At 45.3% G+C, this 223727-nt stretch overlaps 5 protein-coding genes across 5 annotated transcripts; 3 read left to right on the forward strand and 2 right to left on the reverse strand.

Annotated features, from left to right (window-relative positions):
* Positions 1-26843: 26843 nt before the first annotated feature.
* DLEC1 (DLEC1 cilia and flagella associated protein) lies at positions 26844-70832 on the forward strand (the record flags this gene model as incomplete). The annotated part of the gene is made up of 38 exons (XM_082479759.1): positions 26844-26876; positions 27359-27499; positions 29135-29291; positions 29832-29942; positions 31734-31927; positions 32193-32413; positions 33322-33403; positions 33794-33881; positions 34705-34878; positions 35658-35794; positions 37163-37259; positions 38453-38539; positions 39185-39347; positions 40664-40856; positions 42217-42275; positions 42818-42992; positions 44777-44873; positions 45108-45238; positions 45548-45706; positions 47584-47723; positions 47975-48128; positions 51182-51292; positions 52748-52878; positions 53868-54053; positions 54539-54606; positions 55798-55949; positions 57293-57396; positions 58323-58393; positions 59464-59681; positions 60694-60828; positions 62726-62848; positions 63636-63730; positions 63822-63906; positions 64433-64633; positions 65511-65672; positions 66611-66764; positions 67377-67497; positions 69638-70832. The coding sequence occupies 38 exons, from the start codon at positions 26844-26846 to the stop codon at positions 69759-69761; spliced, it is 5034 nt and encodes a 1677-aa protein (XP_082335885.1). The 3' UTR covers positions 69762-70832.
* A 153-nt stretch (positions 70833-70985) lies between these two features.
* On the reverse strand, positions 70986-82894 carry ACAA1 (acetyl-CoA acyltransferase 1; the record flags this gene model as incomplete). Its single annotated transcript, XM_082479493.1, has 12 exons — positions 70986-71942; positions 72950-73095; positions 73906-73961; positions 74510-74689; positions 74789-74979; positions 76867-76947; positions 77366-77464; positions 79654-79696; positions 80156-80235; positions 81077-81134; positions 81431-81524; positions 82682-82894. 12 exons carry the CDS (start codon positions 82892-82894, stop codon positions 71867-71869), a joined length of 1317 nt encoding a protein of 438 aa, XP_082335619.1. The 3' UTR covers positions 70986-71866.
* An 883-nt stretch (positions 82895-83777) lies between these two features.
* On the reverse strand, positions 83778-166222 carry LOC309668900 (mitogen-activated protein kinase kinase kinase 3-like). Its single transcript, XM_082479441.1, has 17 exons — positions 166140-166222; positions 143780-143859; positions 127663-127772; positions 117853-117896; positions 116745-116844; positions 110586-110699; positions 108945-109056; positions 101232-101365; positions 98422-98495; positions 96307-96374; positions 94283-94375; positions 93076-93270; positions 92046-92194; positions 91329-91460; positions 88462-88591; positions 87686-87863; positions 83778-86421 (listed from the first exon to the last, which is right to left on the reverse strand). The coding sequence occupies exons 2-17, from the start codon at positions 143781-143783 to the stop codon at positions 86193-86195; spliced, it is 1866 nt and encodes a 621-aa protein (XP_082335567.1). The 5' UTR covers positions 143784-143859; positions 166140-166222; the 3' UTR covers positions 83778-86192.
* Positions 166223-178949: 12727 nt separating this feature from the next.
* LOC309686392 (cryptochrome DASH-like) lies at positions 178950-200005 on the forward strand (the record flags this gene model as incomplete). Its single annotated transcript, XM_082499048.1, has 14 exons — positions 178950-179015; positions 179143-179315; positions 181156-181249; positions 182518-182648; positions 183533-183681; positions 184061-184149; positions 186207-186280; positions 188011-188100; positions 189834-189913; positions 191255-191314; positions 192385-192542; positions 196358-196477; positions 197472-197648; positions 199311-200005. The coding sequence occupies 14 exons, from the start codon at positions 178950-178952 to the stop codon at positions 199419-199421; spliced, it is 1572 nt and encodes a 523-aa protein (XP_082355174.1). The 3' UTR covers positions 199422-200005.
* A 1345-nt stretch (positions 200006-201350) lies between these two features.
* Positions 201351-213422, forward strand: MYD88 (MYD88 innate immune signal transduction adaptor; the record flags this gene model as incomplete). Its single annotated transcript, XM_082479099.1, has 5 exons — positions 201351-201696; positions 206392-206523; positions 208369-208549; positions 209695-209786; positions 211783-213422. The coding sequence occupies 5 exons, from the start codon at positions 201351-201353 to the stop codon at positions 211935-211937; spliced, it is 906 nt and encodes a 301-aa protein (XP_082335225.1). The 3' UTR covers positions 211938-213422.
* Positions 213423-223727: the final 10305 nt, after the last annotated feature.

A 223727-nucleotide genomic window follows, 5' to 3' on the forward strand; every position in this document is an offset into this window, starting at 1 on the left:
ATTTACCCTGCAATGTGGTACAGGGATAAGCCCCTATCAGTGGTTAAACAAGTCATTGATTACACAGAATCAGAGAATAATTCAGGTTGGAATGGACCTCTGGAGACCTCTAGTTCAACCACCCACTCAAAGTCAGGTCATCTTCAAAGGTAGAGCAGGTTGCTCAAGGCATTGTACATGTGACTTTTGAATATCTCTAAGGACAGAGACTCCAGAGCTAATCTAGATCCCTGTTCAAAAGCTTGGAAGTTCTCAAAGTGAAGAGTTTGTTCCTTATGACCAGTATAAATTTCCTTTGCTGAAAATCATGACCATTGCCCATTGTCCTGGCAATGGCTGAGACTAAAATCCACCTCTTCCCTTAGCCCTGACACCTCCTGCAGTGAAATACAGCAGCTGTACTTATTAAGCTGTTCCACCCTAGGTGAGTTTACAGACCTTGCTACAGACTAGGTTTTTTTGTCATTGCCTTTGCTAGCTGCTGCCCTGCCAGGTGAGTCAAGGGTGAAAATCCTGCAGGGAGTGGGAGTCAAGCTGGGGTGAATATCCCTTACTGCAGAACCAGTACGTGCCTGAGAAACTTGACAGAGAGCCACATGTCACCGTTTCTGCTGGACACCTAATCCAAGGCTCTCCCATCACCAGCCCCCCATCATATTCAACACAGGTTTTAGAAACTTCTTCTCTATTTCTGGTGTCTGGCGATCCAGCCATCTTACCCTTCTTTCTCCGCATTTTGAAGGAAGACCTACCAGCACTCACAGATACCAGCATACCAGCACAAAGGAGTAGGCTATTTGACCAGCACAAGGACAGGATCAGTCATTAATCGCTGCCATATGCCACGAGTAAGAAACTCCCTGGGGAAAAGGCAGAGCCATTGCTTGGCCTTGAACAGTAGTACAACTAATAACGCCTTATTTACCCATAGCCACTACGAATCATGGACAGCAAAGGTGAATAAAGACATTTTTTGGATGGGACGTTGTTGAACATGTTAGCCAGGCAGTAGTTAGGTGTTTGAGGAAACACCTCCAGCCTTTTCTGAGCCCCCTGCACATGCAGGGGCGCGATGTCGGAGCTGTAATCTCTGTAGCACTCCCCTGGGAACTGGGAGCTTTGCTTTTACCCTGGCTAGGAGAAGGGCACCATGATGTAATGGCTAGATGACATTTATTAGCTAACAGACTCTGAGCACTTCCCGTATGTCACATTGAACTAGAAAGGATTGATCTAATTAAAGGAGTGAGGAAAAGAGTGGTCTCCCATACTTGCCTTAGCAAAACAGTTTGCTTCTGTGTACCAGCTCTCCAGTCCAGCAGCAGCCAGAGTCCCATAGGGATCAATCTAGGAGCGCACAGAGCCCCTTTGCTTCATTTTCTCATTAATTCCTAATAAGCAGTGCCAGTGACAGCACTGCTCGGAGCTTTCCAAACCCTCAGAGAACTTTTTACTGTACTTATCCCTGAAGTTCACACACACACAAAGCATGGGATTGGCAGTCACCAAGTTTAGATACTTCTCCAGGACAGCAATGTGCGAGTTTTTCTGTTGTGAGGGCTTCAGGGATATAAGGCAGTTAAAATCAGTTTGCTTTTAAAACCAAGATGAGATCATCAGACCAGAAATGTCCTGCTTTGGGAAACAACAGATCGGGATATATTCTGGTCTTGAGGTCATTTAAAGACATTGTCATATCTCATAGACAAAGCCTGACAGGTAAATGTGACACTGTGGGTTACATGGCATTGCTTACTGATGTTACGTGATGCTGCATCATGCTCCGGTGCTGGAGGAAGTAATTCCTGCAAATGGCTTAGGAACAAATTCTCCAACCCTTGTTCACTGCAGGTAACACCTGACTGGGTCTGAAGCCTACAAACACTCAAGTATGCAATTTTACCCGTATGACCAATCCCACTGAAATCAATGACACTAGTCACATGAGTGAAGTTATTCAAGTCCCCGTGCCCAGGACTGGGGCTGTGCTAATCATCCTATCGATTCCAGCTGGATTAATCATGGAGCAAATGGTAAGTGATGTGAATGAGGATGTCAGAACATGGTCCTGAAGTCAGCAAAGTGCTTTAATAACCAGGAAACAGGCACTTGAGATAGAAAGGTTCTAGAGTTTGGTAGGAAACAGGCTATGTGAGAAAACTATTAATGCACAGACTGCTCTTCAGACAATTTCCCAAGATGAATTAATCTCCATTACATACTTATACAAAGGAGCTAAGGAAACACTATTACCACTTCACAGAGGAAGAAGCAGGTTGGTTTTGAGGTCTTTGGGGCTGGGCCTGTCCTCCCATCACCGCCACATTTGGGTAACACCAGAAGTGGTGGAACCCTAGTACTGATGATAGTCTCTTCACACCACACTGACACAAATGACATGACAGAAGTCAGCGGTTGCTTTGCCCAGACTTGTGATAATTTGGGACTGGAATGAAAATGCCTGTGCTGGTGATGACCTCACCACTTCCCCATTGTATCATGCACATGATGTAATTTACTCTATTATGGCTACTAATGCCTATGGCAGTTACAAAACACATAACACAGGTCATTTTAAGAGGAGATTTTCCCACTAAAGAGGCTAAAGGTTGTGCCTTGATCTGCATTTGTTACCAAGAAGAAAAAATGGGTTTATTTTTACATGATGCCATTCTTCCAAGAAACATTGTAATTTCACCTTCCCTCCCAGGCTCCCTCACAGTGAAATTCAATTGAGTTATTTTAATAAGAGTAATAGCACAATCAAAGTATCACTGCTCATTAATGAACTACAATGTCTGTCCCCACATATTCCTAGGCCTCAGCAAGCACGAGAGCGTGCAATCCAGGTGAACACAGAATCAATGACAGCTTGGAAAAGCTGTCGTTCAGCTGGTCTGTAGTAATGTGATAACCTACTATCACTTGTTAGGGTGACGAAGCACTTGAAAATTGAGGTTCCTGATGGTAAATAAAGTTTGAGGATTGCTTTTGCACACCTAGTACAAGGAGTAATTTCAGTGCAGCAGCTGCTTGGAAAGGAGTACAACCTACTGCAGTACTGGGCACCGGCTGCTGTTTGGAAAAGCAGAAAACCTGTCAAGTGACAAGGATTTAGTCGGTTTCCCCAGTGCTTTTGCAAATCACGGATGTTACTTGTGAAGTGCCTCTGCAGAATTCCCTTTTGTCATCTGCCATCACCCCATCCAACCTGGCTTTATACTAGCTCTTTAGCAGCTCTGTGCCTGGGATCAGTATGGTCCCAGCAATGGCAAGTTGTCTTCCTGTCAGAGGACATGACAGCAAGTGTCCTTCCACATCTGCAAGGTCCCACCCGCCATGCCTTTCCCTCTGGAGTTCATTCTTCATTCATACCCTTTCACATCCCACCCATAGACACTCCACTCTTCCCTCCTTCCTTGCTACCTCCAGGACACCACTCGCTGCTCTCAGTTTTATTCTCCCCAGTCACACCTCACATCCTCCAAGGACCAGGCCTTGCTGTTGGTGCAGCAGAGCTTGAGAACAGACAGTTTCTCACCACCAACAAAAAATGCCAGTGGGTCCTCTACACCAGCGCTCCCCTTTTTGCTCCCTCCGGTGGAGTAGGGACCATGGAGTGGGTGCTGAGACCATAAGCATTGGTGCATCTCAGGCCAAAGATGCTGCCGCTTGTTGACAGTGAGTACATCTTCGGTGCATGTGGTATGTACCAAGTTCCACCTTGTGGTGACACTGAGAATGGGCTTCTCCACAAAGCCCGTGGCAGCATCAGCAAACCTCCTTCTCTTCCTTACATGGGCTTTTCTTGCCCACTCTTGTTCCCTTCCAGGGTGCTTGAGAGGTCCTGCTGAGCCAGAGCAGGGTGCCTTCAAAGTCTCAAGTTGGAGGAGTTCTCCCCAAGCATTCTGTTGCAGCTGTTCAAATCACTGCCTAAAACCTTCCTCCACTGGCAAGAAGCCGTGTTATGGGCAAGTTTCTGGTACACCGAGATCAGCGCTGTCACTCTGCCTGAAATCTCTCAGCCTCACTGTCTCTTTGTATCCTTTGGATGCTTTGCCTTGTCTGCAAGGTCTCTGGGAGGAGAATGGTCCCTTCTCCAGCTCTGCTCTGATCACTCCATGCAGCCTAGCCATCTTTCCCCCAAAAAGGCTGGCTATATCCAGACTGCCTACTGGGAAGGACTGCAGACCCATGCCATCAACCAGATCATGCTATGTGTTAGCATGCTATGGATCAAGACCCTGCTGGGGAGCATACTGGCAGTTAAACGGTGCAGAGCCCTGGCCCTAGTTTGTATAGATGAAGCCAGGCTGCCTGCTCAGACATTTCACAGATGGTTCAAATTGTGACCTTCATTTGTGAAAAATCTTCATAAATCTTTCTGCCCGTCTGGGTCACTCAAAGGGCACTTGGATCCCATGCACAGCACTGGCTGTGACCCATCAAAAGCTACTACTGTCTCCCTGCACTCTTGATGAAATCCAGGTAAAATGCCTAACTAAAGTTCATTGCACTCAGGAACTCAAAACCAGACTGAAGGTTTGGTTCGGTCTTTCCACTGGTCCCTCCATCACGATGCACACAGAGATTTGGCTGCAGAGTCAGAGGCACTAAAATAAACACTGGTTTGCAGTAAATTACAGCTTTTCCAGTGGTTGGTGCGAAAAGAGCAGGAAGAAAGTAATTGAAAAGAAGGATATTAACTTGATGGATAGGACCAGTATCAACAGCCAGGAGCACTCACCCAGCTTGGTTGCCTAACTCATGTTTCTGGGCACATGTTGATGAAGATGTTCTCCTCATAAAAAAAAAGTCAATTGTAGGTGGGTCCCAGCTTCATTTTTTTAAGGCTTAACAGCTTTTCTCACATTTTCTTCAGGAGCTGAAATTTCTTCCACAGATGAAATGCAGATCATTCTGTAGCAGGGCAAAATTTGTGCAATAATTAAATTGCACAATTGAATTATGCAAAACTAGGGGAAAAAATAATCCTTTTTTTCCCCTCAGTGATTTATCTGGAATTTCAGCACTCTGTCACTTCAGGCAAAAACAGCCAACGAGGCTTGTGTGGTACCTCAACACAGGGCTTTAAAAGGTACCCATGTGAGGGGCAGCCCGAGGTGTGAGAATTTCCCCACGCACATTGTCTAAACTGGGTCATTTAAGGTGTGGAAGTATCTTGGTTTAGAAGAAACTGTGGCAAAATCTTCTCTACCTGCATAAAGAAAAAGAGAAACCTCTGTGTTTGACCAGGGTCTGCAGCCTTCCATTCTGGTGGGCTTGCGTGAGTAAGGACTGAGACCCTCCACCCGCGGTAAGGACGTAGGAGACGCATGGGCTGGGAGTTAGTCTCACAGTATTTAGGTATATACAGTGCACTGAACAAGGGGCCGGGAGAAGACAGGGTACAATTCACCTGTCTAGATCCCTATAAGGCTAAAATTTCTTGCACACAACTACATTTAACCAGCCGAATCGAACCCTGGATGATCTAATCACCAAATACTTGTCTGCAGGTTTCCTTCCTAAATACCTGCTTATATATTTTCATTTATCTGCAAGGGAAACTATACTTTGCTCCCAAATCATTGATACCTTTGGCTCCCTGAGCTGCCTATCTAGTCAGCTGAGCTTCCGGATCTTGCACAAAACATCTCTTCCCCACGCATTTCTCCCTCTTGTTTTTCCCTGTAGTTGGCTGTCTCCTTTCATCTCTGCCACCTGCAGCAGTTTTCCAAGTGACTACATTTCCTTCTTCTTTCTCTTTCATTTCCTCATTAAAATCTATTTTCCCCCAAGCGTCTTCTTGCCCGGACTTATCTGGTTTTGGGTGTGATGTTGGGGCTTTGCATGCCGGCAACAAACTCAAAACCAACTGCGGGCTTCAGTTTTGCTAAAGACATTGCTCAGGTTGGAAAATTAGCAGCTTTTGTGTCTAAATAAAGAGACCCCAAATGAATTTTACTTGTCCTGTCTGAAAAAAGGGACAAGTTGCATGTTTAATGCACTGCGAAGTACCAGTATTGCAAATTCTCCTGCAGTACTAGAAGTGCTATGGCTCAAAGAACTCCCACGTAACGCATCAGGCACAACCTGCATCAGGTGGGGTGTGCTCAGAGCATCTTGTTTGTAGGAATGGAGATCAAAGTCACCGGCTGCTTCAGAGCAGATCCCAGCTGATCCCAAGTAGCATTATCTCCACCCACAGAGGCTGGAGCCCAGAAGGAGACTCCTCAGTCCTCCCAGTTAAGAAGGTCAGGTGGAGATGATTCATTTGGAAATTTAAATCTAGAAGTTAATTATTGGGAGTAACTAACAGAAGAAACAAGGAAACGTCCTGTTTTGTAGGATTTTCCTTCCCTGCTGATTCTCATCCTGGGCTGTGGCAGAGGGCATTCCCATAACAGGGCTGTGGCATTCCCTGCACAATGTACACAGTGTCTTGGATGAAAAAGTCAGTGTATAAGAATAAGGCATAGTACAAATTAGCTATTCTATAATCTGTGCGAGTACAAGGGCTCCTGGTTCAGAAACAAACCAACTTAATGAGGCAAGAGAAAGATTATTAATAGCCCACAGAATCTAGCAGATTCATTGTGTACTAAATGTAGATGACTCTTTACAAAATAAGAAACAAGCTCATCCAGCTGAAACAAACACATTCAAAATAAAAGGCACAGACCACTAAATCACAGCAGCTATTCTGCAAACAAGGGAGCATGCTCAGTTTTCCTCCCTGAACTCAGATCTCCATCCAAACGCAGAGTAAACAAAACTCCACAAACTTTTCAGAAACTCTCATCTACAGTAACACCAGTTTCTGCTACCAGAAGATATCTCAGGTGTCTCCTACTGACTGTCAGGTATTTTACTGAGACTAAACCACATGTCTGGGGTTAATTCTGACAGTAAGTACAGGTGTTGTTCTATCTATGTTGGAAAAAAAAAAGACAAACTGAAAGAAAGAAACTGAGTTTCAACATATAGCCATAGACAAAACATATCTATAAACCATGGTACCTGAGAAATTTCTGACAAACTACATAGCACAAGCCTGATCCTGCTAACAAACCAACATGTGAGCAACTTTTCTTGTGTAAGTAGCCTGGCATTCAGAATGACTGTGGCACTTGCATGTGTTATGTGTTCAGGAATTTCAGTAAATACTTTTTTAAAAGCTTGGCTCGTTCAATACTTGTGTATTTTTCTGCCTGAGACAAGAAAATAGATTAGCAAACAGTCACTGAATTATTCTTGATTCCTAACCCCAGAAGACTAAATAATATTCACTGAAAAATGACCCACAGGCCTGAATAGGAAATATTTTAATAGTTCCAGATGTATTTCTTAGTTTTCTTTCCCCGGTGGTTGTACAATGAATGAGATAGCTACAAAAAGTATAACATTAACCTCTGTTTCACCTTCCTGTCAGTTTTCTAGTGTCTGGGGAAAAAAGGAGGGAAGATTTCTTGAGCCTGGAGAGATCTTTTCACATTTCTCCTGGTAATGCTAAACTGATTATGTTTATGGTCAATCACTTGTTTCCCTATTACTTTATTTTTTTATAGCTGATCTACATTAAGAAAGCACCTATCTCATGAAATAAAAATAAGCACTGTAGACTTTTCCCATTTCTGTGGGATCACAATATCCCATTTCAATCTGTAGCTATCACAGTCCTGAGTTGTTTCTGCTCATCAGAGTAGGTAAAAAACAACGAAGAGGTAACAAATCAATATATGAAAGTCAGACCAGGGAATAAGGGCTATTTCATTACCCTATTAATCAGACAAGCCTCCCAGCCTCAGTACCAATTGAATCTTCTTAAATCTCACTTGCTGGAAGGGAAGAGAGGATTTCTTCTTATTTAGAAACATTAGTTACTTCAAACTTAACATTTATAGAGTCTTGAGGGCAGAGGTGATTTATCCTGGCCCTGCTGTCTTCACCAGAGCCCAGAGAGTTTACTCAGTTGAGCATCCGTCCCGCTCTCAGTTTCACCATAAAGGGGAGGAGATTTGGATCAACTTTTCTGGACTTGCAGACACTTACGCAGCCAACACACCCTTCTTATCAACACAGCTAACCCTATTAACAGAGAAAAATCTGTCACCTCTTTCTATGACACCGATTCAATGCTGCATTACTTCCAAATGACAGACAGGGAGGCAGAGGAGGAGGGAGAAGAGAGGAGGAAAAATAAAACCCTCAGACAAGATAAGAGAGCTGAAATGCAAGGACATTTCTACTGACTTACTGTTGCAAGCGAGGAAAGTGCCATTCGATTCCATTGCTGCAAAACAAGCTGATGTGCAGCAGCAGAAAGAGCTCCAGGAAACAGCTGTGCCCAGATGTTAACGCTGGCCCGGGGTGGAAGCCAGACCCGCGAGGCTCTCCCTGCTCTCCGCTCCAGTAATCCCCAACGTCAGCTCCCTTCGGAGAGACCTGTTCCTTCCCCTTGGCTGGAAATATGTCTTCGCTATGACTCCTCATTTATTTCTCTCCCGCATCCGCACGCCACTGCCTGCCCAGCGCATTGACTGAGGCCAAGCGCCCCAGCGCCGCGCTGGCCCTGGCTCCTCCCCGCTGAAATCTGGCGTCTTCACCGCTGGCCCAGCCTCCTGCTTTTGCTACCGCAGCAGCTTGACAACGATGCCTCTTTTCCTGTTGCTGGCACATTATCACGCTCCGTTCCTTTCCGGCAAGGCTTCCAGAATACACCGAGTGCTGCAAATCTCTCCTTCATGGTCCTCAAATCAAGGGAAGGGCCTTAACCAGAAGTCAGGGATCAGAGTCTAGGTCTCAAGGGCTTTTAGACACTGGTAGGGGAATATTTCTTTTCACAGGGAAAAACAAACAAACAAAAAAAACAGGTCAGAAATTGCCCATGTAGAAATAGAAGCTGTAACCACAAACGCTCACAGAGGCATTAGCTTAAAGCAGAAGGAAAGTTACAAGCTTTGCATTTGAGACAGAAAGCAGAAAAACTGCACTGTCCTGAGGCTTTTCCTGAGTGGAACTGATTTCTTCCACTTTGTCCCCTGCTCTGGAATTAGATATTTTTTAAGGGTAGAAAGAGGATGCTGGGAAACAGGGAGGGGGGAAAGAAAGGGAATCCAGTGTAGGAAAATGAAGTTTCCCTCTACTTGAATGTTTGGGGGACGTTTTCAGTTATTGTTTTGTGGTTGTTTATTTCTGTTTCTGGTTATTTAGGTTATCTTAATGCAAACAATTGATGGAGTTGTTGGTAGATTCAAAGCCTTCACTCCTCAGCAGCTGTAAACCGAGCAGCTTCACCAACAGAAGGGAGAAGTCCCTCTCTGATGGTGACAGGTCTGGGAGGCACGTCATGAAAAATACTTTGGGACTAGGACTGTTTGTCCTTCCCTGACAGGAACTGGGCTGCTCCTTTGGGAACCCCCGCATTGCTCTCAGATAGTTTTGCAGTCCACAAATGTAAGGCTGCTGCCACCACCCAAGGAAAATTGCCCTAATATAGCAAAACTCCTCTGTGCTAGTACAAAACTAACAAAACCAAACAAGTGGAGGAAATAAAGAACAGAGATTTCACCCCATGACTCTTCAAAAGCCCACCCTGCTACCTCACGGCCACCAGCGTGGCATGGGGGGTCATCTCCCATTAGATACTTTCTGAAGCACCCAGGAAGGAGCATCCCTTTTTCAAACCCACAGACAAGAAGACATTGACTCGGACAAGGGGCAAACTGTTTGGCAGCAGAGTCAGTTGCTGGCAGGCAGGACAGCAGCTGGAGACACCCAAGAGATTCTTTCTACAGCCTTAAAAGCCTCAAGGCAGGGGGATTTCCGGAAGACATCACTAAAACCTGTTGCTCTTTCAGCTGATGGGAAAGAATGAAGGGAGTGTACAAGAGGCTGGTGGATGAGTCAGCCAGACTGGAAACTCCAGTAAAGCTGAGGTGATAAGAATATTATGGTTTTCACAAGGGAAGAAAAGTAGAGTAGGGCAGTTTGAAAGTGGTGACGGGAAATAGCATTATAGTAACTCCTTCACTCTTCTGTATATCATACCCCATTGCGTCCTCACATTGCCTAACACAAGCCCCTCACTTAGAGACGTACCAGCCAGCACCCCTATGCCCTCTGTGGCAAAAGGGGGAGATGTAAGAGAGCTATATTAGTCCCAGAAACAATGAGGACCATATTCTGGATGGAACCACTTCACAGCAGTGCAGGCTGTGGCACCAAGACATGACCATCGCTCCCCTGCACCACTGTGAACACCACCGTGATTTCACTGACTGCTGGACGCGGCATTACCAAACGAGAGATTCAGTTTCTCTGCCATCATCCCTTGAGATTTGAAGACGATCCCCTGCATTTACCCCTTTGTGATAGGCCATTGTATCTTTTTGTTCTTCCTTCTTGCCATGCTGCCTTCTCCCTGATGGTAACAGAACTGGTAGCAGAAATGATGCCTGTCAGGAGGATTCACAAAACTTTGCCCAAATTTTCACTCTTCCCCGTTACACTTCCTCTCCCTTCTTCTGTACATGTCCAGAACCATCACCATTTTGGCTGCTTTGAGCACTTTGGCACTTCTCTGCCACCCTAAGCTAAGTCATCACCATTCCTAAATCCGTGATGGGCTTTGCGTTGTACCTGTGCTTAGAGCAAGCCTGGCACTCCCAGACAGCCTTGCATTCCTTGCATTCATCAGAAAGTACAGCAGTCACCATCAGAGCCGCTGATGTCCTGCAGCAAACACCCAGAAGCCGCGATCACACAGCACAGGTCTCATCAGAGCCTTGTTTCAGAAGGCAACAGTCCTCTTAGCTGTGTTTCTGCATGCACACCATAAGCACTTGAATTCCCTTTCCTTTGAATTGCTGAAACCAGAATTACAATGAAACCAAAGTGACATGAGGAGCTACTGAGCTCCTGTGAGCTGCAGAAATCCTACTAGAAAACAATATCCTAAGAATAATATAGCAGTTTAAGAATGTCTTATGAATCAAGTCTCTGAACCCCATTTTGGATCACAGCAGTTATTGCATTCCTTCCTGCTTTGGATTTTAGCAGATCTAAAAGGTGCAGGTGCAAAGCAGGATTGCCCTCTGCCTAGTTAAACCAGCATCACAGCTGAGTGGCAAGTCTAAAACTGGTGACAGAACTGCAAAAAGTCAGCGTTCATCTGGAAGCCCTAAAAGATCAATTCATTTTGTAACAAAAATGTGTAGGTAAGATAGGCTGCAGCCAACTGTTGCTGTATCTTTGCTTAGTTTTTAAAAGCTGTCTGAATTTCTGACTGTTCCTTCCATGTTCCGAAAGCTGCTCCTAAGCTCTCTCCACCAATTTGCTCACAACCAGTTTTGTGGCTCTTGCTCTTCGAGCTCAAACCAGGATTTGAAGGGGAGAGTTCAGAATTATTAAAATTAAACAGCGCTCCTTTGTGCATGTTGCCTCTACTTATAGCGACAATACTGTTGCTAAGGTTCAAAGTTAAATACATACCATTTATTACAGGCAGATCGGGGCCGGCATACATAAAGTGGCATTTCAATACCTTTTTTAGGGACTGCAGGTTTGTCTTCTCTGCTTTAAAAATTAACTTTTACAGTGAGATAACAACAGGATGGTAAAATCTTTCATTTTATTGCAAGGCAACTGAGTGAGGTGATTGCATATTCTCTGCCCATGCTGACTTAGCTCTATTTATTCCTTGGTAAGATTGCCTCCTCCAGGATTTTACAGCAGGCGAGTTAACATGCACTGATTGTTTCACAGGAGGAACACGCCTACTTAGCAATGAAGACAAAACCTAACAGAAAAACCTGCTTTCCTGAATTCTAGAAATACATTATAGATTACAAGGAGGGCTGGATTTATTCCCTCTCGACTCCTATGGGCACCACCCACAAGCAGTGACTTCACCGCTGAGCCCAGCTTGGTGTCTCCCAGCTTTCCGCACGCTGCAGGTTATTATATTTAATGGCTCCCTGGGACTTAGGAAGCCGCTTTATTTCCCTGCCTTTGTTGTCATGGATTTTAATCCCCAAATCATCCTGTGGGCTGAAGAGGAATGGAAGGAATTCCCTGTGGCGTCTCAGCCATGTGTCTCTCCACCTTTCCGGTGTTCCTTGGAGTCAGGATCCTGGCTGCACACAGCTGTACCTGGACCTAAGCTCCTCCTCACTACCTTCCCCAAAGGAATGCAAGGTTGGGGTGAAAAAGTAGAATACCAATAAAAATTAAAATGATAGGATAAAGGCATGTAAATCAAGGAGGGAAGCAGGTAGTTGTTGTAGGGCTTCTTGGCCTTCATGCACAGGGTTTGTTCTCCTCGTTTGCATGAGTAGGAGCTATAGGATGGGGCCCACATGCAGAATAATGCATTAAAGGGAATATTTACAAATGCCAGTGCAGGAGGGAGAGGATAGGAAAGGACCCAAAGTCTACATCGCAAAATTTTCTCAGATGTGGGAAGAAACGTAGACATGACAATGACTCAAGAAATAAGCAACCTCTTATTTTTTTGTTCCTTTCTCCTCAGTCTTTCCCCTCCAAGGGAAATTCTCCTTTGAGGCTCTGGCACCCAGAAGGGAGGGAAAGCACAGCTCCACCATCCTGCTGCCAGCCCTCCCTTCCCTTCAGCTGCAGGAGAGAGCTCTCAGGGTTGGAGGAGGGACCAGGACTCCAATTTCTCAGTCACACTGGAGAGGGGTGGAGGGAGGATGCATTTCTTGAGCAGGAATCTCTGAACAGGAAGAGCCCAGAGGTACTGTGAGATCCTCTTTGGGGCTTCTCTCTGGATTATGAGCAGATGGATTTGCTGCACAAACACACCTGTGGCAGCGGGAGCTAAGGAGCTGCTGCTCCCAAGTCACTCTCAGGATGGAGAGATGAGGGTGCTGAGAGGTGGAGAGAGGAGGTGAGGACATATCGCAATACATGCATCATCCTCCCAGACCATCACGAAGGGCCTTTTCTCAGTCCTGAGCTTCAGGCTTATGCTAGTGACAACTCTGGTACCCCCAGATCCTGATTAAAGGAGGCACAAAGGCCTCACAAAGCCTATTTTACTCCACAGCCCCTTTAATTTGGCTCAGCCACAGACCAGACTCAGGCTCAGAGACCTCACAGCAAAGATGGCAAGAACTGAGCCACAGTCAGCTCTTTGCTGTGGCTGTTTAAGACAGGCCTTTTCATTGCACTGATTCACCTTCCAGCCAAAGAGACTCAATCACCAAAGCACACACCATCAGACAAAGGCGATTACATTTCAAATGGATAGAAAACCCTGCTTTGGGCACCCTGCTTCTTTCTTGTCCATACCATCATTTTCTGAGCCCATCAAGAAGCAGAGTCAGGGCATTTCTAGGGCTGGAGACAGGCTGTAGGATTGGCACAGCCTTCCTAAAGCAAAGCTGCCACTTTTCTAAAGAGTGCAAGGTGAGCACCATGATATTTTACCAAGGGACAAGTCCTAAAGCCAGGACACACCTTGATTAACCCACTTTCTCTCTAGCCATGTAAGTGAGCTTGAAAGGAGATAAGTGTCAGCCAGGCTGGGAGAGGATCCTGCCTGCCTTTGTAACTGACCCTCCAACACATGTACACAGCTCACCGAAATCATCAGCCGAACTGGAGTGGTGCAAAGTCAAGGAGAGCTTCCTTTTCTCACACACCTACACCCCTTTGCATTCTCCTCCTCTGTGCACGTACAGCCCAGCCCAGGCAGCAAAAAGCACTTGCAGTGTTCAAAGCCAAAAACTTTCACAGGCTCCAATAGCAAACCATACATCACAGCAAACCCAAAGCAAAGCCGTTTACCTCTCTCCACTCCGAAAGCATGACTCAAGTGTTGGTTTAATTGTACACAGTGGAAGGAGTAGCTTTTAATCTCAGAGGAATGCTACACCACCCGATCACCAAGTATTTTCTATGGAGATGCCTCTTGGCTCCCTCTGCCTTTCAGACTCTCACGCACACCCTCCTCATCACACAGCAATGTTCCCAACCGCCTCTCCCAAAGATAACAGCAAGGTGCCTTGTTTGCTTTGCGAAAAGGACTCAGGATTTCTGCCGCTGTGACACAGCAGGAGCATAAGAAGCATTTGGGGGTTATACGGTCAGCAGGGAGCTTTGGTAGCCACGTGTTTTGGTTTTTTGTTTGTTTTTTTTTTTTTTTGTCAGCAGGAGAATTACTGAAACCAGCACAAAAGAAAATGTCATATTAAATAGAGTTCATGTCAATGCAGAAGCCAGACTGGAATTTTTCAGATAATTCTGTTATGGTCTGGCTGTTCATTGAACTGTTTTGTCATGTCTTTTCCCAGTCTGTTTACTGTTTTACATGGGGTGTCCTACCATCCTCGGATCATTTCGTCTCTTTACATTGAACTGGCATGTAAATAAGTCAATAATAGATAGACAGCAAAATGTAAATGCCTTTTACAGTTTGGGAACTGCTCATCGCTTTTATTAAGTATTCTATATATCAATTTGGAAGGCCAGCTCCAGTGACCCCCATGACTCACCTTTTGTAAATGTATCATTACTCTTTTGTTATCCATACTGTCTTTCATTAGATGGACACGGTTCTTGTTGATAACAGGTTGCACTCCCTGCCTGTACAAGATCTGGGATTCAAAGGACTGATCCTGCCACTGAGTCTGCTCCACCCAACATTTACCTATCAGCGAATTTTCCCAACACTGCCAGGTTTCTGGCAGGTGCCGGTCATTCACTTGCAAGAAACAGGTTGCAGTGTGGGGAAGAGCAGCCTCACGGCTCAGCAGGAGCTGGCAGAGTTCAGTTCCTCTGGAAATCAGGTTCCTTTGGGAGATAAATTGGAAAAAGCTCAGGAGTGGGATTTATGACTTTGCAAGAACAGTGAGATTATTGGGTTTGTGGACAACTCACTGGACAAAGTAATTCACTGCAGTTTATAAACTAGGCTGGAATGGAATTAACATAACACAGTATCATGAAGTTCAGAGAACGGGTAGGGCAGCCAAATGCCTTGTTTATCAGCACAGACAGATGTGCCAAAATATCTTCAGACCAAATGATGTTGATGTATACATCTGCATTTAAACCATTTATTGCAACAGTTAGAGCAATCTGTGGCCACAGGAAAAAGAAGCAACAGATGCTGGGATGGATAAAGCTAAACCTGCTGCTGGCATAATCCCATCCAAGTCCCATTAAAATTAATGAGGTATTTCTGCTTGAGCAGAAGATAAATTTGACTTACTAAGCCAGAAATATGCCTACCTGACTGTACATATTAAGAATTTGGAGGGGGTTTCCCTCCACTTAGTGTAAGTAATCAAGAGCGGCTCTAACCACCAAATAAAGCAATAAAACAATCAAGAGAGTCATCTATTACTGTAGTGGTCACAATTAAAGACTTAAAGAGTTACCAGCTCAACAAATCTCACATTGATTTCAGACTGAAAAATTGTATGAAAAGAGAGGAAAAAAAAACAAGATTATGCATAAGATTTGGGAATAAAAGACCTAGGTTTCTCTAGTTGATCCAAAAAGCTCATTATAACTCCAAGAATTTCAGTATAAAGGAGACACTTAAATAATTTGACCTCTGTCCAACAGTACTAGATATGATTTAGACATCTCACTAATTTTGTCTTCAGATTAATTTTAATTTGTGCTGAAAGTTTTATTTCATATTTGTTTATCTAATTTCTGTCACTACAGGATAGATTTATGAGTGTCTGAGAGTCATTTTTGTGCATTTCTATGCTTTAACAAATTTAGGTTTAAGTGGGCCCTCTAATGTTGAATTCCCTGACTTTACATATTTTGATTCTGGGATAATGAAGATGTTTTTACCAGAGAGCTGTACAGAAAAGTACATTTAGTCTTAAAAACTTATTAGCAAGATTTTTTGGGGGGAGGGGACCTCAGAGACTTCTTTTAAAGCTATGAAAAGCTCACCTATTAACAATGAATGAGAAACTCAAAGACATGTCATATATACATTTCATCAACTTCTCAGTTCAGTGCATCAGTAAACAGCACAGATCAGCCACACAATACTAGACAACCACATATGATTTATAATTGTGTGAATAATTTAGTAAATCTCACTATTAATATGATGTTAACTTTGCGTCAATGAGAAACAATAACCTAATCGGGGAACTTAGTAACGTACTAGACTTTATGGTATGAAAATATTACTTGGAGTGATTATTACTGTTAGGAAAGAACAACAGTAGGAGACCGGTGCCAGGGTCCTGCCACTTTCATCCATTCATTGCTCCTTCTGATATATCCCAGATTACAACGGAGCTGAGACACCAAGCTTCACAAGCACTAACATCCAGGTTAGCAAACACATTTCTAACCTTAACAGACCACAGTCTTTAGGCCAAGTCATCTGCTGTTAGGAATGCTTGACACAGGTCTTCTTTCTTGCACCGTTGCCTCTTTACAGCCAATAGCACCGGGGTATACAAGTTAAGTATGGAGGAGGGTTGATGATTAATGTAATAATTGTTCCTTTTAATATACTTCATCTATCATCTTAATTCTCTGTAACTGTGATAATCACAATAATTAGATGCAATTGTTCATATCATTACCTAATTGCAGCTTTTTTTCAGTGTAGCCAATACACGTGAATTATAAATGCCCAGAAAATATGGAAAGTCTGAATTACACCTACATTTTAGAAAATCTTATCATGTATAAGATTGCCTGACAGGCTTAAACCACATATGAGGAACTTGTGATTCCAGAGTGGTAATCAGGTAATCAGTGATGTTACAAGTGAGGCATTTTTCTTTTTGATCCTAAAGAGTTAAAACTACAATTCACACAAGCTCAGTGACATCAGACTTCCCTCCACCCCCGTCTGAACAGTTCATGCAAAGTACGAAAATGTTCTTGAATTGTTAACATCTCCAGAGCAGATGCTTATGCAGAAAGTATGCAAGGAATTCCTGTGCCTCCCAGAGTCCTAATGAATGGCCAGCATTTTTCGTGTTAATTTATAATCAGCCATGCTCTTTGAAAAGCCAGACATGAGATGAAGAGAAAGATACATACTGAAATCATTTAAGACCAAAAAAAAAAAAAGATCAGACAAGGTGACAATTTATTACTAGATTAATTTTTATATTAACATATTTCCTAAATTAATAAAAGGATGAACTTGTAAAATTTCAGCAAATGTATTCAAAAAGAGTATTCATAACCTCTAATTTAGCTTCTTTTAGTGTCTAGTTTAATTTCATAAGATGAAAGTTACCTCAGTTCAATAAACTGTCACTGAAGAAAGGGGAGCCTTTGAAAAGAATGAAGAGGACCAAATTAAGATGCTGAAGTATCTCAAAATAGACAGAGTAAATACCCTTCAGAGAGGTAGTGTTTTAAGTCTGTGATCACATGCGCTATCTTTATTACAAAGGGAATAATGAATCTTTGCTTCAAGTGCAAAGTAGAACTCAAGTATATATATAAAGGTGCAACTGCTACTTCCGAAATCATGGATTTATACTCCTGATAGAATCAAGTGCAGCCCCATTCCTTTGGCCGGTGGTGTTATTTGGATTTTTGAAAAGAAAACACCAAGGGGATATCAGGGTGCAGAAAGAACCATAAACGTTGCCCAACAAGGAAATATTTTATTGTTTTTTGGTGCCTCCTCATCAGTTCTGCAAGACTGGTGCAGCCAAAGCAAAAAGGTTAAATGACTCATTTCCTTCCTGCTCCTGCTGTGGGGCACCTAAACCAACAAAACCTTTAAGCAGCCACGCACCCCCTCTGATTGTAGACCTGGTTTGTGCAACTGCTGCAGACGTGCCTGTGGGAACAATACCCGGAAACTAAAATACAGAGCTATCCGATTGCTATTAATACTTACTACTGGGATCCCAGCTACAATCTTGTGGGCCATATAAGAACCAGAGAAGTAAACCCTGAAGCTTCACTGTTTGAGTTTGTGGCATCCCAGGCACCTCTCTAAGCTCCTCAGGGCTTCCCTCATCTACCTGGTCCAAATTTTGCCATCAGCTACCACCATGCCCACCCTGTGATCCTTTGATCCTGACAACTTCACCCTCCCCTTTCATTCTGGGATTTGCTTGCTGGAGCAGTAGGTGAGAATCCCCACCAACATTTATTTTTCTGCAGAAATTGTGCTCGTAGCTGACACACTCCTGCTTTTATCAGTGGTGGACCTCCTTTAGATGAAAGGTAAAAAGGGCTGCTCTGTCAAAACAGAAGACAACCCAACAAACCAGCTTTGGCTGCTTATTGAACAGTTTCACTTAAAAGTGTTGCAACCATGTGGTGTCTCAGCATAAGAACACCCCAGTCGGACATGATGGGACACGTTCTCACTGTTTTATGCCTTATGTTCTCCAAGCCCAATGAGGATGAAGACCCGATGCTTCTAATTCCAAGGTGCCAGCTGCAGCCCAGGTTAAAATGAGCTTTTGAAGAGTTTTTCTCGCTTTCTAGTGCATCAGGGATAATTCCGGGCTGCACTTTGGAGATGCAAGGGTGTATGTTTTTAAGGCCAAGTGCAATTAAAAAAAGAATTCACCCTTTCTGTTGAATATAAAAAAATATGGTGAAGTCTCCAAAATGCAAGCATTTTTTCTTGCATTAGGAAAGTGGTTGTTTTCAGGTCAGAATTAACACTGTAATGGATTCCATGCTAAACTGTAGCCCTGAGGGTCAGGCCATACTTTGGTTGTTAATCTGTCACTGGTAGTCTCTGGGTGCTCCTGTGGGGTAAAAGTGCTGCTCCTTGAACTTAAGGACTTTAAAAACAGTATTTGGCTGCCTAAATACAGAAGTCTTCATGTCATTTCAAGTGCTGTGGGATGTCCCAGCTGGCCACCTGCTTCTGCTCCAGAAGGCTGTCAGTCCCCAGCAGATCCTGCATCAATGACTGCCAGTCCTTGGCAAATGTATTAGGTATCCTTGGGCATCTCACATGACAGGCACCTCAATGTAGGCAACTGCAGGCAACGCTGTCCTAAGAGCAAAACCTTCCCTTGGGAGACCCTTCCTTGCTCAGAACCCCAAGGAAGCTCCTATGTTAGAAAGAAGCCCCGAAATGTTAAAAGATCATGCAACTAGCCCCTAGAATACCCTGCCTGGAGATATAATACAAACACAAGTAACACGCTTAACAGAAGAGTTCTTAGGTGCAGTTTACAGCAGGGCATAACGGCGAAAAAACCAGTCATTCTGGGACCTCCCCACGAGGGCCCTTGTTTCAGTGCCTTAGGTGACGGTCAGTTAGACAGCAATAATGGAAGGTAACTGGAAACCACATATCCCCTGCTTCATGATTTCCTGGGCACAGTGAACTGTACTACTGAACATGTCCTGCTAGCCTGGGCAGAAAAGAAGATGCTGATTTTGTAGACAGGTACCAGTTTATCTGGCTGGTGAACCAAGCTGCCTCCTCTCTTTCTTTGATCCACTGCAGGGCTCACATGGAAAAGCATATGCAAGCCTGCTGGTTTGGCTGAGCCGGCCTTATCTTTCCTTACCAGCAAAAATGAAACAATACACTGGGAAAACAAGGTGTAATACAGCTGTACATTTTTCTGATGACAGACTCTGCATGCCCTCGGGACACCACCACCTCTCGCATTCTCCCATCCCAGTGGGACAGTTTTTCTTTCTTTCATACCGAGTTCCCCTGACCATACGCCTACACACACTATTTCTAGTGAGATTACTCCCAGTCTGCAGGAGCTGGGGCACAGTTTGGAGCTAACTTGGGCAGCAAGAATAGAAAATGAGGCCAAGCTGTCCTTAGGAAATCCAAGCCACTTCCTTTGCATTTCTGCTGCCAGGGCCAGCTTGCAAGCAGCCGTGACCCTCAGTTTCTCTGGAAGATGGCAGTCACAGGCACCTCTCCGACAGCACAGCCTACATCCTCTTCTTGCACTCCAACTCTTTGCAACAGATAGATTGTGTTGCCTGTGACAATTTACGTATGTGCCATCCTACCCTTGCAAGGGCTTTGGAGGTCTATCACTCCATATTCATGGTCGCAAAGTGAACAGTCTCTTTGACATGATCTTTCAGGACTAAAGCAAGGTGTTCTTGTTCAGCTGTGCAGCCTTAACTCAGCTGGACTTCTGGGTCATTTTTCTGTGCCCAAGTTCCTGAGGATAATGGGACAAAAATACATTTAAACCCACCCCATTCACCACCCTGAAACACCATCAGCAGCAAAGATACTGTTTGGAGCTTGGCCTAAATTAACAGTTTTCAAGGAGGTGAAAAAAGCCCAATGAAGGTAAAATTTAAAAAACATTTTTCCTGGCATTCGTCTTGGAAACTTCCTTCTCACCTGGCCTAACATCCCTAGAAGCTTCATCTCTCGCTCTCTCAAATGGTTGCTTCTGTCCCTCAGTGTGCTGACTGAGAGGGAACACTGGATTCAAAAATTCGCACTAAGTGTAAGCTGTCTGAATTTCATCCTCTCAGGCCCACCACCTGCTTCAAACACAATTTTGCTCATGCTCTTATTAAAGCACAACCACGAATCACAGAATCACAGAATGGTCAGGGTTGGAAGAGACCTCTGGAGATCATTCAGTCCAACCCCCCCACCAGAGCAAGGTCACCTACAGCAGTTGCACAGGACGGCGTACAGGTGGGTTTGGAATGTCTCCGGTGTGGGAGACTCCACAACCTCTCTGGGCAGCCTGTGCCAGTGCTGTGCCACCCTCAAAGCAAAGAAGTCCCTCCTCATGTTAAGATGGAACTTCCTATGTTCAAGTTTTTGCCCGTTACCTCTTGTCCTATCACTGGCCACCACTGAAAAAAGACTGTTCCCATCCCCCTGGCACCCTCCCTTGAAGTATTTGTAAGCATTGATAAGATCCCCCTTCAGTCTTCTCTTCTCCAGACTAAAAAGACCCAAGTCCCTCAGCCTTTACTCGTAAGAGAGATGTTCCAATCCCCTAATCATCTTTGTAGCCCTTAAGAGCTGGGGACAAATGAAAATGTAGGGGTGTTTGGGTTCCTTTTCCTTCTGAATTAGGTGGCAGTTCCTCATTGCACTGCACCATACAGATGAATTATGGTGGGTCTTTTCCATCTTCTAGTCCAAATATTCAGGCCTTGCCCCATACTCTACCAGGCAAGGGCCTTGCTCAGCACTTCTTCACATTACAGACATCGAGAGCACAGACAAACATGGAAGAATGATTTGCATTTTTCCCTTTAACTAATTCACCCAGTGCACAAACCAAGGGGCGAATATCTGCAGGGGAATATCTGCAGAACACATTGGGTCTGAAAGTTTGCTGACAGAAGGCTGAGATAAAGGTAAGAAACAAAGTGTTTCATTTCTTGTGCAAAAGATTTCAAGACAAGAAGGGAAAGCCTGGTGCAGTACTGAGAAACTGGGACAGCATGAGACAGGTCCAAGCCATGGTTTTCTGACAGCCATGGCTTGGCTGAATGAGCGCAGCCAGAGATGTCACAAAGGGATAAAAAGTAAGTAGTAGGGTGATCTCAGACGGGAGGTCCCAAGGGTAAGGAGAAAAGTAGAAGGAACAGACCCAAAGTTTCTCCTCTTCCCAGGTTTCTTTGCATTTATAGAAATCTTGGCTGCAGTGTAAGAAGAAGAATTTCCAAAAGAAACTGAAACGCAGAAGGTAATCAAGGGAAGAGAGAACTATATTTCCTACTAAAAAAAGTCAATCAGTGGATTATTTCCAGCAGCATAAATTAGCTATTGTGTTCTGCCATGCCATGCTGGATTGCTTCCAAGACAGAAGACGCTCACACAAAGCTAGTCCATGTGTATACAGCTAAGCAAACCTGGAATCTTCAGTGTAGGTATGGGGTAGAGGCATCCCCCCAGTAATGTCCCTGAGGGGTAGAACAACACTATTAAGCATCAGTTAAATCTTTTTGTTACTGCAAAGTCTTTAAGATCTGGAGAGATGAAGGCTGTGGTCCACCACCATGTAGGTGTTGTGCCAAGAAACAAATTCATTTACCAAAAATAGCACTGAGAAGAGCCTTTATGATCACAGAAAAAAAAAAAAATCTGGAGTCTGAAAATGCTAACCTTATTCTTTAATGTGGGGAACAAAAGCATATGCCTAGGCAGAAGCCAGATATTGGGTTGTGAATCTAGCCAGAGGCTGCTTTCTTTGTTAGCTTTCATAGACTCCCTACAAATAATCAGTGGACCCCCAGCCACTCACGGAGCACAGAATGAAAACCACTAATTTAAAAAAAAAAAAAAAAAACACCTTACTGGGTAAACAGGTTTGGGCTAAATGTAACAGCTTTTCACAACAGGAGGTCAGACTCTGTAGTCCAATAACCCTTTCTGACCCAGGGACCTGTGAACATGATGGTGAACATGGAGTATGAGCCCCTCTTTCTGCTCTGCTTGAGAGTCCCAGTGTCACACCAGCACTGCAGCCTCCGGCTGGATCTCTGTGTCGAGGTGTAGCCCATTTCCAGCTTAATTAGAGAGTGACGTATCTGCCCAGACACTGTCGGAAAGGAATGACTGGGTCCTTTGTGTATGCGTTTTCCACATGCTTCTCCTACATGTTGGGTGTGTCTAATTTGTAAGATCCCATGCGGCTCAAGTGAAATTACAGTGTAAGTATTTCAGCAGAAGTACAGAAGAATACCCACTGACATGTTTTAGTGAGGGACAGACTTGTAGATCAGGAGAGAGGTGTGGGAAACAAAAAAAAAGCTTAAAGTCAGGAAGTGTTATCCGGAAGCAAGTGAAAGGGTTGACTCACCTCAGGAGACAGCCACAAAATAACACCACACAAGATGTTAAGAGACAAAGTAATGAAGAATATCCAGGCGGAACTGCCAATCGTAGGTTATTTCAAACTGTCTCCAAGAGCATTGGAGATGATCTAAGTGCAGCCAGCAAGGCAAGATCTGTAAGAAATGGATAGCCTTTAAAATAACTAGGACATTTGAAGAAAAAAAAAAAAACACTTTTGCAGGACTAGGAAGCAGTGCAATGCGAGAAGCGAGCTTTCAGAAACTGAGCTGTTTGGCATTTTTCACCTGAAACTGAAAGGTTATTTCTCCATTTTCCATGCCTGCAAATTTTACTTGGGTTTTAAAGTCAGACTGTGGATGCCGTTTTTAGTTCATCTGCAAGACACAGATGGTACCGTGCAAAGGAGACCTGTGTTCCAATGATACCTGTTTGGCTGCATCTGCAATAATTATGGGATAATATATAGTTTTTCCAGTGTAGTGAATAAACACACTCGTAAGAGAATATACTAGATCGCGATGGAAGTATTTTTACCTGCTCAGTTGCCTGATAACAACAAAGATTTAATACAATGTTTGTTTCTAAAGACTTTTCTGAGTACATGGAAACCTTAATAAGACCACTAGAGGGCAGCAACGTCAAAGTGAATCATTCATCAGAGTAGTTTTGGGATTGTTTCAGAAAACCTAAAGCCGAGAAGACGCTCGCAAAGATATAGAAATAATTAGAAATAATTTTCTGCTACCCTGATGCAAATATGCAAAACAGTGCAATTCTTCCAGCGCAAAAGATAATACTGCAATATAATTTCCCTTACTTTCCCGTCTCTAAAGAACGCCACCTGAAGCCTGCATGGCTTGTCGTGTTTTCAGAAAAGCTTAGCTTTTTCTGAAACATCCAAAAATATTTGGAGTCTTGATGCATTCTGAGCCCTATGGATTTGTGTTATTTTAAAATCGATATATAACCCAAGACTATTTATATACATATATATAATTTGAATTATATTTACATTTGAGATATGCATAGATACACATTGCCAAATTAATCCATATTGTTCCATTAATATAATGGGGGTGACACGTGCAGCAGAATTTTTAACTTTGATTTTTATTTTTAAAAGTGTTCAAGGCCAGGCTGGACATGGCCTTGGGCAACCTGGTCTAGTGAGAGGTGTCCCTGTCTGTGGCAGGGGGGTTGGAACTCAATGATCTTCAAGGTCCTTTCCAACCTAAACCATTCTATGATTCTATGATTTCATAATTTCAAAGAAACCTTTCAAATATCAAGTCAGTGAAGTCAGTTTAGTGAGTCCTCTCTCTGTAAAGAAATCCACTGACATTAGTGAAGATTTTGAGGTCACCATGAAGAGAAATGTATGAACTTTTCTGCAGGCTGTTTTGATTTAGTGAAAGGAAACTAGAGTTAGTCCAGTTTTTACATATTTAAGGAATAGATGTTGACAATAATGTAGGACGCTAGTTAGTCAAACACAGGTGTCCATTGCTTTAAAATACATCAAGAAATATACTGACTGATTTACAGGCCCGGGTCATAACATCCATCTATACTTTTAGTAAAATATGGGCAAGGTAAATAAAAATGCTATAGATCTTGCTATTTTTGTAAAAAGTGTAAGATATAGTTCTACTCTGCAATGTATCTATGTACATATCGCCTCTTACTCAGTACTTGAGCTCCTTGATTGCATTCAAATCACATCTGGCCATTTTATATACAAATATTTTCTGGTACTGTCAGTTTTAGAAAGCTAACAAGCAGAAAGAGCGAGCTAGACTTGCCTTATCCATAGTGTCATTGGCCAACTGGATGCCTGAACAAACCACCCCCATGACTGTAAGGTGATTTTGTTATGTTACAACGAGAAGGAGCTTTTCTGAACATGTTACTACCAGAAGAAGGCATGGTTTGGGACAACAGTTGACCTTTTAAGAGTCCTCATGGGATAACAAGGGGTGTGTGGGAAGTGTGAAAAAAAATATAGAAAAGCAATACAATCCTGATGACTCAGAAACTACTTTTAAGAGTGGAATAATCCAGACTTTAGCAGAATTTATGATTCCTCTAAGGTCTGTGACTTAGGTTACATCCACCTCAGCAAGTTGCTTGGGGCACTAGGAGCAGAACTGCAGTGCAAAAAAGTCAGTCCGCAGGAGACAGTGTCCACTTTGTAGGTATTTGGGCATGTTTTACTTCAGATTAGCTTTTGACTGGTCCTGTAGACTGACAGCCCATTAGCTGACAGAGCATATGAGCTGAGCTCCTGGAGAGCTTAGCAGATTAGTTTCTTCTAAGAGAAATGGCATTGTGCTCCACACTGTACATGCAGGCATAGAGAGTGGGGCCCTCAGGAGTCTCTTCAGGTCCACACACCCAATCCAAATAAAAATGTCAGCATTAAATCCAACCTTACATGACACAGAGGGGAAATACAAGGTAAAATGTCTGATAGAAATCACAGATGTCAGTTAGAGAAAACGTCTAGCTTTGGACCAGTTATACCTATAAATGTAGGCTAAAGTTTCTGTTTGGGTGGGTTTCTTTACTGTTTCCTACATGCATGAGTCTCTCTTCAGCCTTTGGAAGTTAGGTATATTAGAATGGTGATAAAGAGGATGACATATGCAAATTATTATTAATTTTTATAGTATTTATATGGAAATGTGAATACATATGTGAACTGAACAGCTTTACCATTTTAACAGTGGCATTTATTTTTCAAGTTTATCTGAGTAAATGATGACAGCATAAAACCAGACATCTAATGAAATATATACCAATGTCATATGAGAAACAAATGTGTATAGCTCTGGACTCGTGTTTAAGCCCTTCCTTATGATCTTGCATTTGGCTACTGGGCAGGTGGATCTCACCTTCACTTCCAGATTTCCCCGTGGGTTTCCGGACTGCGGTTGGAAAAAAAAAATCCAACTTCTGAACTGAGAGGATCTGCTTGGCAAGTTACTGAAAGACAGTAAAAATGAAAGTACAGAAAGCTTTTTCTACAGGCAGTTTCCATGTACATCTATATACTATTTTAAACAAAAACATCTGCTTTACTGCCACTACTCTAAGGCTTTCTTAAACGCTGGGAAAGAATTCTTTAAAAAATGCTGGTTTTTATTAACATTCCAGTTAGCAAACAGATGTTATAATCAATTGTAATACCACATGATGAGAAAAATTGGAATTCTGATATGGAAATATGACAAAACGTGAATGCTCTAACCTACTTTTAAAGGCAAGGAGCCACCTATGTGCCTGCATAGAAACACATCTGCGAACCTCTTCTACGGTAAAACACCTTTTGCTTATCTGGTCGTGGAACAACACACGTTGGTGAATTAAAATTATTTTTGCAATGGTTATTTTGTGTGAAGTACCATCAGAGGGCAGTAACATTGCCCACAGCCACTTCCAGCCCCTCCAAACCCCCCTTTACAGGAGCCCCGATGGAGCCCAATGACCCTGATATAGCCATGGAAAAGGCGTGAGGCCCACTGTCTGGTTCCCTCACTCCGAGCAAGATGCAAGGGAGAGGGGTCTGAAAAAAAAAGAAAAAAAAAAAAAAAAAAAAGAAAAAAAGGAGGCAGGGCAAACAGAAAATGCTACGCCAGGACGGTTTCTAAGGAAAATATCACCCACTTCAGCAGGAGCAGGCGGCTGTTGTTAGCAACCGGCATACACAGGCAGGCCGCTGCGGCAGGCAGAGGGGGAAGATGGATGGTTTCTGGGGCTGATGATGAATTACCCCATCTTCCAGCCCTCCGGCAGGGACGAGCCCTGCCTCGCCGGGACGGTGTGTGGCAGCTGGGGAAGAGGGGGAGGATTTGTCTCCTTCCCTCAGCTGTCAAACTCACGTCCCCACACCGTCTGTCCCCCCCCCCGCCCCGGGCCGGCTCCCCCGCCCGCGGCCTGGCCCTTCCCGCCCTCACGGTCGCTAGGCAACGGCGGCGCGGCCAGGCCGCGGCGGGAGGCTGAGGGGAGCGGAAAGGCCGAGGGAGCGGCGGGAGGCTGAGGGGAGCGGGAAAGCCGCGACCACCCCAGCGCCGGGCTTGGCATGGCTGAGCAGAGCCTCCACCCCGGCATGCAGGTAAGGCGGCGGGGCTGGGCCGCACACACGGCCTCACACAGGTGGGCAGCCATGGGCACAGACACCAGCCTGCACGCCGGGACACACAGACACACACTCTGCACGAAGACTGTCGCACACACACTCCCTGTACAGTGCTTGCATCCCCCTCACACACCCCACTCACATCGCCCCATACACACACCCCCCTGCATAAACCGTGGCGCATGGAGAACCGCATCTGCTGCCATCAGCTACACGTACCGCCGGCACAGACACACCGCCTCTGTGCATGCACGGCCTTGTGTACACACACATATACTTACATACACACCTCAACACCACAGTGTTCATGTGTCTACTTTCAGGGTCCTTCCTGATACCTTTCCCAGCCATTTTCCCCCACTTGTCCTCCTTCGTTCCAGCCGTTTGCACGCACCCAGGGATCTCTTCCAATCCTGTCTCAGGCCCCAAGCACTAACATCCTCATTTTCTTTCCTCAGGACATCTCCCACTTGCTGGCTAGCACCTTTGATGACCTGTACACTGGAGATGTTATCGGGGTGGACATGGAGAGAAATTGGATCAAGTCCCGAGGAGGAGACAACGTTTATCATGAGAGTTTTACAGAGGAGCTACAGAAGGTACAAATCAAAACCAAGTCTGAATTTGGAACTCTGTTCAGCTTTCATTGGTACTTCCTAATTTCTAGATCTTCTGTAAAATAAAATAAAAAGGCAAGGTGTGATCCTAGAACTGACATTTTAATGGAATTTTACTTGAGCACTGTTTCCCACAGAACCTTTCATATAGATTAATATTCACCACATGCTTCTTCATGATACTCTCAGCTCTGGATGGCTTTTCAGACACAGAGGAAAACCAGCAGCCCTTTAAATGCCTATTGTACTGGCTGACAACTTCTGCCTGTAACTGCTGATCAGCGTAGTAGACTCCCTATCTTGCAATAAAGTATTCTCATGTGCTGCATTTTGAAACCAGATGCTGCAAGTATTATTCATATACACATACCTTAGTGATGCTCTATGACACGTAATCCATTAGTATTTACAATGCTGTTTGGGATTCTTGGATTAAATCAACAGTAGAAATGCAAAATAATTGTATTAATCATAGTTCTGATAGCTATTGTCAGTGTATAAAAGTAGAGGCTATTGCTGGAAGAGTTGAGCAACAGGTGTTTTTTTCCATTTTGTGTCCTCATACCCTCTTCAGATGTTATCAGATGTGAAAAATCTGAAGTTTTGTATTTCTTTCGAGTCATTTATGAATATATTGGTGGACACGGTATGTTCTGAGTAATAAATGAGAGTACTTCTGCTTGGATAAGGTTCATTTCAACTGACAGTACATGTCTGTAACATGTATGTTACAGCTGAACTGGTCACCCAAGGCTTTCTGTATCACCGGAAAAAGGAAAAAAAAAAACACCAAACCAGGCACTTTTAGGGCACAATCCATCTGATCCATTTTATGTAGCAACTTTGGCATGGAGTGGGATTGTATCCTGGATTCCAGTGACAGCGGAGGGATCTCAGAATGAGCAGCACAGGAGGAAGCATCTCATTTTAGCTGAGATGCATCCTATCCTTTCTATTTAAAAAATTAAATGGAATTATTTAATTCTATTAAATGAATTATTAAATTCTATTAAAAGAACCAAAAGATTAGACCTTGTTATATAAAAGTTCTACAGAAAGCTCAGTTGGGCTACAGACACTCTTGAGACCAGTGTCAGTTTCTCTTTGGTGTTGCTCTTCTATGTCTCTGTGCTTCTGCTATATTCTCTCTTTAACAGAGATTGATACGTCTTTAAGGCAGGAATTTTCCTTTTGAGTTGTGCTTGTAAAGGACTTATCACACAGGGCAGAGCGATCCAAAATATGTCAGAAGTGAAGTATCACTACTGGGATACTCCGGAGTTTTAGAAACCTTCCTAGTAACTAGGAGGCAGCATTCCCTTTTAAATTTAATCCTACACTTTTAGGCAAACTACAGTGCAGTTGCTACTGTCCCACAGAAGGCAAAAGGCAGACATTTCTCTTGTCCCGTGCTTCTTACCCAGCACAAATTAAATGATAGGAATGACGGTGTTTTAGCAGGCCAGTTTATGCTTGTAAAGTAATGATGTTTTACCAGTCTATCTCTATTTACATCTCAAAGGCAAATAGAAAACATTTATCTGCAAGAAGATCTTTAATAATTTGTGGCAGCTCAAATCAGACTCATTTTTCTACATTCACCCATGCCCATGACAGCTTCTTGCTGAATATAAGTGCCGATTGACAGAAGCTGACATAGTGGAAGAGAACATCATTCAAGCCCAAGATCGAGCAAAAGCTGAAGAAGAAAGGGCTCTAAACATGCTGAAGGCAGATGCGGGGGAAGATTTCCACAAAATGGGGTTGCCATCAGGTGAGGATTCTGGAAATACTGTCCCTCCCTGTACATGCTTCCTATGGTACCTGGAGACGAATGCAGCGTTTCTCTAGATCACGGGTAGGACTGACATTAGATTCAGTGAGCTTTTGGTTTGGCTTTACATCAATAGAGCAGCTTTGAAGGATTTTGTGCAGGGGTTCAAGTAGGTAACATCTCTTTAACACTGTAAGAAATTAAACAACCAGGTTATTTTCAAGGTATTAAATTTGCAATTAATGGCTTACCACCTAACTTTATTACAAGCATACATACCTTGATATATAGCAGCAACAAACAGAGGTTGTTTCTCCGAGGGCTGTATAGCTGGGTTAGAACTGCATTTAGGATTACGGAGATGCACGTCCAAGTCTTGGGATTAAAATACCAGACTGTTTCTCTATCCAAATATATTAGCTGACAGTGATAAGTTATAAAGACAACATTACTTTGGTTTGATGAGGATAGTATATCTTATGGGGCTAAGCTTTTGCGCTTTTTTTTGATTGTTCTTTTTTGTTTGTTTTACTGTTTCAGTGGGATCCTCTTTTAGGTGGATTGTGGATAATGAACTTCTCAGAAAAAATCATTTAACCTGCCCTGATGATTACATCACTGATAAATTACCTGTTACTAGAGCACCAAAAGGTAATTTTTAAAGCAGAGAATAATTTAGACTTTGTAGAATACTCCGTAAGAATTGAAGCATTGGAGGATGTAGCAGATTGGAATATATTTTTATAGTTTTCTGCTGAAGCAGAAGGGACTCTAGTATTCCAAGTATAATTCCACTAAAGGCACACTGTCAAAATAAAATTGATAACTTAAACATTATTGACTTTAAATCTGCTTATATATGAAATTTAATGGTGGTTGCACTTTTGTGTACAGTTCTTTCCATCTGACACACAAAAAATATATTAATTGTGACTACTCTGCCTTTATTCAATTTCATTAGCACAAAGATGCAACTACATCTTGTATACAGAGAAGGGAAGCAATTATATTAAAGTAAAAACTATTTTCAGTGAAATGAAGTTGTATTCTTTATTTTGGGTTTGAAATTTTCCAGTTCTGGAAATATATCAGTTTAACATGCAAATGAAGATCAGATGTTTTGGGCAATGTCAAGACTTCTTTACTTCTTTAACTCATGTGTGAGCCAAGGTGAAAGGTTTCGGAATCATTAAAATGAAATTTTTCAGTCAAGTCAAAACAAACGTTTCAGAGTAATCAATTTAGTCACAAATTGCAAGATTCAGGGTTTTTTTCCCCATTGTAATTCCAAATAAAGCCAAAAATTTAACACCTGAGTTTCCTCTGATGTGGCAATCTTGTTGTCTAACTATAGGAACATGGCACTAGACAGTACATCCTGTTTATGTCAATTTTCTGACTGTCGTAAGTCCATCATATAGATGTTTTTGTAAAGTGAACAGGACATTCTAAGTCCCATTCACTTGTGTCGTGGTTTAGGCCAAATCCACCACTGGGGACCCGAAGGACCCCAGACGGGACTGACAGATGCTCCCCTCTACCCCTCTACAAAGAGAGAGGCAGAGGAGGAAAAAGAGACTTACGAGTTTAGAAGAAACTAAACTACTTTAATGAAATATTAATAATAAAATAAAAAGAAATAATGAAAAATATATACAAAACCGTATCAAGCTCCCGAGATGACAATCACCTCACCGGCTGGCACTGGGGCAGTCCCAGGCTGGACTCAGTGACGGACAGGAACTGGATTCCGGATCTGGAGTCAGGATTGGGATCACAGGCAGAGAGAGTCCTCCTCAGACGTCGGCCATTGAAGGAAGAGCCCCCTGAACCTTTGATCCCTCAGCTTTTATACTGAGCATGAGCAGATGGGATGGAATACCCTGTTGGTCAGTTTTGGGTCACCTGTCCTGTCCGCTCCTCCCTGCAGGTGGGACCCCACTATGCTTTTCCGCTTCTGACCCTCCAACGTGGCAAATAACAAAGTTGGTTGGCCTTGGCTGTTATGGCAATAAGTGTAAGCAGGAGCCTCTCTGCACCCCATGCCTGGGCATCAGCTATAAACATTGGTCTTATCACTCTGAGAGAGTGAACATTTTCTGCACAATATGCAGTTAATTTCAGTTGTTAGAAGAGGCCCAGCTAAGAAGCGAAGTTACTGAACAAAATTGGTTCTGTTTTACCTCAAACCAGGACAACTTGGAACATTAACATAGCTTTCTTTGTATATAGCTTGTTTAATTAGTATTTCTAAAAGCTTTCTTATTAAAGCACTAAGCTTCATTTGTGCAAAATAAATTATCATGTAAAATAAGTTCTAGAGGATTTAAAGTGTATTTTTACCATCAACAAAACTAAAATAAATTCATACACCTATGCTTAGAATAGATGCTTATAATTCATGTTTTCTCTGATAGAATTATTTTTTTCTTTGAATTACAGGAAAATCAGAACCTGGCTACATCAGAGAGACGTTTAGTTTTAAACAGCATGTTTCTTCAGGCTTGCAGGACCAGATGCCTGCAGGGATTGCACACCTACAGAAAATATCTGGTAGTCTGACAAATGTGTCTTTATGCACATTAACTCTGCCTTCAAATCCTGAATCTAGCCACCAGACTAAAAAGACAAGTAAGGTACGTTTTACAGATTTATTGTTTCAGTCTGTCAGAACTGTAGGGCCTATTGCTGTTGCTATAACAAAGGATAAATATCAAAGCATTGTTGATTTGGCTCCAGTACTTTTTTTTTTTTTTTTTATCTGTTAAGGAAAGAGAAATACAATATTTCTATATGAATTTTCAATGCTATATAGCTTTAATTAGACATGTACAGATACCTTTTTCATCATCCTCAAAATTGCTATGTTTAATTTTGCACCGTGGTCTTTCTTTTTCAAAGAAAACTAATGCCTCACAGAAGCTTACATGGAAAGACAGTAAGTGCGAAGCAGAGGGAGAGAGAGAGCGGGCTTACCTTGCCAAACTTGAGAAAAGACAGAATTACTTGAAGAACCCCCGTTTTTTCCCACCAAATGCTCCTCATGGAGGCAAATCTCTTGTCATTTCTCAAGAAAAGGTGGAACAAACCATAGCCAGAAGAAAAGCCGAAGATAATAAAGGGTATGCAGTATACACAATTTCTTGATTCTAAGCTGAAGCACACAGATAGGTCCGCTATAGAATTGCTGTGGATTTGCATGTAGATATTTTGAGCTAGCTGTCTGTGTGGTCTCTTAGGAAACAAAGTATGTCTGTATGACATTTTGTTCTTGCTAAAGTATACATTTTGCATTTATCAGTATTTCAGGGGTTCTAATTGACAAGCGGCTGAATATGAGCCGGCAATGTGCCCCAGTGGCCAAGAAAGCCAGCGGCATCCTGGCTTGTATTAGAAATAGCGTGTCCAGCAGAAGCAGGGAGGTGATTGTGCCCCTGTACTCAGCACTGGTGAGGCCACACCTCGAGTATTGTGTCCAGTTTTGGGCACCTCAATACAAGAGAGATATCGAGGTGCTGGAGCGAGTGCAGAGGAGGGCAATGAAGCTGGTGAAGGGCTTAGCAAACAAATCATATGAAGAGCAGTTGAAGGAGCTGGGACTGTTTAGTTGGAGGAGGAGGAGGCTGAGAGGACACCTCATCACTGTCTACAACTATTTGAAAGGACACTAGAGAGGTTGGTGCTGATTTCTTCTCACAGGAAATTAATGACAGAACAAGAGGGAATGGCTTCAAGCTCCAACAGGGTAGATTTAGACTGAACATTAGGAAAGAATTTTTCACAGAAAGAGTAGTCGGACATTGGAATAGACTGCCCAGAGAGGTGGTTGAGTCACCATCCCTGGATGTGTTTAAGAGACGTTTAGATGTGGTGTTGGGGGATATGGTGTAGGGGAGAACTTTGTAGAGTAGGGTAGATGGTTGGACTCAATGATCCCAAGGGTCTCTTCCAACCTAGACAATTCTATGATTCTATGATTCTAAAGAACTAGGCAGTAAGGCAATGTCTCTTTTTTTTTTTTATCTTTCAGAGATACTTCATTTATTCCTGTGTTTCTTGCCAATCCACCTACTGTATTGTTTTCTGATTATGAAGTTGGACAGGTTTATGAGGTTAGAACTTGCTTCTTTGTAGAGGGTTAGTTCTACCACTGAGAAGCATCATGTCCTGCCATGATCAGGACTTCACTCACTTTTGGCTTTCTGCAGTTTAACAGAAGTCTGATTTTCTTCTTTATATTGAATTAATGACCATTTATCTTCTTTCAAGATACTCTTTCACATGTGCCACTGACACACTAACAAGTGAAAACTAAAAGGGGCCCTTTTCAATCTTGGCTTGGTTCTGGTAGTATCTGATTCAGACTTCATTGAATAAACTGAGATTTTTAGGCCAGTTGTGATGATAAATTAACTACCACTAGCAGACTACTAGCGAACTGCAAACATTATAATGAGTTACAATAAATACAATGGCGTATTTTATTTTCTTTTTAAATGAAGATGACTATAGAGCTGCAGAACATCACTTCAACATGTCATCATGTAAGACTTATTCCCCCCTCTACTTCAGCATTTGCCATTGGGCCAGGTAAGGGTTATTTTTTCTGCCTTTAAGATGTTTACACTTAAGAGATCCAATTTATCTGCTTGAACAAATATTTTTCAGAGATGTTATGTTTGGTTCTGCTATCCATAGTGCTCTGGGTAGGAGCTCAGTTCTTTGGAGACTGAAGGCTGTCTTATGTCTCTAGAACCATTCACATGCAACTCATAAGCAGATTCAAATAGTCTAATGAGGAATTTGAGAAGACTAACATTAAAATGTTTGAAGTTAGACTGAAATATATCCATGGAATACCTAGATTAAGCCTTATCCAAAATTTGTTTAGGAACAGACGTAGTGCCCATTGAAATCAGTAGGGGGACAGTGCAAGAAATAGCATACTTCAATTGCTGCAAGGAAGGTTAGGTTAGAGGAAAGGTAAGAAAAACATTTCTCCTATAATAGGATACCCAGGCACTGGCATAGATTGCTTAAGGAGACTGTGGTATCTCAGTCACAGCATTGGAGGAGTATTTAGAAGAAGTTAGGTTCCTCCATGTAAACCTTGTTGTCTTGTGGCAGAGGAAAACTGGGTAACATCTCTAGGTTTCTCCTCACTCTGTTTTCTACAGTTATGAGAAGCATATTTCAGAAAAAAAATATCTTTGAGTTCAGTGGAAGATATGCACATACACAGATTACACTGGCAGGCCTTTTGTGGTCATTTGTTTTTATCAGCTTGACTTAGGTGATACATGAGGAGAGCTTACAGGCACCTTTCCAGAGGGAGATGTGATCATAAATACATATGCCAACTTTGTGAGGTTTTAATTTTTTTAATTCCCTGCTTTTTTTTTTTTTTTCCAAGGAAAATTTCCAGGAAAGGGAGGAATGATTGCTCCTGGGATGACATGCCAGTATACAGTCCAATTTATTCCTGAATCTCTAGGAGATTATGAAGATTGTCTATTAGTGGAGACTCAAGTATCAGAACCTCTTCTGATCCCGATCCTAGCTAAAAGACCACCTCCAGTGTTAACATGTCAGTAATGTCCAATTCTTAAGTTTCTCTAAAGTTAAATGGACTTGGGGTATTTTTCATTTGACTGTCTCCGATTTTATGTCACAAAACAAATGTGGACAAACTTGTCAGTGCATTTTCTACATTTTTATATCTATCTAACTTTCACTGATAATAGATTTATTACTTACTAAAATGTGATCCTGTCAAATTCTTCCTGAATTATTTTTTCTTGCCACATCAAGCTAATTTTTTTCACTGTACTGGAGGATTGAGCAGGAGATGCTTTTCTAGGTTTGTCTTGTTGATTCCTGAACTACTAACTGTAATTACCAATCCTAAATATTAAGGAATTACAATTTAATTCTAAATATTTGATGCTATTAATTAATATTCATAGAATGTTATATTAATTATATATTGATATGACATCTGCAGGATTCACCTCTCTGATATCTAGCCTCAACTGTAACAACCAGGATTACTTTTGCAGAAACTTGCTTTGATTTTTTGTAAATTCACTTCTGTAGTACTGAGCTTTTTTAAAAATCATCTTATTTTTGTCATCATTCAAGGGAGTCTTTAAGTAGGAAGCACCATTACAATGTAAAATAAGTGTAGAAATATGCAGCTCACACTCTAACTTTTAAATGGAAAGAATTCAAGATTCTTTAGGATTGCAGCACCTAGCATATTCATATGCAGTAATGTGATCTTTAACGAGCTATTTAAGAACTGACGTTGCCAACTGCTAGCCTTCAATGTCTGTGTAGTCTGATTTTCTGTGTTGCTCATTGCAGTGCCTCACATTATAGACTGTGGTTCCTGCCTTGTTGGAGGAATAAAAGTAACGATGATTTTGTGCAGAAATGAGGGACTTAGCACTGGGAAGTTCTGTATAATGCCAAAGAAAGCCTGGCCACCTCCTAATTTTAGGGTGAGTGATTAGAAGGAAAATACTGGACATAGTATGGTATAGATGGCCTGACATGAAGGTGTTTAATCTAGTCATGGTATAGAATCATAGAATAGTTTGGGTTGGAAGGGACCTTTAAAGTCATCTAGTTCAACCTCCCCTGCAATGAGCAGGGACATCTTCAACTAGATCAGGGTGCCCAGAGCCCCATCCAACCTGACCTTGAATATTTCCAGGGATGGGGCATCTATCACCTCTCTGGGCAACCTATGCCAGTGTTTCACCACCCTCATTGTAAGAAATTTCTTCCTTATATCTAGTCTAAATCCACCCTCCTTTAGTTTAAAACCACTACCCCTTGTCCTATGGCAACAGGCCCTGCTAAAGAGTCTGTCCCCATCTTTCTTGTAAGCCCCTTTTAAGTACTGAAAGGCCATAATAAGGTCTCCCCAGAGCCTTCTCTTCTCCAGGCTGAATAACCCCAACTCTCTCAGTCTGTCCTCATAGGAGAGGTGTTCCAGCCCTCTGATCATTTTTGTGGCCCTCCTCTGGACTCCCTCCAACACATCCATGTCGTGTGTATTAGCACAGAAGTCATAAGGCCTTGCTGGGGACATCTGTATTGTCCCACTCCCTCAGGGATTCCCATTTATCCTCGAGACCAGTATCCCTGTATTTCTGTACCTCCTGCTTGTGCTCTGGCTTGCCTCTGGAAGAAGTTGTCTTGCTCGGTGGTGAGGTAAACTCAAGCATAGGCCAGGGAAAGGACAACTGGCTTGAACTTTAATCTTACCCTTACAGCAAATAGAAATGCAATCAGTTCTAGCATTCCTTAAGCTAATTTCCTCCCCTTCCACACCAAAGATATCACCTACTGACCTTGCTGCACCTGTAGACCCTAGCGGTCCACTCCAGTACTGCTCTGTGCTTAGCTTTCCATCACAAAACAGGGTCTAAGTGAAATGCACAAAGAAGATAAGGTGTGACTGGTAGAATGGCATTTTAAGTGCTAGAGAAAATGCTAATGGCATAGTTAATGTGCCGGGTTGTCCCTCCTGAAACACTTCACAGTTCCAACTCAAAGTGAGTCATAAGCATGAAGAAACAGACAGAGCTCCTATGCTTGGGCATGGCTATTCTTCTGTGAAAATGAATATTAGGGCTCCTGACACTATCATTTGTCTTTGGAGACAGCATCTTTCCTCCTGCTTTCACCAAATAATTATAAAGCATAGAGCATTTCTTATTAAGCTATATACTTAAGCCTCATACTATTGACACGTGTGAAAAAAAATTATGGTAAGCAGTAGAACAGTGATGTAGTAGTATACTGCTTATTTTAGGTAACCCTGATCAATTTCTTAATCTTTCTTTTTTTTAACACCCTAGTCTGTTGCCACTGTTGGTTTTGTGATACAAGATCCTTTTGGGATCCGTCCGGCTGTTTTTGAGCTAGTTCCAGGGCAGAGTACAACAGTAGAGGTTAGTACCAACTACTATAGAAAGTATTTGTACTTTACCAAATACATTAGCAAATAAGAATCATTTAGAAGATCTTGGCTGGACCTTACGAATTCAGGTGTGTGAGAGCAAAAATGCGCACATCCTTTTGTGCAATTATGCTGGAAGAGTTGCAATTGTGGGTCACTGGAGAGTCTTTCATTGCAACTTCCAAGCCTTGCTTACCCACTCAGAGACCAGTCAGATTTTCCCCACAGAAATATTCCTGTTAAAGAAAACAGGAATCTGAGAACACAGGAGTCCTTATTTCACTCCAGCTGGGGAGTCAAGTCCAAGAAACTTTTCCTTTCTGAGCTTCCTAGGAAAAAAAAAAGGACATTTTGGGAAAAAAAAATTCTTTCCTTGTAGAGCGGCAGCTACAAATCCTTCACTTATGCTGTGCTCTTTCCTGAAGAAGATCCTGCAGTAGGTGTGCATTACTGCTTTCTCTAACGTGGGCCACATTTTATTATAGCATCACCATGGGGAGAGGAAGAGTGATATGGAGAGTACGGCTAACCTCCAGCCCTTCCTTCCTCCAGTACCTCCTGGCTGTTGATAAGAGGAACGGCTCGGGCAAGTGTGGATAAAGGAGAAACGTTTCTCCTCCTTTCTGTCTCCCCAGGTGCATTGCTTCAGCAGGGCCAGGCACATGTGGGAGAGAAAGAGGAGACGGATTTAGCATAGGTTGGGTTTGCAGGCAGTAATGTATAAGAGGCAGAATAGCCATGGGGAACATTACACAGCCAAAGGTTTTGGCCCGTGACCCAGTTTTGTGGAGGTAGAGCTCAGGGAAGGCACACAGCAGCTGCTCTGCTGACACTGTTGTAGCTTGACAGGCAGCAGTGGCATTGCTCAGTAAGTGACTGAGGGCAGATGAGATTCTGAGGATGCAATTCATACAACTAACTCAGCAGACTGCTCACATCTCCAGTGAGTGCAAAGGCAGCTTCTGGTAACCATCCCGATACACACATGTAAGTTTAGTGAACCCGAAAACACCTATTTATTTCTGGTCTGTATTAAGGAAATGTGACACTTTCTGTTTCTTGCAAATGTAAGATTTTGTTACTAATCACTAGTACTGTCTTTTAGTGAATGTTTATGAATTGAAGTTTATTACTTCCTGGAGAGAAATCAGTTACAGATATTGCTATTTCATTTCTCTCTTTCAGATAGTGTTTTTCCCTTCTTTTCCAGAAGTCTCACAGCAAACATACACCATTGTTTGTGACAATTGCCAAGTCAATGATGTTACAGTCACAGGTTTGTTTCTAACACCTTTCAGAGATCATGTTTCTAACACTGTAGATACTCAAATAACGTCAGTGGTGGTTGATGGCTTGAAGTGATGGTAAGATTTTATGTCATTGGATTAAGCAAATACTTCAGGAGAGACAGGCAGTCTTTGGATTAGCTAATGAAACCAGTTAAAATTCTTGTAAATGTTAGTGCTTGTCCTGTAGTGTAATTGTGAGTGCTACAACATTAGGCTTGACTTGAAGTCTATTTAATCACTTTATTACAGGCATTTCCTTTGGAAATTTTTGAATACTTCATTTGCTGCTTACTTTTATTTTAATATACTGCTCAAAACATCTGGGAGCCATGTCATCAACCATTGCAAGCATTCTGCTCACCTCAGTGAAACGATGCTGATATAAGTGAGCTGAGGTTGTGGCCCTGAAATACAAATCTGTTAAATTCATGAAGAGAAGATCTCTATTGATATATGTTGATGAACAAAGAACATCAGGAAAATATTGTACAATTAACACATTGGAGTTCTGAAACTTGAGGAAACACCAAATGTAATCAGTAATGGCCATTTCTGGCATTTGCTGTTAATGAGTAATACGAACAATGTTAAAAGCCAGAGGGTAAACAGTAATACCTACTTATTTTTTCAAGGGGTTGGACAGCTGATAGCTCTGGAGCTTTTGTTCATCACGGGTGGAGAAAGCAAACCCGAACTTGGTGAAGTTACTGATGTAACAGCACAGCATCTCATACGATTTGAACCCCAAAACCCACACACCACCGAGGAGAAGAAATTGGTCATAAGAAACTCTACGTACGTAGCTTCTATTAATAGCGTAATGGTCTGCAGTCTGAACATACTGGTGGGGATCTCGTTTGTGATACCATCCTCTGTCAAGCTGGAGAAACCTTCATGCACTTGATAAACTTTGTGCAGAAGCCTTGCTTCTTTTTGCTCCATTGTTTTGTAATTAAGGTTCGAGGATATGGTTGTAAGAGCAGGAACATTGTATATAGTTCATATACTGCTGCGGTCAATGTATTTGCCTCAATATAGATAAATATACAACTGCAAAAGATTCATAAATATGGATAGCTGCAGGAAATATTTAACAGGGTCATCAAGATGTGATTTATCTAACTTTACATGTCTACAATGTATACTTGTACAATTGAGCTAAGCACCTTGTACTCTTTTCCTTTCATAGTGCAGGGAAATAGATACTTTTAAGGATGTTTGGGTATAGAAAGTGTGATTCAGTGAACTGGATACTGTAAACTGACGAAGGATGTGACTATGCCAGTTTCCACATTTTCTCTGTTTTATAATTCTGACAGCAGTCTCTGCACGTCTGGTGTCAGCGTTTGTATGAAACCAAGCTGAACAGGCTGAGACTGAACTCCACAGAAGCAGGAAAGAGAGAACTTTCTACTGTTAGAGAAAGTGATAAGAGAAATTGTACATGTTCAGTTTTATGTCATTGATAGTCACTTTCAAATTCCAGTGTTCTTCCTCCCCTTAGTAAGGCAAAGTTTTTGAGGTCAGTAGGAGCAAGGTTTTAAAACCCATGAACGCATTCCGTGGAACACTATTTTGCTGAAGCAACTCATTTAAGCAACCTTTCCTGGATTACAAAGAGTATTACAGAGCCATTGCTATAATCTTCGCTGGAGCCCCTGTGTTTCTGGATATGTTAAGGACCACAGCTTGCACTTGGATTAAACTCAGAATGTTATGTAGATCATGAGCAGCGATCCAATGCAAACATACTGATATCAGCAGGAATTGTCCTCTTGAACTCAGATTCTTGAAAAAAGAGTTGTAGAATTTCCTAGAAGTTGCGTTACGTGACAAGTTAAATAAGGCAAGAAAGAGTTAACATATCTTACATATTTATATAATTTACTTCCACATATCAGCATGTTCTTTGTACCATTTATATACTTTTATTCTATGCTGCCTCATCAGCTTTGTAGCTTGCAAAAACTGTTACATCTAACCCTTGTAATTTTTAAGGAGAGGAAATCCCTACATGGAAAAAGGAACTGAAAATTTTCTTACGATGTCTTACTCAAAAATGTCAATTTTTTTTCATTATAGCTTTTTGTTGGTTGTTGATCTCTTCGCAGACACGTAGAACTTCCTTTCTACTGGCAGATAATAAAGCCTAATCTGAAACCATTAATACCAGAAGGAACCACAGACTTTACGAAGCTTAAATACAATCGAGACACAGAGTCAGCATTCTCCCTAAATCCTGAGCAGGGAGTTTTGCTTCCCCATGCTGATCATGAGTTTATTCTCACTTACACTCCACAGGAGGTATGGCTTGTGATTCCCTCCTATCTACAAACTCCAGCTGTGTATTTTTATGCAAGTCATAAAATCCTTGCTGTGCTGCTTTCTGAATTAAATTTAATTAGCTGGTACTATGCTCTGATAAACAGTGTTCAAAATGTAAAAAGTTACTGAAAGAAAACATGTTTTGACTACAAAATATGAGACAGTTTCTGATCTCGTCATTTTTGGTACTGATTGGACACAATTAATTTTACACTGAAACTGTGGACACATCCTCATAGCTGCAGCTGTGCAGGCTGGTGAAGTTACCGCTCTCGCATCACCAGCTCCTCCACAATCCCCTGACCCTTCCCATCTTCTGAGTGAGCTGCTTTAGGGATGTGCCCCATACCTGCTGCAGCCTAAATGAGTTTGGTTAGCAAACAGTCATTATTTAAACTGTTTCCAACTGTAGCTTTTTGGGGTTGAAATGTGTCCTATGAACAGCTGTGTGGTAAATTAAGGCAGTAGTGGCCGCCTTTGGCAGAGAAATGATGGTATGCAGCTGTGCATAAAGAGGGGTGCAACAATGTTTGAATGCAGCTGTACCAGTGACTGTTGTCCTAGTTTCAGCTCTGCTGTTCGTGTAAATAAGGAGTATGAGCTCACTGTATTTAAAGAAACTAGATCTAAAGTAAGCCCAAGAGGGGGAATATCCCATGCTGTGCTGATTGACAGACACAGGAATACCTCACATAAGTGTGGAAGAGAAACTAACTGGGTTTTTTAAATACTTTAATTAGTTAATAGAAAGATATATTAATGATGGTATAAAGATTTTAATTTTTTAACAAAAATATATTGAATTAACGTATACACTTAAATTAACATCTTGCTACAGACAAATGAAGCCCTTCAAATTTAAGGCCTGCTTCTGCATTTCCTTTTTTTTCCCCATTAGAATATAGAAGGCATCCTCTTTTCCCATGACAGAAAAGTAGTGAGTTTTACTTAAAATCAGATTGATGGTCAATTAAGCTAAACACCTTGGAGCAGTTAGAAGAAACTTTAAGTTAGTACAGCAGTACTGGTGTTAATTTGGGGAGCCTTTGCAGATGTTTGTGTGTAGTATGCAATATACTAGGGAAATAATAACAGACATGTCAAAAATGAGTACTTTTCTTGGAACCGTACACCATGAGATCAGAATCTGGCTTAATGTTTTGCAGTCAAACATGTTTTCTTTTAGTAACTCTAGAGTTTGAATATTGTTTATATCAGACCTTAGAACTCCAATGATGATAGTTCATCCTTTAAATGTTAACTAGTTTTTCATCTTTTTTTAATCCTCAACATAATTGATTACTTAACTTTAAAATCCTCTCCTTCTTCATCTGTATAGCTGAGGAGTTATCACAGCGTGATTCAGATGGTATTGAGGGACATCCCAGAATCACCTTGGTAAGCTGAGAAACAGTATTTCCCGGTAAGATGTGTAGCCACATTTTAGCTATGCTGTTACATTAAGTTGCTGGGATTCTTCATCTTTCTGGTGATGATGGACTGACAATTATAAATTATGTTATCTGCACAACTAATTGTGGTACAAAGAGCATCTCTGTGATCTTCCTGCATGTCTGAACACATGCCTTAGCCCTAGCTAGGGCTGCATCTCTCTTGGAAAAAATAATACTGTCATTTTGTCTGTTTATTTCCCAGCTGAAATTTCCAGCAGGTTTTCCTGTTATTACTGTTTGTCACAGCAGTCTATGACTTACTTACATGTTTCTTCGTGAACAGACTGGGACTACTAGAATACATTAAAGAACTACTGTCATTTTTCCAGTTTTTATTTGTCCCCGGCCTGAACTAACTGTACACAGGCAGTCTGTAGTTGAGACACTTTTGATGATTTTCAGTTTTGATCTGGCAATTAAAAGATGGGATGCAATTTAAACACCAGTTTAAGATGCTTGATAATTCTACTGTATTTCCTCCCAAAGTTTAGTAAAAGAGGGGATGCTTCAAAATATCCCAGCATATAAAACAGAGGATGTAATAGCACTGGAAATAGAAGTTAAAGGATCTACAGAACCATTTCATCTTCTTCTGGAACCATACGCCATTGTTGTTCCTGGAGAAAACTTTATTGGTGTAAAAGTCAGAAAAACATTTAAGGTTTGTTTGCTTTTAATTTCATTGTTATCATGTGCTTTGTGTCACTAGATGTCATAGGTGTTATTAGAAGATATCAGACAAACCATGTTATTTTAGTTTTTCTTAAATATTTTGAAAGGAGACTCTGACTCCGGGAGGGTCTGTACTGAATTCCCTAGCAAGCCTCCTTAGCCCTACACTCCAAGCAGCAGGCTTTGTTCTTTTTTCATCTCTCAGGTTTGACACCACAGAGTTTTACCCTTCTAAATGTTTTTCTGGGTCACAAACCTGTTGTTTATCACTTTGTCACTCCTGTAGTGTAAAAGTTTTCCAGCTGGGGGGAGTAGCCAATGGATGATTAAATTACTTCATAACAGAGGCACTGTTCATTCAAAGGACTACAGCAAGCACAGAAGAGCTACAAAAGTCACATATAATGCACCTTACTAGACCTTATTCTTTTCTGCAGGTTCTGATAATTTCTGTTTGACCATTATGAGACAGACTGCTGCTGCAATTGTCCACTCACAGAGTGTCCTCTTCACTATAAATCAGGGTCCTTTTGATCCTTGGGAAAAATAGGCCTGTTAGCAAGAGCCAGGCAGGGATACACTTCCTAGTTAATGGTCTTTCCATTTTTTTCTTAAAGATCCTGCTAAATCAGCGTTTAGTTTTATGCTTTTTCTTCCTAGAAGTACTTTTTCAGCTGAAGGCATCCATTTCATACCTTCCAGTAATCCAGTATAGCTAAAGGTGTGGTATAGGTAGTTAAGTCAATTACTAATTATATAATGCCATTCCTCACACTTTCCAATTGTTTTTCCTAGTCTTAAAAATATAAGAATTTGAACTGTGCTTAAAGATAATTGTGCTTCAAAGAACAAAGTTATTTGCTGTAATTAAGAAATAACGTCTGAGTAGATCTGCAGAGCAGGCCAAAGATTTCAAGAGCTTGCATCTCCCTCACAAACAGATCCTTTGCCAAAAACATCCTGTTCTCAAAAGAAGGATTTAAAGTTTAAACTTTGAAGGTTTGTAACATTTTTTAAAAATGGGGGAAAAGTGTAAAAGGTTTCAAATATGATAAAGAATGGCTAATGGATTTTCTTTAAGTTTCAGAAAATACCTTCACTAGTGTGAAGGTAGCCACTGAGTTCATCTGACTAAATACAGTGCTTTCAGCATATATCTCCACATCTGAGCTACCTGCTCTAAGCTTTCCTTAGAGTCCTTGGACATCCGGTTGGCAGCGTCCAGGGGGTGATTCATCTCATCCCACAGGCTAAAATAGGTCAGAGGAATTGTTTCCAGCACTGTCTAATTGGCTCTATTTTCAGAAAAGAAAATTCCTAGGAGATGAGGTCAGATGTAGAGCTCTTCTCTATTTTGCAGACACCTGAAGTGCAGTCAGGTGAATCCTACTTCTTCTTGTCCTTGTTTTAAATCACAGAGGAGAAAGGAAAGGGAGGACACAATGTTATCACGAAAATAACGGTAGTTAGTGTGTGGCATTGGATTAGTACTGTTCAAGTAAGAGGTTAGATGAAGTTTTGTGCCTTTCCATTCTTACTGTGCTCAGTTTATTTCAAGATTCAGGTGATGATACAGTATGTTGTACCTAGATTCAAGATATATTAGTAGGTTGTAATGTTTAGTGGTGATCAGGATATGGTTAGATTTTGCACAGTATGTGATGTAAGACTTGCAATACCTAGCTTGCAGGGCATCAGTACTCTCAGTAAATTGGCTTGTTGCTATGAAAGCGTAAAGTGCATTAATTATCTCATTAATTTTAATTGGTTTAGATGTGGAATAACAGCAAATCACTGATCAAGTACACGTGGGAGAGAGCCGTGCCCTGTGACATCATCATGGAAGTTGAACCTCATACTGGCATCATAGGTAAACTTTCTGTGATTTGCAAGCATCAATTAATGACAGAAATATTTAAATTGGTATGAATGGAAGAGAAAAGTCACAGAGCACTGTAATGCAAACTGCAAAAAAAGACCTGTTCCCCAGCCCACCGGAGCCAGCAGGAGACTTAATTTGCTTCCAGGATCTTAAATAACAGGCTTGCAGCAGGTGGTTTCTTTGCAAAATGGTGAGACAGGACCCTGAATTTTTCTTTTCTAGATATGAATAAATGCTGTGAATTTGAACTGGCAATTACTGGAAGCAAACCTGGGTGCATCAGCCGTAACCTGCAATGTAAAATTGAACACTGCCCAGAGCCAGTTGTGCTGCACGTTAAGGCTGCTTTTAAGGTAAGGAACATTCAGTGTTGTGGGATGACTAGCTGTGGGGCCTGGCCACTGTCCATATAAAGCTTTTTGCCTCTCAAAGGCGTGACAAATCTAAAGCAGTTACAAACAGGAGGTATTTTTGCTGTGTAGTAACTATTGAGGCAATGTTGATACTCCCATGACAATAAGAATTTTTCTGTATTATACGCAATGCATTTGCTTTCTCCTATTCTCTGTGAAATTGAATGTTAATCTTAGATAATGTATGCTTCTTAATTAGGCAGGATTGGCAGAAGTGTCCATTCTGACATCTGTTTCCTGGTGTCCTAGGGTCCGCTTCTTTGTATTGATGTTCCGTCACTCCAGTTAGGTTTGACTAAGCAGGGTGAGAGCGTGCTAAGAACCTTTGAGATTAAAAATCTGTGTCAGCTGCCAGCACAATGGAGAATGCAAGAAAGCCAGGTTTGTCTAGCTGAAAGGAATGAAGAGGTAAGTCACTGCTATACCTGGCTGTGCTCCCTCTTTAGCTAATTTTTCCTTACACTTAGGTCTTGTAATGTTTATTCCAGATATGAAATGTTCTAATTTCTGTGACTTCTTATGAAATTGGTTCTGCACAGTTCCATAAGTGCACAAGTTCTTTTGAGATTAAATGCTTCTTTGCAATTTTTCTCTATTTCCATTTATTACAAATCCCCTGCCACCCTGATCCAAAGACACATGGAGTATTTCCTGTATGACAGGAACTAGATCAGTTGCTGCTGATATAAATTAGAGGGTAAGACTTTATCAGAACTGAGGCTGCTAAACACTCCTCCCACACACCCACATCAGCATCTCGGACAAAAATCTCAGCACCTACTGGATTGGGCCTTTTTGCTTTAAACAATAGCTTTGAAACACACAGGTGTGTCCCAAAATAACTTTTGTCCACAATGAATACTGAAACTATTTTTTAGTATTATCTAGACTGTGATGTGTCAAATGCAGTCCATTTCAGTCTGACTTCAGAGCTCATTCCAGCATTTCATGTGAAATAACTAAAGCAGCTTGGAGGTAATACTGGTGGCAAAGATTTGAGCGGGAGCTGCTCTCTGCAGACCATCACATATTCCTAACATTAAAAAAAAAAAAAAGAAAAGAAAAGGAAGGAAAAATACTTATTTTTATTATTTGTGGTGCACAGTGGGCTTTGTACCTAGATTTATCCTTGGTGTTATTCATTAAAGGTAAGTGAGGAAATCTGGACTCTGGGGTAAGTGCTTTTTGTTGTAACAAAAGGCCAAATTCTTCCTGTAGGCCTCTTTACATAATTACCCATGCAAGGAATTGAGTTCACTTGTTTCATGGCAAAATTAGTTTAAATGCTGTTCAGATCCTCTGTTTTTCTGGACAGACTGTCAGTTTTGCAATGGAGAGCGGAGTTGTTAAGCAGGAACTTTCCATTGACCATCAGGAGATGGAAGCCTGCGAGAAGTTGTACTGTATCCCCACGAGTTCTCAAGCTTTGTTTTCTTTTCTATGTATCATGTAGATATATCAACAACTTTGGGTGAAAGTTGATGGCAAAAAGAAAAGATTTATGAGTCGTGGGTATGGCAGCCTTGCAAAACAGTGTGTGTGTCTATACCTTTTCCCCCAGAACAGTTATAGTGTGCCTGATTAGGGACAGGAGTGCCCTGTAGGAGACCCTGTCCTCACAGTCCTCAAGCCCTTACTTCTCACTGTTATTCCTTCATCCCCTCCCATTCCCAACAATTCCCAGAACCCCAGAGAGATTTTAGACTTAATCTCCTGACTTCTATGATCTTCACTGATATATGAATGTATCATCATATCATTTTCACTGATATATGATTCATATATCAGTGAAGATCATGTATCAAGTGCTCCATTCCCCCTGCGTAAGAGCTACCCCTTTCCTTTCCTGAACGTCTCCAGCCCCCATCCCACACTGGTGCTCTTTCTGACTCCTCCAGCCCTTCTTTCTTTATCTTCTGTCCAAGAATCTCTCAAATTTGTGGCACCTAACATAGCTGCTGCTCAGCCCCTCCACTTGGGAGGAGACACTGCTGCTGACTGCTGCTCCTTCACATTCCCCCTCACTCCAAGCACAGGCATCCCTATTATGCCCTTGGCTCTGACTACCCTTCTGCTAGGTCACTGCCTTTTTATTACCTCTCCCCATAGAAGGAAAACTGTGCTTACTGAAATCAACCCAGGTGGGAATCCAGGGGCACAGAGAAATTACATGTCTGAGGGAAAAACTAGGTACATGCAAGTCCTGATCAGATTGTGTGGCTTCAGCATTTTACACTTGTTTTGCAGGTGTCAAAGAAATTTCTATTTCCTCTCGCCTCTCCTAGGTATCTCCCTTTACCATCCAACCATCTGCTGGAGAAATACCTCCTCTGGGTATATGCAGTGTGTCAGTTCAGTTCACATCATTGCTGTGCCAGCGTCTCCAGACAGTATTAGAACTAGAGGTAGAAAATGGAGAAGGAAGGTAAGGGGGAAAGTGGCATTCTGCTTTGTTTTTTCCTGAGATTTAAATGTGACTTTCACTTTTGGTAGTTTTACCTCCTAAAACAAAAATATGTAGCAGGAACTCAGAATGGGGTTGTGTAACCTATCAATGAACTATCAAATCTCTAATATTGCTAAATAAACATCATCATCATTCTTTCCAGTGTGCTGTTGTATGTCTAGCACATTTCATTAACAATAACAATAGACCATCTGTGTGTTTATTTCCAGTCATCTTCCTGTTTTTGTTGAAGTTCAGACCCCCCAAGCGTGCCTGATATCTAGTCATCTAGTATTCACTGAAATTTATGCTGGAGTTCCTGCCAAAGCAACCAGCAAACTTTTTAACCAGACACTGCTGCCAGCAAAATACTTATGGGGAAAGGTAAATGCACTTCTAATGGATGAAGAATACAGCAGGGATGGAAATTGTAATTTCTATAAAAATACACACTACTCTTAAAAGCTTTTCTGATGTATCCTTAGAGTAGTGATTCCTGTTTACTGGCTTATGAGCAAGACTTCAACTTGAGACCAGCCTTGAAAAGATTATCCACCAGTTGATATTAATATCCTCTTACTGTCTGTGGGTCATCCCCAGGAGAATGGGTGGGCAGATATGTGAGGGGACATAGGATGTAAGCTACCAGAGTATTAAACAAAGTACCATGGCAGTTTTGGGTTTGCATTTAATTCAGTAGAGCAAACAAACAATGGTGCTTTTGAATTGTGTTTAAATTTTGCTTAAATTTTACATTCTGAGTGGGATTCAGCTCACAGATTTGGACCCCTAAATTTAATGTCGGTATGCAGCCACACTACCCTTGACGCAGAATGCAAAGACGAGGGTTGGGAAAATGGAGAACCGCCCACTGTAGGTGAAGATCAAGTACGAGACCACCTGAGGAATCTGAAGGTACACAAGTCCATGGGACCTGATGAGATACATCCGCAGGTCCTGAGGGAGCCAGCGGATGAGGTCACTAAGCCACTAGCCATCATATTTGAGAAGTCGTGACGGCCTGGCGAGGTTCCTGCCGACTGGAAAAGGGGAAACATAACCCCTATTTTCAGAAAGGGAAATAAGGAAGACCCACGGAACTACAGGCCAGTCAGTCTCACCTCTGTGCCTGGCAAGATCATGGAGCAGATCCTCCTGGAAACTCTGCTGAGGCACATCAAAAACAAGGAGGTGATTGGTGACAGCCAGCATGGCTTCCCCAAGGGCAAGTCATGCCTGACAAATTTGGTGGCCTTCTACAAACGGGTTACAGTGGCAGTGGACAAGGGAAGATCAACTGATGTCATCTACTTGGATTTGTGCAAAGCATTTGACACTGTCCCACACGATATCCTGGTCTCTAAATTGAAGAGACATGGATTCGACAAATGGACCACTCGGTGGATAAAGAACTGGCTGGACGGTCGCACTCAAAGAGTTGTGGTCAACGGCTCGATGTCCAAGTGGAGAGCAGTGATGAGTGGCGTTCCTCAGGGGTCGGTACTGGGGCCTGTACTGTTCAACATCTTTGTCAGCGACATGGACAGTGGGGTCAAGTGTACCCTCAGCAAGTTTGCCAATGATACCAAGCTGTTTGGCGAGGTAGACACACTGGAGGGGAGGGATGCCATCCAGAGGGACCTGGACAGGTTGGAAAGGTGGGCCCAAGCCAACCTCATGCAGTTCAACAAGGCCAAGGGCAAGGTCTTACATCTGGGTTGGGGCAATCTTAAGCACAAATACAGGCTCAGCAGGGAATGGCTGGAGAGCAGCCCTGAGGAGAAGGACCTGGGGGTGCTGATTGACGAGAAGCTCAACATGAGCCAGCAATGTGCAATCGCAGCCCAGAAGGCCAACCGTATCCTGGGCTGCATCAGAAGAAGTGTGGCCGGCAGGTCAAAGGACGTGACCTGCTACCCTCTACTCTCGTGAGACCCCACTTGGAGTCCCCAACATAAGAAGGACAAGGACCTGATGGAGCGTGTCCAGAGGAGAGCCACGAGGATGATACGAGGGCTAGAGCACCTCTCCTATGAGGAAAGACTGAAAGGGTTGGGGCTGTTCAGTCTGCAGAAGAGAAGGCTCCGGGGAGATCTTATTGCGGCCTTCCAGTACATAAAGGGGGCCTACAGGAGAGCTGGGGAAGGACTTTTTACTAGGGCATGTAGTGATAGGACGAGGGGTAATGGCTTTAAACTGGAAGAGGGCAGGTTCAGATTAAATATTAGGAAGAAGTTTTTCACTTTGAGGGTGGTAAGGCACTGGAACAGGTTGCCCAGAGAGGTTGTTGAGGCCCCATCCCTGGAGGTGTTTAAGGCTGGATGTGGCCGTGGGCAACCTGGTCTAGTGGGAGGTGTCCCTGCCTATGGCAGGGGGGTTGGAACTCAATGATCCTCAAGGTCCTTTCCAACCTAAACCATTCTATGATTCTATGTAAGCTATGGACTGAACTCTCTTTTCAGTCAATGGAAGTCTGAGCAGGAAGTCAGTCACTAGAATATATATGTCTAGTGTCGCTATGGGTGCTGTAGAGTGTTCTTCATCACCTGCAGGTGTCACTCAAGAAGTCGGGTCTCTTGTAAGTCCTGTCATACCAGCCAGCCAGACTTGTATGGCTTGGCTACCCTATTTGCCTGTGTTTAGGCAACTGAATCCTATCTCATCTATACATCGATGGCGTCCAGAGAAGTGTTCATCTCCCCTTAAAAAGGATGCCTACTTTGGTCTGCAGAATGCTCTCTAGCACATACTAACTGGATGTCTGTTGGCTACAATGGTAGTGTTGATGCCCACTATGCATACAATTAGGTTAATTAGCCTGTAAGCTTGAATCCTGCTGTCAGTGCTTTGATCATTCAGATCTACTCTGACATCCAGGGTTTAGCTCAGTTGCCTACACAAAAGCATTCAGTGCCACCTGAGGTGTCCGTAGGTGCCCAAGACATCCTAACTGAGCATGTGGATGATATAGGATGATATAGGACCTACGGGAAAATGTTTTGGAACAGGTGGAGCCTAGGAGGGATATCCACAGCATTTTACATGGCATCTGATGTTCACACATGAGCAACGGAGTTGAACCACTGGATTTGTGCCCATGTGCATTTAGTCAATTAGGGAAGGTGCCAACACCAGGATTGTCTCTGTAGGCCACCTGTGTAGTCAGTAGAGAGAGATATGGCACCTGTAGGATCCTACTCCAATATCAGATAGGTTGACTTAACCCTGGAAAGGCTTGTGACTGTGCAAGGGACAACTGTGGCTCTGCTCCCAGCCCAGATGCCTCAACAAACTCTATGTGTTGCTACCTAAAAGTGTCCTAAACCTTAGAATAACTCTGTTCTTATAGTCCTCTTTGATCTGAAGAGAAAATCTGAAAGAATCAGTGTTAATGAATTAAGAGAGTTAGCTGAACGTCTGTCCTTTCTGTTCGGCAGCTCATTGGAAGTCAGGCAGCTTTCTGCTCCACCTCTGTCTCCCCAGCCAGTGGCACCTTAGGCCCAAATGAAGAAAAAGAATTCTGCATAGAGCTGTCAGCTACCATCGTGGTAAGTTTAAAAAAATTATCAAAACAGCAACACTGGCATTCTCATCTCACCTCCATCTGGCAAAAGGAAGGATTTTTATATATGAAATATAATGCTCTCTTTTTTTTGTAGAATATCTCTGAAATTGCTTTGCTTTAGACGTAACCATGGTTGAAGGCGAGAATTAGATCAGTCCACATGGTGTGCAATTTTCTACCCTGCCTCTTTGTTTCCCAACTGTTCTTGTTTTCTTTCTTTCTTGAATGCCTATTCAATTACTCTTAATGCTTATCACTTTTCTTAGAGCGTAAAGATGCTCACTTTGGATTATCCCAAATTAAATGTAGCAGACCGGCATATATAGCATACATTTGTTTTTCTGAATGCAACTGGGCTTATGACATTTTGATATTTGAAAACTTAAAAGGGGCTGATGGGACTGAGAGCCTGCAAAATAGGGCATAGACTGCAGCATTAACAAACTTAAGGCATTCAGCCATAGACTTTATAGAAGCATTCAAACAGCTGATTTAATGCAACTAAATAAAAGACCTTCCTATAGGTGTGGTGAATTAGTTCCCATTACAGTCACTGGAGACCTGAGTTTAATTTATTCACTTAAAAGCAGGTGTTTAGTAGTATTAGAGATGCCCCTGAAGATCTCAGATACCCATATATGTCTGGCATATGTGGCACAGGATCCCAGTAAACTTGAGCTTTCTTCATGGAAAACTGGAAGCTCACCAGGATACACTGGGCATCTGAAAGGGCACTTTTGCATATGGCTGGGGAACTGAATGCCATCCAAACCACCTACAAGAAAGGTTGTCCACATCGTAGGTGAGCTAAATGCCCAAGTACTATTAATGAATCAGTGGAGATTTAGAGCTCCTATTTGGAGTTCACCTTTATAGATGAACTCAAGGGCTCGCATATAGACAGTTACATTTAGAACTCTGAATCTGGAGCTGAATCCCATCTATTATTTTATGCAGTATGCACCAATTCACATATTGATAAGGCAAAAAAGAATAGTATTGTTGAATTAGCTAGAGTACTGGTGTAACTGTGTCACATAATTCATCCAAGTCCTGCTTTAAACCCAGCTAAAAAGAAAACCTTAGTTTTGGAAGATTATTTAAGCATGACTGGAAGTGATTAACACTTAGAGCTTCAACACTTGCAGGATAGGAAGTGTGTCAAAAATCACTAATGGAGCAGTTTTAGGCTTATAGAGTGATGCAGGACAAAGCCAAGAAACAGCCACAATTATTTACCTTGGTATTGCCTTCTAAGCAAATCTGATGCTGGCAGAAAATGCACTTAAAAGAATTCCGTAAAACTTTTCACAATTCTATTGTAGTTCTGGTTTTAGTCCAGTGAAATTTATACAGTTTCTAAATAAACTTCTTAATGAGGCTGCCTTTCCTCTCTGATGTTTGCTTCATTCACAAACTTGACTCTTCTCCTTTTAAGGGTGAGCTCAAAGACCTTGCCCTTTCCTGTAGCATAGAAGACATGATTGAACCCCTCTTTCTGAGCATTTCTGGAGAAGTGAAAGGATTGCATGTCACCTACTCATTACCTTGGGACAGTGGAGTTGCCAGGTAAATCAAGGAGTTGCCCCTGAACTGAACAAAAATTACTTCTTCCCAAAGCAAAAATACAATAGACAGGGGGGAAAAACCCACTTACCCATGTAAACTTAATTCCTCCTCCTGCTGTAGGCAGCAAGGACAGTGAAACGTGCTGCGACAATTCACTGAAGGTGCCTATGCGAAGAAAAGGTACTGGGTTTACACCCTGGCCAAATTCAGTGTTTTCATAAGCCCAAGGGAAGACTGGAGAACAACACTACTCCACTCCCACCATTGATTAGCTGAAACAAATTAAATCAACAACTGTAAAATCATTAATTCATGAATAATAAATTGGTGTGAAGTTAACTGCACATTAGTGAAACTTACGTTTCCGTCTTGTGTCTGTTCTCCCTTGTGCTCCTGGCACTTGTAACCTGACAGTTGCCTTAACGCTTTTGTATATAGACAGCATGAAAAATTACCTTTCTCCCTGGTAACCAAAATGTGGGACCTCTTCAGTCCCTCACATGTTTGTGAGTAACAACTATTTTCTGGAATGCCAAAAATTTGCAAATTCAATTCTTAGTTGTGAATTTAGAATTACAGAATTGAACCATTACGTCTGTTGTTGCACTGTGAGACGTGATAAATAAAGATGAATATACTTCCCTTTGACCTGATATTTCTGACTGATATTTATTTTATTTTTCTGATAGCATGATTACTCTCTTTTGGAATATGCTTGCCTTTATGTATTTTTGTACAAGTAAAAATGGCTTTAATTTGGTAGGTTGGCATGTTATACATGATAAAAATTCTACCCAAAACAAACACTTATGTGGACAGGAGTGAAAAAATGAAAATAGTAAATGCTGTTGACAAAAATAGTAGGCTGCATGGTCTTTTTACCCTGGTCATCACAACCACACTGCATATTACACTTTTTAAAATCTATTTAAATTATCTGTGGCATAATAAGACTGATGTTTTAATATTAATGTAACTTTTTCTGACAGTGATGAAAGACAGATGTTACAAAGCCCATGTGATCTTCTTTTGGACTTTGGATCTGAAGTTGCGTTTGAAGACATTGTAAAGCGTCAGCTAATTCTTACCAATCACACTGGAATCAGTGCTCCATTCAAACTAGAAGCTGAGTATTTTACTGGCTATTCACTTACTTCAGAACAAGAAATCTGCCTGTAAGTCTTGCTTTTCTGCATAATGACTCAAATACTAATTTAGCTCTGGATTAAATCTGAAATGAAGACAGACTGCTATTGCCTCTGTCACAAGATACACTTTCTGCAGTGCTCTGGTGGGCTTTTTTTAAGCTCTTATTCTGACTGTAGTAATGAAATCTGCTGGTGAGGTTTCCTGCAGAACCAGATAGCTTGCAATGCAAGGACAGAAGATTTAGCGGGTGTAGGTGGCAGAACACTATTGCTGCCAATGGATATAAGCTGGTGTACACCAACCAAGGCTCTGTTGTGTTAGATTGTACACAGTCTTACAACTCTCAAAGTGATTGGCTCCTAAGGACGTTACTTTCAAAAAATGCTTTGTAGGCAGTCCTTCTTTAAGTTACTATGGCTAGTAATTTAGGAGTCAGGTAGAGCTGTTACTTCAGTAGAGTCCGGCTCATTTCACAGAAACATTGTTGTGATTTTTTTATTTATTTTTCAAGCTCCTCAAGCCACCTGATGAAAAGAAGAGGGCCCATCACAAAACATGCAGCCAGAAAAGCACAGTCAGGTATGAGAATAGCTGTTAATCCCTGCAGTGGAGAGAAGGCAAAATCCAACTGACTGACATATTCAGCTTTGCATGTGCCAGTCAGGCACATTATTTTGTTCTTGGAGTATATCTGGCTAAGTCTGCACTGTTAAATGACTTAGTTCCTTGGTTCGTTCTTGAGTTTGAAATCCCACACTGCATAAGAATTAGATCAATCTCTCTCTGCTTCCTTTTTCCTTCTCTCCCCTCTTCTTTCTTTCTCCCCCTCCCTTTCTTTCTCTTTCCTCTTCTTTTTCTCAAAACAAGCAGTCTGAAACAAAGATGGGTGGTACTGGTGATAATTCACTCCCAGGATCACTCCTAGCACACAGTATGGATGACATGCATAACATTTGGCTATTTTCCTCCTACACAGCCTTCCAATACCATTGCAGCAAGCTTTTCTCTGTCAAACCCTTTTACATACCCTCCCCACTGTGGAAAGCTACGGCATAGCTCATCCATCATTTCTGATGCGTTGTACTGAAAAATAATATTTGGAGCCACATGAGACCCAGGGAGGGAGGAAATGGCAGCAAAATGCTGTAAAGCGTGGATGTGTCTTCTGTATCCAAAATAAAACTTGGACATACTGGTACCTTGCCATAGTGTTTGGTATCTGTTACAACGACAGAGCTTTTCAGATGTTGAATTAGTATTTAAGATTGGAAAAATGCTGTTCTGACAGATTCCATGCAAGCTTACTGATTTAGAAGGCGAGATGACTCATAAGGTGGAAAGGTTTTGTTCTTTGTAATTCATTCTTTGTGTTGAAGAGCACACAGAGGTTAACAGGCAGCTGCTAATAGAAAGATAATCAGCAAAAATTCCAGCTTATTTTTCTCAAGTTGAGGGTGTGTTTTCACGTAGCCAATTAGTGCCTTGCATATACCAAAGAGTCCTGGATCAGGTTGTTGGAAGGGACTCCCTCTATGAAATAATCTCTGCAGGATCTAGCTCTCAAAAAACAGGTGAAGACCCTCTGCAGAAGGGAACTCGGGTAAAGCGATATAAATGTGGGTTGTGTAAATGATCCCAGTTTTTTTTTAAGCCAGTGAGGTTACGGTGATGAAGACCAGCTAAAAATATGGTCTTATGTATTCTTTGGAAGACTAACATTGTTCATTTTCCTCAAAATTCATCAAATGCTTCTTTGCTATGCTCCTTCAGAGTTTGCAGCAGCAGTGCTGTCTCATGGGAAGGGAGTAGCTTTCCATATACAACCTTCCACAGGAACTCTTAAAGCCTTCCAGCAGCTAATCATAGAAATAACAGCTTACAACAACATGTGGGGAGAGTACCGGGATGATCTTGTCTGTAAGGTAGGTGGGACTTCAGTTTCAAGTGAAGTATTGCTATGGCAGATTTTACACCAATTATATTTCCTAGATTTCTTTTTGTTAAAAATACATTTCAATCTGTTAGGAGTTCTGTAAAAAAAAAATCAAGGTAGATATTGCTATACTGCTACCTACAACGACATGTAAGGAACAATTGTTTGCTCTTACAGTACGTGGTTTAGTTTTTGGGGTAACACGTTTATCCCCTGGGAGGTTTCCATGTGCTGACTGGAGCAATTTTGATTTATAAAGTCTGTTTGGTGACTGGCCAGTAGACTGCTCTGCTCTGCTCTACCAATACAATATATTTTGTTGTATGGAAAAGCTGCAGGGAAGCTCATGAATGTATGAGGTATCACATTCTCCTGCTGAGAAGAGCTTTCATTAGTATATGAATTAGGTGCCATCAAAAGAAACCAGTCAAAAATATTTGAAAATCATAGAATCATAGAATCATAGAATCAGTGAGGTTGGAAGGGACCTTTAAGATCATCAAGTCCAACCATTAACCTACCCTGATAAAAACACCACCACTCCTAAACCATGTCCCTAAGCACCTCATCTACCCTTTTCTTAAACACCTCCAGGGATGGTGAATCCACCACCTCTCTGGGCAGCTTATTCCAATGTTTAATAACCCTTTCAGTGAAAAAATGCTTCCTAACATCTAATCTAAACCTGCCCTGACATAACTTGAACCCATTTCCTCTTGTCCTATCACTTGTCGCCAGGGAGAAGAGGTCAGCTCCCATCTCTCTAAAACCTCCTTTCAGGTAGCTGTAGAGGGTGATAAGGTCTCCCCTCAGCCTCCTCTTCTCCAGGCTAAACAACCCCAGATCCCTCAGTCGTTCCTCATAAGGTTTGTCCTCCAGACCCTTCACCAGCTTTGTAGCCCTTCTCTGGACACGCTCCAACACCTCAATGTCCTTCTTGTAGTGAGGGGCCCAAAACTGAACACAGTACTCGAGGTGAGGCCTCACCAGTGCCGAGTACAGGGGGATGATTACTTCCCTAGTCCGGCTCACCACACTATTCCTGATGCAGGCCAGGATGGTGTTGGCCTTCTTGGCTGCCTGGGCACACTGCTGGCTCATGCTCAGCCGGTTGTCCACCAACACCCCCAGGTCCTTTTCTGCCAGGCAGCTTTCGAGCCACTCCGCCCCCAGTCTGTAGCGCTGCATGGGGTTGTTGTGACCCAAGTGCAGGACCCGACACTTGGCCTTGTTGAACCTCAGATCAAATCCAATCAGTTACGAACATAATTTTGTAACCCAGAGAACTGAAGTTTCATCTTGATTTTAATAGCAAAAATTCATTTTTAATAGGTTGGAGACTTACAACCTAAATTAATTCCTATGCAAATGACTGTGAAAGGCTGTCCAATCTTCCTGCAGATGACAGGACCACGAACAGAGCAACCCATAATCAGGTATAGCCCAAAATACTATCAGAGAAGTCAGACAAGTAAATACCATTGGACTATAGCCAACATATGCACTTGTTCGCATCTTTTCATGATATAATGAGAAGGTCAGCAAAGTGACTGTCAAGGTACAGTATCTGCTTCTGTAACACCAATACATCTGTCTCTGCCAGCATAATTAGAAAAAAATCTGCGTACAAGCCTTCTCGGGTTTACCAGCTATCACCGTTCTAGGCTTACAGTCATAGAAGTTCACCCAGTCTGGCCTTATCTGATTCTGTGGTGATCGAAACTGGTACACGGTGACAGTTCTCATCATCATCTGCAGTTCATTTCTCCCTGTCCCTTTACCCGGACCAGGAGAAATGCAGCCCCAAGGTAAACAGGGACAGGGGAAGGTTTACATCTTCGCATATGGTGAGTCACATCTGCACATGTGGGTGAGGGGTAAGGGTTGGTTTATGGGGACCGGGGCAGTACACACTCGGCCAGCTGCTATACAGCATGGCTTCTTCTTTCTAACTTCAGAGGAATTAGCATTATGTGTCATACTGCAGCCAAGAGCATTTGCAATGCCAGCTCTGTAACGGGCCATAGAAAATGGATTTAGTTATCCACCATAAAAAAACCTGGAAATCTGTGTCTGACATGGGTCTCTCCGCTGCTGCTGCTGCCAGAGTCTTTCACAAAAGCTGACTTCACATGTTTGCCCTGAAATGTCTGAGACAATGAAGAAAACTGGAAAAAAGAGGCTGATTAAATAAAGCAATATTGTACTTCACAGTATAGACCATGTTAACCTGATTGTCACTCTTAACAGGCTGCCAGTGCAGCCAGATATGTTCCCACGTTTAAACAAATCTTTAATGGAAAATCATTTCAGACATTCACTTATTTTCTGCATGTACTGACAGCAAGGTTTCCTCCCCCAGGTTTGGCACACATGTGTCTGGAGGGTGTCCTGTCTTTCGGAGGGTCCAGCTCAACAATCCCACTCCCTTCGGTAAGATTGACTTTTGTACAGGAAACATCGACACTTGTATTGCATTCTTTACAATACTAAAAATAGAACCCATTAGCATGTTAATCATAGAATCATGGAATGGTTTAGAGTTGGAAAGGACCTTGAAGATCATCAAGTTCCAACCCTCCTGCCATAGGCAGGGACACCTCCCACTAGACCAGGTTGCCCAAGGCCACGTCCAGTCTGGCCTTGAACACCTCCAGGGATGGGGCCTCAACAACCTCTCTGGGCAACGTGTTCCAGTGCCACACCACCCTCAAAGTAAAGTTAATTAACTGACATTCTTGTTTCCTAATCAGGGCATTCTTTGTAAGAATAACTGTATACAAGACAGCATCTAAGCTGTTTTCTAAATTGGTTACTACAGAACAATAGTACGTATTTGCAGGTCTTTAACTGCATAGTAGTCTTTTTCTTTATGGCATTACTGCCATGAATATTAGTTTGCTTTCTGCAACACTAAAGCATGTAATCTCCAGCCAGAGTGTAGTAGAATATATGTAATTGACTCAATGTTATTACTATGAAACAGCACATCCTATCCTGCTGTGTCTGGGCTTTCACTCATTGAAATGATGGGAACTGAGGATTTTCCATCCTGGTTTTGTGCATCTCTCACAGCGTTAGCCCCAGTCAATCAGATATGCTACCTGCTTCTTAGTGGCATCATCTGGTTCTTCTGTGGTTAGTCTTTTTTTCTCTTGAGTGAGATTTTAAGCTCTTCAGAGCAAAAATCAGGCACTTTTTTTTTTTTTCTGAATGCCACCAAACACCCTTGCTTAACAAACAAAATACTTGTAATTTATTTTAATGTTAATGAAAGTATAGTTTAGGCCCTAGAGAGCAGACAAGCTATAATAAGGTGATAGCACACATGGTCTTAAATCATTTTAGTTTACAGTAAACATGGAAAGCTTAAGATGTGTTTTAATACAAATCTGGTTGCTAGACACAAATTTGTTACTTGATATTCTGATTCTCCAGTACTAATTGAGCTATGAGTTTTCTCAATGACCGCAGGTAACTGTCCTTTCTCCTTTTCAATTCAGACATCCGCCTGGACTGGGAAATTTACAACCAAGAGCAAGATGATAAAAAGCTGGTGGACCTGTTGATGTTCTTTGGAGACCCTTTTCCTCCTAAGGACACAGATGAAAATGAGACTGCATCAACTGGTAGCAACTCAGAGTCAGAGATCGTGTTAAAGTTGGATCAAACTGCCATTCCCTGCGGAAGCATTTATCCAGCTTCGCAAACCACAGATGAGGTCAGCTATTAGCCTGTTTTTTATACTGCTGCTGAGATACATGATGGGTTTCTTGGCATGAAAGTCTGAAAACAATAACATGCAATATAACTTGTAACTAAGAGCTGGATTGTTAAAAGAAATGTCAGTTCCTCTCACAGTCAAAAAAGCAATACATGGGTAGATGGCTATTGATATCAGCAATCAGTTTCCGAAATGAGGTGTAAGCAAATCGCTTTTTAGCTTCTCCTTTTCTTAAAGTTGATAAATAAGCTGATACGATACTTTTTAAAATACTGTCATTGACAAACTAATGCCATTTTTACATGAAAGACTTAAGATAACTAAAACTCCTCAATATGGGTCTACTTTTCTCATGGGTGCTTTATGGTGTCGATCTGTGCTGTAGTCAGGGAGCAGAATCTGACCTGCTAAGTTCAAATTGCAGCTAATGTTTTGGAGGTATTTATCCCAGTGCCAAACTTACTTTGGTTACTCTGTTAGAATATGGTAACATCTATTACACATGAAGTTTGATTATGATATGGCAATTTACTGTCTTGAAGGGCTGGGAGTGACAGGAAGAAAGTATCATACAGGATATGTATAATTCTCTGGCAAAAGCTTTACAGAAAAGGTATTAAAATCACCTTTTCTCTGTTTCAGCTTGGAAGGCATAGTTGTTTTGAGTACACCACTAAACTTTCTTGTGCAACAAGGGAAAGTTGTTGCCCTAGAGTGCTGGTTTGTATAATGGGCCAGAGATGTTACAGTTGAGCACTTCTCGTGGCAGAACAAGACTCAAGCATGCACTTTTCCCAAGGGGTTTGGGAGCAGTTTCAGGAGAGCAAACCTATGCATGAAAAAATTAATGTACAGGACGCATCCACATGTCCAGTTTTTCTGCCAGAAAGAAAGAAACTGAAGCTGGCCATACTTACTGACTAGTGCAGCAGTTCCCTGTACACTTCACTTGCATTCCTCCTTTGCTGCGTAAGACTTTTAACCATTCCCCGCCCTTGTGTCCCTGCAGTCTTCAGACACCAACAGTGAAGAGGAGGAAATCATCACTCAAGAACCTACAATCCAGAAAATTGTCTCTGTACTTATACGACCTCACGAAGGGGTTCCTGCAGATAACCCCTACTCCATTACTCCAAGACAGATAGTAAGCTTTTACATTTTCTTTGTGCTTAGATTTAGCATATTTTCTGCAGGACAGAGGAGGCAGAGGAGGAGGAGGAGGAGGTAGCTTTGGTTTGGGGTAGAGACTACTAAACAGTGAAACAGTAGGCTGGGAGGCTTTGGGATGTTGAAGATGATCATAAGAAGAGTTTGCAAAGTTAACACTAAAAATAAAGTGTCTTACCTACATTTGAGCAGTTAACTGATGAATGGAATTCAGTGTTTGCTTATACTAGGCTCTCTAGAGTGGCATCTCTGGTCTTCTCACTTGGGTTTCCTCGGTGAAATGTGCGGTATTAGGTGGGAGGCATCCAGCCTGGAGCTTTGGAAGCATGTTATTTAACCAGGGTAGACTTGCTAAGTAGACGTGGCAGAACTGGAAAGCAGGGTGCCAGGAAAGGAGTGCTCTGTAGAGAACTCTTCGGAATAAGCAGTTGTAACCCACAGTACTTCAAAAGTAACTGGTGCAAACAGGGGTCACAGTGTCACAATTCCTTAGGACTAAGATAAAGCAAAGACAGCACTGGAAAGATCTAACTATGAGTGACAGGGATGCCCAAAACATCAGTGTGTCAATTTTGATTCTTAGATCAAGTTTTTTGCCAAAGGGTTTCAGTTACAAATTTGAGCTGAAGATTACATAAAAGAAATCAGTACAGAAATGGCATCTCAGAGCAATGAAGCCTCCAGTCAGCTCTGGGGGACTGAGGCTGAGAGAGCTCAGATAAACAAGTGCCGCTTTGTGGAGGCAGCTTGGGTGTAGCCAGCAGCGAGCTCAGCCCACGTGGAATGGATGTTATGCCTATGGAGCCATTCAGGTATTCCTCTGCAGAAATGCTCTCTGTTTTTCTGCTGTGACTCCAGGAAGGTCTCTTGGCTCAGGTGTTGTGTAGCACAGCTGGACAGACCTGGCTCAAATCCATGGCTGAGCAACTAAGTTATCTATGACCACAATGCACAGACCCTGCAGTGTTGTAGGACATGATAGAGCTTACTAGCTCTGCTCTGGCCCTGCTAGACCTTAGGCAGAGCCTCCTCACCACTCTGAGCAGGGAACGCGGTGCAAGGAGAGCTGAGCTAGTTTTGCTTCTACAGAACTTAGGTCCAGCAAGACCAAACATCTCACCCTGTGATCACATGAAATCAGGGAGTTTGCGTCTGCACAGCACTAGCCTGAAAGCAGTACATGCCACATGGCTCCTGAGCTTACAAACTCAGCTAGACTTGAATTGGCTCTGTAGGGAGGTGGCAAAGGTTTTTCTGCAGCTATAGTAGGGTTTAATCATAACTTGCATATGTTTCTGCAGCAATAGCAGGATTTAACCATAATGTGCATAATGCACCTAAAGAAAGCAGAATCTACTCAACCTGTAAATCCCAGAAAATCGACTGTAGCTGGCCAGTGCATGTGATTACATTCTCTGCTGTCATGCAAAATAAAAAAATAGCCAAGAGTAAACTGAACCATAAAATACTCTTAATTCACACTTGCAACTCTTCAAAACATGTTTCTTGTATCTGTGAGTGCTGTCAGTTGTGGGAGAATCATCTGAGTTAGCCATGGAGTAAGAGTGGCCAGAACTGGGGATTTTTAAAAACAAACAGGTATGTACGTCTGTTTGTGTACTAAGGGAGTTGGTCTGTGACTGTGCTTAAACTCTGTTGATGCTAAAGTGTGGCTACGCTGATATTTGCAGCTGAAATAATTAAGTCAGTTTTGTTGTCGCATGTTGTCATTTCAGTGCAAGCCTGAGCGTAGCCCATCCCCAGGAGATTTCGTGCTGCTTATGCAACTCATTTTTAGCAGCTGAGCGCGGAGAACGCTTGTGCAATCCCCCTGCAGCTCCCTGCGCTGCTAAACGGTTGTCTCCCAACTGCAGGTGGTTCCAGGAGGTGGCAGTATCTCCGTTTGCATCTCCTTCACCCCACGCGTCCTGCCAGAGGCCGTGCCTGAAGTGCAGTGTGAAGGGTTTGCGCTGGGTTTCATGAGCCTAGACGACGAGGTAAACTGACCATCGCAGCAAGCCTTAAGATGACTAGAAAATAATCGTTTCCCTTCCTGTAATTTATGTACGGGCTGCCGTGTACCTGGCCAGTCTGTATAAACAGTCCTGTTCCTGCTACCCTGTACATCCTTCCTTAACCAGGGTTGTTCGTTTGTTACATTTGTCTTTTAGCTTGGAAGCATTCGGGGGTGGGAATGCCGCCATCTTCTCACATTGTCTGGTGCAGTAGACCCCAGACAAAAGCCCAGGGTTTTGAAATGCTATCACAACATCAGGTTTTATTGATAACAATAGTTAACAATGGGACCGAGACTCAGGACTGCTGAGTTCTGTTCCTGGCTCTGCATCCACCTTCCTGTGTGAATTTAGACAGCATATCTCTCCTCTGGGAAACTTCCTCTTCAACAACTGCAAGTGCAGCTCACAGGCTAATGTGAGGCTTGAATAGTGTTTTATGAATTGCTCTGCAACTCTCTGACATGAATCATTGCAAAGGTGCAAAGTATAATGAATGAATGATAATAGAATATTTAATAAAAACTTCCCTAATGTTTCTGACTCGTCAAGGAAGAAACATCTGCATCTGTATTAACCACAGCCATCTGGAGTTCAACTACTGCTTAGCTTTTGCTGTTCGTTGCGTGTTGCCATCATGTCTTACAAACAGGCAATACACTGTCAACCAGAATCCCTTTTTGACTAACAGCCCCTCAGGCTAAAAGTAGGTCTTCAGGTTTTAGTGCCATCATTTTATAAATCACTTCTGTTTTCATTTTGTTGTCAGTTTGCAAAGACAGTGCCTAACAAAGTGCATCGCAGAGATGGCTATGAAGCTCCACAGTTACGAATAGACTTACAAGCTTTCGTAAGGCATGCTCTGTAAGTACCATCGCGCTGAGGGCTGCTGCGCTCGCAGAATGAATCAGCCCGGAGGGAAGGGCTCTGACCAGCTCTGATTCTTTACGCTCAGGTTAAAGGTAGACATGGATCATGCTGGAGGAATGGTGTTTTATTCAATGGCAAGTGATCTCATACCAGATCGGCCTCTGTTAGGGGTAAGTATTTCACTCATTGATGTATTCAGCTGGTTTATACTGCTGTGCTACTGTAAGAATTCAGAGCTGTATGCACATGGGTTTTAAAACGCATCTTTATTACCAGTAGCCTCCTGTTACAATTTTCTATATTGCACATAACAAGGTACAAAAGGACTACAAGTACTTATTAGCCAGGAATAAGCAAAGCTGAGCTCAGGCATCTTTCTCTTTCTTTGCAGAAGAGTTCATAAGTAGAAAAATAAGTACTTATTTTCAGGACATAAAGGTCTGATAGCAGCATGAGTCACTTAAAGTGGTGCGGTCAGTTTCTGTGACCCTCAACATTCAAAGACTTTTAAACTTTATTACATTATTTGTATTTTGGTTTTTTACTCAAAAAATTTAAAAAAACACAAGCAGAAAATACTGGGTTGCTCTGGGGTAAACTCCTTCAGATCCCTGGTGGTGCTGAATGACCAGACAGACTATCACAAAGCTCTCAAGGGAGTTAAAACTAACCAGTTTTGAATCATTTCTCCACCAGGTTTTGACAGATTCGGTAATGACTCAGAGTTTGAAACTCATCAATTGCACTAAGGTTCCTCTGTACTTCAGGCTCCTTCTGTCTACGCCCTTCAGCCTGTCCAGCACAGATCCCCAAAAGAGCACCAAAACATCCCACAGCAAGAAGGAGGAAAAAGAACAGCAACCGCAACTTGTACTTTATCCACAGCAAAACATGCTGGTAGGCTCAAAAATAATAATCCTGTGCCAGAATAGATAGTTTAGTAATTGGTGTGTTAGCATGGTCCGGATGAACCGCAAGAAAAACACAACCAGTATAGAAATGATCCAATTTCAGGGGAAATAGTGGTATATTAGCGAATGCTAATTACTGCCATTTTGCCTGCTATAATGCGGGTATTTTTCTACAGTGGCCGTGCTGTGCTTGTCTCATCAACTTTGACCTGTTGCAAACTCCTGCAGCAAACCCTGTGGCTTTTGGAGCTCACCTAAATCAATAGCCATATATATATGCTGGACAAATTGAAAGATTTCCAAAGACTGCAGTCCCTCATTTCCTTAAATTAGATGCAGGCAGTGCAAACAGAGAAAATTTAGTCCATTTTGGGTGTACACAATGACATTACAGGAAACAAAGTCCTGGAGTCAAGAATTAGCTAGGGTGCAAAGAATGAATAACATTTGCATTTTTGAAGTGTGCTTCTCATTTTTCAGTGTTCATTTTGACATGAGATACGCGTCTTAATTCTGCATGTGTGGGAGGAAAGAAGACTTATGTTTTTAAGTCAGCTTTGGGAATATGGTATTGGTAACCTCGGGAATTTAGAACCTTTGTCTCACTAGAGACTGTTTCTCCTGTGGTTCAGAGATCAGCTGTTCACCTTTACACTTCATCTCTGTGTACTGGATTCATAGGAAATAGCTGTGTTTTTTCTTTAATTATAATGCTTTGTTCCAGTGGGAATTTGGTTGCTGACATGACATCTTTGGGTTCCAGTGGGAAAATGTGTGCCTGGGCCTTTGAGTAGTGTTTACTTTGGATTTCCTGCACACAGTGTCTTCTTATGTGATGGTCATCTGAATTCCCCTTCCCACAGGTGAAAGTGTCATTCCATACAACTCTGGAGTTACTTACGTATCAACATTTGCCAGATACCCAGCTGCTTCCTGGATTCCAAGTGCTCCAGTTTGAGAACGGAGAGAGAAAGCTGAAGTTTAATCAAAATCTGGTCATTGAACATAGTAACAGCACTACCCAGGTAAGATCAGAACGAGATCTCTGGGCCCTGAGAAAGGGCTATGTTTTATCGGCACCTCTGACTCAGGGTGAATGTGCCTTAGGATTTACTTGGCTTTGAAATACAGCCACCTCTGGAGTCCCTACTGAGACTGCAGGTGACTCTCAGATGGACAGAGTGGTTTTGGGTCAGCAGCCTGGTGCTCGTACCCCAGCTCCTTGCACAGCGTGACGGCCTGGATGACACGGCTCAATCAAAGGGCAGCACGCCCCATCGCAGTATAACTCTCAACATCCTTCTGAGACATGGGGTCAGGACTGTCTCGGCGAACATGCCAGCAACTGAGTCACCAAGCACTGCCTCCTGCAGTACCCGAGGGCTTCTTGAAAGTCTCCTGAGTCTGTCTAACTCATGTGGTGTGGTCACAGCCCACACACATTTAAAGACCGATCTCTTCCAGATGGAAAGCTGTAAACCCACCACCACCGAGTCTTCAGCAGTTCTAGTACACTGCGGGCATATTTTTTTTCATCCCAGGTATTTCTGAGGACTGATCTGTGTAAGATCCAAGCACCATATCTAAGATACAGTCACTTTAATAATAATCTTGAGCAATCTGCACAAATCGAATGACTCACAGTGGACCATATACAGTCCTAAGGGATGACAAGATGCTGTAATGTCTGCATCTCCACAGAAAACCCTAATAACAAATCAGAATGTTCACTCCGTGTTACTTCATTAAGACCACAGTGTCTGGTTTGAAAACCTATCCCAAACCAGTGAAACAAGCAACAATGTAATTCACTCAAAGCTGTAGAATGGGGAATTAATATTACAAACGAACACAGAACAACTAAGTGCTTGAGGTAAGAATGATCCAGTTGTAGCAGATATTATTAAAGCCCTACAAAAATAAGGTGGGTTTTCTTCTCCTTTCCCTTTCTTCTGTTTTGCAGCTGGTCCCAGTGACTGCATACCTCACTGTTCCAGTTCTGGAGCTCTCTTGCAACACACTGGATTTCAAGACCTGCTTTGTTGAACAGACCAAGACTGAACATGTCTTCTTGTGCAACAGGAGTGGCTGTAGAAGTTACTGGACTGCTTTGCTGGGTATTCTGGTTTTGCAATTGGATTTCCTTGTTATATAGTTTCACTGTTCAGTGTTTTTCTTTAGAAAACTGCATGGACTCATTCAATATATAGAACATATATGATCATGTTGGCTGCAAACATATCAGGTCTGCTTCTGTTCTCACTTATGTGGGCTTTTTTTTTCTCCTTCTTTTTTTATTTTTTTTTTGACATCAGTGTATTCCTACTGATTTCAGCAGTTACTCCCAGTTTAACCAAAAGATTGAAGCACAACCCTCAGAGGTAGTGGACATGCTTTGCTCATTTATAATACAAGCCTAAGAGGCAACAAGAAGCAGCAGCTTCTCATGCATTCAGTTTGAGCTGGTGCCTAATGATGTTAACAACAGATGGATTTCAAAGGAAAGAAGATCAGGGCCTTGTTATTTTGATGTGGAGGCCATTGATCACTCCCCTGGATTAGAGGATGGAAACAGAAACCAGCAACATGCATAGAAAGCCTCTGATAATGCAAGACATGATTTATTAGTTGGCTAGTGAGGAGGTGCATTGTTTTGAGTGCCACATGTTGTACAAACTTATACAAAGGGTCTTGTATTGCTTTGTTTGATATTTGCCCCTCTACTGCAGATGAACAGGAAAGGTGTAACGACCTGAAAGTATTTTCTGTCTCCCCTACTAATGGCATTTTGGAGGCACGTGAAGGGGACGCACCTACCAAACAGATTTTGCAGATCAGCTTTACTGCAAGGTACAGTTAACAGGACTGAAATCTCGCTGTTCGTTATTCCCTGTCAAGCCCAGACTTATGGTGTGAGTAGTCACTGAAAGCTGAAAGCAACTCTGCTCTGTTCTTCTGTTATCAGGCTGCTTGTTTTGCTTCTAACACTTGCCAGTCCTGGCCTTCCAGCCAGCATGTCTTCCATATAGCCATGTTCCCTACACCCCTCCCTTATATGGGATTTCTTTTGGAATTGGCACGCAGAATTTCAAACTTTAGATTTACCCACTCAAAATCATGCTGTTCCAACAGTTAGCATGACACACTGATTATGTACCATGGGATAAAATCCCTTTCTTTAAGGCAGTGTCTTCAACAGTAAACAGTGCAGGGGCTGATACAACAGTTGAGTCCTTTATGCATCCAGCACTGTATTAGGACAGAGGGAGAAATGTATCTGGAGTAGTTCAGAATTCCAGTAAAGCAGCTGTTTGTCATTCAGGAAAGCGCAATGTCTTTTGCAGACATGCATTCACAGTTTCTCCTGATGAAGCAGATAGAGCAAAATGTTATTCCAGTGCAGTGATACAATTTGTTTTACCCTCACTGAACCTGGTGTAATGTTTAGCGTAACAGTCACGTTTATGTTTGATAAGAAAGAAAAAAAAAAATCAATGTATTTTGTTGCCTCTAGTCTCAATGTTTTCTACACAAGACAATGTGAGCTGCAGGCTCAGGTGACAGCAAAAAACAGAAGAAAGCAGATGAAAATTACTTTCTTAGTCCTATAAACATCTAATATTGTCCTAATTATGTTTCTGGACATCTTATCATAACCTTTTGTCAAGGCTAGAAATTAGTTGTGAATGGAAGAGGCAATGACCCAAAGCCTTTAATGTCTTTGCTCTAATTAGGGAGATGCAACTCATGTAGGAAAATTCAACTTCCATTACAAACTATTTTCTTGGAAGTTATCACGTGGTGCCAGAAAGTTTCAGACAGACAAGTCTATCCCGGTGATTTTGGTGAACGGTGAACACTGCTGACAGGGACGTTTCAAGAAGCAAACTACAGCTGACACGTTACTGTCCAACTTCAGGCTCCCTGGAACACGCCTTGAGATCGCAATCACTGGAGCCACTGAAAACTCAGTGGGATGAGGCCTTGAGCAGCTGCACAGGGCAGCGTGGTGGACCAGAGACCTCCCAAGGCTCCTGCCCGCCTAAATTTTTCTGGAGTGATTATGAATATGCCTGAAGCACTTCTTTTTGTCTGACAGATACACTAATTAGCGTGCCTGAAAGTACCAGAAAGCAAAGATGCTGCTGTCTAGCAGCCAGCTCATCTGTTCAGCTCCAGACGACGAATTCCCAACACAGCAGAGCTCAGGATCAGTATGGCATTAGTAAATAATGATATACAAGGTGTGAGGTGATTTTAATAATTCACCTCCCTAAAGCAGTGGTCTTCCTGCAGGGGAATTTTGCATGAGAAGTGAAAAATAAAAGTTGTCTGGCAGAACACGCTCTTGCCTCAGGCCCTTACGACAGCCGTCCCTTAGACGAAGAGAAGCCCTTCAGATGCAGAGTCTCAGGAGTGTCGGGCAGCGTTAGCCTTAGGCGAGTTATGCTGCAAGACTTCCACTTAGCGCAAGGGATACAACTACACACGCTGTTAAGTTTTTTAATGTTAATTTACCACCTGGACTACGTTGACTGCCCCTTGTCTTAAGGGAGTTGACAGAAACTTTTGCATTTCAAACTTTGTCTGTCACAGGGGTGAGTTTTCACATCAAGGCAGTGCAGGCATTTGCTCCCAAACACTAGCCCCCAGCAGAGCATCATTTTATTTATTTAACTAAAATAGAATTTCACAAGTAGGAAGGCACTCAAGTTCTTCTTTCAAACATGAAGTTAATAATCCAGTGTCTGTCCTTCACATACAGACTGGACCATTCTTTTCAAACATCCCCTATGGAGCTGTGGGACGTGATGCTATGAAGCGAGATTGCCACCCACTGACTCCACACTAACGTTAGAGACCAGTGCTTGTGACTAGGAGCAGTCTGTGTCTTGGGCCACCATTTCCTCCACAAATTAACTAATCTCACCCTTAAACACAGAATTGCATCTAAACTGTAGCTGACCTGTCTTTTCCCTCTGCATTTTAGGAGCAACACTGAATATGAAACTACCGTGACTGTTACTGGAATGCTGGGAGAGAAGCCTTGCAAACTACACATCAGGGGACAAGGAACATACGATGGGAAGTATGAAGACCTGTATTTAATTTAAGCAAGACAACGTGAGACATGTCAAGGTAAAGGGTTGGATGCAGATGTGCCATCAGTTGAGCCTGTGTTTTCATCTACTTCAGTATTTTAATATGGACTGGAATTTTAGCAGAATGAAATTTTAAGTTATGAGGAAAAAAAGCTCACGGTACTTTAAAGAAAAGTATCATAATCTCATTCTGTGCTCTTACTTTTATTGCTGTGATAAGATTACCATTACCCACAGAACCAGGCTCTGCAAAATAATCGGTTTTAAATCGCAAAGCAGCTATGGTAACAGCTAGGCCAAAACCCTTTGCGTATCACAGTCTGCCTCAAATTACAATTAAAGACTGTTCTTACCTTAAAAAGCAGCTTTTGTTTTCCCTTGTTTATTTGTTTGACATTGAAATGGACATTGACACGTAATAAAAGCAAGAATTAGTGAACAGGCCAGCGTTCCCCTGGCTGTTCTCTCAGTGCTTTAGATGAAAAGGGGAAGCGCCAACTTTCCCTGGACTCCTTGGAAAACTACCAACCTGCATGTTTCATCATGCTTGGGTATTGAGAGCATCCCCTTCAGCTACAGAGGGAGGAACCTTCCGCCTTTTAATTCTTTCCCCCCACATGGTTCCCATTTACTCACACTTCTCTTTAAATGTTTTTAGTATTACTTTAGCTAAAGGTCACTGAAATTCCCACTTCTGAGCCTGTTAAGTTTTCCACTCCCATCATAAAAAGGTTTTTGTTAAAGGCAGTGTGTGTGGGGAGGAGGAGGCTGCAATCCACACTGGAGAACAAAGGATGCACAACAGCTGCCTTCTGCCTAGTTTAAGAGAGACCTGTACTAGCACTGAGAACCCGTTATACACAGTAACCTCAGCGTGAAAAAATGACCCTCAAAAGATGCTAATGCACCTCTAAAGAATTTAATCTTTTTTTGCTTTAAAATACAGCATTTGTGATTGCCTAGTGAGTGAGACAGGCTACAGAATAAGAATGTGAGAATATAAATCTCTCTCTCTAGCTAATCATGACCTTCACCTAGCAATCATAAAAAAAAAAAAAAAAAATTGCATTATTAAGTGCCAAAATAAGAGCCAGGACAAAAAAACTTCAGTCTGTGTTACAAATTTAAACTTTTCTAACATGTCAAAGACTACAAGTACATTTCTTGTTCAAGCCTTCCGAGTTCAGTGATCTGATGATTCCTCATAAGAGGAAGAACAGATAAGGGAGACAGATACGAGATGAAACATGTATTTTGCTCATGTTCATGTAGTGCCCACAGTAAGAGAATGCTGAAATCTGTTTTGTGTTAAGGCAAGTAAATATTATTAAGTATAAGCTTGTCTTCTAAGTTAGAGTCACACAAGCTGATCATCAGAGATATAAAGGTGGAATGACCTCCTTCAAATTCCTTTTTCTAGCAAATCATCAAAATCTTTCTGTTCAGACACCTCAACAGTTTGTTTGCTCCCAAGTAAATTACCTTCTGGTCCTTCCACTTTCCTCCACCAGAGGCTTCAGAGCAGCTTAGTTGAAAGTAGAAAGCTACAGCACATCCTCCAGCATGGGGACAATTTAAGACATAACCAACTTATGACTTGGACAGGACAGATGTATCTGTAAAGGTGTTGAATCTCTGCACTGCTTTGAAAACGAGCTGTTCTAGAGTTCCTGCAAGATGGTGAAGTCTTTTAAGAAAACCCTGGAAAAGCCTTTTCATGTGCAGTGTCTTTTTCATTTTGAGCAACCGCTTTAGACAATTTGTCATACAAAAATACTGTACCATGAATTACTTCTCTCTGATATTATTCACAGAATAAAGGAATCAATTAGATTAGAAATATTCATTCATAATGCCACACAAGGGCCTGTAGTTGAACTTCAGATGAACTCATTTCTCTCCTCATGTCAGGACGCTTTTTAAGCAAATGCCAGTTTTACATTTTCCCACCTGCTTAATAGATCTGTAGAGTTTATTCTGCTTCCCAATTTGTGCCTATAATTTGTAGATCTAGTAATGAATCCCTGAATCCACTTGATTTCACAGTGCAAATCATTTGCTATTACCAGCAAAGGCAGAGGATTAGCTGATGCGTAGTTTTGTCAATATGCTGGAGTTTAGTTCCCTGGATACTCAAACACTGCTGCAGCACCCATGCCAGTTCCAATGCACATTGATACAACCCCGTATGCTCTGAAACGAAAGAACATATGGAAATAAGAAAAAGATAGATCAGATTTAGATCATCTGAGGAAAAAAAAAGAATAAATTTGAGCTACCCACTGCTCTCCTGCTGTGTGTCACCAAGAGATTCTAACTCTAGAGCAGGTCCTGGTGCCCTGGAGATTTTACAGGGTGTTGTTTGCAGAGCACGTGGACACATGTTCCTCTGGCTGCTTTCTGGACAGGAGCAGTGCACTAGAAGCAAGCTCACCTTGGCCACCTGCCTCAGACATACTAGCAGCGAGGTCAAGCCAGGAGAACTGCTTTGATTCAGATGGGTTGAGGAAGAAACTCTTCCCTTCCTGCCTCCTACTGCTGCCCTTCATAAGGCTTTGCTATACAGAAGTTCAAGGAAAATCTGGATAGTCAGATGATGTGCCGTAGGATTTGTGGTAAAACAGAGCAGAAAGCCTGATTTTGGAGGAAGTTCTTCCACTTCAGTCTGAGGTGGTTTATTGTACCTGCCCGATTTGCCTAGCGTTTAACAGCTCATCATCACTGTTACCCTCCCCTCTAGGCCAGGGCAGAGCTCACCCCAAGGGGTAGTGCAGGGACACTGGATGTGCCAGCCCCCAAGGCAGCGGTGACAGAGCCAGCCAGCAGCAGCGACCGGGTCCCTTCCACCTGTCAGGAAGAGCCCGAGCCCTGGGACAAAACTGTCACAAAGCTGAACGCAGCTCAACCTTGCAGAGCTGCCAGACCACCACCTCTGACACCTGACTTGCTGCTCTAACGCTGCATGGTAGAGCTGTCTACTCCAGGGCCTCGCACCACCACAGAACAGGAGAGACTCTGCATTCGTGTGCAGCAAGACGTTACACAGCCCTCCGTTAAGAGAACCATCAGAAATTCACGTTCAAAGCTCACAAAAGGGTGGAGAAAGCTTAACCCAACCTGATGGTTACTTCTGAGGCTACATTCCCTACATACACGTAAGGCATTAAGGCTAATACCTAATCCCGTTCCTCAGTGCTCACCTTTTCCCTCTGCGCTTCAATTCATTGAGCAAAGTGACAACTTGACGAGTACCAGTACAGCCCAGTGGGTGCCCCAGTGCTATTGCTCCTCCCAGAGGGTTGACTTTCTCCATGGGAATACCCAGCTTTTCAACACAGTACACAGCCTAAAAGAAAGAAAGAATGGTTTCATGGCGACACTCTGACCTCTGTTAACTCTCAGCTTGCCTGCAACAGAGAGCTAAGAGGACTGGAGAAGACTGGTGATCTCATCTGCATATAAACAGGGACAACAAACTATCCCAGGCAGCTCTAGGGGCTTCAAGAGATCTATGCTCAAAGTGAATTTAACTCAAACTATGCTTGTTACTACACAAACTCCACATCATTGCGTCAGCTGCACTTGAAGTATTAAACAGTTAGTACTTGGAAGCCCGACTCCAGCTAGACCATGTTTCCCAGTGGCAAGGAGTGGAGCCGCATTACAGATCCAAAGCAAAAAGTGAGCTAAGCCTATCGACTTCATCTCAAACTGAGCCCACGTACTTCCTGCAAGGACTGTCATAAGTTTGCAAAAGACACAGTACTGAAGTTTCTTCCACTAAGGACCTCCAAATTGGTGAGTGCAACACATTGACGCTGACACCACCCGATAACAAATTACAGCCCTTGTGAAACAGAAATTTTGCAAGTTTGTATGAGGATACGATAGTAAAGATTACATTCTTATTTGGTGGACATATCACAGAATGTTTTTCTGTTGTGTTGGGGTTTTTTTTTAATATTAAGCTGTATAAGCAATGCCCCACTTATTTTTATTTGAAGGAAAGGGAAAACAGTCTGTGCATGTTATTAACATTTGTCTGAAGGTGTAGTATGTGGAACAAGTTCAAATCCTCACTTGGGGACCAAGCTGGAACACACTCAGTTACCAAGGAATGTAGGAACGTAGGAACTCAAACAGGACCATCACTCACCTGGCTTGCGAAGGCTTCGTTAATTTCATATATATCAATGTCATTCAGAGTCAGACCTACAGTTCAGAAAAGCTGGAATTTAAAAGGAGGTAGTTTTGCCTTACGACTACAGCAAAGAGAATAATTCACTTAAAGCCTCCCTTTATGAATTCTAGTTCTACTCCACTAATGACAGTAAGAGGGGGACCTTGGCTCCCTGTGGGGTATCTATACTTGTACGCCTGTTTATGTATAACAATACCTAAAGATCATAAAATGTCACAGTCCATGGTATTGCATCACTGAGTTTGCCAAGTTTCCTTAGATGAAATGTGACTGCTTTGCAAGGGGATTAAATATTGAAGGGTATTTCGAGACTAAAAGATAAAACTACAGGTGAGCCTCCCATCACAGCAATGACAGGTAGACACAACAATAATCATCAGCTATAAAAGCTATTTAACCTGATAAATACAATACGGATCTCTTTTAAGGTTTTGAATTTAAGTTCACTGTTCCTATGGCTCATAGCTGCACGTGCTAGAACAGTATAATCTCAAATTTCAGTCCACAGAGTCTGATTTGCCTTGTGCTGAACACTGTATGAATGACAAGGGGTTCCTACCTGCCTTCTCCACAGCTACAGGGATCGCGTAGGCTGGTCCTATGCCCATAATGTCGGGTGGGACTCCAACTACAGCAAAGGACCTCAACACCCCCAGGACCGGGAGTCCCAGTTGTGCTGCTTTCGAGCGTTTTGCCAGGAGAACAGCAGCTGCTCCATCACTGACCTGGCTGGCATTACCTGTTGGAAGAGATCTATTAACACCTTTTTTGCCCGAGCATGTTCTATTACATGGCAGGTAAACCACAGGAACACCACAGATTTAACAACGGAGCTGACCTGCTGTAGTGCTACCATCCTCTTTGAAGGCAGGCTTCAGCTTTGCCAAGCCCTCCAGAGTCGTGGAGGGCCTAATCCCTTCATCTTGGTGCACGGTAATTGTGTTTTGGTTGCCCTGATTATCTAGAACAGTGGTCTTCACTGGAACAATCTCAGTTTTAAAGAGTCCCATCTGCTGAGCTTTTGCTGCTCTGTTAAAGAAGAGTATAAAAGGTTAAAATATTCTGGAGGTGAACTGCAAGAGAACTAATGTCAAGGAAACCAGTTAGTAAGAGAATAAGGTGTGACTTGGTACACGGGTATATCATCACTGAGCAGTGGACAAGACAGGCAAATACTTATTTCCATCCATGGGAAGACAAACACCTTACCTCTACAGCACAGGAAATATCTCACTAACATTATGAGTATTTCACCCCAAACCCGGGTCACAGGATCACACACTTCTGAGCAAGATCCCCATTCTGTTCCCATCAAGACCTTTGTGACTGACTGATCACCACCAGCCCACCGCACGAAGTTGTATTTGTCCAGTGGTACAGTCACATCACAACTGTAAGAAAATAAATTAATCCTGATGTTCAACCACCAATTCTTATTCCTGAGTTTAAACAGGGCAAGTAAGCTAAGCCTCCGCACAATGCTAATAATTTCAGACAAGTTAAGGAAAGGCTAGTTTCACTTATTCCTGGTTTTGTCCTACTACAGACAAGTTGAGCTTTAGACCACAGACTTAAGGTACTATCTTCCAGCATTTAAATGTAACCTTTCAACCCAAAATGACTGTTATTTATGTTGCATAGTTGGAACTAGTTGTGACTACATAGAAGGGTATCACTTAATTTAGCAGTAAAGGTGCAGTGAAGATAGGGTCTAGTCCCTGAGAAAGCAGCATTAGCAGTAGGGAACTGACATGACCAGACTGATGTAAATAAGCAGAATGCAATTAGCTAAATTAGAATTAGCTCAGGGCACATAGTGTTAATCTTTCATAGAACAAAGTAGTTAAAAGCCTCCACAGCAGAGCCGATTTAGAAGATTTACCTTCCAGCAGCAGAGCACCCTTTACAGGGAATACAAATTGGAGACTGAAAGCTTGTTTCACCCCCTCATCACTTTATATTTTTACTAATAAAATGAAAATATTTAATGCTCCCAGGTAACCGAGAGTTAGAGCAAAGTGCTGAAGGACAGATCAGTAGCTCTGCAGACATCCTGAGACCGAGGCCAGAAAATCACCCCTTTCCTCATGTGAGAGGCGAGGATCGTGTTCACATACCCTTTTGCGTTATCAATGTCAGTGAGAAAGGCTGGCATGCCAAGTTCCCTAGAAGCAGGGCCAGAATTTAAAGGTTAACTGGCCTGTGCAGTGGCTTCCTGTATTAGATAAGTAATTGGACCGGGGCGATGCTTAAACAGAGCTCCGAAAAGTTAGTTTAACTCTTCAACAGCAGCAACGTGAACATACCGCCTGCCACTGGACTGCCAGTACAGCCCCATGGATTCCAGGGGTCGGTTTATTTTGGCAGCAATTTAACCTAAGAGGAAGGTTATCAGAGGCAGAATTGGACTCACTTGCCAAACACCTGCAGGGAAGACAAGCCACTCTTCTCATAAGCCCGGCAGTTCTCTAGAAACAGCTACATTGAAATATTCCCTCTTAGGAAAGGTTCCTTCTGCTGCCGCTCCCTCGTTCAGTTTCAAGTGATACTGAGCCAAAGCCACTATGAAAATATTGAACTATACACTCGTTTCAGAAACATCATGGAGGCTCCATCGTTTGGATGCTGAAAAGCACAGGGGCACTCACTGCTGAAGGCTCGCACGCCTGGTGATCCGTGTGCAGGATTAGTCACACAATCCCCAGTACAGCTCTGGACTCGGGTTTCCTTACCACACAACCTGGGATGTGCACTGGTCTTCGCTCTGACCATCTCAACCTTCTTTACTCACTATTAAGGTTTGGAAGGCAACACAATGGCTGCGCTTAACCCCTCTTGGGAAGTAGCAATGCATTTTTTAATCTGTATTTATTCCTTAACTAAAAGGATTAAAGAAAAAAAAAAAAAAGCCTTTACTTTTGTTGGGAAGCCAAGGCAAAGGCATCTTGCTTCTTTCGGGAAACTCCAAACTTCTCTGCCACATTTTCTGAGGTTATTCTGGGGAAAACAACATCACAGAGTCAATCCAATGACACAGCTAACGGAGGTGCAATCAGCTTCTACTAAGACAACACAAGGTACAAGCATTGGCTTTAGTCTCAAAGCAAACTGCTGCCTTCTCAACCTACAACTGCTTGGCAGCAGCAGATCCTGAATCAAATTCAGAGCCAAAACAAGGTTCAAATCCACTCTCAAGTTTTTGCTCATTAAGGCATTGAGCTTAAGACGTAAGACAAGAGAATCTTTCATCAGAGCTGCTGATCTTCCACTCATTTCACACAATGAACCCTCTACCACGACCTAGAAGGATGATGACACATGCAGATCCAAGCTCACCGCGTTCAGATTGATTTCAGTCACGGGGGTGACAGACCATTGAGAAAACCCTTAAACTTTGGGAAGAGGAACCACTTACCCCATAGGAATAAGGCAATCTCGAGCTTTGCTGTTTTCCATCATACTGGAACTGATATCACCAGGGTTACCTGTATTTCTGAGGGACATCGTTTCCACACTAAACACAAGAAAAATTTGAATTGCTACCAGTGCTTTCATACTGTATTTGTGGTAAAAGCTCAATTAAGACTGATCAAAACTCAGTATTTGACAACACACTCTCCTATTACCCTAGACAAAAACACAGCTGATGATTAAGAACTGGCTGAAGCAGAAGCTCTTCAATCATCAATACAAGAATTACCACGGAATGAAAACAGATTGCTAGATTAAATTGGTCCTTGGATACCAATGTCAACAGTTAATTTCTCGTTTCCACAGCTAGGAAGAAATCGTTAATGATTCTGGCATTTTTGTCCTCAAACATAACGAGAAGTCTAAGGTTCTAGGACTGGAGTTTCCAGCAAGATTGTCAACAGCCATAAAAACGTCACTTACAGGTTAAGAACTAGTTGGCAGTATAACAAGAAAAGTATTAAGCAAACCACAACAGAGACTTCAGTGAATTATGCTGTTTGCATTTCACAACACAGAATTTAAGACATGGATCACAGAGGCTGCAGTCTTTTACCTACAAATAACAGATTGAAGATATCCAATTTTACTGCATAAATACATAGCCATCGCTTACAACCAGTCAGCTTTTGTAAAGTCAGTCCAGACCATGAAGCCTATGATGGCAAAAGGGTTTGAATTCTGCTTTGCATCACAGAAATACATTAATGAAAAGTAACAAAGAAAATATTTCTGGAAAATGCAAGACAAGCAGAAAATAAGGTTTCTCCCCAAGCAGCTTATAGTTTAAACTCCTGATAGCACTTAGCAACTCTAGCATGGGACACTGCATTACTTGACTTCAGCTGCACCTACTCCCAGTCAGAAGGTGTAGAATCAGCCTTTAAGTAAGATCAAACTGCAGCTACAGCATTTTGTGTTGTCATCCAGTATCACTCCACCTACAGAGTGGGCGAGTCTGCTCAGGGGAACTGCATGACTTGGGATAAACCCAGCTCACACGTGCCATTTGTAACGTGGGGTTTATGTCTTCATGGAGGACCCTGCAGGGTAGAGGCCAGAAAACTTCCCACAATGAAGCATGGTGGTTTGCGTATCCAAAGGCGCAAGCGCTGGATCCCAAACCCTTTGAGCCTTTCAGCACCTTTAAACGTATCATTTTGGTGGGCGCTGCCAAGCAACTTCTTGAAACAAATGTGTTAAAGCACATGAGTGAAAAACATCACATGCACGAGCATAAGCATTCCCTGTGAACACCAAGCGCGCAGCCTACATCAGAGGAACGTGCCCATCTTGCTGAGCTGTTTATTTCGCATCAGTCTAAGAAGGGCGTTCTCAGCAGCAGATCTTGTTCAACCAGGTATGTGCAGGTGTTGAGAAGTTGTAAATACAAATATTTCCCTAAGGGCTACCGGATGACTGCCTACAGTAATAATTCAAGAAAGACTCAGAGTTACCAAGGTAAAGAAAAAGAGAAACCCAATATTTCAGCCTCGGGATTACTGAATTATTTTTTTGCATTCGTCCTTCTGAAGTGAAAGTGTATGTGGTCACTAGTATTTCTCCAAAGCTAACCTAACATTTACTTAATCCTCTAAAAAATAAACACTTCTTATGATGTTAGGACTGAAGCAAAGAACAGCACGCCCATCCACTGCAGAAGAACATCTCCTGTGAGTCTGTAGAACAGTTATTAGCCTGGGTAGGACGTTAATTTCTTTATCCAAGATACCTGCTGGTTTTCTAAGACGCTAGTTAATTGGAGATTAGTTAAAAAGCTAATTATGGCAGGCTCTTTCAGGCTGCCAGAGCTCTGCACACAAGCGGTGTCCTACAGCAGGGCCAGAGGACCCTAATAAAATGGGCTTATTGCATGTTTGTAAGAGATACTCAGCCTCTTACTGCAATGCCAGCAGACATGTCACCAGGATGTTTCCACGAGAAAAGATTTTAAAGCACCCTCCCGCAGACCCTTTAAGATGACCCTATCTTCTGCAAAAGTACTCACAGGCCTCTGGAGATACATGGATTGCATCTGCAGCCACCACTTAAATTCAGGTCCTAATTTTAGAGTTTATTCACCCATTTGTCAAACGAGGACAGCGTCTACTTCCTTGGTGGGGACAGATCTGCTTGGAAGGGATTTCTAACTCCTCACACAAGAGCTATCGCGGAGGGACTGAGTGCTACTTTCAGGCAGCCTAAGCAAGCGTCGTAAAATGTCTTTCTTACCCACAGGCCAAGCCAATGTCATATGATCCATTTCGGATGCCACCTGCAACAGCAAAGCATAAACATTCTTACTATCATTAGGAGCAAAAGCACTTCCATTCCAGCTGCGGTTTCATGAACACCTGAGGCACTCACTACAGCCAAACGGGGCATTCTCTCCACCCCACCGCCTGACAGAACGTGAGCCAGGTCAAGGAGCTGGTGGGGCTGAAGACTAACCGTGACCTGATATGCAACCAAAGAAGACAGGAGGGACCCTTCTAGAAGCTGCCTGATGTGGAAGTCATGGTAGGACTCATCCTCAGAAAATCCAGTTACTTCTCTAGGGGTAAACTCGGCCACTCAAGGATATAAAAGCATTCAACCAACACCACATTGACAATTCCCAACAGCAGAAGGCACTATCGCTATTTTTACTGCTCAGAGAGATTTGAGGACAGGAGAAATGAGCACTTGGGGCGAGGTAGCCATCGACTCTGATCTGAGTGCCCATAACACTTACCAGCTATATTGATAATGGCCTGTAGCCCAGAGGAGCACTGCCGGTTCACGCTCGAGCACGGCACCGTCTCTGGAATACCACTAGAAAATAAGACAGCATTGGCAAAGGCTGTGATGAAAACTATGCAACAGAGCAAACCTCTAAAGAGAGCATTGAGCCACTTGATTAAACTTTAACCCTGAAATTCAAGACAGATCCCTTTATACACTTGCTGACCTATTTGGTCCTGCACCGAGAGAAAGCAAAGTTCACAGATAATTTCCACACTTGATTTGCAAGCGGTTCTGAGTGCTGTTTCCCCACAGGCCTGTCTTCAGAAGCTCCTCTCCTCTGTAAGCAGGACCTTTTTGTGTGCCTAGTTCCTGAGCTCTGATTTGGGCCAGAAATGCTGAAAGGCTCTGCAATATGCATAATGACTGGTGGGCTGTGTCTGCACCTCTCCAAAGCAGTGGCAGTACACTGATTTACAGAAGCAAACATCGCTTGGCAACAGACACCGGCTGAGATATTTAGAAGCTGGGATCCAGCTCAACACAAGCCATCGACCGCAATACTGGGAAATGAACAGAAAGACCTGAGACAACTCCATGGTTTCAAGCCCAGGTACAGCAGACAAACCGAGCCTTGCAGGACGGAGAAGCAGCAGGTGCAGCTGGGAGCCCACAAAACAAGACCTCCCCTGCTCAACACAGGCAGCACAAACAGATTAACCAGCCTCACCTCCACCTCCCTGTCCCTTTGCCAGCAGGGTTCTACAAACCCTGTCACGGTTCTCCAAATGGACAATCAAAGTCTAATTTCTAGGCAAAAGGTAATTTGCTGTAACTTCTTAGGAGGACACCAGCCTCATTGCAACCTCTGTCCCAGTGCTGCTCCGTCACCAAGGCCTGAGAAGGGGAAGAAGGAACCTGGAGAGTTTACCTTAGAAACTGTGCAATTCTTGCAATCAAAGCACCAGCTCCAGGCTGCAGCACGTTTCCTGAGTGCAAAGATACGATTCCAGTCAATCGGTTGCATTTCCCTCCCTATTCCCTGCAGGCATCCAAGGGATGTTGACATCACCGTGGCTTTGTACTATCCAGCACCCAGATCAGAGCCGCACCATTTGATAGAACAGTTGTGAAGGACACATGGATTTCAAAAACCTAAAGCTACATACTAACCCCTTCCAAACCCCTGACACTTCCAAGTGTCCCATGGGACACCAGGAGCAGCCTGTCCCAGAGAGCTACTCAGACCAGGAGTTTCAAGTCAGGATGGAGGTCGTTCACTCACCCACACAGATGTCTCCCAGGGCCTCAGGACGAAGATTGACATCTTGAAGGACAGCCGTCATAACGGCAGACAGCAGTTCGTCGGGTGTAGTATCCTAAAAGCACAGGGGATTAGCGCTACTTAACAAACACCAGAAACTGCCCTGTCGCCAGTTCACCCTCAGACTACTTCAGAGGGCTGCTGCACCACGCTCGGATAGCTTTACTCCACTCCTCAGCTCGTGATGGTTGTCGTTTTCCTATAAAAGCAGAATTATTCCACGTGGTTTTTACTCTGGGTGTCTTTCAAGCACTTAACACATGCTGCTTTCTTACCTACCTCCATTTCATATGAGCACACTTTGTAGGGCCTTCAGAGCCAAACGTGAGCTGTGTCACAAGACTTAGCAAGTGGAGCCTCTGAATTCGTTTGGTGAAAGAAACGTAGGTGATCCCGCAGCTGGTGGGAAGCCCCGCTGGCATGGCAAAACTTACTTTGAAGGATGACAAGTAACACGCATCCCTGGGGGCCATCCTGGCGCCGTGCTCTCACCTCAATCAGAGCCCCAGGTCTCTGCGCTTGCCACCCAGTGAGGAAAAGGGCTGCTCGGGAGAAGGGTGGCAGGTCCACAGAGCCCGGCAGGCAAGGGAGACATTGCTTTTCTAAGCAGTTGTTTTGACCACAGCAGGTAAACGCAGCGTGGTAGAGACCTACCCCAGGCTTTGAGGGGAGCCAGGAAACTCCTTGGTACCTTGGCTGGCTCTTTTGGGGACACCGGTGGTCCTGCTGCACCTGCGCCACACACTCCCGGCACCAAAACCCTCAGAAAACGCTGTGTTTGAGACCATCATAAAGCACAGCCCCGCTCCTGGCAGGCAGCGAGCAGGCTGGGGGTCTGGCAGTGGGCCAAGCAGGGGTGTTCCCATCTCCCTGGGGGTACTCGGTGCCTCTGGGGGGGCCTCAGCAGCAGAGGGGACCCCGACCCACCTGGGGGGGCCTCAGCGCCTGAGGGGACCCCGACCCACCCGGGGGGGGGGGGCTCAGCGCCTGAGGGGACCCCGACCCCACACTCTAAGGGGCCCTCAGTCCCTGAGGGGACCCCAAAATACCTGCGGGTGGGCCTCAGCGCCTGAAGGGACCCCGACCCCACACTCTGAGGGGACCTAAGCGTCTGGGGGGACCCGGCCCCGAGCGGGGGGCCGTAGTACCGCTGAGCCCCGCAGCAGCCCGGGAGGGGGCCGGGCGGGCAGGGCCTCCCGCCCCAGGCCGTACCTTGAAGCCTCCGCGCTTGGCGCGGCCGATGGCGGTCCTCCGCCCGTGTACCACCACTACGTCGTCGGGGCTGGCGGCCCGCGGCTCGGCCCCGGCACGACTCCCGCACGGCGCGGCCCGAAGGCCGGTCCCGGTCCCCGGGGGGGAAGCGACGAGGTGCCCCAGCACCAGCTGCACCCGCCGCATCGCCCCTCCACCCGGCGGCGCCGCCATCTTGTCACCGCCGGCGGCGGGGGAGGGGGCACGACGGGACACACCCCCTCATTTGCATGGCCCCGCCCCCGGCCCAACCCGGGGCTGAGCTCCCCGCGCGGAGGCGGAGAGGAAACGTTAATATAAAGACGCAAAATAAAAAATAAAGCAACAGGACAAAGGAAAGGAAAAAGAACAGGACAAAAGGAAACAGTACAAAAGAAAGGAAAGAAAAACAGATTAAAAGTTAATATTAAAATAAGTAAATTTAAAATAAATAATTACATTGATAAATAAAAAATAAATCAAAAATTAAAATTGAAAATATAAGAGGAGAAAAGTAGGAGAGAGGAGAAAAGTAAAGAAAATTAAAGAGAAAAGGTAAAGAAAAAAGAAATCAAGAAAAATAAAGTAGAAAGAAAATAACAAGAGTGAAGAAGAAAAATTTTCCTTTAGGCAATTTAAAGATAAAAATAAATAAATAAAAAGAAATTAAAAGGTTTTTAAAATCCAGCCCCGGTGTGGTTGGAGCACCTGAAGAAAGCGGGCCGCCAGGACAACGGGACGCGCAGAGCCGTAGGGTGTGAGAGCTGCTCAGATTCACTATTTCGAGTAAACCCCGGGAACCACCAGCTCCAGCCCTGCACTGTCACCCCCGGGGACAGTCACACCGGGTGTCCACTCGCCCCCGCACAGCCGCTGCCTGCTGGGACCAGTCCTGGGGCTGTACTGGTGTGCGGGGGACAGGAGATGCCCTGCTCCACACACCCCCGCCCCCCTCCCCCCCGAGAAAATAATTTCTCAATGGATACATGAGGACGCGGTGCCGATGCGGAATGCAGGGAAAGCCACCGGGCCCCACTGCCAGCCAAATACAATAAAAAAAAACAAACCAAAAAACAACTTTACATGGCATAATATTACATTCTCTTTTCCTAGTTCCATTCTGTACATCAGAACACTGCAAGGGTTTTAAAAAATAAAAAGGCAAAGGCACCTGAGGAGCGAGTCACACACACACGTGCACATGCACACACGCACGTGCACACGCACACGAGCGGCATCCATCCATGGGAGGATCTGGGGGCCCTGGGAGCGTTTTGGGGCAGCCGGGAACCCCTTTTTGCTCTCAAGGCTTTGGAAAGAAGGAAAAACACCCACCCACCAGCGAAGGGACGAGAAAATCAAAACCGATCAGATTCAATGAAAGAAAAAACAGCTTAAAAATGGTTGTTGGGGTTTTTTTTTAAGCTTTTTAACTTTTCTGACAAAGTCCTTCCCAACCAACACTGATTATTTTTGTTTTCTTGTGGTTTTTTTTTTTTTTTTCCATCCATCCCATATTACTGAACAGACAGATGGATTTGGTCCTATTCATAGAATAAATATCTTCATTCCCCCCCTGGAGGAAGGGGACGACTTTACCCCCCCCAGAGGAGAGCTGCCCATTACCACTGTGGTCACCGGTACCAACCCCCGGTGCTGTCCCACTGCTCCACGGGAGCCCAGCCTGGGTAGGAACTGGCCTCAGCAGCTTTGCAGGAAAGTTTATAGGGAATCCTTTTTGCTGTTTCTTTCAATTTGCCCTAACACTCCCAGTACTTTGTTTTCTTTAAATTGAATTAACTCAAATTTTTTGCTTCTCTTTTCAGAGCTACGGAGAAGAAAACGCTCCCACCACCACACCAGTGGTGAAATGTCTTGATCTCTTCCACGCAGAAGAATTCAAGGACGTGCGAAGTCACATGAACAACCAATTTCTCAATTTCCCCTTCAGTCCAAGCAACACTTTGCATTTTCAATTTAAAAAAAAAATATATTAAAATAAAGCTGTATTTGACACACTGTCTTGAAGCCGGCAATGCCCTGGTAACTGCTTATTTAACCCTTTACTGAGATGGGTGGAAATGGCTAATGCAGCAGGGAAGGGGGACGTTGGATGGTGCTATTAATTTGCCCAAAATAACCACGATCTGGTTAATTAATTACAATTAGCTTCCAGAGACTCTGTGCTTGCTCCCTGCCCAGGCTTCCCAGCAGAGTAGTGCTGGTCAAAGAGGCTGTAGCCCAATTCTGCTTTCAACTGGCCCATTTTCTCCTACAGCTTCAAATATAGAAGGAAGAAATCTGTTTCCTCGACTGATGCAGCTCTGCTCTCCCAGTCTGAGGCTTCATGGTCCTGCAGCTGCTCCCATGACACCACCACGGAGGTGACATCCCCCTTCCCTGCACCTGGGGCTGGTCTCATGAGTCATGGAGGAGAAGACACCCAGCCCTCGGCAGGGTCCACAGGCACCAGTCCTCTCTGCCTAATTTTAGGGACCTGCTTGGGTTTTATGGAGACCCACCGGGCTCCTCCTGCAGCTCCGCTTCCAAACACGTTGGCATCTCTCCAGTCCCAGCATAGCAGCATGGGCACAGGTCAGCAGGGCTATGGCCATGAGCAGAACTCTGATGGTTCCCAGCACAAACTGGCTGGTGCTCAGCCCTGCCCACCACAGGCATCAACAGCATTTCACCATCCCCCTGTGTGGCCCGTGGCAGAGGTCCCAGGCATCCGTCCATGCATGTACCCCGCAGAGACCTCCTGCGCCCCGAGAAGACCCTTCTTCAAAGACTCACACACACACGCGCACGCACACACACACACACACACACAGAGGCAAAGTCAACACAGCTGCTGCATCACTGCGCCCGACTCCGTGCTTTGTGCCGAGTTGAGCATCACTCCTTGATTGTAACCGCTTAAGGCACAGAACAGTATTAAACGCCGCCCCACTGGAGACGCTGGCTGGTCCCGCGACCTCCAGGAGGGTTCGGTCCCCTTGTGAACGGGACACCCGGGTCCCCCCGACTCTGCGGTCTGAGGATCATCTCCCTCCGGCTTGGTTGAAGCCTGTGTCTGTTCCCCTGCAAAAGCCGGTGATCGCCACCGAGCATCTTATTCCTCCGCTGCTTCTGGGGATGCTGCCAGCGTTGCTGTCATGCTGGGATGGAACAGATCCTATTTGCCGCACTTTCCCCAAGAGATAAGTAACACAGCGAGGGGGGGAAGCGACCTCAGCATTGCTGGCGGCAAGAAGGTTACTTGGTCCAAGGCCAGCACCCGCACAGTCCGGGAAATCCCTCGCTCTGAATTCCCGGTGCCGAAGATCCCGAGCGCAGCTTGGAAATCCAACAACGCAGCCGAGTGCTGAGCAAGAAGGGACCTGCGGGGGCCACCGCCAGGACAGAGGTCTGAACCGCGGAGTGCAAAAGACCGCGGATCTGGCGGCCGTCCCCCTCCCGCCGGCGTTTCCCCATCCCCACTGCCAGGGGCTCAGAGCCCACAGTTGACGAAGGGATGTCTCAGCAGGTCCTCGGCCGTCGGCCTCCGCTTCTCCTCCACGAAGATCTGCTTGAGGAAGTTGCGGCAGGAGTTCGAGACGCCATCGGGGAGCTGGGGGTTGGTCGGCTGGGTGGCGATTTTAAAAATAGCTGCCATGGCTTCGAACTCTGCCCACGGTGGCTTCTCCGTTAACATCTCCACCACGGTGCAGGCCACGCTCCTGCAACAACGCCAAGCACGCAGGGGTGAGACAGCAGGTAAGGGACTGGGGTGGCTGTGCACTTGAAGTCTAATTGGCTCTAGGATTGCACCTCCCGGAACGGACTGCACAGGCAGCAAACCCCTGTGAGAGATGGGTGCAGGTCTCCAGTACACATGGACCTCTGAAACTTGCTGTTCACACTGGTCCTCAGCACAGCGCTCTCCACTCCCACTAGCAAGAGCAAACTTGCAAGCCTTGCCCTAAAGCTGGTCTCTCTTCTGCCTATGGTAACTGGCAGATATGAAGTTTCAGAAAAGCATGTGAGAGACCTTATTGGAGTATGCCCTGAAGGAAAACCCAGGGACAAGATTAGACACCACAGTTTCAGCAATAGCACACAGGTCCCCAGGAAGCTGAGCCAGAACGAATAGTGTTCACCTACATCTGACTTCATCTCAGATGTGCATCTGAGAAGCACATCAGGTGAGCAGAAAGGAGCCTGAGAGGTTTCCCTGTGCATGCTGAGGAGCCCCCGTCTCAGCAGGGACCCTTCTCTGCCACCTCCACTTAAAAAATTGACCGCCCCCATCAGCCAAAGCAGACAGTGCAGGGCTTCCTGCTAAGGACTCCCCTAGGTTTCCCCTGAGGCTTCCAGCGGAGGGACCAGTTTTTGTTGACCCTACTTTCCTTGGGCACCCAACAGAAAGCATCACTGGGAAAATAGGGCTTCCTCCCCATTTATCAGGAGGATCAGTAGCATTATTCCAACTCTTTTAGGCTCCAGCTGACATCTGTGGATCTCCACAGACCGAAACATTCACAAGCAGCCAATTATTTTAGTTATCTTTGTGCCTGAGCCACACGCAAACACCCAGCAGCAGTTTTTGAGGGGCTGCACAAGATCCTCCTGAGCCTCCGAGCTGGGTTTAGCTGACCTAAAAATCAGGGGCACCAAAACTTAACAGCTCTTTTAGTACTTTGTTATCAACCTGCTTTCCAGAACTAAAGAGCAGCTATGGGGTCAATCTGTGCATGGCCCTCAGACATCATAAAAGCTTCCAAAAGCGAGTTGTGATTTTGAGTGCTCCTGTTTTGGGACGTTCAGCTACAACATGGTCCCTGTGGATACCTGCACAGTTGATCCTAACATTTAGCTCCCACTTCCATCGTTTGCACTGCTCCATCTTCCAACTACTAGCTGTACCTGTTGCTCCCATTCCAAATTTCTAAAGGGATCGTTTGTTTAAGCGGCAGTGGTGGGGGTTTCTACTGTATTCCTTACCACACGTCAGCTTTCCTTCCATAGCCTTCTCCACTGATAACCTCTGGGCTCATCCAGTATGGTGTTCCCGTGACAGATTTAATCCCAGTCCCAGACATGCAGATGGTCTGGATGCGTTTGCTGGCCCCAAAATCTCCAAGTTTCACATTTCCAGCAGAGTCTCTCAAAATATTGGCACCTAGGGGTGAAAAGCAAAACCAAAAACCTCTAAGAGATGAAGCAGAAACCTTGAAGTGGCCACAGCAAGAAGAGTAGGAAAGGCAAAGAGCTGGACATGAGAGCTTTGGTGGGGATGGACTGAGCATAACGCAAATCCCCCATCTCCTAAGGCAGCTGCTCTCCAAGAGGGTTGACTCCCATCAGCTCTCCTGGGTAGTCTCACTCAGCAGGTTTCCCAAAAGTGAGCAGGGAATGGGAGGCGACGGATCATCCTCCCCACGTGCAGACAGCAGAAGAGAAGCCTCGGATCCCTCTGACCACCAGGACCTCTCAGTTCATGGGTGTGTTCCACCAGGTTTCTAGATGTGTAAGGGCAGTTAACAATAATCCCTCTCAAGAGTACTTAATCCGGGCTTCCCAAGCAGGAAGACAGCACAAGATTTTGGTTTCAGCTGCTTGTTCAAGATTCTCGTGGTTCAAGTTGGTGAAGGCCAGGGGCAAAAATACTTAATACCAGATCCCAGCATTATTTTTTGCACAAGAATTTATACTGGGGTGGGGAGAGGTTGGGTTGAATGAATCCAAGCAAGCAAGAAGCCTCTCTATTATCTGCTCACCTTTAATGTCCCTGTGAACAATCATATTGCTGTGTAAGTAGAAGACTCCCTGCAGGATCTGCCTGGTGTACTTCCGTGTGACGTTCTCGGTCAGAGCACCGTAAGCTTTTAGCTGGTCTTTTATTGAGCCCTGTTGCAAAGAAACAACACGCACCAACTGTAAGGACCAGAAGAACCAGGTGCATCACGTCACAGTGACTTTTTAAACTTTCCTGACTGCTCTACCTCCCAGCTTAAAAAAGCCACTCTGCTGTAGAAACAGCAAGAAAAAAAATTCACTAAGTGCTGAATGGAGCAAAGGCTTGTCCTCAACGTCCCAGATCCGGGTGGAGAAAAAGGTACCGTCTCTGGTGTGTATCAGTGCCACCTTCTGCCAACACCACAGATCTTTTTCCCCCTCTAGTGGCTGCACATCACCAATAGCTCACAGAGAAGAACTAAACTGATAAGGAGTTACAACTGAAGTGAGAGGATCAACTGGACTAGTTCTTCAGGGCCAAGCTGATGAGTCAGTCTTCTGTGAAGCCTCCCCGTCTCCTCAGCTTGTCACAGCAAGGACTATCCACTGCCATGAAGCGGGCAGACTCATCAGAGAGATGATCAGCCCTACACGGGACTGCTTCAACAAGACCACCCAGGGTAGACAATTTGCCTTGAGTTTCTGACCCAGTCATGCAGCTCCTACTGGTTTGATTTTATTGATTGAAGAGGGAAGGAAGCATGGGTGCAGACATCTACCATCTGCAAGGCGTTGACCCCCTTGGGTTTAGCTGTATTTTTTGTCCACTTGGAAATGGATGTCCCTGACTATGCTGGAGCTGGGTTTTCGCAGGGATGAACCAGAAGCAGATTTGGGATTCAACTAGAGAGGTCGCACCCAGATCTACCTAGAGCATCCAGGTTGGCTGAAGAGCAGAAGAGGACACTCATCCTGTTTCTGACTGCCCTGCAGCTCTGGGGTTGATCCAACATTGCCATAGGGCTTCTGTTCTGGGAACAGTGAGTTGCTGTGCTCCAAGTCAGTCACTCAAATGGTTTCAGCTTTTCCACATCCACCCTCCTTTGCTCTTGCTCTGGCCAGCTACTGTTTTGGCCTTCTTTTAAAGATGGTGGTGATCCTGTGGCTAGGCCTCAGTTCTCCCTTCCACAGTGCTGCCGAAGTAACCTGAGGTGCTCTGAAATTACACCCTCATACAATTTGTATGCAGGGTATGTCCCTTCACCCACGACCCGAAAAAGCTTTCTCATCCTGGCCTCCCTCACCCTGATGGGGAGATATCAAACAAGACAGGGAAACAGGGTCTTTGAGGCCTGTGGTCAAATAGACCATTTCGTTTTCCAAGCATAAATTTAAAAAAATAGTTTATGGGCAGGGCAGGACAGAAAATACACAGTCAGCTATTTAACAGCGGCAGTCATAAGAATGCCAGGCTAACGGTGCACCCAAAGTTGGCTCCGTGAAGAATTTGCCAAGCTGGCTGTGTCAAATGAGAAGCTTGGCCAGACCTAGCATTGCAGGGCTGCTGTCCTGCAAGCTTTGGGAACTCAATCGCTTCCACCAGCCTTGGAAACAAAAGCCCTGAGCTGCTTTTATGAAATGAGCCGTTGTTGCAGTATGAAAGTCAATCTGTATTTGGTCAGAGCTCTGGTTTATCATTAAAAAAACAAACATTCAACTTCCAGCCCTGCTGGACACTGCCCCAGCATCAAATGTTGGTTTCCTGGCTGCTAACAAACATCGGCACGTTGAAGAATAAGTGGCAAGAGGATTAGTAAAACTCTCGGGGTTTATTCCTCTGGGTCCATGCCTCATGGTATGGTCTGGAAGTGAGATGCCTGCTGACGAGGAAAGAGGGAAGACAGGGCTTGGAAGGGACTCAAACGTGTGGAAGTCCACCTGATTACTCACGTGCAAGATGCGTTAAGAGAGCTTCTAGCACGTTTACTAATGACCAAAATTATTTGCAACCAGATGACTTAATAGTCCCTTCTGACCTTAAAAATCTCTGTATAAACAAGGGTTTATTCTCCCACACTCTGGGGAATGAATCCAGCTGGACAGGCAGGACTTAGGAGAACAGATCCTCTGGCAATGTAAATAGTGTTATGCTGGTTTATACCAACTGATGACTTTGTCTAGATGGCTGACATAACTCACATGCTCACAAATGGAGAAAGATGTTCAAGTAATCTGCATACATTCTCCAGCCCCTGCTTAGACTCCCTCAAAGCTTCCTGATCTTCTTTTTCCCCAGGTGGAAATCATCCTATCCCTATATCATCATTCCCGGGGTGGGATCATCCTGTATCAGCAAAGTAAAAAATTGAAGCCCCTTCTGCATGAGAAGATAATGCTACCAATGAAAAGTTCTGTCCTGAACAGGAGAAGACTTACAAGTGAGTAACACTGGTTTTAATACACACGTGCTGAAAACCATAAATAATTGGTGACAGCTGTGGGTGGACAGTTGTACTATTAGCTTTTCCTGCAGGGATTTGCAATAAATACTTAAGGATGGGCTCAGGCCACAGTGTTTGGAGCCAGATCTGGATCATGTTCCACATTCACCAAGTTCAGATTCCAGACTAGGAACACACCCTGCTCCAGGATTCAAACCTAAAACCCGCCTTCAAGGCTCTTGATTTCACCCATTGCATGTTGAGGAGCTTCACCGTGACATCTGACTCGCAACCTAAGCTTTCCCAAGCCATACAGATGCTGAGAGCCATTGTTTTGGTTTGGCTCGTCAGATATAGAGCAGCTCAACTCTAGAGTTTAACTCCAGATCCAAATTTCACCAAACTCCAGGGCAGTCTAAATCTGTTCTCTATCGCTCAGGACAATCTTTAGCAGGAACCACACTTACCCCTGGCATGTATTCAACAAAGATAGACAGTTTCTTCTCCTCAGGATCCCGCAAGCACCCATAGTACTGCACTATCCTGTCATGACGGAGGGTCTTCAACAGCTGAATCTCACATTCTAAGGCATTCACCTCCTGCAACAAAACAGACATGCTTCATGAGGAAATGAAATGATTACTTTGGGAATATTATCCAAATATTGCTTGATGCTGAGTGCTCTTTTCATAGCACCTGTGAAGCTGCCCACAAGGACATCAGGCTCAGAAGTGAGGAGCACTGCCCTAAGAAAAAGGTAAGGAGAAAGACGGATGGGATACACAAGGGCTGGGCTTTGAGACACGTTTACTTATTTACTTGTGCTCAAGGAGTTTTTCCGAAAGGTGTGAATGAAGACACCAGCAAAGCTAGTGCAGCACCCAGGGTGGGAAGAAGGTGAATGGTGCAAGAAGGCTGAAACTAAGGACAAGCAGACAGACCTTCAAGCTTACCTGAGACAGAGCGGGCCAACATGACCAAGGAACTGGGAGGTAGAGAGGTCACCAGAGCATGCTGACTGGTGCCACAAGCCACTGGGGACCACTCCGAAGAAGGCAAACAACAGACTGTCTCCACATGCTGCCTTCCATCAGGGACACTGACCTATCTGCCACCTCTACCCTCAGCCTCCAGCCCACAATCCCCCAACATGCTGTGGAACGTAGTCCTGCCCTCATACTCACTTTACTCGTCTCTTGACTGTCGGGGTCAAAAGGCACCTGCTTCACTGACAGCTCCCGGCCAGTGTCAGCATCATAGCAGAGGTAAACTTCCCCAAAAGCTCCTCTTCCGAGCAGCTTCCCCAGCCTCCAGTTCACAGGTGCCTGTAGGGCTACAGGAAAAAGGAGAAGGTTAAGAGAAGAGCACAGCAGGGAGACTTCAGCATCAGGGTCCATCTAACCCTACGGAGTGCAAATCAGGCTTGCAAATGAGCTCACCAGGGCAGGCAGTGAGGTACCCTCTCCCAGGGGCACCACGACAAACCAGTTTTAATTGCACTAGTGCTACTGGTTTGAGGGGGGAATGTCTCCCAGTCTGCATTAGTATGAAGCAGAAACAAGTCCCGGAAAAATCACATTTCTTTAAGAGTCCTTCCTCTAAAAACAGCTTGCTTAGCCAATGTTGGGCTTCCTCTCCTCTGCTAAAGGAGTGGTTAGCAGGTTACAGCAGGGCTGAGCAGCAACACAGGTAGGGACCAGCAAAGATTTTTATCTCACTGGTCATTCCTACATTGTTATCCATCACTGAACAGGCCCAGAATGCACCAATCTCTATAGTACAGGCAGTCTTGCAATACCAGAGCAGCCTGTAACACCATCTTTGGGTGCTCAGGTGATAGTAACGTAAGCCAAGGAACAGAGCCTCTGGATGGATTTGCTCCCACATCCCAAGTCTCCTGGAAGCTTCTGCTGTGCGAGCACATTGACAGCCCAACACACAAACAATTGCCTGCAATCCAGCAAGTGACGAACACCAGTTGACCCCATACACACACTCAATCCAGGCCAAGGTAAGAGACAGTGTGTTGTATTAAATCTTCCTCACTGAGACATAAGCTGGCACAGTGTGCCTCGTGTTGGGGATGGAATCAGGGTGCATTCACACAAGGTTAGCTTAGCTGATGCCCGTTTACTCAGCAGGTCACGATAACAATTTTTTGTTGAGACCCGGATGTACTGAGACTTCAGTCACCAGCGGCTTTGATTCACTTACAGTTCCGAGCTTTCGTAGGGGAGGTGCTGAAGACCTGCAGACTTTTTTCACACTTGTTCCACCATTTGGGCCTGTACTCGTCGTACTGCAAGGTGCTGAGCTTGCTGTCCCCATTAAAGCTCTTGGTTCGGCTAGAAGGGACAAGCTGAAACAGGTTCTCCTGTGGGAAGTAACTCCTGGGGAAAGTCCTCCGGCCTGTAGGAGAAACAGGGAAGAGTTACAGCAAGAATGCACAGACCAGCATGGATCTACCTATCACCACCGTCTCACATTGCTGCCCAGATCCAGCAATGCATCTCAAATTAAACAAAACAAGTTTAATAAAACTGAAGCAAAGCCTCGTGAACATTTTTAATTCAATTTAAGAGTTGTTAACAGCAGGCATTACACCTAATGTAGAATGTTTCCACAGGGGTTTGCAACAATTTAATTACATTAAGGTTTTTGTTGGTTGTTAATCACAGTTAAACTCTGAACAGGCTGGGATTTACATCACAAATTATCGCTGGCATCCCCTAAGACCACAATACAAATGACCACACAAGCAGTGCCAGTTCTCACGATAACTGCTTGCATAAGTGTGGTGTCAGCAAGAGATGGAGTTCATTCTGGAAGGCTCAATATGCTGTCTGCATGTCCTCAGCACTATTTTTTTTTTCCCCAAGAGAATTTGATTCTTACTCAGTTTTGCCTCCCACCACTTGCAGTCTCCTACAGCGCAAGAAGGATCAGCAACAAGGTGATGGAGTGGTCCCCAAAGCTTGAAGCTCACTAGCTTAAAACAGAGACGTGAACAGATGCTGCTACCCTGAAATTGCTAGGGGATTTCGTACAGCTTTGCGAGAAACCCACTGCAAAGGTCACAAACCAGCATCATCAAAAGCAAGCAATTTAGAGAAATAGAAAAGTTGATACTGCCAGGGATGAGAATTCTACCCATCCGTGTAGCTAAGTTAAAACACTAGGTATAAGCAGAGGAGGTGCTGAGCACTGACATGCTGTAGATGCTCAGCACTTCCTAAGAGCAGATCTGCAAGGTCTCACAGAGGATGCTCTTCATAATATGCAAGTGAATCCCCAATTACTTGTTTCTTCTCCTTTTATTAGAAAAGCCTCCTTCCCAAGTCTTCCAGTCCTAGGCACTGTCACAAGCCCCCAAGATCTTGGATCAAGCACCTCCCTCCCTGACCCTCCATCACTTTCTCACCGTCACTGTAGTCCTTCCGACTTTGAGAGAGGTGGTACTGCCTCGGGAAGGTCCCACCTTTCCCAAACCTCTCGCAGAATGGGATGTCGAAATCTGACAGGAGGGAAGAAGAGAGGCGTTTCTGAGATCAGCTCAGTATCAAATGCCCCGAGCATTTCTTCTGGCCTTCATGCTGAATCACAGGCAAGAACGAGGTAACCAACTGTTCATTTACATGACCAGACATTCCCCAAGGCTCACCCTGAAATCTATCCGCAGTCACACACTCCTTAGTGGAAAATAAGGGTTATAGACACTGGTCTTAGTCTGCCCCTAAAGCGAACAGAGGTTTAACCACTGACTTTATGGATCCTGGTCCACACTGTTCAAATACAAGGCAAGGGATTAACATCAACCATGCCCGATTTCCAAAACAGAGCACTAAGCATCTTATTTGCACATGGAAAATGCAAAAACTTGCATGGAAACAGAACTGCCAGGCAGGGTCAGGCCCAGATCCATCTACTCCAAAACCTCCGCTCTGATATCAGCTATTTCCAGGGAAATGCAAAAATCCAGCATTTGGCTAACACCGGACAATCTCTCCCCTTTTTCTTCTCAGATGTGACACCCGACCTCTGAAAGCCAGACACCAATTTATACTCTCAGAGCTCCAAACTTTTATATTTACTTAGATTAAATGCTAGAAAGATAGACTTAGAATATACAGAAGGGATAAAAGACCATCAGAATTTAGATTAGATGTGAGATTATGAGAGATGAATGGACATGTGAGATACAGACATACTTTTTTAATTAAAAAAAAACACAGCACAGGAAGCCATTGCTGGTAGCACTGAATAACTTGAGATTAAAATATCTGTCGTTCCCCCCCCCCCCCCCCCCCAATCTTTCACCTCCTGTTTTTCCTCCATCTAACTCTAATGACACGGTCCATTCTGATTGTTTGTTTGTCTTAGCCTGGGGCCAGCAGCCGCTCCTTGGAGACCATTCCTGGCCTCAGCCGTGCTTCAGCATGATTTCCCCATTACAGCAGCACGCAAGAGGAGTGCATAATGGCTGAAATATGGTCAGCAAAAAAAGCAACAGGGACAGGTCAAGAGGTTCTCAGCAAGCCACGTGTAAGCGACGATGCCGAGTGGTGTCAAAGCAAAATACCTCCCCTACCACTGGGGAGGTATTAAAACCTTCAGCAACGTGGACTGACTGCAGCTTCATCTCCACGGTTCAATCTAGAAATCCTGCCTCAGGCCAGAAACGAGTTACCATGCCACAGGCTGACTGCCATTTGTTCATTTTTAATAGTGAAAGTCATTACAATATTACAGAGTTTCCATGACTTAACCAGCTGGATGTTTATAAGTGATTAAGCAGTAACCTATGATCCTTGCAAGTTACCAATACACTTTCTCCAACAGCACTTGCAGTATTACAGATTATTATTAATGCAAGTGGAAGAGGGGTCCCTCAGAGTTTGGGACTTGGGTTTGGCTATGTGCAACTCACAGAAACTAATAGAAAGAAAAGGCGATGCCACAAGGCTGTTTCCACCTTTCTCAGCGCCTTACAGTTGTCTCCAAATGCAAGAGCAACACCACCCTCAGCACCTTCTTCCAACACAGAGCTCACCATATCTGATCTTTCAACAGCTTTACTTGCTTTCATCCACTTACTTCAGGGCCCTACGCTACCCAGTTTGGACTGTTGCTGCTGTAAACTGATTCCCAAACCAGGCCCAAAGGTTCTTCAGTGCTACCACTACTGCTGCAGAGCCAAGAAGGGTTAACAGTGACAAGAGCAGCCCTGCCTGCGTTTGATGCTCTGGGTCTTTTGATTTTAGAGAACATACATGTTTGATAATTGCAGGGTCATTTCTGAAGTGTAACCTAAGCAATGGAGCTGGTTTGCTTGATTGTTTTTAATTACTTTTCATGCAGTGCCATCTCTCTAAAAGCCTTTATCCAGTCTCTTTACTAGGTGCTTTTCATACTTTTAAGCAAATACAAACCTCCAAGAGTGCTTACCCATGCAATCAAGACTGTCTTTGGGATGGCTCTTCCTTCCAGGAACAGGGGTTTGGGTAAAGGGAGGGCTGCAAAGGGATAAAAAAAAAAAAAAACAAAAAACAAAAAACAAAACACACTTTATAGTATCAGAAAGGCTGTGGAATGAATTAGTAAGTGATTACACGCAGAAAGAACAGGCTATACCACAAGATGCACTGATCACTGATCAGCCCAGTCTACGCAACTGAGCTCCCATCCTCAACTTGCACAAGAACAAAGACTTTTTTTCGCTGGATTACAGCTTCTTCCTGTGACAAACAAAAGAGATGCTGCAGAAAACACCATCACCGGGCTGAAACGAAGCAGCCAAAGACCATAACACCTATGGCACAAGATGGCACAGAAGGAAGGCTGCAGATTTCTCCTCCCTCAACATCAAGTCTTCAACCATGCAACTCTGCTTTCTGTAAACGTTGCTTTGCTGTTGCAGATGTACACACTGAAGTCCTTCAGTCACACTTGAGTCATTCAGGTCTCCCGTTCTCTGCAACATCATCCCCCACCTTCCTCACACAGGAGGGTCCATACCACCACCGGGCACACACACCATCCCAGGAGACCAGGAGGGAGAGCACGAGCTTGGTGCGTCAAGGCTCAGGGTCTTTAAACTACATCGAGAGGATGATAAAGCACTGCAAGTGGATCTCAGCGATCCTATTGTCACCCCTGTCTCTTTAAGGGCCAACACAGTGATCTGAACAGGTTGCTTTTCCATTGTCCCTTTTAACAAAACGGGCATAGTAGTAGAAAACTGCTTTGTAAAGTGCTCTGAAATCTACTTATGTCAAAGCTGATCATGACAGGTTTGCTATGGTGAAGAGGAATTTGTCATGTTATTTCTTAGCATCAGACCAGTCACTGTGCCCAGTGACTAGCTCTGCCCTCTTGAGGCTAATGCCATCTCCAGCAATTGGTTGCAAGGGCTCAGCTGTGGCTTTACAGGAATAGTCATACTTACTCCTCTTTCTGCCTTTGAAGAATATAGCCCTCCACGTGCCTTTTCCAGCTTCTAGACCCCATGACTGAACACAGCTGCCCGCTCCTTTGTATGTGAAATCAAGCCATATTACCCTCTCACAAACATGCTTAACACTCTTCTCTTGGTTCACAATAAAGCGTTACAGCCAGGCTGCACTCTTTTCTGTTGTTCTTCCTAGCAAAATCTACACAAAAGTAAAGCTGGGGCACAGAGGCTGGGAGCACAAAGAATCCAGCTTCGATACAGCCATAACAATGAAAAAATACATCACAGGAAATTATTGAAAGCCACAAAAAGGAAATGGACCTTGACTCTGAGACAGACCCAAAATGCGCAGAGCTGTAAACCCAAAGCACGCTGCACAATCAAATCAACACAACACAGACCTGGTGGAACACAGCCTTACACTGTACAGCAAAAGCAATGGGGGAAAAGAAAAATTTTTGATGCAGATGTTAAAAAAAAAATATATACTGCTTCCCAAAAGGACACTGTGTCTTACCCACAGCACACTGTGCACAGCAGCAGACATACAGTTGCTGTGCACGTGTGAGCGTGGACCAACCAGCCGCACCGACTATTGAGCTGCAGCCCGTGTTAGTACAACATGTCCTAGTTGCTTCCTGCTGAGAAGCTAAACTTAGTTGTTGCTCATCTGGTGTCCTCAGCACCTTGACTGACACGTCTGTGGCTGCTGGCAGCGCACAGGGGTTGCCGAATTCATGAGCGGTCAACGGAGAGCAGACAGCATGCACCAAGAGGCTAACGGAGTATTGACCCGGTGACTGCAGAAAGCCAGAGGGTAGGAGAGGGATCTGGTTGAAGCAGAAAACCTGTGCACACAAAGCCAGGCTGTCTGCAGAATCCCCAGCTCTTTTGTCCAGCTCAGATTACTGCAACTCAAATCATACCATCGCACACATGTCTGTGATAGGATCTGCTTTTCAGAATTAAAGATAAATTTGTTTTGCTTACATGCATCCTCATACCAAAAGGAACCTCAACCTCAGGGAATGCCACTGACCCTGCTCCTCCCTTGCTATGGAGCAGAGGCTGCATTTCAGCTTGTGAACATGGTGACATGCACAACTCACCTGTCCACAGATCTGTCCAGCGACTGGCAGCTCCCAGACAGTGACTCATCGGGGCTGATGAAAGCTTCAAGCATCTGACAGTGAAAGAAAAAGGAAAACACTAAAACCATGCACTGTAGCTCTTCAGGCTACAGTACTAACAGACCTCTACAGGGTCAACAAAGCTTGACCAAAGCTGGCTGATTTACACCAGCTGATGTCAGTCCCAGTAGAGATGAGATCCAATCTAACAAAAGTCTTCCTCCCAGTGGAAATCCATTTATGATGCCTTCTCTGGATTAATGTTCTTTTCAATTGCTTTTTGCTAGTAGGGAAACCGAGGCAAAGAAATTAGCACCCTGATGTTCAAACCATGCTGAGAAGTCAATGCGGTTCAAAGTGCTCAAAGTATTTGTGAACAAAAACCCTAATAATAATAAAAAAATAGATCAGGACACAAATGACATGCCCAAGGCCGAGTGGATATTGTGCACCACAGCCAGGATTGCAGCCCTGGACTCCTGACTTCCCCAAGCTGGCCCGCCACACGAGACCAGCCTTCCTCTCCAGTGATAAGCGAAGCATCATCAGTGCTTTTGGCGGGAGGAACTGGCTTGGCTCTCACTAGCTCAGTGAGTCAAAAGCTGCATTTGTGTTGCTTCCTGGATGAGACATTGTACTGGACGGGGTTATTTATAGCCAGTTAGTAACAATAGAGGTTTTGTATTGAGTGGCAAATCTAGGGGCTATGTGCACTATGTGGAGCAGAGCCTGCTCAGGGCCATGCCGTGCTGTGGCAGTGTGATGCTTCTTCCTGTCTGCAAGCCTATCATGGTCACTTGCTAACCCCTACCCCACAGCCAGCCCCAAGCTCAGCTCCTTCCCAGGAAAGCTAAGCAACAAGGGTTAAACACCATGTGGAGTCACCCTTTGCTGGCTCCCAGACCCACATTGCTCCTCCTCCCTCATGTACGGGAACAGCCTCCCTTTCCACATGCTGTTCCTGCGTTAGACCTCCTCAACTGGTCGTCATAGCAGCTCACATTGTTTTGGCAGGACAGTCCCAAATTGAAAGTGCCATTTTTCTCTGCTTCCCAGTTTTTACCCCAAAGCCTCATCCTTCAAAATGCACTACCTGAAGAGGAGCAACAACCCTGCTAGACCCCACTCTCCACCTCTGCCAGCCATACCAGGTCTCTCCCAGCAGTTCAAATAATAACACTGAAACGGACTCATTTCTCGAAAGCATAGAATTGGGAATCCAAGCAGGCTCCATACTCAACCTCTGCTCATCTGCCAAGCTGGTCCCAAGGCAAAGACTGCAGTTACATCACAGGCTTGCACAGGAACATCCCCCAAAAGGCAGCAAGCACCAGCTTGCAAGTGGTTTTCCATGAGGCATATGCAGAAGCTGCAGCACAAGGACATTCTGACGGCAAAGCCCATATAGGGACAAGCATGGCTGCTCAATCCCCAAATCCCCTTTTTCCTGCATTTAACTCACCAGAGAAGGGCAGCAGGCCACCCACAGCGTGATGCTGGAGAAAAGCGAGGAGAACATCTGGGAACCTTCATCAGAAACAGGCTCAGAGCTCAGCTAGCGCTAACGGAGCTCCATTAACAGCCAGTAGGGTTGCGCTGATTTGCACCCAAGAGGGAGTTCATGCAGACCCTCCCCCTGCACGCACACACAATTTGTCTTAATCCTACCAAACGTGTTTGGAAGGCATGTGAAAACAATAGAAAGCCAACTTTTGGCTGCAAGAAGCACAAGATACATCTGCACTCTGACGCTGCCAAGACTCACCCGGAGTGACTTCTTATTTTATTAATGGCTGTATAATAAACTGTTGAAAACACAACTTTGCCATAGAAACACTGGCACAGCCTGCACACAAAAGCAGAGCTAGTGGGTGCTGTTTGAGTGTAGGAAATGCTCATCTCCCTAGGCTAGATCCTTAGGGGCCATCTCAGCAGCCTGCTGGAGGGAGTTTAGTGCCTTCCACACGTCCCTCCATGTCCCTCCTGCACAGCCAGCCCTCCTGCAAATTGCAGATCCTGGTCCTGCCCCTCTAAGAGCTTTGCAAAAATGAATTGTGTGCCCAGTTAGCCCAGCTGATTTCACAGAACCTATACTAAGCTCTTCAGAGCTATAGCTTGAGTAGAGATAGAAATGGAGAGGGAGGTGTAAGCTCTTCCTGCTCTGGTCCCTTGACACTCTAGTTTCCCCCATCGTGGGTACCAAATTGACTGGAGGAAGAGGTACTGCTCATCACTGTGCTGAAGAACTAGCTGCTCTTTTATTACTGAAGAATCAGAATATACAAACTCCATAGTAAGAGAGGGGAAAAAAAAATATGAGGGAAGGACACAGAGAGAGGCTGCAGGGAGAGCCAAAAACTGTAGCCGGAGCTCAGGCAGAAACAGCACCTGGGAAGCGGCAAGAGTTGCTGACATCCTCCGGCTGTTGCAATCACAGGCAATCGGTTGCTTGTCACACTCCCTCGTGGTCCCCGGGATCCGGGGAGGCTGCAGCCATGAGGGCCTGGCAGCTGGTGTGCATGTGTGTGCCAGATCTACGCTTCTCCAGAGCTACCTGAGGTGCCTGAGCACATTGCCATCACCACTGCAGCTGGCTTTTAGGGTTCCTGGAAATCAGGCCTGCTGTTTCTTGAGCATGTCAAGCCCAGGGGCACCCATTCCTGGAAAAAGCTGGCCTGAGCCCCACGTGCAGGGCCCACTGGGGATTTAACAGTGGGAATAGCACTCGCAGCACTTCCCTCATGCCTGAAGCTGCCCTGGTTTAACCCCCGTGCCCCAGCCCCACTTACGTTCTGATCCATGGTTTCGGGGATGAACTCGCCCTCGCTGTTGATGCTGGTATAGGATCCCTGGCGAGCAATCTGCTGCTGCTCTTCAGGAACACTCCCTGGGGGCGGAGAGCTCCGGCCAGTGTGCAGAGAGCCTAAGACATGGGAAAGGCACAGGTCAAGGAGAGGACTTGCCACATCCAAGTCCTTCCAGAGACACTGTTCCAGGGATCACAGACCTCCTGGAGACGCTGCTGGGTTTGAACCTGTGTGGAAGGGAATGGAGCTAGAGATGCAGTATTGTTTATGGACATCCTACAAAGCTTTTGCAACAGGGCCACACAACATCTAGCAGACTTGGCCTTCAACCTACCCTGGATCTGAAGAGCTACGCACTGTATCCAGGTGCTCTGTCGATGCCAGAAAGGGAGCTCCAGAGTTGTATTGTCATACAAAAAGTCAATCTCAAAGCAAAACACAAACTCCAAACCCACTTCCCCTCTTTGACCTCTGGGCATTTCCTCCCCAGATCACATCACTGCCTTGTTCAGCAATGTGGGAAACAGCCCGGGTAAACTCATTGCAACATCACCTAAACAAGTCTTCTATGGAAAACCACTTACACTCAAATACCCCTCTTCTCTCCCCCTTCCCTATATGAAAGTAAAGAGGAAGGAAAACCAGCCCTTAAATCCAAGAATCACGGGGAGGGGAACGACCTACCGGATCAGCTCATCCCACCTCCTGCCAAGGGAGGGCACACAGCCCCCTGTCTGTAGCCCCAGAGGCTCCACGCCTGCAGCTGGCACAGCCTCCGTACCAGGCAGAGCCACCTGGAAACCTCTGGGGCTTTGCACTGCGTTACGGGCACACAGAACAAGGCTTTTGCAGGCACCCCACAAGACCTGTTTAGCAAAGGGGGTTTATTTTGCACCTGGGAGAGAACCCCACAGCTTCCTTACATCAACATCCCATTCCTCTCCCTTATTCCCGCAAATTTACCCTAATTAATTCCTTGTGCCTTTTCAGGATATAGAGAGCATTGCCCTCATTTAGCCCAGATGCACAAGCTTGGCTGTGCTTGTCTTTCTGCAGTCCCTCCCCTCCATCCCTGGGCTGTCATCACTTCATGGCAAGGAATTGCTGACGGAGGTCCGTGCTGCCCTGTGCTGGAGCTTTAACCAGCCATTATTGTGCAATGTGAGCCTTCACACAACACAACAACTTGTTTTTAAGCAGACTTCTAAAAAGCACACATCCTTTAAGAGTTAAGAAAGCACATGGAAATGTGTTTCCTTACACTTCATATCCATTTCTGTGGCACTTTTGCCAACTCTTTGGTTCATTACTACCATTTGGTAACAACATGCCCAGGCTAAGCACAATATTGCAAGAGAGAGATACTGGGAAGGGGCCTATTCCATCATGAAAATTCAACACTGATCAATCAACACAACGCTTCTGCCTCTTCTGCTGCTATTCTGCATCACAGTTGCTTTGCCAGATTCATCTCTGGCATAAATCCATCAACGTGATCAACACTACAAATCCAAGTTCCCACCTTTCACTTCAGCTGATACACATCAGGAGCTGCTAAGTTAACAGTGTCACACCAGCATTAAAGATCTCTAAATCAGGCTTGCTGGATTTATACCAAATACATAGATCTCTGTCCCACAGTACGTCTCCCTTCAGACTCCTTGCTTGGATTGTAAAAATAAAAGTCATATGGCTTTGACTTATGTTTGTGGTTTTTTTTTTTTTTCTTCTTCCTATTTTCTCCTTCACAGATTTCCTGCAGGATAAGAACACAGCAAAAAAAAGCCCAACTGAAGTAACGCCAAGATCAAGGGGAGAGAATCTCTCGAGTGCTGCGGCGCTCATAATGAACTGGCTTTCCACCAGCCCTAAAAACAAAACCAGTTGGGAAGTACAGCATCCTCTCTTTGAAGATAAATAAACAAACGTTTAACCATTTAACAGTTCTGGCACCCTGCATAAATCACTGCGTTATCATCCCCTTGTTTGCTTAGCAGATGTCAATCCAGAATGCTGCATAAAGAGATTAGGGTGGCTCTTGCTCCAAAAAGCTGCTAGAGAATTTGGCATGGTATAACCGCTGTATCTTAGCTGTGTTGAGCATTTTTGTTACTGCTACGATGAGGTGTGGGTCTGCCCGTGCAGTACTGGGATCTTTCGCTGCAACAACCCACCCACTGCCTAGGAAGTCTTCGACTCCGATTTTACGAAGAGCTGTACATGCCCTATTTGATTTTGAACCCAGGGAGTTAAATGAGATTTATCACAAGTGTAAAGACTTTGCATGATCTCACGTTAAGCCTTTGCCTGTAACAACTACTCCCAGTCATCAGGTCAGTTGTGTTTGACCTTGCAGAGCCACATTTCCTGCCAAAAACTGTAAAAGGGGATAAGACTAGCCATTTCCCAGCAGGCAAGGAAGTTAAACAAAACTCTCAGGCTTTTGCACGCCTGGAAACTGCTGGATTGAACCCGATGCCTTTCAGCCAGGCTGTTTGGGTAGAAGAGCTGCTCATAAGTAATTTATGTAGCTTCACACCTCCAGGAGCACTGGTGGCTGCTGCTTTGCATCCATGCTCACCCATCCACCCGGGAGGAACACAGGGAGGTGGCGGGAGCAGAGCTCTGGAGCCCAGAGTTGATACCCCCCTCCAGCCCTATCCTGCCCTGTTAACAAAACCTCAAGTAATCTCAGTGCTGCTGAAGTGGGGGGAGAGGGAGGATGGAAAACAGGGGCCAGGGGGAGGGACCAACTGTGGTACCCAATGGCAGGCTTAATTCATAGTGGGGACAACACAAGGCATACTGGATATACCAGATAATGCTGCTTTACACACCCAGAGGCAGAGGAAGAAATGGACAAACAAGGCCAGATGTGCCAGTTTGACACACCAGGGATGCTCTCCACACTTGACCTAATACTCAAGAAACAGCAGCAGCACTGTGCAGAGAGAGGAGACCCCCCCAAGGGACTGTCGTCGTGGGGTGTACAGGATTACATGTGAGCCCCAGTTCTCAGACCCAGGGGGGAGGGGACAGGCTCTGAGGCACTTCTTTATAAGCTGAATGCTGGCCGGATCTCAGCAGCTCTATTCAGGATTCCTGAACTCAGAGAGACTTTGCAGATTGGCACTGGTTGAGCATCTGACCTCGGTTACCCTTTGGAGCAAGGTGCTTTGGGAAGGGACTCCTGCTCCATGTTACACGCACTAATGTAAAACCATATATTTGAGACTAGAGCACAGCATGTCCCGAGCAGGGTAAACCAGGCCAGCACAGAGACTTACAGTCACTGCTGGCATCTGCTGGGGTCTTTCATGTTCCCTTCTGTTATTTTTATTTAAGAAGTGTCTTTCGTGCAGTATGTGCCGAGTTCGTGGCGCTGCACGTACAGCCAGCTCCCCTGTGCCAGGCTTGGCTTCCCTCTGCCTCCCCGTTCCTCGGCTTCACCCTTTCCCTGCCCTGGCAGGTCCTTCCCAAAACTTCATCCATCACTGATCGGCATCAAGCAGGGGTCCTGATGGAAAAGAGAAGCCCCTTAAAAGTCAGAGCTTGGGAGGGTTTGTTGGCAGCCGCCTACGCTCACAGCTGCAGCCACGGAGAGCCCAGCCCTGGGATGACATCGCCGCAGAGCTGAATGAAGGACAATGACGTCAAGATGTGCCGTTCCTCTGAGCCCTGGCGGAAACACAGGGCTCAGGGTGCAGCCACACAAGAAGAGATAAACCTGCAGGAAATACTCATTCTGCAACTTTCGAGGGGAGGTGTGAGCAGACAGACCAAATCTCCCTCAATTTCTTCTTTTTCAGTGGGACTCCTACACATCTCCCTCTTCTCCATCCTGATTCTCTGAGGATGGATTCCTACATCTTGATTTAAGGCAAACTTTTGGGAACTTCTGTACTAATAAGCAGGACAGCGCCCATTTTCTAGCCCTAAAGCAGCTGGCATAGTGCACACAGCCCAATTCTCCTACTCTTCTCAAAACAGAGGGGGTCTTACCCACCTCAGCAACAGGTCCCTATCCCATGCTATCCCAATTCGTACCCAGGAACTGCTGGGAAGGCAGTCATTGGTACAGGGTTGTCCAGGGAATGTGCTAGTGATTAAGCAACCTCATCAACAGCCAGCCACTGCTTGTGTCCTGACCCCATGAATTTAAAGGCACAGGTATCACCTCCAGGCCTTCGTGTCTCAGGGTCATCTGGCCAGCTTGTGCACCAGCAAAGTCCTTCTACCATCTCTCTCCAGAGATCTGCATTCAAATCCTCCCAGCATGCTAGCAGGGGTTAGATGCTGCTGCACACATGTCCAGGCACGCATGAAAACCTGGGCATCATCACTGCAGTGACAATTCTCTGAGGTCAAAGTCCTGCTGTTCCCGTGACCGGTCCATGTTCAACAGCACGGACCCAGCCAGCATTTGCTCCAGGTCCGGAGAGGGTGGGCAGGCACATGATGCCACAGCTCAGCAACCTGGTTTTCCACCATGAAAACAAAAAAATTAAAAATTAAAGCTTTTGGCAAATGTTTCCACTGAAATGGTGATTCTGGAATGGGGCTCTTGAATAATTTGTGGGTAATGTTGTGAAACATGTACTTCCTCAAAGTACATAGAAACAACCCTCAGTTTTCTGAAAATCCAGAACCCCAGTAGATTTCAGCTGAAGTTTCCTGGCAGTCAGATGAATGCTTCCAGATGCTGGTCACCAAGAGACTGGAACATTTTCCACTGGGGGGGAAAAAAAGAAAAGAAAAGGGGGGGGGGGGGGGGGGGGGCACTGAAAAAGTTGGGGGAGGGGGGGAGGAAAATATTGAATTTGCATAAGGTTTTTCAGGGACATGGATTGAAGACATTTTCTGTCCAGCAGAAGCAAAAATAGCCAAATCTTCCCCAGAACATCTACACCCCCTTCCCATGTGCTTGTGCCAACAACATGCAGTTTTATTATTTTTCACTGCTGCTAACATGGCAGAGTCAGCAGAAAAACATGAGACATCTCAGAAACACTGAGAACATGACCCTGAACCACCTTTTTTATAAAGTCATTTTAAATCTCCTTTTAAATGTGGTTTCAAAAGAAAAGCTGAACTGAGTTAAGATCCTCTCTTGATAGCAACCACTTTGATGACAGCAGAAGCAAACACTGAGAAATACCTTGGAACTGCCAGTGAAGAACAGTTTCTCCTACAGAAGTTCCAGCCTCTTAGACTGCCTTTTGACTATCTACCACGTTCAGTGAAATCCCGTGTTCAGGGAACCACAAAACAGGATCATCTGTGTCTGACTGTTGCCTGATGTTCAGTTTTACGCTCCATTTGAAACACTGGTCTCCCTTTCAGCTTGCTGGAGTTTCTGCCCAGCTGCTAGATTAACAGTTCTGACTCAAGACGACAAAAAACTCAATCTGCTGGATCGCGAACGCTGTAACTCCAGAGAGGTCTGGTATGTTGTTACCATGCAGAGAGTTTGTTGCAACCTCTTTTCAAACTAAAAGCAAGACTGATGGTCTGTGTGGAAAAAAAAAATTAGAGGGATGACTGTATCATGGGCCAGTTACATTTGCTACCTAACTATGTAACAGCACCGAGGACAATGGCTTTGGTGCGTTAGCAGTCGGCACGCAGCTCCTCCTGAAGATCCCAATCTTAGCACACTCTGTATCCTACATCTGGTGCTGCCCAGTCCTCCCCCTCCTCCGTTACCTAGATTAAACCACCATTCCTCCTCTCTGCCATTCAGGCGTTCCCTCAAAATCCACCTGTACCTCAGGCTCTCACCCTTGCAGAGCTGATCTCTCTTCCTTTGTCTGCCTTGTCTTATCTGACGGTCAGTGGTGTGGACCTGGTCAGGAACTCTCTTCATATTACAGCACCTCCAAAACAGTAAGGAAGCGCCAAAGCATGGCATAAAAGCTAGTAGGAAAGTCTAACTTTGCAAGAACTAATCTTCTCGCTAGCTCAGCTACACATGGGATCAATTCTGCCCATCACGCTTGGTTCACACATCAGTGACAGCTCCCAATGCCACAGCTCTTCACTGGCTTACATTAACAGCTCAACAAGTGCCAAAAAAGAGCAGCAATGTTTCACACACGCACAGTTTCTGCTGAGGGTCTGTGCCTTACCATGTATTTGTGCATGTGTATTACGTGTGCATTTCATTGAGAATCATCCAGTGACTCTGCCAGACTCTGGGCAAACTCTCAAGAGCCATGTGAGCTAGAAAAAAAAAAAAAGCACAATAGAAAGACATCCCTGGCACATTTAAACACCAGGCCCAAAGAGAGCTCTTGTACATGTACCACCTATGCCTGGCTTCAGTAAGAGTTGGGCACGGTTGCACAAGGGGCTATATTTGACCTACCCTAGAAGACCATTTCCTATATATCATTGTCCGAGATGCAGCAAACCACGGGACATGTTATCAAGGCAGCACAGGCTAAGAGACAGAGAAAGGGCAAATCCTTGGAGAAAAATACTCTTTTGTTGCACAGAGAAAATAATTTGGAAGTGTTTAATGCCATATAAGTACAGAGGATCTTTGGAGGTTGAAGCATATCTTCATGTATGTTTGTATAGGAGGACTTCACTTTATTCAAGGCCACTGATGCTGTCATTTCTACGGTTGTCAAATGATTGTATGAAAACAATGGAGATCTGTAGAAATTACTCTAACCAGCACCCAGATGCAGCAGAGAATATTCACTGTATTTCAAAAGCATTGATTCTGCCCACAGGTTACTATATGAATAATTATACCTCTGCTATACGGTCCTATGGGCTGCTTTACCGGTTCTGCACGAAGCACCTTGCTCTCTATAAAATCTGACAATGTTCTTCACACAAAAGGTCCTACAGACAGCCTATCAAGAGTACTTGTCCTTTCAAAAAGCTCAGAGTATTTTAGAAAGCAAGAAAAGGATCAACTCAAGCACAGAAAACCAAAGAAAAGACCACACAAGGCTACAAACAAACTCCAGTCCCTGCAGATTTGCAAGAAGAGACTAGGCATTTGCCAGCCTAGCTTCAGAGGCTGCAGGTACCTACTCCCAGCACCTCTGAAGGAAAGGGATGCTCTCCTTCATGAAATACAACCACTGCAAAACACTGTGCACACCCATTCTCCCAAGAAATCACAAAAGCAACTACCACATACTTCATTTCACCAACAAGAACAGATTGGTGGCACAGAGACACACATTTGATCTTTATGTGGTCAAGCTGGCCCCAGCTCAGGAGCTAAGGAACCCAAGCCCATTCAGCTACATTATTCTGCTAAGTAGGGAAAGGGGAGAGATGCCGAAAGAACAACAGCAGATGGTTAAAGGAATAATGATGTCAAGGTCTTAAAAAGCCTTGGCTTCAATATAGCTCAGCATCATTGAATTCACTGGAGATCTTTATCATCAGTGCATTTCCACCCTCAAATTACACCTCATATCTCCTGATCTTCCTAGCTTTCATGCCCAACATGACTCTGCTTAGCACAACCTCATCCAACCCATGCAGCCTGCAGCATCTCTTCCTCAGGCTTGAGGATAAGCAGCGACTGCATTGAACTACTGGTGGGAGACATCAGGGTGGCCATCCAGACTGTGGCAGCTACAGGGTTGTGACAAGAAGGAGAAAGGGGATGGTGGTGGACAGCTTTAATAATACAAAATACCCTGGAGAGTTTTGCATTTCACTGACCTGTGGAATACTTCCGCGTCCTCTCAGAGTCCTTGTACAGGGATCCCATGATATCACCCATGGATCTGGAGATCCGCATTTCATGCTGTTTACTGTTGTTTGGCTGTAGGAACTGGTAATCAGACAAAGGGAATGATCAGACTCTGCCAGAGCCCTTGCAGGCACATCATGAAACCCTGTATTTGGCTCCCCATGACCATATTACCCAAGAACCATTTAAAAAAAAAAAAAAAATAAGGACATGTATGTAATCTAGGGTGATCCAAAAATCATTCACAAACAATTCACATCTATTATTAAAATACTGTTGATAAGTTGGAGCTCCAGTTGATAATGGTAAATACAGATATTTGACATAAAAGACTGCTCTCACACTGCATTACTTCCAGACAGAGAGAGAGAGACTGATCCCTCAACCCAAGCTTGCAGTCCCAAAATCAGAGCCTCTCCTCCCCACTCCACAGACTTCAGTGGCAGCCTAGGCACTGCAGAGGTTCCTCTGTAACAGAGCAGAGGAACAGAGAGTGGAGGACCAGGCTCTGCTATGGAAGACAGATCAGCAGGAAAGCAATGAAATTACAATCCAGCTGGTAACTTAAACGGTAGTGGCAAAGTCTTACTATGATAAGATGCTACAGTGCACTGTGATTTTGTGATAATTTTATGTATGACCTCAGAACCATATGTCCTTGCATGGTTACATGCTTCAGGAAGAGTACGACCGACTCTCAAAAGGTATGCACGAATCTACCTGGCTGCTCTGCTCTACGTAGTTAACTTGCAATACTGCAGTGTTCCTGCAGTTGCTAGGGCAGATCACCCCATTGCTGCCCAGGATTTAGGAAACCCTGACTGATGGCTCAGTTTTCCCCCAGGACTCTGGTCCCTGCACCTTTTGAGAGCCTCTCAAAGGGAGTGGAGAAGTTCTGGGACCTGTGAGCACCAGCGGTAGCATGAGGACAAGCAGTATGAGTTTCAAGACTCCCAGTCTCTCTGGTACTTCTAGGAAATATAAGGAAGAAACGGAGTTGCAACATCTGCAAATCCCTTGTTTTACAGCCTGTGCTTGGGGCAGCACGACATGTGCTTTGGCAAGACACTCTGTGCAGGCGAGGTCAAGCTAACAGGCTTAACTGCAAAACCACTGAGCTCAGGAAAAACAAATAAATAAATAATGGGGGGGAAAGGCAGTCCTGCATGAGACTGAAGGATTCTCCAGTTTGCTCTCCCCTGGCCTTTAGTACTGCAGCACCACATGGAGGGAACGGTCCCCACACTGCCACCCAGGACAGCAAGGGCCAGGGTATCACCCTGTGTATGGAGGAGAGGCTACAGAGAAATGGTGACAGCATCCCTAGGCAGAAAGCACAAAGGGTTCTTTTGGGTTTTAACCTGGTTTTGAGGATCAGTACAGTATTTAACCCTTCACGGGCTGCAGGAGGAGCTAGGGGGAGCTGAGCTCAGTCTCTGGCCTGCTACCACACGAGGATTTCCGAGCAGTTGAGCCAGAGCAGGGCTGACCCCCCTCATAACCATCTTGTTCTCTGCTCTACACCGTCAGGAGACTGGTTTCCACTCCCCAGCACAATAACAAGGCATCTTGCTCTGGACACAAAAGAGCAGAGAAGGTGAAGGGCTCACATTCGCTTTCTTTGGAGCGCTCACAAGGACCCGCAGGCTCTTCAGGGAAGGGCTCAGCTCCAACTGTTCCATCGCTTTGTCCAAATCTTCCTGGGATTTCAGCGGGATCAGGAGCTGGAAGGGATTGAACAAACACCGGAGCACGGCAGTGTCACACTTTTGGGTAAATAGAGGAAGTGAGATCCTTGCAGTGAGCAGCTTGGGAATCGGGGGATGAGGGAGGAACCCAAGGTAGCGGATGGAAAACAGAGCCCCCATGCCCTCCAGCTTGCCGAGCTCTAACGTTTTCTTCCAAGTTCTCATCTACCAAGGAACAGACGCAAAAAATCACAACAAAAAACATCTGCAAGGAGAGAGCTTAAAGGTCATGTCACCAATTCAGCTAGTGGGAAGAGGAGAGGGCTGAGATGAAACCTTAGGCTTGCTGCCTGCTACTCTGAGGCTGCTCTGATATTGGCGTTTACAGGCAAGACCTGCTGCTACCCAGCCCCAAAACAGCCCCACACATTCTTCCTGGGAAGACAGTCATGCAATGGTGCTCCAAGAAAGCAGTGAGCTCCACCAAAGGATTGACTCTGGTAGATCCTCAGTGGCCTTCCCCACTACTGCAACCTGTGTTCCTGCACACTGACACAGTCTCCCTAGTGTTTGGGCATCAGGTGAAATCAGAGAACATCTCACAAATAGGAGTCTCTTCCCTTTTGATGGGAAAGGTGTGCATTGCTCTCCCTCCAAGAACCACTTCTTTAACTCCCAGAAGGACAACCTCAGCTTCTGCTCTTCGTAAAGTAAATAAAACAGAGCGCTACACAGTGCCGTGTCTATAAGGTAGCTAAATGTCCTGATGTTCTCCTGGTAAGTGGCAGACCATTGCCCTCATATCTCCAGAGGGAATTTGACCCTCCTGACATTGCTGTGTGGTGTACCATGTCCCACAGACAGCCTGGAAAAACTTCCAACACCCAACACAGCTGCACTTCAGAGGGACTCTGTGGCCTTCTGCTGCCCTGGGCTAAGATTGAAAACACAACTTTTTGCCCCTCGTCCAGGGGCATTCTGCCTAATCTCATAAAAACCAGTCCTCAGCCTCTGTAGGTTGCTTCAGGCATTGGCACCGAATCCAGCCAACACAAGACATTATACTCATGCCTGTGCCAAAGTACATAGCAGTTCCACCTACCAAAGGGACCGAGCGGCCACAGCTCCCAGTAGGCTCCCACTGGTCTTACTGGGAGCCACAGCTGCCCAGAACTTCTGAAAGGCCGCTCAGCCCTTTGGTGATCAGTGTTCATGCCATCAGCCAAGGTAAATGCACCTCAGATCAACCGCTCCAGAAGATGCTCAAAAGCTGCGTGTGTCTACCTTTTTGATCCCAGGGTGTTGCCAAGGGTTTGGCTGTTGGCCTGCAGGCAAATACACTTCAGACTGTGTGCACTGAGGCTAGGGCTCCCGGTATGACCAGCTCAAGGGAAGGCTGTGGGCCCTGGCCGACAAGATGAGGTTTCACCTCAGGAAACTGCTACAGTCACCTCCTCCACCCAAGAATCACTGCCTGATCCCACCAGGCTCCATCTTAGGTGTCTGTGTGGCTGCTGTTTCTGCAGCGTGAACAACTCAAGGTTTGGATTAAGTTTCTCCTCTCCTGTGGGACAGGAAGGTTATATTTCATCCTCATTTTGCAGACTGGTAACTGAGCCATATGCAGGCCACTTATTTCCTATGATAAACAGCAGGTTTAACATCATTGTCCCACCAAGAAAGCCAAGCTCCTGCAACTGTGGATAGCAGGTGGTCCCTGAGCTAATAACTACCTTGGGCACTCAGCTTCGAGATACTAAAAGTCAGGTCTGCAAAGGGGCACTGCAACAGCTCAGTTTAATGCAACCTGCTTTCTGTAGAGCTTACAGTCCCAAATTTGATACCCAGGACCCCTCTAGCTTACATTGGAGAATTACATATCCAAAAATGGGATTAAGAAGTGAGAAAAGGAAGCTGCTAGATGTAATTGCTGGAAACAGTGATAATTGTAAGGAAAGACAAGGCCAGTTCTCAAAAGATATTTAAGCAACAAACTCCAGGTTGAGTTAAGAATGTTCTTGTAGTGTAAGGTACACAAATGTGGTTGGGAAATTTCTACAAAAATACAGAAAAAGAGACTCTAGAGCAAAGCATTTAGCACATTCACCCAGGAAGAGGGATAATCAGGTGGTACACCCTTTTTCTGAAAACTATTTACTTATTTATGTGTAGGAAAAAGATTCCAAGATGAACTCTTGAGAAAGCATTGCCCCAAGATGTCCTACAGGCTGTTGATGAAGGGACTTGAGTTTTCAACCAAACCAGATGGGGAAAAGTTCAGAAAGATGTCCCTTACCTCCCAAGCAAGGGACCTAACCAGCTGTGGGGTTTACAGAGAACACCAACACCAGTCTTGTCTGGGCCTCATAAGCAAGGCTGGAAACAGATTCCCAGTCTGGGACAGGGCTTGGATATGAATGAAAGGAAAGTACTCACCAGGTAGATACCCACTATTCAGGGCTTTCAGTAGGTCCATGGAGTAAACAGTTAGCCCACGGCTCATGGTTACACTTTGGGATCTGAATAAATCACCCATGGCCACAGAAGATATCAGACAAAGATGGTATTGAATATGTCTCCCAAATGCTGTGCAGCTGTTCTCAGACAGCCTGTTTCCTTAAGCAGCAGAGCTTAAGAGATATTCTCTTGGTGCACTGCTTAACTCTCTTGAAGTTCACAAGGGCTCCACAGGTGCATCAAGCAGACAAACCTTCTCTACTACGCTCACCCAAACAGAAATGAGAATGGTGGAGAGCTGCTTCCCCTTGTTTCACCACCAAGCAGAATTTGAATGAACTGTAAGCATAGTCCCACTGCTCACCTATCTTTTTACTGAGCTCCTCGCAAATATTCAGAGCAATCCCTCGGCTGTTCCTTTGAACAGAATGTTCTGCAAGTCACTCCATCTCACTCCAATATCACAACATTAACACGTTTGCGTGCCTGCTTCAGAGGAGCCAAAAACATCGGGCAGAAATTGCCCTCCTGTAAGAGGGACTAGAGCCAGTATTTAGCTTGGCTTTACCTATTACCCACATCTGGCAAGTAGATTTTGCTCCATTTGGCTTCCAGACTGTGGCACACATGGATATAAGGAACAGATATCTACTAGGCACGAAACTAAATATAGACTCATGCAGAACCACGGAAGTAATCGCCAGGGTGCGTTTCCAGTAACTGGGTTTATTCTGTCTACAGAGTGAGCAGCTGTGATGAACAGCAAAGTTAACCTACACAGAAGTTTCACTAAATAGAGCTTATTAGATTTTCTTCTTGCTTTTAAATAGTATACTCCCCTGGAGCCTGCTGTTTCAGTAGTTGGTAGTCAATGCACTGCAGTCTAAGAAAGTGAGTGCAAAGGGCGAGTTTTCACTGACTACAACAGTACTGCTAGACCTTGCTCTGTAAGACACTGCAGAAAGCCAAAGAATAGTAGGAAACAGGGTTGGGGAAAATTAGAGAGGTCAATTAGTTCATCTTCCTGCCCAATGCAGGACCAACTGGCATCAACAATCCTCGACAAATGTTTGTTAAATATGCTTTTACACACCTCTCCTCCCCTCCCTGTAATGGAGCTTCTACCGCTTCCCTCAGCTTTAACTCTCCCTAAGCTTCCGAAACGATGCTGACGGGACAGCCTCAGAGAAGACAAGCAGGGGAGGTCAGAAGGGAACTGGTGGCACACCAAGGTTCAGTGTTCTGCCCAAGGTCACAATTTGGTGATGGAGATGGGACAAATGACAGAGTAACACTTAGTCACACCTGGAGAAGCTGTTCAGCAGTGCATAGAGATCAAATTCAGACGGAGCATTTGCTGCAGAAGCCAGTCTTTCAATCCAGGCAACTGTCCAACAGACACCACGCCATGCTGTCTATAGCCAGGCCAGATTTTGTTGTCCTGCTCACCAGAAAGAAGAGCCCAGCCTAATATTAACAGGCAGACATGCCCCATGTGGTACACCCACGGCCAGGCCCCACTCTTATCTATACCAGCCCAAGCCCGCTGATTCCATGGTCCCACCAGGATGTGATTCATGCGTGCCCCTGCTCCACCTAGCTGGCATGCTCATCTCGCTGATCTTGGCTTCAGGACTCCGACTTCACTGGGACAGGGACTGACATTTAGTGAGCTTTAGTAGGGGCCTGTTGACCTCAGTGTAATTTTGGTCTACAAGGTGCTTCTGCAAGAGAAATATCTGATGGCAACAAAGAATTACTGCAGAGTTCCCTTCGAGCATGAAGAAAGAGGCAAACATTTAACTGTAATCCATCTGTGGTGAGGCTACCTCCAAGACCTGCAGTCAGGAGACTAAAAAACCTGACCCAGAACATGCCAGGAGCAGATACCAGGGTGTCACCGTGTGGACAGGTAGGCTATCTCCCCGAAGGTCACTTTTGTGTGCTTATAGTGTTTCTGCAATAACAACCCTGAATTACTACTGCTCAGACCTCTTCCCAAAAGTGTGGATTCTCACAAGGAGGAACTTTTTATGTATATAAAAGCAAAATACTGAAGGTCCTTCTCAACCCTAAGAAGTTAGAAGTACCCAAAGGCCTGCTCACGGTCCTGCTACATGCTGTGCACATGCCCAGGAAGACGGTCTCTAGCATGGGACAAAAATGCATTATTTAAGCTCCTGTTTGCTGTTGCTGAAAAAAATTCCTCTTCCAGTGGTAAGAAACCTGGAATGAAATGAGTCATTCCTAGAGAATTCAATGGCAGGCTTTTCCCGGGAGGGCTGTCAGAGAATGACCAAGATTAGAAACCTGACCGCATTCAAAGCCAGAACCCAGCAGACACTTTGGTGTCATGAGGTACCTATTATAATAGAAAGCAACCTTTTTGTGGAGCAAATCTCCATTGAAACAGAAGGAAGGGGGAAAAAGAAAAAAAAAAAAAAAAAGAGAAGGAAAAAAAAAAGCGAGAGAGAAAGCTCTCTTCATGACCTCCCCCTTCATTCATACTTTAATGAGAGGCTGTAGTCATTTGCAGTTAATACTTGAACAAGCATGCTGTCAGGACAAATCCAAAAGAACTGGTGTTTAAAAGCCCACCTATTTGTCATCTGGCCCTCTCCTCCTTCCCAAAGCCAAACCCACCATAAGAGTCCAGTGGCTCCAGCTGCCTGTCCAGTTCGTGGCAAGATGCCTCACAAGAAAACATCGAGCACACCAAAACAGATGTCAAGTATTGCTCCCTTCTAGGTACAGGACCTCATCAGTACCCTCCTTTCAGACACAGTGCTGGGCTCAAAGAACAAGCTGGAAAAACACAGTGGCCTGTGTTACGAGGAAGGTCAGAGAAGAAAGGTCTTCAAGCCTTAACATACAAGGATCGTAGAGGGAGGGTTTCTTGGCTGCTTATGTGTGGCCACAGGACCTGCTAAAGGAACCTTCAGTGATGCACATTTCACTGCAGACCTAACCACAAGAACATGCACATTGTTCTGGGGTGAAAGAAAGTCAGTGCTAGATAAAAAAGTAGGCTGCACTGTCCCTCGTGCTCTGGACTTCATGCCCCTGCAACTGCCCCCAAGATGGGAAGGCTTCACATCCAACCCAAACATGCAGTAGCCTACAGTCACTTCACATGACTCTCAGGGAAAGTCATTTGACTCTGCCATTCTCCTCTCTGCCCTGTGTGTGCTCTCACCAGCCAGATACACTCTGAAAGGTGGTCCTATTGACCCAAGTGTGCTAACGGGAAAACATCTACTGCTGCTGACTGCGGAGCTGAACTGACAATGTCTCCATCGTCTCAGTTACTTGATTCCTTACCCTGTTTGAGTGAGGGGGACTTTTTGTTCTGGGGGAAAGACAATGCTACTGTGCTTCCATTTAATAGGCCTTAATTGAAATAATTTTAAGAAGGGGAAAGCCTGGCTTGGAGTCCGAGAATCCAACTGATCTGCGTCCAGACAACCACTCTTGTATACTTTCTAGCTGGGAACCACAAAATAAGATTATTTTTCTTCACATCCACGTACAAAATTAAATTAAGGCCTTAAGAACAAACTACTGCACAATTCTGAAGTGGGCACCGGACACCCTAAAACTCCCTTAGCAATAAGGAAAGAGTACCTCATTGTTCACACAGACTAAGTCCATCGTCTGTCCAAAAGCATCTGTGACCTTCTGCACCACTTCTTTGAATTTGACTGGTCTTGAAAACTGGATAATCCTGCATATACAAACAAATATAACAGTCTCAATATAGTAGAAGCATATCAGAATTTGGGACTAGACTGACAATTCAGAAGCAAGGACCTGTATGTTTCTATCATTAAGCATAAAGCTCACTGCTTGCTTTTACACTCATACTGCTCATCTGCTATGTCCAAGACAGGATTTGACCTACCCTGTGAGAATATCTACCAAAAAATCCTAGTGCAGCTCCTCTGCTCCTCCCCCTACTGTGAGGTACAGGTGGAAAAGAGGAAAGTCCAGTAGCCCTTCACTAGAGAAAACCCAAGATCAGGCACTGGCCAGTGATTTATCATCTCCATTTTCAGCAAGACACTCTGAATAGCGAGGAGGGAGGGAAGAGAGAATAATGCAGTTTGGTATCCTGTGACTCTCCTGTACCAGCACATGCAGCAGCTCTATAGGTACGTATCAGCAGGTACAGTCTAGCCTAATGGTGACATTAATTAAATTTTCTTTGGCTTTAAGATGCAACTTGGACCATTAGCCTGCAAATTTCCAGCCCTGTGTCCTGCCCTGCCACAGTCACTGAGCAGAGGTGATTCCACGAAAATGTCAAGTAGGGAAGGGCGGGCAAGCTTTAACTCCCAGCTCTATTTTTATGGGACCCATGCCCAAAATCTGGTTATCTTAAGTAAGTGTCATAGGCTGTTAATCAAAGGATGTATTTCTGTAGACTTGCAGCTCAGCTGTGGTTCAGCAGGGCTCAAGAATTAAAAAAAGAAAAGGATCCAAGCATGCACCCTGTGTCCCTGGTAAGAGGCATTTAATTACTTCCAGCTTGGAACCCTGTGTGCAAATCCCAGGAGGTACTTGTGGCAAACGGGATGAAGAGGCAAGACCCCTGCATATAAAACTGTAGTGGATTTTAGGGTAACAAATCCTGCTGTGAGCTCATCTGCAGCTGGCTGAAGTCAGTAGGATGACATTGAGTAAAAAGGGTAATTTGTCCCTGTACATATGGGGGACTGGGGTGGGTACATACCTTTTCTCTCCTTCATATTCAAACTTGATCCTGACATTTCGCTGCTGAAAGAAAAAGCAGAAAATGGTTAGGTCCCAAACTGCATCCCAGACTGACATGCAGATCCAAAGCTGACAGCAGTTCTCAGGGAGATTCCCCTAACTCCAGCGGGCATCTGGTGTCGGGCCAAGCTGCCTGCTGAACTCACGGACTTCAGGGAAACTCCACAGTACCAATAAAAGTGCTTGTCAAAAAATAAGGTCTGTAAACGATATGACACTCACTCATATGTATAACTGTTTGAATAAAATACATTAATAAAAGTGGAAAATTTTGAATGCTCTGAACTCAGTTGGGAACAAGGCACTACTATCAAAGAGGCAAACATGTTAAGTGTCTGATGTCTGTCCATCTTCAGCACTTCCTCTGGGTTTACTCCAGTACTTTTGTGTTGGAAACCCCAAAAGCAAAGCTCAGAGGACGTTTAATAGAACACAGGAATATTTGGGGCAAAGAAATAAGAAGTAAAAGCAAGCATGCTATAATGGAAGTGGAGAGACAGTCCTGGATTTTAAAAGCTAACAGTGCTGAGGTGGTGGTGAGGTGGCTGTTATTTTCTTAGGACATACAAAATGCAAAGCGTATCAGGCATCACTGCACTACATGCAGTAAGTGTCCATCCTGAACTGACCCATTGCTCACCTCAAGGGATATCATTAAATTCACCCAAAGAAGAGCCAGCAGAGTCATGGGCAGACTGAGGCACCCAACTGTGCAGGGACTAGTAAAAGCCACTTCTACCATCCTCTATTTGTGCATATTTAGCAGCGATCGAGCCCACAAGGAGCCTTTTCATTCATTCACCTTCTCAGACCGAGCCTGAGCCAAGAACCCCTCTAGCATCCCTTGGCTCAGGCTAGAACTTTCCGATGGTCTCCAAGGCAGATCAAAACCCTCTTTACTTCCCAGACTAGGTTTAGTCACCCCAGTTAACCAGGGCTCTGCTCCTGCTAGGGCACAGAAGCCTCCTTGAATAATGGGTTTCTTCCCATGGAGAAAAAAAAGTATCTGCCACCTCCCTCCGAGGTGTAACACCAGGGAGGGCTCAGTCCCGCACCGCCTGCATCTCACAAGGATAATCCCCAAATGGGTGGGTGACAGCCCTTCCTGAGCAAGAGCCTTATCTCTCGCCCTGGATTGCCAGCGCATGAAGGCACAGTTTCCATCCTCTCAGAGGGAAAGCAGAGCCACAGTGAAACAGCTTTGTCTCTAATGAGGAAAATGAGCTGGACGGGTGTCCCTAGGTTTATTTTTAAACTGACAGCTCCTCGAGTTCTGCAAACACCCATCGAAGTTCAGGAAGTCAAGGCTGGAGGCGATTCCATTGAAAAGCTTAAAAAACCCCAGCAAATTCAGGGTAAACATGTTGGATCACCCAAAGTGCATCCTTTTTATCTCTGCTCCTGGCATTTTCTGTGTTTCCAGAAAGGCTGGGAAGAACCAGAGCTAGGAGAGTCACCAAATGGGGCACTCCAGCAGTGTTACAGGCCTGTGCTAAACAGGCACTTACATCACCTTGGTGTCTACAGCCAGTTCTCCAGACCCACAACATCTGGACAAACTCCAGGTTCACTTCTAGAACCAGGCTCAACCTGTAAAAATACCAAACTAACTGTAAAACAGCCCAAAATTCAAAAGAAGATGACCATAACCAACCTAGTGAAGGTCCAAATCATTCTAGAGACATAGGAAAATACCGCTGGGATTGCCACCTTGGATTATCTCTGTTGGAAAAGAAAAAAAGATATGGGCTCTTTTATGCCAATTTTTATTTGTATGTGCCCCTCTGAACAGGGCCTGGCTGGTTCATCCCTCCTGGATGCCAGTATTACATCAGCCGCTGTGGGTTCACTGCATGTAGCTCCACAAAGCCCTTCTTCTAAAGTAAGAGGGAAAAAAAAAAAATACAGGGCAAGGAACTTTCGAGGTTTCTCTTTACAAAGGAGCAGGACGTGTAAAGGGAAAAGCTCATGCAGCTCTGGCCTTGCTGCAGGAAACCTTTCAAAACATAGGTTTCACTTTCAGCACAGACCCAAACGCCGCACCGAGCCGGGATGTAGCACGCACTGCCTGTTTATGCTGAGCAACACAAATTTCACAGACAAATAAGTTTTTCAAAACAGCTTGTGGCTGGAGAATGTCAAAACACTCGTATAAAGCTCCAGAGAGAAAAGAAAAGGAGGAAAAAAAAAATAATAAAAGAGCCAAGACCCTGCTGCATCCTTTTCTTCTACATCAACAACAGGGCTGATGTGCTGTGGCCTGAAGCCAACAGAAGTAAGCCAGCTGCCCCACACTGCTCCGCTTCTGAGCGGAGCAACAAACACATCGGCTGCAAGGAGGGAATGAAAACCCACTTCATTTCTTAATTAGATTTTTTTTTTCTGATATAAAACACACTAACCTCTTGCCTCCCTTAAAGAAACCAAGACCTTAAGCTCACATGCATATGGAAAAGGGATAAATACATATTTATCTGTAGTCTGAGAAGTTGGTTACAGTTTTATTTTGCAGTCTTCCCTTGGCTTGCTTATGTTTTTGACCCACAGCTAAAGCTGAATTCATCACTGCAATCAGCAACAAATACTTTTTTCCTTTAAAAAAAAAAAAGTGGGCAGTGCCTAGAGCAGTAGGAAGTCCCAAGGGGATGCAAAGCACTTCCTAAATGCCAGAGCAGGCTGTGATTTTTTACACCCATGGAAATGTGGTTCAGAGCAACTGGTTTGAGATTACACAGGGAGTCTGGGTCACTGCCAAGTGCTGCAGCAAAATCTCATGCGAGTCTGCACCCAGCATCTCAAACGCATAATCGAGGGGAAGGCAGGTTCAGCATCTTCTCCGTAAAGACCTCAACACAAGGTGCAAATGCTTGAGGGCAGGTCGCCGAAGAGGTGCAGGTGGTGGAGGCTGCTGAGTCCTACTCACTTCTGCAATTTTGTGAGGAATGAAGACAACAGCAACTCCTCCTTGCACAATCCCAGTCGTGCTATTTACCCTCCCTGCCATCAGATGTCAAATGAGGTTAATGGCAGCCTTGTTCTCCCCACAATCAAGAGGTCATTAGTTGGTGTAGGAGAACAAGCTGAGACATCCAAGAAGGGCGTTTGTTAAATATGGTGGAGGAAAGGAGGAAGACCATGCCACAAGGCACCGGCCTTAAACACTGAGCTCTGGCAGAGGATTTCAGCAACAGTATCGTGGAGCACTGTGAAAGCTGAGGCAGATAATGGAGCGAGCAGGGGAAACTGAGGCATGAAGGTACAAGGCGCTTTGCCTAACGGTGTGAGCAAAAAGCGTACCCTGGGGAAGAGAAGGGTCTGGGGAGAACTTATGGCAGCCTTTCAATATATAAAGGGAGCTCTATAAGATCGGGAGAGCCTTTTTACCAGGTCCTGTAGTGACAGGACAAGGGGCAACAGTTTTAAACTGCAGGAGGCTAGATTTAGGTTGGATATAAGGAAGATGTTTTTTATGATGAGGTTGGTGAGACACTGGAACAAGTTGCCCAGGGAAGCTGTGGATGCCCCATCAGTGGAAGTGTTCAACATTAGGTTGGATGGGGCTTTGAGCAACCTGGTCTAGTGAAAGACGTCCCTGCCCAGGGCAGCGAGGTTGGGACCAGATGATCTTTAAAGGTCTTTCCAACCCAAACCATTCAGTGATTCATTCTATGAAGCACAGTAGCAGAGCCAAGCACAAAATTTAGATGTCTGATCTCCTAGGTTGTCTGTACTGAGCAACTTTCCCTCTCCACATGCATTTCCGTATGACACGGGGCACAGAGGAGCCCACGTCTCGGCTGGCGCCTGTAGGCCCTGCTGTGACACAAACAAAATAAGCGACAACCCTGACAGGAAATACCACAGTAATTCCCTTCGTTTCTGGAATAATTTCTTCTCTGAGATACTTGTACCGGCATTTCCTCTAGCCCTGCTAACAAATGGTATTTTACTCTTTCTTGCCATCCCCCTCGGAAAGGAAAAAAGCAAAGCCACCACAGTGGCCACAAACCCATCACCATCTTTCCAGGCTTTCCTTGAGGTATTTTTAGCTCCTTCCTCAAAACTTCTAACTTCACAAAAAGACCACAAATGCCGAGCTTTAGAGGTAGCACTGACGGGAATCGGGGAGGGACACACACCATGCACCCCAGCAGGCTCAGCCAAGCTCAGCCCCCGGAGCTGGAGCAACCATCCCTGAGAGCTGGTTTAGATTAAGGAAAACGTTGGGAAAAAAAAAAAAAAAAATGGAAAAAGTGTTTCCAAATGAGGTGAATCATGATCTTATACAGAGATCCCTGAAGAGCTGAGTGCTGTTTGTAATAAAAGCACACACGGAGAGCAGGAAAACATGCTGTTAGGCCTAAAATGGAAGCAGCTTTGGAGGAACAGAAGGTGCTGAGCACCTCGGGCTGCTGAACACCCAGAGGGTCAATCAGATTAGGGTATAGGGTTCCAAGCTGAGCAATGCCATGCCCATGGTGAAGGGTGTCCGATAGTTCAAGGACACCTTCACTGCATCGCCCTGATGCCACTGACTGCAGGCAGGGACCCAGTGGAGGAGACAGCCCCGCACCTCCACGTCTGCCTGTGGCACCAAGAACTGAAGCACCTAAAACCACCACACTGCAAAATCTCAGACCAGCACCAAGCTCAAAAACTGCCCCACCGTGTCTTCTTCCAAACTCAGCTGCCATCAGAAGCAGCGTTCTGGTCAGACACCACCTCTGCAGCTTGCTTTGAAAGCTGCTCTTGTCAAACCTAACCAGAGGACAGCTTTGCCCATGCTGAGACATCACAGGGACAGGGCCTTTGGATCACTTCGTCCACCCAAATCCACAGTCGCTTCACAAACCACCTTTGACAAAGCCTCTGACTCTCCAACTCCAGCATTAACCCTTCTGAGGTCATGAAAGGCAGGAAAAACCATGACAAGGGACCTCCTCTTCCCTTCAGCACTGCACCAAGAGGGGCTCATTCCAGCTTCGCTCTTACCCACCCACAAGACTTGGGCATTTATTTTGCCTCAGTTTCCCCCCCTGGATAAAACAGGGGCAATGAAGACGACTCACTTCTCCATGCTGGAGGGTAAGCAGAGGGATTATTTTCACTTCTCTCATTTTCTACTTGTTGGATGAGGAAACAAAGAGAAAACCCCACTGAGCGGTGCGGCGTTCAAACATTAGGGTTCTAGTTACTCTTTGTACAAAGCCACAAAGCAGTGGGATTTCTCCTCAATTTCTGGCTTTGGCCAAGAGAAATCAGCACCGCAGGGCCAGGCTAAGGGGACTTCTGCACCTCCCCAACTCATGCACATTGTTTGCATTAGTCCCGCGCTTGCCCCTGCTTTTAGCAACGGGATGTTCGTTACAAGCCAGACAGCTGGACCACGTCCCTAAACCGCAATAGGAGATGACTAATCCGCGTCATTAGGAATTATCTGCACAGAACCCCCACGCACTTCGGGTTATTCAGCAATCAGACAGAAAGGGGTTTGTCTGGGATTGCCCCCTTCTCTCGGGGGGTGGAAGCTACAAGAAATCTTGGTCCCCTTGGATCCTTACAGCTCTTTTCCTCTGAAAAAACAAGCCCGGCACATGAGCAGCTCAGAGGCCAGTGGAAAGATAATGTCTAGAGGGTTCACTGCTCCCCGTTATAGATATTTTTGGTTTACACAGCAGCAGAAGCTTCAAAATGTTTATCCAAAACCACCTACCTGGCAGGGAATAGCTTTTTTCCAGCTGGATTTCTCCTTGGTTATTACCCTCTTAGCACCCAAGTCAGCTCCACACACAGACAAGGGAAAGCCTCTTCCCCAGATCCCTGGGACTCCACTGCCTTTGTCATATCCAGCCAAGGCTTTCCCAGCTAGTGCTGCTCCCCTCTTGGTCCCTTGCTTCTGCCCCCTCGGGTGGGGCAACCCCTCTAGATCTCCTCATAGAGACTCCCACCTTCCAGGTGATATTTATGGACCCCCATCATATTCCCCAACGGTAAAACAGAGGTGATAAAGCCAAACTCCTTTTAGGCTGCTTGAAGACCTACAAACAGAGAGCCCTAGAACACGACCTGTATTTTGTTCTAGTTATGAGCAAGCCTTGAACTGCCAAAGAAAAGAGATTCCAAAGGTAATTCACTAAAAAAATAACTTTTAGGTCAGTCTGACATTTGCCGTGCATGAGAAAACGTTCTCACAAATATTGGCCTTTATTGCCGTGGGAGAACTTGCAATCAAAATTAACGTGACAGAGGAATTGCTAGCTGTCATCGGCTGCGATAGAGGCCCACGCCAATACCTTGTCATTAGACCAAAGCGCAGCACTGACAACCAACTTCATACTGCAAGTTGCCAAGCACTATTTATATAAATAGACAGATGCTAAATAAATGTTAATATAATTGCTCCTTTCTCCTCCATGCTTTTGTTTGGGGTTGCTAAGTCTTTGTGGTTTCCCTTCTTATCCCACTCATCTTTTTCCTTAGTGATCACAATGCAGATCTTTATTCTGCTGTTTCCTTCTTCCCCTCTTCAGAGCCACTGCTATAAACAAACTCCTTTGTCTGTTCAGTCCAGGAGACAGCCTGAATGGACTCCTTCCAGCCATGCCAGAGGATGCACAAGGAATAATGGAGTGATAAAAGGAATAATGGAGGAATAACAGTGCAGAGGATGCACTAGGAATAATGTCAGGATGATCCCCTTGTTCCCAAAGAACGGCTCCCTTTCAAAGACTGTGATTCACACTCAGAAGGAAAAAGGTGTCCCTATCCCTCTGCCCTGTTTTCTTTCAGCATAACATAGTGGCTGACACACCTGACCAGGACTCAGGAGATTCAAGCTCAGCCATCACATCTGCTGCCAGCTGCCTGGGCAATCTAAGGGAGGAAACTCATCTGCACCGTGCATCACGTATGGCTGTTCCCATTTCCAGCTTGTTCTACCAGGAGGCATTAGACATCCAGAAACTCAGCCTTAGTCCTAAATTTATTTGTAGGGAAAGCAAACTGAAAAAAAGAAAGATTTTTTTACGCAATTTGCCAAAGGATGTTCATTTTATAAGATGATCAGAAGCAAAACTGTTGATATTTTTGGGAAAAAATATCGTGTAGCACACACCACCACAGACTGCTTTCTTGTGTGGCCCAGGCCTACCAGGAATACTATCTGGCAGGCTCCAAATTTTAACGTCTGTCAAGAGAGCACTACGGAACCCCTCCAGGAGACAGGCTGAGATAGCACTATGGTCTTATTTCTTTGTGAACCAAAAAACTGCTACAAGCCACAAAAGGACAGGCTAGTTAGTCAACACATTCTTGCTTAAAGTGCTTTTCAGTGGAAATTTGGAACACTGACTAAAGGATTCCCATGCCTCAGAAATGCATTTTTCCACAGAAAATAAGAGATTTTTTTTATTTTTTTTTTTTTTAAATCTAACAACTGAACATTCAGACCCAAGTATTTCAATGTGAGTATTTTGCTGCAGGGCCTCATAAGAGACATCTACAATCAGATTCCAAAGAGGGAAATTGAGCATCGAAATGCCCCATGCCTCACTCTGCTTCTCCAAGAAGGGAGACCGTCCAGTGCCTCCTTCATCCCAACCAGCTAACTTGATCACAGAAAAAAATAAAAAAAGAAAGAAAAAAAAAAAGGGGAGAACATCAGCTACCAAAGGAACAGCAAATCACAGGCATGACAACAGCATTCCCTCCTCATCAACTTCTGTGCTAAAAAACAAGGGAAAAAAACCTAAGTGACCCAAACAAGTCAATTAGAAGTTTCTGAGCTGCAAACATGAACCAAGTCCCCACTAATTCCACCTACTTTGGCCACTCCCCACCTCGCTGACTAGACTCCCGTCGTCCCGCGAGCCAGACTTGTTCCAGCTAGTCCAATTTAGTGAAGCAACAATTCAACATACTCCAACGCCCTTCATCTCGTGGGGCTTGTTGGTCTGAATCCTCAGCCCTGAATGCGCAAGGAAAGCGGGATTCTGACTCTGATGCCCCTCCTCCATCAGAGAGCTCCGAGTAACAATGACCACGCAGCTATGGCTGGGTCCACTTATGGATAAAAAGAAAAATCATAAAGGAGGCAATGTTTTTCCAAGCATCAGTGTTGTAATTGGGAAGAACAGTTTGAATCCTAAATGCAAGCGGCAGCCAACAATGCTAAAGCTAATAGAAGAGCACAACATAACTCTAATGGTGATTTATAAATGAAGATACAGAGTGGATGGGCTGTGGATACAAATTGGATTGCAAGACTTCGATTTTATGAAACTTTTGTAGATAAAAATTTAGCCAATTATTTTATCCTATTATTTTTCTTGGTTTTGACTATCTGGTTAACTGTGTATCTGCAGCTTTTGATATCTGGTTAACTGTGTATCTGCAGCTTTTACAGCAACAGCTTTCAGAAGTGACAGCAGGGATTTTCCCCCATTGCAAGAATAGAAATATGTTACTCCAGAGAAGCCTAAAAAGCTTTGCTATCCTGAAAGCAACCTGAGATGGCTTGGTATGGTCCCTACCCATCAACTTGCAGAAAATGCTACCCTCAGAGCCATCCAAAGCTGCGCTGGATTGTCTGCTTTGCCTGCAGCTGTGGAGAGCCAGCTCTGAATTTCTCCGGTCAGTTTTGTAAACATCTTGGACTTATTTCAGCATGAGCTGAACACAAATCCAGTGATTCAGCTTGGACAGCTGCTACCGCCAGGACACGCTTTAAAACAGACATGCTATGTGCGCACGTGTTTTCGTCTGCATGTGTCTAGGAAGTCTAGAGGGATTCGGGAAAGGATTTTTCACCTTTGCATCTAGAGTTCTTTGTTAGTAGCACAAGTGCCATTAAAATATGCATGACGACAGTAAATGACAATTTGTTTTCTTCCTTGCTAGGCATTCAGCAATTGCAAAGTTGCTTGCAAGCTTATTCTAAGCCATAGCACTAGAAGTGGAATTCCAAGTGGATTTGCTCGCATGCTTCTGCACCAGCTTCCTGGTCCTCTCATTTTCCGCCTTCTTTTTTTTCTTGCTATTTTGACAACTTAAATCTTTCTTCACAACTTTTGTGTTTGCGTAGTATTTGTTCCATATGCAAACAGGCTATTAAATCCACTTTAGCTATTATATCAATGTCAGCAAAAAATTTCTGACATTGCTCAAGGGACAATGTTTTTGCTCACCGAATCAACTCTGAATGTGTAACAGGACTAAAATGTTTGGTTTTAGGAGCATAAACACCAGTAATTAATATTTAAACACTTTATATAAGAATGACATTATTCCTCCCAAAAGAGCCTGGGTGTCTACAGCTCAAATTTGGCAGTCTGTCTTTCAAATATCTGAAGTAAAATGTGCACATGATAAATATTGTATTTCATCAGCGCTGTCAATAGAAAACATTTGACTAATCCAAAGCTTAAAGCTGCATAGCCTGTAACAAGTTCTACTACTTTCAGTGCTAAGGAAGAGAAAGAAGTGCCTTGGGGTGGGATGTGAGATCTAAAACCAGTTTCAGGCTCTATTGCTGTATTTTTGAATGATTGGGAGTATCATTCTTTTCCTCTGGTCTTCCATTGCCCCTCTGTGATTCTTGTAGTTTCTATTCAGCTCTTCAGAAAGAGGTACTAAACCTTGTGCCTCGGTAAAATTATGATATTTCTGATGTGCTGAGCTCCTCCTTAAACTCTGTTCTCCAAGCATGGTAAGCACCATGCCCACCTCTTTGGTTTACTGGAATTTGGGGTGGACTCAAGAAATACCTTACCTGTTTGCTGGAGTGGACGCTGGTTTTATTCCTGTTGTTGTCCAGCAGCCCCCCACATTTGCCCAGTGCTGCCAAATCCTTCATAATAGAGTTCAGAGCTTCTTCTTCATCTACAAAAGAAGGAGAGACAACTGAAGCGTGGAAGGCAACCTCAGCCCTGGAAGTCCGGAGTAAAAGCACAGCATTGCAAATACAATCTTTTAACCCAAATGGGTCAAAAGACACGATGTCCAGCCTTCCTGTTAAGAGAGCCATTCAAAGACCACACCACAGTCCCTCCCAGCCCACTGTGTCTTGGAAATACATGTTTCTTCATCACAGGTGAGACAGATCCTCAGAAAAGCCAGCAGCTGAGTGTGGGTGGCCACTGCTCCTCCAGCTCATAGCCCATGTCTGCTGCCAGATGTGCTTTCCAGGGGGCTGGATCCAGTTTGTGAGGTCTAAGATGATGCTCTATAGGACAGAAACCTTTCAGGACCCACAAAGCTCATGCAGCAGTTGATGGAGTACACCACAGTTCTTTATCTCCTTTCCTACCTCATTATTAAAGATGCTCAAGAACCACAACTAATTTTCAGAACTAGAGCCAGTGAGACAGCAGGTGAGAGGGCAAAAAAGCTGTCAGAAGAGGCAACAGACTCAACTATCCTGGATAGAAGACAGATATGAACTGAGAGCTCGTACAGTATTTCTGATTTCTGCAGTAACTAAAGACCTTTGAGGGACCTATTTGATCTGAAACCAATCTCCTCCTTTTCAACATTTTTACACCTATAGTCATGGTCTCTTAAAGCAGCTAATAACTATTTAATTGCAAAATACCAACCACAAGCACCAAAAGCCCCATCACGATACAGGGTACCATAAGGCACCCGTTTGGAACGTGTGAAAACCTGTTGCACGCTGCCATGTTCATGATACAGTCAAGACAGGCAGGTATTAGGCACATGAAGCTATTACTACAAAAATACAAATGTAGTTATGCATTTTGTGTAAAACTGAGTGTCTCCAGACACTCCTGCTCCAAGCCAGCCTACAGATTTAACTCAATGCCTGCCAAGATGCGAAAGATGACAAAAACTTTATGAAATCACACAGGACTGAACCCAAACATTGAGTTTCTTTCCCCAGGGAGTTATATGCCCTGGATCCTCATGCTCACATACAGCATCACCTCCTCTTTTCCTGCTTCTCCTGCTGGGTTGTATCAGGACTGAAGCTGTGAAAAAAATAAAAGGTGTGAGAAAAAGACTTCTCATGCATGCTGTGCACCCAGAGCCATCTCTTTAAAAAAATAAGGGGAAAAATGGGGGGAAATGTTTAGAATCCAGTATCACTTTTATTTTAGAGCTCAGAAATAAGCTCTAATTAGGAAAATTCCTAAGTTTTCCTTTAGGCAATATATGTTTGTATATATTAAGACTATAATATAAATATATATTTATATATGAATATTAAATAAATAATAAAATTAACATCAGAGTACATTAAAGTGCGATTCCTCTCCCCTTCCACATTTCCCTACCCATTAAAAACATAGGTATGTTTTTCCAGAGGGGTGGCAGGGAGCATAACCTGAAATACTATAAGAAAACACTCAAGAAAGATAATTTTCGGTTCCAGTTCAGGGAAAAAAAAACAACAACAACAAACAAACAAAAAAGAAAACAAAACAAAACACCAAAACAAACAAAACCAAGAATGTCCCATAGTTTGGGTTTTGGGTTGGTTTTTTTGTGTGTTTGGTGGTTTTTGGGGGGTTATGTTGGTTGTTTTTTTGTTGTATTTAAAGGGACCTCTGGGGACAAGCATAGTTTTCCAGGCACATTTTGTAGTAGGAAAAAAAAAACAACATGAAAAAGGAGGAATTTTTTTTTTTTTTTGTGGAGGGGGAAGGGAAAGGCGGGAGTTAAAAAAAAAAACCATAAACAAAACCCCCTCACACCGCCCTCCAGGAATTTTCCACCAAAGCTATAATCTCTAAAATGCCCCTTGCCCCTTTCTTTTTTCCAACCCGAGTGACAACAAAAGTTTCCTGAACTTGCTGACACAAAACTCAGTTTGTAATCTCATGGGGAAACAGGGTTTCAACAGGCAGTGGCAGAGCTGGACTGTTGCTAGCAAAACCACCCGATTCACCACTGCTCTCCCAACTCCAAGCCTCCCTGGACACGCCTGGCAGCATTTTCAAGGAGACACATCTTTGGTTAACACACCGGTGCCCTGCAAGGATAGTCCAGAACTTGTAAAATTCAGCACTGCCTGTCCTAAGAAGGGACAGCAGGGTTTGCTGGAGGTGAATAGTAGTAATAGTAAAAAATAATAATAAAAAAAATCCAACAGGGACAGAGTAACTTTAAAGTTTTCTGGAGTGACTGTCAGCTGCTTCCACCATTCCTCCCGAGAAAAAGACCTGCAGCCCCCAAGAGCTGGCTCAAACCCCCCCAAAGACCACATCCCAGAGAGCTCCCAAAACATCCCATGGGTACCCACAGGGATGAACCACGCAGATGAGAGCAACAGCACGAACCAGCTTTTGCTAAGCATGTCTGATGAGCACATGGCATCACTGAAGACATCAAAAAAGAGAGATCTTTGAGCTCAAGTGGCTCTCATCACTATTATCACTAGAGATGAGTATTCAGGGTCACTACTTCAGTGTTATTCCTATGGGGGAAGTTACTTGATCCATCCTATGGAAAGTAGCCGCCATGTAATTTCACTAGGAAGAAGCTGGAAGTGAGCAACCCTGCAAAACGCAGAGAGACTGGGATTGGCAATCACCTCTGCAGGGCATACAGAAAACCTGAATGGCCTCGCTGCCTATCCTACCACATGGGGCTTACGTTGGCCACCAAGTCAGAATATTCAAACTAACTTGTGACAAGTTATTTACTGATTGACAAAGCAAGGAAGGCCAATTTCTCATGCACTTCTGTCTTCTCTTTTAAAGGTTGGGTTTATATTACATTTCCCTCAAAGCAGTAATAGAGTCTTCCTCCTCTACCTACCCATCAATTTTGTCAAAACTTTTTGCAACGCAGTCTTCTGAGTCCATCAAACACAGGTTTACATACTCTTGGTGCTGAAACCCCACCTGCATGATTGTGAAAATTGCACTTCCTTAGAAAGTCAGGCTACACATCTCTGCCAGAAGCATCCTTTTGCATCTCTCCCAACATAGCAAAGCAGAAAGCATTCACTCACTTTCAGTAACTGCTTAAATTTAGCCAATTTTCAGAAATATCCAACCATCAACTTAATCAACCTAGAATCAGGGGTGTAAAACTGGGCTCTAGCTGTCCTGAATCATCAGGCACTAGAAAAAAAAAAAAATAAAAGGAAAGAATTAGCATCTTTGCTCCTTCATGCCAAAGAGCATTTGAGAATTTTTTATTATAGAAGTGTTACTTGTCAGAAAACCAAAATACACATCCATGCCATCACTGCTACAAAATAAGGTAAGGTAACTTCTTCCTAAAAGAGCAGGAAAGGTTGTTTTCTGCTGCTGGAGCATGAAAGAACACGACTTAAGCACAAGCAGAAATACGTTATTTCCTTGAAGTAATGTATTTCTACGTGCTTAAGTAGCTTTTAAACTACTTTTAATAGTGTGGGTTTTGTCCAAGAGGACTGCAATTTCAGAGGGACTATGACCAAAGCCTCAACTGTTCAAAACAAAGAGAAAAAAACCCCACACCGTGCCCTGAAGCAACTTCAGAGCAGGAGCACAATTTGCATCATCGGTTGCAAAACTGACACTTCCCAGTCCTCTCCATGACAGCTTTGCACAAGGACTGGTGCTTTCCAGACTAAACCTCTTGCCCATCCTAATTACGACTCTTGGGGTCTCCAAGCTGACTCCCAAGAAGGGTGGAGAACTTTGTTCCATGGAAACAAGCAGCCAGCTCAGCCAGTTCAGTCAAAATTCAAACAAGCACTGAAGCTTACTGGATAATTAAATCCAAATGCCACTCCTAAGCCTCTCCAGCAAAAGGGGCGTCACAGGCTGCTCACTTTCTGCTTGGCTTGGTTTGAGCAAGCCAAGGGTGCAGGATGGACGGTTCTCCCCAGGAGAAAATGCCGGGGAATCAACAGGAATCCTGTGCCTAAGGGACATGCAAGATCAGGTTCTCCTGATCTAGTGCTGGCAAGACCCAAGTATGCTTCAGCCTTGTGAGAAGGCAGCATTGAGACTACACAGCAAACGTGTTCCCAGGCTTTGCCATGGCTCCAGAACAAAACAGCTGCAAGTTGCACAACACCAATGAAGTATCCACAGAGCTCAGATGGACTCGGAGACCCATGGAAACCACTGACTTCGTGCAACGTGACTAGGTTCTCACTCCTGAACAACCTTCTGGCTCAGCTTCACTCTTGCACCGTTTTGTACAAATTCACTTACGGTATTGTAGGCTAACAGGATGAATTGTACAATGAAGCCTGGTCCCTCCACAGCACAACATGTAAACAGAAATATTTCTATGATGGAAGACCAGGACCAAGAAAAGCTGACTACACAGACAGCAAAAAAAAAAAGAAACGTTAAAATCAATAGTGGTTAGCACTGTCCCTTTGTCCCCAGTGTCTCCCATCCTCAGCTCGCTCTTTATTTTCAGCTATTTCCCATAGTAGGAAACTCATTTCTTTCTTCCCTGCTTCCCACCAACACCCCAACTTTGTGCTTTTTAAACCAGCTTCCTGTGACAAAGCTCATTCGATCATCCTGCCAGCCCATCCAACCAAAGACCACTTCCAGCCAAATATAATAGAGGTCTCAAAAATATTAATTTCCCAAAGGTTTGGGGGTGGGGGGAAATATCCTTAGTCACATAGAGAAGAGGAACACAGAGAAGTAGTAAGCCAAGAGTACTCTCAGGAAGCAATGACCAGTGGAGCCACAGTGGACATGGGAAGGTTGGTTTCATACTTTTATTAAAGTACACTTATCCATTTTGGCGGGGTTTTATATCAAAACCTGATCTTGTGGAAGGTGTCCCTGCCACTGGCAGGGGGATGGAACTAGATGATCTTTAAGGTCCCTTCCAACCAAAACCCTTCTATGATTCTATGAAAACCAGAATGCCTCTTTCTCTCATCAAGTTTTCAGTTCTGTAAGATGTTAAGACTCACAGGTCCCAGGTACTACCAATGTGTATATAGGGCATTCAGCACTTAGCAAAATCAACTATGAAGTGAAATCAAAAAGCCACAAGATGACACATCTCCCTGCCCTTCAGATACATGTTTCCGGTGCTTCTACATGACTTTGGTTCCAGTGTGCGTGCAGGAGAGAGGAACCTGGAGTTTCAGTTTTAGTACAGCAGGCTCACTGCTGAATGAGAAGGAAAAAAAAAAAGCAAGGGAGAAATACTGAGCCTGAAGGTCAACACGGACCACCCAAAACAATTCAACAGTCAGGAGAGAAAGCAAATGAAGAAGGGACAAAGGAATAATTTAGCTGTGTTCAGATGGTCTAGACAGTGCTGTTATTGTTGGCTTCGCTAATAGGTCATTACTAAGAGGCAGCTTACAGTAGTTCCATGAAGCTTCTTCCATCAACAGTGCAAAAAAATAAAAAGCACCAGCTGGATGAAGCACACAGAAAAGCCTGCAGAAGTAACTCAGTGTCTTGTAAAACATGGCAAGTTCCGATTCCAGCCTCTCACACACACTAGGCAGAGTTAGGGGTGGGAAAAGACAGGGAAAAATCCTGGGCGTTGCAGAAGGGAAGAATATTGTCCTCTGAGTCATTACTGAGCGAGGCTGGAGCATGTAGCTAATGGGCCGCACACTGTCACATACGCTTCTGCTTGGATCCAACGTAAAACCACAGATGTCACCACCTGTGGTCACTAAAGATCCCACTGTGCTTTTCACAACCGCGATGTTGATAGCCCAGTTCAGCGTAAATTCCAGTGGCAGCCTCCACTGCTAGCACCCACCTCTCTGGAAGGTGATGCAACTGCTGGGGATATCCCCAGGCAGTGGGAAAAGTTCTGCGAAGGCTCAGAGGGGATGAGGAGGGGATGGGAAACCTCACAGAAACATTGTCACCTTCAGTCAAAGCCTTTTCAAAAGGCGAGACTTTGAACATATAGTGACAAAAATACTGAAATATAATAAAACATAGTGAAAAGAAATATGGAACCACATGATTATGACACTGACAATATTAACTTAAGCCTGCAAAGGACATCAGCTTTTCATTTTCTCTGGTTTTGGAAAACATACATTTATTTGATTAACTGCTACATGACATTTATCATTTACCAAAGAACATCAACTGAAAGCAGAGACTCGCTACCTCAGCATCACTCTGAACCTGCAAATGGCAATCCATCTTCTGATGGACTTTCAGCTAAACTGTGAGATAGAAAGAGAGATGAATTGTTATTTATGTCTCATTTGATCTACAGGAATCTGAGACAGACAAAAGTCTTGCTCAATACTACACAGGTCTGCAGCCAGAGCTAAATACATTCACAGAGCTTAAATTCAGAAAGGATTTAACTTGATCTAGCCTTCCTGGCTGTATACAAAGGCCACAGAAATTCATTGAGCAGCCTCTATATCATGATCTTGAGCTGGAATCACACACAACAGCCTCTATTAGAAAGCTGCCTAGAAAGTCTCAGTTTGAAGAGCTCATGCACTTATTCCAATAACCCCCCTATAATAAATATCTCTCTAAATTCCAGTTTGAGTATAGCTTGCTTTGTATTCCACTCATTAGATCTTGATATCCCCGTGTCTTTCAGGGACCCCAGAAATCTTCCCTCCCTCATCTTTTGCAATTATTCACAGACTGCGATCTCATCTCCTTTTCACCCTTCTTCATTTAACTAAATGGAAACACAGTTTCCTACATTAAAGTAATACTTAATTCATTCCTACAGTTCTTTCCAGCTGTCCTTTTTTTTATGTTATTAAGAGTACAGCAAACGTCAGAGCAGGATGCAACGTTCAATGGCCAAACCACGTTTTCATTTCTGTTTGCAGTGTGAGCACGGAGTAACAGCAAGCTTGGCCTACACATTACAGTGAAGGTTCACATCTACTGGACCAACAGCAACTTGGACTGCCCACTGCCTTCATCAGAAGGTCAATGTCATACCAGTTCTGGCATTGCTTTCCTGGTCCAAGGAACTAGACAACACTAACCTATGCAAAGGAGGTGTCAAAGAACTTGCTTGTGAAGAAAATGATGCTTTTTCTCCAAAACCCAGAAGGGAATAAAGCTTGGTGATGAAGAGAAACACAGGACTTCTGGGTTTCTTCAGTACCTGCAAACACCATCAACAGACATGTACTGTCACCAGCATTCAGGCCATGCACAGAATAGCAGGGGCAGAGGTACCAAGACAGCATGGCTCTTAAGAGTCTTTTCCAACCTAAATGATTCTATGATTCTAAATAGCAGAGGAGATTAATTAGTAAACACTATCACAGCGACTGTCCCAGTCAATACTAAGGAGACAGTGAGCTACAAGCTCAAGCACCTGACCTGGACTGTAACAAAAGCTTCTAAGCAAGTAAAGAAGGGACCCAGACACTCTCACAGGCACCTACAATTCTGTTTTGTCACTCACTACCCTTAGAAAGGGTGTGAATGACCTGCAGCAAAACAGATTGCTGCACGCACCCATCTAGTGACCGAGATGCAGACAAACCTCCACGTAAATTAAACCCACATGCACAAATCATTTCGCCACTGCCTGGTGCAGCTCTCAGTATCTGATAAAGAGAAAAATTATCCAATTACCCTCCCCCAGTCCAGATTGCTGTGCACTGCAGCAGACACACCAGTGGAGCGTGTTTCCTCTGCAAGTCAGCAAAGGCTGGCCGGCAGCTGGATCCTGCCGTCCTTCATCCTCCTGCAACCCCACCCGAGGGATGGCAAGGTCACCCCTGCACAGGACTGGAGGGCAGGGCACAGCTCAGCAGGTCGAAGGCAGCAATTATACAGGAGGAAGTGAGGAAAGACCCTCCTGATATGCAGGATTTCTTGGCAGGAGTTTGCTCACTGACGTCTTAAGCTTGGGACGCACAAATTCACACAGATAACTAATGCTGGGAGGTGCTGGGGTTTCTTGAAGGCACGTTTCTCCTTTTCAAGAAATTACAATGCTAAAGGGTGCCCCATCTAATAGATATAGAAGATTATTAATACTTTACCTGGCAAATTGATGGTAAACATTTGCTCTCCATAAATTACATCAGTTTGGATTTTGAATTTTGCTTTTATCGCACAACCAGTAACTGCTTTAAGAAAAGAAACAAAACCAAACCCACCAGAGGCTTTTGACAGCTACAGATGTCCATCACGCCAAATGTCCAATAAAACATCTGTAGGTTTAGGGTACAGTTGTACTGTCTCACAGACCCTCTACTCAGGGATAAATGCTTATTTTGAAAGTACCTGGTTCCTATTCCCCCTCTAACCCCATGTTATCCATCAGGATATTGGTAAAATTGCACAGTCAACAGATCAGAGAACCTGTTTAGATCAAAACCAACCCCCTTCCCTTTATATCCCCTTGCAAAAGGGGACAGGAATCAGTGCTCAGGAATGGGCTTGGGGGGAAGGCAAGAATCTGTTTAAAAAAAAAGCAAAACCAGTTATTTTTAAAATTATAATTAGAAACACTGGATATCACATATATAGCTAATTCTGATCACCCGAAGGCAGGACCTAACCAGTCCTCACAATACTCAGGTACACAAATAAGCAAACATCTCCACCATAGTAAGTGATGGGTCTCTTAATGCGTCTATAAGAGCATTGAGAAAACAGCAAAAGATAATAAACTGGCAAATAAACAAATATGTTATGTCATAATGTATTTGAGAACCAGGGCGTGAGATAATGAAGAACTTCAGCTGCCCTCTGAATTTCCTCGCGGAAAACCAAAAGCTGAGGTTACACTACTGGGAATTCACCTCAGTTTAGGTAAGGCGAGAGCGATGTTCTGAAAACACTGAGTGATCAGGACCTTGCAAACACCAAAACCAATACCTTTCAAGGCCACTGAAAGGCAAGTTTTATAACTTCTGTGAAAGTTACAGTGGCTAAGCCATAAATCTTACAAGAAATTTCTCTTGACGAACACGAGGAGCTGTGGCACGATACCCACATACCCTCGTCCCAGAGATTTACCAGGGACTTCTGCAGTGGAAAAGGACTCAGGATCCAAAAGGTGTTTGGTTCAGCTCAGCAGGGAGGGAAAGCAGGGTTACGTCTGCGGTTCTTCACAACCCTCTGCTCCCAAAATGGCCATCCCTCTGATAGTGCCACGCGCAGTAAGATCCCACAGGATCCAAGCCAGCGGCAGAGCTCTCCCACACTCTGCAACGTGCTGCCCTCCTCCACGGCCCCATGCCCCTGCACACTCGTTACCAAATGTCCCCCAGACATCCCCACACACGCGGAGGGCAGCAGAGCCCAGCTAAAAAGCAGTTTTCCCCCCAGATACAGCCTGTGCAACATCCCGACAGCCAGATTCGGTTAGGGCGAAGCAGCTCAGGGACAAGGGCACGTAAACTTGCCGACGTTACAGGATAAGGAGAGCTGCTCAGAGGCTGCACCGTGGCGGCCATGCGAGCTGGACAGCTCAGAGACGGGCAAAAATCTTTGCCCTTTATCCCGTGGCTTTCAGATAAAGGTTGGGGGACCAAACCCATCCTCCTCCTCCTCGCAGCCTCCCTCCCCAGCGACCTGGATCCTGGAGCAGGAGGCGTGATGGTTCAATAATAAAAAACACACCAGTTTTCAGTGATACAAAGGTTTCAGTGCTTCTCCAGCACTTGCTGACCAACCCTGCACCCTGTCACCACAGGGCACAGCCCAGGCCCAGCCACCATGGCACCCTGGGCTGCAGCGGGGTGCGCAGGCCCAGCCATGTCCCCAGGCCATCGGGGACAGGACAGCACCCTGGTGTGCCACTCATATCCACCATTTCTCTAAGAAGTCACCCCTCAAATGCTTCTCCAGCCCCCAGCGGGTGTTATTTTGCTGTCAAAGGGGTGGCAAAATGGCACCTAGCCCCGAACAACCCACAGTGCCCAGCACACCACACAGGGCTGGGACACACAAGAGGAGTTCCGACAAACTCTACACTCCTTACACTATTTTTGTATTTAGTCAACTAAGCAAGACCAGCACCCAAGCCCTGCCCTGTGACCTTCCATAGCTAATTTCCAGCTTGCCGCCTGCCTCATCTGTGCCACCAGCCAGCTCCCCTACCCCCAGGCTGCTCCCTGTAAGAGGAGCAGATGAGGCCACTCCATTTTGGGGGAGGAATTTGGCCATACCCACACACAGGCAGGGTTTGTTGGCTACCACAGGTGTAACTGGGCAAGGCACTTTGCCTCCAAGGGCCCCTAACGCAGACTGTGTTTGCAAACCCATTTGAGGCGCACAGGGAACAAGAGCGCATCCCAATCCCCTGCTACAGGAGCTCATAAAGAGATCTAAAGCACAGCAAAGATTAAATAAGCAAGTCTCAGTTAGCAAGCAGTTACCCTACGGAGCACCAAAGAGAGATTTAACCCAGCCTTGACCATTCCTGCTGCAGAAGGCTTTCCGAGCCCTGGACAGGGTCCCGCACTGGGTGGCTCCCAGTTGCAGCCCTGGGGAAGACAGGAGGCAGAGACAGGAATACAGCAGTGAGGGCTTTCTTATAAAAGCACAGAGTGCTGTGAGATAAGCCGTTCTAAATCTCTGCCTCTTGGCCAAACCCATCATTTCTCATTCCCTTTTGCAGATTTAAGTTGGCCTGGGAAAGCTGCAAGCAGGGGCTAGACCCTTAAAAAGCAAAAACTAACCACATTTAAGAAAACAGTGTATGCCCATAGCTCTGCTGATCATTAGGGGGGGGGGTAAGAAATAGAAGGGCTGTTTGGTTTTATGGCACGATGTGCTTGGTCCCACAACATCTGCCTACAAAACTCCTCGCCACTTCAAAGGCACCAGGTATTGGTTTCTCTCTCTCATCTCACAACAAACTTTCACAGCTTTTTTTGCTAACCCTGCCCTTTGCTCCACAGACACTAGCTACCTTTTCCTTTAATGGATTAACATAATCAAATTAAATTTGGGGCAATTTTTCCAGCCTGTTTTCCTGCTAAGCTTGAAATTTGCTCCTCCAGAAGAAGGGCTTATGTGCCTAAAAGGCAGCCTATTTTTTTTCCACCTCTATCAGTTTAGTCTAGTAAAATATATTACCTCTCCTCACAACCCTTACCTCTCTTGAGCACACTTGAAAGGAGAAAAATGTTTACCCAGCAAGAAACACAGCTGGCAAGTTATTTCCCCTGACTGCCTCTGATGCCTTTGAAGGTTATTTGCGGGCTCATAAAGACCTCTTTCTCCCTTCCAGCCCAGCTACTTCCAGTGCTCACAGCCACAGCCCAGAGCCCATGAACTCCTCATCTGTTGCTGCTCCAACGTCCCAAATACAGCGATGCAGGTCCGGTCTCGCATTCCCCAGGTGTCCAAAGCATCTGGCGTGACCCTAAACAGGACAGGGCCAGGAAAGGGAGGAGGAGACAGGGACACCTCTTAACTGTGACACCTCTTAACTGTGACACCTCTCAAAAATAACAAAACATGAGCTAGAAAGCCTGATGTGCCTTATAAAAAGATAAACTGCAGCAATTCAACCGGATTTTTTTTGTTGTTTATAATAGCTCTCAACATATAATGACCAAGTGAAGAGCAAAACCACTGTCCTAGATTGAGGAATGAGGAAAACAAGGCATGGGAGAGCTGAGACATCAACACCTGCGTGCATGGAGATAGGGAGAGTCAGTCTGTTCTCCCACCACCAACTGGGGCAGTTCTCTCCATCTCAGCAGCCCCCCCAAAAAACACTGAATTGGGTTAAGTGGCCAGACCATGGCTGTGCAAACAGGACCCCTCCTCCTTCAGCAAGCTGCTGTGCCTTCTGCCAGCACAGTCCACCATTGTCTTCTCCAAACATACATCCAGTCACAGCAATACTTTACATAAGCATCATCCTCCCACTCCCGCACCTCAGATTACCTTTCTGCTGCAGCAAAAGTCACACTTGCTCCAGAAAAGTACTAAAGACCTAAACCTTTGAGTTATATGTACATATGCTGAATAGAATAGATAAGAGTTCCTGCAGTTTTTATCATCAGAAACACACATGCACACACACAGGATTTCATAACCAGAATTAAGAATACTTAAATCATTTTTAAACAAAAAGAAAGAAGTTAGGCAATAAACATGCAGGTGCTTTTTATACCAACTTCTGCTGTTCTTTAATATTACTTGTAGAGTGGTGTCATATTTAATCACAGCAATTTTTAACTGCCATTGACCATGGTCCTTCCACTGGAGGTGTAGACATCTTTAGAAGTGTCATATGCATTTGCTGGTCCACAGCTACATTTTGATCAAATTATAAAGAGGTCTTGGACCCTTGTGGAGAGGTGGCAGATGGAAATGGACTACAAACTGGAGGAATTGCTCTGTGCCAGGAGTGAGAGGTGGGACATCCTACTTTAGGATACATGTTCTCCACTACAATTTTTCTCTCATTATCAAGGCTGAGAAAACCAATGTAAAGAGGCATATGTGACTTAGACGCTCTGAGGCCCAAGAAGAATGGCAACCCAACAAGCATGTTAAAAATGAGTTCATTATTCTTCCAACTAGCAGGAATTACAGTACCAAATTGACAGTAGATAACCAGTTCAGGCTCTGGCACCATTTTGGATGATCAGTGTCCAGTGAGGTGTGTTGGGAACCATCCTTCCTGAAGATGTCTCTCTCAGACCCATGCTCAGTCATCTTATCCCACTTCACCTCCATATGCAAGACCTGAGCCACTCAGGAAACGTGGTCAGCTTCTGAAACAGTAACTGAACACCTACAGCATGGCCACATATCTCCCTCTAGAAATCACAAAGTCCTTCCAACACCATTTCCCCCTGCAAACCATCCCACTCTTCTCACCACCTTCCTCTTCCATACAAAGAAAGGGTCAAATGCTTCAGTAAGAATACAATTGTTATACATCTGGAATAAAGTGTCCCAGGACAACACTAAATGGGAGCCCAAGTGATGTACTGAAGACCAAAGCATGAAGCAAAACCAGAACAATTCCGTCCTGGGATCCTATGCTGTATCCAGTTGCTTTTCCCTCCAAAATTAAGCCCTCTGATCTATCCTGCAGGGATATGTCCAGGTCCTTCACAAACAGCACTTAGAGAATAAATAAGTGTTAAGTGACATGGTCATGGCCATGTCTACACATCACAAGAAGAACCAGTGCCAAGGACCTCTGCTTAGGCTGGCCCCAAGCTGGCACATGTAGAAACACTGTCTTGGACGTGCAACAGCAGAGCAACCTACCCATAGCGCTAGGATGCCGCAGCTGCAGAGGGCTAACCCAAACACCACTGCACTGCATGACACAACCAAAGTGCTATGTCAGAGGTGTCCACAGAGATGCCAGATGTCCCCACTTCCCATCTTATGGCCTCCATACAAGGTCATGCAGCTTCCCTATAACATGTCCAGGAGTGAACAGTCCTATGAGACACTGAGCAGACTATAAATAGGATCCTAGGAAGAAAGGTAGAGCTGGAATCGACCTTGAGAGATCACTTCATCCACCACATCTCTGTGGTCTGCCAGAAAGGAATCAATGACATGACTGCAAATTCCCTGCTCTTCCCTTGAAAATGCTCCCTTACCCCAATGCACAGAGAAAACAAACACACATATAAAAGGAGGGGGGGGAAGTGAAACTGATAAAACCTCAAAATTTAGCCTAATTTTCTGTGCGTCAGCAAAGCTGTTGCAATGATCCTTTCATGAAGAAACACCACTTGGTAACATTGATCAAGATACACATCACTTCATCCATCTTGCCCCACCTGTCAACCCAGAGACCAGACTCAGGAGCACACCATGATTCTTTCTGAATGCCACCTGGCAGATCTGATCAGTCTGTATGTAGGCATTGATGCTATGTTAGCGATGAGCTATAGCAATGCTCCAAGCGATGACATTTGGGGGAGGGGACATGCACAGCACCTTCCATCCACAAACTGTAAGCAGAACTGCAAATCTGCACAAGACTCCCATCCATTCAGCTCGTCTTCCCAAAAAACAGTTAGTGCTTTGCAAAGGGGTGCTCTCTTCACTACGGTATTCCCACAATTATTGCTTCCCCAGTGCATCCATACTATGTTTACAGCAGACAGTTTGAGTGCACCTGGAGCAGTTTGTATCAGCCACGCTCTCTGCAGAAGTGGTCAGAGTGACTATCTGCTGAGAACTGGAGTAGAGCTAGCAACTCATTCCCTACTGGCGATCAGAGCAAATTTACTTTCCTTCTTAAAAATAAATAAATAAATAAATAAATAAATAAAATATTGCATTGACAGAGGATTTGGCTTTAGCCTTCAAAGTGAAAATGTCTCTAAAAAATTTTGGGTTTTTTCACCAGAGACTTTAAACTGAAATTTGTCATTCATTGCATTGAAGAAGCAGGTATGGACTTTCTCATCCTGCTTTTTTTTTTTTTTTTCTCCCCTCCACTTAGACCTCTCCCCACAAAATCTGTCTTCTAGGTTAAAGAGAAAAAAAAAAAAAAAAACAGGGGTAAAGCCAGGATGGGGTAAACACTGCTTTTCTCCTTTCTCCATAGAGGAGGACAAACAGTTAAGGTGTGGCAGTGGCTTCACATTTTTCATTTTTTAACTTCAAACCACTATTAAACTCTGAATCACTTTTCTACCAGGTTTGCAAGGAGAATCCCTAAATTTACTGCTATTCTCCCCCACCTCTTTTTTTTTTTTTTTTTTTTTTTTTCAAGCACCATTTCAACCAGCACTGAAAAGTTCTGGGTGAACTTGTGTAAATGCTGCAGATGTAAAAAGTGAAGTGCTCAACTTCAGCCAGGACTCTTCTCCTTTCTTGGGTCACCAGGTCAGGAAGCCATTTCAGGAGATGAATTTAGGCTCCTCTGTAACCTGCTTCTTCTGCTGAAGGAAACAGGTCAATCCATATTCAATTAGCTCCCTGTATTAATTGAGCACTGATACCCACGTGAGGTAGAACCTGGCCTTGTTCTTCAATCTGCTGAGCATCCTCTTTTCAGCAAAATTAAAGAAAAAGAGCAGAACCCTCTACAGTTGCTGGAACTGCTACTGGCTGGCACAATGGCTTGTAGACCACTTTGGAATTGTTTTTGTGGCTAATATTCATTCTGTAAAGAGCTTTCTCATACTTTGCCATGCTCATAAATGCATGAAAAGCTGGCTGAATCCCAAACCTAGCAGTGATGCTGTCAGTAAGGTATGCGTCTCCAGTGAAGCCCTTCAGGGGCAATGGGAAGACACCAGGCAGTCCCTCCAGCTGCGTCCACTTGTATGACAGGTTACAAGCACAGTAATGGACATTTTTCTGCAAGTAAGGTATGATTTTTCAAGAGTAATGTGATGAGTTTGATGGCCAATGGCACGAGAAGCTGGGGCTCTCACACTTATTACCTGCTCGTGTGAGACAACACCACCAATCTGATTATTCACATGCTAAAACTGAGACAGTCCAGCACTTCCAAGTGGTCCTGATTTCTGACACAATGAATTTCTTTAGAGATAAGATTAAGATCATTATGTACCTACAGAGCTATACCTAATCTCCACTTTTTTTAAAGTCTCCCTCAGCACCACAAAGCATCTCATACACAACTACTCCATTATTCCAGCACAAGAGGGAGAAGGTGGAAGTAATCCAGGTCACCGACTAGAAAAGCAATACATTAGGCCTGTGATTGAAACTGAAGCTTCATTGGAAGAAGAGGTACAGGGAATGAAGATTCACTGCCCAGAAATACAAGGCAGACTTGGGAAGAGGGTCCATCTAGAACATGACCCACCAGATCATACTGATGGTAAGAAGAAAATATGTCCAATTTTGGCACAACCAGAAGGCTAAAAAAATTAGAAAGCAATGTAATATTCAGCCAGACTGTCTTGGCAATGTCTCTCACTCTGCTGTCATGCTTGGTAGCCCCAACCAAAATTAGCAGGCTGCAGAAAATTAATTGTTTTAGGGGAATCCAGTTCTTACCCATCTTTCCATCTACGTCAGGCCTCCATTCCACCGGTCCCAGACACTTGTACCTTATCCTCCACTCTCAAGCATCCACCCTGTAATAACAAACATACACAGAGTTTACAGATGAATTTTGACATGTCAACAGAGAGCGGCTGAACAGGACCACCCTTCACAAAGCATTTCCCCACCATCACCTGTGCTGGAGGAAAGAGAAGAACCATTTAGTTAGGAATTAAAACCAGGAGTCTGCCCTCCTCTACACACCCCAAAGGTAACACCCTACAAACCTGGTACCTTTATGGTTTTAAAATTTTGGAGTAATCATCTTATACTTGTGCCACAGGCCTCTTTTTATTAAGAGCAGACCATCTTTAATACATTACACCTTTAATGCATTTTTAGATTATTTAATGTGACACTTATAGAATCATAGAATGGTTTAGGTTGGAAGGGACCTTGAAGGTCATCTAGTTCCAATCCCCCTGCCATGGGCAGGGACACCTCCCACTAAAGCCCTTAAAGCAATACTATCTTTAATGCACTACATTTTGCAGCATCCCTATGAAATAACACTTGCATTGGGAACAGACCAACTGCAGGACACGGAAAGTCAGTCCCAATACAGTGTGCATCAAAGCAGAAACCTAAACTTAGACACTCCAAATTCCAGCCAAGGTTCCTCAAGGCTGGACCAGCCTTCCTGTGACTGCATGGGGAAAAAAAAAAAAACTGAGTCTGGACAGTTCTCAGTATCAACATATGCCCCATACAACCCTCTTAGCAGACTGTGCCCCTACAGCCCTTCCAGGTTCTCTGCCTGCTGCCAAACGCTACTCATGGCTATCCACTAATTTGCCCAAAACTGATGCAAAAGGCGGTTCAGTTGCCTGGCATGCTTCAGTTAGCTAATGCTCTGTGCCCAGCAAAAGGATATTTTTTTTTCCACCGGGAAACAGAGTGTAAATCTGAGGCTGCCAGAGTCAGCCCTGCTCACTAGTAGAAAACCTCATTTTAGACTGAACAAGGGCATAACCCACCCCAAGACGGGCACCTTTTAAACAGCACTGTGATAGAAGTGATCAGCAAAGACCAGTCCACTTTAGCTGATGGATAAGCACACAGATTTCTTGGTTGTAAACCTGTGCGATAGCACGAGTAAGTGGAGAGACATCTCAAGTACTTCATCAGACTTGCATGAAGTTAGTAACACATTTCTGTCCTGCAGTCACTGCAGGCCAACATTGCCCCAAAGTTAACAAGAGCTGTGCGTGCCAGGACACAGACAGGAATTTTGGAGTGTTACCTACCACACATTGGGCAGAAACAGTAGAAAAGGGCAATTTGAAAATTTCCCAGCTCAGTCAAACCAATTTAAACAAAGTAACACATCTGAAGTGAACCAGGAATGATCACAAGCTTGGATTATAACGATTTTCTGCAGCTCCAGCGCCTCGGTGCTGGCAAGCAGGAGGATATTTATCCAACCTATTTTGAGAGAGACAAGCAGGAAGGGAAAGCGATAAGAAAGCAGCGGAGGCAGAGACGAACATGTGCCCCAAAGTGCGTTGTTCTTTTTGCTGCTGCAGCTTCCCCTCAGAACAGTACCATTTAGCCGAAGAGCCCACGGCCGCTGGGGACTCTGCTTTGCCCGTTTTCAAGACAAAGGTGGAGGAGGCAAGGAAGTAACTCACAGGCTTGGAAGGGTTTAAAATCCTGTTTTGAGAAGGAAGCAGTCATCTCTGCAAAAGTGAGAGAACAGAAAAACACCAAAAAGTAGTGTAAAAATTCCATCTGATTATAACAAGAGTAGGAAACAGCCCAAATCTTCACTGCTTTTGCTTTCAAAATTGATGCGACACTTGCAGCAATTAAGCTACACGCAGAGTTTGCACCAAGGGCCACCTGCAGATAGCCTGGATTAACCCTAAATTCCTGGGCTAGCCCAGGTTAACTCTCCCATCAGTGTAATAGACCTTTCTAACGGCTTTTTGGAGACCTTCCAAACCTTTGCAACCCATATCTAGTTACGAAAGCATGCACCTACAGGAACTGTGCAAATGAACCCTGGACAAGCGGGTGACCTTTCCATCGGCAGAGCCTTGCCCTGTGCTCTTCTCCATCATCTCTGCAATAGCACACCCCTGAGACCCCACTGCCCAGCTCTTGTGACCAAACCAGCCCCCCGCACACACTGCAGGAAATCTCCACGGATGCACAAGAGGAAAAAAAGGTTTTCTATTTCAGTAGATCTCTTCAATCCTGAGGACAGCCAGCCTTCAAATTGGACTGCAAACACCAGCGATTTCCGTGGCTTCCCAAAAATACATACCAGCAGCTTCCTTTTACAGAAGGACAAATTCCTGTTTCTAGTACAAATTCTGTCCTTTTATTATCTCCCTTAGAAAACAGAGAGGGAAAAGGGAACAAAAAAAGTGGGGGGAGGGAGGGGAAATCCTTTTTCTACTCTGATGAACTTCAAAGCAGCATCTCCCTTCTTCTCCCACTAAGCTCCCTGATCAGACCCTTCAAGTGTTGGCAGTTCACCACACAAACCAGCGAGCACCTGAAACAAGGCTCCCAATTCACACTCCACCACTCCCACAGCTAACAGAACTGGCCTCTGCTGTAAATCTACTCTAAATCTTGATTGTCAATCTACAAACTATTGCCCTGGTAACCTCGCTGTGCACAAACACCTCCTACAAAGCAATGAGAGAAAAAGCTCAGCAGAGCATCAGCTCCCAGGGATGCTGGGGCAATGCAGTGCTCATATCCCAGGTTTGGGCCTTGCATGCAAGAGACTTCGGCTGCTCCTGTCTGCTCAGGAAACTGCTGGAGGTTACTGAAGCTGCAGGAAAGCCCAGTATAGATGCTCTCTCGTGTAATAAAAGCAGCTTTGATTTGACTGAGCTGAATTCAATTCTGCAGCCAAAGCGGTTCAACATCATTACAGCTACATGAGTACAGAGTATAAGTATCCATGTGAGAACTATATGCAAGATTATGAATCCACTTTAAAAGTTAATCCCAGATCTTCCTTTTCCACACCATACTCCTGGCTAGGAAGGGATTAAGCAAGACTGAGTTCAAGGTAGACAACAGCAACATACTGCCCAGCTAGACGCAACTCCAGCCTCTGTGCATCTAAATTGCGGAAAGCAAAGCAGGGGAGGAGAAGATGGCGAAGAGCAGTGTTTCCCTGGACATGAGAGAAGACAAAAAAGCGACTGGAAGAGACTGGGAGGAAGGATGTAGGATGGAGGTTAGGAAAGCGGGAAGAATACAGTCCAGCATTAAGAGCTGGAGTCACCAGCAGTCTACCATTGACTTGAAATGGGATTTACAGTATCACCTACCCTAAAAAGGGCTGTTCTTACCCCACAGAGGCTCAGCATCCATCATAAAACACAACCTCCAAGTCAGGACATCTTGCCACTACTGCAGCACAAGCAAGTGGCATCTCCCTCTGCGGTTTATCACCCTCAGGCTTCCAGGGAAAGCAGCACCTACTTATTCCTGCCTGAACACCACTTAACACTTTGGTTTGAAGGTGTACGGACACACCACCATAAAAAAAAATAATAATAAGCCACAGTTGCCCCTGGAATGTGGCTCAGCTGGAAAGCTACTCAAACCAGCATTGCTAAAATTGGGACTTTCCTTGTTTTTTCAAGCAGCAGGGAACAACATGTTGGGCTCAGAGAGTTTAACAAGCAAGAGTCAAGCGGAAAAAATCTCTCCTTTTTAAGAGTTGACCACATTAACTTTCAGCAAGTTTCCGGGAGTCCTGCCAGGGCGCTGGAGTTTTGTATACTACGGAACTGTTAAAAATATTATTGTAAATGTTATTTTCAAAAAGCTTCAGAGGCCAGGGCTGGGGTAGTGTTAAAAAAAAAAAAAAAAACAGCAAAGCAAATGAGATTGTTTTAATGGTGAGAATACAAACGTATGCATGCTGATAGCTCAGACAAACAGCCTGCAGGCTTGGCAAAGATAGATTCAAATGCAAAGAGAGCACAGTTAAAATATTACAGGTTTCCTCAGATCATTTCAACCTCATCCTTACAGTTTTGTCTAGACACTATAGAACATTCAACCCTGTGCTCATCAAACTGCCTTGGAAATGTGATCCATATTTTGGGCTACACAAAACAACAGCTAAATTTTGGTGACACTTCAGACACATAAGACCTTACTTTCATGGCATTTTCCACTCAGGTTCTCCAAAGCATGTGGCACACAGGAGTAGCCAAAAAGTAGCCACTTAAGACTATGCATCTATGTAACTCTATGTAGATGTGGCAATTAGGGACACAGTTTAGCGGTGGACTTGGCAGTGTTAGGTTTACAGTTGGACTTGATCTTAAAGGTCTTTTCCAACCTAAATGATTCTATGTTTACGAGCAACTGGGATGGACTTTTTGCAAACACACATGTAACCAGGCCAGGTTTGCAGGCGTATCTCCCAAGCGGGCTCAAGGGACAAACTTCATGAGCCGAGATGAGGAAGAAAAAAGCCTTTCCTGAGCATGCACTAATCAGGCTGCTAAGCAAGAAGTGACATACATGCACCAGCACAGCTCACGAAAGGAGCAAGCCAGTGTTTGGGAACCACTGTGCATGAAAGCCAAAAAGCAATTCTGTATGAACAGGAATTAGTCGAGGTGGATTTTTTCCCCCCATTTTTGGGCATGGCCCCCCAATACTAATTAAGAATCTTTTGCACTATGGTATTTTGCTGGGAGAGGAGATAGTCTATGCTTCTTTAAGAACCATCATGTGCAATGGAGGATACCTTTAGTCAGCAACCCAGCCAATGCAGCTGTATTCAGCAGCTGCTTCTAAAGAAAAATCTCCTGAGCCATCCTGTTGATTCTAGCACAACATGTACATAAAATAAGAGCTTTAAAACTTGCATGACTCCTCCTGTTAACTTCTATGACAGCCCTTTAAAACAGCCATTGAGATCTTAAAACTTCTCTCCTTTCAACAGTTCCTCTTCTCGCAAATGACTGTAAATGAAATGTTGCAGACAGCATGCTCCAATAAGTTATTTTTTTTAGTTGGTTTCTTTTCTTGCTTTACAATAATAATCTTTTTATCAAATTCAGTGAATTAATCAGTAATTTATACTGGCATATAAACTAGCTTTGATTTTGCATACAGATGTCAAACTTCTGGAAACCAACAAAGCAAGGAAGCAATTCAAAAAACAATAGAAAGGATTCTCTTATCAGAAAAAAAAAGAATAATAAAAAAAAAAAAGACAACACAGCCCTATCAGGTCAGAGTTAATGTATTTATATATTTATAACAGAAAGTCTGTACACTTATGAAGCAGAGAGAAACCGTGATACAAGTTACACCAACAGAAATCCTCTGATTTCAATGAACATACCCCCCCCCCAAGTGAACACAGTGAAGGGGAAGGTGTATCTATGTAGAAGATAAAAGCCAATGCAGAAAAGGGTTGTAATTTCTTCCTCCTGCAGGTTTTCATGGCCTTACTTTTGGTTTTCTCCTCAAAGGACTGAAAACTTTGTGGGAGGGAAATTAAAACAAACAAAAAAAAAGCTTATCTGGAAACGTGAGGCTTCAGGTCTCTTTATTTTATATCCCTGGGAAAAAACAGGGAGAAGGAGGAGCAGAAACTGGAAAGAAGGAATAGATACTAAAACCTTCAGATGAAATATGCCCTCAGAAAAACATTTGTCTCAGAGCAAAATCTCTTCTGGCAAAAGCAACTGGGAAAAAGCATCTGTGCAGCACCAATTTGCTATCCAGCATCAGAAATTAAGTCTCCATCAATGAAGCTTTACTCCAGAGAGCTGCAAAGCCCATATTGTGCAATGAAGGACCTGGCCTGAGAGCCAGCATCTGCATCAGGGACTGGAACACCCAGTTCTCCTCGAGAATAATGGCAGGCAGAAACCAACCCTGTCTCCGTAGCTTTGACCTCCAAGAGTATGAAAAGCATTACAAACTTTATGACTGGTCCAACATGCTCTAACAAGGAGGTTAACACTAAGTGACCAAGCTTTGGACTGGGAAGGAGGGAGGTCCATCCCATTCCCTAGGTGAGCAGCAATACCTTGTGGCCATAGCAGGGCTTTTAAGTCACTGTGCCATCTCTCACACTCATCCAACCTTCTTGATGACCCACTTTCTCTGACTTGCAACTTCCCACTGACAGCATACAGGATAACGCCTGCATCTCCTACGAGTTGTCCTACCAGCCTTTGTATACCACCATTTACCCTCAACTGGCTGCAATCGATAGTCCCTCTAGCAGCCATCCCACCGCACAGCTTCCTCTTTAACAAGCTGCAGCCTCACCCCTGCAGCCCATCTAGATTTGATTGATCACAACATGACTTTCCAATCGACTGTGAAGCCAAGGGATGAGGACTAATTGACCACTTTCTGCTCTCTCAGCAGCTACCTGGTTATTTTGCTCCTTCCTTGCAGGCAAGAAGCGTGAGCTCCAAAGCACATGGTGACACCAGGACCTGAGGATCAGCCCCCAAGAGTCACCACAGAATTTACAAGGTCCTTTTCTTGTTCACACTACTTCTGCCATGCAGTTCTGGATCAAGACTAGATGAGGGGGAGGAAGCCAAGCTCAGTGAGTGCTTGGCGGCAAGCAAAGATTAAAAGACATGCTGTGTTTTGGGGCAGAAGGACCAGGTTTCTGTATAGCCCCAGGACACTGCTGTCTCCACAAGCTGCTGACATGTGCGTGCTGTCGGTGGGGTGGTGATGGGGTTATGAAACAGAAACATGTGGGTCAGCTTTCACAGAGGTTTTGTTCTCCTTGTCCTCTTGATTTGTAGTATCACATGAACTCAAGTACACTTAGAATCACAGAACCTTCTAGGTTGGAAGGAACCTTTAAGGTCATTGAGTTCAACCATTAACCTAACACTGCCAAGTGCCACTAAACCATGTCCCTCAGCACCATGTCTACCCGTCTTTTAAATATCTCCAGGGATGGTGACTCCACCACTTCCCTGGACAGCCTGTTCCAGTGTTTGATAACCCTTTCGGTGAAGAAATTTTTCCTAATATCCATCCTAAACCTCCCCTGGTGCAACTTGAGACCATTTTCTCTTGTCCTACCACTTGTTACTTGGGAGAAGAGACCAACCCCCTTCTTCAAACCCCCCACTTACCTTCGTGTGTGACTAAAATTGGTAAAAAATGATCCATCAACAATGCAGGAACCAGACTGGGCAGCACATAGCCATACGCTCACACAACCTTACAGGTCTGTAGAGCTTATGTATTGTCCAAGGCTCAAAATTTTCAGGGCCTTCCAGTTTTGCCCCACCTCTCCTGCCAGCCCTTTCCCATCCAATTTTCACATGGTTGTGGCTCTGTGGAGCCCACACATAGGCTGTTGCTTGATGCAGCACACAAGAGGCAGCTTGTTCCAGAGAAGGAGAAGCAACCTCAAGTTGCCCAAACTGTGCCACCCACAGCCGTCATGTAGCGGTGACCTTCTCCCCCAGTGCAAGGCAGTAGGTCATGGCTGTGCTGGCTCTCCTTCCTTCTCCAAGCCTAGTGGGGGGAAGAAAAGATGAGGAAACTGAGGAAAAGGCAGATCTTGCCTCTAAATCCAGCTTAGGGCATTGCAGAGTGTAAAGCTGAGAGCATGACAGATCACCAAGGCCAAGAGCAGTCTGCAAGGGAGGCAGAGTGATGAGTAATTTTCTCTCCTACAGCATCTAGCCTGGTGCGGTGCAGTGGAAAGTCACAGGCAGCAGAAGGCTGTGGGCCTCTTCAGCCATCTCAGAGGAAGTCTGACCTGAACACTTTCGGAAGAGAGAAGCCCATCACCCTCCAGAGACTGTGGACCAACCCTGAATTGTCAAGGCAGCCACACAACACCTCTAAACTGGAAGACCAGTTGCTCAGCTGCTCCAAAATCAGGTCACTTATTAGGGACAGTGGGGAAACAGTCAACTACTTTTAGAAGAAAGCTCTGGAGAAATACAGTTCAACTCAGTATTGATTCCCACGGCCCCATTACAGACAGACAGAATTAATTTCCAGGATGGAAAGAACATATGCCTGCATATCAAAACAAAATACAGAAGCCTTTCCAGGTCTTCAGCTGCATTTCAATGGAAACCAGAAGGCTGTCACGATGGAAAGATTTCAGTTTTCTAATTAATCCTCCCTGCTGAGCATTTAATGCTGCTAATTGATGAGGAGAGTCAGTGTCCAGACAGCATTTGTAATTGCTTTTTACATCTTTAGACGAAGTTTTCTCTAAATTAAATAATAATACAGCAGATTTGCTCCCTGCATGCACTGTGCCCTGCTCCAACTCCCTCCCTCCCTAGAAGATGTCTGGTTGAGGGAAGGGAGGCAAAGCCCATCTCAGAGCTCGTTTACAAGTGTTGGAAGTTTTCCTGGAAAACGTCATTCGCGATACTGTCACTTCCACAGAACATGCCAAGAGAAAGACCATCGGTGCCAGGGACGCGGTCTGTACCATGAAACACCCAGACCCGACCCTCCACGGATCTAGGGAACAGCTTCTCCTGATTCAACAGAGCAATCCCTTAGCCAAGACACATCCCATAACACCTCCAGAAAACTGCAGAAAATGCACCCTAGTATCAGGAAATAGATCATCAGGCCACAGCACAGCCCCAGGGTCTCAGCACAGTGCCACCACCAGCAAAACCATCTCACTTCTGGCAGAGTATGGTTGGTTGCTCACCCGCACCAAAAAACGGTCCTGGTCTCTAATCCTAAATATTGATTTCACACTGGTGTTGACCAGGATATACCTTTGGAGCCACCGGAGTGATCCTAAATCCAAAAGCCAACACCGTGTCAACATCAGAAGGCAGTTCAGCACATGCCTAGATATGAAACTTCTGCTACTGTCCCCTACCTGTGTTCAGCACATGCTCTAGTTCTTCCCTGAATTAGTTAAGGACAGACTCTGTCCCTTTACACCAACACTCAGCGATTTCAATCTGAGAGATGCTAAGTGCTCTTAGCTGCAAATGAAATCAGGGAGTGTGAAATAAAAAAAAAAAAAAAAAAAACAAACACAAACCTACGCATGCATGAGGCTGTGCTATGGTTACTGAGGAGTAATAAATGAAGCAGTCTTGATGGTCCCCAAGCTCAGGCCTGAAACTCCAGCACTGATCTATTTGTCATAGCAATAGCATTTCCACCTGCACCTTTCTGACATCTCCTCCGGGAGTCGTCACACGCCACTGTCATAGATCATGGCCAACAGAACCCAGGCCAGCTGTGCAGATGTCTAGCTGGCTGACCTCTCCTTACCAAAAGGCTTCTAATTTTTTTCCCCCCTTATTATTATTAGTTTTCAAACCACCTACTCCATCATAAATATAAAGTAAAATTAGCTTATTCCTAGAACGTTAAAAAAAAAGATGAGTTGACGCCTGCACAAACTGAGTCCCAGCAAGTCAACGGGAAGGCTCCAAGCATGCAAAGAATGTGAGCCTAGAGCTTTTGGCCCTTTCACTGCATAATCCTATTGCTGCAAGCAACTTGCGCACGTGCAAGTCAAGTCACACGCACGCAGAGTCCCTCACCTGCACGGGCTGGCTGCTACTCTTCCATAGTACCTCAAGTAAACTACTCCTGTCTGCCCAACAGCCTATTAATAAATATACACCAGGGAGAATAATTGCGCGCCAGCAGGGAGGTGGACGAGATGATCTAATAGGACCTTTTCCATCTCTTAACTTTTATGCTTAGTCACAGGATAAATATCTCCCACGTTGTAAAGAAACATGCTGGCTTTGCTTGCCTGCTTATGTTGGGAGAGCATTGCCCTCTGAAGACATTTCGTTTTCCAGCTGTTATTTCACTCATACTAACAGGACTTACCCAAGGAGAGTAAAGCAAAGGAGGACTTGCATTTGCCTGGCTTTCTGCTTCAGTAAGCTCTGAGGCACCCAAGCAAGTCCCCTAATCCCTGTCCCAGCAGCCACAGGAACCTTGTTTCTGTATTATTGGAATACTTGTGCTTCTCTGAGCGCTCAAGCCTGACCCTGTCCAATGTGGAGAGGCACTCAATTTACTTTTGCAGAAAGCAGGTTGGCAAGAGAACAGACAGCAAGCGTCCCCTCCACCAACCAGCCAGGTCAAGCCTTCTGTGACAGAGTGTCAGAAAACAGCTCAAAAAACCCCACGACCACCGCAGAAAGGGAAATGCAAGGAACCAAAGGGTTTGGGAAGAAGGGAATCCAATGAGGCTAGAATATGACAGAATAGACTAAAACAGTTTGGGTTGGAAGGGATCTTTAAAGGCCATCTGGTCCAACCTCCCCTGCAATGAGCAGGGACATCTCCAACGAGATCAGGTTGCTCAGAGCCCCGTCCAACCTGACCTTGAATGTTTTCAGGGATGGGGCATCTACCACCTCTCTGGGCAACCCATGCCAGTGTCTCATCACCCTCATCATGAAAAATTTCATCCTTATATCTAGTCTAACCTTTCCTCTTTCACTTTAAAACCATCACCCCTTGTCCTATTGCAACAGGCCCTGCTAAAAAGTCTGTCCCCATCTTTCTTTTAAGCCCCCTTAAGTACTGAAAGCTTACATTGCAATTTGCATTGATTCATGCCAGCAGCAGCAGCAGGGCCCTCTCTTAGTTTTGAAATGCAAAAGTGCAGTCACACAGAGCAAGGTCCAGCAGCTGCATTACTCCAATACCTCCAAAGAGCATTCAAGCAAAGCATGCACCAATTTGCAAGGTTTCTACAAAAGACCATTCTCACATAATCCACAGAGCAATTGAGTCCCTCAGGATCACACAAGATCACAGATCTGCAAATTTCATCATGTAAGGAAAAAACCTTTTACTGTATACATTTAAAAAAACCCCCCACACCATAAAACACTAAAAAGCCACACAATCTGGATCTCTTGCAACAAGACTGACATCAAGGGATGAGGAAGCAACACTGGAAAGAGGGTCAGGAGTAGAAAGGTTTGCTTCATTTTCTAATTCAGCTGGTGGATCACGGGATGACCCTGAGCATTGGCAATTCTCATAGGATTCAGTGTTTTTTCATAAGTAGCCAGTTCCTGGAGTCACATGATTACATCAGAATCCATACTTCCTTCTTTTTTTTTTAGTTAAAAAGAATTACTTGTAATGTCAAAAGTTGAAGAAAGTAGTATAAGTCATGAAGTTTGAAATGCTCAAACAAAAAGGAAAAGTATTTAAAAAAAATCACTATTAAACTTAATTCTTCATTTTTTTTGGAGGTAAGAATGTGATCTAGGATTCTTTTCCTCCAATGCTATACACTGGAAACCTTAGATTAGGCAGGGAATGACTTAATTTGGGGGAGACTCCAACATCCCCCACAAGTTACAGATGAGAAAATACAGCTTTCATAGCAACACATGCCTAGAAACTGGGTAGCCCCTTTGAGGTGCCCTGCGGGCTGGCCTCCCTACCCAAAAGAGCATATTGTCCCCCAGTGCAAAATGAAGGCACAGCAGTTTAAAAACAAACAAACAAACCAACAAAAAAAAAAAAACAAAACACCAAAAAAAACCCAAAAAACACAGCAGAACAGCTTGCCAAATTTTGCTTCCACTTATTTTATCCAGCATAAAGCAGGGTAAAGCGCTGGAAGTCAGCTACGCCAACTCATCTGCTGGCATCCTCTGCTCACCAAAACTACCAGATTTACAGCCGCTGGTGGGTCTTGCCCAGCAGAAGTACCTTATGGTAATAACTAGTCTGTAAATAAGGACTTGGCCTTCTGAAAAAACCTTTGTAGGCTTTTACGGAGCTCATCCCGTGCTGCTGCTGAGCCCTGAGGCAGTGCTTCAGCCCACTGTGCTCGCCACCACAGCACTACAGGCACGTGGGCTACAGTTAGCCACCACTTAAGAGGAACAAACTGTGACCCCGCATTCAAATATCCACAAGCGCCACGAAGAGGAGAAGACTGAAGCTCATATTTATTTCCTTTTTTTGCATGGAAGAGAACCATTAAGATCTAGAAAACTTGGATCTGGGGCATGTGGTGCTATGCATTGAATACAGTATATTCATGTAAAAAGGGGGTAAACACTACGCTTCTGATTCAATCAGTGGTCTTTACCCAGTCTGCCCAAAGCTAACTAACCAACTAAGATGCGGAGAAATTCAGAGGAGGTGGAGAACAGGAAGGACCTGAGAAATCATGGTGGCCACAGCCACTTCTGGTGCAGGGTGCTCGCACATGCAGCAAGCCCAGAGCGAACCCCAAGGGGTAGCATCCATCACCCCCCTGCTCCAGCTCAGCTGTGCTGTTCTTCAAGCAAGGATACACTTTTCATCAGCCGTGCAGCCAGAGACCATAGCGAGTCAGCTATTCCTGCCTCACAGAACGCACACCGGGGCAGAAAAAGGAAGCCTCGCTGTTCTCACTTGGCAAACGTTTCTTGGTTTCTGTATTATCTCAGCTTTGAGATTACAAGGAAGTGAGCACAAACCTGTTCAGTCGCATTGTTCCCGCTCACCCCTGGCCAGCGGCCGGGCCATTACGCTTGTGGGTTCCTGCTGTTCCCTGTTCCTGCTGCCCCTCTGCAGCCCTCAGGCAGCTCTAACCCATTGCTGCAGCACACTTGAACACGCTTCTGCCCACCCCAGGTGGGGAATTTAACCACAGCCAAGCGCTGGCAGAGAACATGCACAGCACGAGAGGTAAGTCCACTTCTATTAAATTCCTGAACTCAGCTAACATTGCTGCACACAGTGTTTAACAAGCCTAACCCTCGCTCTTTCCACCACCTGCAAAGCATGGGCACATTAAACCCACCGCTCCGCATATCTCCCAATTCAAACTTTCTATACTTTCTGCCTACCAAGGATTTCCCCTTCCTTCTCTCTGCCCACTCTCCGGTGCCTGGGAAGGGTGGCTAGACTTGGGAAAGACACAGCAGAGGCTGCTGCAGGCTGGTGGCAAAGGTAGCAAAACACTTGGGGACCTGCTGCTACCTGAAGCTGTCACACAACTATCACCACTCTGATTCTCCTCCAGTTAATGCTAATCTTGCTGCACTTGGTTCCAGGGATGCGAGTGCTGCTCCCTTTAGACTGCACAGACAAAACCAGAAAACAAATCAAGTGTCTACAAGTAAATAAATATTAAAAAAAAAAAAAAAATCAGATTGACCAAACACTAAAACACCTCTTGTTAATGCTTTGCCTCGCTGCATCACTGTAGAATCAGTCCTCTATTTGAGCAAACATTGCCAACAAAAAAAAAATAAAGTTGATGCAATCAGGATTTTGCTTGCAGAATTTTCTCTGCACCTCCTTCTCCTTCCCCAGAAGGATTTGCTTTAAAAGAAAAATACCACCCACAATGTTTCTATGCTTGCTTATTTAAGAGGAAAAATACAGCATGCAGCTCTAATGTTATTAGTACCTTTCCTCTTTTTATGGCAAAACATGACTAAATGAGACATGCTACAAAAACTAAACAGATGTGGAAGTTACAGGTCTTCCCCCCCCCTTCTTTTTTCAAATGAAGTAAGTATTTTATTAGGCAACCTGAAAAACACAGATCACACACACAAAGAAACGAGTTTGGAAATCCCCCTCCCTCCACCCCCACTGCTATTTGCTAAGGAAACCAGATGCCCAAACCCAGCCAAAAAATGATCTCAGCCATTCTTAAGAGAGCCTACAGTGCATTTTCATGAGTCATGGAAAGCAACAACTCGTTGCTTTGGTAATGCTAGGTAAGCAACTGGTCATCCATCCACAACCAGACTTTCGGCAGTAAGTCAAAGAGCAGACCATTTCTTGACAGATTACGTCAGAGACAGCCCCAAAAATAGAACCTCACAGCAAATTTACCTCTCAGGAGTTTTTATAAGACACACCACAAAGCATGTCCTATAAAAACATTTAGCAAAGCATTCAGCAGCCGGGATCCCCCACGGTCCTGATCCCTGCATGGCAGGGGTGTTTCTCAACACCCCACCTTGCAGCCCGTGCTCTAAAAAGCAGGCAGAGATGCCCACTACAGGCAGCACATGAAGGGGGAAGCGACAGACGGAGGCAGGGATTAGTGAGAAGTAGGCAAGTGCCCTACTGATGCTCTTCCCATTAGCTGTAGCACATAGGAAACCTGCTGCCTGCATGCCCAAAAGCCAACGCTGGGGCAAGCAGGCTTGTAGTAAGAATTGCAGGATGCTTCATCCGCCAGACCCCTTCCAACCAGGGATCTGTGGTGACTGCACAAGCGCATACACACAGGACTCAATACGCGTACACACACACACACAGGCACACAGAAGATGTACTTAAGCTTTCATCAGTCCCTGACCAAATTGCTTGCTCTTCTCATTTCTGAAGGACTGCAAGCTAGCAACCAGAAGGATGCCAACCTGCAGTTAAGCAGAACACCGCTGTGTCTACTGCCACCTCGAGACTCATACAATAAACGCCCATGCAACTTATCCAAGCACTGCAACGGGAAAAGCAGGCTTTCAAAATATGTATTATACATATAATTTCCCTACCATCCTCTCTGGGTGAGGGAGGCTACTGCAGGGGCACCACTCAAAGCCCTCAGTGACACTCCTGAACACGGCCATGAAGATGGTGATGTTGGTCTTCCATGATGCAGCCTAGAGCCCTTCAACTGTACATGGCCAAGACACCCATCTGTCACAACCCGGGGCTGAAGTTTTGCAAATCCAGCCCAAGATAGGTCAGGGAGGTGGGAGGTTACCTCTGCAGCAATGGGAGACCCTTTCCAACACATCCCGTGTTCTTCCACAAACACCTCCCACCTTCATCACCTCTTGGTGACTCCCACAGCAAACACACAGCCACCACTACCCAAGAAGCTCCTGCTGAGGTGAGACACCAAAATGCACTTCTCTGGCAATGCACGCTACAAAAGGCAAATCAGCTTCCCATGTAATGATACCGGGTACTGGAAGTCTTGCTCCATCTCGTTCAAGTCCCCAACAGTTTTGGGACTCTCTGGTGGTCCAGAATGAAAGTGCAGTGTGCCACAACACCTCCCTCGGACAACTCAAATGGCTTCCTGAAAGGGAAGTTCTCCTGCACAGGATTTCCTGGACATAGACCAAGACTGCTTGTCCCCAGCTTTCCCTCCAGAGATGAAGACAGTTACGATCTCCAGTGCCTTTTGCACTGGGTCCAAAAACCAGCTGTTTGGCTTTGCCTCCTATAACACAAACTGCAAACAGAAAGCACGTCATTACCCCTTGTAGCCCCATCCCAAAGCCGACTGGGTATGGACCAGATGTTAGTCAGACTGGTAATGCTGTAAGGTGAAGTTGCTGAAATATTGCATTGATTAAACATTTTCCTCTCTTTTTCTTGAGTCATCAGCCAGGTAACACAGTAACACACATCATGCACATCTTTACCATTGCAGCACCTTGGGGACAGCATCATGAAGAGCCTCAGCAAGCATCCCCATCCCAAACAAAAATAGGCAAGAGTAGGCATGGTTCCCCAAATCCTTCACACTCCAGAAATCATTTCAGCCAAGCAAGGTGAAAACAAGCCAGTCTTCAAAGACCATCATCAGGGCATGCAGAAAACAACATAGCTGCCCCTCCATTTGAGCCACTCATGACTCAAGTCAGTATCCAGAAACATTTCATATTCCTCAGGAAGCACTGGAAGCGACCATATCACAACAGTGGGAGCAAGTGGGCGTCAACCCCAGCCACCGGTGAAGCAGATCTTCCCAGCCAGCAAAGCCAGGGTAAGCTGAAGATGGGGAGTGGGACAGAGCAGCGGGCTGCGCAGTCCCACATCCAGGCAATCCTGATGGTCCCCTTCCAGCTTCAACACCCAGAATGCTGCAACAGGAGACATCAGCAGGGCTTCCCCTAGCTGCCATCATAAGCAGAGCAGCTCCTGGGAGTTAACAGGAGCCAAGTGCAGTGTTTCCCAGTGAAAACTCAAGAAAGGAGCGTGACAGGACTTGCCCCATCATGATTCTTCCACAGCGCTGCAATCAGCCCCCTGCAGCCACCGTTCAAAAGGAATACACAGTTAGAGCACTGAAACGGCACCTTTCCCTACCTTTTTCCCCTCTGGCAAAACACAGCACAGCTTATGAACAGCTCGAATGCACCCTGCGGCTGGGCTTATCCCACTCGGAGTCGGACCTTGCACCTCTCAATAAAACCAATGATGCAATAAGCTAAGCACAGCTCAATACTGTCTCTGTTTATCTCTTTACTTGCAACCAGCACCATCTGAAGAGAAATAACTGAAATATCTTGCATATTTCTCTAATGACTCTTGCTACTCTGTTAGCACCAGCGCTGAGGGACCAAGACCAAGGAGCAGCAAAGGCATTCCACCAGTTCATTAACCTGGTGCTCGGGTTTCCCAAAAGCCACTCTCCAAGCAGGAAGCCAGAAGGACTGCAGCAGAGGATCAGTGCTGTATTTTTCTGCTGAAAAGCAAACAGAAGGCTTTGAGGCTGCAGTCTGAGTACCTTGCATCAGCAAGGAAAGATTTCCAGGAGCTTGGCCCAGCCTGGTATCTTTACTGAAGGATGCTTCATCAGTTCATCAAAACAAGCCCTGCTCCACAGCTCCACACTACATCAATGTGTTGAGCAACCTCAACACAAGCAAGCCCAAATCTCTGATGTCTGATTTCCAAGTACTGGTTGTTCATCGCTTACACACGCCCAGACCACTCTGCCCCACCATCCCAGCCCACAGACCTCCTTCCAGCCGCAGCAACCGCATTATTTCTGCTGCAGATACCAAACTGAGTTATCAGCCCCTCAGCATCACCCAGCTATAGATAACACTACCAGCCACCCTTTGCGATGACACTGCACTGACCCAGCATGCAAAAAAGGGACAGTCCTACCCTGGGCATTCCCCCAGTAGTGACAGAGAGGAAGAGGCAAGAGGCTGAAAGGAAAAGGGTCTTTAAAACAGAGTTTCTGTGCATGCACACACACCTTTCATTCAGTTCACCTTCACCACCAGCTGTAACAGACCTCACCCTACACTTTCTCCCCAAGCCATTTTGCCTGACCAAGCCTTCCTTATCACAGCACTCAAGTTACCCCCTGCAGCAGATGTCCCAACCTTTTAACCTAGATCGGAGATGAGATTTCCCCATTATTGAGACACGTGCTCACCACCCTGTGTCCACCACCCTATTGCAGGGTCCTCGTGCCTTGGGATAGGGCATCACTGATGCCACCTTGCAGAGCAAAAGGTGCCAACAGCCCACTATGAAGAGATTAAATATCTGCTAGATTTTTTTTTCTCTTATCATGGAGGGCGCTGCACTAATTCCAGTTTACAACTAGACTATGATGATCTGATCTCTGCTCAACCACGAAGACCCAAAGAGTTTGTAGAGCAACCACACCAAGCAACCCAAATAATCCACTGTCCTCATCATGATGGACTTCCACATACAAAGACAGATCTCAATCGATACCCCAAATTCTTCCTCTGAAACTCTGCATCAAGACCAGCAGCAACAGAACACATAGCACAATACAAGGTTCATTCTAGCACATGATGTTTGGGCTAATAACTGTTATTTGAAAAATTTTCATTAGTCTCTTGGGGATTTGTGGGCTCTTGGAAGACACTGTGCAAGGAACACCTTCACACGGACAAGACAAACGTAATCACTCCAGGACAGTCCTAGTAGTGCAGGAGCACTCAAAGCATTGCAGAGGCCACAAATCCAACACTGCTGATGGGTGTTTAAGACTTTCCCACCTCCTTCGCAAAGACTTCTTATCCCACAAATTATTTTCCCAAAGCAATTGTATGGAGTCTTTTTTCCTCCAAATCATTTAGCTATCAATCAGATGAATTTTTGTTATTTAGCACTCAAGTTCCTGGCTGTAGTAGATTTGCAGAGCACCTCTAATCCACCCACCTAGGGCTATTTTTTAAAGCAATTTGGCATTTAGTCACTACCTGAATGCTCAACCCATCCTCCCACCCTCTCCAAGGACTTGGCCCGCACACGTTGCTTACGCAGCAGCCCACGCAGTAGCTTGGCCGGCTCCTTCCAGGATCTGACCCATGCTGCTGGGCATGGCACGCAGCATGCATTACTGACCGGACTTTGTCCCATGCAGCTTCCACACTGCCGAGCCAAACCCTGGCTCAGCTCCACCCTGGGTTTCATTGCTGTTGTGGCTTATCCTACCTGGGCTGCCCCAGATCATCTTGCAGAGCGGAGAGTACAAAATTAGGGGAGCTTTCAGAGAAGTGACAATTAGTTCCGCATAAAGTGGTGGCTGACCTGGGTTTTATCTCCGGAGAACAGGACAGGCTCCAGCCTATACAGTTTCTTATTAAATTCAGAGTCCTTTGGTCTCCACTAACATTTATATTAGGATCTTCCAGGGAGGAAAAAGTGTTTAGGGAATGCATTTGGGAGCTGGATCCCCCCTCTTTTAGGGGGGTGCGGGTATGCCTTTCACCCTTGATTTCTAAAAGCCTCAGAAAGTCCAGGTAAAACCCTCTGGGTAGCCTTCACAGATGTCCCAAGCACTCTGGGAACAGAAGCTGGCACCCAAGACCAGATACAGTGATGACGTGCAACAGCATGTCCCCACCCCAGGTCACAGAGAAGGGGAAGCAGATTGAAGAGCTGAGAGCAACCATGGGGCTCAAAGATGAACCCACACATCCCCAGCTTGCTGAACCCTTCCACCACTACTGCTGTGGCACCTGGTGAGCCAGCTTTGGGCCAAACTTCTCCACAGGTGCCCACCGTGGGCCATGCTGATGCTGCATCTTCCACCATCCCAGATTTGGCTTGGCCCCAAGCCCTGTGGCTCCAGGGAAAGCTCCTGAAGGAACAGCCCCAGCACTGAAACAAAGCAGGGAGCCTTGTACCCTCAACCTGCAGCCCCAAAACTCTCTGCTAGCCCCACAACAGCGTTCTTCTTTTGCTCTCCCTTCCCATGTAATCACTTTTCTGCAGGGAATAGCTTCCCAGTGGCTTTGAAGAGCATCTATTTTAAAGATGTTTGCTGTTTCTTTCTTGCATCATTACAGATGAGCTAGGACAGACTGATTCGGTTGGACACTGGTGGCATTTTAGTGACTAATAGGGAAGACTACTTGGCCAGACCAAATCAGAATTGCAGGGACAGACAGAAAACAAACAAAAATGCCCACATATCCATGCTCACGTGTGCTTACTCGCACCTTCACAGACAGAAAAGCACTTTGTCTTGTCTGTCTAATGCTCACCACAGCTTTCCCCACATCAGAGAAAGGCTCACACTCACAGGGTACCGGGCAAGCCTGCAGAGAAAGTGTGTTTCATACACAACCGAGATGACATTCGCTATCTCCGCATCTCACATTGCAGTTGGCAAAGGCAGGAAAGGCACCAGGAAGAAACACAGTCCTGACCCGGCATGCATAGCCATGTGTTGGGATGAGGAACTGAGGGACTCACCAAAAGTGCCTGGCCACTCATTCCCATTGTGGAGCTTAAATAGGAAAATAAATAAAGTCTGGGGACTAAGGGTGAACCCGCCAGGTTCATGATCAGTGGACTATTTATAGCTTTTCTGAAAAGTGTCTGATAGAATAAAAAAAAAACTGAATTCCATATTCTCCTTCTTATGGCTCCGTAATGCATTTTCCATCTCCCTGGTGCACAGCTGACATTCTGCACATTTCTGTGCACACTGCACTTGGCTTCTTCTACGTGCAGAGAAGGAAATGGAAGCAACTGAGCCCAGCAGCCTCCTGCTGCTCCTCCTGCTGCTGTCAGGCACCGGCAAGCACCAGCCCTGTCACCCACAGCTGCCCTTCGTGGGAGCCCAGCTGCAAAGGGTTCAGCCACCTCCCAAAGAACGGCTGGCACTTGGGATCATGTCCCTCTCCCGTGCTAGATCTCAGGATCTAAAAGAGTCCAAAGATTTGTACAGAGAAAAAACATGTTTCCTTAGACCAGATAAACTGTATAAGATGAACTGTAGTTGAATATCTCCTTTTCTTTCTTTTCCTTTTCTTTCAGATGATCTCCTCAATTAAGAGAGCCAAGGTAAGCTCAGAGCACTCACTCCATCCTCATTCTCATGACCGAGGTTTGCTGCTTCTGCGTGTAGACAGGCTCGTATGCTCCAAAGCCAGCCTGTGTTCACCAAGCAGTCTAATAAAAGATATCCCTTCTAACAGCAAACCCTGACTCACTTCCCTCTAGCCTCCACCAGCACGTCTCCAATAGCAGGGCCAGATCAACCAGAGCAGAAGATCCTGCCAGCTTTCGCACCAGTTCCCGCATACGGCTGGGGAGAGCAGGGCTGGGAGCACATCACCTTCCATGCCATGGCAGCACACTCCATCCCACTGCTCTGCCAGAGAGCCAGACACACCATGCAGTCCTCACCGGTATCTTCCCGGTAGGAAAATTCAGAAAACTCATCAAGTCCAAGCTGCATGCTAACACCACAAAGCATCATCAAGCAATAGCAACGTTTCAGAAGGGATGGAGAGGACTGCACTCCTCTGGCTGCTGTAATTGACAGCTCTTCATGACACAGTCTCTCCGTCCTGGATGAGAATCCAGACTACATCTCTGCATGAGCACACTTCCCTCAGAGGCTCTAACAACCTCCAAAAAAAGAAACGCATCACCTATCAGCACACATTGACAGGGCAAAGCTGTGGGTTTCTGATGGAGAATTAAGACCCACGGAAAAAACTGCAGTACCAAAACCCACTTAGAGAAGGAAGGTATAAATGAGCCTTTAAATCTACATCCCACCAGGCTGGCAGCCCATCCAGCCTCATGTCCTGCCTCCAACAGAGAAGCTTTTACAAACTGCAAAACCTTCCTAGGTCAAAGGCTGTGCCCAGCCACAGAGGTATGCCCCAAATCTGCAGCAGCCCGGGGAAACCTCGAACCCCAAGTCATAACTCATGTCAAATTAGGGGTTCTGGAAACTGGACCGTCTGATGCAGGTATCACAAGGCTCAGGCAGTCATGGGCAAGCCCCCAAACGCAGCCCATCTCCCACAAGCCTGAAGAACAGCCTCCAAGAGCTGCGCTCTGGGCACAAATCCTGCACAGAGCTATATCAAACTGCATGTGCCAGACTGAAAATAAATTTACACCACAGAAGGAAATTCTCCCAAACCACTCACACTCACCAAAAAAGTAAAGGAGCTTGACCCTGGAAATCTCTGGGATCACTCACATTCTGCACAGATCCCAAGCCTCCAAATCCCCAGTGAGCCCCAGATTTTTGGTCCGTGCACCAGCAACACATGCAGATGCTGCACCAAACCAGGAGCGGGTCTGCTTCCAAAAACCACTGGATTACAAGACAGGAATTGAGGAGGAGGATAAAAGCAGCAGCCGAAGGGGAAACCACTCTCCAAGCTGTGTTGGGGCCAGCAAGAGACGCGCTTGGCCGCCGTGCACAACCTGGCAAGCCTGTCAGCGCACACCCACTCGTGCTGGCACAGGGCTCCCACCTCTGCTCCACTCCCCGCCCGGCCACAGAGGGCTGAGGTTTGGTGCCGGCAGAGCAAACCCTCCCCGAGCATCAGCCCAACTCATGGCACAGCTCTCCTCTACAGCCGCTCGCTCCATCCAGGTGGAAATCCAGCTTCCCAGCTACACCAGCTGGCACAGTCACTCACGCCATGCAGGTACCAGCATCCCTCGCCCACGGGGGTCCGTGCCCTCTGCAGAGCCTTCCTCCCCACCACTCACCCCATCCTCATTGCTCAGGACAGACTGCACAGGGAGGACTTTGCTCATGGGTGAGGGCCAGACGGGCATTCCCACAGTTCCTTGGCACAGACGTGATGCTTTCCACCAAAGCGGGACCCAAGTGACCGCAGCCAGCGACATACCCGCTGGCTCAATAGTTTAATGCATTCCGATAATGGGACCGTCTGTATCAGGGTCTAACCCTGGCAGCAGGGACAGGCTCCCAGCCTGACCCACGGCACCAGGCAAAAACCTGGGAAAAAGAGTTAGCCAGGGCTGTGCCGGCGAAGGTAAATCCCCAAAAGGGGAGGCAGGTCCTCCCCGTGTCCCGCACCCACCGCCCCCTCCTTGGGGAGCCGCTCCAACCCCCTGATCGGCCCCCCCGACGGCTCCCCAAACCCAGCCGAGCCACTCGCCCGCAGGGACAAGCTCCGACACTTGCAAGACTAGAAAGGGGAAGGAAAGGAAAGCCACCGAAGCCAGACCTGGCTGCAAACCTCTGGGTCACCACGGCGAAAAATGATAATTAAATACATATATATTTAAAAGAGCGAAACAAACCCTCGCATAAGTACGGGGACCCACCGCCCGCGGAGCCACCCGTCCCCGGCGTAAGGGAGAGACTTACCGGTCCGGCGGCGTGGCTACTCACGGAGGACCATGACCGACCACTCGCTGCACAGCGGTCCCAATACCCGGCTCGGCTCGTCCCGACCCGGCACCGCTGATCTCCGCTCGTCCCGGCGGCAGCAGCGGGGCGCGGGGCGGCGCGGGGCGGCGCACAAAAGCGGGAGGAAGCGGTGACGCGCGGCACTGCTGCGGCCAATGGGACGACGGCGGGGAGGGGGGGGGAGAAGCGGGAGCGGTCCGGCCCCGCCGCCGCCGCCACCGAATGACCGAGCGAGCGGTCCGACCGCCGCGCCGCTAGGGGGCGCCCCCGCGGAGGGGGGGGCACACGCACCGCAGCCGGTCCCGTGGCCCCGCTGGGCGCCGTTGGGGAGCGGGGGTGACGGGATCGCAGTCTGATAACTCCGTTTTGCCTCTTTTTAGAGGGGGAACCGAAGGAAAAGCGAGCCGCGCTTACGCCCTAAGGGTGAGGGGAGGCTCGGGGCTGTCGCCGGGCTCTGCTCCGTTGCCCTCCAGAACAGCTCGGGGCTCCTTCGGCAGCTCCCCGTGGGAGAGCAGCCCCCGCGCTGCTCCGATTTACACCCGACTGTCCCCAGCCTCCGTTGGGTGTCCCAGACCCTTCGGACTTGGCTATCCCGGCGGGGAGAGCCATCGAGGGCATAAGGGCAACATTCAGCCCCCAGCAGAGGGCCAACGCCAGTCTGGTGCTGGAAAGATGGATGGAAGTGGGACCTGAGTTTTGTAGCAGTTATCACTCCGACTGGCAGGAAAGAGAGAAAATTCATGCAGACAACAAAAAAAGTGAGACTGTTTCTCTGATTGATTCCCCATTTAGTAAATGTGTTGTGGAGAGGAACAGGAAGAAAGTCAGTTCGAAATTTTGGAGGGGAGAGAAAAAAAGAGGCAGAATCCTCAATCCAGACCCATTCCCCTCATGTTTTTAAGGACTTGCTGCTGCAAGAAAGGTTGAGCCGTTGCCTATAAAGGCAGTAGAAACCCCAACCAGGGACCCCTCCAGAGAGATTCAGATCTCACAGCCTCATATACAATCGCGTGACCTATTAATAAAATCCATAGAAACCAATTCTGTATATACCAAATAACAGCAGATGGCTCCAGCCCAAACCGCTCCGGGTTCCCTCACTCCATAAATGATTTTACTAGGGCCAGTCATGATCTTGATGTAATTGAATAGGTTTCACTCTTTTCTCTCTCCCTCCCCCTACCCAGAATATTTGTGCAGCTTACGGAGAGATATCCAGGGGGACTGAGCTGTTGCTGGAAGGAACCTCTGACTCCAGCTTGCCTCATCCATTTGGGAAGCAGCGTAAGTCTATCCTAAGCCACCTGGCTTTGGGAAGGAGGTTGCTTTTCTCCGCACCTTCCCTCTAACTCTTACAGCTTTTAATAACATTCTGGTAACTTGGCACATTTGAAATGCTTTGGCTCCTGCCCATCGGGGATGTATGTAATGAATTCTTGTGCTGCAGATGCCTTTCTGAAATAAATCACATGTGTTTACCTTGGGAACCAGGCACAGAACCCCAGGACTTCAGGTTCGAGTATTATAAGGCACTAAGCGACAAGCAGCTCCTTTAAAACCTCCTGGTTTTAATGGGAATTGGTTAGGCAAGCACCAATTACTGCTGAAAACTCCTTCCAAGTGGCTTCTCTTTTCTGAATGTGTGTGATGCTATGGGGGTTTCGGTTTGGGGTGTTCCTGAAAAATATAAGGATCATCATGTGTGCAAAGCCTGTTTCCATTGATGTCAACAGCTCTCTGCTGATGGGTGTGCTAAGGATCTGCCCCCGTATTCTGCCTCCTCAAGCTGCTCTTGAAAACATTTATGAAGCCTGGCAGAAGAACCGATGGAGGTGTGTGGCTCTGTGCGTAGTTTCACGTGTTCTCCTACAAATGCCAGCTTATGCCTTCACCCCATTTCTGGAAAGGAATGAAAACCTGGTAGAGAGCACACAGTGGAGAGCACTGGTAAAAACAGTGTGTTGCCGATAGTGGTTGTAGTGTCTCTGTACGGGGAAATGAAATAAATGTGGGGTTATTCTCTGTCCCTGAGGACAACAGGCGTGGCATACCTTGTACCCATACAGCCAAACTCTCCCTTCTTCTCCAAAACAGTGTCCAAACTGCCATTAGGAAACATTCTTTGGTTCATGCTGTCCCACCCCATGCTGGTGTGTGTGCTGCCAGTTGGTAAGATGAAAACCATGCAACACATAAAACGTATAGATGTGTGCTCTAATTCTTCTTAGTTGACTGGCATACATGTCGGGGTGGATATGAAGGTCTATATCATCCTGATAATATCTTCAGTGAGAAGTTTGATGGCATAAGTGGGTAATAGTGAGCTATAAGAAAAGCTGACAGTTCATCCTCAGACCAAGAACTTTGCAAATCACAGCCCCAGGCTGTTCTATTTATGCTTCTCCTTTAATGACGTAAGCATTAGTACTTGCTGTGGGGAGAAAAAGGGGAAGATATTTGGCTTTTACCTAAATGCTACTATTTTGGGCTATGTTAGGGTTCCTGCAGGAAGTGAACACAGGTCCCAGAGCACCGACCCAATTCTTCTGTGACTAAGTATACTCTGTCTAACCTGAAATTCTCCCATGCCTTCTGTTTGATATAATATCCTTTCTTGCTTCCTGTCCTAAATGGCAGCATAAAGCTGTTGTGTGCTGTGAGAGGTCTGTCGGGCTTTCTCTCCCATCGAGATGGCTGCGCATCGATGGTGGGTGAAATCATTCCTATACTTAGTTTGCAAACTGTAAAGGAATGATGCCATCTCAGTGTAAAGAAAAGAAACCAATTACTCACTCAGAAAAGGTGTGCTGCTTCACGGCTGAAGGCTGGAGCTGGTAATGGACTTGGGTGGGATTTCAGCACGTAGACACAAGCCTGTGATCCCGAAACCTCTGCTTGGCAGTGTCTGGGCTTGGCAGACCTGCGTAAGCTGCAGCTCCTCTTCACCCAAGATTAATCGTGTGTCTGCTGTTTGCTGTGGAAAAGCAGATGGAAAAAGGGCTAGAGCTGTCCTATGTCCCTCTTAATGATGTTACCCACAGAGAAGCCACATTTATTTTGCTTAAATATTCTGCCATTTCACACTGCTGCAAAGCTGAGTGATTTGGGAACTACCTGATAGATAAACCTGGTCTGGATGCACAGACCACACGTGTCTGCATTCCTGAGGGTTTTGTGCTGTTCCCAGAACATACGTGAACATATGCAGAGGTTTGCTGGGGCCAGACCTTGGGGGATGGCACTTCATCTCTACCTATTTACAAGAACCACCATGTGGAGTGGTTGAGAAGGGTGAGAGTGGGGTTTGGATCCCTCCAAAGGAGGTTGGAGGTTGCTGAGGGGCCGCATGCTTCCCGGCTACCTTTCTCTTCCTCTCCTGTTATGTTACCCTGGCTGATATGACCATATGCTCTGCGGCGCAGATGCCAAGATCTGCTTTATGAAAGCCTTCACAACCAGGCAACAAGTGATCTCTCCGGCTCGATGGGTTTTGAAACCTTTCCTCTGCAGTTGCAGAAAACTGTTTCTCACAAACAGCAGATAACACCTCCTGCCAACGCAACAGATTAATCTCATGGGTTAGAGCTTGGGTTTATACACCCTCAGGCTGGGGAGGAGATCCTGGGCTCCTTTCCAGACTTGGTGTACAGGATATTTCTAGCATCCACTCCAGCATAAAAGGTAGGTGGCAGCAGCAGCAACCGTATTTTAAAAGGAAAGGGTGAGTCCTGCACTTGAAGATAAAATGCACAAGCCTCATTCTAGAGGAGAGGGTTCAGAGTATGAAGACCTCAGAGCAGAGGTGCGTTCTCCATACACTGTCGCCCATCAACCACTCGGGAATACTGCAACACCCCATCTTGGGGTGGGGGTAGAAAGTTGCTCTGTGAAGGGGTCAGACCAAAGGGGTGCCCCCCAGCCCTCTCTGCGGCAGTGTTTGTGTCCTTCCACCTAGCTGTACGCAGCCGACAGGAGAGATTTTTCAGATCTTAAGAAACGAACACTGAAGGCTCAGTGTGACATGCAGAGGAAGGTAGCAGCATGCAGCAGCCAGCAGTGTCGGTCAACCAAAAGCCACAAATTTTAACTCATATTTCAAATGAGCTGGGTGTGACAATGGGATTGAGTTGTGCGGATGAATGTTTTTCCCAGTGGTCATTGCATGCACTTTCATGGCTGAACGTAACTTTCCACGCTGTCGTTTTCCGTGACTCACCTTCTCTGCCCAAACAAAGGGAAAAACATTTCCAAAAACAACGAAATGAAAGTGAAGAGGGTCTGATTTCTGGGTAGGTTGTTAAACAAATATAATTCGAAAGCATTTCTCTGTGATGCTTTTTCATGTGTGCACAGAGCTTGGAAGTTGTGTCATCCAAAGAGTATTTGCAAGGTGACTCTATATATCGCAGTAGTGAAAGGTGTGGAGTTGAAAGCCCTGGAGAGTTATAATACCTGTCTGCAAACAGACCCAGTTTAGACTTTCTCAGGCAAGGTCAGAACTATTCCAGAATATTTATGGGCTCATCTGCTGCCTGAAAATTGTGGAAAATAGCACAAGAAATACTGTCCTTGTGGCATTCACAGCTGAAACTGCAAGAAAGCCAAAAAATGCCCAGGACATCCTGCATTTCCATCCCACCTTCCCAGAAAGTTCAGAAAAATCTTGATACTTCCCTGAAAAGAACCAGGATTTCCACCTTGCAACTGGCCCCTCTTGAGTAAAGTCTAAGGGATAAGAGAAGGACTGAAAGAGCATGGTCCAGACATGGATTTAGGTACCTGTGTCCAGCCTGCGCTGTTCTTTGACACCACTGACTTCAACAGGATTTTGCTCCTTGAAAACATGACTTTATTTCTCTAACCCCTCCCCTGATTTGAAAGGTAACTACTTTACAGGGGTGTAGTCAAAGCCACCCATTACACCCATTATAATCACTGGATTACAGGTGCCATTTCAATTAGTATTTTCCACTCCTTACTGTATTCTCAATAAAGAAGCTCCTACCAGAACCCTTCAGGCATATTGGTACTCCTACAGCTGAAAGTGAATCATGTACAAGCAGCCATCGAGCCTGAATTTCTTTGTATTTCTTCCCGTCCACCCACGTGGAGTTGGATTTTAGCTGACAGAAATCAAAGGAAGTAGATACTGATTTACTGCAACTGGGATCTGTCCCATTTGCCATAAACTTATCTGCACGCATCAAGTGGAAACCTACAGTTTTTCCTTTACATCTGTCACGAGGGGGAAGAAATCACCGAAACAATCAAAACCTGACTGTTTACACATTTTTTTTTATAAATGGACTTGTATAGAAAGTTGCAGCTCTGTTGCACAGACAGCTCACATAAATCTCTTATCACAAATGCCATATGTCCTCATTTCCTCATCTGCGGTAAAATACAAGCAGCGGCGCTCCGATAATTAGGAAGCTGGAGGTAAACCAGTCAGCATCCAGCAGTAAGAAAGTGTATATGGGTGAAGGTTACAAAACAGAGCCGTTTGGTTTCAAGTGTTGTCACATGTCCATACAACTTTCCATTGCGTGACTGTCGTTTGCGTGCTAACAAGCCAGTTCCTCCACAGAGGGGGTACTGGAGAAACTGGAAAGGTCTGAGAGGTGCCTGATCCTCCCCATTCAGTTTGCTCTGAGCTGGCAGCCTGGTTGCTCAGCCTTTCTGGGTATTTACCCTTCCCTTGAAAAGGACACAAAATCTCACCTCAAAATGCAGTGAACTGATCTGCTCCCATTTAAGTCCCTTTGATACGATCTCCAGGCACGTAGGGTTGGAGAAGAGCATCTATGGATGGTCCTGCAATAAGCCTTCTCATTGGACAGATGGCACAGTGGGGGATCCCCAGTTCCTAGCATGGAGCTAATGCAGTTTCACCTAGGAAGGAGCAGAAGGGTCCCACAGGACCACTCAGACATTTTTTGGCTTCTCCCTTACCAAAAACTTGGATGACTGTCATCTGCGGCCCTTGTTTGGCACTGGTAAGCCAAGCCAGTGTCACTCACTAATTTTTAACTTCACCCATGTGTTTCCATAAAGCTACTCTGAGATGGATAAGAATTAACTGAGTGTGTACAATTAGCACAACTGCCATTATGGCATATCTGAGTCCTTCCAATTGTTTTTTTGGTTCTTTTTTTTTCTAAAAAGGAGACATTTCCTAAATTTCAGATTAGCCAGCAATGGTGAAATGCCCTTTTGCCCAGCTTGGTGTGCTTTCTGTAAGGGGTATTTATTTAATCCATCTGAAACTACATGAGAAAGGAGAGAAATATCCCGGCAGCGAGATAAGATGATTATCTTCCTGGCAAACAATAGGAACATGGTCAAAATTAAAAATAATTTGATTGCAAATAGGAAGCCTAGTAAAGCAGCAGGACTAGAGGAAACATGACTAATTTTTTTTAGCTTGTCTGAATGCACACAGCAGAGCTTTGCGAGAGCCATAACTTTGAAATATAGATCTGTAGAAAACCCATGGGGGGAAGATGGCAGCAATCCAACTGCAATAGTACAATAGGGGCAAGTTAATGCAGCTGGTAGATCTGACCTAAATGGCTAAATAGCAACAGACAAAAGCTATTTTAGGTATAATTTGGTGGGGACCACAGTAAATAAGATTTGGTGAGGAGTGGAGAAAGTGAAGGCTTTCTTCTCGACTCTTTTTTGGTTTCCATTCATTTGCCATTCTCCATGGCAACATGTGTCCAAATCATGATGCCAGTATTGCCTGCAGGATCAGGACCAAGCTCTCTATACTAAGCCTGTGTCACATTCTTGGACAATGTTGTTTCCTCCCATCTCCAGCAAAGAACCTTACTTTCTGCAGGGGAAGGAGGAGGAGGTGGCTGCAGGATCATAATGACGTTGGGATTTGTCTCCAAGAGAAAATTCTAATAGATGTGAAACCTATACAGGAGCCTTTATAAAGGCATTTTCTTGTGATAGTGGTTACCTGGCAAAGTGTTTATATGATTCCCAAAAATACTGCATACGAAACGGCTGCTGCCTTAAAACAAAACTTGACACAAACAAACAGCTATCCAGTGGGGATGTGAAGAAGAAAATACTGTACAGCACAGCTGTTCCTCAGCATCCATGGCAGGACTCTAACATCTTCCTCATGCTCATATCTGCTGTAGACATGCTGTTGAGCTGGGCAGACAGTAAGACTCACCTATGCTGCAGTTCTTGTTGTCCTTGCATCATAGCCTGCATGTCAGTAATATGCCTAGAGACTCATGCCTAGAGACTAGTGATTTAACCCAGTGGACGGTAATGTTGGAATCTCTGTTTTTATACATCTAAGATTACTTGACCGTATCCTTCTATAAATGTTATTGTCTAGAATATTCTATGCTTTTAAGAGCATTGTTAGAGATGGGTCTCTAATATGAAGGCAGTCAACACTCCAAATGCCCTGTGCGACTGGGAAGTGATGTTACATCCATTTTACAGCAGAATTTCTTCTGCTGTAGATAGAAGGTTGAAATGATCCGTTCCAAGAACATAGGGAGAAGCATGGATCAGAACACAACAAAGACATGATGTTCCCAGGTCTAGTTGTGACCACAAAACCACAATTTCTTTTTTTACTTTCAAAGCCTTTTGAACTGACATTTTTAGTCAACTGAGGGTTGAAGCAAATCTGTGGTTAGCTCCATTGAAGCCATGTTGAATTACATCAGCCAAGGATGTGAGTACACTTAACTGATATAAAGCCACTTCAGTTGCAGTTATGCATGTTTGATCCTTTACCTAGGTAGATTTTTTTTCTAGTATTTTGAGGGCATAATATAAGGCAGGTGAGAGTGTTGCAAACCCATATAACAGCCGTAAGCAGTAGCTGACACTAGATGCTAAACAGTATTTAAGCCACTTGGCAAACCTTATACAGGTCCAGTAATTGCAGGTGGATGAGAGCTTGCAGAGGGTCATTAGGTTCCTGATGGAGGAAATACTGCTGAAAGGCAGAAGAGGAAATGACAGATTTAATGAATCGTGGTCACAAGCTGAACTACAAAGAGCAACTGGTCTGTATGTTTTCCTACAAGAACGATCATAGCAGAACCAAGGTCAGATAGTCCCTACACAGTACCTGATGGCAAGACCCCTCCAAACCAGAAGGGATGACAAATGACACCAGGGAAAAGTCTCTGACCAGTAAGAAGAGTGGCTGCATTTATGCAGGCGGTAAACTGAACTCTGAACAGAACTGTGTCCTTCTGCTTCCACCACAGAAGAGAGTGCCAGGTCTTCTGCAGTCGAAACATCAAAGCATTGTCTCTGGAATGGGAGGTCTTAGCATTAAAGGCAGGTTGCCACTGATACCAGTGGTTCAAAAAGCTGAAAAATAGATCTAGGTAGAGTATGCATGAAGAGAAAGAGATGTTTCATGCTGGTGGACAGGATTTAGTATGCTACTAAAATCCAGGAAAATTACATTGTACTTGTCATAGTCAAAGAGACATTAGACCATATGCTTGGATGCAGCAGGTTGGTAACAGAATCACTGGTCTGTCTCTGAGCAGTGCTGCACTACATGTTGATCATGGAGGTTTTATGCTTCTATGAAAACAGCTAATGATGACATGATTCAAGATTCTGTACAGAGTTCAGAGGGAGACTTAATAAAATATCAAGTAATGATGTCAAACTTTTCATGCATGACAAGCTAAAGGCAAAGTTGTCATTCTCACAGAGACTTAAAAGAAGCAACAGTTGGGAGTTGCTTCCAAAGTGAAAGAGGAAATTATTCAGGCCAATTTGTCACGTCAAACATGTGAAACACCATCTGAATGAAGATGGTGGCATGCATCATTAATGAAGTTGGGCACAGATGCTTATGAACATGGACATCAATGGATGACATGTCAAAGACTGAAATTGGTGATGCAATGACACAGCAATGCTGGAGGCAAACTGTCCAGCAGACGAAAGCTTTATTGTCCTGGGGAAAGGTCATCAAGTGTGAGCCTTTAACATAATCAAAACTTCTCAAAAGAATACACAGCCAATGTGTGATACTGACCTTCTACCTTAGTGTTGGCAGTGCTGCTCAGTGCATGGGTGGACCTCCTGCTGCTGTATCTTCTGCCTTAAACACTTCCTCTTCAACAGGAGGCTGTCACTCTTGAGGAAGACTTCTGCCTTCTCTTGCCTCAGTGCTTCATTGCAGCCTGTTCCTGTCTAGGAAAACAAAAATTTTGGTGTTTGTTTGTTGTTGAACTTCCATCACAGCAAGCTAGATGCAGAAAAATAGGGAGAGGAGAGCGGAGGAGAAAAGAGTGAAGGGGAGGGGAGGGGAGGGGAGGGGAGGGGAGGGGAGGGGAGGGGAGGGGAGGGGAGGGGAGGGGAGGGGAGGGGAGGGGAGGGGAGGGGAGGGGAGGGGAGGGGAGGGGGGAGAAAGCTTGGTCCACCTCCAGTTGCTCCATCACAAAACTGGCTTGTCTTTCTAACAGATTTGTTCTGCATAAACCGTGAAAGGAGAACTTACTGCAGGAGCGATGAGGTGCAATTCTATGGCTCTGTTATCCAAGATGGCTACAACAGACATTTCTGGCCGTAACACTCAACTCCAGGAATAAACAACAGGCATTAATGAGCGAAAAAGGACAGCCACAGCAAGGGGAAGAGTACCACTAAATGATTATTGACTTTGGAGTTGGGGTCTGTCCAAGACCTGGTATCCCATGAGGTTGTCTCTGAGAAACCAAGATCACATGCCGTTGTTCATATTGCAAGAAGCAATTACTGGATGCTGTCTAGCCGGGTCCCTAGGTTTCCTCTAGGTCTGGACAATCTGTGGCTATCCAATTCTTTTATCACAAGTCCCCTGTGTAACTTCGTCAAAGCTCACAGACCTCCCCTCATGTCCCATGAATTAACTAACAACTTCAGAGCTCCAGGAAGGAAGCCATTTCTTGGAGGATACTTAAAAGAACAAAAATGACGGTGCAAGGCTTGTTTCCCTGCATACTGGCATGGAGATTGCTGGTATTGCAGTGACTGTTGGCAAAGCTCCTCTGCTTCCCAAAGGGAGAATGGAAAGCTGGAACACCATCTTGGAGTAAAAAGACAGGTGTCAGTGGAAAAAAAAAAAAGCAACAAAGCTTTTGTTCTTCTTGACTGTGTTCATCTGAATGGAAAATCCAGGCAAGGAGACTGGAGAGCCCGCAGTTCACAATGCCAGGTCTCCTGGTTTCTAATTTTGGAACAAAGTATTCCTCACAACCACTTTTCCTAAACACTCCCTTACACATATTTTAAGAGGATGATTTCACAAGGTCTCACAGGAGCAGGGACTGAGCAGATGTACCTGCAGAATCTAAGAAGAAGAAACAACTGTGTAAGTAAAAAACTATCATCCTTTATTATCAGGGTAGACTATAGAATGGATGCAATCAGCACCATTTTAGAAAGCACTGGCTTGAGTGTGCAGCAGGGTTTGTACTCTCCTGCAAGAGTGCAAAGGAAATAAAACTGACCTCCAAGCATGTGACAGAAAGGATATGGTGCTGAGTATAAGGAGGTCTGGGTTCTGGGCCTGAGCAAACTATTCATCTTTTATGGACCTCTGTTTTTCCTGCCTGCTCTTGCTGCCTAGATCATCACATTTAACAGCCCTGTCGGTGCGTAGTCTGTCATGGTGCTTTTGCTGCTACTGCAATTCTGGACACCTTGCATCCTTTATATCTATGCAAATAGAAAGCTGTCGGGCACTCACTTGCTTTTAAACCCACTTTTGCTTCCTCATTGGCATATCAAGAGTTTCAAATCTTTCCTCTTTCTTTGTGTTGCAGAGGTTTCTGTTTAATGGAAGCCAGCCTTCCTTGCCAATGGGAAATAAACCCTTTTCAGGCAGTAGGTCACCTCTCTCTTGCACACCCATTAAGTAAGTCCTCTTTAAGTTGCAATGTAAGTGGGTGGCTGTCTAGCAGCTATGAGTAAGCTACAAGAGGATGTCATTATTGCCAGACTTGGCCCAGCTTAATGTCAACCAGACATTGTGGGGGAAACCTGACTGCAAACAAAAGTGAAGCCAACTACACAGTTTGTCCTTATCCAAATGAAGGCAAAGGCAAACAGGGAAGATTTATAAACGGGATTTGTAAAATCCCTTCATTTCTAATACGATAGAGATGTTGGCTTCTATGGCATATGCATTGCAAGCCGACAACAGTGTTTTCCTTGGGTGAGAGCCAAGGTTTTGGCTTTACTTTTCTTTCACCAAACATGAGCCTTCTGAGATGAGTCACTGGTTCTTATAGCGGGCTGCAGTCCACTGAGCCAGGAAAAGGAGCCCTTGTTGCACAGGAAAGGAATCAGGACATGATGTGTCATGTGGGTCACAGGGGGAATCGGCATCGCTTCCCACAGCCAGCCGATGCAGATCGCATGCAGAGGACCTGCAGAGCTGGAGAAGATGGAAATAAAGTCAGGACTCCCAGTCCCTTGGGGTTTGGGTACCACACTAATCTCTGGTGAGCATCTAAGTGTCCGTGTGGCTCCACTGAAAGCTCCACTTCAGCAATTCAGGTACTTAAAAGAACTGCAGCAATACATTTCTGTAAACCTGGATACCCAGTCATCACCAGCTCCTTGCTGCAACACGTTCACCCCTTCCCCATATTCTCCCATCACAGGAGAACCAGCGGAGTTCCAAGGGAAGTATATGGCTGGACACCTCTGCCGGGGAGCCAAGCAGGGGATGGGATTTTTTTCTTTTTTTTTGCATTTCCTCTTACTATGAGAGCCGTCAAATGGCAAAAAAAGGATCCTGAGGGACAATTCAATGAGTAAGGGATGTGTGATTGCTGGTGTCCAACATCGACTTACAGAAACTGTACGATGAAGCAAGCCTTTTCACTTCGGCCGCTGCCATCAGTGCTGAGAGCCAAAAGGCATTAATTATTGCTAATCTACATCGCAACTTTTGTTAGTCAACAGGTGAGCGAGCTATCTGCAAAGCCGGTGTGGCCATGTCGTGGCCTTGGCACTTACGGAATAAATGCTGCCCAATGTCAACAGGTGGAGCTGGGTGAGCTGTGCTCCTCACAGGGGTTTCCCCATGGCTGTGCCAAATGTGAGGCGTGAGCTGCTGTGAGGTGGCTCCCACGCTGCTGTTATGTGGAAGATAAAGAGATTACCGAGGTTAAAAAAAAAAAACCAAACCCAAAACAACGAACAAACCACAAATCCAGCAATAAGTGTGACTGGCCTGGGCAGGGCTCTGGTGAGAGGCTGCCACGCAAAGGCCAAGGGAAACGGGCCTCCTGCCCCGCCGCCTCCTCTGCGCCCACACAGCCCCGACCGACGCCGCTGAGGGCTCGCCCCGCACCCGCCGCCCTCCCGGGGCACGAAACGGGACCTGCCCGCCCCACGGGCCCACAGGGAGGCTGTGGGAGGCGGCCGCAGGCAGCCGGGGGCGGGACGGCTCCTCCTCGGCGGGAGAGGGCTGAGGGGGAAGCGGGGCGGTGAGGCGGGAACGGGGCGGGCTGAGGGGGCTGGGCCGGGCTGAGGGAGGACAGAGCCGGGCCAGGCTGAGGGGACCGGGCTGGGCTGAGGGAGGACAGAGCCGGGCCGGGCTGAGGGGACCGGGCTGAGGGAGGACGGAGCCGAGGGAGGACGGAGCCGGGCCGAGCTGAAGGGACCGGGCTGAGGGAGGACGGAGCCGGGCCGGGCTGAGGGAACCGAGCTGAGGGAGGACGGAGCCGGGCTGCGCTGAGGCGGGACCGGCCCCATCGAGGCACCATGTCGGGGGCGGCGAGGACGGCCATCTGTCTGCTGCGCTGCGACCTGCGCGCCCACGATAACCAGGTAGGGCCGGGCCGGCCACCCCCCGGGTATTTCTTTAGAAATAAACCCGCTCTTGGGTGGGCTGGGTGGAGGTGCGCGCTGCATCCTGCCCCCCTGGGAGCTGCCATGGCCCTCTCTCCGCTTCCAGGTGCTCCACTGGGCTCAGAGCAATGCAGATTTCGTTATTCCCCTCTACTGCTTCGACCCACGGCACTACCTGGGCACCCACTGCTACGGCTTCCCGAAGACAGGGCCTCATCGGCTCAGGTTTTTGCTGGAAAGCGTGAAGGATCTAAGGGAAACGCTCAAGAGAAAAGGAAGGTAGTTGAGAAAGCATGGTGCAAATAACACGTCTGTTTGTATTTTCTTTCTCTTTTTCAACACATATTTGTGCTGTGAGTGAAATCGTGCAGATACTCCGGGCTCTGATGATGACTCATGGGAGAGCCACAACCCTTCTGTTAGATACAGTCAGGTCCCATACATAACCCCTATTCAGATGACCTACTGTGGCATCTGCAAGGAAGTGAAGAGCCATCCAGGCTGCGTGCCGTGTGGGTTTTTGCTTTCTTGAACTCAGATGCCACAGATGAGTGCCAGCCTTGAGCTCTTTGCGTGGAGTGCTGACAGCTGGAGACATGAACAACAGTCTTCTGAGATGCAGACAGTGACACTAGCCACTGTGCCATGTGTCCTTCCTTGTCCCTAGTGAGTTTGCCCTAGGAGTTGGCTTGAGACAGACCAACATGGATCCTGGCTTGTGAGACTGGAGAGTTAAGTTTGCTCCTGCCCTGTCCTGCTAAACCCAATGTCTTTGGTAGACTACACTGTGGGAAGGGGGTCTTCAGGCATTCCTCCTTCATTATGCCTTTAGAAATCATAACTGGGGTAGACCAGGGCCTGCAGGTCTACATGCTGAAGAATCCCATTACCAGATAACACCTGGCTTTGCATAGCAGAAGCATCAGCCAGCCTGTCTTCTCCCCGAGCAGGATAACAGTGGTAGTAGAGGCAAGAGGAAGGTTCTGGGTTTGCAGCACGGAGTGGGCAGTGCAGACAGTGAATGTTATAGGTGACTGAAAGAACTGATCGGTGGGTGTCTGCACCCACACCCTGCAGTGAACAGATTCAGAGTTGCTTGAATGCTGCTGTGCTGTTGTCAGTGGCTGATAAGAGATCGGTCTTCTGCAGTGAGAGATGTGCAGTTGTGAAGAGCCACACTAAGACCTAGGCTCCGTTTCCACAACCATGAATATCTTCTAAATGCAGTGGTAGACAAAAAATCTCCATGTCCAACCTGTGGTGTTCCCAGTAGGCAGCTTGGTCTCTGCTTTTCTGTGGGAAATAAGGGGAACAGCTCTCTCAGCAGCACCCCTTGCTCCTACCCTTTTCAGACCCAGTCCATCTTTGAAGAAACTTTTCAGTTACACTTTAAATTATTCTGGCAAAATCAGTGTTACCCAATCAAGAAATTCTTCTCCAGCACAAGCCTCTCTTAGATGATGCAGTAGCATGTGTGTGTGTGTGTGTGTGTGTGAGAGAGAGAGAGAGAGAGAGACAGGTAAAGGGACAAAGTCACGTATGAGGCTTCTCACAGAACTCTGCACACACCTCTGACCAACTTTCTTACCACAGCTTCTCTCTTGGTCTGGAGGCCCAGGTACACAGCTGGGCAGTTGGTGAGTTTGCAAGGTGGGAGGGAAGTTTTGTTGACTCTTACAAACACGGATCATTCAGAGGAAAGAATTACTCTGAATACTCCCACATGAAAGTGGAGAGAGGTCTGCCCACAGGCCACCACTACCTGTGAAGGGGATTGAAAGAGGAATCAGTTCTTGAATCTCAACCTCATTGTGTGAGAATGAACAGATCTGACAGATTTACTTTTAGGTAACAGCCTGGCTTTCTGCCCAGTCATCCTTTCTAAGGCATCCAGGGTGGTAGGAATGTGTTTGACACACACTCAGCCCCAGAGGCTTACAGACTGTTCAGTCGGTCCTAAAAAATGTAGGCTTGTCAAATCCTGTCTGTCTGACTCCACATGCTGTCCGTGCCCTGCAGAGAACTAGTACATGGGTGCCTGGGCCAGAACTAGGGCCTCCTGTACACATAAATAACAACAACATCAAACCTAATTCAGGCCAATATTTTGTGTTTGCAGTACCCTGGTGGTGAGGAAGGGGAAGCCGGAAGATGTGGTCTGTGATCTGATTACTCAGTTGGGCTCCGTCAGTGCTGTGGCTTTCCATGAAGAGGTAAGGGAAATATTTGAGTGACACTGTTAAAAGATAAAATTAGGTTGCGGAGGTTTCTTCCACAACCAAATGGTGATGCAGATCCTGTGTGTTCAGAGCCTTTCTTGTCTGTGGGATTGTTAATCTTGGGGAAACTGGCTAGCTCCTGGGATGGGGATAGTGTAGATGTCTGGGTGGGAGTCCTTGCTGGATGACAGCAGCTGTTTGTGATTGATCACTTGCAAGTGCTGTGTCTTCAGAAGAGGAGTTTCTGGCAACTGGCATTTTAGGTCAGCTGAGTCCATTTCTCCTCCTGTTTGCATCAAGCTGCCTTTTCCTGGCGCCTTCCTTGCACAGAGCGCTAGCTGCCAGGGGGCATATTGTATCGACTATAGAAAAGGCCCATGGTGAGTTGACAGCACCCATACTTAGGCTGTTGCCCACCAGTGTGTTGAAGAACGAAACACAAGTCTGGTCCTGCACTGCTGACGGGGTTGGCGTGTCACTGACCTGTCTTCATTGAGTTAACTAAGTGGTTTGATCCAGAGCCTGCTGAATTCAATGGAGGGCTCTGGATCCAAACCACTGGGCCTGGAGTACACACACACATATGGATATATGTACATAGATGCACTCAGTATTAGCAGAGCCTGGACCTCAGAACTGTCTAATGCAGGAATCACTCTGTGACCTGCACTATAGGTATTCCTGCTGTGAGGCCTAAGACCCCTGTAACTTGACAATCCACACATCCCATAGTGCCTTAATCCATGCAGCACTAAGAACAATTACAGAGAATGAGCCAAAAGGCCTCATCTAACTCTGTAGCCTTTTTCCTGACAGTGACCAATAACAGATGCCCAGGGAAGACCACAGGAGCAGGACAAATTTGTAAAGATAAGTCCCCTGAATACTTTCCCAGCCTCCAAGAATCTGTGGCTCAAGGACTTCTTGAAACAGCAATGCTTCCTGATATTCAATAACCCTCAGTGGGTTTCTTTTACATATACTTGTCCAGCCACCTTTCCAGTCCATGCAAACTTAAAAGATATGCAACATCCTACATCAAGGCATTCCTTATTCTGGCATTGGCACTACTAATGGAGAGTGTAAACAATTGTAGGGTTTGGCAGAAGGGAATAAATACTTAGAGATTGTGTGCACCTCTCTAAAGGGATGAAGCTAGAAGTGGAGATGAGGGAGGAGGGCAAGCCCAGGGACCAGGGTCTGTGTGCATGTGGGAGCTGAGGCCATGCAGCCATGGCCTCATTGTGTTTTGTTCTTGCTAGGCCACACAGGAGGAGCTGGATGTGGAGAAGGGGCTGTGCCAGGTGTGCAGTCAGCACGGGGTGAAGATCCAGACATTCTGGGCATCCACGCTGTATCATCGCGATGATCTTCCCTTCAGGCCTATTGCCAGGTGGGCTGCTCCATGGTATCACTCACTCCTCCAATGTCCCATTTGTTTCTCACTCCACTGAACTGCTCAGGAGGGATCTTGGTCATTCGGTCTTACAGGGAAGGGACCCATTAGCCCATCTGCATTTATGGAACAGTGCTGTCGTGCTCATACACATCAAGGGGAGGGGCCATATTCATCCCTCTGTACTAGTAGGATTTACGCTTCAATGCATAAAGCCGAGGGGTTTGTTTGACCATTTATTGAGGGACTGATTTCTCTTTGCCCTTCCACCAGCATAGTTTGGATACTCAGTCTGCAGTGCCTGGAGTCCTTGTGACATTCAGCTGGATTGCTCCATTACCCCATCTGGCTAAATGCCTGTGACAGTAGCCCTTTGTGTGTGTACTCATCATGGCTCCCTCAATAGTCACTTGAGGTGTAGTTGATGGAGTTGAGTGATTCATGGTATTCTTTAGAAAATATATAAAATATGGCAAAAGAGTCAGGCCATAAAAATGCCTGTTTCTCACCATTGACTGGAAAGGCAGCAGGAGGTTGCAAATTTTTACACTGAGTTCAGCCTTGTGGGTAATCAGAAGTTAGGTGAGATAAATCTGACCCTCCTGGATTGCCCCATCAGGACACACCTTCAATTGAAAAGGCACAATTTGCATCAGAAGCAGAAAGAAATTGGCTAAAGAACTGAACTCCTGGTTGCTGCTAGCCCCAGGGGCATCTTCCTCTATTGTGCCAGGCACTGTACAAACATGCATTAGGTGCTCTGCCCTCAGGAAAGTGCAGCCTGGAAAGCTAACCCTCCACCTGCCAAATCTATATGGTGCTGTGTGGAGGGGCCAGGGTAGCCATCCTGTGGAGATCTGAGTGCGTTGTAATCTGTGCAGGTTGCCCGATGTCTACACCCATTTCCGAAAAGCGGTGGAATCTGGAGTGAAGGTCCGGCCAACCCTGCGCATGCCAGATCAGCTAAAGCCTCTGGCTCCAGGGGTGGAAGAAGGGTGTATCCCTACAATGGAGGACTTGGGACAGAAGGGTAAGAAAACCTAATTTGGCAGTTACTACCATAAAGTCCTACTTAGAGATATGTCTTACTGAGACTCAAAAACATGGAGACCTCCCAAAGGCAGTGGTTGCCCTTCAAACTGTAACTAACCCTCTGTTCACTCATACAGCAAATGAAGGTAAATTCCCTGTGTGGAGGAGCTGCCCTGCAGCTGGGTAGAAAACATCCTCTTAGTTAACAATTTTTAATATGTGTGATGTGGCCCTTGTTTTAAAGGGAGACCAAGGCACAATCTTTTATATCCCCAAAGCAGACATCCCTACCGCTGAACATCTCTAGATTTTAAGCTCCCTACATTTTGAAATGCTTTCCAAGGTGGGTAACAAGGTGATGGTGTTTTCTGTGGCAGATCCTGTGACTGATCCACGAACAGCCTTCCCCTGCAGTGGAGGAGAGACCCAGGCTTTAATGAGACTGCAGTATTATTTTTGGGACACGGTAACTCATACATTTCCTTGTCTACATCCTCCCCCTTGTACATACGGCTGTGCAAGTGGGTGAGGCTGCAATTTCACTTCCTAATAATATTTCCTTAGTGCCTGTATAACACTTTACAAAGCATTATTTCAGTTTTTCAGAGAGACAAACTAAATCAATAAGAAGTCATCCAGGAACTGGGAATGTGAGCCAAATACTTAGGAACCTAGTTTAGTTGCCATCCCTCTTAGTTCTTTTTTTCCATCAGCTTTTGGGAATTGGGGCTTTTTTTTTAGCTCCTTTTACCTTGGTTTTCCCTTTCTACTCTCCTGTCCCATGTCATTAGCAATGTAGTTCCTCCATTTTGGAGGAGTGAAAAGTGGCCTGAAGGGCTGCAGTTGGAATTGGGGTGAGGAACAACTGACCCAAGCTGCTGCCCACAGTTAAAAATAGTAGGAGGTTCCCAGTAGTCTGGTTTAAAAACTTGCAGCCAGTAATTACAGCTACTTCTTGCTCCCTTGCTTTGATGGAGTGAAGCTGCTGCTGACTGCATTTTGTCTGTGCATCCTGACCATATTTGATCTTTTTCCTGAACTGTTTTGAGGAATTGCCTTAAATTTGCCTTGTGTGAATTTAGATGAAGACATGTATGCTGATTTCCAACAGCATCAGACCCTGTGCAGCTTTGGGGATAAAGGGGTTAGCATCTCTCCAGCTGAGATGGGTTAAGTGTGCTGTGTTCAATGCACTCACTGGCACAGCTCCCAGGGGATTCTTTCCTTTCCACCGTCTTACAGAAGTTCCTGCATTCCCATGCTGTTGAGGAACATTGTGTAACCCCAGCGGGCAGCTTAGCCCCACGCAGCCACTCGCTCACTCCCCCAGCTTGGGACAGGGGAGAGGCTCAGGAGGGTAAAAGTGAGAAAACTCCTGGGTTGAGACAAAGACAGTTTAATAGATAAAGCAAAAGCCACATGCACAAGCAAAGCAAAATAGTTCTTTCACCACTTCCCATCAGTGGGCAGATGCTCAGCCATCTCTAGGAAAGCAGGGCTCCATCATGCATAACCGTTACTTGGAAAGACAAATTCTGTAACTCCCAACATTCCCCCCTTCCTCCTTCTTCCCCCAGCTTTTATTGCTAAGTGTGATGTCATATGGTATGGGACTTCCCTTTGATCAGTTGGGGTCAGCTGTCCTGGCTGTGTCCCCCCCACACTCCTTGTGCACCCCCAGCCCACCCGCTGATGGGGCAGTCTGAGTAGCAGATGCTGTATAAACACTGCTTAGCAATAACTAAAACATCGGTGTGCTATCAACACTGTTTTTGTCACAAATCCAAAACGTAGCACCACGCAAGCTACTGTAAAGAAAATTAACTCTCTCCCAGCCAAAAACAGTACAAGAATGCATAGTTTCTACTCTTGGTCAAGCATTAATACAATCAGTGCTGAAAAACCTGTTTCTTTTTTTGTTGTTATACAAATATTGCCTTCCCAGGTGAGCTAGAACAGCCCTTTAGCAGTTGTAACCTGTGCAGGTAAGGGGATCCAGGAGAGATTAAGGTTCCATATGTCCTCTGCATTGTTCATGGAGTGACCAGAAAATGGAAGATTTGCACTCTGTAAATGCGCGTGGTCCAGAAGTAACAGTGATCAGGATTCCTGCAGCTGAGTGTTGGGTGCTGTCAGACACTGTGGTTCTTAAACCCAAACAAGCAGCCACATGGACAAGGGAATCGGCCACCAGTCCCACTGGTGCTTTAAGGGGATTATTTATCTAGAGTCAGGCGGTTATAGATAGGGAGCAGCACAGCCACGTTCACAGTGCTTGTAGAAAGAAATGTGCTGAAGTGGGGAGCATAGCTTGTGACACGCATCCCAGAGCTATAATGAAAACTGCTGGCCTGATTAATTCCTGTGCACTGGAGGCAGTAATTTGGCAGCTCCGTAATCCTTGCAGGCAGCCATGAGGGGGAGCCCAGCCCTGCCAGATTGCCCTAGCTCCAGTGCGAAAGAAAACATATTTAGCAGGTTGCATGTAAAGTATTAAAACCATTTGTTCTTTTGCTCGCACAGAACCTGGTTGCATCTTACAAGGAGACTCGGAATGGACTGGTGGGAATGGATTACTCAACCAAATTTGCACCATGGTAAAGATTGTTGTTGTGAGACTGGAAGCTCCTTTTCTGCTCCCATCCCAAACTGATGTTACCTGACTTATGGGTGCTCACTGGGCATGGGTAGGGGTCTAGGCGTGATTCCTTTTTGCCCTTTTCGTTGCAGTACAGCAGCCTCAGAGCTGCTCTTTATTATGCTTCCAGGTAGCAGTTCCCTGGGAACATTCCTGCAATTAGGAATTGCTGAAGTGTAGCTGTACTGTGCCAAGAGCCAAGTGTGCTGGGAGCAGTGATGTGGACAGGGCACTGGAAAGATACCGCTTGTTGGCTTTGTGCTGTTTTGTATATCAGGTGTGGTTGAGAGTAGCCAGGGGAGAAGCGAAGCTTCAGCACGTTGACAGGGCTGTTGAGCAGATCTTAATCCAGTCCTGGTTTGCTGAATACTGTGGGGCAAGTCACCTCACCTCGCAGCCATCCCGTTTTTCTGTGGTGTGAAGAGACACTTCTGATTATTCCTACTGCAAAAGGATCTCTTGTTTGGGTAAATATGATGACTTCTAATTAGGGGGTTTAGTCTTCGATGCTGGAAGGGGCAGAGTTAATTCTGGACTGAAACTGCAGCAGCAGAACCCAGTTCAGCCTCATGCTGAGAACATCTGGAGTGTTTTCCCGACAGAATTGCAATGTGAAACAATTTTGTGAGGCTGCTACAGGTCGGGATTTCTTATTTTCAACTGATTCTGTCTTTAATGGTTGCAGTGGATGGCTCCACCTGGTGGCATTTTGGGATCCCAGGACGACTGGCACTGCAGAAGTTCTTTATTTGCGGCCTCCACTCAAGTTTTTCCAAGCTGGCCATTTGCCCAGAGCAGACAGTCCTGATCTGCCTGCCCCAAAGTGTTCCTCTGTCAGATAATCAAAATCAGACTGGTTCAGATTGCAGCCAGTCATTCACATCTCATACCGGCCATTTCTAAGTGTTAAAACTGGTCAACAATTCAGGAAAAACGCTTCAGGCCTTTTCTTCCTGTTTTCCAAAATTCATCAGAACATCAAATGTTTCCATGAGCCCTAGTGGGAAATCACAGTAAAATACATTTCTAGGAAAATCAAGGTAAAAGTTGTTCCTTATCACCCTTTGCGATGGCGCTGGAGTCAACAAGCTCTTTCCTGTCTTGCACAGCACTGATTTGGAACAAACAGAAGTAGCCCAGCGGGTTGAAATGCCAGAGCTGGGTTTCATTCCCTAGTTTTCCTACCCGGCCTGAGATTTTCAGCAAGTCACTTGCCTTCTGTGGTTGCTCAAATAAGACACTAAGATACTGCAGGAAAAGGAGCCCTGGGCACATGACAAATAGATCTGTAGTAAAAGGGGGGCCGTTGAACAGCTGGGACAGTTGATGCAGAGATTGACATTTGAGATCCATTTCTGGGTTTATCATGGGTGCGCTAGGTCACCAGCTGAGCAAGTCTTTTAAGCAAAACTTGTAAAACTTGGGTAAAATGATTTATGTCAGTAGGTTAGAGACTTCTGTAACAGTTATATGCTGGGAAGGGGAGAATTTTGATTCTCAGATTGAAGAGTTGCAAAGGAGTCATACAACTTGACTGAAACTGTTTAGGGAGTCAGTGGCAGAACTGCAAACCAAGCAAAAGTTTTCAGACAACAGCTCTAGACACAAAGCTGCCCCTCCACTCCCTCCATGCAGACATCAAACTGTCAGTCCTGCATTGCGTTCAGTACATCATTCTTCTGCTTTCAGGCTGGCGCTGGGCTGCATTTCACCTCGATACATCTATGAGCAGATCCAGAAGTATGAAAAAGAAAGAGCGGCAAATCAGAGCACATACTGGTATGTCCCTGCACGGTCGTTGTGGCTTGTTTCCTCTGAAAAGGAAACTGGCATCTCGCACACAGGAGAGAGTGATTTGTTAACTTTCTTCTTAATTAATGTTTGTTTTTCTTGTGCCTTCTGTCTGATTCCTCTGGGTTGCATTGCATTTTGGTTTCAGTATGGGTTTATTAGTCTGCCTTTGACAACCAGAGGCTTTAGACACTTCATAAGTAAAGATTATTAATGCTATTTGACATTATTATTGCTGGGAAATAGCGGTTTGTGATTTTTAAAACTGATCTCTGTACATCAGCACCATCACTCTCTGCATTGTTGTTATAGGCTAGATGAGAAGGGATAAGAATGATTTACAAATAAAAGCCAAAGGGTTTCTCACTCCAAGGATGTGAGCAGGGTTTCACCCAAAAGGCTCAGCGACTGTGCGACTTGTACGAATCACACGGTGTCAGGAGGACCTTTAGCCACAGTCCAGCATATCGCCCCGTGCTTGCTTGGCTGCCTGGCCATGACCACAATACCACAGCAAAGGGGAGGAAAGGACTGGGAAGCAGGTTTAATGCATCCTGCCTTGTCCCCCATGCTCTTCCTCACCTCCCTGCTGGCTGCTCACCTGCCTGCAGGTTGTCCTGAAGGAGTGTGGGGGACAGCTGAGATCAGCGTATCCATCCCTGGGCTGACCTTGAATTGCTTATGCACTCTGATCTGCCCGTACACTGTGAATTAGAGCCTGGTAGGGAGCTCTCATGGAGACACAGGTTCATGTTAGAGGCTGACCTAACTGTAGACCTGGATGGGAAAAAACCCAAACCAGAAAGTCTGTGCAAACTGTAGAACTTTGTTTTCATATTGGTTTGTTACATTCGCAACATGTAAAACAATACAATGGTTGGTGAAGAACAGGCAGAATGTTGCCAACAATTCCATCCAAAATACTCAATTTTATTAAAATTCAAATGACAGATAAAATGTCAACCTTTTGCCTGTTTGAGTATATGTTTTTTTTTTCTTCAGAGACAATTAAAAGAGGAAAGATTTCAAGAAATGAAAATTCTCACGTTTTCCTGTCTAATAGTCAGCCAGCCTGCCTGCAGCCAGAGTGCCATGGTGATCTAAGCATTTTAAAGTGATAAATAATAATAAACATCAGCTAAGCAGAATATTTCCAATATGCCAGAGAGCTGGAGTAGGTCTCAGAGGCTGAGGTGCCATCATTTTATAAGAAGCTCTTTTTATAGAAAAGCTTTTGTATAAAACTGTCTATTTTCTGCAGGCCTAGCACCTGATCTCATGAGCTAGACCACTGTAAACCCAGTTTTGAAAGATGCCTTTAAGTCCCTTACAAAGGTTATTGCTTAAATCAACGCAAAGCTCTTAGGAATGTGCTGACATGCTTGCTCATGCGGAAGCGTGGCGCTGAATCAGGCCCTGCTCTTTGGAGAATTACATCCCAGTAGGGACAGATGAGAAACAGGTTTCCTGAAATTCTGCTCCTGCACTGGAGTTAAGGAAATCTTCCCAAGTGATTCATGCAATTTGCTTTCACTGTAGTCATCCAGGTGCAAGCAAGATAAGTAGGTTTGGGGCAAGAACTGGTATCAGGGGAAGCTACCTGGAATGGGTCATGGTAAATAAACCTCATGGTATTAATGATAGGTGCTATGGAAGCAAAATACTAATTCAGTAATTTTATCTGACCTACAATGAAATACAGATATGACTTTGTGTTTTAGGGTCCTGTTTGAACTGCTATGGCGGGATTACTTTCGATTTGTGGCCCTGAAGTATGGCAAAAGGATTTTCTCATTAAGAGGTGTGTATGGATCACCATATTTGGAGAGGAAAGGTACAGTCTCACAACAGGGGAAAGTCAAAGAAGAGGCTGTCAGCTTTGTATTGTAAAAATGTTCTTCTCATAGTGCTTGTGTCACCACCCTGGGATGTTGCTGCAGACTTACTGTTAGCACAGAAGTGCCTCAACAACACGGTGCTGGATACGATGCAGACACTGAGACTTTTACTCCAAATCTGATTAGATACGGGGAGTGTTATTAACACATCAGTGGGAAGCAGCAGCACAATGAGAGTAAAGATGCTGTTTCCAGAGACACTCCACCTTTGGAGAGAATCCAGACTTCAGGCTTGCCCAGGTTCACCAGAGAATCTGGGTCAGAGCAGGAATTCACCCAGCAGTGTGAATCCTGAGACACCAGCTGTTCTTTCTGCCTTGTGCTACACAGGAATCAGAATGAGATTCAGCTCCAGACCCAGTCACTTATGTGCAGGTTTCTAAACCTGAAATGGGGGTCTGAACTCTCAGTACAGCAACAAATATCTAGTCCACGTAGTCAGGAAACCCCACAGCTGATGCCTGTGCTGGGTGAGCTGTTCTCACAGCATGAGCTGTGTGATATAGCTGTCCACACTGAAGCATACAGCACTGTTTTAGATACCCTAGGGCAGTCTGCCTGGCATCCAGCTGTGGCTGCAGAGGAGCACATCTCCCTCAGGGCCTGGATCACATCTGCCAGGCCTGTGTGACTGTTTTGGATACCCTGTGTCATCTCAGATGGCACTGGATGCCAGTGATGGACCTAAACTTAGCTGTCTGGAGCTAGAGCTGACTGGTCCTTGCTGTCTCCATTCCACTGTAGAGGACTGTAATTGCCACTGGACTCCTGCAAATGTAAAAGCATCCCCCTCATCTGTTCCTACCCCACTGCAGGAGCAAAGCATTTCCGGGGGCTGCTATGTAATTCTGGGTCCAGTATCTGCTACAGAAACAGATTTCACATAAATATTGTCCTGGAGTAAAATAAAACAAGAAAATATTAGGTTGGGCCAGAGCACATCTTTGGCCACTTGTGAAGTCTGAGTCATTTTTAAGTAAAAAAAAGAGGAAACGCCAACAAAACAAATTAACAAAATCCATTAGAGCTTGAGCATCCTCGTTGTGCATGAGACACCCCTTTGCAACGCTTGAACAGATCATCTCTAAACCTTTGCAGAAGGAATGTGGCTTGTTTGTAATGCCACTGAGTGGGCTAGCTTCATCCTAATCTCTTGTGTCAAACGAGGTGCCTCTAGGCTTTTATTAATAACTGCCTGCATCAGCATTTGTCTTCATTAGCAGTTCATTTTTTTTCCTCAATAGGGCTTCAAAGTAAAGAAGTCCCCTGGAAAAAGGACCTTCAGCTCTTTGACTGTTGGAAAGGTCAGTAGAAAGTGTGCTTTTGGTTTCCACATGTCTGCATGCTAACATGTGCCCTAATGCTAACTCAGATTTACGTAGGGGAACTGTCAGCATGACCAGACTCTGTCATTTAAACTATTACCACCAAACAAGAATCCAACCCCTGGGTTTGATGTGAGTGCAGGATACTCGGCTTCCCTTCCGAGACTGAGCACGATACAGGAGCAGGCCCACAGGTTGTTGTGGATGGCCAGGCTCTGTCTGGCTGGTACACACTTTGTGAGATGCATCGCAGTTAGATTTTCCTGCCCAGGTGGAAATGTTATGACCTGTTGGTCCCTTCTGTTTAGTCACGCAGACACTGACCAGCCCTTATCAATGCTAGATTGTTCTTCCAGTTGGCTTTGGTAAGAAGGTTAAAACAGCCTTAGAATAAATCACATCTTCCGTTATGCCACAGCCTTTTAATATGCTTGCTTTTCTTTAGCTTTTATAACTTTGTTGTCACATGAATAACAAGCATAATATCTCAAATTGAAATTGGGAAGGACTAACAGATTAAAGTATTGGAATCAGTGAAATACACACTTACATATCTTTATTCACATCAATGCCATGTGTGTCCATTTGCACAAAGGTACAATAAATCTTTTCCTTAACAATAGACAAGGCCCTCTACTTTTCAGGTGCTAACCCTTGGGGACTTGTCCGATACATGTCTCTCTGCTATTAGTCCCCTGTCAAGAATCTTCCTGTTCTTGGCCCATCTCACTATTGCGTGTGTATTTGTTTTGCTCTGCAAAATTCCCTGTTATCCACCTGATTGTTTTTCCAGCCTGAGATTTTTTTGTACCTTGCTTTTTCTTTTGCCAAATACTCTCCTCATTTTAATTTTCAGTATCATTTCCCATTTAATTTCCAGTGGTTATTAGTGGCTGCACGCCAGTGACACACCTCACTGAAATCTCTCCCTGCTGCTGTACTCTGGCACTGTCTTACCTGCTTGGGTAGCTGTGAATGCATGAACACAGGTTGGTTTATGAGCGCCCCAAAATGTCATCATATCCCAGCGCTGTCTTTTGTCTCTGCAGATGGCAAAACAGGGGTTCCTTTTGTTGATGCCAACATGCGAGAGCTGGCTGCGACAGGATTCATGTCTAACAGAGGGCGGCAGAATGTCGCCAGCTTTCTCACCAAGGACCTGGGTCTGGACTGGAGGTTGGGGGCAGAATGGTTCGAATACCTGCTGGTAAGACTGAACCGCTCATGTATCTGGAGTTGTTTGTGCTCCCTGCCCCGAGTGACAGACAGGAGGACAGCTCTGCCTAGTAAAGAAGGATACAGAAGATGATCAGTAATTTTCAGGCTGATATAAGTGCATGTATATACTGCTTGCATGGTATGTACTTCCCAAAGCTCATGTAAGAAAATGGCCATCAACCAAGATGCAGCTAGGAAGTATGCAATTATAATTTTGATCTTCCATGTAGGGTTTTAGCCAGATATCTGTCACACTTGAGAAAATTTTCAAACATAAATTATGTTAACAGTGCTCTGATTTGCTCTCCCCAGAGGCTGGGGAGGAGGATAGCACAGAAATAGAACAAGAAATGTGTTCTGGCCACTGAAGGCAGTGTTGGCACAGCATCTTTGCATTGATGGACAGGGAACTCATCTAGTCAAGAACAGGCAAGTATGGACAATAGCTGGATCAGCTTCCAGAGAGCTCCACCCCAGCCAGAGGCATCCTTCATTCTGGTGAGTCACAGGCCTCCCTGCCAACTGGAGCACCAATTTGTTTCTTGTGCCAATGAGCAGTCATGCAAGTGCAGTTAAATAGCTGGGTTGCTCCTCCATCCTCAGTCCCCATAGCTTCTCCCTAGGAAGGTCTGAACAGGCTGGCGGTCCCTGGTTCAAAGGCACAGGTTCTGTGCCTCTACAGCTCTGTGCATCTTTGCTTGGTTGCTGTTATCTCTGGTGATACTGATGGAGAGACCGTCAGGAGCACCATGCTGAGCAGTGAAAACTGAGGTTGAACAGGCGAATCTACATTTGTTCTTCACCAGACTGAATGGTACAGACTGAAAAAGGCTGATATCAGCCTCATATTAAAGATCTTGTCTGTAGGATACAAGAGGCTCTTAGCAATGAGAAGCTGGAGATACAGAGAAAGCCCAGTTGCCTCACCACTATCTGCAATTAAAAGAGGCTTTTTTATGAATATATTTTTTTTTTAGTTTCCTTGATGCTGGGTTCTGACATGGCTTTGGCTGTGGAGATTCACAGGAAGATCTGGGTGCTCTTCCCATTGCTGTGACTCACACCAGTGCTGTGAGCAGTGGTGGGCTTGCACAGTAACATGGTGCAGGACTTCTGCAGGATCCTCCAGAAAGTGGTGTTGGTAGCTCCGTACAGTGATGCTTTTCCAGATAAGAGTGAGAGCCCCCAGCACATGGCACCAGAGAACTTGTGTCGGAAAAGTGGTGGCCTTATCCTTCATATTCTGGCTGGAATTTGGGCTGGAAAGTCTTACCTTGAGTGTACTTCTTTTGCAGTTTCAGTGGGTTGTATAAGATAGCTGATACCCTGTGTGCCCTAAGCTTTGTAGCAGTGAATTGCCAAGCAGGGGCTGCATTTCAGTATAGATCATCTAACTCCTGTAGGCTGACTGCATTGTATGTTATACACAGTGACCCTCCAGAAGAATTGTACAGCACTCAGAAATTTGCAAACATGACTCTGCCTGCCTGTCCTGCAGAGTGAGCCACTGGGACCAGTTTGAATGTTTTGTAGTATCTGGCTTTTGATGGCATCTATCAGCTATGGCTTTCAGAACAGTTAGAAAGGTGACTTCATTTCACAGAGAGGGCAGCTTGCTGCCTGTACGGGCAAGCCTTGTACTCAGAGTCACCAGCTGATTAAGAGTTGGGAGTCAGAAATTGAGGCTTTGCTCTGACAGTCGGGCAGCCTTGCCTTCCTCAGATAGGAGCTTGGTTCACTTTGCAGTCAGACGCAGAGGGCCCTGGAAGATTCCATGTCCTATTCTCCAAGTGAGGAAGACCTGGAAGGTCTCACACTGGAAAGGTGCTCCCTGGGTTACTTACCTTTATTCATACGGGCATGAATGTTACCAGCCTTGCTGGAAGCAGGATTTGGCACCCTGCACTAGCCCTTTCAGCTCGGGAAGCCCCAGATGCTGTAGGTTTTAAGCAACCACTGTAGGTTGGCATGGCACAGGCTGATCCTCCTGTCCTTCTGTCCCTTTCTTTCATCTTGTGTCACACTGATATATCGCTAGACAGCTCTGTTAATTTACCTGGTGGCGTCCCCAGAGTAACATAAAGGAGATATCAGTTTGAGGGGGGAGATATGTCTATAGAATGGTAATGGCCAGTACAGAACTGAAACAGGTCTCATGTGCCTCCAAAAGGGGAACACAAAGCATTTTCCATCTCTGATACATCCACCAAAGGCCCACCGAGTGTTTTTGCGTGCCTGTGAAGAAGAGGGTGTTTGTCATCCACACAAGGCAGGCAGGGAGACGAAGGCAAACTCTCTGCAACCCGCTGAAGCCAGAGGAAAGGCCGGATACCTCTGGTGTCCTGAACAGAGAATATCTGAGCTATGATTTCATTCATAGGGTCAGGCCCCAAGGAAAGGGAGAGAAACAAACAGAAGAGAATGCCAGGAAGGGGCAAGGCTGAGGGGGAAATGAGCCTGCCTCCTCCAGTCCCCCTTGGATTTGCCCTCACCTCCCGCACATACTTTCCTGCATGTTAATCACACAATCAGGCCTCTGATGGCATCTTTCTTCCCCTCCTTATCTCACCGACTGCAGGAAGTGCTGCTGGGAAGGGGAAGCCTGGTGCATAGTGAGCATAGCTGGCTATTGATCACCCTGTCCCCAGCTCTTGGCTGGCTTTGCAGAGAAAGGGGACGGAACTTGGCAGAGCCCGTTCCCCTGTGCCTTCTGCCGGCTGGGCGCGTTGGGCTCCCCACTTTAAGGAGCGGCTGAGGTTTTGGAAACGTCACTGTGTGAATGGTTGATGCCGCAGCTGCAGTGAGGTGAGATCAGCACTGAACCTGCTTAGTGATGTGTCTTTGCAAACTCTTTCTGCCACAGCTGCCAGCGCTACGCTTTCGCAATGCAAACACCTCTGCTAGGAATGCGCAGAGATCCCACGCCCTGTGTGCTATCATCACCACTCCCCTCCTGAGCTAAGTTTGAATTTGTCCTGCAACTGGAAAGCTTCTAATGTTGGATTAAGCCATGCTGCCCAGCTAAAGAGCACTCAGACTGGACCGTGTTCTGCTCTCATTTGTGACTGTTTCAGGAGCCTTGCTCCATTTTACATAAGCATCCTTGAGAGCTTTTTATTTGTTTAGATGTACAATAACTTGACGATGTTCAGCCTACTGAGTACGTCATGAGAGCTCTCTGCCAAGTCCCTGTGAGTTGAGGCTTATTGTCTGATGACGGTTGAGTATAGCAGGGAAAAAAATGCAGTGTTTGTATCGATTGCATCTTCATACACTCTGTGTGGTCACTCAGTACAGTCTGAGTTAGACTTTTCTCCAATCTGCCTAATAGGATCTGCATAGATGATTTTGTTAGTCTTCGGTCTCTGGGTAACTGGTCAGGAAAAATTTTCTTTCCTATTTGAAATGTACTAGGCTACTGTTTCTTGGAATATGAGCACTCAAAAGCTAGGGCTTGTTTTCATGAAGTCTGCCAGATGATGGTAGAAAGAGAAGGATTTTTTAAAAGAAAGAAACTGAGAAATAGAGGGACTTTGCTTGGACTTTTACCTATCTCATTGACCTAAGGACCACGACGTGAAGTAGCCTGGGAAGCTGATCCCAGCTGTACAACACAGCTGTGAAGCATGGTCTTCTTCTGAGCCGGATGGCTGTAGCTACATGGGAGAACTCTGACTACCCCAGTATGGCCAGATTGATTCCCATGCAAGGAATTCTCCCCTTGAGATAAGGGGTGGATGGGGAGAGAAGGTTCACCAAGGGCTGGCCCAGCTCTTCTTACTGTTTCCTTCCTCTGTTCTCAAGGTGGATTACGACGTTTGTAGCAATTACGGCAACTGGTTATACAGTGCTGGTATTGGCAACGACCCACGGGACAACAGGAAGTTTAACATGATTAAACAAGGCCTGGATTATGATGGCAATGTAAGTCTTGTTTGGCTGTTTTACAATGCAGTGAAGCATATTTGATAGTTCCAGGGAACAGAGGAGATCAATCTGCTGTGTGGATAATGCTGCAAAAACTGTTCTATGATCTCCTTGCCAACAGTCAGGCAGGTTCCTCCTTGTTGTACAGGAAGATATGACGTTTACAATCTGCTGCTGTGCCCAAAGAGGCTGGTGCTCTGTACGGCCTCCCTGACTTGCCGTTGGTCTGTGTGTTTAGTGTTTCATCACTTTCTTCCGGTTAAGAGCCACATCCCATTCATATCTCACACAGACATTTCCTTGAGCATAGAGCAGCTTCTCAGAGAACTTAGAAGTGACAGGAGAGACTGAGCTTCTCACATGGCACCTCGGGAGGTCCTGGAGAGTAGATTAAACCTAGGACTCCTCTGAATATCCTCTGTAAGTGGTGGGAGCAGCTAAATCGGCCTTTCTATGTGCTTGGCCAGTGTTCACCTGTTCCCACCCTGTTCCTTAGCTTCATGGCAAGCTGCGGTGTTGCCTCTCAGGACTTAGAAAGGAATTAAAAATTAGTCCTAGTAGGGGACACAGCAGTAGAGTTGATGGTAGGTTTGGGTGTGGGGGGTTCATCTTGCCAAGTACAGAGGTGGGTGTGCAGTTGTCCCAGTCACCCTAGTTTCCTTCACAGTCACTGGAAAGAAAAAAAGGACTTCTTGGGAGTGTCTTCATCTATGTCCTAAATAGGGCAGGTGACTGAACAAAAAAACCCACCTCTGTCTCCCCTCACTGCCTGCTGAGGGATCCTGGGAGAGGAGCTCCAGTGTCTCTCTCTTTAGGCAGTAATTCTCAGCAGAAGGTTAAACAGGAGGTGCTAAGACTTGACAGAGGTAATTCATGCTGTAGTACACCAGCTGCTTTACCTGGAAATCAGGTTTCTTTCTTTCACATTAAGAACAACCCTTGCTGGGAAGCAGTTACAGATTGTTACTGAATGGACTGGTTCTGTTTGCAGGGGGATTACGTCCGGCTGTGGGTCCCAGAACTGCAGGGCATAAAGGGAGCAGATATCCACACCCCTTGGGCACTGAGCAGTGCTGCTCTCTTCCGGGCGGGAGTAACTCTCGGTGAGACCTACCCACAGCCAGTTGTGACAGCACCAGAGTGGAGCCGACACATCAACCAGAGGCCTGTGAGTACTGGGAAGGTTCGGGTGGGGTGGGAGGGCTCCAGGCATTTGCTCTGCATGTAGGAGTGGCTGTGAATTCTGCTCTTCTTTCTCAGGGAAGAAAAATGCTTTAATGCAAAGTCACGTTCCCTCACAGCAGAGAGTGGTCCAGCTCTGCACCGAGACTGTGCCACCAGGGTTATTTAGCTGTGTCTGTCCTACTAAACTAAATAGGTTTGAGGCACAAGCCCAAGTACCACCTCCTGTCACCTGGACTGTTCATTGTTAGTGTATTCCCCAGCAATCTTCTCGCCAGGGCCAACAAGCACCATCCAGAACTTTGTCCAAGCACAGTTTGAGGGTACCATGTACTAAAGACTGCCACAAAATACAGTCTTGACAAAGCCACCCTACGTCATATGGACATAAATTGTGCCAGGCCAGTTGGCTTTAGGGCTGAAGAACAAACCCATGCATGTTTTGTTCACTATTTTATAGGCAGCTCTTCTTACTCACATTTTTTTCATTCTGGATATATGTAGTGCCAGATATGAGTTGGAGCGATGGGGTATCTCTGAAGGCCTCCACTGACCTAACCACCCCCCAGTGCAGATGGACAGAAGGGAGCCAAGGTTGATGCTCAGTTTCCACTCTGTTCATGAGGTGGAACTCCTACCATACTTGAGTGCATCCAAACTGGAGTCAGCAAGACCAGTAAATATGGGAACTGGCCCTTACACTTTGCTTTTTGGGTGTATCTCCCCTTTCGAATGGAGACAGATTAAGATGTGGATCCTGCAACAAGTCAAGACTTGCGTCTGCTGCCTGGGCTGCTGTTCTTGAGGGAGATGGGTATGGAAGGAGAGTGCTCTGTAGGTCTGGGTGTGGTCAGCGGTAGTAGAGCTGGAAGGGAAGAGAGAAATGTTTGTAACCAACAGTTGCATATTTCAAGGGGTTTTCAGCATTTTGTCTTCCCCCATGCATCCTCTCTGCCTCCTCCTGAGTAAGGATACTTTGTGGAGGCTCAAATTTAGTTGTCATACGATGTTCAATGAAGAATGAAGCATGTCTCCATTTCAGGTTTTGACCCCAATGTGCAGTGCCAAATTTCTCAGGCCGGATTCCTTCACTGTGAGTGGGAAGTTTAGCGGCCATGCTGTTGAAGGGATTATTACCCTTCTGTTTAAGAGTGCATCTGAGATCAGAGAAAGGACCCTGTGAAGGAGCCCCTTGGTGAGACACTGGTTTGAGGCAGCGATGAAACCTGAACCCCAAAAACCTCATCCATCAGGCAGCATTTTGATTAAGTGTCCAGCTCAGCTGGGGCTCTGTGGGGCTGCACTACCACACTGTGCTCGTGAAATTAAAATACTCCTGGGAGGGACTGTTGGCCCAATGTTACTGAGGCCTGGAGAAGAACTCCTCTCCTAGCCAGCGCACCCCTCCCCCTCCCCCCCCCCAAAAAACCCTGAATATCAAAATACCTTTGAAAATACCACACCTTACCAGAAATCCTAGTTTCCTAAGTCCAAGCCTAGAGCTGTGGCTGTCAGGCCCCCCTGCCTTTTTAGTGAACTTGGGAGTAGGAGTGCCACATGCACATTTTTCTGCATGCCGAGGCTGCTTCGTGATCAGATTCACTCTGCAGCACCAGTAAATATCTCAGTGTTCACCTTTCATTTGTAGCAGGCACGAAGTCCCCATCCCAGGGGCAGGAGAGGACCGGCGCACACACCAATGCAGCACAAAGACAGAGGGATAGATTTTTACTTCTCTCACAAGAAAGATGTACGATGAAGGCTGTCTGGGTGCGTGCTAGAGAAGCGCTCAGTGAGAGCTTTCACTGCTGAAGATGCCAGGATAATGGTTCATCTCCTTGAACTGAGCCGATGATACAAGTAACTAGGGATCTGCCTCTTCAGTGTTCCCAGGGACACGAGCTGGACGTGGATGTTCAGAGGCTGTGGACTGTGTACTGGCACTGACTGTGGTGATGGGATCTTGTGGCTTCTCTTTGGCGCTTGGGCTGGTGCTGTGAGCTCCCAGGCACGTCCCCTGTCGCTCTCCAAGAGTGGCTGCCCTTCAGTGCAGAGGGTCTCACTCCCATGGATGGTGTATCGCTCTCGACTCTGTGGAGTCCTTCAGTTGAAAGGGACTGCCTAAGTAATATTAATTAACCAAAATGGCATGGCTTTTCTGTTTGGGGGAGGTGTGTTTGCTTTTCCAGTGCCTCTTGCTTTGCACTGGTGCTTACGGCTGTTACAGCTAAATTTCTGCCTCTCTCAACAGAGAGTTTGTGTGGTGGGTGTTCGGTCAGAACTCTTTCCCGTGAACTTTCTTATGCTAATTGTTCATGTTTTAAAACTCCAAAACTACCAATCATTGTGCAATTAAAAGTTTTGCTACTGGAATACTTTCTGTTCCTCATTTTCACGGAGATCCACAGAGTGAGACTTCAGAGGACGTTCTTTAATTGTCTCCTACAGTACTCTGGAGAAACCCTAAGTTCGTTTTGAAAACTGCCCTGGAGCTCTTGCAGCACCCAGGTTGCTTTTGGTACCAGCCTGGAAGCTGGAAACTGTTCGATTCATAGCTGAGAACTTTGTACTCAGCACCAAAAAACAGTCAAAAAAGGTTGCCCAGCCATTTTTAAGTATTTTTGGTTTTATGCAGAATGTTGTACTTGCTGGAAGAATTTGGGAATTTGGAGATAGCCGTATTTGTACTGTTGTGGAGCACTGTCACACGATGGAGAGCCTGGGGTTGAACTCAATCCCCAAAGCAGCCCCCTCTCAGTAGACAGAACACAGCTCCACAGTTATTACCACGAGGGGTCCATTTGAGCCGCTTTTGTCAAGAATACTGCCTTATTGTGGCCTTTCAGTACCGAAACGGGGCCTACAGGAAAGATGGGGACTGACTTTTTAGCAGGTGCTGTTGCAATAGGACAAGGGGTAATGGCTTTAAACTAAAAGAGGGAAGATTTAGACTAGATATAAGGATTTTTTTTTTTTATGAGTGTGGTGAGACACTGGCCCAGGTTGCCCACAGGGGTGGTGGATGCCCCATCCCTGGGAACACTCAAGGTCAGGTTGGACGGGGCTCTGAGCAACCTGGCCTGGTTGAAGATGTCCCTGTTCCTGGCAGGGGGTTAGACGAGAGGACTTTAAAGGTCCCTTCAATCCAAACCATTCTGTGATTCTATAATTTTGTTAAATCTGTTTGAACACTTACATGGGTAGACGGGGTCAGGGCTGGACTGAGAAAAGAACTGACATGGAACACACCCCCAGGTTTTTCTACCAAATGGCGACAAATCAAGTGATTTTGAACGCACGCCATGTGGGGGCCATGGTAAGAATCTCACCGTTTGTTGTATTAGGGAGCTGGGCAGGAACATAGCCATCATGGGGTGATTTTTTGGGGGGTGTGAATAGAGGAAAACAGCTTTGGGGACAGCACTGTTCCCCCTGCGGCAGAGCTGTCACACTCCGCGGGTGCCCTCCGGGGCTGCCCCGGCTCCCTTAAGGAGGGAGCGGAGCCGCCGGACAGGGCGGTAAAACGCTGCCGCTCGCTTCCAGCAGCATCACCCCGCACCCTCCCAGCCACCCCCCGGCACCCCAAACCCTGCCCCGCGGCGGGGGGGCGGGCACGGAGGCGGCGAGGCGGGGCGAGGCGGGAAAGCGAAAGGGCGGCGGAGCGGGAAGTTGCGAGAGCGGCGCGGCCATGGACACAGCGCCGGCAGGCCCCGATCCCGGCCCCGGCTCCGGCCCGTCGCCGCCCGACCTCCACGCAGTGCCCATGGTAGCGCTCAACTACGGCGTGCGGCGCCGCCTCGGCCTCTACCTCAACCCCCGGGCGGCGGCGGCCGCCGACTGGACGGCGCTGGCGGAGGAGCTCGGCTGCGAGTACCTGGAGATCCGGCGGTTGGAGGGGCAGCCCGACCCCACCGCCGCTCTGCTGGAGGACTGGCAGTGCCGCTGTCCCGGCGGCGCCACCGTAGGCCGCCTCCTCGACCTCCTACGCCGCCTGGGCCGCCACGATGTCCTTCTCGACCTGGCCGACAGCGTGGGTGAGGCGCGGCGGCTCCCCGACCCCTTCCCGGCCGGCCCCTTCCCTCAGCCGGGCTCCCTCACGCCAGGGGAACCCTTCCCTCAGCCCGCGCTCCCTCACGCCGGGGGATCCCTTCCCTCACCCCGGGCTCCTTCATCACGCCGGGGCGGCCCCGTCCCTCAGCCCGCCCTTGCTCCCGTCCCGGGAAGGGGAGAGCCCCCCGCGCCCGACGTGAGGGAGGGCGGGGGCGGTGGCGAGGCCGGAGCCCTCCGGCCGCGGTCGGAGCGGAACGGGGCCGATCCGGGCCGCCCCGCTACGGGGCTGCCATGGGGACATGGCGTGGAGGGGCCGTGTCTTTTTTCGCCCGGGCTCTGGGCTCGGGTTTCTCTCGGGGACACCGCCGCTCTCTGCGACAGCAGAGCCCTCCGGAGCTCGGTGCTTCCTTGGTGCCTGGGAGGGAGGGGATGCTGTTTGTGTTGGCCTTTGCTGCTCTGTCCGGGGAGGTGATGTTAACAAAAAGCCCCACACAAGCAGGAAGGCCCTTCCCAGACTGCGGAGTGGCCTCCTCGGTGTTTTCACAGGAGCCTCGCATAGCTTCCGGGAGAGAAGGGAGAAGCACGCTGTGTTTCTGCTAACTGTAAGCCTTGCAAAGTAATCTGGAGCCTTGTTTGATCCCAAACAATAAAGTTTCTGCGTGTTAAAGGATGCTTTGGGTCAGGTCAGCCAGGAGACAGCTTGCACTGACACGGGACAGTGTGAAGATTATGATGTGTGGGTCTGGTGTGCCAGGAAGATATTTGCAGGGAGAGATGAGGGATGTGTGGGACTAGATAATGGAAGGGAAAAAAAATTAACTGGAGGGAAAAAAAATTCCTTGTAAAACAAAAGAAAATTGAGATCGGTCAGTGAGATGTATGAAGTTCCCAGTGGTGTTTTGGTAACTTGTTCTTTATAGACTCCTTGTATTCTTCACAATCACAGAAATTCAGAAGGAAGCCAGCTGTCACCAGAAGGGGAAGTTCATTGCCAAAGGATTTCCAAAGCCAGAGACTCCGCTGAAGTCCTGTGTTGTATAATATAGTTTACTGGGTTAGTGATGAAGAAATAACAAACCTCATTTCCTGTTATTCAAAGAGATAAGTGAAGATATAGAAATTCATCTATGTTGAGAGCCTGACCAAAAAGTGATGGAAGACTTTCCCATACTCCTGCGGTTCTTCCTACTCAAGAACGTGCTCTGAAGACTCAGTTCTGGGAAAGAAAAAAGAAGAAGACGGTGTGCTTCGTGATCCACTGATCAGAGGTTCATAACAAATAGCAGTAGCTTCCAGCTGTGGGAGAGAGCTGGGGCTTCACACAGATGTTGGGCATCACCTAGGCTTCTCCTGGCCCTGAATTCAGGAGTTGGCCCACTGGAGGGGAATGTGGTGGATGGTCTGTGTCAGAGCCTGAGTAGACAGCAGAATGAGTGGGAGGAACCTGGACTTCAGGAAAGTCACAAGTTTAGCCTGGTGGTGAGTCACACTGATAATAGGAGATGGATAAATTTGTGGAAGAAAGACCCACTGAGGGCTATTCAACACAAAAATCTTGCCTCTGGCTCAGGAAATTCCTTAACTTGTTGTCCACAAGATAGACTATAAAAATAGATTGTGGATTATACCTAAAAGATAGATTACTTCAGGAAAATATCACTGTATGCTTACTTTATGTTATCCCCTAGGCATCTGTTTTTGACCATTGCTGGAGACAGGATGCTTGGCTAGATGGACCCTTAACCTGACCCAGCATGGCTTTTATTATTTTTGGCCGAGGATTGCAGCTAGGGCCTGTGACTTGTTGCTAGCGCTCCGAGGTCTTTCAGAAGTCTGAGATATTTACACTCGTAAGAGTCAGAAGTCTGAGATATTTACACTCGTAAGAGGAAAGGAAATGGATGGTTGAGTGCACTCTTAAGCACGCTGCTTCCTGATGCCAAGGGCATCTTTGTGCATGCCATTAGGACTCCTGCGGTGGGATTCAGCTCAGAATCGGAAAACATCAGTATTGAGGTTTCTGCGGTCTGTGCTTTCATCGTAGGAGGTGCATATCTGGGGCACAATTTGGTTGCCCACTAAGGCATCTCAGGTCATTTGAGAGGCATCAGGATATCCCGCATGGCCTCTACCTCCTGGTGGACACAGGTCATTCGTAGGTCCAGTGTCATACCTGCAAGCCCCTGACAGATGTCTTGGATGCTCTGGGATCTTCTCCTGTAATACCTGATGCCTTTATGTGGACAAATGAGTTGAGCTCCTTCGGGACACAGCATCCCTATTAAACAGAACTCAGTGCTCTGTGGCTTCCAGAGCACGTTTGGTTTGTGGTTTCTGCAGCAGAACCAGTTCCCTGTCTTCCCATCGTGTGCTCCATTCCTGGCTATGTTTAGGATGCTAAAGATTGGTGTCATCTGCGGCCTTGAATAGTTCCGCTTTTGGCCGTTTGGTACAGCGGGGCTGTATTCAGCAAGTCCCCTGTCACCCTGTCTGGAGTACAGATGCTTCCAGGATGCAGCTTTTCCATCCCTGCCGACCTGCCCTAAGCATGAACTTTCTCAGCAGCTTATTTCATTGTACAATCATCTTTAGGGATGTGAAGCTCTTTGCTTCAATACGTTTGTGTGAACTCTTTCCTGCTGAAACAATGATTTTTGTTGTGTCCTGACCAGTTATAAAAGTGCTACTTTCCTGCTTGACAGTTACTGGGTCTGTTTTCTCTTTCTCCTCATCGTGCGAATCATTTTGCACTTTAGGTTTTATGGTTTTATTCTTTCTTTCCAATACCTCAGGCTTTTGTTTGACCATTGGAGGAATGTAAAGCCTGCGCTGTGTTAGTTAGATGCTGGGTAGACTGGGACAACTTGGAAGAGTTTCTTGCTACTTCTTTATGTTGGTTTGCATGCTTTTTCTTGTACAGTCAGGCCCTGCTTCCAACTGGGGACTAATCCATGCCAAAGTAGTGAATGTCTTTCATCCCTTCGGGTCCGCTGGACCTATAGGCACTTTCTGTGCGATAGGGCCCCCAGTGTGCGCATGTAATAAAACCGTGAGGCTCTGGTGTTTTGTTTTGGAAGCTTTGCCCAGCTCTCAGGATTATCCTGTAGGGATAAATGGGGTCTGGGATTACAGGACGATGCCATCAAAACTGCACGCATAGGCTTGACTAGATGAATCAGGAGAACACTTGTGTTAATGAGCATGTGTGTCAGCCGTGAGTGGTGTGGTGATGAGCTCTGGGCAGCAATCCTGACCAAAGGTGGGTCAGGCCAGCATAGATGTCACTTTGCAGCTGGGACAAGTGAGATGAGAGGACATGGAGCAAATGCACTTAAAACAAACATTTCTGTAGTGACCGCTAGTATTAGTATGCCTGTAAATAATTGCCTATTCTTGCCTATTCAGCAATATTTTGGATTGTGAACCTAGCTACCTAGGGGACCGCAGCACATGTAGGGTGGTGCCTGCATGCCAGTCCTTCCCGTGGAACTTCTGAACCTGTTGGTCCATACAAAGCAGTTTTGATCATGATTTCAAAGACACTGACTCACCTGACGTGAAATGTGCACACCTCATGGCAACAGGCAGTGGGCAGAGAGGTGGGACCCGAGTTTGTGCTTCAGTGAGGAAAGACCTGAAATCTGAACCTTCTGGCTGGTAAAGAACACGGCTGATTCTTCTCTCCGCTGCAGGACTGGGGAGGAAGGAGGAGGAGGGAGGCAGGTTGGGAATGCCTCAGCCTCAGGAAAAGCTTTGCTTTTTTAATCTTAAGTATTTAAATCTTAAGTAAAGGAAAAGGATCTAGGGAGTTTCATCTTTTTTGTTAATTCCTGGTTTCAAATCTTCTTTTACTTTCAAGTTCTTCTGTAATTGCATATCGCAGAGTTAGCGGAGGCTGCAGGGTTTATTGCCACTTCTCCAGAAACTTTACATTTCAATTTAGCATTCATTTTTAAACCAAATCTCTTTAGAATAGATCTGATGTCCATCACTGTCCTGTTCAGGAAGTTCACAGCAGCAAATGTGTCAGGCCCGCTTGCCCTTCATTTATCCCAGAGGGGATAACTGCCTGAAATGAGGAGGATCTCCACTACTTGTTGACAATATAAAGCCTGTTTCAGGGGCTTGATAGGATTATACATGGTCCTCCTGTATGTGGTGAGTGGATGTACTCATTTGTACCTGCAGGTCTGCCTGACAACGGCCAGTGGTGTGACTCAGCTAGTGTGTGTCTGCATTTATTAGTAAAAGGCAATATGAAAACTTCTAATTATTTGATGATTTTAAATAGTCCGAAATGCATAACAATGAGAGCAGACAGTAGAGTTAAGACCTGTTATGCACACGATGCATGCTGTTTAAAACTGTACTGGGATATACTAGAACTAAGGATGATAGGAGGAACTTGGTTTAAAACAAATAAAAGAAAGTACTTCTTTCCAGAGCAAGAGTGAGCTTCAGGAATTAATTGCTAGAGGAGGTGGTGGAGGCAGCATCAACAGGTTCAAAAAGGGGTAAGAGAAATTCCAGGACATCAGGTCCACAAACAGGTACCAAAAACCAGGCAGGGGTTTTCCCTCTGATATCCCTGATCCATGAAAAAGCTATTCTTCTAAAGAACGCAGCAGTGTAAAACCACCATCACAGGAGCCTCTCGCATTGGTTGTGTGTTTTTGCAGAGGAGGACTGTAAGAAGTACTTACAGAGGAAGAAGGAGCAGGCCAACCAGCCGCTTCAAGTGCCAGCAGTAGACAGCAGTGTACCGAAGACGTCAGAGCTGATGGGCATCACCACCAGGGATGATCCGTACGGTAAGCGCCCACGATTACATTGCTGCCTGATACCTCATGTTGGAGTGGCCTTCAGCGGTAGCAGATCCCCATGAGAAGTGCAGAAAGGCTGTTTGCTGTCATTACTCCCCGTGACTTTTCACAGCCTAGGCCAGAATGCTGTAGTCTGTAGGCATTTTCATTTTTCCTGTTCCTTGGGGCAGAGACGAAATGCAAGCCTGGGGAACGCCATACCCAGAAACGGGCTGGCATGGAGCCCACTGGACACGCATGGGAGGAGACTTCCCAGAAACGTGTCCCTTAGCACAGCCTGGCACAGAGCAGCAGCTGCTGAAAGCACAGCAGGTTGGAGTCGAGGGGGAGGGATGTCAGAGCTGGTTGCCTCGGCTCCTCTGCCCCGTCTTCAGGAGATTTAACTACCTTGAATAAAAAAGGAAGCAGGGTTTGAAGTACGGCTGCGTGTGAAGCAGGGGGAGAGAGGAAACAGTTCTCTGAGTGTGCGTGTGCTCGCTGGGCTGTGTGTGGAGCTCTGCGTGTGCAGCCATGTGCATGTGCAACTGCGTGCGCAGTCTTCTGCGTTTCTAACGGCACCGGGCTGCGCATGCAGCCCTATGTGTGCGCGCTGGGCTGCGTGTGCAGCTGTGGGCTGAGGAAGCGGACATCCTATAAAGTTCTGTGGCAGACAGAGCAGCAGCCAAGGCTGAACAGAGATGTGTCAGCTCACCTCTTCAGCTCCTCCCCTGGCTAATCCAACTTTGGGTGACCACCTTGCTGTACGTGGAGACATCATTAACCCTCCCCAAATGTCTATCAACCAATATGCCGGTGTTTGTACGTGTCAGCTTTGCGTGATGTGACCCCAAAGTTAGCGCTGTGCCCCTAAAGTGGTACCCTCAGTTTGATTGACCTGGCAGCTAGTTACCCTTCTGCTTGACTGGATGCTTCTTGGGCTGGATCTGCCTCCGGGTTGATACTCTTCTCAGCAGCTTTTAGAGCCTGACCTATTTTTTCACTGCAGTAGGCTTTAACTGGCATAAAAACTTGAAAATATATCTATTGACATTGATACGAAGAACAAAATAACACAGCGGGAAACTATCCAGCAGTATTAAGGCACTTAATTACAAGAGACATTGCCCTTAAAATATAGCACTTAAATATTTGGATAACTGCTAAATAAACAAGAGCCAATAACGTTGTTGGAAAAGAGAACCATTTACTTACGATATGACTTCAGGTACCCATAAAAATTGCAGGTTCCAAATTTCAAGGCTTATCTCATAGTTCAGTAGACAGCAGATGTCAGGACATTGCTGGATGAAGGGCCTGCCAGGAAGGTTTTGGTTCGGAAGTTTGAATCTGTGTGACCTGGACCAGAGAACTAGGACCCAGAGCCACAAGGCTCTTTTAGATATGTAAACTCCCAGTGAATTCCCAGAGCACTGGGGCTCTGCATTGCATCCTCTGGGGTACTCTGTTCCCTCTGGCTCTTCCCAAACTCTGTCTGCCTATGACTCCCTGTGGCTGGGTGTTGTTACAGACATGCAAAATCTGCAGAGGCATCTCAACTGCCCTTCCCTCGCCACTGCCAGCAGATGTGGGTTTGTGCGAATAGCCTGGACTGTGAAACAAAGTAGTCAAGGCACAGATGCATGTTACCTCCTGCCAGCCCTATTATGGACAGGAGTTTGGGCTGAAGGGTAGCTGGGCTGGTAAAATGTTAAATTGCCTTTGCGAGTTTGACCAGAGCTCGTCTGTCAAAGCTCTTGATTCTGTGTGAAAGTCTGTGGGAGCTAGTGAAAGTTCACTACAGGAGCTAGCTTCATTTTTAATAGAAGATGACAGCTAAATTTTTAATGGTTTCAGGGAACGGAACAGAGATGTTTGATGCCTTCATCTGCTACTGTCAGAAAGACCTTCAGTTTGTCCAGGAGATGATCAGGGAGCTGGAACAAACAGAGTTCAAACTGAAGCTCTGCGTATTTGATCGGGATGTCTTGCCAGGGACGTGTGTGTGGTCCATCAGCGGAGAACTTATAGAAAGGAGGTAAGTGAACCGTGGCAGTTTGGGACAGCTGAGTGTAATGGAACATTAAGTTCATTTTACCACGATGGCTGCAGCGTGGTGGCAGTGGAGCAGTAAAAATCCACAAAGATGTCTTTATGGGGTTCGTTTCGTGCTCTTGGCTCAAGGAAAACTCGAGCATTCCCAAACGTGTCACTTCATTGTGTTCACAAGGAAGATGCCATGATAGTGATGCTGGGTATGTTTGATCCCTTTTCTTTGGCTGGAATATCCTGCAGTCACATCCTCGGAGGTGATCTGGAAATGAATACAGCTGTCGGCTGAGTTAGCTCCACCCCACAGCACGGAGTTGGGGTGGACAGCACTGGTGTTGGCTCTGGCACTGACTTCAAGGATCCTTCAATTCTTTGTGGGACTTGCATGTGGTGGGAGCTGGGCGACATAAAAACAACTCCCCAGACAGAGACTTACCTAAAGAAAGTGCTTTCTAGCATGAACAAGGGAAGTACTGGCCCTTGGAGCAATCTGCTTTCACAATTTTGCCAAATGAGGCTCAGTGAAAAATCCCAATTTGGGTTTTAAACATCAGCCTTTCAGAGGGAGGTAGCTCGGTGTTAACAGAGACCCTCAGAAGGCCTCACTGTCCTGGCTGCTGTACAGCGTAGCCTTCCATAAAGAGCCTAACATATAGCTTACAACGTGGCACCACAAATGAATGTAAGCAACACACTGGAGAATAAAGCTCAAATTTATGAAAGCAGGTGAATTCACATTAATAGGAGTAAAATAAACCTCTGTCGAGTTCATTCTAATATTAAAAAGCTCCGGTTATGTTCAGTCAATAAAGCCAGCGTGTAAGCAGATAATTAAGATGGCATTGTTTGTAATATATAGACAGAGGATCAAAGATTGCACAGATAATCTGGACTTCTCTATTTCGTTATTTTCTGGTATATGAGTGTGTATCTGTAATCAGGTTCTTGTGTGTACTGTAGCTATCTGTCTGTCAGTAGTCCTTCCTCCATAGTTAATTCCTGCTGGAACACAGCTGGCAGGTTCATTTCTCCACCGGAGCAATTTAGAGGAATACAGATTTGTACCAGTGAAAATAAGAAATATCTCTGTTGACATTTTATTTTTTTCTCCCCTGACTGCTTCATCTTCAGGTGTCGGAGGATGGTGGTTGTCATTTCAGACGATTACCTGGAAAGTGATGAATGTGATTTTCAGACCAAATTTGCTCTTAGTCTTTCCCCAGGTAAGACCTCACAAATATCCCATTTCAAATTGCATATCAACATTAGAATTTTTATTACAGTAACATCTCCAGCTGAGATCAGTGCTGTGCTATTGTGCACTGCACAAATGCAGAACGAGGGGTAGTCTCAGATGTGTTTAAACATTAGATAAATGTGGGTGAGAAAGGAGAAAATAAATAACTGATAGTTACAGAACCAGTAACTCGGTTGCAGACCTGGGTTCTCCCTGCTGACCTACATTTCACGTGTGTGAACGTCCACCCAGGCACAGGGCTTGCCCTGAGTGTAAAGCCCTTCACTCAGCAAACAGATTTATCGTTATTAGAGGCAGCCATTAAAACTAATGGTGGCTTTATAATTTTGTTGTGCGGGAAGGGACGTGGACATGGTTCCTTGCCCTGCTGTTGACCTTCTGCATGACTGTGAGTGAGCAGCTTAGCTGCTGATGCTTCAGTGTCCCAGCTGTCAAGTGGGTGAACGCTGCCTGCTTCAGAGACGTTGTAGCTGCATGCCAGGCTTGTGAAGGGCTTCAAGATCCATACGGGAAACACGCTACTAAAAAGAAAAGGATTTTAATAAATTCAGGGTGTGAGTAAATGCTGGGAATAGGGGAGCAGGAAATGAAAATGCAGCTTTTTGCAGAGATCCTTGAGTATTGTGGATAGGTAAACAAAATATGGAATGAAGGTTCAACTTGGATGGGAAAAATCTGTTACATATTTCGTTCTGAACTGAAAAGCCATTGATTTACTTCTGTCAAGTCTGTTCAGAATGCTTTTCTCTAGCCAGTAGTTATCCTACACTTGTGTGTGTTGCTGGAGAGTTAGTGCAGCACAGCCTAATAGCATGGAGGATACGTAATATCAGTAGACGTGTCTGCATATAAAGTCTCTTTTCTAGATGAGGTCTCTGATGTGGTTTTATAAGTGACATGCCAGAGGTTAAACTGGAAGCCAGTGGCAGAGCTAGGAGTTAGCTCCATCTTTCTTGACACAATCATTCTATACAATGGCCATTAATCCACTGAACACCCCCTACCATGTTGCATCAGCCCCCAGTCATTCAGTTCTGTAACAAAGTCCTTTTAGTTCTTCACCATTTTTTGTTGGCATCATACCTTTCATTAGAACAACAGGAAAAGAAATGTCCATCTGTAATGACCTGAGCTCTACCAGTAAAAACAGGTGTGTAGGTACAGGCTTACAGAAATCACAGAGTTAGGTGTTTGTGTGGGTAACTAACGCACAAAAGGGTTTGGTGGCAAGTTCTGGGAGCTTCACGGCTTACTTAAGCATCTGCTGCAGTTACAAAATCCTGGTTTCTTGTCTCATCCAGGTCTCAGCGTCATCGCTTGCGCTGGGCAGCACAGTTTAGGTGGTAGCGGGTGTCCCCATGGAAAATTATAAGGGGAGATACTCTTCTTTAGAAGAGCTGCTCCTTCAAGCAGTAGCAATCACAGGGAGAATTGTCTCATCTTGTGCACGCCTCAGACAAGCAGTTCATGTTAGCGGGGTGATTCCTCGCAGCCCCGTGTAATCGGTGGGAACTGTCTGCAGCCTGAGTGAATCAGGGTAGGAGGAAAGAGAACTGGAGGTAACCCAGCAAAGGTGACCATCTAGAAGCAGCTTAGTCTCTCAATTTTCTCTTCATACACTCCTGGAAGTAGTCAGGACTGTATGCTCCTGTTTGTATTCCACAAGAAACTCTGTTCTTCTACGCCTGCAGTTCATTAGGCCTTTATCACTCCCATCAGCGCGAGCTGCCCTGTGCATGCTGGTGGGGCCCTGCTACCCATTTGAGCAAAATGTTCTTAGCAGTGGGCTTGGGATTGAGAAACTTGCTCTCCAGCATGACAGCTAATTGCATTATAATGAGATGATAGAAAATCAGGAGCAAACCTGGATCTTGTGATATGTGCGCTGCTGTGGGGAGAAAATGGATACAGATCTGACAGTGGCTCTATTTAATCCTTTGCCTGTGTGACCTGTCTTTCAGGTGCTCGTCTCAAACGGCTCATTCCAGTCAAGTGCAAAACCATGAAGAACGAGTTTCCAAGTATCTTGCGGTTCATTACAATTTGCGATTACACCAATCCTTGCACCAAAAAATGGTTCTGGATGAGACTTGCAAAATCCCTCATGCTGCCGTGATGCAAAGTCATGAGAGCTAGGTGCTCTTCTGTAATCTGTCCTGGATGTGCCTTCAGACCGTGGTGTCGTTCGCACAGGGTCTTCTACCACTTCAGAACCTGGACCCTTGCCATCTGTGTTTGGAGCCTGCAACGGGAAGCAAAGAATTTTCTCTAGCACTTTTTTATAACTCAGAAGGGGAAATAAAGCAACTGTGTGGGTGTTCCTGTTTAAGTCAGTGAGCAACAGCATCCAGCATTTTGGGTAGTAAGCACTTCCACTCAAAATACAGAAAATATACATTTAAAGACTGAGTGTCTAATACAAGAAGGCTCTATTGTAAGCATTTCATAAGACCTCAGAGCCTCAAACTGCAGGCTTTCTTAAACAACTATTTCCTATTATTTTAAAAGCTGTTAAATGGCTATAGTAATGTCTAGGGTTGTTGGTGTTCTTTTAAATTCTAGTGAAATCCAGCAGCTGCCTGGTGATCTGCAGGAACTGGGGTTTCAGACCCTGTTTCCTATTTGTGAATGGCCAGTGCCGTGAGAATTACTGATTTTGGCAACCCTGCTGGCGGGGCCCAGCCTGCCCTGCCGGGGACGATGTCCCCTGCCCTGAGCAGCACTTTGGGGAAATGCCTGCCGGTTCTCCCTAGCCCACGCTTCCTCTGAGGGTAGACGGTCGCCTTTGGTCTTTGTTTTGAGAAAAGCAGAAGCATATATTTTAATTGTTAAAGCACTGCAAAGAAATGAATGGTTCACCTGTTACTCTTAGCAATATCTGCAAAATGAATTATCCTTGTAATTGTAACTAATGCAGAATTACTGACCTTGGTTTATTTTCTGTGGATGTTTTCCTCCTCAATACTATCACAATATTGCTGTCCCATGTTCATTTACAGGGTAAATCCCTTGTCACTAGTATTTTCTGAGGCAGTCCCTCAGATTTGCTGTAAGTGGTTGTTTTCTGCTTGTTGAAATCAAGAAGTGTAAGGAAAGATGTGCTCTTGTGCCACGTTGATTATGTCTGTCTCTGTTCAGGTCCCATTTGTTTAAGTGAGTTTATACCAGCATTGTATATTCCCAGATCTTATTAAATGTTTACAATAAAGCCTTTCTTTAGAAATTCAGTCTTAAAGTACATATTTTCAGTGAAAGTCCTTATTACACAAAGTGGGGGATGCTGTTGCTCATTGGCCTCACCGGGAACAGAGCTGTGCACCTAAGCGGGTCCAGATCTTAAATTGTTTCACCTTTAAGAGCCTTCTAAAAACACATCAGCTTTTGGGATGCCTCCCAAAGGTACAGGGATAAATACTGAATAAAGAGTGTATTAAATTGTCAATTGGGCTGTTTAAAATATAAAGGCTAATGTTACTTTAATAGGAAAGAGCGTATTTTAATTAACCACTGCAGTCATTAATGCGTTTCTGTGACTAACGTCAATATTTCTCTGCTTGTTAGACTCAGCCTTGAATTCTGCAAAATGAGTAGTGGATCTCGTCAGCTCTCGGTGCTAAGGGGCGGGAGACAAGGATTCTGCCCAAAGTAGCATTTTAAAGTGACCTGTTGGTGTATTAAACAGATTTACAGTAAATATTTACTTTCTAAATTGGGAAGAGAGGAATCTTGCTTATGTATCTGCAGTAGCTTGAACCCTGCCTCTCCCTTCATTACTTTAGCCACTGACTCATGTTGATTTTACGGCTTAATGTTTTACTAGTTTACATTTTTAAGGTTGCATCTGGATGTGATTTTTTTTCTTTTTTAAGGATTTGTTTTAAAAGCATTACCAGGGCTGAGGGGCAGACCCTCACCCGCCCTGTCGATGAATGGTCCCTTACCAGGGGGTGCTGCAAAGTCCTGCCCACGCGTCGCGTGGTTCCTCCTGGCTGAGAGTGGCCAGGCCTTGACCGGAACGTGGTGAAGCTCGTTCATGCACCCCCTTAGTGCTGGGGGCCGTTTTTGGATAGGCCCACCACCTGGGTGTTTTTCAGTCCCTCCTACAAATATAACTGCTGCCATCCTGCCAAGGTGACATTGGCACCTCTCTGTCTCGCTAGAACAAGCGAGAAATCTGTGGGCATGGGAGGAGAAAAGTTAAGCTGGTGAGGGGTTTCTAAATAGCTCAGCTTCATGCCCTATTGCCCTCAGGCCTCTCCTGCAGAAGTGGAGACAGCTGCTTGCCTCGGGGTTTCTGCATAATCGTTAAATGTTAATTATAGAAGAGTTTCTGGAGGCTGCTTGATCCCCAGGCGCTCCCGGGGCTCGGTGAATTCTCCTACTCTGGAGTGTCTATAAACATTAATTATGGGTCATTACTCGCAGGACCAAACCAGATTCCTCTTGTTTCGAGAGCTGAAAGGATTCGGTGTCTAATGAGGGGCAGTGGAGGCCGCGCTGCAGACGCTAGAGGGAGGCAATGGCCCGCGTTGGCACCCTGCAAAGCATCCTCTGTCACCGTGAAAAGAGGAGCGGCTTCTCTTCCTCTGCCCTTTGCGCCTTCTTCTAAGGAGGCCATCCCAAAAGTAGTGAGAATTTTGGCAGATTGAACCTCGTGCGGTGTGTTCTGCGTGAGTCCTGACGGGTGGTTTGGGACTTGGGATGTTGCAAATGAGGAAAAAAATAATAGCAGCGAAAATAATAATGCTTGTAGCAAATGATGTGGCGATCGCCGAGCAGGGAAGGTGCTGCTTCTGCAAAGGAAAGCAAAAACAAGAGCTGAATTTTTAAACTTTCTGACTTCCAGTAGATAAATCCGATATTCCAAATAATTGTGAAAGATGTCAGTGCTTCAGTGGGATCTCGTTATCGCCCAGCTCTCTGCCCCGGCCCTTCTGTCTGCCTGGCTAGGGTGCCGTCAGGTATTACTGTGGTTGGACTGTTGCTTCATTGCCGTTACAATTGTCTTGTAGGCTAAAATCATTATTTTGGGGTAAAGTGAGATAACAGCCCTAAAACGTAAAATATGTGCTTTAAATATGTATCCTTTTCTATGTAAAAAAACAGAGTTTATGCACTTCTGACATTTTCATACCTGTCTTGTCATGGTGACTTTATGAAGAGTGATATCTATGAATGATATAAAATCTTGTTATTGTAAACAGTTTCAGTGGCAATTGTGGTTCTCCTTCCCTCTTTCACGCTCAGTGGAAGGTCCAAATTTTGAACACCTTTAAAAAAGGGATTTACAAAATTGTGATGTTAATTTTTATTTCCATTTTTTTCTTTCCCTCACTGAGATTGTCCTAGTTGATTCTGTCAGTACAAAATCATTTATTTTTATATATATACTTATATATTTATATTACTTTCTATCCTGATCCAGATCTTTGGAAAAGCACGTGTGTTTTATAGCCATTCTGAAAATAGTCAACGATTCTGTTTTATTTTCCTCCTCAACAAACAAAACTTTTGCTACTTGTGAAAACATTTTAGAATAAAGAATTTAAACCCAGCAGGCTGAATCTCCTTCTTTGGGCATCAGAGAGTGAATATTAGGTCTCAAAATGAAGTGTTAGTGAGAAGTGATACAAGTTAGTTCTTTTTTGGTTTCTTGTTTTGCCTAAACAGCTTCCGCAGTGGAGGTTTTTGGCTGTTCCTGGAAGAGGGAGAGATAGAGTTGTGTCACATCAGGAGGAAAATTGTCAAAGAATTGTATTTCGGACACATGTGGTTCCTCTCCAGCTCTCGTTTTTGGCTTTGCGGTTTGTGTCTGTCACCCTGCCGGCCTTGCTTCAGCCCTGGTACCCAGCAGGCTGGAGGGAGGGAGCCAGGGCATTCCGCAGGGATGCTGGGCCGTCAGCTCCTGCTCTCCACCCTTTCCAGAGGCCCCGTCAGGGGATAGATTGCAGTGCAGCGATCCAGAGGATTTTGCCAGCTTTATTTCCTTTGGCTCGGAGTCAGTGCAAGCCAGGGGAATAAGTTAAAACCCAGCAGCTGTCAGGCCAAGGCCCTGCCGCAGGAAAAGACGAAGGATCCCTGAATCACAGAAGTGTCGGTTGGAAGGAATTTCTGGAGGTCAAGGACGAGCTGCTCCTCACAACAGGAGGGACTATATGCTAAGCCACTTGTGGGACAACATTCCCTATAAAGCACATGAAGTGATGTCTTTGCTATGGCTACTATGAGTGAACATATGGACAGCGATAGGGAAACCATCCCTGAATATATTATTCTAGACAGAAGTCGCTGGCAGGAGAGTCCCACTTCCAGAAGTCCTGGCACCTCATCCTTTACACCGCGGCTTGATACCACTCACCTCTTTGGATGGTTTGCAGCAATTAGTGATTTTTGCCTGTATTTGGCAGTAGCTCAGACTCAGGTAGGGTCAGGGGGTCCAGCTGCGGTAGCTCTTTCTGCCTTTTATTCCTCTTGTGCCAGAAGAAATATTCCCAGTCCTCTCTTTCACTTCGATGCAGGAATATCGGTGCCATTTCCTCGTTCCTGGTGAAATTCAGTAACCGCTGCCGAATGTTCAAAGCTTCAGAGACGGAAGGTGAGAGATGAAGTATTGCCCTTTGACGGACCACATTCTGTTCTTCATTACGCTGACATGAAACGAGTTGCTTTATCACGATCGAGGCACTGCTTGGTCCAGAGGGCACATTTACTGGAGGTAAATTAGCATAGGGAATAAAATGTAATTATGCATAAAAAACAGCTGGGAAAATGTTGTTTGAGCATCCTGGAAACGTATTTTAATAAGGCAATAAAAAGAAACAACAAACACAAGGTTCGTGTTACTGGAAAGCATGCTAATAGATCTTATTAAAAAGCATCTGTCAGAGCTACTGGGGTTTTACCGGACAATTAGGCATGTGCTGTGTACAAATATTTCTTCAAAGGTGATTTTCCCTAGGCATTACGTTATAACCATTTTTGGTTCAGCTGATCCCCACCAGCATTTTGAGATGACTTTGAACCTGACCCAACTTCTTGATAAGCACTATCAAGCCCGGCCCCGAAAACTTGTTTATTTTTATCGCAAAATCTGCAGTTGGGAGAATCGATACCGTTGTATCCACTCCAGACCTGTGCTGCTCTGCAAAGCATTAATTAATCAAAGGTGTATTTAAGTGTTAAGCTGTTCCAAAATCTGATTTACAAACAAAGCATCTTCTCTTCCTGTAGCAGAGCCCGGCTTAGCAACACGCCTTTCCCTCCTCCCATTTGGCTGCTAGAGCTGCTCATGCAGTGGCAGAGGTTGGGGCTGTCTGTGCCCACTGGACAGCGGTTTGTTCTGTCTCAGCTGGGTAAGATGGTTTCCATAAAGGCATGTCACAGGGCGCCAGCGGGTGTGAACTGCTGCGCCGTGCTGCGTGGGCCACATCCCTTCAGTTCAGAGCATGAACGTTCCATCAGCTGCATCTGGAGTTTCGCCTGGCTGGCAGCCGGTGGAGGGGCTTTGATTCCAATTCCCCCAGTTCCAAGGCTGGCTTAGGTTGGGTTTTGGTGGGGCTGGACTGGAAGGAGGGAATGAACTCGGTCTGCCTTGGCCATGAAATATTTGACGACGCTGCTTGGAACTTTCTTCCTCCTCTGGTTCCACACCCGCCTTCCCGCTGCCCTGCAGAGCGGAGACAGCCATGCGCGGTGTCTGGGGCTGAGCCTGAGGACAGCACAGTTGCTCCGTGCTGCGCTTTCAAGCCTCCCCTTCCCAGCAAACGCAGAGCCCCCCCCAGGTGGGGAGGCAGGTGGCAGATGGCTGGAAGCACAGAGGCACTGGGAGGAACGTGCCAGGGTTTCCTCAACAGCCAAGCATCCAGAATCTCCCTGGACTGGACAGATTTCGTACAGCTCTCATGCGTTCAATGCGGGGAAAGAGCCAAGTAGCGTGCCAGTCTGGGTGCCAGCCTGCAGGGGAAAGGATCCGGGGGTCCTGCTGGCTCGTGAGGTGGATGGCTGCTCGTTTCACCTGCACCCAGGGAGCAGGAGGGCTCTGCAGGGGAGGCGGCAACAGAGATGGTGCAGGACCAGGAGAACCCTTGCTTCAAGCCCAGTGAGAACGTGTGGGCTCAATGATACGAATCTTGTCTGGTTTGTTAATGACGTCAAAGTCAGGAGGTGATGAAACAGGTCTTTACCCACTGTTCAGGACGCTAAAGTTAGGAAACGGAGGGACTCACAGGAAATATGGTCAGGCAAATGTGGGGGTTATGATGAAGTGAACTTTCACAAAGTTTTTGCAGCATTTTTCTGCCTCTAATCTTCAGCTATGTTCGCCTTCTGTTTGTGTCAGCAGAAATAATAAGAGCCGCAAGTCCTAAGGTGCTTAACTGCTTGTGTGCCAGTTTACAAGCTGCTGCCTCTGAAACAAAAAATACCATTCAGGAGGGGAAAACTGGGTAACACACGAACCTGAAGGTCCACATGCCATTCCCTGTCCTGCTGGAGCCACGGCAGACCCTGTGCTCTGCTTTACAGACGTGTTTTCAAAAGTATTCCGAAATCTGGGTGACTGATCTAAAACTACAGAATTGTGGAAGATTTAGTGTTTGATTTTTGGCAGCGCTTCACAGACACCCTCAACTGAAATATACATGGAAATGAGATTTAAAGTGCTTCGAGCTGAGGACTAAAATGGACATTGGCCTTAAAATGTCAGTGTCTCAGCATCTCTAAAAACTCACATGGGTATTCAAAGAACATAATTTTTCAATATCAGTAAATGGCTTTTGAGATCTTTAGAAAGAAGCATCACATTTTTTTTCTCTAAAGCTATTTAGTCTAAAAATGAATATTCCCTGTCTTTCCTAGCAGTTATTCTTTAGCCTCCTTGGTGACTTAACCTCTCCTAGCACTGCATCTGGCATCTGCTTAGCTGCATTGTTTTATTGAGCATCGGGAATGGAAGCTTTTAAGATTTTTCTATCTGAGCTCTCAGAAATCTCCCCTCATCAGCATGCTGCTCTCGGCAGACGGGTTTTTCTTCAGCTCCAACACATGCATATTGATCAGTCATTTTCTTTTGTTACCTAGCATCCTGTCATCGATTTTAATTGTTTGGTATTGAAGAGGAAGCATTCAGTACACGTTGAATCACCAACGATGAAATTTTGCTTTCCACACCTTTCGCCAGACGGTGCCTGCAGCTAAGCCCTTAGGAGCTGTGGATCTCTCTCTCCCAGCCAGCAATCTGCACAAATTATGCAGCAGTCAATTTTTCTCTATTAAATCAATTTCTGATTCTCTGTGACAGCTTTCCCTGCCGCATGATTTCACACTTCAGTAGTTTGTTTCTGAGGTGCCATGCGTTTTTTTTTTCCAAAGCGGTGGTGGTGGGAATCCATTTAACTCACAGATACCTTGCTCATGTCTTCCCAGTTCCCCTTTCCTACTGCTGTCCTTAAGAGATGAGCACGACTTCGGGTGACTTTTAGTGAGTCCTGTTCTCTTGCGGCTCCTCTCTGGCTCCTCCTCCGCCTACAGGGCTGCTCCTGGGCTGTTCCCTGAAGCTTCCTCCCCTGCTGCTGAAGTGGGACAGCTTCTCCAAGACGAAACTGTAGCTTGGTCCTATATCTGGTAGTGAGATGGATCTTCCCATCCCCATGGTGCAAAATACCAAAGCTGGGAGCTGGTGCAATTCATTAACTCTTCCCCTGCTTCCTGCAAAATACCTTCTTATATTTCAATTGTTTCCATCTTTTTAAAACATTCCTGTGCTCTCAGAGGGCTTTCATTACAAATATTTCCTGAAGGCTCTGTCTGTAAGGACTTTGGTCCCCTCCTACTGTCTCTCTGATTCTAGGTTTTCCTTTACTTTAGCTACACAAAAAGGATCCTATTTTTAGCAGCCAGCAGTCAATGACACAGGAATTCATGAGTAGGGAGGAAAGGATGTGAACTATCCAAATAGATTTTTTTTTTCAAATGACATCTCTTTACATTCCTATTGCCATAGTAATAAGCTATGAGTCATCGTTACACTAAACTATTAGACTATTATTGTAAACGCATGTCATTAGAATCTGCTAATGTGAACCACAAACCTTGCCTGCCCTCAGCTTAGCTGGGTTCAAGAAGATACTGCCCGTTTATAAGGACAAGAACAATATTCCCTCACAAATCTTATTCCCAGATGGCAAGAAGTGAATGGAATCTTATTCAACCCTATCTTGCTATTCCTAGAGTTTCTCTTCGCACTGCCTTTTGAGAGAATTCATCTTGCTTCATTGTAATGTCACAAAAGATGTTTTATTTTATTTCGTCAAAGTTTGCCAGCTGTAAATTGAGTCCAAGCACTCCCAGCTGACAGAGTATCCATGCTGTATCACCTGAGAGCAGCAGGGTCTCCTCCAAGAGCTGCTTTCGGCCTTCAGCCCTGCCATGGGCAGCCCTCAGAAGGAGATTTAAGTACCCAGGGGCACTCGGGACTTCTCTGCTGCAACAGCAAAGGGCAAGGAGTGGACCTTCTCTGGCACTGCTAAGCTGATTTCTGTCAGGAGTTATGCCCAGACTGAATACTTTTCTAGAAGGGTTTTGTTGAATAATAAAATGTCCGAAATGGTCTTAAATACGCACACAAAGCTTTACATAATTGGACCAACAGTCCTTGGCCACCCTTCAGTGACTGCAGAAGAGGAGTGATGCCAGGTGTATCCGCTTCTCCGTAAGGGTCTGGATGCTTGCATCAGGCTTATTTTGCACTTTCAACAACGAGGGGAGAAGCTCTGAAACACATTCTTAACCCCTCCATCCTACTCAGCTCCTTAGAAAGTGTTTTATGATGGAGATTTACCCTCCACAGAAAAGGCCAGTGGGAAAACCTTTCTGTCCTTAGAAACTGTGACATTCCCAGGGTGAAAAGAGGTATGGGCATGTGAAGTGTCTTTCATTAGCTCCTGTAAAGACAAAGCAGTAAGAAGAAAGCATTATTGTAAACCAGAGCACAGCAAGAGCTGCTTATTAAACTGTGGTTAAGGTATTTGGTAATCAAGATCTTGTTATAATTATGTCTTAAACCAGGCATTGATTTTATGTTAGATTTGAAGGAGGCAGAAAAGTTATAATTTGTTACAGAGAGGGTTAACTGGCTTTCAATTGGCATGCTAAAAAATCATAACCTTAGAAGAAAAGAGTAAGAAGAAAAAACTTGTCTTGGTTATGAACTCTTTGCTTGTTTCCTGAAGCTTAAAATCTGGGGGGTATTTTTGGTGGAGGAAGTAAGAGAACTGCACGGCGTTTCTGTTGAGAGGCAGTGGTGATGGAATAAGAAGTGTGTTTGCACTGGTTTCAGTAAACATACTGTGAGAACCAGAATTCACCTGTTACAACCGGGCCTTCAGCTACTTGACTTCAAAGTGACCTCAAAGGTGAATTTAAAACGACTTAGCACACTGGTACTCAATGACTGGGCGGAGATACACGGTAGTACACAGGATCACTTAGGAAAACCTGCCAGGGTGGTTTAGACTGGAATTTAGCTTGTGTTTTGAAAACAACTATTATTAAAAACTTGCTCCAGTTGGAGGGCTTTAAATCACTGCTCCCTCCTCCACTGCATGTTCCTTGCCTTGTTTCTCAAAACCCAAAGCAAAGCTGCCAGGGGAAATCCCTGGAGATAAAGCGCAGCACCTGCCTTTGTTGGCTGGAAAGGAAACTGCCTTGTACTTTGTTAAATAATCAGCTCCTGTTTGATAGAGTAAGGTCCCTTCAATAAACCTGGAAGTGTTTCCATGAAGAAAGAATAGCAGGCAAATTTTGTAGTGAAACAAGGTCAGGCGTTCTTCTTGCCGACACGCACTTGCCCTATTCTGAATGCAATAAAAAAAGCATTGTTGGGCTCCCCCTTGCTTTAGCAAACCATGCCCGTACCAAGCAGTTCAATAAGCACATTAGCTGCTATTGTTTGCAAGAATCATGGTAGCTTATGCACAGTCACTTACAAGCAGGGGTTTATGATGCTTTAAAAAGCCTTAACTAGAAATAAGGGGCAACAAATCCATGGCCCCAAACACTACTGAACTGTGGCAGCAAATGCCTCTGCATGGCTGTTCTGAAAGAGCAGCTTCAACCATAACAAGAAGAAAATTATATATCTGAGAGTCCATGTGACTAGTAAGATGAAATCTGCAGCGCCTCGATAAGCAAACTAGAGTTTAGACTAGTTTTCTACAACCCGAGTATAGATGAAGTTAGTTTATGTTCACGCTTGTGATGATGGTAAAATACATCAACCATCAAGGATCTTTTACAGGTACTAAAGCTAGTAACGTCTGTACAGTGAGTATTACAATCACCAATCTATGCATTAAACATCAGTTTTACAATAGCCAATATTACATGAGGGGGAAAAAAAAAAAAGGCAAAGAGTTGGGTAGTGCCAGTAAGTTTCATTGAAACAATAAGTAATTGGCCCACAAAGGCAGGAAACCATGTGCCTTACGAGAATGAGAGCATTTTGTGCAAATGAAGGAGTTGTGTGCCTGTTGTGCAAAGGCTCCCAGCCAGCAGATGGGGAACATGAGCCCCGGGGACATCAGTGAAATGCAGGTGTCAGAAGAAAGCCTTTACTCCGCAGCAGAATCAATGGGAGGAGGGCACTGCCTGCTCTAATCATCGTGGTGTTTTATTGGAAGTGAAAATATACGGGAAACCCAGCTCTGAGACTTTTTCTCAGATGGCAGCCTTTCTACCTGAAAGACTCCTGGAGTTCTTCGACTTCTCAGTCTCCCCTAAAGCCTGCTCCAGAGCAGAGGTGGATACACAAGGAAACCGCTTTTCCACTTCACATTTCTACTAAAATTTCTTGTTATTACAACAAACCACTTGATTCGGCAGCACCACTTCACAGGCTCTTTTATAGAGACATTGCCTCTGCCCTGAAGAGCTTACAACCTACACAAGACAGACAAAATAAAACAAATCAGGAAAAGGAGGATGAGCAGAATATTAACAATGAAACAGGAGAAGGTGCTGCTCGGAGATCTGAAGTGGGCTAAGAATTAAGATCTTCGTGGAAGACAGCTCAATTTTTTCATCCGTCATCAGACTCAGGTTGAAACAACTCACTGAATGAATGAATGCAGCAGCAATGTCTGACTTTTGAAGGCCCCAAAATTGCTGAGTTCATTTAAAAAATAATACAAAATTTGTGGGACCCGGATTCCATGTGAATGAGAGATTTTGGTTTAAAAATGTGGAAATGCATTTTTCACTGCAGAGCTGGAAAACTAAAACACAGCGTTCATTTGTGTATGCTCATGTGGCCTCTTGTGGTCTTGTCAGTGCACATTTTAAATTTTAATTTCGATCAAAGTCTGTGCTAACTCTTAAAGAACAAGGCTCATTGTGGGCCTAATCCTATTGATCTAAATCAATAGGAGTTTTAGCACTGCCTTCAAGGGGAGGATTTTCGACCCAAAATAACAGAATTCAAAATATGGTTCTGACTTTAAATACACTGTGATAAAATTAAGCATATATAAGTCTCCTTTTGTTGTTGATGCCTGGCTCAGAGCCACTTTTAACATGCTGTCAGCTATCAGAAATATGACACTGGCTATCTGAGTGCATGCCTGAGGTAAAACCTGTTTGTAGTTGCTATATAAACTCCTTTTATAACATGGTTAAAAGATCACAGAGACAGTTCTGGGTCATAATTAAAGCGTATTTACCAAATATTAAAAAATTGCTCAGCAGAGGAATGTTTAACACAGACAAGTAGGAAAAACAAACAGCTTTTCAGTTGGAAGCTCTGCGTTATGGACAGAGATCATCATTGTTGAGTGCCTGCAAGTGAGATGGGACTGGGGCCCTCTTGCTTCTGTAGGACAAAAAAAAGAGTAGAAGGTAGGAGTTAGGGTCC

Source organism: Vanellus vanellus (assembly GCF_965231255.1).
Source record: "Vanellus vanellus genome assembly, chromosome: 2".
NCBI lineage: Eukaryota > Metazoa > Chordata > Aves > Charadriiformes > Charadriidae > Vanellus > Vanellus vanellus.

Excerpts from the sequence above, each read along its gene's own strand:
- LOC309668900 (XM_082479441.1), bottom strand. Across the intron at positions 109,057-110,585 it reads GCGCTCCAAAGAAAGCGAAT|TTCCTACAGCCAAACAACAG; the intron begins GTGAGCCCTTCA and ends TCTGATTACCAG. Across the intron at positions 101,366-108,944 it reads GACGCGGAAGTATTCCACAG|GCTCTCTGCACACTGGCCGG; the intron begins GTCAGTGAAATG and ends CCCATGTCTTAG.